The 288,358-nt window shown below is 35.6% G+C and overlaps 1 protein-coding gene, 1 long non-coding RNA gene and 2 pseudogenes across 3 annotated transcripts; 1 reads left to right on the forward strand and 3 right to left on the reverse strand.

Moving 5' to 3' along the window:
- Positions 1–68,784: 68,784 nt before the first annotated feature.
- On the reverse strand, positions 68,785–200,853 carry LOC149157881 (agamous-like MADS-box protein AGL11). The gene is made up of 8 exons (XM_089437673.1): positions 200,731–200,853; positions 200,350–200,634; positions 70,041–70,122; positions 69,748–69,809; positions 69,533–69,632; positions 69,358–69,399; positions 69,140–69,181; positions 68,785–69,051 (listed from the first exon to the last, which is right to left on the reverse strand). The coding sequence occupies exons 2-8, from the start codon at positions 200,529–200,531 to the stop codon at positions 68,941–68,943; spliced, it is 621 nt and encodes a 206-aa protein (XP_089293799.1). The 5' UTR covers positions 200,532–200,634; positions 200,731–200,853; the 3' UTR covers positions 68,785–68,940.
- Positions 200,854–209,517: 8,664 nt separating this feature from the next.
- LOC149157882 (uncharacterized) lies at positions 209,518–217,341 on the forward strand. 2 transcript variants are annotated; one of them, XR_016262013.1, is made up of 2 exons: positions 209,518–209,986; positions 216,998–217,341. It is a non-coding gene; the product is annotated as an uncharacterized LOC149157882 (long non-coding RNA). The 2 variants fall into 2 exon arrangements; XR_016262012.1 differs by having other exon boundaries at positions 209,526–209,942.
- A 3,799-nt stretch (positions 217,342–221,140) lies between these two features.
- Positions 221,141–221,778, reverse strand: LOC149157883 (putative serine/threonine-protein kinase WNK11 pseudogene; annotated as a pseudogene).
- A 12,444-nt stretch (positions 221,779–234,222) lies between these two features.
- On the reverse strand, positions 234,223–234,859 carry LOC149157884 (putative serine/threonine-protein kinase WNK11 pseudogene; annotated as a pseudogene).
- Positions 234,860–288,358: the final 53,499 nt, after the last annotated feature.

Here is a 288,358-nt window from a genome sequence, read left to right on the forward strand (position 1 = left end):
TCCTTAAGGAGTGAATGTATGGTGTTGCCCTACCTTAAGGGTTTGATTAATAAAGTGAATCATTTCTATCTATATTCAGATCTTGTTATTATTGGGTTTATTTATATTGTCATATATTTCTGGGTTAGATCTACAACAGTAGAGAATATGAAACTTTATGAGCCTTCTATGCTAGATCAAGAAGAGGAAAAAATCGTGCCTTCTATGGAGGATTTGGCATGATACACTCATGCAGAGTTCACAAAAGATACAGTTTTGCATAAGAGGTCCCAATCTATAAGATAGGGGCAACATGAACTTTGGCGGATTGGATGGAAGGGATAACTTCCACACAAAGCTAAATGGTACATAAAAGAGAAGGTGGAGGAAAAATTTCCTCACGTGATTCAATAAAAGATTTTGGGGAAAAAAATCCTCCAAAAATGGGAAGATGTGATCCGAATTGGGCCATTGTGTTCTTTTTCGTCCATCTCAAGGAATTTGGAATGGAAAAAGTGGAGGAATTAGCTCACAAGACCATTTTTACAGGCGGGACCCTATTTGGTGAAACGAGGTTTGAAACCTTTTGGGAGAATTTTGAGACATCAAATGAGGATTTTTTGGGGTAAACCCTTATCACTTTAGTGATACACCTTTTCATGCTATTATACACACATAGACCTTTCCAATAGTGTAAGAAGGGCATCAATGAGAGTCCGTATGCAAAATTTATGCTACTCAAAAGTTTACCTTTGTGTTTTCAAACCTATAGTTTAGGAGGATCCCACATCAACCCCCATTATTCATGGAAAATAGTGTAGCCACGTGTTTGTGATGTAAAAGGATATATAAGAGTCTATTTTGTTAATCTATTTTAGAGTTAATGTAGTCAAAATTAACGACTAGTAGGCTATGAGTATGTGTTATAAGCGGGCCACTAATAGGAAGAGGCATTCCATTATTTCGAGAGAATTTTGCTCCATCGATGAGCAAAGAGAACAAACAGAGATAGGAGGTAGAACACGTAGAGAGGATCCATGTAGTGTAATAGCCCACAGGCCACAAACATTACTTGTTTGTACCTACAACCATATTTCCAGACAGAGAAAGAGAGAGAAGCGACTTCACATTCCATCTAGGTTTTCTCCTGAAAGGGTTTCCCATAGCACATATATTGTGTCTTGTGTGTGTGTTTGCTTATTTGATCGTTCTCTCATAATTTTCATTCACATGCATGCGCTAATTACAGTTAAAATCACGTATATTAAAGTTTAATAAACTATAATAGTGTAGAATTCCATTATGTAAATATATTATTATCACATATGTTGTGACGAACTGTCGAGTGGATTATCCATGATAGTTTACAGATCCCGTTGTTGAATGGAAAATAAGAGGAGAATTATGAGATTATTTAGTTCTGCATAAATATTTTCTCAAGTTCCTAGTCCCATTTTCATTTTGAAATAAGGGTTTTCATTTAATTTAAGTACTGCACCACTGCCACATCGACCTTACTCGGACAATCCATCGAAATATTCCTAAGGAAAAGAATGATAATTATATTCAACAATCAAATTATGAGAATTATGATGTTGGTCATCATTATGAATCAAATAGTAAATAGCACTTATTTGGGCACCAATAAGATCCCATTGTTTGAATGAATCTTGGAATCTTTTCTGATTTCTTCATAACGAGATGCCCCAATAGACCAACATAAGAAAGTTTCTAAATTTTGGACGATGAGCCGCATCCCACCATGCTTTCCAAGCTTCACTCAGAGAGTCTCCTTGCCATCTTATACTAATTCCCATTGAATGATATAATAAGTTCCGTATTTTTTCACAGAAAGAACAATATAAAAATAGGTGGTTTACTGTCTCTTCACTATTGTCGCACAACCCACACCAAGATGGGCCCTGAAAGGATCTTCACTTCAAGTTGTCGCTAATTGGAACTTTATTTTCAAGGAGGCACCACATAAATAGTTTAGATTTTTCCAGGCTTTTTAATTTCCATAACAATCTCCACTGCCAATAAACTTCATTAGGTTCATGATATGCATATATAAATTGATAACCTTCTTTTGGGGAGTAACTTCGATAGGGAGATTATGTCTAGATGAGTTCATCCTCATGATCAATTATTCTAATACAAGATGAAAAAAGAGAATTTTGAAGCCATACATGATGCTAATGATATGGAAGATGAAGCTCTGGTGCCAATAACCATTTTTGCTTGAAAATGGTAGAATTCTACCCATCAACAACCTAACTAACGTTTTTTTCATGATTTCTCCTAGGAATTTTATCAATTTTGGGGGAAGAATATGCACATTCCCACTTCCGGTGCATGCATCAGCTCCAATTTGTACCTTCACTCTAGATCCCACTCGCCATGCTAGTCTCGATCTGATAACACCAAAGGAATTTTGAACCACCCCCTAGATCAATGAGACAATTTATGTGTGTCACTTTGGTAGTGTGATCCATTCCTCTATAGCGAGAGGGATAATATACTTCCTTTTTACTACTTTAGAACAAAAACTATACGAGATTATCAATTTCCATCTTAATTTCACTGTGAGAGCTTGTGAAAAATAAAAATAAAAAATTATCCCTCATTCTCCCCATTCCCTTGGGAGAGAAATTCGATCCCGTTTTACTCATGTGAAAAGTATGCTATCGTTCTTACCTCAACCAAAGAAGCCTACAAAAAATTTGTTGTATTTTTGTAGGATTTCCTTTGCGATCTAAGATAATGACATCCAATAAACAAGGATGGCCTCCAAAACAGATTTGACAAGTACCAATATTCCCACCCTCCATCGGTGATACCATACATTTATCTGAATCTCAATTCTTCCCAAGAGAAACATCTAGTATGATATTTTATAATCATTTGGCTTGAGTCTTAGTCTCATATATTTTAAATCTTCCTCCCTTTCAAATAGACGATAAGGGAAACCAACCTCCACTTCAAGATGGGATGAACATCTGGTGGTTAGCATAGATTTCTCATGACTTGTTTCCATGCGAGTAGCTTTACAAAATAATTTCAAAATTCTATTAAATGATATTAAATTCCTTATGTTTTTATTTACTAGAATCTGTGTAAGTTGAATCTAAAAGCAATTATTTGTATGCATCCATATCACTATATGTTTTCATAATTATTTCTTCTTCTTATTTCTTAATAGTGGGAAAGCCTATCATAACTTAGATGTCAAACAAGTAGTAGATGTTATCCACCCCACATGGAATTACGTCTTAGTATTCCTTAAGGCTACATGTTTTCACTTCTCCTAGATAACCCTCGGTATTGACCTGCTAACTTATTTTCTTAAATATGAGAAAGATGAGCTCTTAGTCAAGCAGAACAACTTTTAATACATACTCTAGATGGATAATTCTTTTCAGTTAAGGGAACCTCTTGAGCCTAGTATGTAAGAGATGTTTTCCTCTCCTCTTTTATTATGTAAACATTTTGACTTGGTCAAAATAAAATAAAAATAACCCTATGCTAAAATAAAATTTCTAAGTTATTACTCCTTTTTATCAATTTTTGTATAGTTGCTATGGGGTAAAATGCACAGTGTATGTAAGATGAAAACTGACCTCAAAGGCCTTCCCGGGACCTTCGACAGACTGTAAGACTATCTGCAAAATATACCAAGTTACGCACACGTTCATCTATCAAACATAAATTGACAAGGTATGGAAAGAGGATCACCTTTAGTTCCTTCTAGATTTGTTTGGAGATCTCTATTCTGCAAGAAGAACTCCTTCAAGGCCAACTCCAAGACAATTCCTACATAAAGGACAAGGTAAACCAATCACAGCATACGCTCTTGAAAACTAATGTAAGAATGCACAATAAACATATATTAGTGTATAACTTAACTACTCATCTTGACAAGCATCAGAATGAAAAAATCAATGAACAACATTACCGACAATATGGAGTAGGGAACGCAACTGCAGTTCTGTATTTATAGTGGAAGAGTGATTACAACCATCCGTTGTATCAACCTTCCCTTGCCCCTTCTTCCTCTCTCTCTCTCCCTCTTTCAGATCACTTCTTCAAGTGTATGACAATTTCACAACAGCTTAATGGGCTATCCTTCCAAATGCCCTGACCTCTTTCACAATGGCCCTCTCGTTGCTTATGTAGCAATCGAATTAGTGCTTCCAAGCTCCTCCTAGATTTCATTAGGGAAAAAGCCATGAACCTACCCTATTTTAAAGATTTTTCCCATTTGCCTTCATTCTTAGATTGGAATTTCTCCAAATATCTCGATTTTTGGAGTTTCCTTGCTTTTCTTGAGAAAATTTAGGGATAAATATCTAGATATTTGTGAGAAGATTCGTTGGCTTGACCCACTGAACTTCCCCTAGGTTCACTAACACTCCCCCTAGTCTAACAACTTGAGTTAGCAGGGTGACTAATGCTCCTATATGCTTGGTAACAAGCTTCATAAAGCAGGTTAGTAGTATGCAAAGAGCGTTAGTGTAGAATCAAGGCCTGCAATTGTGGTCTTTGCTTCAGTCAACCTGTATTTCACCTCTGAGTTGATGAGGAGGTAATTTTGTCCTATAACAGATGCCCCCTAAAGTATGAGATCAGAGGCAGAGACGATGGCCGAAATAATTTATGAAAACTATAATTTTTGGTCAAAGTTTTGTAGAGAGAGAAGTTTCGGGCGGCAAGGAAAACCTGATACAACACATACATATATATAAACTGCTACAATAGTGACCTTAGTCGGGCATTCCCATGCTCAGTAGCTATGTCAGAGTAGTTTTCTCTTCTGAGATATAACAATGCTGGCCGCCGATAAGTACAAAGCGGATCCAGTGTAATAATAAACCATCCTGAAATAGCTGTCTCCAAAGAACAATATCCACAGCTTGGGAGAGGAAACAAGGTTGAATGATGCAAGCCTCTACCCAAGGTCTTGATTTCTGCTTGACCGAACAGCATAGATCGGTACATGTGATAAGATGTGTTGACGTCAAACATGCACGAAATCATCTGATTACCAGTCAATAATGGAGACCATTAACAGATGCAAGGAAGGCCACTGATAATGGTGATGGTCTCCAAGATGCACAGTGCAAACTAGCGAGTGTGAAAGATTTCTTTGTCGTTGAAAACTCGAAGAATCGCTTAACCAGGAGTCAATAATGAAAACCCATGATGAAACACAAGGTAATCTACCACTAATGTCTGCAAGTACCAACACACTGAATGTGTTTATGGGTTATCCTCCAAGATAGAGTGCTGAAGTCGATAGGAAGAAACCTATCGAAAGGTAGGTAATGACGTGTCCTACATCAATCGACACGAAACTAGATGAGAATGATTTTGTTTTTTGAGGAATATTTTGAGTATTTGGGTATAAACAATGGAGGGCATGATGAAAGGATATGTATGATCGGCTGATAGAGGAAACAAATGGGAACCCTTGAACAATAGAAGGCACGACAACGGTTTTAACCAGACAGCACTAGACTCATGAACATTACAAAGCGTTAAGATACAGAGATGCAATTACATCAGGTTATATAGGCTAAAACTCATAGGTTGGTAGGGTTCATATTAAGAGGCTATCAAAATGAAGGTTTATCTGAGGGAGTGCCATGTTCAAGGGAACGATTGCTGCCAAACCACGCTTTCAAATACGGAATATAGTTGTATTGTCCACTTTCCCTGTCTGATTAATTTAATGAGTCCAGACGAGTAAACTCATCGATCTTTTCATGTTTAAAGAGTCTGAAAAGGATCACAAAGAGAACGACTCTTTGCCATATCTGATTAGTTTAGTGATTCCAGACAAGCAAACTCGTCGATTTTTTCATGTTTTAAGGGTCTAAAAAGTATCGTTAAAAGAATGACTCTATATCTTATCTATGTAATTTAGAGAGTTCAAAATAGATAACTCGTTGGTCTATTCATATTTAGAGAGTCTGAAAAGATCATAAAGAGAGACTCCATGGTGGTCCCTTTGTCATAGTTGTTAATTGGGTGCGACAAAAGGTTAATATTATACCCAGATCAGTTACTTTTCTATCTTTTAATCTATTGAACCCGGATAAAGAGAAACATTTTTCCAATAGATGTCAACCTCATTTTGTTACGAGTACGAGGCGACAGACTAAACTCATGTTTTGTCGTGCATTTTTAACGAGCCCAATAACAAAAACTTGGGGTTTTTTAGTTTAACGAGTAAGAAAAGTACCTAAAAGAATGCTTGGGTAATCTTTAGAAATTTTAACAAGTAGCAAGACATAGCTCGGGTCATCTTTAGCAAGTTTAACGAGCACCAAGACATAGCTTGGGATTTTTTCATTTTTAAAGAATGAGAAAAAAGCGCCTAAAAAGAATTCTCCTTTGGTCTTTTTCAGTTTATGAGCTAGAAAAAGATCAAAAAAGAGTTTCTCAGAGCATTGTTACATGTATTTAACGAGCGTAATGATGAAAAATCGGATATGTTTATATTGTTTAAAGAGCAATAAAATATAACAAAAAGTGCTATGACCATCGTCACAAAGATTTAACGAGCTTAACAATGAAAACTCGGAGATGCTTATATTTTTAAAGAGCAATAAAATATCCCTAAAAGTGCTCTATTGATCATGGTGTTTTTTTAACGAGCCCCATGAGAGAAAACTCAGAGATGTTTATATTTTTTAAAGAACAATAAAAGATATCCAAAAGTGCTTTAACCATCGTCGCAAAGTTTTAATGATCTTAACGATGAAAACTCAGAGATGTTTATATTTTTTAAAGAGCAATAAAATATCCCTAAAAGTGCTCTATTCTTCTTTGTAGTAGTTTAACGAGCCCAGAGAAGGAGACTTGAGGTTTTTCGGATTAACTAGCAAGAAAAATACCATAAAAAGAACGCTTGATCTTTCTCGATCTCATGCTTGACATTAGAAGGGTCTATGCCATGCATCTCCTCATAAGACCAAGGTAAAACATTGTGGAAGTCCCTAAACGAGTAGGTGAAGCTCACAATTTCCTCGGGATTGTGATTGGCTCCACTCTGTATGTTTTCCACGATGCCTGTCATGACAAAAATATCGGGGAGAAATGTTTGTGAAATATTGCCCCTGTTTCCTTCCAAGTCCAAAAGTTGGATAGTCGTATACGGTGAGGAAATGATTTCATGTGCATCAGGTGACAGGATTTGAAGAGGCATCATGTTTGAATCAGATATCCAAACATATGGTGCAAATCCCCCCCAGGTCGCTCTTCTAACCTCGTGTTCTCTCTAATAGCTTTGTCCATTGGTAGGACTTGATTGAGTGGATCGAAAGAAATAGCAGTTATGGGAGGGTCAGTGGTACCATTGGCCAAAACCAAAGTGACCAGAGATTCAAATGCAAATTTAATGGCTTGGTAGGCCATTCAGCTGGTGATAGTGGCATTTTCTCTTCGTATGTGTCAATGTCTGAAGCAGCCGGTGGGATCCATGGATCGGTATGTTCATGAGGAATAGATGAAAGCATATTTACCATCTGTGAAACCTTTGGCGACTGAAGAGGGAAACAACCAATGAGGGAAGAAGCCTTCAATAGATCGGTACCTAAACTGACATAAGAGTCAGTTCCACCTCCTATTAGGGGTATGGAGCCACTTTGTAATGGTGAATAATCTGGGGTGCAGAAAGAAAACTGATCTACTATAACTACCCTTCCATCCAATGGAAATTGGATTATGAAAAAGACATTAGATACGAAAGCCATCATGGCATATGTCCAACTGCGACCTAGCAAGAGATTATAGTCAAGTTTTCTGTCCATGACTTCTATGTCCACGATTACGGTTTTCCAACTCAAAGTGATGGGGAAACTAGCTAAGTATCCTTTTGGTATAAAGGTGTGGCCGTCAAAAGCTTTCAGGGAGTTCGATGATGGGGATAGGGTTGGAGAACCCAAGGCAAGCCAACATGAAGTCGACATGACGCAGGTCGAAGCACCTTCATCGATGACAGTTCTATGTATACCATTACCTTTCGTGGTGATATGCACCTAGAATGCAAGTTGGTGAGAAAGGGGAGGTTTACACATGTCCATGTCAAAAATAGCAAGCGTGGAATCTGTTGGGTCAATACCACCAATAGCCGAAAGCAAAGATTTCCATTGTGTTGGGCATTTTTGTAATACTTCGAGCGCCGACATAGCCGACGGCACTTGTGCCAAATCTTCTACAATGTTGTAGTATTGGGCGGCACGTGCATCTGTATTGTGCATTGTGCATCAAAGTGCCCATTTTGGGGGTCGAATTACAAGGTTCTCAACTGGCCTTTTGATATGTAAATTGTTAGGGGGTGGAGGGTTTTGACCTGACAATGGTTCTGCTGCAGGAGCGACAAGAGCTCCATAAGATTTGGCTCTTGTGGTGAGTTCTACTGTTTCAAATGTGAAAGTGGTAGAAGATCCTTCACCAGCTGAAGGATGTTGCGAACCATCGTTGCCCCCTGGTGTGGGTTGTTGTTGGTTTGAAATAAGATTTTGTTGTTGCTGAGTGGGAAAAGGATTCCTAAGGACAGTGGGGGTCTTAGCAGTATCTCTTTTGGCAAGGTAATCTGTACATTCTTGAAGACGCAGAAAACGCCATGTTACGTGGTCTTCAACACAGAGTTTGCAAGGAAATCTGGCAGGTGTATCCTTTTCATCATCATTAGGCGCAACGGCCTTTTGTTTTAGGTTGGGCTGCTTTATTGACTGCTCCTCAGAAGGAGTGGTCTTTTTCTTATTCTTCTTTTTCTTACAATTGGGATTTTGTGTAGACTGCACAAAGTTTATCACAGTGGTAGGAAGAGGAGTCATTTTGGCAGTAGCGGAAGCATTGTGGTTGCCACGGGCATTGGGGATTATGTTGTAAAGAGTGCCAGACTGTGAATATATCAAATCTAAGTGTTGGCCACGACATATGGATTGGTCTTCTATGATCGCACCACCTAGAGTTACATCTATAGTGATTTTCAGAAGTAACGACCTGCAGAACCAGTCCATTAAGAGAAAGTCTGGGAGGGGAGCTTTGACTAACCTCCACCTACGTCTCCATTCATGTATATGATCAGAGATGTGGGTGGCGGTATCCTGACGAAATGAAGTGAGGAGATCTGTCCCAGTCTCATAGTGGATGGGTAGCTAGAAGTGCCTTAGGAATTCCATTGCTAAAGTGTCAAAGGTATTTACTGACGCGCGTGCTAAATCAATATACACTTTGCTGCATTGCTAGTAAGGGTGCGGGGAAAAAGACGTAACAGGACATTATCATCGACCATGGAGTTAGAAACACTCCAAAGATGGTAGGTGGTGATATGGGTGCCCAGATCCTCCCCTTGCTTTCCATCGAACTTGGGAATGTCTATTGGTATTTTATGCGAGATCGGCGGCCATTATATGTTGTGGTAGATGGGTTCATTTGTCAGCTTGTATAAGTCAGGAATATCCAACGTTGCCAAAAAAGGCAGAGCATTAGGTGCCCCTGACTCGGACCATGGTGATGATAGATGACGTGAGGAGCTCTATGCTCCTCCCATCATTTGGTTCCCCATAGTGTACATGGGTTGCCTGGCGTAGCAGTTCCTTTGTAGTATGGTGTTGTAGAGTCGATTTCCATGAGGATTTTGATACTGGGGTAAGAAATTGCCCCCAGTATAAGTAATGCGCCCCTTACTCATTTGAGTTTGTGAGTAGGGTACCCCCATGGATTGGTTGGGAACCCCTTGTGGATTCTTGACTGACACGGAACTAACCATATGGCTTTGATTGACAGAGGGAACACTCATGTCAATCAGCGACTGTCCATGCATGCCTGAGAACGGAGGGGGAACTCTGACATTCCCTACCGACATGTGCATATTGGGAACCTCCCCAGATATCTGAATCTTGGGGTTGGAATTGTACATTGGCTGCCGACCTTGCTGTCGGCAAATGGGAACCGCACCCATAGTGCTGCATTGAGTGTTATATGGAGCACTATATGTGGCACTGGTCAATGGTATGCATTGTGGCACCATAGGAGTGGAACCTGGCATCTGTTGGGTTCCACTTATAGAGGGTGTTATGTGAGTTGTCATACCTCAGAAAAATGGGATAGCGAGATTCCACATTACTAGTGTTGTGATGACCGCCGACTAGGGGAGTGGTAGAGGACCAATAGTGCCTCTAAAATTCCACAACCCGTGATTCGTTGACTCGATAGATGGGAAAGTTCCACCTACTGAAGAAGGAAGTATAGGTACCATGGGAGCAACAATAGGATCTGACGGATTTGTAAGCGGAGTGTTAAAGTGAGGAAGAAATCCTTCCATGAAGAAATCCTCCCGCAAACTAGAATCATCAGTCGTCCACACAGATCCCGTGTGATATTTAGGAGACTGATTCCTCAAAGATGAGGAATCCAAGTCAGTGGAACTCGGCAGATCTTCCACAATGAGTGGAGGAAGTCCTAACAATTGTCTAGAGTGACGATGAGGGTCAGATGTAGCCATGATGACTGTTAAGTTTTATCAAATAAATTTTAATGTGATATTCTTTAAAGTCTCGAAAATGATAGCACTCAGGTACCTAAAAATAAAAAAATACACTAAATATATCAATCAGCAAACAGAGGGAAAGTACCTCGTCTAATATGCACCGATCACTGGAGATGAAATCCAATATCTCAATGAATAAAAGAGAAGAATGGCCAAATGTATGGTTATGGTTACTTTAGATCTTTGCTCGAACCTCAGATTGAGGGGCCAAGTACTCTCAGGAGGATGAGCACCCTCCCAAAAATTGAAGACAAAGTAGATCCGTCCGTGTTAAGTACCAGGACGGCCCGTCCCAGTCACCTTGTGTAAGTACCTAGAAGTTTTTGTCACTAGAGATACCTCAAATCATAGAAATTACCAAGGGGGACATAGTGGTAGACAACATGCTATGTGGGCAAGAAACCTGAGTCCCTGACTCAGTTCCAAAATCCCCAAAGGGACCCCCAATACACAGAATGCCCAAAGGATTTGTAAGAGAAGGCAGGCTACCTTCAATTACAGTCCTATGTTGTCTCGTATTTCTCTCCGTTCTTAGTGGATTGGTCCTGGTAATATGAGTGCACAAGGATTTTTCACTCGTTAACGACACTAGTTTTGGTTTTCAACCTTGGGTAGTTCACTCACATGCTCATCCCAAGGTCCTAGCCTAGCTAATGTTGGTTTGCTCAAAAGAGTAACTGATTGATTTTAATGTAAATTTTAGTGTACTTGATTATTTGTCTTTGGTAGGGGTGTTGACGTATGAATATGGTGAGACTCTTGACTCAATAAATCATGCAGAACAATGCTCTATTTTTTTTTCAATTTCTTATGTAAACAAGTCTTATTCTACATATTCATCCTTTCACATATTCATGGATTCGTCTATGCATCTAAAGCCATTCATCACATTCATAACCAAAAGATTCTTTTCCCAATATTTCCTAATAACTACTGAAAACCAAAATGAAGCAGCTTACAACAATTTCGACAGAAGGATGAATACAATTTATCAATCTTTCTTTCAAAAAAATTGTATTTTAGGAGAGAAAAACTTAAACATTTTCCTAAAAAAAAAATTTTAGGTTACCAAATTTGTTAACATAATATGGTTGCAAATCTTACTTTAGCCCCTGAGACAAGTTCCCCCCCTTTTGGTCCATAGACTCTTCTTGAAATCATGGAAATGGGAAACTGACACTCTGTTTCAGTGTAAACAGAGAGTTAGTTGGGCCACTAACGCTCCCTATACACAGGCATAGTGCTTTATAAAGCTTTGTTTAGCTTGGCAACCTGCATTGGTGAGGGAAATAGCTTAAACAAAGGGCCTTTAGGATCAATTTTTGAGGAGAATGGAAACTAGCAGGATGTAACAAGATAGTTGGTGGATTAGAAAAGGATTTGAAGAAGTAGGGAGCTCTTAGAAGAAAGAGAAGAACTAAGAGGAGTCCGGGTAAACCAAGAACTAGATGTATAGTCCCCAGTGGAGTTGCCAATTCCACTATGGGGTAAAATGCACGGTTTATGTAAGATGAAAACTACCCTCAAAGTCCTTCTTAGGACCTTTGACAGACTGTAAGATTATCTGCAAAAGCTACCAAGTTACACACATTTTCATCTATCAAACATAAATTGACAAGGTACGGAAAGAGGATCACCTTTAATTCCTTCTAGATTTGTTTGGAGATCTCTATGCGATAAGAAGAACTCCTTCAAGGCCGGCTCCAAGATAATTCCTGCACAAAGGACAAGGTAAACCAATCACAGCATACGCTCTTGAAAACTAATGTAAGAATGCACAATAAACATATATTAGTGTATAACTTAACTACTCATCTCGACAAGCATCAGAATGAACAAATCAATGAACAACATTACTGACACTATGGAGTAGGGAACACAACTGCAGTTCTATATTTATAGTGGAAGAGTGATTACAACCATCCGTTGTATCAACCTTCCCTTGCCCCTTCTTCCTCTCTCTCTCTCCCTCTTTCAGCTCACTTCTTCAAGTGTATGACAAGTTCACAACAGCTTAATGGGCTATCCTTCCAAATGCTTTGACCTCTTTCACAATGGCCCTCTCACTGCTTATGTAGTAATCGAATTAGGGCTGCCAAGCTCCTCCTAGAGTTCATTAGGGCAAAAGCCATGAACCTGCCCTATTTTCAAGCTTTTTCCCATTTGCCTTCATTCTCAGATTGGAATTTCTCCAAATATCTCGATTTTTGGAGCTCCCTTGCTTTTCTTGAGAAAATTCAGAGATAAATATCTAGATATTTGCGAGTAGATTCATTGGCTTGACCCACTGAACTTCCTTTAGGTTCACGAACGCTCCTCGTGGTCTAACAACTTGAGTGAGCAGGGTGACTAACGCTCCTTTATGCTTGGTAACAAGATTTATAAAGCAGGTTAGCAGTGTGTAGAGACCGTTAGTGTGTAATCAAGGCCTGCAATTGTGGTCTTTGCTTCAGTGTTCCTATCTTTCACCTGTGAGTTGATGAGGAGGTCATTTTGTCCTATAACAATAGTAGTTGAGGTAAATTTGAAAAAAAGATAAAAATAACCCTAAGTTAAAATAAATCAATTTTTGTGAGATAGCTAAGACAAATTTGAAATAAAAAAAATAACCATAAGTTAAAATAAATCAATTTGTGTGAGATAGTTAAGGCAAATTTGAAATAAAAATAAAAATAAACCTGCATTAAAACAAAAATTATAAGTTATTATTTTTTTAATATTTTTTTTAAGTAGTTAAAGTAAACTTGACTTGGTCAAATTACCTCTTGAAACTTGATAAATCCAAAATTAAAATAAATCTAAACTAATATTATATAAATTATAAAAAAATTATATTAATTAAACACTACAAATTTATAAAATTTTGAAATTTTATATTTTCAAAAAATGATTTTCTATTTTTTTTCATAAAACAATTCCGAGTATCAGAATCTTTATTGTTACAAAAAAACACATGAAGTCAAACTCAATGAAATAACTTTGGGTTGTTTCCAAGTGTCAAATTATTTATTCTTACAAAGATAGCACGAATACAAACTCAAAGAAATGATTTCAGATTGAATATATAATTTTTTTATAATAATAATAATAATAATAATAATATCCATTTTTAAGGTCACAGTCAAGCCAGACACCAAATTGGTGTATGAGACCCCCTTGTTTGTGGGACAAGGAACCCACCTCCACGCAGGGATTTGACTGCTAAGTCTACGAAGGCATACATACTCTACCACTCTCTAGTTGCTAAGTCTACGAAGGCATACATACTCTACCCCCTCTAGTTTTGAACCTGTGACCTCTTAGGATGAAACACATGCTCTTAACCATTATAAGAGTTTTCAAACATAGTAGTCTAACGAACAATAATTTTTTTATTATTATATAATTGTAAGATTTTTGTAAGATATCAGTTTAATTAAGATTAGTTTTTATTTTATTTTACTTAAGATAAGATCATAAAAATATATTTTTATTTTTATTATTTAAAATATATTTTGAATATATAAATAGATTAAATATTTTTACTACTTTAAATGTGTATTAAATATATAAATGGATTAAAAATTTAGAAAATCTTTTAAAACACTTAAATTATATAGATGAGAAAGTGTATGCTTATCATTCAAAAAATCTTCACTTAATTTTAAACAAAATAAAATAAATATTAATGAAAAAAAACAATTTAAAATTAAACTGCACGCTTATCAAATAGAATTTGAACTTCATTTTCATAGAAAGCGCAATTATGATGCCAACTTGTATATACTTAAACATAGAAAAATACTTTCAATGCAGCTTGATAAATTATACTGGATGACAATATACATGCGGATATGTTATTGATTATTAGGAGTAGTTTTTAAATGTGATTTTCTTGAGTTTTTGTATTTAGAGAAATATAGTAAAAAATTTGTGGCTAAATTTTGAATTTTGTTGTTTAAGTTGGTTTTTTTATTACATATATAGATTCAGCACTATGAATAATTCACAACTAAACATGTGATTTTAAAGAATCCTACATAATTTTAGATAAATTGCATAGTTAAAAAAACCCGAAAACATTCCAAAAAATCACACTTAAAGATTACTGTATTATTAGTCCTTGCTATAAAGAAGCAGAGAATAGAATAATTGATCTAGAACTGATAGTATTCCATGTACATAAATCAAATAACTAAACCCAAAGTTTTGGTTTGCATATCTCAGTTCACCTTTTTTGCAACCTATAAAATACTAACAAGGTTTTCTGTTAGCAAATAAAAAGCTTACAAGGTCTTCTATCATCGAATAAAAAGATTAAAGATGCATGTTAACTAGGCAGAGAGGAAGAAAACTTAGTATTAATTTTGTTAACAAATGAAAAGATTTGACGTCTTATTTGGGCTATTCCTGAGTCAAATAGAGAAATTTAGTATTAAAATCCATATTATGAAGAATTATTTTTCCAAATAAAATAATGATAGCATTATTTAGTTAATTTTAAATTTTTTTGCATATAATGTTGTCGGAATGTGCATATGGCTCTAGACTCACTGATTAGAATGTGATGTGTTGATCGCGCACTTACTCCCAAGTTTTGTAACTCATTGATAGTTTTTGGCAGTCCGATGATTCCATCGTTGCAAGTGATTTCGCTCCAAAAAAGGGGACCAGAAGCCCTTGTGGTGACAATCCCCGAGACGCCAAGGTGGGAAGCCTAAGTGGCGATTGGCCTGCATTCAACCTTTCCCGCGCTCGTATTTGCTTGCAGTTTTAGCTAAGGTTTTAATGGGAAATTAATTCTCCTCTGTCCCGAGGTAGTCTCAGTTTGTGTGACATGGCTCTATGGCATGTTCTGTTGTACTTGAGTGTGTTATGTTTCCACCGATTTTGGTTCTCCTCCCCTACGTTCTTACCTGGCTTGTTCTACAAGGAAAGGATGGCGCTCTACCTCCCGCTGTCTTCTGAGTCCTTCTTTGGCTTTGGTCCTCTACCTTTGTTAACTATGTGATGGTGTTTCGTTGGACCTGGTGGTTGCTTCTTGCATGGTTTTTCAAGGAGGTTTTGGGCTCTATGGTCACCCTAGGTACACCTTAGCTTCTCTGTATTTCTTCATGGATATTTTATTTTACCAGGTTGAGGGCAGTGTTTTTAATTGTTTCAATGGTTACATTGTTTTACCAAGGCCTTTGCCTGACTCTCCCAGCGATGGCTTGACGGCTTCTACTCGAGGGAATTCGTCTGTTCCAGTTTCAATTCTCTGTTTCCCTTTACTTTCGCGCACACCTTTTCTCCTGGTGAGCAGATGGTGGTCTCGTGGCTTTGTGGTTGTGGTTTATGCTCTGTTGGGTCTCAATTTTTGCAGGCCTTCAAGCCATTGGTTGCGCTATATTGTGTCTCGGCTTTCCTTGTCTCTGGTGCCGTTGGCTATGCTCTGTTGGTCTTAGTTTTGTGGCTCGGCTATGGAGCCCGACCTCCTCTTCAGGTATCCATTTTGGTATTCATCCTACCCTCTCTCTATTCTTTATCATGGGTTTATGGTTATGCTACCTCACTAATTCTCTGTTTTTCTGTGCAGGTACTCGGCCCTCGTCATGGTGGTTGCAAGGGTTTGGTCTTTGGGGAAAATGCTGGGGTCTTCATCCCCCTGATCTGTCTTTACACAAACCAGGTATGGTCCTTCCCGTTTATGCTATGTGGTCATATATATTTTTTTGGTAGCAGTTAGGCTATGCCTCTGTCTGTTCTCGGTCTTAGTTTGTCTGTCGATAGTTGGCCTCCTGTGCACCATGTCCTCTGCTGTAACTTTTGTTTATGAATTTAGGAAAAAAGCTTATGTATCCCATCTCTGGCTGTTGGTAATGCTTTGGTCTCTGCTAAATTTAGTTTGTTTTGGGTTGTGTGGAACCCCCCTTGTCCTATGTCGATTGTATGAGGACTGTTATGGATGGTTTTTGAAGGCTTTGTGCCTTGGACCTACATGGGATTACAAAATGATATCTTTTTGTGCTACCGTGGAATTTGACAAATGTTTATACACACACACTCACAAATATATATATATATATATATATTGTAAATTTTCACTTTTAAATCAATAGCATGCTTTCGTGAAATACCTGGATGGTTTCTTTTGTTGTGCTTGGCTCCTTCAGTTTCATGCACAATTTGATTAATATTTATTTAATTCTGTAATTAATTTCTATGCAGAATACATAATTCTTGTCAGTTATGGAAAACAATAATGGATACCTATAAGCTTCAATTTGCTTTTTAAAAATATATTTCATAGCTATGCTCTTTGGTCTCTTTTCTTCTAGATGGAAGGAATCCCACCTTTGTCTTTGGGTTGCCTATTTAAGTTGCTGGTAGCCTCATTCTGTTAAGGAACTACCTATAGTTACAATGTAGTTAAATTCCAATTTCTGGCACTTTGTTTCCTAACTTATTTAAAACTAATTTATAATCTAACTATTGTTCAAATTAAAGGAAAACATTGGCTGTGACAGCCTTCTTCTAAACATAAAATAAAATTAAACTAAAAGTGAATTTAATTTTAACAGCTTGTCCAACTGTCGCCTCCCTAATTGGATGCTCCTGCATCAAGCTCCCGGGGTGAATGAATCTCATGGCTCCTATCCATGAGCTCTTCAATCGAATACCCAGTGCTTTGAATCTATCCGGCATCCAACTAGGAACTATCCTCAATTGGACAGTTCTTCCATTTAACCAGGTACTATAAGTACTCCTTCCATCATGTCTGCCTAGCTACCTGAGTATCCAATATTTGTTCGATTTCTAGAGGCTTGGCTAGGGGAATCTGTTTAATGCATGTCTTTGTCTCTCCTCCCAAGGTGTCCCATGTGTATTCTGTTGAATTGTCCTCCACATTAGCAGTAATGTAAGGGTACAGGTCTACCACATTGAAAATGGGCGAGATCCCGCTACTCGGGGGTAGTTGTAATTCATATGCATTGGCAAAGAACTTTCGCAATATCCGGCAAGGCCCTACTTTTTTTAGTTTGAGCTTGTTATATTCCCCTTTAGGAAACCTCTCTTTCTATAGATGTCCCAATACCAGGTCCCCTACATTGAATTGCACTTCCTGTCATTTTAAGTTTGCCTTTTGTTTATTTCTTTGGTTGTTGTCCTACAATTTGGTTTTCACCGGTTCATGAAGTTTGTTGATCACCTTTATGAAATATTCACCATCAACACTCCTTTGTTCCAACCGATCCAAATCCCGCAACTCGTGCACACTACAGGGGCACATTCCATATAGGATCTGGAAATGACTTCTGCCCATACTCTGCTTGTGTGAGTATGCGATCCACTGTCGTGAATTTTCACCAACCAAACAACGTAACAGATTCCCTAGACTTTGGTTCACTACCTCAGTCTGCCCATTGGTTTGTGGATGATAAGCTGAGCTGAAATTTAATTTAGTATCTAACTTCTTCCACAAAGTCTGCCAAAAACGACAAGTGAACTTCACGTCCCTATCTGAAATAATAGACTTTGGCAAGCCATGTAGTCTCACAATTTCTGTGAAGAACAACTGGGCTACATGTGTGGCATCGCTAGTCTTTTTATAGGGAATAAAATGTGCCATCTTAGTAAAGCGATCCACTACTACCATGATTGAATCGTACCCCTTCTCTGTCCTTGACAAGCCTAAGACAAAGTCTAAACTGATTGAGTCCCATGGTCTATCTAGAATAGGTAGGGGTATAGACAATCCCGTATTTTGACTGTGTCCCTTTGCCAGTTGACACATCTTACATCTAGCCACATATCACTGTATGTCTCGTTGCATCTTCGGCCAATAATAGAAGTGACTTACTTGGTCCAAAGTCTTTTCTATGCCAAAATGTCCAGCTAGACCCTCACTATCTTTCTCCTGAATTATGTTTTCCCTCATTGAACATTCTGGGATACACATTTGTCCTCCCCTGAACAACAGTCCATATTGTATATTATAGTCTAGCCATGAACTATTGTCCCTCAACAACGGATTCTGGCAAGCTTCATATTCTTCCTTAAAAACAATGTAAACTTTGAAACGGGAACTATAAACTCAAAACGGGAACTCTGGCCAAAAAACACCGAAAAAACATCAAAAACAGTGCTAAAAGTGAAAAGTGTTGATGCTAGAATAACACCTTTTCTTTCCTTGGGTAAATTTTCAACATGTTTTAAAAAACCAATTTTTTGCGCAAAAATTATCCAAAAAACACCCTCAAAACGAAAAGGGTTAATTCTGGAAGAAGACTTTTTTTTTCAAAAGTAAAATTTCAACATTACGAAATAATGGCATGAAATATTTTATCATGACCCCGAAAAAACATTAAATTTAAATAAATAAATAAAAAAATTAAGACAATGAAAAAACACAAAAAAAAAGTAAAAACAAAAAAAACAAAACATAGATTAAAATATATATTAAAGGAAAAATATAAGACAAAAATAAAAAATGAAAAAAAAAAATCAATCATAAAATGTAAAAAGAAAGAAATTAATGATAAGAATTAAAAAAATAAAAAAAAAAAAAAAAAAAAAATTATAAACAATTAAATAGTAAAAAAAATATTTTAAAAAAATGGGGAAAAAAGGAGTAATCTTGTAAACCAAAAAAAATTGGCAAAATAAAATATATATGGAAAAAAAAAAAAGAAAAAAAAACAAAAAAAAATATATTTAAAAGAAACTCGAAAAAATTAAGTGGGTGAAAATAGAAAAATAAAAATAAAAAAACAAGAAAACAAAAAAATTAAAATTAAAATTAAAAACAAACTAGATTTAAAAAAAAAAATAGAAAATTAAAAAAAATTAAAAGCTACTAAAATTAAGATTAAAATGTTGATTACTTAAAATATATATATATATATATATATATATATATATATATATATAAAAGACAAAAATAAAAAAACAAAAAATGTTAAAATAATTATCTCACAAACCATAAAAGAATTTGGAAAACAAAAAAGAAATATATATATATATATATATATATATATATATATATATATATATATATAGTAAGTAAAAATAGAGAAATAAAAAAAAAACATTAGAAAAAATTAGGAAAAGAAAAATTAAAAACAAACTAGTTTAAAAAAAAATAGAAATTAATGAAAAAAATATAAAAACTTATAAAATTAATATTAAAAAAAACAAAACAAAACAAGTGTATTTTTTATTAAAAAAAAAATGTAATTATTTTTTTATTAAACATAGATATTTTGTTTAAAAAAAAATCATTTTTTTTTTTTTTTTAACAATATTTTTTATTATTAAGAACAAATTTTATTTTTATTTCTATTTTTTATTTCAAAATAAAATTATTCAACATATCTTTTATATTTAAAAATAAAAATAAAAAAAATAAACCTATATTTTATATTTAAAAAAAAAAATTATATTTAATTTTTTTTTAAACAATGTTTTTTTAATAAAAAAAAACTAAAAATTAATTTTTTATTTTTTTTAACAATTATTTTTTTAAAACCAATTTTTTCTTGTTATAATTAAAACTAGTTTTTTTTTTAGCCAATTTAATTTTTTTTTTAATTTTAAATTTTAAAAATTATTAAAGAAAAAAACTAAAAATTTTAAAAATTAAAAATTTTAAAAACTAAAAATTTTAAAAGTTAAAATCCTTTTTTTTAAATTAAAAATTTTAAAAATTTAAAATTTAAAAATTTAAAATCGATTTTTAATTAATAAAAAAAAAATATGTGAATCGAGGGCCCGACCGCCCGTGGTGGCGATGCCATGGGCGGAGGGCCTCCGTGCAGGCCCCTCTGCCCATGGCAGCGCCACCACGGGCGGCCGGCGGGGGCCATGAACGTATTTTTCTTTTTTATTAGTTAAAAAAACGATTTTAAATTTTTAAATTTTTTATTTTTCAAATTTTTAATTTAAAAAAAACAATTTTAATTTTTGAAATTTTTAAGTTTCAAAATTTTTAAAATTGTAAAATTCTTAATTTAATTTATTTTTTTAATAATTTTTAAAATTTAAAAAAAAAAAAAAAAAAAAAAACTATTTTTAATTATAACAAAAAAATGGTTTTAAAAAAATAATTGTTAAAAAAAGATTAATTTTCTTTTTTTTTTTAAATAAAAAAACATTGTTTAAAAAAAATTTAAATGTGATTTTTTTTTTTAAATATAAAATACAGGTTTATTTTTTTTTTTTTTTTTTTTTAAATATAAAAGATATGTTGAATAATTATTTTTTTTAAATAAAAAATAGAAATAAAAATAAAATTTGTTTTTAATAATAAAAAAGATTGTTTAAGAAAAAAAAAAAAAAAAAAAAAAATTGAATTTTTTTTTTAAACAAAATATCTATGTTTAATAAAAATATATATATATATTTTTTTTTAATAAAAAATACACTTTTTTTTTAATAAAAAATACACTTTTTTTTTTGTTTCTTTTTTTATAATTTGAATTTTTTTTGTTTTTTTTAATACTATTTTTATTAGTTTTTAAATTTTTTTCATTAATTTCTATTTTTTTTTTAATTTCTCTATTTTTACTTACTTAATAGATATGTTTTTTTTTTTTTTTTTTTTTTTTTTTTTGCCAAATTCTTTTTATGGTTTGTGAGATAATTTTTTTAACACTTTTTTTTAATATTAATTTTACTATTTTTTTTTATTTTTTCATTAATTAAATTTTTTCTTAATTAGTTTGTTTTTAATTTTTTTCCCTAGATTTTGCTCATGTTTTTTTCTTTTCCTCAATTTTTACTGACTTATATATATCTATATTAATTTTGTTTTTTTTTTCCAAATTGTTTTATGGATTATAAGATATTTTTTTTTTTGTCTTTTTTTTATATATAATTTTTTCTTTGTTTTTTAGAGACAATTATTTCATTTGGATTGAAAATTTAATTAACGATATATAAATATGTAAAATATCGAAAATGAAAAATATCGACCTTCTTCTTTAAATATGCAAATCAATAAAAACCTCACTACAAAAAAAATAAAAATAAAAATAAAAACAAGAAAATATGAAGAGGAAGACCACTTCCAAAATTATTAAATTTACAAAATAATTATTTACATTTCATACATTAGAAAAGTTAAAGTCAAAAAAACAGGTTTTTAAAAAAAAGGGTGTGATGCAGAATAACCACTTTTTTAAATCAGCATGAAAATCACTACCATTCTAAAACGCAATGTACATAACAATAATTTAAAAAAATTAAAGTGCCAAAAACTATGATCTAAAAAAAACATGTGTGTTCTGCATCACCCCTTTTCAGAATCAGGTCACTTTTTTGCTATCTCTACAAAACGGGTAACAGTATCAATTCCCGTTTCAAAGTTTACATTGTTTAAAGTCTACGTATGTTTCATACATATCATTGAGATGCTCAAATCCTAACACCTGCACTCCACTTTCTTATAAAATCAAACTCCTCCTGCTTAACGCATCTACCACTTTGTTGGCTTGTCGACTGATGTGTTTCAGAACAAACATAAAACTTTGGAGGTATTCCACCCACTTCACAAGTTTATGGTTCATCTTATGCTATTGCATGACATATTGCAAAGCAGAATTGTCTGAAAACAGAACAAATTCAATTCCCATTAAGTAATCTCTCGAATGTTTCAATGCTTGTACCACTGCATAAAAATCCTTGTCGTAGGACGTATATTTCTATCTACTCTCATTCAACTTCTCACTGAAATAGGCCACTGGTTTGTCCTCTTGGCTGAGTACTGCTCCAATGGCTATCCCACTAGCATCGCAACAAACTTGAAAAAGTTTGTTGAAATCTGGTAACCTCAAAATGGGTCTTTCAGTGATCTTCTTTTTCAGCAGTTGAAAACTCTTTGTAGCCGACTCCTTCCAATGAAAAGGTTGATTTTCTTTTTTAATAGTATCCACCATGGGTGCACAAATCCCACTGAAATATTTTATAAATTTCCGATAAAAACTCTCCAACCCGTGAAAACTCCGTACTTCAAACAAACTCTTGGGGGATGGTCAACTAACTATGGCTGCAACCTTTTCCATATCCATCTTTAATTCATTTTCTGAAATCAGAAACCAAAATAAATTAACTCCTTCTTAAAAAACGTACACTTTTTCAAATTTAACATCAACTTATTCTGCTGCAATTTTTCCAAGACACACCTGACGTATCGGAAATGTTCTGAAGTCCCTTGTATTAATGAAAATAAGGATATCATCTAAATACACAATCACCAACATTCCAATATATTCCTTCAGCATCTCGTTCATCAAGCACATGAATGTGCTGGGTGCATTTCTCAATCCAAAATGGCATGACCAACCATTCATACAAGCCTTCATTGGTCTTGAAAGCGGTCTTCCACTCGTCTCCTTCTCGAATCTGAGTCTGATGATATCTTCTTTTTAAATCAATCTTCAAAAAATACGATGCTCCACTCAAACCATCCATCATATCATCCATCCGTGGTAAGGGAAACCTATACCTGATGGTGATCTTATTTATTGCTCGAGAATCAGTACACATCCATCACTCTCCCCCTTTCTTGGGAGCTAATATTGTTGGAACCACACAAGGACTTAAACTCTCTCGAGTCAACCCTTTTTCCAACAACTCCTGTACCTGCTTCCTGATCTCCTTATTGTCTTTTGCACTCACTCGACAAGAAACTTTGTTTGGTAAACTAGCTCCTGGAATGAAATCAATATGGTGATTGATACTCCTTCTTGGTGGTAATTTATCTGGTAAATCATCCACTACAATGTCGCTAAACTCCTGTAGAATATATTGTATCTCCTTAGGCAAATCAGTAATCTCAGTGTGGATTAACACTCCACTTGGCCTTCGCAAAATTCTAAACTTTATTTCATCATCTCCAATGTGCTATAAGAACTCTTTTCCTCCTAACAATAATGCTTTTGTTCCATTTTTTTCTGTTGTATCCTCCTCTTTCATCGGTACCAGCGTATGCTTGATCCCATCTTTCACAAACTTATAATAGTTTGTCTTCCCATCATGGACTACTTTCTTGTCATACTGCCATGGTCTACCCAACAATATATGGCACACATCCATCAACATAATATCACAAGTTACCTTATCCTTATACCCACCAATATGAAACTCCACTTCACACTGCTCATCAACCAACAGTTGATGTCTTTCTTGTAACCAAGACACCCAGTATGGGGATGGTTGCTTCAATATTTTGAAACTCAGTTTCTCTACCATTTTAGTGGCTACTGGGTTGTCAATGCTTCTTCTATCAATACTCAATTTACAACGTTTCCCATGTGATTTACACATAGTTCGAAACAGTGCTTTCCACTGTGTCTGGTCAGCTAATTCTTTAGCTGGTTTCAACAATACCTTGTTCAACACCAAGGTCTCTCCTATCTCAAACATGTTCTCCACTTCTTGAGGTGGTGCCTCAGCTTCCTCTGGTTGAGCAACATATGCTCCTCTTTGTCCTGCTTGATCACTTTCAGGATATTCAAAAGAGCAGCGTCCCCACTCATGACACTTGTAACACTGATAGGTATTCCTTTGCCTCTGCCATTACCTCTTCCTCGCTGGTAAGGCCTTCCTCCTCTATTGTTACCTTCTTTATCAGTTGGTCCTACGGTTTTTGAACTGCTGCCTTCTTCATTGCTGTTGGTAGTTCTGCCTCTACCAAAAGGTTGTCCTCTTCCTCGGCCAGATCCACATCCTCTTCTGGCATTCTGCTTCTTGGTGATCTTCTCTTCTGCTTTTAAATCACATTGATAGGATTCCTCTATAGACTTGGGGGAGAGAATACTAATCTCATCCATTATCTCCATTTGTAATCCATTCACAAACGTTGTTGTCTTTTCTAGGGTATCTTCGACATAACCCACTCACAGATTCACTCTGTAAAATTCTTCTCCATATTCCTTCATATTCATTGCCCTTTGTTTTAGGTTTTGTACCTGTCTATATAGAGCAATCTGATAGTCTTTGGGTAAAAACTTACTTTTCATCTTGGTGATCATCCTATACCATTTTTTAATTGGTGGCTTATTTGACCTTCTCCTTTCTGCCTACACACTGTCCCACCACAGTGCTACATGTCCCTTCAGTTTGGTGGCTACAAACCTAACCTTCTTATCCTCATTAATTTCTTCACATTCGAAGTATTTATCCAACTCGCTAATCCAGTCCAACAATACTTCTATAGATAAACTGCCATCATAGTTCGAAAGCTCTCGCTTCGGTTTGCTGCTTGCTAACAAAACAGACCTCAATAATTTTATCTCTGGCCCTTCCTCATCGGATCCGTTTGTCATAGCTGCAACTTCTTCTTCACTGTCGTCACCACCTTCTAGACCCCTACGCCTCCCTGCTTCTACTGATGCAAATCTGGCACTTAGGATCTTGATTTCCTTTTGCAATACTTCGTCGGTTACTCTCCGAATAGCTCTACCTCGACCTCTTCTTCCTACTTCGATATTTTTTCTTCCTTAAGGAAAGAACTTGCTCTGATACCAAAATTTGGTGAGAATTCACGAGATGCCGAGGTGGCAAGCCTACGTGGAGGTTGGCCTGCGTTCAACTTTTCCCATGTTCATATTTGCTTGAGGTTTTAGCTAGGGTTTTAATGGGTAATTAATTCTCCTTCGTCCCGAGGTCGTCTCGGTCTATGTGGCACGACTCTATGGCGTGGTCTGTTGTGGTTGAGCTGGTTATGTTTCTACCGAATTTTGTTATGCTCCCCTCCGTTCTTACCTGGTTCATTCTGCAAGGAAAGGATGCTGCTCTACCTCCCGCTGTCTTCTGGGTCCTTCTTCAGCTCTGGTCCTCTGTCGTTTGTTAACTGTGTGATGGTGTTTCGTTGGACCTGGTGGTTACTTCTTTCATGGTTTTTCGAGGAGGTTTTGGGCTCTGTGGTCGCCCTAGGTATACCTTGGCTTTGTGTATTTTTTCATCGATATTTGATTTTACCATGTTGATGGCACTATTTTTAACTGTTTCAGTGGCTGCATTGTTTTACTAGGGCCTCGCCCGACTCTCCCAGCGATGGCTTGATGGCTTCTACTCGAGGTAATTCCTCTGCTCTGGTTTCAATTCTCTATTTCCTTTTACCTTCATTGACATATTTTCTCCTGGTGAGCAGACGGTGGTCTTGTGGCTCTGTGGCCGTGGTTTATGCTTTGTTGGGTCTCAGTTTTTGCTGGCCCTCTGGCTGTTGGTTGCGCTCTGTTGTGTCTTGGCTTTCTTTGGCTCTAGTGTTGTTGGATATGCTATGTTGGTCTCAGTTTTGTGGCTCGGCTATGTAGCCTGGCCTCCTCTTCAGGTATCCACTATGGGTATTCATCCTTCCCTCTCTCTATTCTTTATCATGGGTTTATGGTTATGCTACCTCACTAATTCTTTGTTTGTCTGTGCAGGTACTCGGCCCTCATCACAGTGGTTGCAAGGGTTTGGTCTTTGCAGAAAATGCTAGGGTCTTTGTCCTCCTGGTCTAGCTTTACACAAACCGGGTAGGGTCCTTCTTGTTTACGCTATGCGGTCATATATATATTTTTGGTAGCAGTTAGGCTATTCCTTTGTCTGTTCTCGGTCTTAGATGGTTTGTTGATAGGTGGCCTTCTCTGCACCGTTTCCTCTGCTGTAACTTTTGTTTATGAATTTGGGAAAAAAATTTATGTATCCTGTCTCTAGCTGTTGATAATGCTTCGGTCTCTTCTTAGTTTGGTTTGTTCTAGGTTGTGTGGAACCCTCCTTGGCCTGTGTCGCTTGTATGAGGACTATTATGGATGGTTTTTGAAGGCTCTATGCCTCGGACCTGCGTGGTGTTACAGAATGCTATCTTTTTGTGCTAGTGTGGACTTTCACAAATGTTTATACACACACACACACACACACACACACATATATATATATTGTAATTTTTCACTGTTAAATCAATAGCATGCTTTTGTGACATACCTAGATGGTTTCTTCTGTTGTGTTTCGCTCCTTTAGTTTGATGCACAATTTGATTAACAGTGATTCAATTCTATCATTAATTTCTATGCACAATACATAATTCTTGTTAGTTATGGAAAACAATAATGGATACCTATAAGCTTAAATTTACTTTTTAACAATATATTTCAGAGCTACGCTCTCTGGTCTCTTTTCTTCTGGATGGCAACAACCCCACCTTTGTCTTTGGGTTGCCTATTTAAGTTGTTGGTAGCATCATTCTATTGAGGAACTACCTACAGTTACAATGTAGTTACATTCTAGTTTCTAGTAGTTTGTTTCCTAACTTATTTAAAACTAATTTCTAATCTAACTACTCTTCAAATTAAAGGAAAAGGAAAGCATTTGTTGTGATAGGATTCTTTTAGACATAAAATAAAATTAAAGTAATAGTGAACTTAATTTCAGCAGCTTGTCCAGTTGTCGCCTCCCTAATTGGATGCTCCTGCATCACCTCGGCACTACGGGTAACAATGGTTGTGATATAGTATACTATGGCTGACAAAGGTTGCAACATAGTATACTTCTTTCAGCAATGGTCTGAGAAGAACAATAGCTAAACACTGGCTTCTTACCTCACACTTCCCTGGGTTTTGCCTCATAGCTTCATTGCCCACCTGCTTAATTATTCCACTTTACCTAGTGGGATTCACCCTCACCTTCACCTTGGCACTTTATTATGGATGCCTGACTAGATGGTTGAATCACCCCAAGCTGATATAATAAATGGTTGGCGAGCTAGTCCAAGGAAGAATGAAATGGGCTGGATAGAAAGATGAAATCCTAGCTGGTACACGGTTGAACAAAGAATAAAAAGGAAGGGATGGAAAAAGAACTCTGGAGGTTCCATCAGGCCTAACAGGATGGTCGAAAATACCTTACTAATTTGACTTTTTTGAAATCCCCTCCTTTTATTTGCCTAGAAATTATTTATCCAATCCTATGGGTGTAGCTAAACGATTGCCCAATAAGAGTTGAATCAATGGTCGCATTACTCTCGGAAGGCCAAAGATGGAGTGAAGGATGAACAAAGCAGTCCTTTGAGAGGTGATGAAGTATGAACAAAGTAGTTCTTTGAGAGGGGGTGAAGGTTGGACAAGGCCATTGCAGCCGAGAATGGAGGAGAGAGCTGGTGATTTGTCCAAAATTAATTTTTATGGGGGGTCTGAATTCCCTGACATCTACACAAAAAATTTGAATGATAATTTTTGCAGCAAAGATACATTTGGTGAATGAAAATTTGTCAACGATGATACTTTGGGTGTGATTTTGTAGTTGTTCTCGGGTCGAAAATGTTTCTGTCTTGCTTGGTTGTGAAGACCTAAAAGGTTGATTCAACTTCTATCCCTTGGGCTTTAAAAGTTGGTCAAGTACATTCCATTGCATATCTTAATTTCCAATTTTGATTATGCTTCTACAAAATTTTCATGGAGTGTCGTTTGCATTGAAAGCTACCAATCAACCATGCAAGTTCTATTTCCAAGAATCTAGATCACACTAGTCGATGAAGATATGAACGATAATAGTTAGGCTACTGGATTCAGAAAAAATGAAATCTTCACATACAAGTGTGAATCATCTGATTACTTACTCAATTTCTTCCACAATTATGCATTAAAATTATCATATCATGCCCTACGAGATTTCTTAAGGCCATACAATGCTTTCTCCCAGACTAGAGTAGCAAAATATAAACTAGGCTATCGTAGTACAATATTCTTGCAGGCATGCAACTATGAAGATTGCCTAGGACGAATACTTGTAACAACGATGATTAGCATCACCTCTGAGAAAGAAGACTTGCAACAGTGATGATTACTTCCCTTCTATTCTAGTGATAAGAGAATTATTCCAGCAAATTTTCAAGACTGGACATCATTGTCTCAGAACCGCGGAGTGAAGGGAAGGTACTAGATCTGTATCTAATATACCAAGTCTTAAAGCAAAGGCACTAGTCTTTTCTCTAAAAGTCTTAACCTCACTCATTTATCTCAAACCCTAATGCCACATCCTAGGCCATTTGACCTCGGTTTAACATTCAAAATCCTAAAAGTACTAAAACTAGCCTTAGTTAGTCTTTGCGTCTTACCTTAGTCATCTTGATGCAGGAGCATTTAGGCCAAGAAAGCTCATTGTATTTTAATAGACATAGGGGTATTGTGTTTTCAAGGAAGTTGGTTTCCTAAGAGTGAATTAAATGTAATTATTAATGTTTTGAGTGATTTTAATGAGAGAAGCTAGAATAGGGAATTAATTGAATATTCTGAGGCATATTTGTAAATGTTCTTAAATATAGGAGAACATGAGAGATTTAGGATAGTTGAGAGATTGAGGGATTTGAGAATTGATTGTAAATCTTAGATTAGGAGTCAGTTCTTGCATTTAGGGATTAGAGAGGAGTTTTAGGAACAAGGAAGAGATTTAGGAATTTTATTAAGAAATTCATGGATCTAAACCAGAATTGGTTTTAGAATCCCTTTGTATAAATGTAAGCCTAAATGGTAGAGACAGGGGTTAGATGTTTTAGAGAAGCTAGAAAGATAGCTAGAGTGTGGTTTTGAGCCTACGAGAAGAATGTAAACAAAGGCCACTGATATTATAAAATCACGCCCGAGAGACAGAGTCTCCATTTGTAATTATCTGTTTGTATTTATATATACATAGAGTGATTAGAATCTGTATAAATGCATGTTCAAGTGATTGAATGATAAATTCAATATGAATTAGACTTCTGTGTAATATTTATATGCAGGCGGAGTCATGGTGAAACATAGAGAGAAGTGGACAGAGTGACAGAGGATCGTATGGACCTTTGAACCATTCGGAGGACCAATTAGAGGCCAAAAAGGATAGTCATAAAAGAAATGACGAAGTAGAGCTCAAGCGGAAGTGAATTGAGGGCGAAAGGAAAACCTTTAGAAAATCTAGAAAACCACGGAAAACTTAAAGAGATGGAGAAAAACCAAGTAAATAGAAAGGCGAAAGAAATGGAGTGTCGGCGATCCGTAGCCGTTAGATCTTGGTGATCAATGACCGGGATTAAATCGCACAACGTAGCGTCACAATGGTCGATGATATAACATCTACGGTCATCGGGAAGAAGTTGACCGAATGTTATCCAAAAGGGGTGGACCCAAACTTTATTAAGTTGGGAGTTGATAAATCTCATCAATTCTGAAACGGTGTTAATTGTTGGGCTTGTAATTGTCCCGAAAAAATTGTGGACATTTGGATCTACTAAGTGCAGATCAACAGAAAAGGAACGCAAGGTGACTTTGCATCGGGAAGAGATATCGACCGTTGGATCGAGAACCTAATCAACAATCACGATCCAATCGCAATTGCATTAGACAGAGGCCAAAGGTTGGTGACTGTGAAATGCCAATGCGTCGATAGCGATAAAGGTTTGATCAACGATCGGAGGTGGAAAAAGATCGGTGGAGCACTGAAAGAAAGGTATAAAGGAGCAGATCTGACAGAGTTATAGTGGTGGAATTTAATAATTTTGAGATCTGGAATATAATCGCATATCGAATACAGAGGAGGTTTATGTGTAATGTGACCCGCAGAGGAGCGAACGCCGATTGTGATAAACTCATGCATAGGGAAACGCGAAGAGGCCATACCAAGGTGGAAAGGTATGTTTTGAATGTATTTCCTTTGTAATATGTTTAAAGGGATCAAAGCACCGAGAGAAATATTGTGAATGAAGTCTGAATTAACCAAAGGAACATGTGGGTTTGGTTATATATGCAGGACTAAGATTTAATGAAGGGTTATAAGGGTTGTATAAGCACCGATAATGAATGATTGAAGGTTTGGAAGGGTTATAATGTCCTGATAGGAAGGATCATAAAAGAAGGGTTTTTAATAAAGTCATAAATGAAGGATAAGGGGTGATTTAAGTCCGATACATGCATATTGAATGGAGGACTAGTCTATGTTGAGGTTTAATAAACCATAAAGCATAGGAACTAATGGATGGGCCTTAAACCTTAGAAAATGAAGATTTAACTCGACAGAGAGTTAAAATTCCTGGGATAGATAAGATGTATGCATAGTCCATGCAAACTGTGGGTAAAGCAGGGGTAACCCTGCATCATATGGTATCAAAGCATAATTATTATTGAAACAATTAATAACAAAACAAAATAAGGGAATTCTGTAGAAAAAGACTTAGAACAGAGTTGTGTTTTAAGATGTTTATGCAGGCAAGGGAGATCAAATTTTAATCTGACAAATAGTAGGCACAAAAAGGTAAAGTGCAGTAGAACTTGTAGATGCAAGAAAAAGAGGAAAATCCATTCAAAGTAAAGGTAAATGGTAGAACAATATCATGCAGAGATCTTGAAGGTGAGATGACATGTTTTGTTTGATTTAATTCAAAGATCTAAGAATGCGTTGATTTTATGTTAATTCACAGATAACAACATAAGAAGGTGAGAAGATTGCAGAAATCTAGAGCGAGGAGTGCTCAATCGGTTCCAGAGGAAAGAACCAGGGAAATCCTAAAAGACTGAGCTCAGAGGAGAGAAACTTAGTGAAGCATATGGAGCAAGGGGGAAACTTGTTACTGTAGAGGTATTGTTGCAGCTCACAAAGGTGATTCCACAAAGGATGTGGGTAGAATTTCCAAGATAATGAAGGAAGCAGGTAATACTTTCTAAGTGAAAGAAGAAGTGGTCAGAAACAAGTATTCCATGGTGATTGAAATACAAAAGGACAGTTGTGTTCTTGAGAAGGTGCAGATGAGTTGAAGCCCAAAGGATCAGAGAAGAGTGCTCAAAGGAGGTTCTAAAGATAGAGAACCAATTTCTTGCCAAAAGACTGAGTGAGGGGAGCTTGGTGAGGTAAGTGGTAGCAGGGAAGACTTGTTGTTGTAGAGGCTTTAATGAAACTCATAGTAAGTGAGCAAGGAGCTCACAAAGATAGAGAAGAAGATGGCTACTGATAGTTATAGTAGAGATTCTGAAGAAGACCACAACACAGTGGAGGTGAAGGAGGAGGATGTCAAGGAAAATGGCATGAGGATGAGTCAAGAGGAGCTTGATAAAGAGATTGCAGAAATGAAAGAACAACCCAATGTATTGATGATGATACTTGAGGAAAGCCAGAGACAAGGTTGGGTTTTGAGGAAACAGCCAGTGAGGTGGCATAAATTACAAAAAAGGCTACAAAAGAGGAGAAGTTAGTAGGTGAATATGCAATTGGTAGAAGAGATGATGAAGCTTGAACAGATACTGGGTGTTCAATTGAGATTTGAAGAACTCAGAGAAGCTGAATTGGAAATGGAAGTATCCATTTGTGAACCAGAGAAAGGTGAATTTATGGGTGAAGAGGAAGGAATTATTGATGACTTTTTGAACTGTTGGACAAATGCAAACTAGCAGGAAAAGGTAGAACCTTGTACTGTTGAATCTAATAACTTTGATGTTATTACAGGTTTTGCAGAGGATGAAAAATCTTTTGAAATTTTTAGAAGTATGGGATAATATCTTTCAGAAGATAAAAACTCTGAAGTAAATAATCATGGAGAATATCTCTTAAATGAGAGAAGCATTGATTTATTGCAATAGAAAGAACTTAATAGTGCATTGATATTAGAAAATGTGTAAACATGGGCACAATTTCTTGTGAAAAAAGGAGAGGAAATTTAGTCTGAAAAACCGATATGTAAAGCAACAGTTGGGACTATTGAACCTTGTAAAATTCAGATTGATAATTTTTTTATAAATGCAGAAATCATAAGTAATGATGAAGTACTTATGAAGTTTCACGGAGAACTTGAATTGTTGGAGTATTTGCTAGGAAATTCAGAGTATGATAGTGTGCTTACAGAGGAAGGGGTTCACTACACTGGACAAAGGCAGAAAGACATCATAGAATCAAATGGTATGGAGGAGACTAGCTAACAATCTCATGAATTTTGTTGGGAACTCATATCAGCATACTAATGTGCTGATAAAGGAGGAAAAATTAGAGCAGCATATTGATGTGTTGCCAAAGGGAGATAAGGCACAGAAGCCTTATGATTTTTAATTTAACAAGTGTTTTATGAGTGCAGGTTTAGTTGTAGATACTGGAGAAAATTTGGCACAGATGAGCAACCAAATAAAGATTGAAGAAGAAGATTCTATGGAAGAAATTAGTCCATGGAAGAAAGATGTGCAATTGCTGGAGAAAATGCTGGAAAGTCATGATTCAATGTAGAAAGAGATAATCATGAAAGAGGGTAAGGATGAAAGGGAGGCAGTCAGCATAGCAAGCAAAGCAAATGTTGGAGCAAGAGAGAAAGTAAGTAAAAGTAACCTACAACAATTTGAAGAGTTAGTGGACTGTAGTAAAAACTTGAAGCAGAGAGAAATAAATAACAATGAATTTTAGAATATGAACTAGTCCAAGAATGTGCTAGACACAAAAATTGAAGAAATGTGGCAGCTAATGATGAAACAGTCCATATGGATGAGATTAATAGCAGGAGGAAGAATGGTCAATCAGAATTTGAAACTCATTGGAGAAAATAAAATGAAGAAAAAGATAGCAGAAGTACAGTAGTAGGAAAGGAACAAAGCATTTGGGTAGATACAAACTAAAGTTTGGGACCCTGGAGGTTTTTCAATCAACTTATGAAGACACATGATCAGGAGGTCATCAAAATTTTCTACTTTGGGAGTCTGATGCAGGAGCATTCAGGCCAAGAAAACTCATTGTATTTTAGTACACATAGGGGTATTGTGTTTTGAAGGAAGTTGGTTTCCCAAGAGTGAATTAAATGTAATTATTAATGTTTTGAGTGATTTTAATGAAAGAAGCTAGAATAGCGAATTAATTGAATATTGTGAAGCATATTTGTAAATGTTCTCGAATATAGGAGAACATGAGAGGTTTAGGATAGTTGAGAGATTAAGGGATTTAAGAATTGATTGTAAATCTTAGAATAGAAGTCAGTTCGTGAATTTAGGGATTAGAAAGGATTTTTAAGAACAAGGAAGAGATTTATGAATTTTGTTAAGGAATTCATGGATCTAAACCAGAATTGGTTTTAGAATCCCTTTGTATAAATGTAAGCCTAAAAGGCAGAGACAGGGGTTAGATGTTTTAGATAGGCTAGATAGATAGCTAGAGTGTGGTTTTGAGCCTACGGATAGAATGTAAACAGAGGCTACTGATATTAGAAAATAAATCCCAGGAGACAGAGTCTCTATCTGTAATTATCTGTTTGTATTTATATATACAGAGAGTGATTAGAATCTGTATAAATGTGTGTTCGAGTGATTAAATGATAAATTCAATACGAATCAGAGTTCTGTGTAATAGTTATATGCAGGCGGAGCCGTGGTGAAAGATAGAGAGAAGTGGAGAGCATGACAGATGATCGTATTGATCTTTGAACCATTCGAAGGACCAATTAGAGGCCAAAAAGGATAGTGATAAAAGTAATCACGAAGTAGAGCTCAAGCAGAAGTGAAGTGAGGGCGAAAGGAAAACCTTTAGAAAACCCAGAAAACCATAGAAACCTTGAAGAGATGGTGAAAAACAAAGTAAATATAAGGGTGGAAGAAATGTAGTGTCAGTGATCTGTAGCCATTGGATCTTGGTGATCAATGGCCGGGAATAAATCACATAGTGTAGCGTCACAACCGTCGATGATATAACATTTATGGTCACCGGGGGGAAGTTGACCGAATGTTAACCAAAAGGGGTGGACGCAAAATTTATTAAGTTGGGAGTTGATAGATCTCATCAGGTCGAAACGGTGTCAATTGTTGGGCCTGTTGTCATCTCGAAATAATTGTGGATCGTTGGATCTGCTAAGCGTAGATCAATGGTAGAGGAACGCAAGTCGACTTTGCATCGGGAAGAGATATTGACCGTTGGATCGAGAACCTAATCAATGGTCGTGATCTAATCACAATCACATTAGCCAGAGGTCAATGGCTAGTGACTGTGAAACACTGATGCTCCGATAGTGATAAAGGTTTGATCAGCTATTGGAGGTGGACGGAGATCAGCGGAGCGCTGAAAGAAAGGTCTAAAGGAGTGGACCTGACAGTGTTATAGTGCCGACATTTAATAATTTTGAGATCCGAAATATAATAAGATATCTGATACAGAGCCTGAGGTTTATGTGTAATGTGACCCATAGAGGAGAGAACCCCGATTGTGATAAAGGCGTGCATAGGGAAACATGTAGAGGTTGTACCAAGGAGGAAAGGTATGTTTTGAATCTGTTTCCTCTATAATAGGTTTAAAGGGATTAAAGCACTGATAAAAATAATTGTGAGTTAAGTCCGAATTAACCAAAGGAACATGTGGGTTTCGTTATATATGCGGGACTAAAATTTAATGATGGGTTATACGGGTTGTATAAGCACCAATAATGAATGATTGAAGGTTTGGAAGGGGCATAATGTCCCGATAGGAAGGATCATAAAAGAGGGGTTTTTAATAAAGTCGTAAATGAAGGATAAGGGGTGCTTTAAGTCCGATACATGCATATTGAATGGAGGACTAGTATATGTTGAGGTTTAATAAACCATACAACATATGAACTGATGGATGGGCCTTAAACCTTAGAAAATGAATATTTAACTCGACAAAGAGTTAAAATTCCTAGGACAGTTAAGATGTATGCATAATCCATGCAAACTGTGGTTAAAGAAGGGGTAACCCTACGTCATTTGGTATCAAAGCATAATTATTATTAAAACAATTGGTCGCAGAATAGAATAAGGGAATTCTGTAGAAAAGGACTTATAACAAAGTTGTGTTTTAATATATTTATGTAGGCAAGGGAGATCAGATTTTAATCTGACAAATAGTAGACACAAAGAGATAAAGTGCAGCAGAACTTGCAGATGCAAGAAAAACAGGAAAATCCATTCAAAGTAAAGGTAAATGATGGTATAAGATCATGCAGAGATTTTTCCTGTGAGATGACATGTTTTGTTTGATTTGATTTGAAAACTGGAGAATATGAGGATTTTATATTGATGCACAGGTAACAACATAAGGAGGTGAGAAGATTGTAGCAATCTAGAGCAAGGAGTGCTCAAACGGTTCCAGAGGAAAGAACCAAGGAAATGCTAAAAGACTGAGCTCAGAGGAGAAAAGCTTAGTGAAGCATATATAGCAAGGAGAATACTTGTTACTGCAAAGGTATTGTTGCAGCGCACGAAGGTAATTCCACAAAGGATGTGGGTAGAATTGCCAAGGTAATGAAGGAAGCTGGTAATACTTTTTAAGCAAAAGAAGAAGTGGTCAAAACCAAGTATTCCATGGGGATTGAAATACAAAAAGACAGTTGTGTTCTTGAGAAGGTGCAGATGAGTTTAAGCCTAAAGGAGTAGAGAAGAGCACTCAAAGGAGGTTCCAGAGATAGAGAACCAATTGCTTGCCAGAATACTGAGTGAGGAGAGCTTGGTGAGGTAAGTGGTAGCAAGGAAGACTTGTTGTTATAGATGCTTTAATGGAACTCATAGTAACTGAGCAAGGAGCTCACAAAGATAGAGAAGAAGATGGCTACTGATAGTCATAGTAGAGGTTCTGAAGAAGAACACAGCAGAATGGAGGTGAAGGAAGAGGATGTCAGGAAAAATGGCATGAGAATGAGTCAAGAGGAGCTTGACAAAGAGATTGCAGAAGTGAAAGAACAACTCAATGTATTGATGATAATACTTGATGAAATCTAGAGACAAGGCTGGGTCTTGAGGAAAAATCCAGTGAGGTCGCATAAATTACAGAGAAGGCTACAAAAGAAGAGAAGTCAGCTGGTGAATATGCAACTAGCAGAAGAGATGATGAAGCTTTAACAGGGACTGGGTGTTCAATTGAGATATGAAGAACTCAAAGAAGATGAATTGGAAATGTAAGTATCCATTTGTGAACCAGAGCAGGGTGGAGTTCTAGGTGAAGAGGAAGGAACTTTTGATGACTTGTTGAATTGTTGGATAAATGTAGACCAGTAGGAAAAGGTAAAACCTTGTACTGTTGAATCTAATAACTTTGATGTGATTACAGGTTTTGCAGAGGATGAGAAATATTTTGAAGTTGTCAGAGGTATGGGAGAATATCTTTCAGAAGATAAGAACTCTAAAGTGAAGAAGGATGGAGAATATCTCTTAAATGAGAGAATCAATGATTTATTACATCAGAAATAACTTAATAATGCATTGATACTTGAAACTATGACAACACAACAACAATTTCTTATGAAAGAAGGAGATGAAATTCAGTCTGAGGAACTGATATGTAAAGCAACAGTTTGGACTGTTGAACCTTGTAAAATTCAGATTGCTAATTTGTGTATAAATGCAGGAATCATAAATAATGACGAAGTACTTATGAAGTGTCATAGAGAACTTGAATTGTTGGAGCATTTGCTAGGAAATTCAGAGTATGATAGTGTGATTGCAGAGGAAGGAGTTCACTACAGTGGAAAAAGGTAGAAATACATCATAGAAGCAGATGGTATGGAGGAGAGACTAGCTGATAGTCTCGTGAATTTTGTTGGGAACTCAAATCAGCATACTGATATACTGATAAAGGAGAACAAATCAGAGCAACATACTGATGTGTTGCCAAAGGGAGATAAGGCATGGAAGCCTTATGATTTTTATTTTAACAAGTGTTTTATGAGCACAAGCTTAGTTGCAGATGCTGGAGGAAATTTCGCACAAATGAGCAGCCAAATAAAGATGGAAGAAGAAGATTCTATGGAAGAAATTAGTCCATGGAACAGAGATGTGCAATTTCTGGAGAAAATGTTGGAAAGTCATGATTCAATGCATAAAGAGATAATCATGAAAGAGGGTAAGGATGAAAGGGAGATAGTCAACATAGCAAGCAAAGAAAAAGTTGGAGCAAGAGAGAAATTAAGTAAAAGTAACCTACAACAGTTTGAAGAGTTAGTGGACAGTAGTAACAACCTGAAGCAAAGAGAAAGAAACAACAATGAATGGCAGAATATGGACTAGTCCAAGGATGTGCTCGACACAGGAATTAGAAATGTGGAAGCTAATGATGAAACAGTCCATATGGAAGAGATTAACAGCAGTGGGAAGAATGATCAATTAGAATTTGAAACTGATCGAAGAAAAGAAAATGAATCAGAAGAAAGTAGAATTATAGCAGCAACAAAGGAACAAAGCATTTGGGTAGCTACGAACTAAAGTTTGGGACCCTGGAGGTTTTTCAATAAACTTATGAAGACAGATGATCAGGGGATCATGAAAATTTTCCACTTTGGGAGTCTTATGTAGGAGCATTCAGGCCAAGAAAACTCACTGTATTTTAATAGACATAGGGTATTTTGTTTTCAAGGAAGTTGGTTTCCTAAGAGTGAACTAAATGTAATTATTAATGTTTTGAGCGATTTTAGTGAGAGAAGATAGAATAGGGAATTAATTGAATATTGTGATGCATATTTATAAATGTTCTCGAATATAGGAGAACATAGGAGATTTAGGATAGTTGAGAGATTGAGGGATTTGAGAATTGATTGTAAATCTTAGATTAGGAGTGAGTTCACGTATTTAGGGATTAGAGAGGAGTTTTAGGAACAAGGAAGAGCTTTAGGAATTTTGGTAAGGAATTCATGGATCTAAACCAAAATTGATTTTAGAATCCCTTTGTATAAATGTAAGCCTAAAAGGCAGAGACAGGGGTTAGATGTTTTAGAGAGGCTAGATAGATAGCTAGTGTGTGGTTTTAAGCCTACGGGCAGAATGTAAACAGAGGCCACTAATATTAGAGAATCAGTCCCAAGAGACAGAGTCTCCACTGTAATTATTTGTTTGTATTTATATATACGGAGAGTAATTAGAATCTGTATAAATGCATGTTCGAGTGATTGAATGATAAATTCAATATGAATCAGAGTTCTGTGTAATAGTTATATGTAGGCAGAACTATTGTGAAACACAAAGAGAAGTGGAGAGGGTGACAGAGGATCGTATGGATCTTTGAACCATTCGGAGGACCAATTAGAGGCCAAAAAAGACAGTGATAAAAGAAATCGCAAACTACAACTCAAGCGCAAGTGAGTTGAGGGCGAAAGGAAAACCCTTAGAAAACCCGGAAAACCATATAAAACTTGAAGAGATGATGAAAAACCAAGTAAATAGAAGGGCAGAAGAAATTGAGTGACGGCGATCCGTAGCCGTTAGATCTCGGTGATCAACAACCAGTATTAAATACTGGAGCATAGTGTCACAATCGTCGATGATATAACATTTGTGGTCATCGGGCGAAAGTTGACCGAATGTTAACCAAAAGGGGCGGACCCAAAATTTATTAAGTTAGGAGTTGATAAATCTCATCGAGTCCGAAACAATGTTAATTATCGGGCTTGCTATTGTCCCGAAATAATTGTGGACCATTGGATCTGTTAAGCACAGATCAACAACAGAGGAATGCAAGGTGACTTTGCATCAGGAAGAGATATCGACCGTTGGATCGAGAACCTGATCAACGGTCGTGATCCAATCGCAATCGCATTAGACAGGGGTCAAAGGCTGGTGACTGTGAAACACCGATTCGCCAATAGCGATAAAGGTTTGATCGGCGATCGGAGGTGGACAGAGATTGGTGGAGCGCTGAAAAAAAGTCTAAAGGAGTGGACCCGACAAAGTTATTGTGGCGGCATTTAATAATTTTGAGATCCAGAATATGATCGCATATTGTATACGGAGGAGGTTTATGTGTAATGTGACCTGTGGAGGAGCAAACCCTGATTGCGATAAAGGCATTCATCGAGAAACATGCAGGGGTTGTACCAAGGCGAAAAGGTATGTTTTGAATGTATTTCCTTTGTAATAGGTTTAAAGGGATTAAAGCACTGATAGAAAGAATTTTCACTTAAGTCTGAATTAACCAAAGGAACATGTGAGTTTGGTTACATATGTGGGACTAAGGTTTAATGAAGGGCTATAAGGGTTGTATAAGTGTTGATAATGAATTATTAAAGGTTTGGAAGGGTTATAATGTCCCGATAAGAAAGATCATAAAAGAAGGGTTTTTAATAAAGTCATAAATGAAGGATAAGGGACGATTTAAGTATGATACATGCATATTGACTAGAGGACTAGTCTATGTTGAAGTTTAATGGACCATAAAGCATAGGAACTGATGGATGGGCCTTAAACCATCGTAAATGAAGATTTAACTCGACATAGAGTTAAAATTCCTGAGACAGATAAGATGTATGCATAATCCATGCAAACTGTCGTAAAGCAGAGGTAACCCTGCGTCACATTTCATGGTTCTGTATAGGAGCATCGAGGATGAAAACCACTTCCCTGCGTCACATTTCATGGTTCTGTATAGGAGCATCGAGGATGAAAACCACTTCCTCTTAGAGTGCCCTGCATACAACCACATTAGATCTCAATTTCGCAACCTTTGTCACAATACTGACCTTCCTAGCCTTTTACAATGCCAAAACTATAGTGAACTGGGGAGGCTTCTCTCCAAGCTTTTTGAGCATAGGAATAAAATCTTAAATCAAAATAAATAATTTGTCTTTTTAGGTCAGATAGATCATTATTTGGTCTCAGTGGACGTTAACCACCATCATCATCATCATCATAATATCAACTGAAATATTTGTAAATTGTTTATTTTCCTCGACATTGGCAGGGGCAATGACTGACTTACTGCTTCGTAGATCCCTCGTTTATCAGTGCAATTTGAAGAATTAAGAAACTTAAATGCATTAAAGGGTGGAACGGCAATGCGGATTTTGTTCGTTGAAGCAAAGTTAGTTAGCCTTGGCATCTTACCTCAGTCATCCGATGGTTTTGTATAATATCAACTGAAATATTTGTAACTTGTTTATTTTCCTCGACATTGGCCGGGACTTGCTGCTTCGCAGATCCCTCGTTTATCAGTGCAATTTGAGGCATTAAGAAACTTAAATGCATTAAAGGGTGGAACGGCAATGCGGATTTTGTTCGTTGAAGCAAAGTTTCCAACAAGATTTACATTCCATCCTCCAAGGAGTAAAATATATCGTGAGCAAGGATAAGTTCAGTGTGACGAGCGGATTCCAAGCCCGCGGACTGTAGATGGTCGTGGTGATCATGCTGGATTTCCACCGCTCACTTACACACTATATCCCATTGTATGAGGCACGCTACAACTCAAAGCTTCATATTTTATTACTTTTTATAGTCACGAGATGAAACTGTTCCTCGACCTGCGAATTCACTAGTGCAAACATGGCATTCATTATTTAAAATGGCTTCAGATATTATGGTGAAAGTGATTTAATCTGAGTTAGCGGTGTTGTGGTCGTTTTTGCCGCGATAAACGTGTATGGTTGACTTCAATTGAAATCTGGTCATGTCGACAAAATTTTAATTTTAAGTTTTCTGTGGTCTAGAAATAAGTTTCTAATGAAATTTCAAGAATGTTATGGGATCAATAGCTTCATTTCAACAAAAACACTCACAAATCACCTCTTCAAACTATACCATTGATATGTGAAATAAAAGTCACTTTACTTTAACCGCAATTCAAAACAAACAATATTGCATTCGATAGCAACAAGTTAAAGCATATTTTGTACAATGATTGAATGAATATATATATATATATATATATATATATATTACCGTATTTAAATTTAATTAAATCACTGGAACAATAATTAAACTATATAGTTTAATTAATAAATAAAATGATTTTTTAATTATTTTTTATTAATCTGGAAGAAATTTTAAAGAATTTTTTAAAAATAATAAATTTAAATTATTTATTATACAAGGTTTTAGTGTTTTAGTATGATAGATATTTTTAGATGTTAAATCTATTAATATATTCAAAGAGAATTTAAAAAAAAACCAAAAATCATACTTTTATTTGAATGTAATAACTTATCTAATTTAATAATTTAAAAACATTTTTGAAAATATAAAAACTACAACAAAATACGATATAGGATGATTAAATATAATTAAGTCTTATTAGTCCTTGCGTCCTTGCCTCCGGCATAGCAGGGACTATAGAGTTCGCATTGGCGTTGACTTTTTATTAAGTCGAGTTGACCAAAGCTTGTATGGTGTATGCTTACAGACATGCAACAATCAGAGAGAGCTCATCATTGCTAACATGCAGTAATGAAAGAGAGCTCATCGTTGCAAGTGCTCTCTACAGCTCTAGCTCCAGGATCCCGATTGAGTATGAAGCCCTTGTTTCAGAAGCACGCAACGGCCTAAGGATCGGTAAGAAATTGAAACTGCCTCATGCACTTCCATTGTTGGACCAACATCAGCAGTAAATTATATTCTACTCCGCTTTAACCAAAATAATTGTAAAAATACAGTTAATAGTTCATTAAAACATTTCTCTCAAGCTTGTATGGTGTATGCTTACTCTTTCTCAATAGCCCCAGCGCAACGGCTTGAGAATCTGGAAGAAATTGAAACTCCCTGATGCACATGCAGAACAAGATGCTAGAAATTGTGAACCGCACACTTGCAAACACATGCACATTCAAGGCAGGTATGTTGTGCAGGCAAGCCATTATGCTGTTCTTGTAGCATATTGATTAAGTAGATGCAAAAGAATTGTAGCATATTGATTAAGTAGATGCAAAAGAATTCTATTTGAAAGCAAAATTATGAATGCTATTTGAAAGGGAATTATGCTTATAATACCTTTACCTGGCATAAAATCGCATACAAAAAACTGCACTGGCTTCTTGTTTTGATTCTTCCCATCACATATATCTCCTACTTTATACATTGATCTGAGTTTTGATGCAGGTATAGAGCCTTTTATTACACTGTTCAACTGGGACTCACCACAACCTCTGGAGAACAAGTATGGAGGATTTCTTAGAAAAAGATTCGTGTAAGATTCACTGTCTGAATTTTCTTCAAAGTGTTTTGAAAAATCGAGACATTTCATTATGATATATTGATCACTCTTTCTGTGTCTCCCATCTCGACATATTAGAACCCATCTGCACCAGGCCCTCTGTGTCTCTGCTCCTCTCGCATAAACATATTTAACTCAAAACCAAGCAATTTCAATATTTTCCAATAACTTGCAGAGGGTTACTGTACTCGAGGAGACATCATGAAGGCCTTAATCCTTGTGGGTGGTTTTGGAACAAGGCTATGCCCGCTTAGTGTGAGCCTTACCAAGCCTCTGGTTAATTTTGCCAAGTTCTTGCATCATTCTGGTACGTCGCCTAACAGTTTTACTATCTAGTGTAATACATATTGAAAGCCAGTAAGCCAATATAATACATATTGAATTCTTCTCCAGTGTAATAAATATCAAAAGCCAGTATAATACATATTGCACGTCACCACTCTAGCGTATGTTGTGGAAAACTGCATGTCGTCACCTCGTGGCAAATTGCATGTCGTCACCTCCCTGGTGTTGGACACAATATTGCCTTTGAGGCTCGAGTTCTGAGTCACTGTATGAGAGATTATGGACTAATCACCATTCTGAAAGCTACTTGTACAGAGAGCTAATTTTAATAGTCATTTGAGGCAAGCAACAGAACTCCTGTTGAAGATTAATGTGGCCATATGAGGGAAACAAAGATCTAGATATCCATAGCCACAAGCCTAAAGATTAATGCGACCGTCTGAGGGAAACAAAAATCCATAGCCAAAAGCCTGAGGAAGGTCACCGAGCCTCTGGAAGACGGAAACAAAGATCCATAGCCACAAGGCTGAGGAAAGTCACCGAGCCTCTCGCAGGGTTTGAGATTATGATGAAGAAATTTGTATTAAGCCATGGATGAAGCAGAGAGAGCCTCTGTTTTCTCGCTGGATTTAAAGGACCTTAAAGGAGTACTACGCAGCACCCACAGGAGAGTAGAGAAAGCCTCTGTTTTCTCTCCGGATTTAAAGGACCTTAAAGGAGTACTGCGCAGCACCCACAAGAATCGATGTCGGCTAGCTTCTTTATCGAAAGCACGAGAAATGGTGCACAAACCAAAAAAGGGCTTCATCCATGCTTGAGATCAGTGGGAGGCCCGGTAGCTCTACTGGAAAATCGGCGTTCTTGAATGAAAATCGAACACAAACGAAAAAAGGGCTTCATCTGTGCTTGAGATCGATGGGAGGCCTGGTAGCTCTACTAGAAAATCGGCGTCCTTCAACGAAAATGGAATTTCAATCTTCGGAATAAAGAACATGAGAGAAAGCAGAGAAGTTGTCAAAGTTAAGAAAACGTACATGGGTATGCAAAGTTTCTCTGTCACATCGAACATGGCAGTGCAGAAAAGATCAGTGATGAAAGTAGAGACTAGCTAGGCAGAGTCGAGGAGGGATCTCAAGCCAATTTCTACCGAACTTTTTTATTTGTCCATAATCTCAGCTAATCGAGTTTCGATTTTCATGTGTTCTGCATCTTCGATCTCCACCTCGTCCAGCGATAGCTGGAGAAAGGTGATGTCCAGAGACGCGGATGCCATGCCATCGGAGAAAGCAGGGCATTGATCTACAAAACTTCAATTCACTCAATAATACTTAATTGGAATAGCTAACGATAGGTTGTGTAAGTTTATTCAAAAACATTTCTTTGGAAATTTTTGTGTAGTTCTCTAACCAAGCATGTTGAACAGAGCAGCAAAATTGAACAAAGGAGGTGGCAACTTTCCTAAAAATTGAAACAAGTGGCACTCACAAATATGCATGTCAAGTACATGTATCACTTTCAATTAAAGTAATTAGAAGAATTTTTAACCTTTTATTTAATAAATTATAAATTATAATTAAAACTATTGTGGAAATTTAATTTACTAAAATCATAGTCGGCATGTCTGATAACTATATTGATGCTACCGTGATGATAAATTTATCATGGAATAAAAAACATAAACCTATCCACCTTAACCAAGTCATACGCACAATCACGCCAACCAATATTTAACATGGATTAGTAATAATATCTCTCATACATGAAGTATTATTATTATTCTGGAGTAGCCATTTCTTCTCAAACGTGGAGTTGAAATGATATATGAAAAGTCTTAACACTGTAAAATGCATATATTTTTCCAGGCGATTGCGTTTATCGACGGAACCATCACGCGGAATTAAATTTTCAACCTATGTAAGAACCACTTTCTCTAATCATTGAAGGAGAGAGGAGAGATATCGGCGTGACCAGAATGGGGTGGGTCCCTTCGCTATGGAGGAGAGGGATTCTTTCTTCATCACAGCATTTAAGAGTGAGGGGGGCATTTGCTTACGACAGGAACTACCGGCTGCATTCAGCTCTTGCATGTGTGCCATCTGTTAAATCTTGTCCCATAGCAATTCTTGCATGTATTCTATTTGTTAAATCATGTCTCATAGCAGTTTTTGCATGTGTGTCATCTGTTATTAAGTCCTTTTCGAGAAGGGAAAGGATTATCGTTTTGATATGGAATGCTAAGACAAAAAAACAAGTTTCTAACCCACAACATGGAGTAAATGTTGCAAAGACAATCATGGATTACATGGTTTCTAGAAATTACTTTAATTTTTCTTGACAGAATTTTAGTGAGCCTTGAGAATTTTCTTTGGCTGCAAATCGCACTATTGATATTTGGAGGTCATTCGCTTATTCTTAACAACTCGAGCAAGTATAAATGATTTCAGTCCCAGCAAGGACTACGGCCGCTTGTGGATTTTGTTTTCATAAACAAATCCAGCCATATTCAAAATTGTTTAAATTTACACCCTATCTAAATATGGTGTTACATGGTACTTTTGTTCTTTCCACTTTGTTCACATTTACACACCATCTAAATTTAACAAGTATTACATGGTAGTTTTGCTCTTAAGTACCACTTAAATTAAAGTTAAAGGTTATCTATCATAGAAATTAAATTTGGCAGTTAGAAAAAATGAGTATAGTAAGAAGATTCGAAATATGAAATGTATACGCATTAATCATTATAAACAAAGTTTTTGATAAACTATATTCCAAAAGAATCATCTCACTGATCTTCAATTATATGAGTTTTATGGTCTAGACACAGTCAAAACGTTCCAATGCCCTCAATAACACAGGTGAAGTCGTACAACAACGTGTGCGGAGTTAATAATGTTAGTTTTGTTCTTAAGTACCACTTAAGTTAAAGGTTATGCTCTCATAAAAATTAAATTTGGCAGAGTTAGAAAAAATGAGTATAGTAAGAAGATTCGAGATATGAAATGTATATGTATTAATCATTATAAAGAAAGGTTTTGATAAAGTATATTCCAAAAAAAATCATCTCGCTGACCTTCAATCATATGAGTTTTATGGTCTAGACACGGTCAAAACGTTCCAATGGCCTCAAAGTGAGTGGAGTTAAAATGTTAGTATTTCACCATCGTCAATTCAAGGTATCACTGTTACTCATACTAACCTGAGAAGTTAGTATGTTAGGATGGATTTGTATGCATGAAAAATTGTTAGTGTGTTAAGGTTATGAGAAATTGTGGAATGAAAAAATGGGAATAGGTTTTAGTTTTTTTATTTTATTTTTATTTCCAAAGATTTTAATTTTGGTTGATTTTTATTCAAAACTTAAATCATAGTATGAATATTGTAATTATATATTGAAGTTATAGCTTAAAATTTATGAAACTATTATTTAAGTGAGATTGTATGGTTCAAAGTTTCAATAAGTTCTTGACTTTAGATCCAATTAAATGTTTGAAATTTAGTTTTTTAATAATATAGAAAAATAAATATTTATTTTCATAAGTAAAGATTATAACTTGTATTGAGTAGCATTAAACTCTTCTCATCAATTTGAAAACAAATTGTTATAGTGCTTCCCTATTTCCTAATTCAGAATTTCTTTAAATTTATGTTGGTAGTAAAGTGTAGTAATTTTACATATTTACATTTTTACTCACTTATTAAAGTGTTAAAAAACACAATAAAAAAAAGTGGGCTCTTATGGTAAGAGTATTTACTTACATCTTATGTATGTATTCTTTTATTGGAAGGCTTGACTTATGGTGCATTGTAACTCAGGTTATATATGTTATTTACCTCATTATAGATTATTTTCAAGAATTCAAATTTTAGGTGGTTTTTTTCAAAGCTTAACATTAAAAAATCAAGGCACAAATATCTAAAAATTATAACATGGAAGTTATAAATGGATCTATAAATTAGAAAAGAAAATCATAATTATTCATATAAAGTATTAAAAACTTCAAGTCGAAGTGCAATAAAATATCCCATTTTCTTTTAATAATATTGAAAATAAATAAATAAAAAATTTTAATTAAATATTATTATTTACCTCATTCAATACTAAACAAACCATTTTTAACATGCAAATCTATTAATCTATCTTACCCTAACACAAACTATTAAATAACAAATATTTTGAACATTTAAAAATTATGACATAGAAAATTGAAAACATTAAAATTATGAGATAGAAAATTGAAAACATTAAAATTTTTAGTTTTAATTCAATTGAAGATTAAGAACTTAAAAACGGAATAATCAATTATATCTTTGAAATTTCGGAAAAGCTTTTTAAATTAAAAAGTTATCCTATTATGAGGAAAATTAAAAAATGGGAAAAGGACACTTAATCTTAGATATACACGGTGTTTTGAATTATATAATCTTATCGAAGATGCATTCCATTTGCCCATAATATATAAGAGAATTAATAAATTATATTTAACACGATTATTTATTGATTAGATAGGTTCATTTTAGAGTGAAGTGTGAAGGCGACAGTGATGGGATACGTAAGTATATATTGCTTAAATAAAAAAATAATATATGTTATAATAAAAAAAAATATATGCTAGGTATATTTAATTAATTATTCATTAAATTTAATATATATATTTTTTTACGTAATTAATAGTAAAAATAAAAATAAATATTTGAATAATATTTTTAATAAGTGATATTAATTTCATATATAAAATGTTAAAAGAAAATATTTTAATATTATATGGAATAAAATATCCAAGATGGGTCACCAATAAAATATTTGAATATGAATTAATATTAAAATATTTTAAAAAAAATATTAATAACAGAAAACCATTCATAAAATAGTTCGATGTACAAGTTATGTAATCTCCATAACATTCAAAAGTATAATTTAAACAAGAAAAAATGACATATTGGTTTTTGCACTTTAAAATAGGTTTTCACCCCACAAAAATTGATTGGTTGTACAACCCAGTATGAGAGAGATGTGTAAGCATGTTCGTGCTCAACTTGGATTTGATTAGTGCCCCTTCAAAAATATATATATTTAAATAAAAAACATTAGATATCACAAAAACAAAAAAAATATATACATATTTGATTTGTTTAATTAAAAGTATTATAAAAAATTAATAATCTCATTGTTAGTGGCTTACTAAAGAGAAGTGGTAAAAATATTTCACTTACTCTCAACCATAAATAAAACATTTCACATGAGTATAAAGAAAAAAAAAAAAGGAATATAAATGTTTTTTTGTTTAATTAATAGAATAAGAAAACATCAATAATCTCATCCTCAATGTCAATTTTTAGAATCTAAAAGAAGTTTTGAATTTCAAATTTGATCCCTCTAGAGTCTGGCTAAATATATAGTTAAAATAGATCTATACTGATTAATACCATCACACTAAACTTTTAAGTTATTCTACATGCAACTATATCGACTGTATGTATTTCGACTTTATAAATTGCAATTTGGTTATAAACATTAAAAACAATTATTATAATTTTATAATAATTAATTAAAACTTTTATTTAAACATTTATATCAAATATCTGATGGATCATTAAACTTTGCTTAATACATTTTCCACGCAACCTATATTGGTAGTGTAAGAAATTATTTTCGATAACCTTTAATTTAAACAAATCTCTGAAATTAATAGGGTTTAGCATTTTTTAACATGTAGTTACAGTCTTCGACAAATGAATTTGGTGACAGAGTTAATTTAATTTATATACTCCCCCGATGCGGGTGATGGCATGTCAGACAGGGACGAGCCACATGCCCAGCATGTGCCGCCCCGTGCCAACGTCGCAGAGTAATGGCTCACTGCCGCCGAGGTATAATATTCAGCCGCCCGAGCTCTGGGCATTCAATGCTGCGCAGGGTGAAGCGACGGGGAGGCAGGAAGCAGTTATGGAGGGCTCTGTTCGAGGGAATGTTGAGAGATTTTACAAGGAAGACGGATCAATGCAGATGCATTTGCTTGGTAAGGCCTGGGTGGTGCAGGCTCGGAAAGTTTCTGGACGGGTGGGCGCTCTCCTCCCTCAAAACGCAGTCACTGCAATCCGTCATTGCGAATCTGGTGAATGTCTCAGAAGGGAACAGAACTCCAAGAGCAATTGGAGTGAATTTGAGGCGAAAAGTGAAGTCTCTCGCTCGGGCAAAGTCTGCTCCGGGTTTGCTACTTCTGTGCGTGGTCTTTGGGCAGTTGAGTTCCGCCCTGCATCATTTCGGGTACTGTTATCCTTTGGCAGTCACAGCGGGGACTTCAAGCCCACGAGCTCGGTCCTGGAACAAGCTGAAGAAGACGTGGAGTCTATGGCACGATTGCGGGAGAGACAACCGAGCAGAAGGGGACCGGGGCGAGGTGCTTCTTCACGCCCCCCTGCAGCAGATGTGCACCATCACTGCTGCTGCTGCTACTGCCACAGGAGAGCGAAAGCCACCCCAATTCAAGCCAATCAGTTCATGGAGGTCGGCAGCTCCAGTGGAGGAGAGCCTGTGCTTCCAGCATTTGGCTCAGTCGTTTTCACCTTGGGCAGCTCGAAGGATAGTGCAGGCATCAGTGCACATATCTCAGTCCTCTTTACTAAGGTTCCTGAGGAGAATGAAGATGGAAAGCCACCAGTTTCGGCTGAGCAACTTCCAGAAGGCAATCGTGAGGAAAGTCCAGTGCTGCAGCCATCAATTGAAGAAGGAACTTCTGGGAAAGAGCCCAAGCAAGCCCCTCCCCAACTTCCAGAGCAGGAACCTCTGGCCACTGCAAAGGATCCTATGGCAATGTGGGCAGGCATCCCTGAAGGCCAAGGATGGTGCTACGTCGTTGAGGAAGAGCCTGAAGATTGATCCCCAGAGGCACTCTCCAGCCCTCTCTTCTCTCTCTCGGCTATGGTCTAATTCAAAGGTCTCGGTGGGTATTTGGATTATGCTACGTTACTGTGTCTGTTTATTTTCAGTTCTTAATTATGTCATGTATATTGCGGTCATGCGTCTGGGCAAGGTTTCCCGTGAGTTTTTTGAATGGAAGCCCCTGCGTGGGCCGTATCGCTACTGTCTGAGCTCAATTCTGTTTCATGTTCTGGTATAGCCGTGTCATTACTGTCTTATGTTTTGGTCTGTTCTGGAAGTGTTTTGGTATGTTCTGGAGGTGCTGCCCCTGCGAGGGAGCATTTTGTGTCAAGCTAAGCTATCCAAGGTGCCACAGTTGGCCCTGGTCAGCCTGTCTCTCTGCATGTAAAGTTTACTTGTAAATATAATATAATAGTGTAGCTAGTTTTACAGAGAAAAAAAAATTTAATTTATATACCAATAAATATTTAATTATTATTATTTTGATTTACAACATTCTTTTTTATAATTAAAAAAAGGACAATTTTACAAATGGTAACATATTTATGTAAAATACTTATCCACAAATATGGAGAAAAATATTATAAATAAAAAGAATAATAAATAATCCCGAAATACCAAAACACTCTTTAACCAAAAGAACAATAAAATTATCGCAAAAAACTATTTTGGATATTAAACTAATATTGCAATGAATTTTTTTTGTACTCTATTCAATAAAAGAAATTATTGGCCAGCGAAAGAAAAAGTAAATCAAAGTATAACAACAATACATATTTCATTTATAGTAACGCGAGAAAAGACGTCTCTATTAAATACGCTCTATTTGTATATAATGTTTGGTGTAATAATGGAATCCCAACCTCAGGACATAAATTGATAGCAAGCACAATACGAATACCAACAATTGGTTTTTCATTGCTATTTAATCATATTAAATTAAAAGAAAAAATTGGAAACATGTTGCTACGAAACTAAAAAAACCCAATATTATACGGCTTTACAAACATATAAACTATGATTTTCAACTTGAAATCGCGTCAAGATAAGTGCGAGACGCAAGTCCCTTAGGGTAACTTGCGTGACGAAAAATATTTTTAAAGTTATAGAAAATAGGTGTTCCAAAGGCCTAAAAGGACAACGTGTAGTCATTACATGGAACTTATTTGAGGTCTCTAATGCAGGTAGGTGTTTTAGTTCCATGGCAACAAAATCATAGAATGATGGGTTGCAACTTGTTTTCTATAAGAGGTGGTTATAAGTATACATGCATAAGTGATAAAAAATAATTAGCTTGAACGTTTTTATATGACTAAGAAGAGAGCTTTAAATTGTTGCACTATATAGTTGTTCATGAATTAGAGGATAAAAGACGACAAGCTATAGTCATTACATGGAATTTATTTGAGGTACCTAATGCATGTAGGTGTCTTATGTTCCATAACAATAAAACCATGGAATGATGAGTTGCAAATTGTTTTCTATAAGAGTAGCTCGAATTATAAATACATAAGTGATAGAAATTATTAGTTGTAACTTTTCCGGGTCCCCAAGAAGAAAACCTCAAATTATTGTATTATGTAGTTTTTTATGAATCTCAAGATCAAAGTCAATACTTTGACATCACAATAGTGGCTGATGTGATCTATAGGTCTAAATGAAATAAAAGCATATTCTTAATTGAATACTATTATACATTTTTTTTAGTACAATCCTAAAACTCCTACAAATCAAATAGAGAGGAAGTCACTTATGAAACAATAACTTATATTTTGTGAACAAACCTAAAGTATATGTAAATTCATAAAAACTAGGTCACTCACGATGTATTACTCTTATAAACATACATAAAAGATAGGTGTGTCTACATTTTGTTGATACCTATTCCTATCAAGGATAAGAGTCAACTTGCTAAGAAAATATTTAAGCTTGTCTTGCATTTTTGTAGAGATGGTACTCCTCTTTTAGGCAATTTTTTTACTAACTTAAAATTGAGAAATTAAACATGCAACATATTAACTTGTAAATGGACTCGATGATTTTAAAGAAAAAAAAATTAAATTAAAGAAACAATAATCATCTTATTATTGGTCTCAAAATTGTTTTTACATCAAAACCCGCTGAATTAGTCTCTGCTACTATCAACAAAGTTAGGATCCAAGAGAGACGGTTAGTCCATGTCTAAAACATACAGGGAGTGTTGTCCGCAATTTCCTACAATCTACCCCCAACATGAGATGGGTGAGCTTTGAACCCAAGATTTGTCACTGAGATAGTAGTTGTTAGACTCATGGTTGTTGTTAGACTAAAATCCTTAGGCATTATTCTATGCTACAACTTCTAGAGTTAAGATGCATTAGAGGTTGTTAGTTCATCTCATGAAGCACATTGGGAGCAATGTACCTAATTTCCAACAATCATTGGGTCATTTCAGAGTACATATCCATTCACATATGACGAGGAAGACACACTTGACACAAATACAAATACAAGAAATAAAGAGTTTGTCCAAATATTTCAAAGAGATGAAAAATAATTTCATTCATTCAATAACATAAAGAGTAATAAGAGAACATTCATGATATCTAAATTCTTAATTAAAAGTACATAAAACAAATAAATGTCATACACTCCTAGGAATAACCCTTTGTGAGAGTAAAAAATAATACTACACACTTTAAGCTCGAATGGAGTAGGTGCCTAAAGCACTCTACAAAATTCTTGATACATAGACGTAACTTGAGTGAATTCATCCCCATGGGATTCAAATGGGGCTCATATGAACCAATATGTAGTATAGAGTAGCCTAGAAGAAAATAGTAGGTATTTAGTTACGGATTGACTTTACACCTGTATAATACAATTCATAAAGTTGAGTGACCTAAAATTAGGGTGAAAGAAAATGGGAATGCTTCAAAGAAAGAATAGAACACTCACAAAATTTAATAAGGATGACTGGCGGAATAGATCCTTTTCCTTGTAGAATTTGATTGTTATAGTATATAATAGGATTCACAAATCTATTAATATAATTTCTAAGCAGCTACTTATGAATATTTTTTTTCTAAATAATCTTTTAGCTACTGTTTAATATACTCCACTTACAAGACAATTATGACTTGTATTAGTGTTAGTGAAAACATATCATCCTTTATTTCCTTTGTATCTCATCGAAATTAATTAATGCCAAACAACTTGTCTTTATTCTCATTAACAAATGTAACTAATCATTTCTTGATATCTTCCTCGAGAAAATGTATTAAGTTGCTGAACTCAGTGCTCAATGATGTCTTGATGATTTTGAAATCTTCTTGTACTACATCTTTTGGAACTAACATAGAGCGTATAATCATTCTTGGACTTTTAAGATCTTCAAAAGAATTAATAGTTTTGAAGAAATTATTTCTCTTTTGGTCATTATTCTTTCTACACTTGGAAATAGCATCCTTTAAAACCATCCTACCTAATCTATTTTATTTACATCCGAGTTTAAATGCCTTGCTATGTTTCCTAAAATTCACTTAGGGTAGCAACCATAGTGATAATTGTTAATAAATACTTTTAGACAAACTGTTCAACATGTTCCAATTCTTTTCCCAAATAATATAGAAAGACTTAAAAACTTTGAGAATGATTTATAGGCATATCTCTTATGCCTCTTCAATAATACTTTGTCACCTATTCATGTTGTATGTGACGTAAGTCTTGTTCCCATTTAATAGTTTTGTTGACTTATTGATTCTATTTGGTGTGTTTGGTGTTACTTCTAGTGTATATTCTAGGGTTATGATAACCAATGTGGGCATGAATAAATGATTATTATTGATGGTATCTTCAAGCTCACTAATATTCCTTTTTCAATCATTATTTTTCAATTTCTTGCTATGTGAATGAATAAGAAATGTCCTACCTTGTAGTCATATGCAATATGAGAAGTATAGTAAGTCTTAATATAAATGCCTCTACTTCCGACTTCCATTTTTTTGTCACTTTCTTATTCTTAGTATTTACTTCCTTGATTTGTAACCTTTTACCAACCTTACCATAATGTGTATTATGCATAGACAATAAATTCTCTTAAAAAAAATTCATTCCTCTATGACTAATTCTTCTACTATTTTTAATAGTCTACTAGACATAGTTCTACCTAGGCGAAACTATAACACTATAGTTTTCCATGCTGGTGGGTTCTTCTACTTCTTGCTATTGCTTACTAGAGATTTTGTTACTTCTTGATGAAGTAAAAAAGAATGTGATTTCTCCCAACTTCCATTAGAGGGTGGTTGTCCGCCATCATCTCTATTACATCATCCTTCATTTCTCTCTTCATCGGATATAGTTATCATTTAGATTTTAGGAGCTAACAAGGAACTTCGACGAGCCTATGAGGCTAATTATGATGGTAAATTTAGGGTTTTTGCATCTATGCTTGGTCTCAGTATTCCCTTTTGAATTCATACTATCTTGTGAGACTAAACCATTATTGTGTATGATTTGTTCCTTTTAATTTTCTTTCGAAGTCTTTACTTTATTATCTCAATTTCCTTATATGATATTACTTAACAAGTTGCCATATTTCATTGATGCTAGATGTTGGGAAAGTAATCCTTCAAGATCAAACATTTAGGAAGTATTAGTCTCCTTCAAATTAAAATATTATAATGCATTAGGCAATACTTATAAATGCATAAAATTCTTTATCACAACTTATTCAACTTAAAGCAATAGATAAATTCATTTTTCTTTGTTTTTCTTGTCAAATAAAATTTACTCTGAACAATAGTACCTATATAGTTATGCTACAAGATATCCATAAAAAAATAAAATGAGTAATATGGGTTTATCTTAATAACCATAGGGTTGTATGTATCTATGAATGTATTTTAGTATATACACTCATTGTACCTTTAGTAACTCCTATACTTTTGGAGTGAGACACTATGCCTCAGTTCTAGTCAACATGTATTTGAATTTCCTAACAAACCTATCCTCCACAAGGTTGAAATGAAGTGGCATGTTATGCCTGGATAAAATATGATATCAAAATTATACTGGATCCACTTCAGAAATCATATTGTTATTAGGAGTTAGGTCATTAAACAAATTACAAAGGACTATCAACATCACTAAATAGGAAATCATGAAAAGTATCTGAGTTTTCAAATAATTAGTTGACTAAAAGAAGATTTCATTAGATATTACTTTGGCCTAGTAAAAAATAATGTCACTCTTGAAGAGAAATACAAGATGTATAAGACTATTTTTGGTACATGAGATGTTGATTCACATCGCATACCATGGGCGAAAGACCAAGAAAAATCCATGTATCTCTCCACTAGCATCAAAATATCCATGAAAGAGAGGTTCGATGGTATATGTACAGACTAAATCATAAATTATTGAATAATGTTGATTCCACCACCTTAAGAGTCAAGGAAAGTGTTAGCCTCTCACATTTGAAGATCTCTACTTAGGTCTCACAGCTTGAGCATCTTTCTAAATGATTTCAGATTCAAGATCATTGGATTGTTCCCTTGTAATGAGACTTTGGTAGTTATAGTATTAGGGTCAAACCAATGGGAACATTAGGAAAGAAGTTCTCCAAAATCAAATACCTTTAGAACACATCTAGAATTAACAAGGCTAGTAATCCAAATTTTATTATTTACCTTCTCGATAAGAGTTAAACGAAAATATCGTTGACGGGTTATCGAGCAATTGAATTACATGTCTTGTCAAATGACTAAATTATCTATATCTCTATAAAATACTCGTTGATTTTTCTTGCCATGTTACTTTATACTTCCAATGCAATTTGATATAAGTTATAGGTAAAGCATGATTTCATGAAGATATTAGCTATTTAAAAGTTAGTTTATGGTTATCAATTAGTAATAAAACCCTTCATCATGTAGTGCATTCATGCGGAAATGTGAGCACCATAAAAAGGGTCTAATAACTTATGGTGCATATTAAATGGTGCAATGGGAGATATATTTGCATAATGCCATATTACTATATTTTAAAACTTGAAAATTGGGCTTTAATCAATAAGCATTAAATTATCCTTGAAAGGAGAAAACATACACTTTTACAAGTTTTATTAAGTATGGATTATAAGTGGATAGATCACACTTACACTATTGGATAGTTGGAAACAAGTGTGTTTCCATTATTTTCAACCAGAATAGCATTGAGGTTGTTGTTGGTAGATGTTGGTATTGATGGTTGCTAGCCTAGTTGTGATGGCAATCGATGCTAGCATTGATGTGCATGGTGAGTGAAGCTTGGGGGGTCCCATTATTGTTGCAATCTATTGTAGAGAATCATCATAGTAGTAGACTTATTGGAGAAGCCATAATATGATGATTATGATGGTTGGGATTCCCATGGTTTGAATAATTTTTTGTCTCAAGAGATTACACCAGATGCTCTTAAAAGGGCCATAGTTGGATTGTTCTTGGAAAGATATTTTGAATGATATATTAAAGTTAACAAATGGCCTTCCAGACCAGGAGTTATTGCTAGTAAAATTTGAGGTCCTCAAAAGTTAAATGGAAGAGTTAAATGTGGCTTAAGGTCAAAGTGGTGACCAGGTTTGGTAACCAAACAAAGTTGGTGGATCATTTTAGTGGAGCCGTTAAAGGAAATATAGGGAGATGTGAGAAAATAAAATAGTGGTGGCACGCATCCTTATTGCCCCATAGGTGGAGCCCATTACACAGCTGAGCTCGGCAGTAATACCCCAGAAGAATCAAAGTACAAGAAGTAGAAAAGGACTAGGATAATAAATAGTTAGGAAATGTGGTAGCATGTGAATGCATAAAATCTTGAATCCAATGGATTTTCCCTTAGAAATTCAATAAAGGAATTGGCTGCAAAACACAAGGTAAGTGACCATTTTCTCTTTCCTCATAGTAGGCACATGGCAACATTGGATTGGGTAGTGATGAAATTAGCATGATATCAGTACATGGGACACATGACAGGAATATCTATCGTTTTTGGGTGGCCTAGTGGGCCAAATATGGTTGAGACATGTAACCACTTCAGAGGTGCCATGTAGCAGTAATGATGAAAGAACGACATCATCTTGCAGGTATGACCCTAGAAGGTCCGAAGCAGTGCTCAGATGATTCGGTGGGATGACTTGGCTATAGGCTACATGGTATTAGATGTTTGTCTCACAATTTTAATGTGTTTAACAACCCTAGAAGGTTTAAAAGGGGCATAGGTGGAAGAGGTGGGCTGACTAGGCACGGGGATGAAGTGACAATCGTGGTAGAGAACATGCCAATGAAAAGGGCTCTGGGAGGTGCCACTAGACATGTAAGTCCATAAGGCTTACCAAATAGGTTTATAAAGGCGCGCTGTAGATATGGCTGAGGTAACGGGGTTGGGTGACAGAAGATTTTGTCGGCATTTAAAATTTTTGTCAAATGACAGATGGCATCCCCTAGACATGACTTTTGATGGCTTTCATGTGTTTTAGTGACCAAGGGCCTTTTAGATATTAATAATGTAAAATAACTGCAAGAAAGTGTTTAAAGGACTTAGGTCGAAATACAATATCATGATAGGAAGGCATTGTGGTGTCGCTACACGTAATCGCAACAGGTTTTTGATTAGAAAATTTATATAGTGGGAAGTCCCACTTTGACATATAAACCCAGAGAAGAAGGATGGAGATTAAGACTGACCCATGACTTCGTTTTATGGGTGCCATGTGATTGAGGGCATGGAAGGCTTGATACACACAGATAAAGCCCTTGTGGCTATAGTAAAGGGAGGATATTAGGATCTAGTTAGCTATGGTTGGTGTCATTTCGCATGATATTAAAACCATGGGCCTATGAGATATTTTTAAACACAAATGTTGGGGCCTTGGGTTGTAGGAAAACATTTCGAAGGCATATGCTTAATGGATGGAACTAGTCGACAACTTTTGGGCATTGTTTTCCATATTTAGTAGATACACCAAATTGGCTATTCACCATAACTTGATTATGTAGCCATGGACGAGTTGGAAGCTATTTAAGTTCTTAGGACATGTGTATATGAACACTTTGACAACTTTGGAGATGATTCCATCCATATTTTTTTGTTATGCCAAATTGGTTATTTTCCATATTTGAGTTAGGCACACATTGGAAGGATGTATCAGTTGAAGTCTATTGTGCATGTATGGTTTAAGTGCACAGGTTAAGCTAATTTGGTCAGTGGAAATGATAATTGGTAAGATCTCTAATTCAAGATAGTGAAGGACCCTAATGTGCATGAGAATATTAATGGAGCTTTTCCTGCGACAAAATTATCCACCGTTGATCTTTCTTGCGCGCTATAAAGAATTAAATTGAAAATATGGTTGGGTGCAGAATCATCATACCAAAGTGGATCTCACGACAATAATAAAATAAATCAGGGATCTTACCATAGCTCAGAAAACCATGCTTGCAATATACGATGATCTATGTGGGAAATTAAGAACAATGAATAGCCTTGTTATGGTACACATATGAACTAAGAATTAAGTGTCAACGTGGACAAATAATTAGTTTCCCATTCTTAGAGTTAACGTAGCTATAGTGGCCAAGTGTCTCGATGGAAGAAAACCATGAAGAGGCATGTGTTTGAGTAAACTCTTGTGCAGTGTGGATGTAACAGAGATCACATCATTCCTTGTGCTGAAGTGGAACAAAACCAAGGATTTCTATTGAGCAAGTGGGGAATGAAAATCAACATAGCATAAGTTTGGCTTGGGCATAGGCACACCAGCGGTCTAGGTCAAGATAAACGATGAAAGAGTGTTGTGAGAGAATTGTGAAAATATTGTATAAGTTGAAGCACATGATAGAGGAAAGACCAAAGATTCAAGTTGAACTTGAAGTCTTGGAAGAGAATGTTAAAAGAGAGCTTCTTCGACTTGGTTTGACAATGGGGTAGGATGAAGCTATTGATTGTGACAAAGAGGAAGAAGCTACGTTATGTGTTTCTGAAGTGCTAGTGAAAGAGGAAGAACTTGGGCCACACTCGTGAAAAATGCAACCATTGATGCAAGGAGGCACTCACATGTATAGACCTCATGAAGATGTAAATATTATTGTGGCTTGTGTTTTATTGGAAATATTTTAAGATAGGCCATATGAAGAAATGGGTGAAGGAAGTGTTTGTTTTCTAATGAGATTAACATTATTTCCATGAGATACTACAATGCGATCTTGTACATTGAGGCAGCAAGGAAGATTGATGATTGTAGGACTTGTTGGGGCAGTTTGTGACCTTGTGGCATAAGGTGTGAATGCCTATGAGAAATGTGGAACGTGATTAGCTTTACGTTGGATAATTCACGCTTAGCCAAATGGAGAACTGGCTAACTTTCCAACATGACTAATGGATAGACTAAAGGAAGAGCACACCAAGTAAAAGTGAAGGATACATACCTACTTGGGTGAAATTCTTAATTGTAGTTTCGTTGAGGCTAAGAGGCAGTCTTTGTAAGATGTTTAATGCAGGAGGAAACGATGAAGTAAGGGACCTGCAATGCGATATGAGGGTAGAGTGACTGAGGGCACTACCCTGAACCAAAGTGAAGGATGTAATGACCAAAGTTGTGTTGAGTCTTCTAGGGGGATGAATTAGGTAGCTAATTTCAAGGGAATCGAATTGAAGAGGAATGGCGTATGGCAGACATCATGCAGGGGCATCAAGGAAGTGCACTTATGAAGATGTCACATATGGGCATCAGGTAGAAGCGCCAACGTGACGATGTTTTGTGGATGGACTGGTCGATGCAACATGAGGACATGTTGCAAATAGACTAATAGGTATGTTGGACATTTGAACAACAATGTCATGCTTGTGTTTAAGAAAAACATGGGCAACCTATGAGAGTATTTAAATGACAGAGGCCAAAGATAACTTGTGATGGCATTTGAGACCGAGACAATTATTCTTTCTGAACTGCTGGATGGAGATGGTTCATATGAGTTGGTGATGACTTGAGAGAGTTGTAACTGATTAAGACTTCATAGAATGGTTGTCTTGGAGTGTCTAGTTCATTGAGGAGTTCAAGTTAGTTTTTTACTTGCCTTTGATGTGTTATGGGACACATACCTTGGAAAGAGTATGGGATATGTTCATGAGGAGAGACTTGATGAATTCGCTAGAGATGAGACGCCATGAAGACGAATGGTTTTGTAGCAATGGAGGTGCCTTGGTGGGAGCACTTAGGCATAGGTTGAGTTGATGAGATTTAGCCATTCTTGAAGGACATGGGAGGCACATGGACGAGATTATGAGGCAAGTATAGACTTTCCCCTTTGACAAAATTAATGGGAAACATATCATAGATGAGATGGAGTTTCTTCATGGACCTGGATATGGCACATTGAGCATTGGATTGATGGGAAGATTTCTTGATCAAGTTGAATATGTGAAAAAATGTTCGAGAAACAACTCACAAAGGCATAACGAGGTGCATTCTCATGGTTTGGGCGTGATGGTTGGGCTAGCTACCCAAGTAGCTCCAGCCATGGGGTCGTGCAGTGTGCTAAGATGTGTTTGAGTTTGGTTGGAGTATCATAGCATAAGTTCACATGATGACAATACATGGTGGATTGGCATGATATGAGTTGTGAACATAGCATGTAGATGAGTTAGGGGGAGAAACCTTCCACATAACAGGGCAACATGGAGGATTGGTACGAGTGTCGCTCATCACCATGGATTGAGGATTATTTTCCACATATATTCATGGGATTCGATAGAGGTTCGTGGGATGGAGGAAGGGAGTTAGGCAACATGGACATTTTATGATGGAGTCGGTGACACTTTGCAATGTTTTGGTCTTGGGGTTTGAGTTTGTCAGGATGGTGTTTTCAAGGATGAAAACCTTTTTAGAGTGGGGGAAGATGTAAGGGCCACGATTTTGTGAGCACTCAAGTTGACCACCCACATGGGCGAGAGTGTCAAAAAGTCACAGTCACGGTTATAGGGGCTCTATATGGGCATGCAGACATAGTGGCAGATGCATTTGGTTAAAGGTGACACCAGTTTGGTTAATGGGTGACATAAGTTCGGTTGAAGGTGACTCGGTTAAAGGAACTTGCAGACAAGATTTGTTAAAGGCGTAAAGGTGAGTTGGGGCACTAGGCAGTGTGACACGCAGGCACATGCAGATGAGCAAGAGCGGCCAACTAACCTAACATAGTTCAGTTGATGAGTTAGCAAATATCGAAGGGGCATGCAAGTAACGTGGACAGGTCGGCTAGGTGACATATGGGCATGCCGACCTAAGTGTAAAACGAATGGACACGACCTTTAGAAAATTGAATAAGCTAGGCAATGTATATATGGAGCAAGGGGAGCTCACTCCAGGGCATTAAAAAATCACTGAACATCGCAGAACAAGTTTGCATACTGTAGAGGTAGGGTAGACGAATTAAGAGGCTCGTTCAGTGCGGAAGTTGTTCACGACTCAGGCGAGTCATTCAGGGCATGCAAAAGGGAGGGTGCAAGCAAGTCATGTGCAACGTGCAACGTAGTTGGGCCATGTGCCCACCCAGGCAGGAAGAATGGGAGAAAGTGTGAACTGTGTTTGTTGAAAGAAAGTCGGTGTTTCTGATTTACAGTGTGGAAGGCACGAATAGGGAACTCGGCTACAGGAAGAATAATGCACAGAGCGTTCGGGCATTCAAATAGTATGCAGATCACATTTACCGAGGAAAAAGTGCTGAATAACATGAGCTGGGTGGGTCATTTTGGGTTGCACAAGAGGTGTTGGGTTGCACGATGGGCATCACTTGATCAACAATTTGTGCAAAGGTTTTATGATAGTGTAAAACATTATATTTGTAAAAAGAGTTGCTGAATTATACCCATTTATGTGCCTGTATATTATTGTTCATGGATGTTTTGTACATGTTCATTTCCATTGTGTAATGAAATATAAATGAATGAAGATTAATTGTTTCCACTACATATATATAAACTAAGAAGAACACTTGAAGAAAATTGGCTAAGTGTTGGATAAATGTAGTCTGAGAACCATAGTAGTGGTGAAACGAAAAGGTCGGTCGATGTCGCACCATGTCCATAAATTAAATTTGAGTCGCCACTATTGTGAGGTTATGATATTTCTCCTTCCTTATTCACCCTCTCTCCCCCATCACTTTCTCTCTCTGCCTTCCTCTTCCTCTCCTCACCTATTTTTTAATATTAAATATAATATTATATTAAAACTTTTTATCCCCACATGTTTTGACTATACAATAATATATACTAAAATATATTAAATTTAACATTATATTAATTGAAAATTATTAAAATTTTAAAAACATAATATTAGATAAAATTATTTATATAATATTAAATAATATGTAATATTATTTTTTAAAATTCACATTTAATATAATATAAAATTGGTTGTTATAATATTAAATTAAATAGTTGTTAAATTTTGCTGTTAATTTAATCTTAAATAGAACAAACTCTGTTAATTATAAATTATTCTTCTTTCCTTTTAATAGGGCAAATGATATTTGATGCATATTCCAAAACCCTATGTCCTTAAAGATTTGAACGTGATTTTTTTATATGAACCTTCTTGTCTTTTCCTGCAAAATGTAGTTAGTGATGGAAATATAGAAAAAACTACTTGTAATTTTTGGGAATGAGTCTATTACTTTCTCCATTTTTCCTTTGAAAACTTGGATTAAATATTTATTTAATAATTCACAAAACCCTCCACAAGGATAATGAGATTAGTGTTAAGGGAAATAATGTACTAATGTGAATATTGTAAGAGCTTTAAGTGCCATTAAAAGTACAAGTTGTAGAGGAAAATATTCTAACGGAATGAAATCAACCTGAGATAAAAAAACAGTTATGACATGTAATAGGGCAAAGTCAGATGTGCACTTGGAAAAAAAGGAAGTAGACATTGACTGAATGAAACACTTGGCCCATCAACCGAAGGGATTGAAACGAATTCTAATCTGTTTTTACAAGTTTGACTTAAAAAGAAAGCAGTGGAGTTTTTACTGAGTAAACCTATAATTCTATATATACCTCCGTTGGTGAGGATGAGGTGAGAGGGAATTCATATAGGTTTTGAGTTAGGATTTAAATTAGTAATTTGCGGATACTTTCTAGAGATTCAATTCCTATAATAGTGGAGAAACGTTGAACTACTGTGAGCTGTGAGCTATTTTCTGAAGTAGAATTTGGCGTCCACAAAGGGATAAGGGATTGTTTGTAGGATTTCTCTGCAAGGTGAATCGACTTATCAGAAAACACGGAGGTTTAGCTATTTGCATTCAACTTTGATAATATTTTTGATATGAATCTAATGGTAGACTTTGAGTGTTGAAAAATTTAATTTCACATACATGTGAGTTTGTGTAATATACACTATTTTTATTTATGCAAGTATTTCTTCAGCTGGAACTCATGATCAACTATTTGTCTTGGAAATTGAATGAAATTTGTTGTTTTCTCTGAAATATTTTTAATTTTATAATGGGTGGAATCATAGGAACTGTTTCCGTGTTCCCATAACTCATTGTTGATAATTTTCAGTTTATATTGATCTCCCAAATAGAACATGAATTGTGCTAGCTAATATCACTAGGAATTATTACTTTTTAGAACTATAATATACTATTTTAACGATGATTTTGTACGGCCACGCTTACAAATATTTAGGAAGAAAGGTATTGTATCAGCGAGAGTGGAAAGAGGGAAAAGGAAAAAACTACGCTCAAAAACTACGGATCTAAGAATAATTTTGAATTGTCCTGAGAGAAGTTTTGAACCATCCTACCCTCAAAAATTATTGTTGAGAGAAGTTTCGAACCACTACGAATTATTGTGGAAATTCTGAAAACCTCAATTGATAATATTAGCACAGAAATAGTCGTCTTCAAATGGGAAGTCTGCCAAGACACTACTGCGTTAATGATCAATGGCCGGCAGAAGTGACCGGGCGTGTATTGTCATGTGTCTTGCGGGTCGTTGTAGACCGATTATGAACGGTCTGAAAATTCGGCTTTTGCCATGTTAAGGAGTAAATCGATTATGAACTCACTCATAATTAAGCTTTTGCACCGTTAAAGTGTGAATTATAATTGTTATATGAATTGTGTTTAATTTATATAGGGGCAATTTTCTATATTTTTTTCATATTTGTAAGATTTTTGAGATACCCAGATCTAGATCTGCAAAACAATAAACAAGCTTGCAAGAGAAGAAAGAAAGCGAGCAAGAATTGAGAAAAGAATAAAAAATTGATTCTACAATATTAGTTTTAGAATAAATACATAAAAGCAACTAAGTTAAGCTTAGTTGTACATGCAATAGCTAAGTGTGTTTTATCTTATGTTAATGTGTACATGTGCCACATGCAAGCAATAAGTTAATTGGAGCTAATCTAGGTGCATGTACACCAACACAGCTAGTCTAAGTGCATGTACACCAACACCCCCCTTAAGCATAACTTAGGTGAGTGTGATGCAAAATGAATGAGTCCCGACAACACGGCCATTTTAGGTACCCATATACAATGCATAAAAAGGAGAAAAGAGGGAAAACCCAGTGGGAAGAAAACCCCCCCTCAAAATATAATGCAAAAGTAGAGAAAAGACAACCACTAGGCAGTCGTGTCCTTCACCCCGAGACGATCTTGCAGGAATCGAAACTTCTGCTCAGTGAAAGTCTTGGTGAAGATGTCAGCAATCTGCTCGGAACTAGGACAGTACTGAAGATCGATGATCCCATCATGAATGAGTTCTCTAATGAAGTGCATGTGGATCTCGATGTGTTTGGTACGCTGCCGCTGCACTGGATCTCTGCAAAACTTTAGCATACTTTGATTATCGCACCAGATGACAGTTGGATGATGGACACTAATCCCAAGCTCAGATAGGAAATGTTGTAGCCAAATTGCCTGAATAGTGGCATTAACTGCTCCTCTATACTCGGCCTCTGCTAATGATAAAGCAATGGCAGCCTGCTTCTTACTTGACCAACAAATTGGGCCGGATCCCAAACTAAGTACATAACCGGAAGTAGACTTGCGATCAATGGTGTCGCCAGCCCAGTCTGAATCTGTGAACCCGATGAGATTCAAAGAACAATTGGCTGCATAATGAATCCCATAGGTGATTGTCCCCTGGACATATCGAAGGATGCGCTTTGCAGCATTCCAGTGTAACTCATGTGGCTCCTGCATGTATATGGAAACTGCTTCGACAGCATAGGAGAGATCAGGACGGGAGTGAGTGAGATAAAGAAGACTTCCCACAAGCTGGCGATACAATGTGCAATCAACCAATGGTGTGTCTTTGCCATTCTCAAGCTTTATCGCTGATAAGAAAGGTGTGGCTGCTGGCTTGCAGTCACTCATGTGAAATCGTGCCAAAAGATCTCTGGCATATTTTGGTTGAGAAATGGTAATGCCAGAATCACGCTGATGGATCTCTAGTCCAAGGAAGAAATTTAGCAAGCCCATGTCTGTCATAGAAAACCGCTTATGCAATGCAGTTTTGATGTTAGTAATGACAGAAGCTAAACTACCCGTTATCAAAAGATCATCTACGTAGAGTACTATGATCAACAACGAGTCAATTTTCTTCAGAAAATAAACATTGGAATCAGATTTGCAGTGTACAAAATTTTGAGATAACAAATAAGAATCCATCTTTGCATACCATGCTCTAGGTGCCTGCTTGAGGCCATAGAGAGACTTCTCTAGTTTTCATACCAGAGATGAATTCTGCATGTATCCCGGTGGCTGCTCCATGTAGATTTCCTCCTCGAGATCACCATGAAGAAAGGCATTCTTCACATCCATATGATGCATCTCCCATCCTCCTGCTGCTGCAATGGAGAGAGCTAGCCGAATGGAATCCATTTTTGCCACTGGAGCAAATGTCTCATCATAGTCAACACCATGTACTTGCTGAAAACCTTTTGCTACCAATCATGCCTTATATCGACTAACTTGGCCATTTGATGCTTTCTTGGTCCGGTAAACCCACTTGCATCTCACAAGTTTGCGATTTGAAGGTAGCGGAACCAAATCCCAAGTCCGGTTCTCAATGAGAGAGTTATATTCCTCATCCATGGAGGCTTCCCATCCACGATGCCCATTTGCTTCTGCATAAGTTTGTGGATCAGATCCATGCATCATATAAGCATGCATGGGCATGGATGGCTCCATAGCTAAGAGTGCTTGCGAATCTTCCTCAAACAGAGGGATAGAGGCAGGATCATCAAGGATATCACTCATGTTGCACCATTTTTGTGTTGAAGGTGGTCGAGAATCTTTCGAACTACATGCAGAAGTATGATCTCGATGTTCAACAACTGGTGGTCTAACAAGGGTCACAGGGAAAGACTCATTTTCATCAAAATGCTGGTCTAAAGTTTCATCTGCATACTCATCAATGAGTGGTGATGAAAATTTGGTAACAAGTTCATCTACTGGTGCATGCAAAATATCTTCGTCAAACTTTACACTCCTTTCAATAAAGAGCTCTTCAGTGTGGATATCAAGCAATCTGTACCCTTTGACTTCATCAGAATATCCAACAAACATGCATGCTTTGCTTTGAGGCTCCAAAGCCTTTCTCTTCTCTTGAGGAATGTGGGCCCATGCTCGAGATCCAAAAATGCGGAAATGACTAACTTCAGGTTGCATGCTAGTCCAAGCCTCAAAAGGTGTTTTTCCAGTAACAGATTTATGAGGAGATGTGTTCTGGATGTATGAGGCACAATTAATAGCTTCGGCCCACAATTTCGACGAAAGAGATCTTGCATGCAACATGCAATTAGCCATCTCTTTCAAAGATCGATTTTTCCTTTCAGCCACGCCATTTTGCTGTGGAGTGTAAGGAACTGTATGCTGCAACTGTATGCCTACTTCATCACAAAGATTCTTGATATCTTTGTTGACATATTCCGTCCCATTATCTGTGCGGAGTATTTTGATGCGTTTTCCAGAGTGATTTTCCGCATGCGCTTTGAAAATCTTTAGATGTTGAAAAACTTCAGACTCGAGTTTCAAGAAGTAAACCCAAGCGAATCTCGTGTAATCATCTATAAATGATAACGCATATCTTGCTTTGCTCATTGAAAGCACCGGAAATGGACCCATGAGATCACTGTGTACAAGTTCCAAAGGTGAAGAGGCTCTCCATGCATGCCCCTTCTCGAATTTTTCTTGTGGATGCTTTCCAAGAGCACATCCATTACAAACACCATCTAAAAATTCAATGGTTGGCAATCCTTTGACCATCCCTTTCTTACTAAGTTGTTGCATATATCTGAAATTCAAGTGCCCAAATCTCTCGTTCCAAATCCTACTTTCTTCATTTGCATGCGTAAGTAGCAAAATAAAATCTGATTGAGGAACAAAATCAGAAAATGTATACAGACGAGATTGATCATTTACCTTGCCAGATGCAATCTTCAAATTGGTTTGCATGTCATAAATGCTCACGGAATCTGGGGTAAATTCCACTTTCCTTCCGCTGCCTGTGTGTGTCATCTGATACACTGAGAGAAGATTCACAGAAAGCCTTGGAATATGCAAGACATTTTCAAAACTTCCATCTTCGAATTGCACTCTTCCTTGTCCAGTTGCTGCAACTGCAAAATTATCCCCCATGAGAATGGGAGGACCTAAGTATGCATGTAGAGAAGAAAAGGATTCCTTTGAAGAAGCCATATGATGTGAAGCTCCTGAATCGATGATCCATTCTTGTGGTGCCGAATGAAGAGCAATCAAGGCATGCCCGTTACCTCTTGGATCTGGTGCTTTTTCTCCAGACTTCTTCTTAGCATTCTCAGGAATGTGGTCTCCAAGATTGTGTTGCTGGAGTGTCTGCACCATAAGATCTATAGTCTTCTTCATGCATGCAGATTCAGGATGAAAACCACGGTGGCAATAATTGCACATTGATTGCCCTTTCGTTCCTTTCCTTTCCTTTGAGCGAGGTGATCCATTAGGGGGTTTGGGATATCCTCCCTTTCTTGGATCAGGATCCTTCTTCCCTTTTCCTTTCTGATGGTCTTTGGAATTTGCCTTTCCTTTTGCATGCACAGTAAGTGCATACGCTTTGGAATTTTTAAGTGTGCCCATTTTGATGAGCTTATCTTGCTCATGCATCAAAGACTGAATAAAAGAATCCAGTGAGGGCATCTTCCAAGCTGCACCAGTTGCAGATCTGACTGTGTGGAATGTAGAGACGAATACTACATACTCTGGACCAAGTTTTGATAAAATGGAAAGAATCAACTGATTTTCTTGCTTGGATTTGTCGATCCCGCATCCTTTCAGCTGAACCAACAAGGCTTTATACCTTGTGAAAAAATCTTGAATGTTCTCAAAGTTTCTCGGATCTAATGAGTTTAACTCATTTTCGAGAATGTGACATTGCATTTCATCCTGTTTTACAAACAATCCTTCCGAAATTTTCCATACTTCATTTGGAGTTGAACATGATTCAACATGAAATAGCAGTTCCGGAGAAATAGATAAACATAGGATGCCGGAGGCCTCGTCCATGCGATTGAAATATCTTGTTTTCTCCATTGCCGATGTTGGTTCAACTTCCGTTTCCATGGTTATTCGAAATAAGCCTCTACTTCTGAGATGAGGTTGAATCTTTGCCTTCCATTCGAAATAATTATATGGAGTGAGAATTGCCGATTGTGGAAACTCCAATTTAGACTCCATTCTTTGTTGTTGCTTCAATCTTCTGAACCTGCAAATAAAATTGCTTGTGCACTCATTAAAAATCCCTGTGCTCTGATACCATGTAAGATTTTTGAGATACACAGATCTAGATCTGCAAAAGAATAAACATGCTTGCAAGAGAAGGAAGAAAGCGAGCAAGAATTGAGAAAAGAATAAAAAATTTATTCTACAATATTAGTTTTAGAATAAATACATAAAAGCAACTAAGTTAAGATTAGTTGTACATGCAATAACTAAAGCTAAGTGTGCTTTATCTTATGTTAATGTGTACATGTGCCACATGCAAGCAATAAGTTAACTGGAGCTAATCTAGGTGCATGTACATCAACACAGCTAGTCTAAGTGCATGTACACCAACAATATTGAGTTATGGAATGAACCTCTAGACCAAACAAAATAGAAACATGAATTGAAAAAAAGACTAATATGCCAAACTTCAATTAGAAATGTTTATCCCACGTAAAATCAAGATTCAATAAGTCATTGTTTCCAAAGGTGTCCAGTCCATACAATGTTATAATAAGTACTAATGAAGAAAACTAATTATTGATATCAAGTACATGATTTAGGGAAAGATTCGGGCGGAGAAATGTGAAACATTTAGGAAAGCAGACAATGCTGTTATCCTGGAAGATCACAGATATTTGAATCTTGTTTGGAATTTCCTTCCTCCAATCCCCGAAGGAGATTTTGGGTATGTGCTCTACTTCTTGCATTTTGGTATCTTTTTATCTAAACATGAGACAAGATGTTTTAATACACAACAATTAGCATAAAGTATAATATTAAATAAACAATTATAAGTCTTGTATGAATATACCTGCGTACGAAGGAATTGATTCTGAACAATTAGCATTTCCTCCTGCATATCATAAAACGTCAGAGCTTTAACAAAACCTTACTTCATCTCGAAACAACATTCTTTGCCCCACGAAGTTTAATAAGGCATTCCAACTCCATTCCTTATTAGAATGCTATTGAGAAAATTAAAATAATTCACTGAAAGCGCAGGAATATTAGGTTGAAGATAAGTAGTACCGTTTTTTTTAACGCTTGAATTTCTTCAAGAAAAATTCTATCCTGCGTATTGAAAATTGAATATTTTCAGCAAATGATGGATCCCAATTAGTAAACTCATTCGATACTATTTGAATAATTACTATAAAAACATTTAAATTATAAAAATAAAACGGTAACGAAATTTTCCTCTCACCGTCTGTAATCCAATGCAATCTATTCCCCTTTCCAGACGCACTTCAAGTTCATTAAGTTCGTTCATACTTAAGTTTGAGATACTATCTCCCATCAATTTCCTATTTTTCATTTCCACAATCTTTTTATAATTAGCATTACTGTAGAATTTTGAATATTTCATGTCCCATAAAATAATCAACCAAGACGCTTGAATAAGTATAGTTGAATACGAACCCATTTGCATTGGTTAAAATGTCAATTTCTTTCTCCAACTTTGTTATAGCATCTCCCCAACGCTGTATAGATTAAATGTTATTAGAAACCAGCCTTCATCATTTAATCATTCTTCAATATTAAAATGGAAAAAAATTCAAAACTACATATTTATGTAAATCATCAAAATACATCCCTATCAAATTTCATAACTTCATATAAAATTGATTGAAAAAATAATATTATAATAATAATAATAAATATTATAATCAAAAGATATAAAAATTTTAATAGGACTAAATATTCAAATATACCTCTAAGCTTGGTTCCGTAATCTGATTCCATCGTGTATCTTTCATATACGTCTTTTTGTACCTCTCAATAGTGCTACAAACACTTTTTCACAAATCATGAAATTATCATCTCTTCGCATAATATAAAAGTCATGAAATTATCATTTCTTTAGATAATATAAAAACATTCGGTAAGAAGGAAAAATTGTCTACTTCTAAATAAATATAAATATAAATAAAAATACAATATTTTAAAGTAAAGGTGATTAATTTTCGTTTGAATTTTTTTTATATAATTAAATATGAATATACATATATAATTTTTTTATATAATTATATATGTATGGGGTTAAATATTGTTTATGGTGAAATTGAATATTATATTAATAGTTGATGTTTTTTTTTCATAATATTATTGTATATCTATCAAGATTCAGTCTTTTTATTGAAATGGAAAGGATGTACAATGATTTGGTTTTTGTTCTCTTTAGTTGAATTGCTTTTTTGTGACTTTAAATGTAGAATTTTGGTGTGAGTATCTATTGTAAAATTCCAAGTCTGATATATCATGAGTAAGAGTCCTTTCATTAATGTCTTTAATTTTCTAAGATTAAAGCTATCTCAAATGTGTCCAAATAGAGCTTTATTAACCATTTATTTATAGAGTAACACTAAAAAGAAATGTAGAAATATGTGATAAGGTCAATATAGAAAGGATCTCTTAAGATAAATATATGTGCATGCACCCTCCAACCAAAAATATATAATAAGAAATTTCTTTACATTTTGGCAAAGATGACCTTAAAATTCACGAGGAAAACTCCACTTCTAGAAGTAATAAAAGAAATAATCTAAGTTATAGCATTTAAGATGGATCCCATAGATGTAGAAATTATCAACATAAAGAGTCTATCAATCAAAGCCATCACAAGAGGGACCATGCAAACCATGAGATAAAAGGAAATGAGGTCCTTAAAAATATAGTTGATTTTCGAAAGGAAAATCCATGAATAGTAAATCTAGAATAAATCATACTAAACTTATCATGTATAACCTTAAAAGTTCCATGTGGATCTGAATATTGCACCAATAAGTACAAAATATGAGGAAGTAAAAGTCGAAGAGCCGAAAGTAGAGGAGAAATAAATAATTTTATAATCCTTCACAAGAAAATGATTAACATGGTCTAATACATGATAATAACATCATCATGCTTACATTACATAAATATTTACCTTTCAAATTTATAATTGTGGAAATGAAAATAACTAAATCCTGCACCTCTCTCTATCTTAATATATTAAATCAACAATTAACAACAAAAATATTTGGTCTCTCTACAACGCCTATAAGCTTGACTAAAAGATAAACCATAATCGCTTAACATGCTAATATTAGAGTGGATTGAATCCACTACCAAAAAAAATAGAACAAGAAGAAAAAAGAATTTCCATGCCAGCCATTAGCCATCTATTACAGATAGCTAATGGAGCCCTCTCATTTGCGAGTTATTGTTGCTATTACAACCACCCTTCAAATAATTTCCTATGCTTTGATTTTATAGCCTCCCTTCTGTCCACGGGAGCTTATCATTCACTCTCGTCAAGTATTCATGCTATGATCAGAACTTATCTTTTAATGCTTTGCTTGTGATGTGTTTTTTTGATCCTGGTTTCATACCTTTCAGGCACAAGATATATGTTAACAGAACTTTACATCATTATCGGTCTTCCCTCCAGAAATAGCGCAATCTTGGAAGGTAGGCCAGCGAATTACACAATCTTGATAGGAAGGAAAGCCTTGAGCTCAAAAGCTATGTAATTCTGAGAAAAAACCTGACCTTAAGCTCAGACAATGTGAAACTCTTGCCTTGAGCTCATAAACTACATAGTGCACTGAGTCAAGGAGTTACTTAGTCCTTGGGACTATGCAATCATTATTGGTTGTGTGAATGCCTGATTTCCCGAAAAAGAAAAAAAAAAAAAAAAAGAAAAAAGTAATACATAGAAAATAGTGAGTGGATAATTAATTTCCTAAAGGATGACACAAGTTGCTATTCTGGGAATTCTGCCAGTTGTAGCTTTTTCCTTGATTTTAAGCATGCACATCATAAAACACAACCAACCTAGATATATGTAATACGTGCCCCAAGGGTGCATTTGTACATTCGATCTTGAATATTTAGGCTTCCCATGGAGATCAAGGAGCCTTCAGTGGAGTTTTTGGTCTTTTTCTGGGTGACTTTTTCTTTTCTCATCTTTTGTCGCTTTTTTTCATTTCACTTCTGGGAGTCCCATTTCGCTTGTTTCTTTTCATGGATACTAGAATTTTAACTTATATTATCTTGTAAAAGTGTTGGTTTAGTCCTTCATTCAACTTTTCCAAGTGTCACATCAGTTTTCTTATTTTTACTCGTTAGTGGTCATCATTTCAGCGACCATGCATGCATGTTGGTTCATCCTTTTGCGTGTTATTCTTTTGCACTTGCTTTGCATTGATCTATCTATCCTTAGTAAGATCTTCATTTTGACTTGCACCATCACTCAGATCTACCAGTTTCTCATACTCGTTTTGGGAAAATCTTCCGTTCACATGGCCAACAAATGCCTTGCTTACCTCTGAATTGTGGAAGTCCAAGGATCAAGCTTGATGCTTGGCCTCTAAAGCTACACAATGCACAGTACTTGGCTAGCCCAACTGCACATTGTATAGATCCATGGCCCAATCGTGCCCTATGGTCACTGAGACTATGAAATGTCCAGTCCCTTCCTCAGTCTGCCCAAGCTGAGATTGTACATTGCACGGTCTCTAGCCTCAGAATACTCCCCTAGATGCAGAGACTACACAATTTGAACTTCATGTAGCCAATCCCTCTCCCTTCACCTTAGGATTCACGTGGATTTTTCCTTCCATTATTGTGGTTGCTGCTGTGGTCTTGCGTTGTGAGTCAATTTGTTGAAGCTAATTTTTGTTTTCCATGAGTGCTTTTCCTCCTACAGGTATTGCATTTTTTGAGCACTTACCTTCATCAATTACTATCATCATCACACCAAATAGATTTTCATTAAAGGGCACCATTGAAAATAACACTGGGGAGGGTGTTGAAAGTACTCCAATGAACTTTTCAGTTTTTGTAAATACTCAACTGTTCATATAGAAGGAGTCGGATGTCACACAACACAAATTAAATGAAGCTTTCCCATCAAGAAGCTTCAAAGTGGATCTTTAGGACTAACAGGTATATATCAATGTCCAAAAGTTAGAGCTACCCAAGGTTGCATGTGGGTATTTCGATTTCCCACGTCTATATGTTGTGAGGTGGATAACTTCTCATATAGATCTCAAGACTAGGACTCTTAACAATTCCAGCAAACAAAGGCTTGCCTCTTTTCTGGCGCCAAATTATCATCTCATGTATCATTTGTTGGAGCTAGAATCGCTCATGGGTTCTTACTTCTATGAAACCACCAGCTACTTGAGCACCAAGGATATTATCAAAAGTTTGGTGAAACAACCATCAAACTTCCCTGAGACACCCACCAACGCCTATAAGAAAAAATCTCTCAGGAGGTTCTATCAGTTCTTCATAATTCTATGTTGCAGAATCTATGGTCAATAGAGTATTAAGACCTTCGCTGAAGGATGGGAATTCTTGTTGAACCAGGTTATGAATGAAGGAAAACCATTCAACTATAGCTGAATATCCATGTATCTAATGCTCAAAATCCTCCCAAGGGGAAACAAGATAGATTTTACATGTCCCCCCACCTGTTGGCTGTAATTTTCACTCATAATTCTTTCCATCACAGGAATTAGACATGGACGCCAAGAGAGTTTGCGTTGCATATTTAGCGAAATCCTCTTTCAGTGTGCATCCACAAAGGAGTAATGGAAATTTTTACTAATCACTTCCTCATTCCGTTATACAAGTCAATATTTGAGGATAATGCACCTTTCATGTCACAGGGTAATGGAAGTAGTGTCAGAGATAGCAAAGTCGTTTGATTCACTAGATGGTACTTTCCTCAAAGTGTTTGGTTGACAGAAGTCATTGCATATCCTGTCGAGGTATGCCACTGATAAAGTGGTCATGCAATAAGTTGTGTACCATCTTTCCACACAGTTACTAGTGGTTTTGAATAGGAAGAATAAAAGATTTTTCCCGCTTTTCCTATGTAGATAGAAATGCACAAAATCAAGAATATGAAAGTTGCAGACATCTAACGAAATGAGATCGAGAAATTCACAATTGGTCGTTTGGAATTCAATCTGTACTATCCAAGTAATTTTTGTAAAGACCACTGTGCAAGGATTCACTATCATTGGCCAAGGAGGAACTTTCATAGACCTGATGAGGAAGCATGGAAAAATTGTTATAATGCCTCCAAGTCCCACTTATCAATGAGTTTCACTTGAAAATCATAGGTTACTCAAATGAAAGAAGCCACTCCATAAGCAGTATTAGTGCAAAGGCACAACCCACTACAGGAGAAGGGCAAGAGTAAATTTGTGCATAGTCCATTGGAAGAGAAGTGTTGCAAGATGAATATATATCTAATCATCTTGAAAGCGGCCATAGCAGCAAACAAGAAGAGGAAGAAATGGACGAAGGGGGAGGAGATGCAACTGAGGGAAGAAATATGGCAGAGGAGATTGGAGGAAGAAAGGTAGAAGAAGGAAGAAGAAGAAAAGTGACGAGTAAAAGAAGACAAAGTCACACGAAGGCAAGCCAAGGAATAATGGCAAAGCCAAAAACTAGAGGAGGAGAGAAAACAGATGGAGGACAAGGATTACACTAAGGAGATTGAGAACTTTATTGTCATCCAAGACATTAGGCTGGAATGAGAGCCGCAGAACTAACATTTTGACCTAATTCTAAGCACATAACACTTCACCATTCAGTGCCCCCCTCCTCCATCAGAGATAGGTCCAAGCAAGGAAGTGGAAATTATTAATCTTGATAATGGTGTGGTTATGGCCATGTATAATCTTACATATGGCATGCTTCAGAAGAATGTTGTGCAAGCAATGAAGAATATTTTTGGGCAGATCTCGCATCTTCATTCATCCGAGAAAGAGTGATTATGAAAGAGACCAAAACAATTTTGAATTCCATTTCCGCAACCAAGTTGGCCTTTGCAGGTGCTATAAAGTCAAACATGGAGTATGTAATGGCTGAGAAAAAAAAGTTGGTAAAGAACTTACAGGCTGTAAGGCATGAAGTTGAACAACTATGAGAAGAGGTTCAGAAGGAATCTCTCGTGCAATTTTATCTAGAAGAACTTAAGGCAACCATACTTGGTGAAGTATCGACATTGGGAGAAACTTTGTGGAGATTTTATGAAGAGCTCGTCACTGTGCATAAAGTAGTTGTCTACTTGTAGGACATGCAATAAAAGTGTAAGGATAATGTTTAATATCTTAAAAGGTTTTCCATAAAACCATCATTGTAGTGCATGAATGGTCAATGTAATACAAAGGAGCACTATCCAAATTGGTAAAGAAACAAGGCAACATGGAGAGTTAGAGAAATCACAAATGTCGATTATCATTTAGAGCAACGAAAAACCCACCTCATTGATCACCAATATTGAAGCCTCATATGCATGATTGTACAATGCCATGGATTTAAAAGTGGAATTGCAAAATATCCTATCATTTGGCTCACTCACTAAAGCTAAACACAAGAATCAAGTTAGGCAGGAGGTTCAAGAATACTTAGACCCATTTAGATAGATCGATACCATGGAATATCTTGAAGTGGATAGGAAGAAAATGAAAAATTACACTGGTGGACCTGTTCAAATCAATACTTTGATGCTCCTGCTAAAGAAAGAAACTCAAACTAGCTCCAAATCGGTGTACATGGGTGTCATGGAGGCTAGAGTCCACTTTTAGACTGATCCTAGCATACAGTTTTTGGAAGTCATCACACACTATAAAGCTTAGCACCATCATGTGACAAAGAACTTACAAGTCGAAGTTGCTAAGATGGAGTTTCCCAAGCTTATTCTTAACTTATTTTTCTTATTAGGCTGTCTAGTTGGCTTTACCCAATTTTGTCTTATATGGGTATGAATATATTGTAATATTTTGTTGTAATTCATTTGCAAGTGGAATTCGAAGTGTCAGTTATGGAATTTGAATATTCATTTTGTAAAGATGTTAAAGAATCATGAGAGAAGTCCACGAGTCACAAAATGGAGATGAACGGTCACCCAGTTTGCTATAAATATGTCCTCATAACTCATGTAAAGGGCTTTTGGTAGCCAAATTGTTGGCTAGGCTTTTAGCTTGGGAGTTCGTTGAGAGCCTTGGCTTCTCCATGGCATAGTGGGAGTATCTTTATTTGGAGGAGCAGGTTTAGACTTCATATTCCACTAATGGGAATAATGGTTTGTCAATGGTATATGTATTCTTGGAACTCTCACTTTAATAAAAGCTCTGATTCGACATGTTTTCATGCATATGTTATGAATATAGTAGGACTATTCTTGTTACGTTTGCAATATTTGTTATTTCCCTTACACTAATTCTTATGAACTATTTCATTTTCATTAGTATGAATCTTGTTGAATTTGTGTTGTATATTTCCATCATGGTTAACTTGTGAAGTGTTTTGTAGGTTAGCTTTGGATTTCTTATTCTTGTGTGTTCCTTTTAAGATGCGTATTATTTCATGATTCTAATGGGTTCACTCATTTCCCCCTCATGTGTTATAATATTTCATGCATCGCACTTAACCTTCCACAAAGTCACACAGTTGTTAACCAAACTAACAATTACACCACTCAATTTGTTATTGTAGCCAAGGCACATCATCGAAACCTACTGCTTTAGCAACTGGACCATATTTCAAATGGGGCTTATACACCAATTGGCTTGAGGTCTGTTTGGGATTTCATATCGAGGAGAAACCTTGAATTTCGATGGGTCCAACATCATCAACATTTTTGGTGCCGGAGGGAGGCTAGGTGACAAGCTGAGCATGTGAAGTTAGTTTGAACTTTCCTTATATTCTAATGGATTCTCCCATATCTTAACCACGATGTTTTTTTCCAAAATTACAAATATGAGAGATCCCATAGGGATAATCAATGACTTGTCAAATTTGAAATTTGATGGCATGTGTGGAAAAATGAGTCTCGAGCACACACCTCACTTTCTTGAATTTTTCACTAAGCACACTATTCACTATGAGGATACTGCTTATAGGTTGTTTGTTCTCACATTCAAAGAGAGTGTGAAGGAATGGTGTTACACATTATGACTTGCTTCTATACACTCTTTTGAACATATTTTCAAAGAGATCTACCATCACTTTGAAAATTATGATTATAAATCTATTTTCAAGAAAATCACGCATTTAAGAAAAGAACCTAACAAATATATTAACAATTTTCACAATCGTTTCATTCATTTTTCTTTTGAATTCTCTAAAGATGATATTAATTATAATTTAATGAAAGAGAATTTTGATTCTCTTATTCGTATTTTGATGAATCCAAAAGAATATGAATCTTTCGAATGTCTCCTTATATTTACTAGTTATAGAGCTCCCAAATCTACTATGAAGTAATTTTCTATTCAAAGTCACTCTTTGTCTTCTTCTCATAAAAAACTCCATTTACATAGATTAAAGTTGGAGAACTTGAGAGTCCATTTGTCGATATCCCACCATCTTCTGCAACCTCACATATTTAGAATTTAAATGCAATTTTCGACTTTGAAATTGAGATTTTTGGTGATGTTCTTTGTCCTCGCTCTCCATCTATTGATTCATTTGGTCCCCCTGATTGTGAGTTGTTGTGTTGACCTATTTCAACCATTTCGGATGTTTATTAGGATCAAAATCAAGATGGATTTAGTGTTAACCAACTAACTTGTGATATCATTTATGACGATTATGTGTGAGATTCTATTTCTGAACAAGAATTTGTGATGCAAGTTGATGTTTCTCCCTGTTCACCTCTCCTGCATTATCCTCACATATTTTGTGATTTTTTCACACATGTTGAATCTATTATAGAATCAGTTTAGCACAATGTTAACTCCAATCATACCCAAAACTCCTGGAATGTTAGTTTTACATATGAATATGGAGAGGAATAATTTTCTCTTCTTGATTCCTCCAATCAATCATCTGATCTTTTTGAAGAAACAGAGGGTGAAATTTCTTATTTTCAATCTTCCCCTCTTTATAATTCATCAAATCAAGAGGGTGCCTCACGTTTCAATGTTGAACTTTCTCGTCATGGTTGTCATGATCTCTTCATTAAATCATCTAGTCACGACTCCGAATTTTCTGCTGCTGATCATTCTAGGGCACCCATTTTTTATGATCTACGATCCAATGTCTTGGAACTTCCACAAGCTATTGATGCAATTCAACCAATGCTGATGGTTATGCCAGGTTCTCATATTCTTGAGGTCAGTCCTAATCACAATCATATTTGTCGTTTATCTTTCAAGGATCCTCATAATTCTAATGTTCAAATTGAAAATTGGTCCTTTCTACAATCTTTCCACCCTCCATTTGCTTTGCACGATGTTATCGCTCAATCATTGGAGGAATCATACATGGAAAGCTTGTTCGTTAAACGTAAGTTTTCTACTTTCTTTATTTTTTTCAAATTTAGAAGTTTTAAAGGATGCTCTTCCATGTCACCATGTTGTGATGTGTACAAACACCAAAATGAAACCATAGAATGCTTTGCATGTGATTTTTGGTCATATTTTTATGCATTCACTTCCATGATTCGAATGTCAATGTATGTATCTATTTATCTTACTTTTATGTTGGTTTTCTTGAATATATTTCTTGATATGGATAACCTCGCCTATATAGGTCATCCTATGTGTCAATTTTTATAATTGAATTTTTATTTTACACAAGACTGACCTATTCTCAGTTAGTTTTTGAGTAGAGTATTTTGTTGTTTTTTATTTTTTGTTTTTCTTCATTTAATTTCCATCTCGCCCCTTTTATTTCCTTTTTATTGTAAGATAGCTTCCACATGAGACCATGTTTGCTTTCTAAAGTAACCATGGTGAAGTTCAAGAGGAAATTGTGCTGCTGTAAATTCTTGGTTATCCATTTATTCCCTATCTTTGCATGGATCTTGCACCCTTTAGTCAATGATACCTTGATGGAAAATACGTTATTTTATGAAGAGACCATAGTGGAACCAGATGTTTAACTTATAGCTAGTACAACCTACTCTAATTAGTTTTATAATTGTTTAGTTTTGCCTCGTCATCTAATTCAAGTATGATAAGGAGGGGAGGAAACTTTAACAAGAGAAGTGTATTTAAGAGGTGTATAAATATCCTTCTCTGAAGGGACAACCTCTTATTCTCTTAATAAGTCATGATCCCTCTTCTACCTGATTAGATCCATAAGTGTCTATAAATAGTTTTTTCAACAAAAATGAAAAAATAATAAAAGGTGAAAGAAGAGAAATGCTTCATGTGAGAAGTGGTGAAGCAGGAAACTCCAACAGGGTACTGTCCAGGCTCGTTGGCATCAAAACATTGTTTGCATCCCTTAAGTGACTCTGTCGAGGTACCGTCCAGGCCTGCTAACAGTAGAGAAACAACAAAGATGAAAACCAAGACTTTGAAAATTATTTTTCACTCGTGTACCTATATACTCCCCATCCCCAGTTAAAACAACTGAGTTTGACTTCTCTTTGTCAGTGTTTTATAAGTGAAATAAATAGTAGGGACTATATTTTTAAGTTAAGCTAAGTAAATAATATATGGTGATCAATGGTTAAATAATACTTTCTAAAGAGTAAGATCTAGTTTACACAAGGCAAGACCTATACAGAGAGTTGGAGTTCTACTAGTCTGTCACTAAGTGATGTACCTGCTACAGCTGCCCTCCAAAATGTTTCTTACGATTTGATTCTAGAGCATCCCTTCTATCTAAAAGATCTTATCATTCATTATTGTCAAGTATTCATGTTATGATTAGGACTTTTATTTTCATGCTTTTCTTGTGATGCGTTGTTTTTATTTTCGTTTCATACCTTTCAAGCACAAGTTATATCTTGAATTGACTTGGCAGCATTACTGGAATTCCATCCAGAAATTGTGCAATCCTAGAAGGAAGTCCTGCCTTGAGGATATGAATTGTGTAGTCCACATAGCTAGGCCAACCTTCATCTCAGAAACTATACAATTCTGGGAGACAACCCAACCTTAAGCTTAGAAACTACGCAAAGCTTCCCTTGAGCTCTCAAAATGTGTAATGTGCTCAATCAAGGAGTTACCCAATCCTTGGGAACTGCACAATCCATCTTGGCAGTGTGAATACCCAGTTTCCTGAAAAAGAAAAAACAAAAAAAAAAATTCCTTATAAAATAGTTATTGGATAATTAGTTTTCCAAAGGATGAAACAAATTGTTATTTTTGTAATTCCTCTAAGTGTCGCTTTTTCCTTAATTTTAGGTAGGCATGTCATAAACCCTAACCATCCTAGATATATATGATAGAAAATCCTATATCTCATTTGTATATTTGATCTTGGACCTCTATCCATCCCAAGGAGATCAAGAAGCCTTCGATGGAGTTTGTGACGCTTTTCTGAGTGTGTTCCTTTCCAGGTGAGTACTTTTTTCGTCTTTTGTTGCATTTTCTGTCACTTTTTGTCATTTCTATTTTTTGAGTAACATTTTTCTTGTTTCATTTCATGGCTGAGGGATTTTTTACTTATATTAGCTTATACAAGTCTTGGTTCAGTCTGACGTCCACCGTTCACAGGTGTCACATCAATTTTCTTGTTTTTTCCCATTAGTGGTCATCATTTCTGTGACTCTCAATGCATTTTTGTTTTTCCTTTTTCATGTTGATCTTCTACACTTAATTTTCACTGATCTATCTATCATTAGCCATATCTACAATCTAAATTGTACCATCACTTATATATTCCAGTTTCCCATACTCTTTCCGCGCAAATTTTCCCTTTATTTGGCTAGAAGTTGCCTTACTTACTAGGGCATTACGCAAGTCCAAGGCTCAAGCTTGATCCTTATCCTCTAAGACTGCACAATTAATATTTCTTGGCTATATCAACTATGGCTTGTGTATTTCCAGGGCTAAAGCTTCTCCCTTGTTAACTGAGACTTCCCAATGCGCAGTCTCTCCGTTAGTCTAACCACACTCATAATATGCGTTGTGGAGTCTCTAGCCTCAAGTTTCTCCCATGTATGTTGAGAATGCACAATGCATAGTTCATGTAGACATTCCCTATCCCTTCACGTTAGGATTTGTGTAGATTTTTCCTTTCATTCATGTGGTTGTTCTTGTGATTGTATTTTCTGAGTCATTTTGCTTAATCTCATTCATGTTTTCCATGAGTGCTTTTCTTCCTACAAGTATTGCAATTACTGAGCACTTCTCCTCAGCAGTTACTCTCATCATGACACCAAAGAAATTTTCTTCAAAGGAAACCACTAAAAGAAGCACTAGGGAGGCCGTTGAGAGTACTCTAATTAACTTGTCATTTTTCTCAGATACTCAACTGTTCATAGAGAAAGAGTTGGATATCACATGGCACAAAGTAAATGAACCTTTCTCAACAATAATCTTTAAAGTGGATCTTGAGGATCAAAAACTATATATCAATGTCTAAAATTTAGGGTTACCCAAGGATTCATCTAGGTATACGACTTTCCAATGTGCATACGTTTTCGTCTGGAAAATTTTGCACCATATTATCCGCTCATGTATCATTTGTCAGAGGTAAATCGCTCATGATTTTCTTACTTCTATGCAACCGGCAACTACTTAAGCATCAATGATATTGTCAAAAGATGGTTGAAAGAGCCAGTAAATTTATGCCAGACACCCACCAACAGCTACAAGATAAAATCCCTCAGGATGGCCTATTAGTTCTTGATAATTTCTTGTTGAGTAATATATGGTAAATAAAGTACTAATACTTTCCCCGAAGAGTGGGCATTCTTGCTAACCCAGGTAATGAAACAAGGAAAACCATTCAACTAGTTTGCCTTGTTGGCTTAATAATGGCAGATCCATATAGATAATGCATCGAATCCTCCCAAGATCAAGAAAACAATACTTTACATGTCTTCCAACCTTTTGGATGCAATTTTGACTCACAATTATTTCCCTCTCATGAATTGGACCTGGACACCAAGAGAGTTTGTCGTGCATATTTAGTTAAAGTTTCTTTCAAAGTGCAGCCACAAAGGAGTAATGTAAAGGCTAAAGGACCAGTTCCTCATTTCATTATACAAGTTAGTCTTTCAGGAAGAGCCACCATTCATTTCATGTCGAGAAATGGAAGCAATGTTAGAGATAGCAGATTGGTTTGCCTCGCTGGAATGCACTTTAACTTAGATTGTTTGGCGTACAAAATTCATTGTATAATCTGCTGACATATGCCACCAATAATTTATTCATGCAAGAAGTTTAAAATCTTTCCACAAGGTTATCAATAGCTCTATACAAGAAGAAGAAGAAAGCACCTTGACCTACTCTTACTATGTAGATTAGATTGTACAAAATCAAGAATCTAAAAGTTGTATACACCAAAGGAAAGGAGATAACTAAATTTGCATTCAGCCATTTGGAATTTATTCCAGTAAATACCATTGTGCTAAGATTCATTATCAATGGCCAAGTGGGACCTTTCACAGACTGGAGGAGGAAGCATGGAAAAATTGTTATAATTCTTCCATGTCTCATGAACAAGTCATCTACTTTGTGGAACATCACAGGTTACTCCACAGAAAGAATTCACTCGAGAGCCCGTAGCAGCAAAAAAGCACAACCTAGTGCGCGATAAGTGTAAGAGAAAATTTGTGCACAATCTAGTGGAAGAAAAGATCCATGGGATGAACAAAAATCCAATCATCTTTAAAGAATCCGTAGCAATAGACAATAGGAAGGAAATGAAGCACGAGGAGGAGATGTAATAGAGGGAAGAACAAGAGCAGAGGAGATTAGGGGAAGAAAGGTAGAAGAAGGAATAAGAAAAAATTGCAAAGAGTAGAAGAGCAAGAAGTTGCATGAAGATAAGCCAAAGAATAAGAGTTCAACTGGTAGGTAGAGGAGGAGATAAGATAGATGAAATACAAGGAGCGCACTCACATGATTTAGGAATTAATTGTGATCCAATACATGGAGTTGGAATCAAAGCCATAGAACCAACATGTCGACTTGATGCCAAGCACATAGCATGTAACCATTCAATCTCCCCCTCCTCTAGAAGATCTAACTCCAAGTAAGGAAGAGGAAAATGTTCCTCTTGATGATGTATCTAGCTATGGACACGTACAATCTCAGGTATGAAGAGCTTCAAAAGAATATTTTACAAGAAAGGAAGAAACATTTCATTTACAATCTCACATCTCGTGCATTCATTAGAGAAAGGTTGATTATTATATACAACAAAATAAATTTGAATTCCATTTTCATAGTCAACTTGGCGTTTGTGGATGCTACAAAGTCAAACACAAAGCATCTGATGGCCAAGAAAAAATAGTTGGAAAATAAATTACAGGCTGCGAGGAAGGAAGTTGAACAACTTCATGAGGTTTGGAATGTATCTCACACATAATTTTATATGGATGAAATTAAGGCAACCATACTTGGTGAATTATTGACATTAGGAGAAACTATGAGAAGATTGTATGAATAGATTGTCACCATGCATAAAGCAGTTGTCCACTTGCATGGAATTCAGGAAAAGTTTAAGGATAATCCTAAAGCTCTTAAGTTTGTTTATACAACCATCTCTGTCATGCATGGATGGTCAATGTAGTACAAAGGGGCACCACCCGAATTGGGAAGAAAATAAGGAGACATGTAGAGTTGGAGAAAGAACTAGTGCAGATGATTGTTTAGAGAAGTAAACAACTCACCTCATTCATCACTGATATTCATGCCACATATGCACAATTGAATATGGGGAAATTGCACAAGCTCCCATTAGTTGGCTAAGTCATGGAAGCAAAACGTAGGAATCATGTCAGGTAGGAGGTTGATGAATACTTGTATTGGTTTAGAAATATCACTACTAATGAATATCATTAAGTGAATCAGCAGAACATGTAGAAGTACAATGTTGGCCTTGTCCAAATCAATACTATGATTCTTATTCTGAGGGAGGAAACTTAGACTAGTTCCAAATTGGTGTACCCAAATACCATGGAGGCTAGAGTATGCTTTCAACCTAATATGATCACACAATTTTGGGAAGTCATGACATAGTACAAAGCTTGGAACCGTCATGCGATCAATAACTTACAAGTAGAAGATGTTGAAGAGTTTCCTCAAACTGAAGCTTAACTTATTTTTCATATTAGGTTGTCTAGTTGTCTCTACCCAATTTTTTCCTATATCGGTACAAGTATATTGTAATATTTTATTGTAATTAATTTATAAATGGAATTCCAAGTGTCAATTTTCAAATGTGAAGAGTCATTTCGGAAATAAGTTTAAGATTCATGAGAGAAGTTTAAGAGTCACAAAAGCAAGATGAACAGTCACCCATTTTTTTATACGTATGTCCTCATAACTCATATAAAGGGCTTTTGGGATTTAAGTCATTTGGCTAGGATTTTAGATTAGGATCAAGAGATTGGGAGTTTGTTTAGAGCTTTAGCTTCTCCATAGCATAGAGGGAGTATCTTTCTTTGGAGGAGCAGGTGTAGACTTCATGTTTCACTATTGACACTAGTGGTTCATCAATGGTATATGTATGCTTGGAACTTTCACTTTAATAAAATCTTAGAGACAACACGTTTTCATGCATATGATGTGAATATAGTAGCACTATTCTTGTTATGTTTTCAATATTTTTAATTTTAGTTATGTTAATGCTTATGAACTATTTCGTTTGAATTAGTGTGAATTTTGTTGAATGCATGTTGTTATATATTTCCATCATTGTTAACTTGTGAACTGTTTTTCCAGCTAAATTTTGATGTCTTTATGCTCATGTGTTCCTTTTAAGTTGCGTGTTATTACAGGCTTCTAAGGTGCTCACTCATTTTCCCCTTGTGTGTTAGAAACTTTCATGCATCACACTTCACCTTCCACAAATTCACACACATGTTCACCAAATTCGTGATTACAACACTATATGTGTTATTGTACCCATGGGACATCATTAAAACCCATTTCTTTGGAAAATGAGTCATATTCCAAATCAATGGCTTTTAATGATGTGCCATGGCAACAAAATCTCTAAGATACTTAATGGGAAAATTGTTTATATTTTCTCAAACTACAGTTGGTATAGGTAATCAATTTACCAAGTAGCATGTAGCATCTAGTGTCTATGCCTAGTATTCATCTCATAACGCTATGGCACTAAATTACTTCAGAAATTTCCGTCGTACTCTTATTTAATCCTTTTGCAACTCCATTCTATTAAGGTTCGAATGTCGTAGTCTTTTTCATCGCTATCCTACACTTCTCACAAAGTTCCTCAAATTTATTTTTGTAGAATTCTCCAATGTAATTTATTTTTATACCCCTATTTTATTCCTTATATGGTTCTATACAAGATCCTGAAACTCTATAAATTTATTTAGAAACCTAGATGTCCTTTTAAATAAATAACTCCATATGTTCCTCCATAAATCTTTATGTAAATGAAACATAATACATAGATTCACCAAATGATGGAATAGGAATATGTACAAACACATCACTATGTATGAACTTAAGTATTCCCCTTTCTCTTATAGAACTAGATGTGAAGATTACACAATTCTATATATCATATATCCAATGTTCACATAAATCAAAGCCTTCTAAAACATTGGACATACCTTAAGATATATATTTATGATGTTATGATCAAATTCACCTATCTCCAATATGTCCCCATAATTGATACCAAAACATTAAAAATATAGAAAGGTTGATGCATTCCTCTTTTCCACCATTGTGAACAACATAACTAATAGAGTATCATTAAAAGTATTTCAAAACCACTTGAAAAGTGTTATAATCCAATATCCCCTCATTGAAACCGTTCATTTCTAAAATATCTCACATGTTTCATTTTCAAAATTTGTATGCATGGAAATATCATCTATGTTACTCATGGATGTCCTGGTTTTAGATAAATTTATAATTTGTAGAACCCCTGGGATAGTTCTAATCTTTTTTTCATTTTTTAAACATAAATTGACTCTTCCACATGCTTTGATATGGGATTTAAAGTAATCTCAAAGAATAACATCACCTCCATTTTACCTTTCATATTTACAAAAAAGGTCCTAGTTTTGAGCCATATGAAATGAAATACTCTAGTTTGTAAAAGTTACACCATGATAAAAATGTGTACTTATGGATGCCACATAAAATTCAACTCAAATCATGGATCAATTTTTTGTTATATATTCCTCCATCACTTATCTTTCGTTTCCATTGTATGACTTATTATAGGTAAAACATCGTTGATCACACCCTTCGTGTATTTTCTCCTCATTTTTTTTTGTAGTGAAGATGCAACTACATCCTCAATATTAATGTGGATTGAGTTGTGCTTCCAAATAATACAAAAAAATCATCTTAAGAGCCTAGAAAAGAACATGATAATGTAATATAAGTATCTTCTTCCTCCAAAATAATATCAAGAGAATCTTCTAAAAAGAACATAATATCAAGAGAATCAAGTTGAATTACGATATGATGAGAGTTAGGACTATTAAAAGTCACAAAGACAACATTTCAGGGAAAAATATCCCCCCCACATCTATATAAAGGTGGTACTTCTGCCTAAATAGAGGAAATGATGAATAAAATGCAAATAGATAATACCCCAACTAGGACTAGGACTTATATGAAACAATTTTTAACAATCCTATAGTAGAACATTTAGACAAACATAAATAAAAGTTGCATATTTGTCAAATATAATTACATATTGATTGAATTATCCCAATTTACTTACCCTAGGTGATTAAAGGTGCTCTTCTGAGATTCTTTTAGAGATGCTTATTTTTGGCATAATGTGTGTGTTGTCTATGAACTTTCTTTAAAGTCTATTGGAATCCTAATGAATTCCTTAGGGGGTGTCGATTAAAACATAAGTATCACCTCCACTTTATACTTTCCATGGTGGAAGAAACAAACCATATACTATAAAATTAATATGAGCTATAAAAATGGCCACAAGGTCAAAACCATGGGTAACTTATAATTCTTCTAGTTATAGCACATCAAAATATATACCATATTCATCTCTATGAGAGATTATTTGAATACTTAAGTGGCCACTTTTGATATGAACAAAGATAAATTGTTTGTTTCTCCTCTAGTAGAAGAATGTAGACTAATGTTTGTATCTACAACTAGTTTATACCTAGAATAACTTATGAGATAGATATAAATGGATTTCCTTCAAACCCAAATAGTCAAATGAATGAAAAATATTCTTAAAAATGGAAAAGACTCTTTTGTTTTAAAAGAGGAAAAGTTTCAAAATAACACCTATTACCCAAAAAAATAAAAAATTTATATATTTTGCAAGGAAAAATTTATATGTGTGATAAAATGAAAACTATATATTGTATTTCCACAATCAGGGGTACCAAAAATGTATTGGATCTATGTCAAAATTGGTATACCATGACCTGGGTATGCCCTTTACGACATTATATAAGATAATGGCATAAGCGAGATCTAAAATGATGAAGAATTTATTTTTCTAAATAAAACTCATAAGCTCGTACGAATGTTCGGGATAAATTGCATGAAACAATCAGTTAACGATCCCTCATGAATATAATAATGAAATATATAGAGGAAATATCTAAGAAAAAAGTTTGTATATTATTATCTAGTAGTTCTGCGAAACAATCATGAAAATTCCATACCATACTAGCAAACACCAGATCCTAGGTTTCTTCAAAACCTTCATAAGAAGTCTAGTTTGTTCATCATGGTTATTTAGGGAACTATCCATCATCACAGTATTAAAAATTTTATTTTCTTCTAGAATTTGAAGAATCAATATGGAGGATGAGTCAAGACTGAATAATTCATTGGTAGATGTAGAGTTATGGTAAGTAGAGGAAGAGATTGAATATGTAGAGGTAGGGGAAGTAGAGGAAGAGATTGAATATGTTGAAGTAGATGTAGAGGTAATTACCAAATAAAAGTAAGAACTGTAATAGAGCGGGGGAGGTAGAAGATAAATAGATAGGTATGAGTTATATTATTACTACTTCAAAATATTACCATCATTATGAAAATGAATACAAAAAGAAACAATCATTTTTGGAAAAACATAGAGAAAATGTTTCCAATATTGAAAAAGGGATGCTAGATTCAATGTTCATTTCATGTTAAATCACTGAAAGAATAAAAATAACCATCCATAATTGCTAGAGAATTGATAGTGTACTCACATTATAATCAACAAGAATATTTTTTTATAAAATTGATAAATTTATTCAATTTGAAATTACTTTAGTAGGGTATGCGAAGGTGTTATGCATGTCCTAACTAGGAATAATGAGAAGAAGTATATTTCTAATGTATTTTATCTACCAAATATTAGACATAATAATTTGATTATTATAAAATTGTGTCAAAATTGTTATGATGTCATATTAAAAGACTCCACATGCACAAACTTACGTAAGTAACAAGGTACGATAGTTCATACAAAAGTTGAAATTACTATGAAACAATTTTCTCATTTAATCTGAGGAATGTAAAACTATCACGGTCATATGGACAAAAAATTTCAAGAATAAATTAAAGTTGGTTGTGGCATCTTATTTATGGTCGCCTGCATTTTAGGAAACTTGGTGTTTTGCAGAAACTACCATTGGTTTAGGGCTTATCATATTGAAGTTGGAAACAAACACTTGTGAAATATGCATTCTTGGAAAGAATTAAAGAGATGATTTTCTAAAATCCTCATGTACAATGAAGGAGCATCTATGATTTTCCCACATATGTGTGGGTCCAATGCAATACTTTCTATTGGTAGAAGTTTTCATTTTCTATCATTCATTCATGAGATAAACAGGAACGTTTTGGAGTATTTCCTCAAAATAAAAATAGACTTATTCACAATGTTGAAAGTATTTAAGGGTGCAATGGAATACTTTCCATTGGTAGAAGTTTTCATTTTTTATCATTGATTCATGAGATCAATAGGAATGTTTTGGTGTATTTCCTCAAAATAAAAATTAAAAATTAAAAAAAAAAACTCATTCACAATGTTGAATGTATTTAAGACCATGGTAGAAAATTAAAATAGAAAATATTTTAAAGTTTTTAGATTAGATGGAGTAGGAGACCACGAAGGAAAATAAATCACGTTTTTTGTATTTAATAATTAATTAAGGAATTTCACCACGAGACACACTCCACAACATAATTAAGTGGATACATAGAATAATTAGACCTTTATGAACATGGAAAGAATTATTCTTAAATATACATTTTTTTTAATGGTTTTTAGGCTATGACTATTACCTATTTAGTCTAAATAATGAAAATAACTCCAACGAATAGCGTTAAAGGTAAAATGTCTCAGAAGCATGGAAAAAAGAAGAGTCAAACATCTCTCATCTTTAAGGTTTTGGTTTTATCTCCTATGAACATGTACAAAGATATCTAAGGAGGAAAGTTCACAAAATTAATCGCAATAGCATTTTTTGGGGCTCAATGAACAATTCAAAGTGTATAGACTATATAATCTAGTCACTGTGCAAATTTTTGATGATCAAGGATGTAAAATTATTGAAATGATTAAGATAAACAAACAATGGATAATAAGAATCCAAATCTCCCAATAGATAAATAGGTGGAAAGTTCAAAACAAGAACTCACCACCCCAAGATTTCCATGTTTATATGTGTAAAGACAAGAACATAGTTATTCTTCCCATAGAGATTGAACATATTTAGTGCAAAATCATAGAAATATTCCTTCTGGTAATCAGTTATTATATTTGGTGAGAAATTAGAGAACAATGAGTGTGAGAGAAATATATGAGTGTGTAATTACATGGATCCACAAGATCATTTTTCCTTATTATCCTATCAACCTACTTCTTTAGAAGAGGGTTTGAAAGTAAAACATTGGGTAAATGTGATGAATGATAAGATTGAACCTACTAGAAAGAATACAGGATGGAATTATTTTTAACTCCCAACTAATAAAACAAGGATTGGTGTTAAGTGGGTGTACAAGAAAACACTGGATGAGAAATGTGAGGTATAGAAATGTAAGGAAATGATATTTTCCAAAGGATTTGATTAACAACCATTTATTGATTGTGGTGAAACCTTTACTCTAGTAGAAGGTTGGATATTATTAGATTTATTTTAGACATTTCAATTGAAAACAAATGGGAAGTGCATAAGATGGATGTGAAGTCATCCTTCTTGAATGACAAACTAGAACATGAGGTATTTGTATGTCAACTGCCATTATTTGAAGCAAAGAACAAGAGTAGAATGTGCAATTTGAAGATATATTTGTATGGATCGAAGTGACGCTCAATGATTTGTTACAATCAAATTAGATAATATTTACTAAAAATGGGTTAAACAGGAAAAGTAATGAGCCTACTATCCATACCAAATTAGGTCAACTAAAAGTCCCTCTAGTTTATATTTATGTTCATGACATGATATATAATAGATATTTAATGTTAGATAATTTCAAACATGCTATGAAAGATAATTTCAGATGATAGACATTGGCCTCATGATGTACCTTTTGGGATTTGTGGTCAAGCAATTTTGTCGAGATATTTTCCTATAGCAATGAAATTATCCTATAGATATCTTACACAAATCTATAGAAAAATGAAATGATCCGGACTTAAACAAGAATGCAACAAATTACAGAGATAACCATAAACACTGATATGCAACGGAAATAATACTTCATTTCCTTAATGTAAAAGACTGAAATGTGCTTACAAACAGTAATGGAAATAAACTAGCTAGGGCGATGGTAGTTTATCTCTAAGAAGCGATGTGATGGCTACATGCCTCTGAACTGTGTTACAATGAGGCTCGAAGGCCTATTTATTGTTGAGAAACAATGGAAAACCCTTAACATTCCAAAACCTAACCCTAGAAGTTGAAATGCCAAACTGTGGGGCCCCGTTTGGGTAAATTGTTACATCAACCTCCAAGGGTCGTAACTTTGGAATATGATCTCCGTTTGACGCGTACAATAGCTCGTTAGAAATATCTATCCGGGAACTACCACTTCGGAAAGGAAAACATCGGTCCATGGACCCATGTTGCCCCCAGATTTCCTAAAAGTGTCGTTTAGGGCCTCAAAACGGCTCCGAAAGTTCAGGACCCGAAAAACTGCTAAAAATAGTAAGTTGTGCTACAATTAAGGAAACTGAAAATGCTGAGAGAAACAATGGTGGGGGTCCAGGTGGACCTGGTAGGTAGCCACCAATATCCACCTGGATCATTCCTCCCCCCTTAGGAAGCAATGGTCCCCATTGCGTTGAATTCCTCCATGAGATGAGGAAACTTTTGCTGAACTTGGTCCCTAGTGAGCCACTTGCCCTGTGAAGGAGTTGGCCTACTTTGACAACTCGATATACTTGGATATTCTGTTGGCGAGTGTTCTTGATCTGTGTGTCCGTGATCTGATCAGTTGCAGCTTGTTCCATGAAATCTGGATTTAATTATGTGGGTGTGAGCTATTCTACAATGTCGTATGTGTCTAGCAATGGTGGAAAATATGGCCGAAGGCGGTCCACATTGAACACTGGGTGTAGGCCAAGGAATGGGGGAATGTTGAGCTCAAATGAATTATCTCCCACACCCTTAGTAATGGTGTAAGGATCATATCGGAGTGGTCTCAGTTTCTGATAGGCTCCAATAAGGCGTTCCTTTTGCAAATGCAACCCGACTTTTTCACCCATCTGAAACTTGTGTGGCACCCGATGTTGATCATGTCGCTGCTTGTACTTGGCATTTGATTTCTCCAGAATGTCATGGACCTGCCGGAGAATATGTTGGATGTGTTCAATGAAGCTGGTTGCCTTATCTGTTTTGGACTGGACATGAGCCAAATCTATGTGAGTAGTTGCAAGTGACATGGCCACGTCAATGGGGCATAGTGGCTGGAATCCCAAGCCCACCTAAAAAGGGTTGTGGCCAGTCGAGTTGTGAAGAGCTCGGTTGTAGTTGTGCTGAACATAGGGGAGGTTGTCGTCCCATGTGCGTGGATTCTTTGAGTTCTACATGCGCAGAATGTGCACAAGCATCCTATTGACAACCTCTGTCTGGTCATCAGTTTGAGGATGGAAGGCTGTGGACTTAGTGAGTTTGGTGTCGAGCATTAACCAGAGACTAGACCAAAATGTAATGAGGAACCAATTGTCCCGATCTGAGATGATAGACTGTGGGATCCGAAAGTGCACCCACACTCGTTCAAGGAAGAGTTTAGCAGTGGATTCTGTTGCGATATTCTTCTTGTAGGCCGCCATAATAGCCATCTTCAAGAACCTGTCGACGACCACAAAAACACAGTCATTTCCATGCTTAGTGTAAGGAAGGCCTTACATGTAATCCATGGAGATGGATTCCCAAGGTCGACTAGGGGTAGCCAGTGGGGCATAGAGGCCTTGCTTCTTGAGGGTCAGTTTGGCAATGGCACAAGCAGTACATGATTTGATGTACTTCCCAACATCCTGTCAAAGATTCGGCCAATAGAAACACTTTTGTAGTACTGCCATCGTTTTCTCGACCCCGAAATGCCCAGCAGCCCTACTGTAGTGTGCTTCCCAAATCATCTTGGCACGCTCGCTTGAAGGAACACAAAGGTGACCCAGGTGGCATAATAGGGCATCCTAGAGGTGAAAATCTGGAACATGCAGACCCTCTAAGAGTGTCTGGAATGTGTGGCCGAATTCTGAGTCGCTTTTGTAGAGAAGTGTCCAATCAAAAGTCTCATGCCCACAAGAGTTGAGCACGGTCGTTAACACCATGATCGGTGGTCGACTAGGCAATCTGCAACATTATTGGTGTTGCCCTTCTTATCTTGATATTCAAATGGAATTGTTTTAGGTATCTAGACCACTTCTAATGGTGATCATTCTGCAATTTCCCTTGGGTCTGTATGAACTGCAGGGGTCGGTGGTCTGTGTGGATGATCGTTTCCTTCCCCAAAATGTAATGCTTCCATTGTCGGTAGGCCTGCACAATGGAATACATCTCTTTATCATAAGTGTGATACTTCCGGACTGTTTCTGAAATTGTTTCACTGTGATATGCCACTGGATGCTCGTGTTGAGCAAGGACTGCTCCAATAGCATAGTCAGAGGCATCTATCTTGACCTCAAATGGTTGTTCTAAATCTGGTTACGCAAGCATTGGTGTCGTGCAAAGGCGATCTTTCAACTCTATGAATGCCTTCTACTGAGATTCAGACCAAAAGAATTTTTCTTTCACTCCTCCCTTGGTGACTTGACTCAAGGGCCAAGTGATATGAGAAAACCCCAACACAAACCTACGGTAGAAGTTGGCAAGACCTAGAAAGCTGTGGAAGTTTGTTAGAGTGGTTCGAGATGGCCAATCTAGAATGACTTGGATCTTGGCTGGATCCACATACACCCCCTGTTCATCAATAATGCATCCCAGATACTGAACCTGGGTCATGCCAAAAGTGCATTTCTCCAAATTGGAACATAGCTTGTGTTGCTGTAGTGTTTGGAGAACCTGTCGGATATGGTGGAGGTGCTCTTCCCAACTCTGGCTGAAGATCAGAATGTCATCCAAGTATACCACTACAAATGAGTTGGTGAATGGCTACAAGATGTCATCCATTAGCCTCATGAAGGTTGTAGGAGCATTCATCAATCCGAAAGGAATAACCAACCATTCGAAAAGGCCCCCCTTGTTTTTGAAGGTAGTTTTCCACACATTAGAGGGTTCGATTGGTACCTGGTGATATCCTGAATTTAGATCGATCTTGCTGAAATATTTCACCCCCTTGAGTTGGTCCAGGAGATCATCAATCTGCAGGATCGGGTACCTATTAAGGACAATGATCTTGTTCAGCGCCCGATATTCAATAGAGAGTCTCCAAGTCCCATCCTTCTTCTGTACCAACACAATCGGGCTCCCACAAGGCGATGAACTCCGACAGATGTGACCTTTCTGCAGGAGCTCCTGAATCTGCCTCTTGATTTCATCATTGTCCAAAATGGAGCGTCGATAAATTGGTCCATTGGGTAGCGATGCACCTGGGTCAGATCGATGGAGTGCTTGACCTGACAGTGCAGAGGAACCCCTGCAGGGGAGGTGAAGGTGTCCTTGTACTCCTCCACGACCTTGTCCATCTATAGTTGTCGTGCGGAGGGGCCCTGTCTAGAGGCCGCAACCACCGTATTCTTCTTTCCTTGAGGGCGTGTCATCAGGAAAACAAATTCCCCGGTTTTGGAAACGAGCTTACTGCATTGCTTTGCAGTAATCAATGAGATTGCGGTAGGCGGTGCTACCTCTAGTATCCTGTACAACTTATTTCCCACTGTAATAATAACAGCACGGGGCCTTGATTCATACACAACACGTCACTTCCACAAGTATAGTTGTCCTAATAATACATCACAAACTTCAAGGGGAGCAATGTCACACAATACCTCATCCGTGAAGGGCTTGATGTTGTATGGAAGGCGACACTGCTGGTTCACGCGAAGATCCTGTCCTTGGTGAAGCCACCCGATGGTGTATGGTTGTGGATGTGCTATGGTCAGTAAGCCCAACCGCTTCACGACCTCTACCGAAATGAGGTTCTTTTGGCTCCCGCTATCGACAATGAACTATAGCAAGGAGCCCTTTCCCCACATCTAGGAGTGGAAGAGATGCTCCTCCTCCTCTGGATGTTCGGGTTCATTTTTCTAGATCTTGGCGGTAGCAACAGTGGCGTTGGGATTCACATCAACGATATGCTTCCCTTTGTCATTCCCCTTGTCGGGTTCTGAATCAGAGTCAGAACATGCATCTGATTCTGAAACCCTTAGCTCAGCCACCAGTGACTACTTGGCCAGACACTCACTTGTGTTGTGAGTGGAGCTCTTATGGAACTCACACCATTTTCCCGTGTCCTTTTTTGGCTTCGCGACACTGTTCTTTGCTTGCACCTTCGGAAGGTTGTCTTGAACTGCCCTGCCTTGGCTTTGTCCTTTGTTCTATGGTTTAGGGGCACCTTTCCCTTGCTTTGGATTCACAGATCCAAAGTCTTGCTTCTTTTGTTTAAACTTCTGCTCGACCTTGACAGCACATCGGTATGCTGTGCCGAGCGAGGAGATGTTCAAGAATTGTATTTCTTCCTCGATGTACTTATGTAGGTAGTCGCGGTATTTGAGTATCAAATGCTGCTCCGGATCCTTGATACCCAACTTTTTGCGAAGGGTATGGAAAAGATTGGTGAACTCTGGCACGTTTTGGTCCCTTCCTTGCCATAGCGTGGTCCACTTTATGTATTCATCCTCATAGCTTCCTACAGGGTAGTAATCCTCCTTGATGGCATCACAGAATGAATTCCAAGTGGGTGCGGCTGAAAATAGTGAGCCGGTACTTTCATCCTTCTGCTCGCAGTAGGTTTCCCACCAGTCCTTGACATGGGGGGCTGCTTTGAGAAGAGCAAAAATAATCTTTTCCCGACTCGAAAATTCATGAACAGAAAAATAACCCTCTAGCATATTTAACCATTTATCTATGGAATCTGCGTCTATCTGACCCTCAAATATGGGGATTCCTAACTTGTACCTTAAAGGGCATGGCACTTCCAGAGTAGCTGCTGGAAGCTGATGCATCGCTTCTGGGTAACTGCTGAAGGATCTGGGCAAAGCTATCCGTAATCGCTTTCTGTTGTCGCTTGAGGGCTTATTCGAGCAAGATTTTGATCGGATCTCCTGACCCCTCATATTTCTTCTCATCTGCCATGGGAGGCCGTTGGGATTTGCGAGGCTAGTCTTGCAAAGCTTCGACTAGTTCAAGCCCTAACTCCTTATATCCTGACCTCGTTGGCGACATGCAAAGAAAAACAGAGAAAAAGCAGACCGCTCTGATACCACTGATCCGGACTTAAACAGGAATGCAACGAATTACAGAGATAACCATAAACATAGATATGCAGCGAAAATAATACTTCATTTCATTAATGTAAAATACTGAAATATGTTTACAAACGGTAATGGAAATAAACCAGTTAGGGCGATGGTAGATTATCTCTGAGAAGAGATGTGGTGGCTACATGCCTCTGAACTGTGTTACAATGAAGGTCAAAGGCCTATTTATTGTTGAGAAACAATGGAAAACCCTTAACATTCCAAAACCTAACCCTAGAAGATGAAATGCCAAACTGTGGGGCCCCGTTTGGGTAAATTGGTACATCAACTTCTTGGGGTTGTAAGTTTGGCATACGATCTTCGTTTGACGCATACAATAGCTCGTTAGAAAGATCTATCTGAGCACTACCACTTTGGGAAGGGAAACATCAGTCCATCCACCCATGTGGCCCCCAAATTTCCCAAAAAATGTCGTTTAGGGCCTCAAAACGGCTCCATAAGTTTAGGACCCGAAAAACTGCTAAAAATAGTAACTTGTGCTACAATTAAGGAAACTGAAAATGCTGAGAGAAACAATGGTGAGGGTCCAGGTGGACTTGGCAGGCGGCCACCAATATCCACCTGGACCATGAAAACTGATAGAGACAACTATTTCTATATAAAGGAAATTTAGGAATCATGATGATGGATTGATAATTCATTCAAAATTGTATAAGAGGCTTATATGAAACCCCATTTACCTTACTGTAGCTAGACCTAATGTTATATATCTAGTTAGTTTCATTTCCATATTTGCTGAGTCTCCCAACCACTCTCCTTAGAAAGTTGGGAAGATAATTTTGAGGTCTATCATAGCTAGAAATGATTATGGATTGTGGCACACAAGCTTCCATGATAGCACACTTACAACATACACTTATTGTGGTTTTAATGATAGTGTTGATGATACGAAGATAACATCGTGATATGTTATTAATTTTTGCACAAATTTATTCTCATGGAATTCAAAGAAACAACTAAATATCTCAATATGTTTAAAATAATAAGGATATGTAGTAGCCACTATGGAAGGATATGTAGTAGCTACTACGACATAGTATGATTGAGTATGGAAAAAAAAAACTTTTGAAGGACCTTGCACATATGGAAAATGAGCAAAATTATATTTTCAATTGTGACAAGTCAACAATTTCATTTTGAAACACCCAAGTCTTTCACAAGAAAAGAAATAACATTGATATTGGCTATTAGTCCACTGATAAGCTTACCAAAAATGATGACATATATTTTTATTGTATAGATCGAAAGATGAGGATTGGTTCTCTCATTTTAAAACATTTAGCTTCATATCCATTAGTATTCATAGATTTCTTGTTAGCAGGATCCTAACCCAAAAATCAATGTATTCTAAAGAAAATATATCATCCTCTATAGGTCATTCAAAATATTTCTCGTGGAGTTAGTAGATTCATGGAGTTTTTTAAGGAAAATACTCTAGTTTTTCATGGGAATCAAATGATTTTCTTTAGTGTTACAAATTAGAATTTTCCTACAAAACATTCTAGTTTATGACTTGGAGAGGTGAAATAATTACTCATTCTTCTTAACTGTATAGTATATTTATTTCCTTTTAATAATATAATTGTACTTATTTATATTATCAAGATGTAGGCGTCCATTCGTAGCATCTCCAAACACGTTCGTAGAAATTTTACAATCATTATCATACTAAGGGTCGATAGTTATAATATTCATTTTATATAACACCTCAAAAGAGTACTTGATAATTGTATGAGAGAGAGTTGTAGTAAAATTATCCTATAGGTTTTTAATTCTATCCTCATATGTTAAGAGGTATAAAACCTTATTTAGATCCTTTAATAAGAGATCCATTTTACTCTTGTCAAAGAGTGACTCTTACAATGCTCATGCAAATGCTTCTTTTGTCTGGCGATGTTTAGAGGTAACGTTAAAGGTATATGTTTACAATCACGATCATGATCATTTAAGAGGTATTGTTTACAATTTATTCACAAACAAAAATATCATTTATCACATAATTGATGACACTACTTCCATTTCACTACTTTGTTATTCCATTCAAAATTATAACTCTCGATAAGTACAAAGTTTAACTGACTTGGTACCAAATAATTTCTCAATTGGGTCTTCAAAGTTTCTCTTGAACCTACTAGATAAACAAAGGTCCTCATCTAGCCAAAGGGGACATAGATTTGAATCGTTACCTAGAAAATTAGCTTGGTTAGATGTGGTTATAGCGTTAAAGTGTCCTAACTGAAATATATTCCTTTCATTCTTTAGACTATAAATATCATACTATAAGGTATTATAACATAAATAAATCCTTATCTAGATTATTTTTCTTATAAAAGGTAGAATTCGTAGGTGTGAAATAGAAAACAATATTGTAAATCATCTTAATATTGATGTTACATATTTAAAGTCCAATGTACTAGTTAGGTGGGGTCTACCTTATGAAGCCAAGTGTGAGGAGAGGAACTCATTTTTCTATAATAGGTTATTCCTCGAATATCTTTGTAAGAGGAATTATTATTGGAAATTCACCATAAAATGACTTCATCTCTATAAGAGACCTTAGATTGATCATGTTCCCAAGTTTCAACTAAAAATATAAAACCCAATACATTTGAGATCCAACCTAACATGACACTTTTACACCATGGTAAGCCTTGAGAGTTCCAAAATAAGATCTAGAGAGTTCCACACTTCTATATACTACTCTTGTTTTAGTCTCTATCCTTAATAGTAGCTATCACATTTCTAATAATTATGCATTTTCCCTCTTTTTTGACTTCCTTCCGCATTTGAGTCACATTCCTTAAATTATTTTCATCTGATAAACTATGGTTATCATTTATAAACATTTATATATTTTTATATTTTACATCATATTTTATAAAAAAAATAAAAAATATTTAACATGATATTTTATAAAATTAAAATTTGTAATATATTAATAATTAAAATAAATTTGAAAATAAAATATTAATATAATTTTTTTTAATAAATATTTTAATTTTAAATTATATTAAAATATAAACTAGTATAAGAAACTTTGTTACTATCTTTATCTTTATTTAAACATAGTTAATATAAATTGTGTTTCTACTATTTAACATTATTATATGTTAATACTTAACTTTTATATTGTAAATAAAATATAACATCACCATTATAATAACAATAGAATATATTATTTTCATATCTAAGACTAACATTGTGGTAATTGTTGAATTGGATTTTTCTCAAAATATTAAAATTTATTAATAATTAATTTTATAAACTAAAAAAATATATAGATAAATACTGATTGTTATATCTTTAATATAATTTTGTCACACTTATGAGTACGCTTTATCTTATGTAAATAAGTTTTATTCGATATAAAATATGTAAATAACTTTGTTCATTAATGTTATATCACTAAGTATTTAATATCATGTTCTTATTTTTTAAATCTATGTGTAATCGATAATATTAATAATGTGGATTTATATTTTAATAAACATGCGTGGTATGGTTTTAATAACAATAAAATTATTTATTTTTTATTTTTTATAATTTAATTTTCTTGATAGATAATTTTTTTTCGTAAATTTAAGAAGTTTGTATTAATCAAGAAAATTGGGATACATAAATAGATTTTAGCATAAAGAGGGAGTTCAGTAAATTGATTTGAACTTTATTTACTTATATCAACTCATACAAATGACATGCATAAAAATTTCTTATTTCTAGACATATTTGGGTTGAGAACCCTCCAAACTAGGAAGCATTACAACTCAAATTTAGGCTACACCGAAAAAACTGAGATGGACACTAATTTCGCTCCTTCATTCTCATCAACGAGTTCCAGCCCAAATAATGCAAGGTAAAGTCCCAAAGTGTATCGTTGTGGAAATCACACTGCTAAAGCGAGAACACCATCATAAACCCACAACATAGTAGCCACCAACACTAGAACCCTTCACTATGCGAACTTACGAAAAATAAATCCCACATTACACGAGATCCACGAGAGTCCGCAGAAAAGATGATATCCAAACCAAAAAAACTTGGTCATGAATCTCATATGTTGGAATCTCAGGGAAGAAGGCCATCATAGGGCCAACCAGAAACAAAAAAAAAAGGTGCTTGAGGATGAAGCCAAAACCCCTCATTTACCACCCAATATCACTTCTAATTATCTAAAGAGAACACATTTGTTTGAACATTAACACTTGAGCCAGGATTGTCTCTATTATCTCCTCTATCTTACTCACAAAGAAAACGACCCTTCACATGCATGAGGTGAGCATCCATTCTATCCACAAAAAACCACAAGTTCCTCAACATCCTTTTGTCATCTTCTAGGGAGGCGAGGATGTTGTATTTTTTAATCTATTTAACTCTCAATACAAAATCCAACAACATGATCATTTTCAAATGAAGTGCAACTAAGTTCAAGTAGCATTTCTTTCTACCCCTAGTGTGACTAGGGATTAGCACCCACCTTTCCTAAGTCTTCTAGGAATTTTGTGTTAGAAATAGAATGCATCTCCTCCCTCGCTTTTATTTATAAATCCCTTATCTCTTGGACTGTTTCCAACATAATCACATCAAAATATGTTGCCATAGAGTCATGACCGAAGAGTCGCGCTCCACTCTATCTCAATTGAGACATAACACTGCCACCCCTTCTACTTCTTTGTCTTTGTCTTAGTGGCATCTATGATTCAAGAAGAAATAGTACTAAATCTGTATGCGGGATTCCTCTACCTTCAAAAGGGCACATAGACAAACCTGAATCCCTCTCAACCAAATCCAAGTACAAATGTACAAGCCCGTCATAATAACATTATATAAAGGGTCTGAATTTTGACAACAATCCACCTAAGGAGGCAAAGGACAACAAAAATTCAACCATTGGCTTAATTCTCTCCGTCATTGGCCACCCATGGTCCTACCATGGTAAGACAGACCCTGACATCCAAAAACATTAGACAGTCCAAGATAAATAGACGACTGCGGGATGTAAATTATGAGCCATCATTGAGACTTACACCATATTGGACCCAAAGTACCATATAAACCCTATATGGTACCTATCAAGACTAGAAAAATACTAAAACAAACGAAATAGATGTACATTCCAAGCCAAATTGAGATGGTTGGAACTCTTCCACCCGACAAAACCCAAAACCATAAGCCACAACTACCTCCACACGCTCACCAAAGAGAAAATAACTATGAAATTTATTTCCACCTTAAATGTAACTCGAGGAACTTCCATGCCATAGCTACTATCATGCTCACCTTATTAGAGAGAACACTCAAGATGGTGTAGGTCTCGCTCTCGCTCTCCCTTCCCAAGTGAAACTTCCAACTCTCCATAACATTACAAAAAAAACCTAGTCAAAAATTTATCTACATACACTCTCGTAATACCAAATTTTTTAAATATGACAATGAAAACTAGTGAATCGTAAGCACAATAACCCATCTACCATATTACCCCATGAAGGAGATAAAGTATTTTTTTTTAAATATGAATAATTTAAATTTAGAAACGTTATTTTTTTTTTGTCATGTATATATTATTTGTGACAACCTAACATAGTTATTATAATGACCATCACTGTCATTTGGAATCCATGTCTATCGATTAACAATAATCAAATTTTCATAAACGTGCGGTGGAGCTCAGTGGGGAAATTTTTCATCCATTGCTTCTCTAGGTCTATACGATTTATTTTCACTTCTTTGATGCCTTTATCTTATCGACATGAATGTCCCCATATATTACTCACTTTCAAATAGAGATTTCGTTGTTAAATGTTTTTTTTTTGTATTTTTTCGCGGGAAGTAACGACGAAAGGGATTATCTAAAACAGTGGGAGATGGGTATGCACACATATAGATGTGAACTTTTTCTCTCACTAATACATTCATTGATAAAGTGTTATATAGGTTAGAGTATTGAACGGTATGATAATCAATACTTTTCACCATTATGTGTTAGATGTTTTTAATCTAAATATATTGATCATTATCATAAGTTACTAACTCAAGAGATCAATACTTTTTTACCGTTATGTGTTTGATGTTTTTGAATCTAAATAAATTTATCATGGGAATGGGTTATGAATGTCCCCATCTATTAGTCACTTTCAAATAGAGATTGCGTTGTTAATGTTGATTTTTGTATTTTTTCGCCGGAGGTAGCGACGAAAGGGATTATCTAAAACAGTGGGTGATGGGTATACACACATATAGATGTGAACCTTTTCTCTCACTAATACATTCACTGATAAAATGTTATATAGGTTAGAGTATTGAACAGTATGATAATCAATACTTTTCATCATTATGTGTTTGATGTTTTGAATCTAAATAAATTTATCATTAGCATTAGTTACTAAATGAAGAGATCAATACTCTTCATCGTTATGTGTTTGATGTTTTGAATCTAAATAAATTTATCATTGGCACGAGTTATTAAATTAAAACATACTGACCAGGATGAGGCACCCAAAATCTTATAATCTTATATCTTATAATGGTGTAAGCTAACTTGAAGAAAACGACGAATTTAAAATAAAAATAAAAATTCAAAAAAATAAAAATAAAATTATAAACGTGTAATTCAATTAAAATTATTAAAATAAATAAATGAAACAATAATAATATTTATTAGAATTACAATATAATTATGACTACATGAATTACAATAATTATGACTAATTGGTCATGTAGTAGTTCGAGTCACGGTGGAGTCTATAGCTCAACAACTCCTGCGCATCCAAATTAATATTGATATCCTCTGGGACCAAAGGTATGAAGAGAAAAACAATTCTATCGCGTACTTCAATGACATTCAGTTTATCCAGAATGAAACTCTTGATGTCATCACCATCGTACGAATGACCATCTTCGCAGTCTGCAAGAGAGGGTGGGACATATCGATTGTCATATGCATGATCAAGCCAATTTCTTTATAGCTCCCCTTGTACTCCCCCCTCACCCACCTCCCCTCCATCCTCCCCCCCGCCCCCAATATGTTGTTTTCGACTATGGCTTTTTTTGTTAACTTCAGATATGTTGAGGCTAGACAGCCTCCCGAAAATAATGTATGTAAGTTGACTTTTTTAGTATATTCTAATCCCCAATTTCAAAAAATCTGTTGGAAATGAGAGAGTAGGAAATCCCAAAAAAAAATCTCTAAACTAAATTTTATTAAAAATCTAATGAAAAGAATTTTAAACAACAAAAAATTTATTAAAATTAAAATATTTTATTAAAATACTTACCAAAAACAAAGGAACATCTAACTCCAAGAACATCCAACATAGTCATAGTCCTTTCTCATTGATGAGGGCTATCTAGGATCTCCTTGTTTCCCAGTAATGAGTAATATTTTAGAATCTTCTTGTTCTTAAGGTTAGGGGTTTTATATTTTATAATAATAAATATTATTAATTTTTTTTTTTTTAATCTTGGCAGGTCCATTCCATTTTCTATTATATAATAAGCAAGTTTATACCACACAGATTAACCCAGTGACCTCAACTTGCCCCGAGGGGAAACCAAGTCGGCTGGCTACCAGTCAGCGTTGTAAGTCATCCAAAAACAATATTGTTTTAATATTTCCATCCAGGCTAGATATGTCTCTATCTCATGTCCATACACTACATAACTGTAAAAATTGACATTTGCAACATGAAAATTAAAAGCTAAGTGCATAAACCAAAATTATGCATGGGGATAAGTCTAATCCTTCTGATCTGCTGGGGCATATGCGATGGGATCTAGATCCTCGAATGGTACCCTTGGCATGCCATACAACTCTAGAATGCAAGGGATGTGGCAGTCGATTCCGTCCATCCTAATATCTTGTTTGTGCAGTTGGAAGAGAATTTAATCCATGTCTCTCTTATAATTCGGCATTCCCTAAACTGTCACCACCATACCCACAGATATCTGCTCCATCACCTTGCCTAGTAAACTCTTCATCAACCAAAACAAGTATTACGTTTGCTTGAACTATGTGATTCTCCCATGGGTGTTACCTAGATCCTAAACGAGAGTCCAATTATCCATCTCTTCCTTCGACTCACTTCCTTTTCTTGACCTCCTCTTCCCATTCTTCTAGCAATTTTTGAATGCCATCATCCGTCCCGTCATTGTAACCCTCTGTTGCTTTGGTGATGAGGTAATCTATTGATTTTTTCGGCCCCTTATTTGTTCAGGGAACTAGGTCTGACTTGCCACACCCACGACCTCTCGCAGCACAAGCCATGACCTGTTTTCCAAGACATTGATGACACCCAAAAAAAGTTAGATGAAAACTCAAAATTTTCGTAATACACCACCTTTCCTATTCATGCTGTTTTTCTCCACCATTTCTCCCCACACACATGCAGGGGTGGGTCAAAGCCCGCAGTTCCGAGAGGGGAGGTCTTTGTCCCTTACCCGTTGGCTCACCATTGTTCCCTTCCCCCTTACTATGGTTTGTATGGAGGCCCTTCCACCCCATATGAAGCCAAGCCCACAGGCCCTCCTTGACTTTAGCAATATGCCTGCGATAGTTCCAGTTCCTTGCTTCCTTGGCCCAAGGATAAATGGCTTTGCCTCTCAGGTCCCCTTGGCTGGTTTTCCTCAGGATTCCTAACCTTGCCATCAATCTCGTGAGGTTTCCAGCTACCCTAATGGTTTCTTTACCGACCACAGGGATGGCTAAGACCCCAACCCCATGCCATCGACTTCCCCTGCCCCTCTCTACAAACCTCTGCCCATCTTGAATTGCGATGCCACTATCAAGCTTTCATCCGACCTTAGTTACAGAGCACAGAGCTTCCCAACCGCGCAACAAGCTTTTCTCCCCCCAGAAGTCACGGGTTTTACCCATTTGGGAGAAGGTGTAGACACAGATTCAAGCCATAGCAAGAATTTTCCTCCCCCATTGCCACCAGTAACATTTTATTCCCCAGATTTTCAAACTCTTTCACCTCTTTTCGCCCTAACATAGCCCCAACCAGAGCATAGATTGAATGTTGAGGTAGAGCCAAATTACATACCCGGTTTCTGTAGGCATCCATCCGCAGCCTTGGTTCCTCCCATTCCGTCGACCTTACACTGCACAGTATTGCCACCCTTTTCCACAGTCTTTTGTTCTAGCATTGCACATCGAATAACCTCTCTTGCCACTAAACCGAGCCTTATCTCTTATTCCGCGACCTTGCCCACTTCCCTAGCATGCATTCATGCCAAGGGTCACCACAACCCTGGCCTTGAGCATGTGGGTGACGGCGTATTAAGTGCCCGGGTACTAAGCATCACTGCACTGAGGCTATCCCAACTAGCGACCCGCATCCTAATTGCGATAATAATAATAATAATTATTATTATTAGTCACTATACGTTAATGTTAATGTTATTATTAACATAAATATATATTAAATATATAAACATATATAGTATTTAACTAAAAATGTATTGGATTAAATATAATTACGAGAAGATAAATAAATATAATGATATAGAAATAATAATAATATTTAATTATATTAATATAATTATATGTAATTATATTAATATAATTGTATGTAATTATATTGGAAATAATATAATTATTAGTATTATTTTATTTATTTATTTATGTGAATACTTTAAATTAGATCAAATTTTATTATTGTATTTCTAATCTTTTACGGTTTTTTTATATTAGATTTCTATTTTTCTTTTTCTTCTTCTTAGACTTACATATTTTTGGGTGCTTTCTTACAATTGGTATGTATATACATGTTTTCTTTTGCAACTCAATATGGACTAAGTGAAGCTGAAGATGAAAGAAGATTTAAATTAAGAAAGTCCATCACAATGGCCTATTATCTCATTATATATATATATCTATATATATATATATATATATATATATATATATATATAATTTTAAGTTCACGACCGAACAAGACACTAAATTGGTGACAAGGGATCCATCTCCATGGTGAGTGCTAAGTCTACGAAGGTATACATACTCTATCCCCCTCTGGTTTTTGAGCCCTTGACCTCTTAGGAGGAAACACATGCTCTTAACCATTAGGCACACTCAAGCTTAATATATATATCAGCTCACTGTGCAATAAGTGAGGCTCAAGATGAATCTTGATTTAGCTTATGAAAGTCCATCACAATAGGCCATTATCACATTTTAGATTGTAGGTGAAACCTAAATTGTAGTTGAAACCCGGACCATGTCTTTGACCCTCCGTCATGAAAGACAAGTTCAATTCTCCTCATGTATGTTAGAGTCCAACTCTATTTTTCGAGTAAAATAGACATACATCCCCTTTAAATAAGCCCATCCTATAAATTATTACGATATATATATATATATATATATATATATATATATATATATATATATATATATATAAAATTGCAGACACTCAAAATATATTCTATTAATATTGAATGAGGAAATTACACACATATTTATACAATCAATAGTCTCAAGATAGGAATGCTATCTTAGACGTACAGTAATGTGGTTGAGAGATTCTCTCAACCACACACTAAACTAGGAGAAACTATATTCTAGCTAATTCCTATTATGTAGGAACAAACTCCTCAAATAGAAAATTACAACCATAGACAAGTAGGAATTAATTATTTCTAACTCCCCCCCTTAATGACTACTTGTCATGATAGTCAAATCCACCACCATAAGGCAAATTGCATGTACAAAACCTCCAAAAACACAATCTGCCGCCCTCGGACAGATCCACAACTTCTCTGATCTCGCGGATCCCCTTGAAGGTGAATTGACGCGATCCTTCACGAAAAACCTGTGCCCATTGGCGCGATTAATGGCCTAACAGATGCGCCAGTTGGCCTTCCTGGCACTACTGTAAGTGCGAAAAACGCGCCAATCCCCTTCTACTCAGAAAAAAAAATCATCTGAGTCCAAGCCAGGTGTTCTGCAGTCCACCTGCTCAATTGAGCACAAAGCTCACGTGTACACACAGCCACAAAGGCAACATGCCACCATCGAGCAAGTCCGATCTACCACCACCGCGCAAATCTACCAACTTCAGTATGCCACCACCGGGCAAGTCTGATCTGCCACCACCGGGCAAATCTGGAACTTCAATATGCCACCACCGGGCAAGTCCGATCTGCCACCACCAGGAAAATATGGAACTTCAATATGCCACCACCGGGCAAATCCGGAACTTAAATGTGCCACCACTGGGCAAGTCCTATAGCCACTAAGACTCTATAGATGGTTTCTGGCTCACCACCAACCATCACATTACTGTGACAAAAGATGGTTTCGGGCTAACCATAAGCCATTACAAAGTGGTTTTGATATCACCATGAACTTTCAGATGCCTTTAAAACATACATTTCATTCCACATTTTGGAGTTTCTGGTTACATACAATGACTATTACAACATGCCAGGGAGTCTATTCCACAAACCGCACTAACTGAAACAAACCTCTACTTTGTTGTCCACCATAAATGTTGTCACTGCTGCTTTGCCTCATCTGTTCATTGTTCACATCTTGGGCATCCTTGTCTGCTTAAATAACTTCTTGGAACTCCATGCTTATCCTGTCATTCGTTAGGGTTGCAAATTCTAACAAAATAACTTTGCCTACATTGAGTTAGCTAGGCTCAATAAGGCTCAATAATATTTAAACATGATTCCAAGAAAATACAACATAAACTCTTCAAATTTAATTTCTCTATCTCCGCCCAAAGATGATTATTTCCGAAACATAACAGCAACTATTTTTCACCAACGATACCTATGAGGGGTCTACTGATAAAGAAAACGGATTGACGACCTTTCACCTGGACTCAATGCAGTGCACTCAAACACTGATGATCCAGACATAGGCACACAACCATACGAAGAGAACACAATTTTCCCTTCAAAATAATAATCCAGGACTCCATGGTCCAGTCCTCCATCGCATTCAAGGTCAATCTGGATTCTCGGATCTCTCCGATCCCTATTCCTGCAAATTTTGTCAAATGTGGAAGAAACTCTGGTCCATCTCTCTGAACAGCCTACGACTGTCCCTCACTGGACGCCTACGATACATAGGACTTGCAGACTGATCACGGTCACAACCATCTGTGGCTCTGCCATACCGACCACTTCGAATGGGGCATAATAACACATCCAACAACACTGACAGCCTGCTAGCAGCAATTCCTTTCCACTGGGCTTTGTTTCACCAAACATCCATGCAAATGAAATTGCCATTAATGAAATAAACACTCCAAACAGGGCCTCCAGCTTCCTCACTCCATAGTTTTCTAGAAATAAAAAAGTAAAACAGTCGAGACCAGTGATGAGCACTCCTGCCCAGAGGGGAAGGGCTCCATTAGTGAGAATCTTAAGCGCAATTCATATCTCAATCTAAAGTCGATTTACAACAATGAACTCGATTTTGAAGAAGATAAGTAGCAGGAAAAATTTGAATAAGGGCAAGATGCCCCCGCAGAAACAACAATGGCACCGAAAACATGCCTCCAGAGGACGAAAACACAAAGCGCAACATCAACTCGATGGTGACTTCGCTTCTTGAAGCCTGTCCGACCTTCTCCTCCTCCAAGTCGGCCAAATCAAAGCATCTCACTAGTCTTGCATTGCCTCAATGCCTGCTCGGGATTTTCTCTTTGAGGCATTTTCCCTGCGGTAAAGGAGGCAAGTCCAGGATGAATGCTTCTGCAACACCAGGTGTCTTGGTCCATTGGCTATAACTTTGTGCCCTGGCTTGCTCTTCCAGCTGCAGTAACTCTGCTAAATAACGGCTAGCTTTTGCTTTATGAGGTCCTTGATCTCTGACCTTTGCCCAACCTTCAGATACAATGGCCAGAGCAACATTTTTTTCACCAAGAAACACTCAGCCAAATTCTCTTCCGATAAAGGGCTCAATATAGTCTACTCGAAAGGTGACTTCCTTCCCAATACAAAGTTTCCATAAAACTCTTTGCTTTCCTAGGAAAACGGTTCATCAATGCACCCTCTGCGAGCCAGTTTGGGGGCCATAAGAAATGATAGCGTAATTGTCTTTTCAGGTGGCAACTCTGTCTTTGCACTGCCTATGATGACTGTGTTGTCACCTGAAGGTATAACTTTAATTATTCCTCTCAACCATCCTGTGGTTGCCATTTCCAAAAACTGATCGGACGAGACAAGGCCCGCCGATAGATTCAAGCCCCCAAATCAGAGAGAGAATACAACAGAGGAAAATCGAATGCACTGAAGCCGTATCACTCTAGATCACATAGTAATCAAAATAGCAGTGGGATATCTGGAGTCGCCACAGAGTCTTCCTACACACAAACGCTGCCACAAATATAAAGAAGATGAGCCACTATAAAATTGCCAGAAGACTCCATTTCCCACGCTTGAACGCATGTGGAAGGTCCTCGTCTTTGAAGGGATCGTCTTCTTCTTCTTCCAGCCTCTTGAGCATTCCAGTGTGAGCATTCCCACTCATGCCGGAATTGAGCTGCCCGGACCTCAATTGATTAGATCATTGTTTGATGCCTGCTCCACCGCCCTCAACCTTGATTTCTTGAGGAGGGGGAGGAGGATCAATTAACAGAGACCGCGTCTTAGCATGCATCATGCATCAGCAGGTTACTTGTTAATTTGAGGCGAAGCCCTGCTAAAGATTTGAGCACATATCCATTGTTATTCCTGCTCACTCATTCGCTGCCAACAAATCCCCTGTTGCTGTTCTCTACCACCAACAATTCCTCCTCTTTGTCTATGTATCGAGATCCGCCTTCATAGATCGGAGATCCTATCTGGACCTTGGCCGGTGTAGACAAACCAAGCAGAGGCTCTACACTCGCTATCACACACTACAACAAATGACTCCATACCCATAGGCAATCGTAGGCTGCGCTCACTGCACCAAACTTGCTCTCGATCTCATCTAACAACACAATAGCGCCAGGAACAATACAACAAACAGATCTGCCTCTTGAGATTCGATTTGTGCAGCCTCTAGAGCTTTCGCCAACAGCGCTTCAGGCTCAGTCCTATGCAGCACTAGAACTGCTTTCTGATGGACAAACAAAAACTTTAATAAAGCTACACTCAGTAATTTATTTCTCTATGCCCAGGAACGGCCAGACGCCCTTACGGGCTCTGAAGCTCTGATACCAAGATAAAATTGCAGACACACGAAATATATTCTATTAATATTAAATGAGGAAATTACACACATATTTATACAATTAATAGTCTCAAGATAGAAATGCTATCTTAGACGTACAGTAATGTGGTTGAGAGATTCTCTCAACCACACACTAAACTAGGAGAAACTATATTCTAGCTAATTCCTATTATGTAGGAACAAACTCCTCAAATAGAAAATTACAACCATAGACAAGTAAGAATTAATTATTTCCAACCTATATATATATATATATATAATAGCTTGTGTAAAACTTAAACTTTAACAACAACATTCCTTATCCTATAAATAGAAAGCCTTAGTACACCAATTTGTTGTCATTTAGATGTGAACTTAAAAATCTATTCTAATTATTTAAATAATAATTTCATCCATATTAAAAATGTTTTCTCCATTACTATTTAATTACTTATAAAAATAAGGCAGTGGGCTGGCCGTCTGTTCCTCTCATAACATTCCCTTATCATTATTATTTTCACATTGTTAACAAACCTATAACCCCATTCAGTTTTAACTCCATGTAGCTAAGTGTCCATCGGAAGTTTTTTTTCCACTTGTGTATGCGTAAATTATGCGATGTAGCTAAGTGTCCATCGGAAGTTTTTTTGCACTTGTGTAAGCCTAAATTATGTCATGCTCCTGAAACAGAGATTAAATTACCTCAAAATATTTTACATAAAAGCAACACCTTTACGGCATTGTGCAGTGAAAAAGCAACACCTTCACGGCATTATGCAGTGAAACATACATTATGATGCAACTCTAATTTCGCCTTAAAAATTGTTAACTTGTATATTACAATAAATTAAATTAAATCATTCCTTTATTAAAACCACCCACCAAACAGACTTCCCACGATTTGTTACATCAAGCGAGCAAGCAAGCATGCAATCATGACCAATATGTCTCGTCTATGGTTCACTCAACGACGTGCGTGTATCTCATAAATTATGGAGATTTTCAATCTATAATAAGATTTATGTAGTACTATGAATTAATTTTGTTTTTTATCAAAAATAAATGTCTAAAATCCAGTGGTTATTATAATTCTTAATATAACATTTTTTAACTAATCAATTTATTTAAACACTATATAATTAATATTATTTAAAATGTTACATGTAACTTCAATCCTCGGTATCCACCTAATATTTGTTAATAAGGAGACATGACTGTCTGTTTTATGGTAGTATTAAACTAATGGTTGCTATTTATCTCAAAAGTATTTATGCCTTTTATGTCATTTTAATTAAATTGATTAGTTAAAAATAAACGGTATTTGAACAACTTTGATGTGAAGTGGATTATGGTTTTTTGGTGGTATTGGCTCATGGTATTGTAACACGTGAAGAATATCCATGAGCAATGTATATAACTATATCTTTTTATATGATTAATAATAATAATAATATAAATAAACTATAATCTAATTATTTTTTGTTGGTTTTTAATCTAAGTAACATAAGATAAATAAATATTTTGATTATTATTATGGATGAATGGCAATATGCTTTTATTGGCCATTTATATAAATATGCTAATTATTAGGTAGATGATAGTGATTTAACTTGGAAAAAATATTTACATAATATTTTCAGTGATAACCATGGAATTGTTACCAAATTAAGGAAAAAAAATATTACTTTTATTTATAGCATTGAATTCTTATTATAAGTTTTTTAAATATATAAATATTTAATTTATATATTGAATCTTGTTAAAATTAATAATATTAATGTTATAATTGACTTAATTTTTGTAGTTTTTTTAATTTAGACAATATTACTAAGATAAATATTGGAAGTTATTTGTTACTTATTTAATCTATATGATTAAACTAAGATACACATAATTTTAACTCTACTTTGTTTATGAACACTTTTACCTTTTTGACGACGTAAATCTTGATTATCCAACACAGATTTATATTCAAAATTATTAAAGAGGAACCAGGGTCTACACCATACTTATTTGTAGTTATAAGGTCGGAAGTGATATTGAATAAACATATATTACTCTTAAGCCGCCTCCAAGTATTATTGGGGATCTCTGATTTTATATTATGTCCGATGAAGTTTGATCCATTCCCATCCAAAAAAAAAATTGTTAGTTGTTAACTATGTTGATTACAAATGACGAAAACATATAATAGAAACTTTATGATTGCACTCCACTTCTTTCTTATTATTCTATATTGCCTATCAATTCCTTCCCCATAGTATCTACTATCTTATTTGTGAATTGAGAGGATAAATTTTCTTAGAAAGTTTATTGTACGGAGCAGTTGAGGTTATGGAATCGGGCATCCAACGGGCAATGTGTATGGACGAACATTCCTCATTATCTACAACCACGATGTTTAGAGACAACACTTCATCCACCTAGGCAGTTTACTCTATTTTGCGATAACTTAAATGGCGCTCAACTTTGATAATGCGTCGTTGAGTGGCATGCATGCAAATGTTTGAAGGCTATCCTGTGCAAATTTCTATGCAATCTGGGTGGTTGATATAGGGGAACATTGTCCATCATATGGGAGATGAAGAGCTTCATATAACTTTAATTAGGTGAGATTAAGCTTTGCATGACCGTAAAACTATAGAAGTAGCTCTTGTTTCGAGAAATTGTTTCTCAACTTTGCAAAATTATACATCTCAATCTACATAAATAGCTCTGTTTCAAAACATTGTTTCCGATCGTTTGCAAAATGCTAGGAACCCTCTCGGAGTGGATGGAGTTTGTGATGTTTAGACCCCTAAGTGCAATCATTCTGAAGGGACATCGGTACACGATCTTCACTCTAAACAGAGAGGGAAGCTGATGGTGATCCCTAATATCCTTCAGATACTATTGATTTTGTTGTACCCCAATCTTCAGGACAGAGGAAATGGCTATTTTTCAAGTGTTGCAATGCAACGAGCAATTAATGGTGATCTCTAATATCCTTCAGCTACTATTGATTTTGTTGTACCCCAATCTTCAGGACAGAGGAAATGACTATTTTTCAAGTGTTGCAATGCTATGAGCAATTAATGGTGATCTCTAATACCCTTCAGCTACTATTGATTTTGTTGTACCCCAATCTTCAGGACAGAGGAAATGACTATTTTTCAAGTGTTGCAATGCTATGAGCAATTAATGGTGATCTCTAATATCCTTCAGCTACTATTGGTTTTGTTGTACCCCAATCTTCAGGACAGAAGAAATGGCTATTTTTCAAGTGTTGCAATGATACGAGGAACTAGGATGTGGCAGTAAATCCAAAAAGCTATAATTTCTTAGGTCGATGGCGATAATAGTCCGAAAAGGGTGAGTGACATGTGACAAAAATAATTTCCTTATGCTAATAATGTTGCAGTATGAGATGTCCCTTATGGCTCTATCAGCGCTTGGAGTATGCTGGGTGAAACAGGTAAACCATTCTTTGGGTATTCACATCAGTTCAGTCATCTCTTTGAGGCAGAAGTGCAAGATATTAGTAAAGCTTGCACTCGGAAAGCTATCAGAAATCCTTCCAAAATTGGCCGACGAAACTGTTGGATACGTAATTATCTGACCACATACTGCCACACCGCCTTAGTCTGAATTACAAGAAGCCAGGAAGCAGGCACAAGAAGCTGAGAAGAGAATGGAGAGCAGTCAAGCAAAAGATGAAGAAATCTCCAAAATGAAGACAGATATTATCTCTCTTAAAATAGTAGCAGCTGAAGCTACTTGTAGCAAGGAAGAAACTGAGAAACAACTTACAAAGAAGAATGATGAATGTGAAAAGTTAGAAGAAGAGATTGTCCTCCTCAGGAAGAAGGTTGAAGGGATGAACAAGATCATGAAGAGCTCTCAAGCCTTGGATGATATTCTCAGCTATCACAGATCTCCATATGATAAATCAGGACTTGGGTATGTAGGTGAACCCTCAAACAAGTATGAGGATGCCTTAAGCAAAGGAGATGTGAAGAAGCCAGAAAGAGAAGGTGATGCTCCTAGTTCCAGCAAAGGCAAGGAGAAAAATGAAGGCTGCAATAGAAGAAATCCTGCTCCAAGCATAAAACCAGCTCCAAGAAGAAATGTAGCTGATGGCAAAGAGGCAAGATGCAATGGTCATCAACAAAGGATCTCAAGGCAGCAAGGCTTCAGAAGTACATCAAGGAAACCTCCATCTCCTAGGTACCAAAGTTCATTTTTTGGTTATTGTTATGCTTGTTCAAACTTTGGTCATATGGCAAAAGACTGTAGAGCATTTCATGGAGATAGATGTTGTGGTCCCCGACAATCTCCAAGAAATAATTTCACAAGAAGAAATTACGAATTTTTATTCATGAACAATGTTGAATGTTTCAAGTGTCATAACATTGGGCATATGGCACGTGACTGTAACTTGACATGGGCCTTTACACAAGCTAAACCCATGCAAAAGAAGAAAGTTACACAAGTATGGAGGAGGAAGAAAACACAGTCCGAAAGTCCCTTGAGCTCTCCAGCCGATCTAAGTTTCTTTTGAGAAGATTCTGCCAAAAGAAGATAATGCATACATTAAAGGGGAGCTTGTAATTTTCTTATCATTATTGCTGAACTGTATTAACAGTCATTCTTTGATGAAGATCTTCTTATAAGGAAGAGATATGGAATTAAATCTCCCATGACAACAGAGAAGGAGCAGGTTGCTGATATTCTGACCAAACCATTGGATCAGAAAAGTTTTGAGTTTTTTTTATGAAATGTCTGGGTATGATTGAACGCCCAGCAGTTGAAATTAAAAGGGGAGTGTTGGAATATTAATTCCAACTGCTGTGCAGCAGCAGCAACAGCTGTTTTACTTTATTCATTTGTCTTTATCCGGCGCCCCACACTTTTCCCCCGATCTGTTAAATCACCGCTATTACCATCTTTTCACCGTTTGCTTGTTTGTGTTCCCAAAGGAGGAGGAAGATCAGATCTGGGCTCTGCGCCATAACAGCTCACCAAACAGCATTAAAGAAGAAGCATGGCCGAGAAGGAAAGTACCAGCCGCAACATTTATCAGTCTTGGGTTTCAGCACAACCGACTCAAGAAATACAGCAAGAAATCAAATCTGTTAATTATGAGCAGCAGATATTTCATCAGCAAGTTAAGGCGGTGAAGAACCTTTCCCGCACTATAAATAGAAACAGAAACAGAATTAAAATATATAAGAGAAAGATAGAGAGCAGAGGAGAGCACGCAGCAGCGTGAGTATAGTTTTCTGTTAGTGAATATGGAAACGCAGCACACAGCAGTGTGAATATGTTTTACTTGTTGTTCGTTGAGAAATTGCAAGGGGAGCACGCAGTGCGTATGTTTTTGTTGTTCATTTAAACTGAACATGAGATGTAATGCGCAGTAGCGCGAGAGTAATTCAAGAAGTTTTTTTTTAATGCACAACAGTGCAGTGATAGACAGCAGTGCTGAGACAGCAGCGCTGAGACAGTTTGTTGTAATCCCTCTGTCAAGAGGAAGATGCTCCTCAGCATAGTTTGGTGAATCCCTCTGTCAAGAGGAAGATGCTCTTCAGCATAGTTTGGTGAATCCCTCTGTCAAGAGGAAGATGCTCTTCAGCATAGATCGGTGAATCCCTCTGTCAAGAGGAAGATGCTTTTCAGCATAGTTTGGTGAATCCCTCTATTGAGAGGAAGATGCTCTTTAGCATAGATTGTAAATCCCTCTGTTAAGAGGAAGATGTTTTATAACAGCAGTTGTGGAAATCCCTCTATGTGAGGAAGACTTAGTTTTATCAGTTAGTTTACTTTCATAAATAGAAATTCCTTTATGTGCGTTTCTGTTTCACCAAAAGTTATTTCGTCAAAATTTTTACGTTGCTGAAACACCGTTGCTGAAACACCTGTTTCAGCAACAGAAAAAAAAACTGTGTTGCTGAAACACCGTTTCCAGCAAACGAATTTTTCTGTTTTTCTGAGTTAAAAACAGAGTATTTTCCTGTGTCAAAACCAGAATGTTATTTTGATCAGTTTGTGATCCTGAGGCAAAGTGGAGTATTATTTTATGCTCGGTTTTTGAGTTTTTGAATTATCAGAAAACAGAGTATTACTCTCTGTTCATATTTTTGTTGTTTCAAAATTTATCAGAAAATTCTGAACAGTGGAAACAGAGGATTTTTTCCACTGTATTTTGTTTGGAATAACCAGAAATTCCCGACATGGTATCAGAGCACTGTTTTGCTCTGTTGAATTTTGTTTTGTGAATTTTAGCAGAAAAATTCCCAACAGTGGTATCAGAGCATTATCACAAATTTCCAACATGGTATCAGAGCTAGTCCAGGCTCTTTGAAGTGTCAAAGAAGCTGAAGGAAGATTTCTTGCAGCAGCAACTTCTCCAGCAGTGTGAAGACTCAGCCAAGAAAGAATCTAAGGTATTTCTCAAGAATTTTTTCTGTGTTATTGTTGAAGACAGACAGTGATTTTCAAATACAGTCAAGTATTTGAAGCATAATTTAAAAGTGCAAGGAATGGCCAGCGTTAGCACTAGCATGGGTATTTTTAATACTCAGCTCCCACTACTTAATGGGAAAAACTATGACTATTGGGCAATAGTTATGAGAGCTTTTCTTTTCTCAGAAGATTTATGGGAATTTGTTGAAGATGGTTTTGAAAAACCAACAAATGAAGATGAGTTTAATAGCTTAACTCAGGCAGAGAAAGAGTTGTTGAAGAACTATAAGAAGAAGGATTCTTTGGCCCTCTACTTCTTGTATCGAGCAGTGAATGAAAGTGTGTTTCCAAGGATAGCAGCAGCTAAGACATCCAGAGAAGCATGGGAAACTCTCAAGATAGCCTATCAAGGCATGGAGAAAGTGAAGACAGCAAAACCTCAATTCATTGAGGAGAAAGCTTGTGATGAAAGCTTAGAGAAAACAGTGAATGATAAAATCTGTTTGTCTCGTGATGAAGGTGATGAGGAGATGGCTGAAGTACATCCCCAAATAGCGGCGCCAACACAAGGGCAGCAAGTCGCACCCTTGAGGAGAAATGAATGTGCTTCTCCAAGCACACCACAAGAAGCAACAAATGAAGGTACAAATTCTTTGTTTGCTTTATCTAGTCATGTTGATGACCCTGTTTATTTAGAAGATGGAGTTCAAGATAGGAAATGGACAGAACCCATGAATGGGAGAAAGGAATTGAAGTTCCTTGAAGATCTGTTTAAAGAATATGCAGTTCGATGTGTAACTCTTGCCAAGATCGCTGAGATGGGCTTCACTGCCAAAACCCTTGTCAATATGACAGAGGAAGAGATTGAAGATCTGATGAAGACCCTGGTAGAACTCTATCAGATGGATCTTCCTAAAGGGGAGAGATATGAAATTAAATCTCCCATGAGAGCAGAGAAGGAGCAGGTTGCTGATATTCTGACCAAACCGTTGGATCAGAAAAGTTTCGAATTTTTATTGAAATGTCTGGGTATGATTGAACGCCCAGCAGTTGAAATTAAAAGGGGAGTGTTGGAATATTAATTCCAACTGCTGTGCAGCAGCAGCAACAGCTGTTTTACTTTATTCATTTGTCTTTATCCGGCGCCCCACACTTTTCCCCCGATCTGTTAAATCACCGCTATTACCATCTTTTCACCGTTTGCTTGTTTGTGTTCCCAAAGGAGGAGGAAGATCAGATCTGGGCTCTGCGCCATAACAGCTCACCAAACAGCATTAAAGAAGAAGCATGGCCGAGAAGGAAAGTACCAGCCGCAACATTTATCAGTCTTGGGTTTCAGCACAACCGACTCAAGAAATACAGCAAGAAATCAAATCTGTTAATTATGAGCAGCAGATATTTCATCAACAAGTTAAGGCGGTGAAGAACCTTTCCCGCACTATAAATAGAAACAGAAACAGAAGTAAAATATATGTGTGTAAGAGAAAGATAGAGAGCAGAGGAGAGCACGCAGCAACGTGAGTATAGTTTTCTGTTAGTGAATATGGAAACGCAGCACACAGCAGTGTGAATATGTTTTACTTGTTGTTCGTTGAGAAATTGCAAGGGGAGCACGCAGTGCGTATGTTTTTGTTGTTCATTTAAACTGAACATGAGATGTAATGCGCAGTAGCGCGAGAGTAATTCAAGAAGTTTTTTTTTAATGCACAGCAGTGCAGTGATAGACAGCAGTGCTGAGACAGCAGCGCTGAGACAGTTTGTTGTAATCCCTCTGTCAAGAGGAAGATGCTCTTCAGCATAGTTTGGTGAATCCCTCTGTCAAGAGGAAGATGCTCTTCAGCATAGTTTGGTGAATCCCTCTGTCAAGAGGAAGATGCTCTTCAGCATAGATCGGTGAATCCCTCTGTCAAGAGGAAGATGCTTTTCAGCATAGTTTGGTGAATCCCTCTGTTGAGAGGAAGATGCTCTTTAGCATAGATTGTAAATCCCTCTGTTAAGAGGAAGATGTTTTATAACAGCAGTTGTGGAAATCCCTCTATGTGAGGAAGACTTAGTTTTATCAGTTAGTTTACTTTCATAAATAGAAATTCCTTTATGTGCGTTTCTGTTTCACCAAAAGTTATTTCGTCAAAATTTTTACGTTGCTGAAACACCGTTGCTGAAACACCTGTTTCAGCAACTGAAAAAAAAACTGTGTTGCTGAAACACCGTTTCCAGCAAACGAATTTTTCTGTTTTTCTGAGTTAAAAACAGAGTATTTTCCTGTGTCAAAACCAGAATGTTATTTTGATCAGTTTGTGATCCTGAGGCAAAGTGGAGTATTATTTTATGCTCGGTTTTTGAGTTTTTGAATTATCAGAAAACAGAGTATTACTCTCTGTTCATATTTTTGTTGTTTCAGAATTTATCAGAAAATTCTGAACAGTGGAAACAGAGGATTTTTTCCACTGTATTTTGTTTGGAATAACCAGAAATTCCCGACATGGTATCAGAGCACTGTTTTGCTCTGTTGAATTTTGTTTTTGGAATTTTAGCAGAAAAATTCCCAACAGTGGTATCAGAGCATTATCACAAATTTCCAACATTAGTCTTCACCGCCTCCGCCGTCACCGCCTTAATGCACCGAAGTTCGAAGGGTCAACATCGTCTGGCTTCATCTGGCCTCATACTCGAAGAAGCAAAACTAATCTATGTAACCGACTCAGATTTTGTATAAATATAGATGCTCAACAGAATATCACTCTCTGTTTGAGATTTGTTTGTTTAATTTAGCAGTTATAACTGCGTTTTGGTGTTTTACTGTTACTTTCAAGTGGTATCAGAGCAGGTCCTAGGAGTACTCCCTTACGGAGGGCCTGGGACGAGTACAATTGATAATTTGAGTGGTTTCTTTGTCCATCGATCGATTATAGCTGTAGCTTCATTTTTCTGACTCTCATTCTGCTCATGAAGACCGTTGTCGAGCAAGTGCTGTAGCACAAGTGCCGAACATTTTCCTGAAGAGTGATATGCTATATGTGGAGCTCATTATTGTTTGGCTCATTAAGCTATGTGTGTCAGACGCTATAGAAGAGAAGTTTGACTGTGAGTGAAGAACCGTGTGCGCTAGTGGCTATAAGGATATGGAGCTGTTGTCCGAGGAAGGCATTGATGTAGTGGGTTCGAGAGACGAATTGTTTGTAGATCAGAAGCCTTTGAAAATAGAACATATAAACGACAACAGAAGTTGCAGTTCATCTGCATATGGAAGATGACAAAGATCCCATCAATGATATACAATTAGCGAGAGGTCGAAGAGGACGGTAAAGGTGATAATATTGTGATGAACATTTTTGGCAAGAATGATATGCTGAGTTGGAACCTCGTGCGGTCAGAACAAATTTCGTGGTGTGGTAAGCATGTAATTGTTTATATGTTGAGTTAAGCCTGCGGTGTGAGGTTACATTTAATATCTTTTACATCAAAGAAATACATGTCATGATTTTTTCACTGTATGTAAAATTATGACGAGGATAAGAACAAAATTCGTGGTGTGGTAAGCATGGAATTGTTTATATGTTGAGTTGAGCCTGCGGTGTGAGGTTACATTTAATATCTTTTACATCAAAGAAATACATGTCATGATTTTTCACTGTATGTAAAATTATGACGGGGATAATGAAGACAATGAGGGTTATTGAAGTTACGATGACTCTGTAAGATGATATTAATGGATTTTGATGAAATCTAAATGTTTTATTGGTTTCGTTAACCTTTGTGTTTAATGTATCTGACTTGAGATTGCTGTAATGACGCATTTGTGTTGTAAGGAGTGCATGATGGGTTGTACCCAACACTGGATTTGGCCAATTATGTGGTAAGCCTTTTTGTGTCAAACAAAAAAGTTTATCCCTTTTAGGTGGAGAGGGGGCTGAGATATAAGTTGTGGAATTAACCACCAGTTAGATACGAGGCTACGAGGCTGTACTGGTATATAAGTTTGATGAGTATTTGTTGAGTAAGGAATGTAGTGTTTATACTTTTTCAGGAGAGAGAATAGTAGAGAGAATGTGATATTAAGTTGTGGAATTAATTACTAGGAGATACTAAGGTGACAGGTGTACTAGTATCTAAGCTTGATGTGTAATGGAAGAAGTTAAAATGTGAGATTGAAATCAAAATTTAAAGGATCAAGTTAATCATTAAAAGTGTAACATGATTGATGAACCTACATTGAACGGTTCAACATGATTGATGAACTATGTAGATGAAAAAGATTTCTAGAAAAGTGACGAATATAGTACCCATCTACCTCGGCAGATGGATTTCGTTTTATATGAAAATCAGTGATAAATTACATGCAAGTACAACAGAGAAACAGAATGGATATTGTGATGAAAGTGTCAAAAAAAAGATAATAATAACTAAAGACAAAATGGATATTGTCATGAAAGTGCTCCAAAAAAAAAAAAGATAATAACAACTAAAGACAATGTGTCTGAGATTCGAAATATTACAAAATCAATGTGTATAGATATTTAAAAAATCCTCATCAATTTCTTTTGTGAGATAATTAAAGGGAAGAATATTAGATAAGTAATTATCTCACCACAGACGCCACACCGGCTTCGTCTTCACCGCCTCCACCGTCACACCATTAACGCACCGAAGTTCGAAGGGTCAACATCTTCTGATTTCATGTGGCCTCAAGAGGCAAAACTAAACTAGGTAACCGACTCAAATTTTGTATAAATATAAGTGCTCAACAGAGTTGGGACATCTCACTCTTGGCTTTCTTATTTGCGAATGTAACTGACAGTTGTAGCTGTAGCTGCAGTATATCGATTTGTTGTTTTGTACTGCTTTTTTCAGAAACGGAGATCCATATCAGAGGTGATAGTGCATTAGATGTTCAAATGATGCTGAAAAATTTGTAGAAAATACGTTTTAGGTTTCTTGGGACGTAAATCGTCTTTGCTCAATCAAGAAACAATGCCATCTTGAAGAAGTGGCATATAAAAACAAAAACAATAGTTCCACTGATGATTATGAGAGGAAAACACGAAAGGAAATCCAAGGAAATGTATTTTCTTCGTCATAATGGACTCAAGAGAGGTTCATTTGATTGAAGCATATATGGAAGTTTCATCTCGCTGCAAGTAACATTGATGGACAGTATAGTTAACCAATAGTTGCATGGATTTCTAAAACAAATATCTCCAAAAATGATGAGGGGTTTTTATGACTGATATAATGGCTTCTCTACAAAGAAGAATATATTTAAAAAATCCAAGGAATATGGACATCTGAGTTGGAAGACAATGATTTTGAAGCTTATTTAAGCAACCTTCCCTGACCATATAATCTAGAAATGAAATTTGTTTGCTCGCAGTAAGCTACTATCAATATCAGAAGGTTGGTCCATTGTAAGAACTGAAGGCGTCCAGGTGGTCACAATCATCAAATGCGGTCACCAAGATCTCTAGGATATGCAAGGCACGTGCACGTAGTGAACTAAGGTGGTGGATAATATGATCATTTCTCATGTTTAGTAACCAAATGGAATTGTTTGATGTAGGCTACCCACTTGATGTGCCATAAATCCTGCATATTGGGCTATGATTGGATAAACATCAAGCAATGATGGTCCTGGTGCATGTGAAGTACATTTTCATTACAAAGCATATAGTTCTCTCAATGTTTTAAATATGGTACTAGGGCATGAGATTCCTTGACATATACATCGTATTTTAGTTTGGGAATCAATAAGATTTTCAATCATAGACCACCAGATGGCCTCGCTATTTAATTATAGCTCCAATAATGTTGTGAGGCATGTGATTCAATCCGGAAGGGCCACTAAAGATATAGAAGTAAATTGGTATGTTCGTTAATTGATTAAATGTATCTTGTATCTGCAAAATCCACTCGAAGCAGCGTTGACTAGAGTGTTTATGGAAAGGATGGACCAATTTATACTGTTCGGAAATAGAAGTTCAGGATGCCTATGACGTTTCTGGATTCAGCCTCAAACTGAGGTTGAGGTAAACGACACATCAGGAATGAATCCAAATTATTAGAAATGGCCTTAATGGAATCAACCGAAATAAAAAAAAAAAAAAAACTGAAATACTAACCACTTGATCTAGGTGGATATTGGTGGCCACCTGCCAAGTCTACTTGGACCCCACCATTGTTTCTCTCAGCATTTTCAGTTTCCTTAATTGTAGCACAACTTATTATTTTTAGCATTGTTTCGGGTCCTGAACTTCTGGAGCCGTTTTGAGGCCCTAAACGACGTTTTTTGGGAAATCTGGGGGCAACATAGGTCAATGGACCGATGTTGCCATCCCCAAAGTGGTAGTGCTCGGATAGATCTTTCTAACGAGCTATTGTACGTGTCAAACAAAGATCGTATGCCAAAGTTACGACCCCGGGAAGTTGATGTACCAATTTACCCAAATGGGGCCCACAGTTTGGTGTTTCATCTCGTAGGGTTAGGTTTTGGAATGTTAAGGGTTTTCCATTGTTTCTCAACAATAAATAGACCTTCAAGCCTCATTGTAACACAGTTCAGAGGCATGTAGCCACCACATCTCTTCTAAGAGATAAGCTACCATCGCCCTAGCTGGTTTACTTCCATTTCTGGTTGTAAGCATATTTCAGTATTTTCCATTAATGAAATGAAGTATTATTTCCACTGCATCTTTGTGTGTATGGTTATCTCTGTAATTTGTTGCGTTCCTGTTTAAATCCGGATCAGTGGTATCAGAGCGGTCTGTTTTTCTTTGCATGTCCCCAATAAGGTCGGGATATAAGGAGTTAGGGCTTGAACTAGTTGAAACTTTGCAAGACCAGCCTCGCAAATCCCGACGGCCTCCCATGGTGGATGAGAAGAAAGACGAGGGGGCAGGAGATCCCATCAAAATCTTGCTCGAAGAAGCCCTCGAGCGACAACCGAACGCGATGATGGACAACTTTGCCCAGATCCTTTAGCGGCTACCCAGAAGCGACGCATCGGCTTCTACCAGCTACTCTGGAAATGCCACGCCCTTTAAGGTACAAGTTAATTTTGAAATCCCCATATTCGAGGGTCAGATAGACGCAGATGGCGTAGATAAATGGTTAAATCTGCTAGAGGGTTATTTTTCTGTTCATGAATTTTCGAGTCAGGAAAAGATTGTTTTCACTCTTCTCAAAGCAACCCCCCACGTCAAGGACTCGTGGGAAACCTACTGCGAGCAGAAGGATGAAAGTACTGGCTCACTATTTTCAGCCACACCCACCTGGAATTCATTCCGGGATGCCATCAAGGAGCAGTACTACCCTGTCGGAAGCTATGAGGATGAATACATAAAGTGGACCACGCTGCGGCAGGGAAGGGACCAAGACGTGTTGGAGTTCACCAATCTTTTCCATACCCTTTGCACAAAGTTGAGTATCAAGGATTCGGAGCAACATTTGATACTCAAATATCGTGGCTGCCTACACAAGTACATCCAGGAAGAAATACAATTCCTGAACATCTCCTCGCTCGGCGCAGCATACCAATATGCCGTAAAGGTCGAGCAAAAGTTTAAACAAAAGAAGCGAGACTTTGGATCTGCGAATCCAAAGCAGGGGAAAGGTGCCCCTAAACCACAAAACAAAGGACAAAGCCAAGGCGGGACAGCCCAAGACAACCCGCCGAAGCTGCAAGCAAAGAACAGCGTCGCGAAGCTAAGAAAGGACACTGGAAAATGGTGTGAATTCCATAAGAGCTCCACTCACAACACAAGTGAGTGTCGGGCCAAGCAGTCACTAGTGGCTGAGTTAAAGGTTTCAGAATAGATGCATGTTCCGACTCTGAGTCAGAACCCGATAAGGGGAATGAAAAAGGGAAGCAGATCATTGATGCGGATCCCAACGCCACTGTTGCTACCGCCAAGATCTAGAAAAATGAACCCGAAGATCCAGAGGAGGAGGAGCGTCTCTTCCACTCCCAGATGTGGGTAAAGGGCTCCCCGATACAGTTCATTGTTGATAGCGGGAGTCAAGAGAACCTCATTTCGGCAGAGGTCGTGAAGCGGTTTGGCTTACCGACCACAGCACATCCACAACCATACACCATTGGGTGGCTTCACCAAGGACGAGATTTTCACGTGAGCCAGCAGTGTCGCCTTCCATACAACATCAAGCCCTTCACGGATGAGGTATTGTGTGACATTGCTCCCCTTGAAGTTTGTGATGTATTATTAGGACAACCATACTTGTGGAAGCGACGTGCGGTGTATGAATCAAGGCCCCGTGCTGTTATTATTACATTGGGAAATAAGTTGTATAGGATACCAGAGGTAGCACCACCTACCGCCATCTCTTTGATTACTGCAAAACAATGCAGTAAGATCATTTCCAAAACCAGGAAATTTTTTTTCCTGATGATACGCCCTCAAGGAAAGAAGAAGACGGTGGCCGCGGCCTCCAGAGGGGGTCCCTCTGCATGAAAACTACAGATGGACAAGGTTGTGGAGGAGTACGAGGACATCTTCACCTCCCCTGCAGGGGTTCCTCTGCACTGTCAGGTCAAGCACTCCATCGATCTGACTCCGGGTGCGCCGCTACCCAATGGACCAATTTATCGGCGCTCCTTTCTGGAGAACAATGAAATCAAGAGGCAGATTTAGGAGCTCCTGCAGAAAGGTCACATCCATCCGAGCTCCTCGCCTTGTGGGAGCCCGATCGTGTTGCTACAGAAGAAGGATGGGACGTCGAGACTTTGTATTGACTATCAGGCGCTGAACAAGATCACTGTCCGTAATAGGTACCCGATCCCGCGGATTGATGACCTCCTGGACCAACTAAAGGGGGCAAAATATTTCAGCAAGATCGATCTAAAGTCAGGATATCACCAGGTACCAATCGAACCCTCTTATGTGTGGAAGACTGCCTTCAAATCCAAGGAGGGCCTTTTCGAATGGTTGGTTATGCCTTTCCGATTGACGAATGCTCCTGCAACCTTCATGAGGCTAATGGATGACATCTTGCGGCCATTCACCAACTCCTTTGTAGTAGTGTACTTGGATGACATTCTGATCTTCAGCGAGAGTTGGGAAGAACACCTCCACCACATCCGACAGGTTCTCCAAACACTGCGACAACACAAGCTATGTGCCAATTTGGAGAAATGCACTTTTGGCATGACCTAGGTTCAGTATCTGGGATACATCATTGATGAACAGGGGGTGCATGTCGATCCAGCCAAGATCCAAGTCATTCGAGATTGGCCATCTCCAACCACTCTAACAGAGCTCCGCAACTTTCTAGGTCCTGCCAACTTCTACCCCAGGTTCGTGTTGGGGTTTTCTCATATTACTTGGCCTTTGAGTCAATTCACCAAGGGAGGGGCGAAAGCAAAATTATTTTGGTCTGAATCTCAACAGAAGGCATTCAGGGAGTTGAAGGATCGCCTTTGCATGGCACCAATGCTCGCGTTACCAGACTTACAACAACCATTTGAGGTCGAGACAGATGCCTCTGACTATGCTATTGGGGCAGTCCTTACTCAACATGGACATCCAGTGGCATATCACAGTGAAACACTTTCAGACACAGTTCGGAAGCACCCCACTTATGATAAAGAGATGTATTCCATTGTACAGGCCCGCCGACAATGGAAGCATTACATTTTGGGGAAGGAAACGGTCATCCACACAGACCACCGACCCTTGCAGTTCATACGGACCCAAGGGAAATTGCAGAATGATCGCCATTAGAAGTGGTCTACATACCTGCAACAGTTCCACTTGAATATCAAGTATAAGAAAAGAAACACCAATAATGTTGCAGATTGCCTCAGTCGACCACCGATCATGGCGTTAACCACTGTGCTCAACTCTTGTGGGCACGAGACTTCTGATTGGCCACTTCTCTACAAAAGCGACCCAGAATTCGGGCACACATACCAGACACTCTTGGAGGGTCAGCATGTTCCAGATTTTCACCTCCAGGATACCCTGTTATGCCACCTGGGTCACCTTTGTGTTCCTTCAAGCGAGCGTGCCAAGATGATTTGGGAAGCACACTACAGTCGGGCTGTTGGGCATTTCGGGGTCGAGAAAATAGTGGCAGTACTGCAAAATTATTTCTATTGGCTGAATCTTCGATAGGATGTTGGGAAGTACATCAGATCATGTACTGCCTGTGCCATTGCCAAACCGACCATTAAGAAGCACGGCCTCTATACCCCGTTGCCTACCCCTAGTCGACCTTGGGAATCCATCTCCATGGATTATATGTCAGGCCTTCCTTCCACTAAGCATGGAAATGACTGTGTTTTTGTGGTCGTCGACATGTTCTCGAAGATGGCCATTATCACAGCAGAAGCCACTACTAAACTCTTCTTTGAACGAGTGTGGGTGCACTTTGGGATCCCACAGTCTATCATCTCAGATTGGGACAGTCGGTTTCTCAGCACATTTTGGTCCAGTCTCTGGTCAATGCTGGACACCAAACTCACAAAGTCCACAGCCTTCCATCCTCAAACTGATGGCCAAACAGAGGTTGTCAATAAGATGATTGTGCACATTCTGCGCATGTATAACTCAAATCATTCACGCACATGGGACGAGAGCCTCCCCTATGTTCAGCATAGCTACAACCGAGCTTCACAGCTCCACTGGCCATAGCCCTTTTAAGGTGGGTTTGGGATTCTAGCCACTATGCCCCATTGATGTGGCCATGCCACTTGCAGCTACTCACATAAATTCAGCTCATGTCCAGTCCGAAATAGATAAGGCCACCAGCTTCATTGAGCGCATCCAACATATTCGCCAGCAGGTCCATGACATTCTTGAGAAATCAAATGCCAAGTACATGTAGCGACATGATCAACATCGGGTGACACACAAGTTTCAGGTGGGTGACAAAGTCTGGTTGCATTTGCAAAAGGAACGCCTTAATGGAGCCTATCGGAAATTTAGACCACTCTGATATGGTCCTTACACCGTTACTAAGGCTATGGGAGACAATGCATTTGAGTTCAGCATTCCTCCATTCCTTGGCCTGCACCCAGTGTTCAATGTGGACCACCTTTGACCATACTTTCCACCATTGCTAGACACATCTAACATTGCAGAACAGCTCAAACCCACAGAATTAAATCCAGATTGCATGGAACAAGCTGCAACTGATCGGATAATGGACACACAGATCAAGAACACTCGCCAACAGAATATCCAACTATATCGAGTTGTCAAAGCAGGCCAACTCCTTCAGCAGGGCAAGTGGCTCACTAGGGAACAAGTTCAGCAAAAGTTTCCTCATCTCATGGAGGAACTCAACGCAATGGGGACCATTGCTTCCTAAGGGGGGAGGAATGATCCAGGTGGATATTGGTGGCCACCTGCCAAGTCCACCTGGAACCCCACCATTGTTTCTCTCAGCATTTTCAGTTTCCTTAATTGTAGCACAACTTACTATTTTTAGCAGTTTTTCGGGTCCTAAACTTCTGGAGCCATTTTGAGGCCCTAAACGACGTTTTTTGGGAAATCTGGGGGCAACATGGGTGTATGGACCGATGTTGTCCTTCCCTACCCAAAGTGGTAGTGCTCGGATATATATTTCTAACGAGCTATTGTATGCGTCAAACGGAGATCGTATGCCAAAGTTACGACCCCGGGAAGTTGATGTAGCAACTTACCCAAACGGGGCCCACAGTTTGGCGTTTCATCTCCTAGGGTTAGGTTTTGGAATGCTAAGATTTTTCCATTGTTTCTCAACAATAAATAGGCCTTCGAGCCTCATTGTAACACAGTTCAGAGGCATGTAGCCACCACATCTTTTCTCAGAGATAAGCTACCATCGCCCTAGCTGGTTTATTTCCATTTCTGGTTGTAAGCATATTTCAGTATTTTCCATTAACGAAATGAAGTATTATTTCCGCTGCATCTTTGTGCGTATGGTTATCTCTGTAATTTGTTGTGTTCCTATTTAAATCCGGATCACCACGACTGCACTGGAAATAATTTGTTGACTTTTATCTACAGTTTATTGGCACGGAAGAATGTCTAGAACCTACGAGAGATGTTCTTAGGAAACGGTCGTCTCAATGTCTTGATGAATCCGACCTTCTCATCAAGAAATGATGACAAACTTCCCTAGATATGATCTATGATCTAAACATATCATTTATGGGGCATGACCAAGGCGAGAGGGCTCAATTTAGGCTTCATAATTCTTTCTCTATTTCTTTATCATGATATATGCAGTTGTTGGGATTATGCAATCAGTAACAAATAATGGTTTTTAATCTAAATTTTTATGTTTTAATTATCTAATTCAACAATTTCTATTATTATTATAATAAAACATATTATAAATCTACAAATGCATAAAGTAAAGTAGTGAATAAGAGATTAAATACAAATTATCCTAACATTCATAAAGGAAGAGGTGAGGATTATTGGTGTACCATGTAATCTAAGCTAATTAAAAAGGCAGAAGAGTGTTCAAACAACTTCTAAATGGGAAGGAGAAGTTCTAAATTTAGTAGAGGAAATATGAGTTCAAGTAAAAGGAAGTTTAATATTTTTTCACAGTCTAATTCTATTGTTTTGAATATTAGGGCTCTTTAAAATACTAGTTAAGTTGACATGTCACTCCATAAAGAGTTATATTTTATCCATTTTTTTACTATAATTTTTACATATTTTCATTGCTTAGTTAAGTTATCTAGATAGTTATTTTATTTCCATAGTGTTATCACTCCTCCGGATCTCCAAGGCTCAGGAAGAGTCCAACTAATGTAACAACAGACCAATCCTTTGACTTGGTAGCTAGCCCTACCAATCTGGAGAGGGCTCTCTCCAAAGGATCACAGCCAAGAGGGCTCGATGGATTAGGGTTTTATGCTACATATAGTAGCTCAGGGTTTTGATTTGATTTGATTGGGGTTGTTGGGAGAGGATTAGGTCAAAAAGGCTAGGTCAAGGCAAATAAGGGTATGATTGTAGACATCTGATGCAGCAAGGTAAGTAGGAACTCAAAGACTTTAAGGTTATGAAGTGAGATGGATGAGACTAGTTAGGTGCTAGAAAGAGCAAGACAAGCATGTATTCCTTCTAAACTGAAGAAACTAAACAAATTATGAAGATTTCCCCAAACATAGCATATAAGATGTATTCTGCTGGTCAACTTGAAAATCAATATATCATACAAATGAAGTGAAATATGGGAGTACAAAGCATTCAAACATATGCAACATAAGAAGAAACTAAGTCAAAATTCCATTCCATGGGTATTCCATCAAAATAGTTGCAAGTCATTCATTAAATTTTGCCAAACACTGATTACACTAGTGTCTCCGATCAATAGCCAAACATCCCATTGATTCAAACCTTTCTATGGTAAAGAAAGGCACTAAATAGACATGAAAACCACTCCCCCTCATCTTTAGGAGTCGAATCCATGAGGTCAGGAAGATATCACCCAAAAATTTGAACTAATAGCTAACTTGTAGGATGGTCCAAGTGACTCATTCCTATTTTAAATGAACTGATTCATTACACCTCATCTGTTTGATTTACCTAATGAGTTTATCCTAGGTAATATTAAAAACATGATAATTACATCCATTTTGAACATTTAAATAGGTAAAATCATCATTTACCAAGGTGAAAATCAAAACGGGAGAGAAACTCTGAAAATTGGAGGAGACTGTCAAATGTGCCCTCTCTTTGTCAAACACACCCTCCAAGTTTAGGACTGCTTTTGGGTGCCTTCCTGGTGTCCAAATTTGCTCCAAGATGGTTTTTTGAAAGCCCTTCAAGTCTAATTTCTAGACATATCTTCAGTTTTAAATTCCGAGCTCATTTGCCTTGTCAAAAGCTTAATCTCCCAAGACTGGTAAACGCACAGCGCCCAAGCCAGAAATGAGGCAGAAGGGTGGTTTTTTGGTGGTTTTTTACCTTTTTGACTAACAAGTTTGTCTCAAAATGCCTATCAAATGCACAGGGTGCATGTACTCATCACTCTGAATCCAATGATGTTGACCTTTTTCTCATAGATGCCCCAAAAAAGAGTGCATCACCCTAGGTGTTGCACATTTGACAGGCTACTACTTTATGTCAAACGCGCCCTTCATCTTGCAGGTTGACTTTGACTGCCTTCCTGAAGTCCAAATTGAGCCTAAGATATCTTATTGGAATTCTTACCAATTCTAGTCTCCAAATATCCATTTATATTTCAAAATGGGATTGATTTGATCATCCAAAACTTCATTCTCCCAAGACTGGTCGAAAAGTGCAGAATGTGGGTGAAAAAATGAAGTGTGTTGTTGAAGGAAACATTTGGAGGTGTTCCTCAACCCCATATTCAGCTCATGATAGCTCATTGGAAATCTCGTTATGTCTAGTTATCATTTTAATGATCAAGAAAGTAATCTCGACACTCTCACTAGTGAACAAATGATTTTCCCAAGGGAATGCTAGAAATGCAACAACTCTCTTGTAGCAACTGTATTTTTGACATTTATCCAAAATCGTGACACCTGTGTAAACACTGAAGGATGTTTTTCATCCTTGGTCTATTATGGACAGCAACATTTCTCAGTTTTGTAAGATTCATCTCTATTTGGTTAGAAACACACTTTGAAGCGAAACTGGCCCTATGTGTGGTAAATGATTTGTCCCTTGCAATGACTTCTTTAAAAATGATGGAGACATGGTGTCTATTAGTTGGAATGGCCTCATACTCTCTGAAATGACCTATGTTATGCCTCCTCTTCTCATATGTCTTTGATTCTATAGAAAACCCTAGATTAATGGGAGAGGAAATTAGGGTTTAGTGTAGGCAAAATAGGAGATTTGGGAAATTTATAGGAATGAAGGTAAATAAAGGGGATAGGGGGCTTCTAAATTCTTAGAAAAGATTTTGGGAGGTAGGGAGGGATGTCAGGAAGTAGGGGAAACTAGAATTTCAAGGATTGAGTGAGGGGAAGGGGTCCAAAAGGGAAAAACATAGACCTAGTCTAGAAAAGTGTCAAGAGCATAGCAATAGGCTAGGGTTTGTAGAAAAATGATGCTTTTGATGGATAGGAGTGATCGGAATTGTTTACGAAGGTATATTAAGAATATGAGAAGGCGTAAGAGCAATAGGATACAAGTTTTGTTGATGATTTAACCATGGAGGTCATGAAACCAAGAGAAATGCCCTCAAAACGCTAGGAGAGGGAAATGTGAGGAATGAGCATAGGAAAAGGTTAAGGGAGGAAGATGGAGTGTAGGTGAGTGAGATATTGATGTATAAGAGTGCAAATGAGCCTTCCCTTGGTATTTTATGGCCTTTATACCTTGTTTAAATTTTCAAAATTGGTCTTGAGACCCACTTTCTTCCTTTTGTCATTCACCTTACTCTTGGAAACTATACCTTTACACTTAACATTTTCTTTGACAAATTGATCACTTGATATACATTGAGAAAACTTTTACCTTCGCCTTTTTGGTAATTTGGCATTTTGGAAATATGAATCAGCAGCTTGGAAATCATGTGCTTATTACATTTGAAAGACATAAAATTACATAATGAAAAATAAAATCACAATTTGGAATGAAACTCAAACTTGAAATCAAAATTACAATTTTAGCAAGCATATTCACATGTTTACAAATCCTCTTTAAATGAAAAAGGGATATTTTTTTTCACTCTCATACTTTTGTTGGCCTTATGTAGTGAAATGGTGTTTTATTGGACCTTGAAAAAATTAAACCTAGAGACCTAATGGAAACCTTGAGCGAGTAGACTTCATGGTAACTTGACTAACATAAAGACCTGATGAAATGAGCTTTCCTAATTGATGTATGCTCAGTAAGACATGAAGGTGGGTTGGAAAGTATGAATTTTTTAGCGAGAGTGAGGTTTTTGACTAGGCCTACCATTATTGAGTAAATTTTTGAATGAGGACCTAGGTGAAATGAAAAAATTTTCTAAGTGAGACCCTAACATGAATATGAAAATAAGTTTTTTTTTCACTAATGGAAGTATGCAAATACTAACACTAACATCAACCTTATTGGGGATTGTAGCTCCTTGGAGGTGTCAAGAACACCGTAGGCCAAGTGCCGAACCATGTGGGCCAATAAGGTCAAAAACTCAATAAATAATGAGCATCACTAAATGCTGCAAACTCAAATGACATAAACTGACTTGTGACAAATTGAAAACTGACTGAAAAATGACTCAATACTGACTTACTTAATTGACAACTGAACTTTGAAAATGGCAGAAAATCAGTGAAGCTCCATGGCCTTCACTTCGGGCTTCGAACTCCAGTGATTCTCTACTTCACACTTGTAGAAAGTTAAACTGTACACCGTCAACTGCAAACTCTATTGGAAATTGACACTAAAAAAGATGCTCATAATGTTGAGCTTATTCATCATGCCTTATCTATTCTAATTGATCCATAACCTGCTCACTCAAGTGATGAGAAATTTCCAATGAAGCAAAAAAAGGAGATGACCATTCACTGAAATTCTGCTCACATCCTTTGTAAGCAAACATAATGATGTACATGTAGGCAACTCACAATGAAAATTGAAACCAATATTTATGCTGATAAAAAAAACAACATTCATCTTCTCCAATGGTTGCAAAAGACTGTTCAAGTGATCTTGAAAATTATGAAGCATTACCCTTTGTGAATCAATAAAAGGAGAAGAATAAGCATTATTTCCATATGGCTGTAACAAATTAGCAAAGGGATCCTCCATAATATTTTCAACAACATAAGAGTCCATATCTATAGGATCTAGGGAAAACTCATTTTCATCAACAAAACTTTCATTTTCTCAACCTTGAGGAAGATTTGTATATACAAGGGGCTCTAAAACAATTTCTTCCTTATCACTGTTCTCCTCATAATAGTCACTTGGAAACTGGAAAGACTGTACAATAGCATCATCATTCTTAACGGATGGAATAAGGATTTCCAAATTAAGAATATGATTTATTTCTTCTTCAATTAAAGGAGGAACTACTCTTTGTTTTCTTTGGACAAAACAACAATTGTCTTCTTTCCCTCCTAAAGTTTGACAAGGATGTTGAAAATATTCATTAATTTCAAGCAAAGGAGTATATAAATCTTCATCAGACTGCTGATTCATTTCATGTGATTCCTTTTGACTATCAAAATGCAAAATTCCTTGATCCACAAGCAAAGAGGAAGCTATTGTATGCTGACTATGATCTTTTGTATCAAAGTGCCTAGCTTCTTCAGACTACTGTTGAAGGGAAAAATCAGAGAAGGCTTCAATGATTTCTTCATCATGCATACATTCAATATCATCAATACTTTCAAGATATGCAATGAAACCTTTACTATAATCACAACAACTTTGTAAAGAAAGATAATACTTCACATAATGGTTGGAGAACACATTATGGAAATCCTTTAGACAACATAAGCTTCCTTCTCGTAACCCTTCATACCATACCCTAGCTTTATCCTCAAGGGTGGCCATAAACAACTTCATCAGACTTTCCTGAGGAAACTCAACTCTTAGTCTACATACATGTACAAGAAACCATACTAAATGAAAAGTAGCATCATCTTCTTGTTCATTTTTAAATATAGGAAGATTTGTAAACCTGTCAACATGAGGCATAGGATTTGGAAATCATGAGATTTGAGATCAATCCATAGGAGCATACCTGGGATTTATTCTTGCAGTAGAACTCATCTTGACAACAATGAAGTCACCAAGAAGGTTTTCAAACTATTGGTTCTTGAAAAGTGGAGTCGGCAAGAAGTGTTGATTTTCTGGATAGTTTAGTCAATGGAGTCGCCAGGTGAATGAATTCAGCCTCCGCGTGCCTAATCATTGTCCACCATTAGCAATCAGATCTAAATTTGTCATACACCCAGGCAAAATGAATCTTTCATTCCCCAACAACGGTGCCAGGATTTTATCACTCGTCTGGATCTCCAAGGCTGAAGAAGAGTCCAGCTGAGGTAAGCACATACCAATATTTTGACTTCGTAGGTAGCCCTACCAAGCTGGAGAGGGCTCTCTCCAAAGGATGACAGCTAAGAGGTCTGGATGGATTAGGGTTTTAGGCTAGATATAGTAGCTCAGGGTTTTAATTTGATTTGATTGGTGTTGTTGGAAGAGGATTAGGTCAAAATGACTAGGTCATAGCAAATGAGGGTATGATTGAAAACATATGATGGAGCAAGCTAGGTAGGTGCTCAAACACTTTAAGGTTATGAAGTGAGATGGATGACACCGGTGAGGTGCTAGAAAGAGAAAGACAAGCATGTATTCTTTCTAAACTGAATAAACTGGACAAATTATTAATATTTCCCCAAAATAGAGCATATAAGATGTATTCTGCTCATCAACTTGAAAATCAATATCATAGAAATGAAGAGAAATATGGGAGTAAAAAACATTGAAACATATGCAACATAAAAAGAAACTAAGTCAAAATTCCATACCATAGGTATTTCATCAGAATAGTTGCAACCCATTCATTAAATTTTGCCAAATACTGATTACACTAGTGTCTCTGATCAATAGCCAAACATCCCGCTGATTCCAACATTTCTATGGTGAATAAAGGGATTAAAGAGACATGAAAACCACTTCCCCTCATCCTTAGGGGTCGAATCCATGAGGTGGGAAAGATAAATTACACAAAAATCTAAACCAATAGCTAACTTGTAGGATGGTCCAAGTGACTCATTCCTATCTTAAATGAACTGATTCATTACACCTCATTTGCTTGATTTACCTAATGCATTTACCCTAGGTAATAGTAAAAAAATGATAATTACATCCAATTTGATCATTTACATAGGTAAAACCATCATTTTCCAAGGTGAAAATCAAAACAAGAGAGAAACTCATAAAATTGGAGAAGACTGTCAAATGTGCCCTCTCTTTGTCAAATGCGCCCTCCAAGTTCAGAACTGATTTTCGGTGCCTTCCCAGTGCCCAAATTTGCTCCAAGATGGCTTGTTTGAAATCCCTTAAAGTCTAATTTATAGAAGTATCATCATCTTTCAATTTGAAGCTCATTTTCTTTATCAAAAACTCAATCTCCCAACGCTCGTAAACGTGGAGTGCCCAAGGCAGCAATGAGGCAGAAGGGTGGTTTTTTTTGTGGTTTTTGACCTTTTTGACTGACCTGCTTGTCTCTAAATTCCTAGAAAATGCATAGGGTGTATGTCCTCATCACTCTAAATGCAATGATGTTGACCTTTTGCTCATTATATGACCCAAAAAAGAGCGCATCACCCTCAGTGTTGCGCGTTTGACAGGCATCTGGTCAAAGACATCCCTCTTTATGTCAAACATTCCCTCCATCTTTCAGGTTGATTTTCACTACCTTCCCAAAGTACAATTGAGCCCAGGATAGCTCATTGCAAATCTTATCAAGTATAGTTTCCCAATGTGCCTTTATTTTTCAAAATCGACTTGATTTGACTATCCAAAACTTAATGCTCCCAAGACTAGTCAAAAAGTGCAGAATGAGGGTGCAAAAATGGAGTTTTCTCTTGAAGGAAACATTTGGAGGTCTTCCTCAACTCCAAATTGAGATAATGATAGCTCATTGGCAATATCTATCTATCTAATAATCATTTGACTCATCAAACAAGTCATTTGGACACTCTCGCTAGGAGAAAAAATGGTTTTCCCAACGACACTCCATAAGCGCAACAACTTTCTTGTAGCAATTATATTTTTGAAATTTCTCCAAAACCATGACAGATGTATAAAACAGAAGGAGTTTTCTCATTCTTGGCCTATTATGGGCGAAAACCATTCTCACTTTTGTAAACCTCATCTTTGTTTGGTTGGAAACATACTTTGAAGAAAAAATGGCCCTATGTGTGGCAAATGATTTGTCCCTTGGAATGACTTCTTGAAAAATGATGGAGAAAGGGCATCTATGAGTTGGAATGCCCTCATAATTTCTTAATTGACCTCCCTTATGCCTTCTCTTCTTCGATTTCTGTAATTCCATAGCAAACCCTAGCTCAATGGGAGAGGAAATTAGGGTTTAGTGTAGGCAAAACAGGGGATTTGGGAAATTTATAAGAATGAAGGGAAATAAAGGGGATAGGCGACTTCTAAATTCTTATGAAAATTTTGGGAGGTAAGGAGGGATGTTAGGAAGTAGGGGAAACTAGAATTTCAAGGATTGAGTGAGGGGAAGGGGTCGAAAGGGGAAAAACATAAACCTAGTATAGAAAAGTATAAAAAGCGTAGCAATAACCTAGAGTTTGTAGAAAAATGATTATTTTGAGGGATAGGAGTTATGGGAAGTGTTTATGAAGGTATATTAAGAATAGGGGAAGGCGTAAGAGCACTAGGATATAAGTTTTGTTGATGATTTAACCATGGAGGTCATGAAACCAAGGGAAATGACCTCAAAACCCTAGGAGAGGGAAATGAGAGGAATGGCCAAGGGAGGAAAATGGAATGTAGGTGAGTGATATATTGATGTATAAGAGTGCAAATAAGCATTCCCTTGGTCTTTTATGGCCTTTATACCTTGTTTAAATTTTCAAAATTGGTCTTCAGATGCACTTTCTTCCTTTTGTCATTCACCTTACTCTTGGAAACTATACCTTTACACTTGACTTTTTCTTTGACAAATTTATCACTTGATATACATTGAGAACACTTTTACCTTTGAATTTTTTGTCCTTTGGAATTTTGAACTTTGATTTACCAGCTTGGAAATCATGTGCTTATTATATTTGAAAGACATAAAATTACATAGTGAAAAATAAAATTACAATTTGGAATCAAACTCAATCAAAATTACAATTTTGGGAAGCATCTTCACATGTTTTCAAATCCTCTTTAAATGAAAAGGGGATATTATTTTGTTCACTCTCATACTTTTGCTAGCCTTATGTAGTGAAATGTGTTTTATTGGACGTTGAATGAATGGAACCTAGAGACCTAATGGAAACCTTCAGTGACTAGACTTCATGGTGACTTGACTGACATAAGGACCTGATGAAATGAGCTTTCATAATTCAAGTAGGCTTAGTACGACATGAAGGTGGGCTAGCAAGTATGAATTTTTGAGGGAGAGTGAGATTTTTGACTAGGGCTACCATCAGTGAGTAAATTTTTGAATGAGGACTTAGGTGAAATGACAAAATTTTCTGAGTGAGACCTTAAGATGAATATGAAAAGAGGATTTTTGATCACTCATGGAAGTATGCAAATATTGACACTAACACATAGTGTCAATTGTCTACGAATTTGAAGAAATGTTAGAACTAATTCTCTATTGAGAGTGGGTTATTGAGACCAAAACAATATTGGCAGGAAGGAATCATGAGATATAGTCAATCTGGTTTATGGTTGATTAATAAAAAAGAAAATCGAGTTTCTGGTTGAGTAATACAAATGATCTTCTTCTTATATCCTTTTTATAGGTTGTCCATTTTCTAATGCATTTATTTTAATATGATACATGAGATTATGATTGAATATTAGAATAATAACATATTTACGCACATATTTGAAAGTTGGGTGACTTTTGTGATGATTAAAGGTAATTTTGGAGATTTTAACAATGCAAATGATCATTAAAGTCAAAATTTGAATTTTCAAATCTTGAAGATTTGATTAGAATTTAGGAGGATTACTTAAGCGTTTTGGATGAAGAAAAATCATGGTATATTTGTTAGCAAATATATTTGAATAGTTTTAGACATATTATTTGCTAATTGTTAGCCAATGGACTTGACCACATGAGAGATATATTGATCTGGTTTTATTATTGGCTATCTAAGCTTTTGTATGATTAGGAGTGAAAACTTCATTTCAATGAAGAGACTATTAGAGAATATATTGAATTCGTAATAGAATAGAATAATTTTTTTATTATTTCCTTCACATAGATAGTCATTACGTAGTTTTAGACTAATATGTTTTTATTTTACAGACATTAAGATTTTTATTTTACAGACATTAAGATAAAATTAATATTGATGCAAATAAATACTTTTAAAATGATACACCATAAGACAAATAATAAACTCTACACACAATTTTTTTACATTTTACATGTTTAGAAACTATAGTGATATTAAATGTTATACAATTTACATAAATGCACTTCCTAAGAATTTGGCATTGTCCTCAGAGAAATACTTGAGGAATTCGGAAATTTTTAATATTTTTGGAGGTGGTTTACATTCAGGCCGTCAATAAGAACTCCATACTCTCGAATACGCATTGATTTTATGTGTAAATAACATATCCATATAAATACTTTTTTTCCCTCCTCAAACTTTGTTATATATCAATTCTTCATTATTTAAATTTAAAATTTTATTTCGTCTCATTAATTGCATCTATAATTGTAATCAAGTTTGAATTTGTTTCTGGTCTAATACTAAATTATTTTCATAGTAGTGATTAAGTCTTAATCATGAAGTTGGAAATAAAAATTGTTGTTAGCAATCGTACATGTAGGGAACATAATCTAACTTAAAAATTAGGATATTTTATTTGTTTTAGCTAAATAACCTTTATTCGATAAAGGTGTATTAAACATCCTTTGAAATGTCAACTTTCCCGGTGAACAGATTATCAGTGTGTCAGAGCTATGTATCTATTGAGGCAATCCAGCCTTGCAACCTAATGTTGTACCAGAACAAGTTGTGATATTATCAATTTTATTTTTAAGTGCGTACGCTCTCGGTTATAGTTTTTAGTGCTATGAAATTTATGTCGTCGAGGAGGAGAAATGATAATATGAAGGTTAAGAACTTCGGTATTCACGTTAGTGAGTTTATCGAAGCCTTCGTCATATAGAACGAGTAAAGCAAAATGAAAATACCGTAAAACTATTGATGGTTAGGGTGACAGTTTTATGCGTGAATAAATTTTGAGATCGCAAAAATTTGTGGCGGAATAAGAAACTATTTTTCTTAACACACTGGCAAGTAGATTTCTAGAGGAAGGGACACTTTTGAAATAGGAAGTAAATGAAAGATGAGTTTTTCTAAAATGAAAACTATTATTTTCAAGGTAGGTTTTCTTAGTTATGTATAGGCAAGTTTAGATTTAACTTTGCATAATAAAGTTTTGATATAGTCATTTTCTCTAAATTTATTCAATAACTTCAGGTCTTTTGAAACGTATATTTTAAGACCAAAAAAATATATACAATAACTTCATGTCTGTTTGAAACTTATTTCTAAAGACCAAAAAAAATAGGTATTTAAGAAATAATTTTATGTAAAGGAATTGATTAGGTTAAAATCAATATATTTACAAGGAATTTTGATATACATATTTTGAGAAAGTGGTCAATTGCATTTTTTTTATAGCAAAATTAATTTGGAAAAACATTTAAAATAGAGTTGAGACCATGAATATTTTAGATATTAAAAGAAGGAATTTTTAAAAGACACGTTAGGGAATATATACCTTGAAGTTAAGTTTGAAGTCAATTTGAATCACATCAATCCAACATCTTATGAAAAATGTATTCCCAAATTAGTAATTGTTGATAATAAAAAATACATGGTGGTAAATCTCAATCTTTATTGTTCATTGACATATTTCCCATATCAAATAATTACATATTAAAAAATTATCTATATATGAAATAAATATTCAAGTATGGTTTAAAATACAACCTAAATCACTTAGTTTGGATATCACATGAATTTTTTTTTGTCATGAATTAGTAATCTTGTACCTTAGAAGAACACAATTAAATATATGTCCGCCTCACTATCAATTAACAACCTGGTCCTATTAAATAAAGATATTTTTATGAAATGCTTTGTTGGAAGATGTTCATATGAACACAATTTACTCTCCCACTATAATCATGTTGATGATAATTCATATGGAAAAACTATCCTAAAATGTGTCACTATAGGTCTAAAAAAAGTCACAACCAACGTAAATTTGTATACATTTATTGATGAAATTTGATATATAAGTTCACTTCCAAGTGAAACCTATTTCCATTAGAGACTCTCAAATGAAACTAGTTTAATCTCCAAGTGGAATCTAGAATAAAAGTAATAACTATTTCTCGATGCATAATTTTTGGACAACTTCATTAGTTATGATACTCTTGACTATGTTTCACATATCATTTCAAGTAAATTTGCAAATATACTTATACATCAAATATTCCCGTCTATTTTCTTCAATATGGCTTTGGAAACACTTGAATCATACAACAAATGAAGTTTTAATAAAGGAGATACCACTAGGAGGTCTAGGCTAGGTACTACTTCTCAAAATGAAATATTGTAATTGTCCTTGTTTATCTATCCTTATATTTGTTTTTGATGCATTGTTGGCCATTATTCTTCTTATCTATTTCATAAAATAAGATGATAATATTTTTTTCCTCCAACCTTTCTTATTTTATTTCAAGTGAGTCCTAAGTTTTTGTAAGTCTTGAAATATAATGAAGGTGAGAATATGAATAATTGTTTTTCGAGATAAAATTTTGAAGATTTATGAAGGAGGGTGAGATGTGCAAATATCCAAGTAAAAAATGTGTGACATCATCAGATGTTGAACAATATATTATTGAAAAACTAGTTCTATAAGGCTTTAAATGAAGTTCTTCAATTGATTATCAACATTACCAACAACCCCAAAAGTTTCTAGGATGGATAGAAAATCAATGCACATGTTGTATGATATGAAGTCCAAGTGAAAACTAGTATCAAGGATAAGTCAATATCCCTTTTCACATCCACCATATCATTTCCCCAAATGAGTTATTACCAAGAGATTCATTGTTCATCTTACTCATTCACGACATATATACACACACACACACACACACACACACACACTAAAAATACATGTGTGTTAAAGTCCAAGCTGTTATTTGTTTATTTAGTCAAATATTTAATCGTTCATGATATTAATACAACTAGTTAAACTCTTCAACATAATTGTCTATCAGGAATTTTCTATACCATTTATCGCTGCTAATCCATAAAATAAGATAACCCATATCACTTATTTATTGGGGTACCTCACTATGCTATCAATTTCTCAAAACAAAATTTCATGGTGAAAATTCATCTTAGGCATAATCAAATATTGGAGTCTTCGAAAATATGCTCACAAGCAAGCATTCCTTAGGGTTGGAACCCATAATTTATTTGCAAAATTTTTATAAGTGCTCATTGGCACAGTAGGGGTAAGGAGCGTAAAAGGTTGAGGTAGAGAATAACATAAGGATCGCGTAGTAGGTAGGGAGTGACACAGATGGACACTTCGTAGGAACATGAAAGTAGCACTTGCAAAAGGAGGGCACATGCAGAGGAATATTGGTAGTTACCATTTTGTAGAGGGTGGAGTCAACCAAGGATATCATGATGAGTAGGAAGATGGAGATATTTTTCACAAGGAGGATAACGAGCATAGTGGATATGACCGGTGGGAAGGATATTTTCAAGGAATGAGGATACGCATAGGACAACTCAGGAGAATGAGAAAACATCTTAATGGTTTTCAAGACAATTAGAGTGAAGGGACGAGAGGTTGAGAGGGTTCAAGAGGTTTCCAGATGAGGATAAGAAGGACCCCTAAGGACAAAGTGATGGTTGGTTGTTGATTGTTTGTCATAAGAAATTGGATGCTAGCTGCAGATGCCGGATGTTGGTTGCACAAAGAAAATACCGAGCTATAGAGTCATCTAATTTCTGCTTAATATCTATATATGTTTTCCTTGAGTCTGGAGCATATATCTCAGTTCATCATTTCTTGGTAGCTTTAATATAATGAATATCTTTATTGTCATATGGGTATAATATGAGTTTGTCCTTATGGATTGCCTTAATGGTCTAATCTTTGTCAATGCATATTGCTAATATGGATGGACAATGAGCATGTTAGTTAGATGAATGTAACTTTGGGCACAGTGCCTCCTTTATTGATGATAATATAAACCAATGGAAAAACAAGTTGTTTGAGTTTCTTGAGTGTAATCAATGTATGCACTATTTCCATGCATTGGTTGCTCGTATGGGTTAGGATATTGTAAATGATTACCATGCATTGATTATTAAAGAGGATGTTTTTTTATTATTTCATGGCAAAGAAGTACTATTTGTTGTTATGAACCTTTGCGAACGAGTGTGATGGGTCAAATGATCATCAAAGGATCGATGTAGGAATTAATGTTGATTTTTAATAATAGACTAGTTTCAGTATGGTATTGATTTTATCTTTAATGAATGATTTTGTTTGTTTGTAAAGGGATTAATCTAGGTCTGGTGGTGAGTTAACCCATAATGACTGAAGTTGCCATCTATTATCATATGTCACTTCTCAGATCCTTGCATTATCTGATAGACCAAAGGAATTGACCCCCTTTGTAATGCATAGTAATAGATCAATATTGAAGTAAGTGTCAGTTGGAGGTAGTGCATCATGAGTCATAAGATAGTCCTCTGAGACTGTGGAAACCTAGTTCCACTAGTCACCCATTAGCATCTCAGGTGAGAATTCACTCACTTCGTGGGCATTGCTAAAAGGTTTTATGCTAAGTGGGTCTTTATTGACCACTGTATCACAAATCCCAAGCCTTCAGAATCTCGAGCGCCAAAAAATGGTTTCGTTGCTAGGGCTGGGATGGTTGTGTGACAAAATTGTCTTGTAGGAATGTGGAAACTATGTAACCCAATGAGAGAGGGAATAACAAGGTGGTTCAAGAAAAAGTTGCGTTAATATTATATGAGAGAGATAGGAGATATGAACTAAAGCCTAGAAAAGTGGCTATAAAAGTACATGTTATTGACTTCCATGAAGCTTTCTTTTTAGAATTTCATAATATATTGATAGAGTGGGTTGAATGGTTGAAGGATAATAACCCAACGTATGCACATGATGGACCAAGGATGTGTACACGAGAGGAAGTAAATGAAAATCAAGCAATAAGAAATAAGACCTCTCATCCTATTGCATTTTTGTTTCAAAGTGATCTCAAAGGATACATTTTGGAGCTTGGAGTGGAGACGATGATGTCCTATACCATGGTAGAGTGAAATTTTTTGAAAGAACCAAGAGGTAGATTTATAAGGTCGATAATGTTGTTGATAAAGATGATGTGGATGGACCATAGTGTTTTTCCATTGGATTCTGACACCATGAGTACCTAACTGCCCGCGTGGACAAGGAAGTGGGAGAGACATAAGAGATGGCCGAAGGAGTAGGAAAGAAAGAGTGGAAGAAGGAATCAGGTGGGGGTTGATAGTGGTCCCAGAGCTACACATAAAAAGGAAAAGGGAAACGTTGGAGTAAGAGAGTTATGGGGATAACATTGACGAGTGGGAGGAGGTACCAATGGGGTGATGTAGGAGGAGATCGCTTACCATTGCTGCCTCTAAAAGAGCAAGCCCAAAGAGATGAGCTAGGAGAGGCCATCATAGGACATCGAGTGGTCCTAGTGACCAGAGCTATGAACAGAGGCAATTTAACATGACAAGAATTGAGGAAGGAGAGCTGGAATAACTAATTCTATGTGGTATGGAACATTTAGAAGTAGAACAATAAAATCAGACAATGCTTTGGGTAAAACACACCAACCCACATGCATGCACTGTCGAGGAGGTGAGAACTTCGTACACTGATACAAATAGTGTGGAAGGTAGTCAGGGAGGAGGAAATAGTAGTAATAGTGAAGTTACTCTAGCTATAGGAGGGATGAAAAAAGGTAACCAAAATTAGAGTGGTGCAAACTTAGGTGTGCAGTGTTCTACCAATACAGAAAGTGTAAGTGGGAATACTTCATCGGGGAGTATTGTGCATACTACCATGGTAGTTGTAGGTTTGCAGATGCCCATGCTTCATGATGCTAGCACCGAGGAACTAGAATAACATTTGTTTGTATATTAGGCCATATGGACAGCTAGGCAGGTCCAATATGAGGCCACGAGGAGCACCTAGTTGGAAGCCATGTCCAAGGACCTCACAATAACGTCGTACATGAAGTTCAAAAGTGCAACTCTAGTAGGACATAACAGTACCCTTGTGGAGATTAATAAAACATTGATTAGGGAATTTCGGAAGCACATGTTAGAGTTCGAATGCATTACATAACTACATGAAATCACGCAAAGTTGAGGAGAGTCAGTATGGGACTTCAAACAATGAAGTACACAACAAGGGAACTATAACTTTGATTATCATTGATGGGTCTGGCTTTTCTTTTCAGACGAACAGACACCGGTTGCAACTTTATCACAAACCTCTCACGAAAGAGTCTTTTTGCCAACAAGTACGCAATGATCCCACTATGAAAATTTTAGCTGTAGGGGTTGATGATCCTGTAGGAATTTACAGGGTAAGTTCCTCAGACAGAACACCAAAGGACACCGCTCAAAAATAGCTCTGATACCATGGGAAGACCTGTCACCATATTTTCTTTACATAGATTTTGAAGAGGGCGATAGTTTAAGTGACCAAGTCGCTCATGCCAAAGTTTGCTCACTTCATCATTATGAGCAACAAATACTGAGGGAAGATTTGATGACCCAAAGTTGTGAAACTTATACAACCTTGTAGAATCATCAACAATGCCAGTAGCTAAAATCTGTCTAGGATCTCTTAGGTCCTTAATTACAACATCGTGAGGTGAAAATTCAACGATTTTACCTTCACCTGAATGGGTTATCTGATATATAGATAGAATGTTGCAGGATAAGGTTGGAACACATAATACATCATTAAATTGACCATTTTCTAGATGAATAGTTCTAGTCCCTACAACACTAAGAGATCTATCATCACCAACATATATATTTTTGGTGTTGCAATCATTTAAAGAAGAAAACATGGCTTTGTTTTTGGCCATGTGATAAGAAGCTACAGAATCAATGATCCACTCATGAGAATGAGAAGAAGAAGATACATTTAGAGCATAGCCAGACCGAGATGCTTGACAATCACATGCATAAAGTGTCATTCCTGAAGATGAAGTTGAAGTTGAAGATTGCTCCAAATGGATGTTATGCTTCTTCATTGTTGCTTCCAAAGCTTCCATCTTCTTAAAGCATTTGGATTCTAAGTGGCCATCTCGATTACAAAAGTTGCAATGTCTATCAGTCTTCTTCCCTTTGTTTTTATTTGTCTTATCATTTTGTTGAAATGATTTTTCATTTTGAGGTTGAAATTGCTTAGCACCCTTGTTTGGTTTAGGACCATTCTTTTTAGGATACAACTTCTTAGGATTCTTTGGATTTGGTTGCTGCTGGGCGGCTAATGCTTTCTTAGAAGAGTTTCCAAGATGAAGAAGACCAAGGTGTAAGATTTGTTCTTGTTCTATTATTAAAGAATCACAATAGGAATCAAAGGAAGGGGACTTGTAGGTTTGGCCTTGAGAAATGAAGGCTTCTCTTGTAGAATGGAAGGTGGAAACAAACACAGAATAGGCCGGTCCCAACTTAGTAAGAATGGAGTAGATAAGGCTACTATCTGCTTTCTTAACCTTAACACCTTCCAAGAGAAGTCTAAGGGTCTTGAACTTGGACAAAAAATCTTCAATGCAAGAAAAATTATTGGGGTCCAATGTAAGCAATTCATTTTCAAGTTGATGGGCTTTAAGTTCATTTTTAATTCCAAAGACTTTAGTAATTTTTTGCAGTGCTTCATCAGGAGTATCAAGTTCTGCAATATGGAATCTAAGATCTGGAGAAATAGACATCTCTATCAACCCACGTGCTTGGTCTTGCCTATTTTCCCATTTAGCTGCCTTATCTTCATCTTTCGGTTTGGTCTCTTGGCCTGTGGCTATTCTGTAAAGACCTTTACTTCTAAGTAAATCCAAAATATAGGACCACCATTGGAAGTAGTTAGTGCTATCAAGAATGACTTGGCATGGACTTTCCATTTTTAACAGAAACTAAAGTTGTAGATGCTGAAACTAAGTGTATGAATGGAAATATATCGAAAAATTAGGCCGTTTAAAAAAAACGATTTTGAAAACGGCTTCCGGATGGAGAAGTTATGGCTTTTTGAAAAAAAAATTGATGAAGTCGCCGACGAAGTGTGGGAATGTGCGGAAATGAAAAAATCCACCCCCAAAAAATGGAGACTTGAACCCAAGACCTCTACTCTCATAAATTAGCTTTGCACCAAGTGAGCTATACAAAAAGTTTGAGAGAGAGAGAGAGAGAGGGGCGGGGGGGTTGATGCTTTGGGTTGCATGCTTGCTTTGAGAAGGCTCTTTTTCCCTACAAAACAAAAAACACAAAACCCAACACGGACATACAAAAAAAAACGAACCTTGTGGCTCGAAGTTAGCATTAGCCGAAAAACTAAATATTTTCAAAAATGAACCTTGCGGCTCAATGTTAGCTTTAGCCGAAAACTAAATATTTTCCTCAATGTTTCTGATTTTCCGAGATCACACTAAGGCGCAGCGGAAAAGAGCATACGCATGAGAAAAATCCTTCCTTTCTGTTTCTGATTTGCCTAGATTGCACAGAGTTGCAGGGCAAAGAGCATACGCAGAAATGAAAGGTATAGATCCGGTAATAACAAAAGCTAACTAAACTGAAACCGAAATAAACAGAGTGAAAATAACTGTAAACTGCAAATAAACACTGTATACCTCCAGATCTTAAAAATGACGCAGCTAGGGCTACCGAAAACCTTTTCGCGTGAAACGAAAGGGGTTCCTCACTATAACAGATGCTCCCAACACAACAGAGCAGTCCTCTCGGCCCGAAAGCAGTCAGAAACAGTAGATCTAGGAAACGACAGTCAGATGCAGTTCTACCGGCTTCAGATTTGGATCACCAACGGACGCGGCCCTCAAATAGCTCTGATACCATGTAGGAATTTACAGGGTAAGTTCCTCAGACAGAACACCGAAGGACACCTCTCACAAACAGATCACAGATCAATACACCAGTATTTTGACGTGGTTAAAACCCTCAAAGAGGGAAACAGTCCACGGCCTGAGCCAACGCAGCCACCTCAGGCAATTTATTAATAAAAGAATGAAAATTTACATATGCTTCTCTCATAGACGGATTACCCTACAAATGACCCTCCATGCGCTTTAAATAGAAATCATGGACCAATCGGGTGTTAAGCCACAGATCAAGTGTCGGTAATACCGAGGAGAGAATGAACCGTCGGATCACTACATATCGTGACCGTCGGATTGTAAGTTACAAAATGTACAAGGTAAAGAAACACAATTTACCTAACTCTATACCTAACTCTATACTAGACCAAGTTGTACTTAACTACTTCCTATGTGTCGGAATATCCTAACAGATCTGACAACTTTAGTTTCATGAAAATTATTTCTTTTCAATTGTAAATAATGTATATATTTTCTGCGAACATAGCTTATTAATTTGTCCATTTTTTTTTTAATTGCATGATTGAATAGAGTAAACATTGTTGTATGAATGAGTGATTTTTTTTTAGAAATATGTGTTGTTTACAATTGTTGTTCCTTTTGGACGAACAACTATTGTTCCATTTTCCCAAAAACTACTATTATTTTCCAAAAGAATGGTAGTTGTTCCCTTTTACCAGCTTTCATACATACGACTATTGTTATATTGCCATTCCACCAAGCAGGCAATTTTTGTTCCATAAACTGAACAACTATTGTTTTGTTCTGGACAATACACTTGTTGTTCCGTTCTTGATTGAACAGTTGTTGTTCCGTTTGTTAGTGCCTAAATCTACCTCAGGCTGAAGCAAGGTAGGTTTAGGGTAACATCAAACCACGCTTAACCTGGTAGCTAGCCCTACCAAGTCAGGAGAGGGCTCTCTCCTTGTCAATCTCAATTAGAATATTAGTAGTTAGGGCTTGAGATGATTGAATTTAATGTAGATTTTAGGCTAGGTGTAGTAGCTCAAGATTTCTGGTTTGATTGAATTATTTTTTGGGTCGAAACAACAAGAGAAAGGATAATTTGGATTATGGCATCAATGTTAGTTTCTGCCGACAAACCTAGGACAAATTAAGTGCCATGTTTAGTGAAGTGAAGATTGTAAATGTGAGAAGTATAAGGGAGAATACCTGCTGCCCTATAGGCATCAAACAAAGGATGGATCTGCACCAGCAACTTTAGATGAAAGAGAATAACGAGGTTACTCAACAGAGCATCTAACAATGGATGAATTCTGCTAAAACTACCATTACAACTAACAACAAAATCGTCATGAAAGGAGCATCATTATGGATGAATTCCTAACATATCACTTAGATAATGCTGAAACAAAGGAGAAAAACATAATTTGTAAATGAATTACAGGAGAAAAAACATACTGAACATTTAAGCACCGTGATGAATCCCAGGCCTAAAGGGAAAAAACTGCTTTATTATGATATTCAATAAAACTTTGCACAGTCCAAATGCTTCTTTGCTGCCAAAATCCAACCTCTACACTATGAAATTCATAAAATATATACATTTTCTCATCCCTGTACTAAGGGAATTGAGCTCAACCATCTTCTTCAAAATATAATTAGTTACATTAAACTTGGACCGAATTTCTGAAAATAGGTGTTGAAGATGAACTCGTATCTCCTAAACCATAACACCTGTTACAAAAATGAAAGAGGCTTTTGTGGATAAGGTCATGGCCAAGAAAAACCTTTCTCAAATTTGGGAATTTCATTTCTAATTTATTGCAATCTGTGCCACAAAATCATCTCTAAAAGAAAAAATCATTAAAAATTGAAATCTATGAAAATGATCTGTAAAGATCTAGTCACATATCCAAATTCACGAAACTTGTGAATAAAATAAAAGAGGTTTTTGTTACATGGGCCCTGCGTAACAAAAAAGTCCTTGGGTTTTACGAAATTACTGTCCATATGTTGTGAAATGGCACCGTACTAAAATTACTAAAACATTAAAATAAATGAAAAATTTGCTTTGTTTTAATGCAGGCTCCAAATATCACAACATATCTCCCACATAGTAGCACCTGTGCATAAATTGAGCGAGGTTTTTGTTATCTAGTATGTGATGCACAAAAACCTCTTTCACTTTTGTAAAATTCCTATCCAAACTGATTTTTTAGTAAACTTGTCCCTGTGTGCAACAACTGACCTCAAAACATGCATAACCAAGAATCAATCATTCATTTCGATCATATCTTATGATCCAGAAACCAGTTATAGGAGTGTGATATACCGTTGCCAATATTTTTCTGAGCTTCTTCCAATGGTCACATTTGTGACATGTTTTGTGCTAAATATCATTTGCAAAATATCTAACCAAACGAAACCTAGTAAGAGCTCATGTTGATCCCTGGTGACAGGTTGCAAAGACTGGCACTAACACCGTTCCTGACAGTACACTTGTTGTTCCATTCCAGATTAAATATTTATTGTTATATTCCTGACAGTACACTTACTATTCCATTCTTGATTAAATAGTTCTTGTTCCATTCCCAACAAAACATTTTTGTTCTATTCTTGACAATACATTTGTTGTTATGTTCCCGATAGTACACTTGTTGTTCTGTTCACAATTGAACAGTTGTTATTCCATTACAACATAAAAATTTTATTGCATTCCCAACAGTAAATTTGTTGTTTCATTCCTTATTGAACATTTGTTTTTCCATTCCTGACAAAACATGCGTTATTCTTTTTCGATAGACCAATTGTTGTTTCGATTATACAGACAGTTGTTTGGCTAGAGATTTGCATCGAAATCTTTAAGAAAAAAAAATTCATATGATCACATTATGATTTCTTTTAACCATTTTCTGATCATGTTTATTTTAAATATGACATGGGTCGTCTATTGAATGACTTGTTGTATGTCTTTCCCTTGGATGTATTTTTAATTTGATTCATTACCAATATCGGTAGCTTGTTGGTTATCTCTTTTACAATATCAAATGGGAAGTTCATTTTCGCACAATACAAGGAAAGCAAGCATATCTTTTGTATGAATTCTTTCACTTCTTACACCATCCCTGAATATCAAGGAGTTAGTGAGCCTCCCTCAACTTATAATGTAAAATGTGGAAATAAGATAAATCGTTCTCAAAGAGGATAGGAGGTCTCATTACGAGGTGGCCTACCATGATCCTAAGGACTTAACAAAAGTGACATTCCCATTTTGGTTACCACGCTAGGGTAATGGCCTTTAAGAAATTATATATGTCTAACGAAATGAGGTCTCATTAAGAGCCGACATGTTCACTTTGTTCTTCCCTGGTTAATGGCAGTATGGCTATCTCGTTACCATGCTAGTAAAATGGTCTATTTGTAGAAATATGTAAATAATAATATCAAATAGTCATAAGTTGAGGATACTGGCTCATTTTTTGGGTTTAAGTGGAAACCCTATCGAGGCTATCGATGCCTGCTGGCAATAGTGGCTTTGCCCATGGTATTGGAGTAGTATTCTATATTGCCAATTCTTTAGTATGCTAGTACATCCTATTTAATTAATACATAGGGAGAAACTACCATTGAATAGTGTTATTAATTCTAAAAACCAACATAACTGTTGAAAATCCATTCAATGAGTCACTTTAGCAACATCCAATCAGTTGACAATAACTGTCACTATTATTTTCGTACCATGTCAGATTTCGCTTTATCGGTCACAAAAGGTAAAAATTGATGTTCATAATGAATATTTACATGCTTTATTATTTTTAAAATCATCTCTAACCACTTGTACAACTATTAATTACTTCGCTTTACTCCACCTATCAGACTCCGCCGCCAAGTTCATGCCATACTAACACTGTCATGCATACTTTCCATTTTCTTATACTCTAAGATTGAGAATGCCCTTTTCTTATTGGAGGGGGAAGCTTCTGCACTATAATGATTTGACAAGATATAATTAGCCAATTCCACCATGACTTGCTGATCAGACCAATTAATTAGTATTGCATTATAAAAATCTTTTTCTGATTTATTAATCATTATTATCGCATTTATATAAAAAAACTTTCTATGATTGAAACTCTTGCATGCAGAGTATTCATTGTTGTTCAACACTAAAACCACATAAATAAGGTTATCTCATGGAGAATAATGGAGTTGTTACAAGAGCGCAATAAGCATTGGAGGCAATGTCATTCACAACAGGGCCATGTTATTTCAATTAACAGAACAAGCTCGAGAAATTCTCTAACACACTGGGTTGATACAGTACCTGGTCAAGTTGCAGGGATTTCACAGTGATGGTGAACCAGAATTTTTGTAGAGCTTGTTGAATGGACACACAACCATGAAAGGAAGAGCCATAGCAGTCTCTGAAGCGGTCATAGCTGAAGTCTCAAGACTTTCGACGGAAGGCATAAAGTGGAACGAGAAGCATGTAGAATTGCATGAAGTTGTTGAAGTATTCAAAGAGTCGGGTGAACAAGTAATATGTGAAGTCAAGGGCATTCAACTTGTGTCTTTGGAGGAGCCATGGTAAGAATTGGCAAGAATTTTTCATAAATACATCACTTGCGATGGCTGATAAGATGTGGTACGATATAGGCACCTTAAGCTGTTAGCAATTCTTAGGCAGAAGATTGTATTTAATTTTCCATTCTTTTTAAATTCTTCACTACTTGATGTTTCTAGCCGAGTTAGGAAAATTAAGAACCCATAGGCTACAATTAGGCATCATTGTCTAATTAAGCTCATTTTCACTTGAGAACTAACCCAACAACAATTAACCTGGGATAGTTTTGTAAACCCTGTTGTACCTTCATTAGAAGAAAACCTAGGAAATGCACAGGCAGGAGCAGGTGTTGACCAAATTGTAGAGAATGTTGATGAACTAGATAATGAATGACAAACCTTAGAGGAAACAGTCTCGGGAGGGCATGAAAAATGAAAACCACTGCTTTAGCTTTTGACCCTGCAAAACAAAGACATTCTAAGAGGATAACTGCACAACATAACATCAAAGAATTGATAGAGGAAGAGAGACCATCTCATACACCCCCTGCAAGTCTACAAAATGTTTTTCCACAAGGTGATAAAGAAGAGATGGCCTGAGTTTTGGAAAACTTGGGGATGCTCTTCGAAGAGAAAAGTTAGTTTGGACATTTAGAGGATCAAGACCATGCCCCTTGTGAGTCTACCTCTGCCGGTAATTTTGGTCCTATAGAAACCTTACCATCCTCCAGGAATATGGAGGTAAGTCAACCTAGACACTTACAAGATCAAGATCGTGTCTCGAGCTAGTGTGCCTCGGCTTACAACTCAGGTCATACATAAATTTTACCAGCCTCTCGAGATATGGAGAAGTCACATGAACGAAGGGGACAAATCTCCTCTATAGAAAGAAGTCATGAGATAGAAACTCAGGTAGAAAGAGCCCCTGTGTCAGAAAATCAAGCAGGATATACTATTTTATTGGAGCAAGACCCCAATAACGTAACACCTCTTTCGCTGGGTAACAGATACTGTTGTTTCTTCTCCAATCAAACACCTCACTAAGAAGGCGAGGAAAGAAGATAGTGCGAGGATGCTTCTATTAAGCAAAGAGAATAAGAAATTCAAGAAAATATCTAATAGTATAGAAAGTGGGTGAAAGAAGTGAGAAAAGATCGCAGGGACAATGTAGAAACAAAAACTCTGGGTACTGAAAGTGAAAACCTCCTTTAGACCACTGGAATGTGAATAGAAGACACCCTTGTAAATTCAATTTTAATTCAAATTGAAATGGATCATACTAAAATCACCGAGACCTAAAATGAAGACATTTGCACCTATTCGATGGAGACTCAGACAATTTTTTCTGCGGACTTGATGGATGCTGCGGTTCAAATAGATTTTTCAAAAAAGTCTCAAACAGTCGATACAAGGGAAACAACTTATCAGGCCGAATCGGTGGTAACCTATGATAACGCTGCCCAAAATTAGCATACACCCCTGTATACTCATTTGGTAAGGGATGCCAGCATTCGAAAGTTGCAGAAAGAACTAGCAGAACTACAACATACTCTAGCATAGTGTTAAAGAGAAGTGGCACCCCTGCATACTCATAAAGATTTATTGAAGAAGTTTCAAGAGATGACTGCAAAAAAGGATGATACTTATGCTAGTCTCAAAGCTGAGTAGAAAAAAGTAAAAGAATTGTAGAAGCAGCTTCAGACAGCTGTAGAGAAAATTGAAATTGTGTGCTCCATTGATTTAGATGCCTTGTGTTGTAGGTCACCTGCTACCAATTATGCGATGTTTTTTCTTGAGAGGTATTTGTTGTTAAAGGTTAAGGCTATCAGGGCCGGTAAACCAGTCGAATTTAAATCGACCCAGACTTTATTCAATGCTGCAAAGAGTAGAATAAAAATGTGAGACTTCTTCTCTATGAATTTTACTTACACAACTTTTTCCTAGAGGACAAAAGGTATGCTAACCCTAGCCCCTTCATTGGAGATGTTAAATTTCAGGCCTTCATTTCTTTTGCATGTAATCAGATTAAGTGGGCTAAGGCATATAATATTTTCTAGAAAAGGGAGCATGATTTAGATCTTTGGGTTAGGGAAGAAAATACAAGACGCACATCATTTTGTACAACATAAACATTTTATGGAGCAACCGAAGGTTGTGGCCTCTCTAGGTCCACTCCATAGAGAGACTGTAAAAGCAGTAGTGGAATATTTCCAGGATATTAAAGAAGAAGCCCTACTTGCTGCAAAACATATATCGATGGCTTCCTCCAACATCATTAAAAATAGAGAGCCGTTTGGTTACAGAAATTTCAAAGCTATTGTTTCTTCTTTGGTTAAGTTTAGCGATGTTATCTTACGCGTGTACCCTACATGGATAGGATGCCGATATAGAAGCCCCATTATTTGGTATCCACTTGATGGGTATAATTTGGACTATGAATTGGCAGAACGCTAAGAAGGCCAATCATTTGCAATGCTTAAAAAGGAAAATGTTTTTGATTATATCGAGAATAGACCTATCCTGCTTACTCCTTAACAAAATTGCATGTTAATAATCTTCTTGCATGACGACATGCAAAAAGGTAAGCAGGGGAGTATGTTGGGTCACATAAAACGTATGTTTGTACCCTTACATTAATTAATAAATCACTTTCTTTAATATATCTGTCTTCATTCTTGGAAAGGATTTGGAAGAAAATATTGTGAAAGTTAGGTTAAATCAATCATTGATAGGTTGCATGTTTTTAGCATGAAAGGACTAACTTTTGCTTGTTTTTATGCACATGGAATCATAACTGGAAAATTGATGTCTAGTTGATAGAATGACATCGTTAAACTAGGATAAGACCATTTGTTGGTTGTGCGAGCTAGCAAAAGATATGAAAGAGAATGCTAATTCGGCAAACACAAATCCGATCGTTTAGCAACGAAATCCTGTGGATCTCTCAGTTCTCAAGATTTTATTTTGTCCATTATTTTTCCATTAGACTATATGATGCCGATGGGTGAAAAGGATCGGGGTTGATTTGACTTTTACCCGTTATTGTATCTTTGTATTGAACATAACATATTTTGACGTTACAATAATTCTTTACTTTTATTATTTCAATTCATGAGAAATACAAAGATTATCTCTTAATCACGTTCTAAGATTTATTAGTAGTAACTTCTGGAGGTTTTGGGCCAAGTCACTAGAATATTCACTGCTCTTTTGTGTCATAACTATTTCCTTATTTTCTTCAATTCTTTATTACTATTCTTTTATAGAATCAAGTTATTCTTTATGTCTTCATTTGAAACAGATCCTTAAGGTTCTTTCTTTAATACTATTATTTTAATGAGTTGTGTAGATTAAGCTGAGTGTTACAATTGGTTGATGCTCCTTCCAATTCTAATTTAAGATAGAAGTAGTTATTTATTGTTTATTGTTGTAGCATTTCTTTCCATTTACTATATCAGACAGTAGCCCATTAGATATGGTTTATTTTAATGTATATTCTTGAAATTCATTTCCTTCATAAACCAATTACAATTGGATCTAGATTTATGGTTTGTGTTGTCTTTTATCGAAATTCGAGAATTAAGGATTTCTTAATACATTTTTGAAATGACTTGATGAAGTATTAGACTCATCTAGTTACATAAAAACCTCTGACCTTTATTGCACAGATAGTGACGACATCCTTGAAATAAACAGATGAATCCCATATGGATAATGTAATGTAGGAATTAAGGTTGATTTAAGTAGTCATCTTAGTGCACCAACACTGACCAAAATCAGAAATACCATCATGGTTACAAGAACCTGACATAAACATCATCATAAGCTGAAGTGTCCTACTCACCTGACTTAAGTTTTAATTTTGTGAGAACGCGATCAATTTCTTATCAGAAAAAGAGTCATTTTTTAAATCATGAGTTTAAAAAACTATAGGTTGATCAAATAGTTTTTAAAGATCACCACAAAATTACCCAATGATAAGAAAGTCATCATCTTAATGAAAAGGAGTAATACTTGAAAGAAAATCTTCTATAATCCCATCAGACTCCATTTTTTATTCTTGCAAATCCAAATATTCTTGTAGGAACAAATATTCATCCATGTTACTTGAAAAATTATTCCCATATAATTTAGAGAAAAGTAAATCATCAGGGACACAGTTGTGCAAAGGTTCAACTAGATTAACATGTAAAAGATCGACTAGAGGAATATGAATATTCAGACATGGTTGATTGATAAGATTAGATGAAAAAACATCAAGGGAAATATGTGAAAGAAAAATTAATTCTTCATCAACAAATTGATCCTTTGATTTAGTGATTTCTTGAGGTCCAACATATATAACATTGAAAGGCGGAGGACATGGGACAAAAATCATATCCGGTTCTTTCCTAGGATGCTGAAATTATTCTTTATCAGAAGGAAATGAAGAGTCTGATTCAAAATATTTCTTTGACATCCTGACTAAGAAATGAAACTTCTCATCCAAGATCTATCAGTCCACATCCTCATCTAGAAATTTCTAACAAAGATGACATAATCGATTAGAAAATTGCTCAAGAGATTCACTCAATCCCATTCTAAGTTAGTAAATTTCATCAATAACATCTTGATACTCATATTTTTCAAAGACACTATGAAGTTCAGTAACTAATTTTTTAAAAGATAAAATAGAAGTAGAGGGTAGACAATAGTACCATTTAATTTCACGATCATCCAATCTGAGGGTCAATAATCGTGTAAGGATTCCTTCAGGATAAACACCATTTCAAAAAAAAATTGAGCAAATTCAACTATATAATCAAGAATGGTTACTGTACCCTTGCCATGAAATTTAAAATGTGACAAGTTATGTAAAAAGTTCATGGGGATGGAAAGATCTAAAGCTTCAAAAAAACACTTCATCATTATGATCTAGGGAATTCTTTAGAGGTAGGATATTCAAACTTCAATGGCTTGATCGTGCTGGATGTCGCCAACATTGTAAGGTGATATCCCCGATATGAATTCCCAATTAGACCTCACGCCATTTGGTATATGAGTCCCATCTGGTCATAAGATCTAGCCACCATTGAAATTGATTCAAATATATGCTTTAGTTACAACTTCTACATAGAAGAGAATGCGACACCTCTTTGGAGTAGCATGTATGTGAGCTTTGTGAGACACCCAATGTAAGGTTCATGAGGGAACATCCACAACTGGTAGGGAAAACGAGCTAACGATTAGAAAATTAGTAGTACTATCCTAAAGGAAGAGAAAGACACATTGAATACATGGCGATTAGTCCACATAATAAACATAAATCATTAAAACATAGCTAAGAAAGAAATTAGTTCATTCACTTAATATGTAATTAAAGAAAAATATACCATAACCATAACTAGATTAGTCCAACTATATCTACGTACATGTATTAACAAATGTTGGCTCATCGAGATTATGATTAAGAGTGAACGACCCCAAGTACATTGTTACATGAATGAAACACTATATCAAATAGTTGAACATGAAGCCACAACTTGATTCTCCATAGAATTATCTATATCCTATGTGATACAAGAGAAGTCAAGGAAAGACTCCAAGAGTCAAAGCCCTTCGCTTGAGTTGCGAGGAGGTATTTATAACAAATAACAATGACCTTTGAGCTTGCTCATTACACTTTGACTTCTATAACTATTTATATTCTATTTATGACTTATTACATTCCATATGTGACTATTCATATTCCACATGTGTCCTTTGGGCTTGATTATGTATAATTTATCAGATAAGATAAATTACATATGAGACAGTGGCCTAGTAAGATAAAACTGATAATGTAACAAATGATCATCAAATGGATAAATCATTTGCTTCCTCATGGATCTCATTTGTAATGTAAGTGTGCCATGCCCTGAACTTTGTTGAGATGGCTTCAACCTGAGCTAGAAAGTCTCCTTTATACCATATTTTGACCTCTAGTGCCTCCATCAATATGGTCTTGAAGCTTGACTGTACATTATTTCAGGGCCATGATAGTTTCATATGATCTTTGACTAGTCTAAAGGCGTACTATAGAATAAATATTTTGGTGACTTCCAAACCATCTTGCTCTATTGCCAGCTTGATTAGTTCAATGTATTGCATGATCTCCTAGAAGATGACTTCTCTACCTCTAATTGTTCAATTGATCCTATCGCATCCATCTTGTACTTCTTTGTTAGAGAATTAAAATCATTATGTAGTCGATTATAGGCAACAATAGTACTAACCGATTGTGATCCAATATGTGAGTAGTTATGTATATGGACTCTCAATTGAAATTTTTCCATCTCTATGAAAGTCTTGTCCTTCTTTTCCAAATGTTTTGGAGCAACCAGATACTTGATAACCCACTACTAAATCTGGTTGAATTCTATGTTTGATACTTTCAGGATTTTTACCACTTCAAGTCCTTTCTTCTGAATTCCAACGAGAGGAGCCACCATCTATTGTATAAGTATCATATCATAATATAGCCGTTACCTGGTGTCCTCCATTTTCCCTAGTTCTTCTTGCATGGTTGACTACCATTATGCAGTGTTGAAACTTTGTAATCACAATAATTTATTCTCTACTGCAAGATGTTCCACTTGTTTCTTCACCAAAACAAGTTATATTCTCCTCCAGGCATTTTCATTCAACAAGTACGCAGAATTAACTTGTGTCACTCTAGTGAATGCCATTTTTTTCGCAATGACTTCCCTAGGATTCCTTCTAGTGTTGGTAATTATCACCTTCTTTGTAGCAACTGAGACTAGATCTTGAGGATCATTGGGAAAGTATATATGTCTCTGCTACATGATCCTCTTTTTAATTTTACCAAATGTTACACTCCATAAATCCATGACTCTATCTACTGATGGAGTTGTGATCACCATCTCTATAAATGGAGGATGACCACCAGGAGATTCCTCTGGAGTACCTGGCGCATCATCTGTTGGTTCAATGGCATATTCTTCCTCCAAATCATCCTTTTCTATCTCTTGAATCAACTATTCTTTTTCTAATATTTCTTTTGCTTCTTCCTCTTGGGAGTGCATCGATTGTTCTTCTTCTATCCTTTTCCTCTCCTATTCTTGTTGTTTCTTCTAAAGGAACTCACCATGTTACCTCTCCTCCTCCTCTTATTCTACTTCTCTCATCTCTTATCCTTCTTGAATAACTCCTATGTTCAGAGAAATATCTTTCCACTTTATGCTACTCTCACTTATCAAATCATATTGTAACCTCTTCTTGAGAACTACTTTCCTTGTTCGAGGATTTATCTGTTCTTTCTCCTATACCTGTAAATCTTCAGTTGGTGGCTCTTGGGGTGAATTGGTTTCCATCATTGGATGTTCCTTCATGCTTTCATTGTACTATTTCTTTATCTTCTCATATTTTATTGTTGATATCAAGAAATACCTCATATTGTGATAAATCCTTTCGGAATGTTGCTTTCATATTCTCTTGGGATTGTACCCATGAATATCCTTAGTGGTGAAATGTCGGTGATCAAGCTCCTATAACTATGCTACTTCCACCTTATGGCTCTTCAACTCGTGTAATTCTATTATCAATGGGAAGGTGGGCCATGATGCTTTCTTCCTCCTATGAAGAATTCTTGAAAATCCCTTTTCCAACTAATATTCCAATTCGTGCATGACAACTTTATTTGTCACACATCATGACATAATATGAGGGGATATATGACAACCAAAACATTTGATGTATGTCCCCTCAGGTGCTACAGACCAATCTATGATATCCCGTAATGCCTCCTTCACCTGATCAGTCATACAGGGAGGATTGATCTTGAATATCATATGAAAGATAACTGCAAATAACTGCTCAGACAATCTCTCATATGCGCCTATGAATCTTGAATTGGATAAGACTCTGTAGTGAAAGTAAGCTAGGAAATTTTCCTCAAGGGTCCAATTCCAGTACATTCCTGGAAACACATACTATGTTCAGATTCCGTCTAAAAGAAATGCATACACATATAATTCTATAGTTTGATTCACGTTAAAGATGCTTTCACCTGCCCCACATGACATTGCAACTTAAATCACAATATATCTACCCAATTGAAAGGTTTACGATGGGTTACCACAATATGGACCATATATATCCAATTTTCCTCAAACACGTCAGTGTTCTTGCGCTCACACAACCAACAACACATAACTATCAATTATTGATATACATCTATGAGGATATTTGTTGGATAGACTACAATTGGCAATGGAAAAAAATAGTGGGATCTCGACACCAATATCTGATATTGTCACTTATGTCGAGGTTTTCCCATCTAGTGTAGAAGTTCTTATTTACATATTCTATGACCTTAGTCATATTGTAGTACGTCTACATGTATTCTCCATAATACGTTGTTGGTTGACCGCCATTGTCACTACAAAGAACAAGATAAGGGTCATGAATGTGTGTAAGGATATACCCAATCACTTCTGCACAAGGGATTAGGGGAATCTACATGTGTTCCTATTAATTCATGACCTATTTATATTGATGTATACCTACACATATTTGAAGTTCTCAATAAACTTCTCTTCCATGAATGTGTCGTATATCTTGCTCGATGTGACCTTAATGGACTTATCAATAAAGCATTGTGTATATGCATATATTGGAATGGTTGTCTTTGTAGCTTCAATAGGTTCCTCAGTTCTTTCTTTTGATACTTCTTTTGAGGTCACTTTATAGGGAGGCATGGCTCCAATAGATGATGAAAGGGAGATAACACTTATAGCATGGACGCTTGTTTGTGAAAACACAGTGATAATGAAAAGATTAGTTTAAAGAAACATAATAATGCAACAATAATTTTAAATAATGTACAAAGAGCAATCACATGTAACTAGACATGAAAATCAATGAATGACAACACAAAATGAATTGTGTGCGTGAGAAAATAGGCATGCAAACTAGAAAGGTGAACATTCAAAGCACAAAGTAATTGAAGAGATCATTCAAGGGTTTACAGTGCACTCACTCACCCAAGAAAGTGAAGAAAAATATCATGGGTGCATTGGTGCACTCCGAAGGGTCAAATGGCTGAGTTTTTGGGCCTTTGGGACTTCAAAATGCACTCATTCGCTGAAGGAAAGAAAGGCGGCACATTTTTGCATTCCAAAGGGATGAAGGAATGCGTTGATAAATGTTTAGGTCTTCATAGTTCACTCAAAGGCAAGGAGGTCAGATTGGCACATTCTGAAGAGATGAAGTAAAATTCATCAAGTCTTTGTGGTGTGCTCAAGGGAGGGCATAGTTATGAGTGGTGAAGAAGTGCGCTCAAGTGGAAAACTTGGCTGTTAAGGGTGAAATTTTCAAGGATGATGAGGTTTCAGCTTCCAGAGGCATGCTCTACTTGTTGGAAGCTTAGAAACAAGTTTTAACAACAAGAATTGATGATAAAACGAGAAGAAGAAAGATCTGCAAATTTATATAGATGTTGTCACATTCACGGTGGAATATGAATGGTTGGAGAATGTGGAGAGTTTATACATGCGAAAATAAATTAACACTTGGAAGATAAATATTTAACATAAACCCCAACAAATAAACTAAAAATGAAGAAACGACAGTAAGAAAAGAAAGAATGTTATTGAAATCATGAAAGGGAATGAAAGGATTTGACATGAAAAAGTTACATGTTGCACTGGTTGATGAAGAGTTTCTTGATCCACAACTATGCAGCCAATTCAGATGAGAATGATTATGTAAATCAATGATTAATTATGTTGATTTATGTAATTTTACATGCAAAATTGATTCATGCATGATCACCACTTGTCGTTGCGTGAAAGGGTTAGTTAATATAAGTTAAGTGGGCTCCTATTTTCTATGAGTGCACCCAGATGAAACAAGAGGCCTCATGTATGCCCAAGGAAAAGTGAATGTAAATAGAAGCAAAGTAGTTAGCAAAGCCAATGACAAATACAAATATTGAAACACCAATAAATTCCCTATTACACCACTATCTAGGAGTCTCTGGTTAACATAGGTGGCTCGTGGGCAGGAGAGGACGTTTGTCCCACCACGAGCTCATCCCTTCATCATGACAGCCTAAAGAGGAATAAAAACTATAATTTATAAATAAATTGAAACTATCTTTTAATATAAAATATAAAACAAATATTAAAAATAGTAATTATTGAAAATAGAAAAGTTTAATTATTTATTATAATTATTTATATCTGTTTTAAAATTTTGATGTACACTATTTTGAAATATTATAAATATTAAACTAATTTTGTTGGGACATTATTTTAGGTCGAGATGATTGGATCATATACTCTTTTAAAATTATGTGAATGAAATGGACATAGCATAGTAACTATTTCATCATATGCTCTCTATTTTATAGGGATGCCATACAGGGTTATTATAAACTTTTCAAACATATGAAGCACTTCTATTTGTTATTTTCTAGGGATGCCATACAACGTTATTATAAACTTTTCAAACATATGAAGCACTTGTATTTGCAATTTTATAGGGATGCCATATAACGTTATTATAAACTTTTCAAACATATGAAGCACTTGTATTTGATTTTTTAATGTAATAAATTTTCAAATCTATTAAGGAGTTTTACCATAAAAAAATATAGTATAACATTTAAATTTCTTGTTTAATTTTTATTTATTATTTTTTTAGAAAGTCATATATATATCTAAATATAATGATTTTTTATTTTTAAATATTTATGCACTGGTCTATATGAGAAGTTGATTCGAAGAATTATTTTGGTTTTCAAATAAATGAAGAGATTTGATTCGAAGATAATATTGTTAATCTAATACATCATCTAAGTAATAATATAAAAAATAGTTTAAAAAAAATCCGTTTCAAATAAAAAATAGCTAATTCAATTCAAAAAACATTTATTTGACGACCACTTACTAAAATAGTTTCACTGTTAGGGATTCGAACCCTTCGACGGGTTGATTCGTTAAATTGATTTGTTAGATTTTTGTCATTATTTTTACAGGTTGTATGACAAAGTAGTGAGGTGCTTACAATGTGGAAATAAGAATTTTCTTTTGCGTTACTGCAACCATCTACTGAAAGAAAACGTGTGAAGTGACCTGAACAATTATCTTAACCATATTCTCTATCGTCGGGTTAGAATTATTACACTTTTGTAATCTTGTCTTGTCATTAGTAAGTGTTGTTATTATGTGGTTTATTTGTTAACGAATTGGCAAGATATCGTCCGCTTTCTCCCGCAAGGATCCAAGATCAAATCCAGAGGCTTCTAGTTTCCAGTCAAACGCTTCGATGGGAAAGGTGGCCCAACTAATCGGGCTGAGTCTAAAGCAATGGAATTGCTAGACATATATCTTGCTATCAAGCAACATTTTCAGCAACCCAGTTGGAGTGAGTTTTTCAACCGCTACATCGACTACCACGATGTCGTGGCTCGGTCATTAGCTTAAAATTTTGATGGGAAACAAGTGGAAGTCGGTTGGCTCTCCTTTTTGGTTATAGAGAATCTAATCTCAAAATCCAAAGCATTGCCAACAGATGGAGAATGGAATTTTAGAAGCCATGTAATGTTAGGGGTTGGTGTGTCATTTTTTGTAAAGGAGGAATTCAAGACTGGAAATTGGAGAACCAGGGTTTAAAGGGACTGACTACAGGAAGAATGGCACAACGTTTTTCACATCTCTCAGCAATATTTCACTTGCGAGGGAACATTTAATCAATTAAACCTCTATCATTTCCATTTTATTACACATTTCGCTGGTCAAGCTAGGATGAATGCATGTTTCTATTTACGAGAGAGCCTCAGGCATATGGCAACTCGTTTTAGAGCAAGAACTGACCTTTCTCCCCATTTGATTCCCCACAGGCCCCTCATTAAACTATTAATTGAAAACCAGTTGACTATGGTAGGAAGAACCTATAGCCACTTCCTATTTTGAGGAGGTTTTCAACCTCAACCCCCTAGAAACCAAAGAACAAGGCCGTAGATTGCTAAGAAGGGAAAAAAGAATCAAGAAAAAGCCCATGTTGAGCAAACTCCCAGCCAAAAAGGCTCAAAGGTCTCATATACATCCTCTAGCCCTAAAATCATCAAATTCTACCAAACAAAGAGTACCAATATCAGTAAACCAAACCCTACATTTCTCGAAAACCTAAATTATGATATCAATCCTCCCTAGTTTGTGATTCCACCTGTTGAAGCCTCCCATGCAGACACAATTACACCAAGAATTATTAACAGAAAGGAGGTCAAAATTGAGACCCAAAATGAGGAAAATTTTTTTGAAGTTTTTAAAGGTGGTAAATGACCCTATACAAGTCCAACAAACAAATTAATGTATAAAATCAAACTAAGAAGTAACCAAGATTTAGCCAAGGAAGTGATTCATGTAGACAATGTGCCACTGACAAACATTATCATCACATGAAGAAAGATGGAGGCTTTAAGAATAATAGGGGCAAAGAAACTATGAAGAAAGGTCCTATGGACACAATACAAAGAAAGAAACATAGGTTTGAGAAGGTGGATATACTTCTTACAGCAGGAAACACCCTTAGCTAGGAGGGTTGGGGTCATTTTGAAATTTTTTGTTATGAACTTAAGAAACATAATTTTTCCTTTATCCCTAACGTTATGCTTAACAACGTTTTATATAAAACACAACATGGAGTAAGTTGAGATTCAATCTTTTAGTGATTTTGAAAGAGGGAGGGAGCGATGACATCTACGTTGTCAGTAAAATTTTGACAAGTGAAAATTTTGACACTAACACTATTAGGTCCCTGTACTAGTAGTGTAAACCCTTATTGTTATCAGTACGACCCCCTTATTATATTTTTGTACCCATTTAGTCCCCATATTGTTATTATTGTGCCCTTACATTATTATTTTTATGTCGACTCTGATAATATTATGACCCCTTAGACTCCTATATATAAAAAGGAGGTCTTGTCATTTGTATCATCTAAGAATTGTTCATTTGTGTAATGTAAAGGAGGTTGCCCCCTCGAAAACGGTTATTTCTAAGGCATTGATCTAACTATTTTATCTTTTTTTGAGCTGGTTTCATAACATTTGGTATCAGAGCTTTGGATTCTAGGGTTTCACTGCTCCAAACAAGTCATCCTGGTATTTTCGCTATAAAAAATTTTCTGCGACGTTTCAAAAGCCAAAAAAAAAAACCATTTGAGAAGAAATGTTGAAGAAGTGAAAGATCACATCGAGCATCAAGAAATAAATCCAACTATATCTCGTAATGCATTGGAAGAAACTATGACTCCTCAAACTCTTAAGATAGAAGGACATATCAAGAAGAAAAATATTCAAGCAGTGAAATATCACATCGAGCATCAACAACAAGTTCTCCAACTTTTAAAGAAAAACCCCACTTTGGTGCATAATCGAATGAATTAACAGATAGATCAACATCGCAGTAAAAGAAGTTTTGATGTAGGTGATTGGGTATTTTTACGACTACATCTCAAGCAAGCTATTTATGATAAGGAAATGTTGGCAATACTACATGCACTTAAGAAATGACGACCTTACCCAATGGGAAGACACTTTAAGTTAAAAATTGATCAGGATAGCCTTAAATACATTTTAGAAAAAAGATTATCTTTAGAAGAACGGAAAAAATGGGTCAGAAAGATGTTGGGTTATGACTTTGAAATCATCTACAAAAAAGGGAAGAAATGTTGTTGGAGATGCACTCTCAAGAAAGGATGAGGATGTGGAAGCATTGTTTTATGTTATTTCTATTATCCAACCAGATTGGATAAATGAAGCAAGGATGAATGGAATAAGGACGAAGAATTGTGGCCACTCATTCAAAAGTTCCAGAAGATCCCAGTTCAAACAATATTGCCAGAACTTGACGAGGAAGGAAAAATCATATTGGAACCTAAAGTAGTCACATAAACAAGAACCCATCAGCTACAAAATCAATCAATTTCAGAGTATCTCATCAAGTGGAAGAACTTACCCGCTGAAAATTCCACATGGGAGGACAATAATTTTATGCAAAAGCATCAAGAACTACTCAACTGTTGAGGACAACACTTTTTGAAGGAGAGGGGCATGTTAGGTCCCTATACTACTAGTGTAAACCCTTATTATTATTAGTACAACCCCCTTATTATATTTTTGTGGCCATGTAGTCCCCATATTGTTAGTATTCTGCGCCATAGAAGCCTATTATTGTTATTATTGTGCCCTTACAGTATTATTGTTATGTCGGCTCTGGTTATATTATGACCCCTTAGACTCCTATATATAGAAAGGAGGTCTTGTCATTTGTATAATCCAAGAATTGTTCATTTGTGTAATGTAAAGGAGGTTGCCCCCTTGAAGAGGCTTATTTCTAAGGCGTTGATCTATCTTTTCTATCTTTTTGTGAGTTGGTTTCATAACACCCACTATCAACGATTTTGAAACAGGGAAAAATAAATGATAACAATCAGCCTCTCAATGAAAGTTTCAATCCAGAAAAGAATAGAAGCTGAAAGTAGCAGTATCAATGATTTTCACGAGGAAACTTGATGGAAAAGAACGACAACAGAGAAGTAATTTTGGTGAGTATTGAACCTGTTACAGAGGGACCTGTTTGCCAACAAAGATCTAGTTATGTTAGACGATGACCTATTTCTATTTTCAAAGACAATATTCTAAATGAAATTTTTCTTTGCCTACATGATAGCATATATTCCAGCAAATATTTTATTTTTAGAAAAAACTTTATGTAATTAAGAAATATTTTCCACATGCATGAACTTAAAATGTTTGGATATTCTTGGATTATTATATTTATGTTTGAAAATATAATCGTGTGATTTGTTGATGTAATGTCGATAAAAAGAATTTTTGAAGAAAGGAGAAAGGTTGGATTTATTGTAAAAACATTAGCATTCTGGTGTATTTGACCAGATCTTACAATATATTACAGTTTGATGAGCATTTGCAGAAAGCTCACGTGTTGAAGTTCCCTCTCCATTATTTCTCTATTTATGAAAAATATTCTTCATGTGTGGAAAATTTAGTATCTGAAAATGGAATTTTTTATGCTCGTGTGTCCTTATTTCTCAGTCATTAGTATTTGTTATTTTGGTAACTATAATTATGTTTTCTTCGGTTTTCTTCTTCCAAATTTCTCAAATTGTCAAAGGAGTTCTTGCTACCCTACTTTTTGCTTCTTGTTCAATAGATTTGTAGCATCATTTTTTAAAACTGGACTCCATGCCCGATGGTGTGTTTTATATACAACCAAACCAAATTTCATCCTATGAACTAAATCTCGCCATAAAACTTAATTGCAAAACCTACTACTATAGTGACGTAGAGTAGTTGAGTTTTAGGGAGAGACCCCTCTGCACGTTGAAGGCCCAACTTTCAACCTTGAAGAGGTTCAAAGTTACCTTGGAGTTTTTTTCGCAATCGACTTTTCTCTAAGTGATAACACCTGGTATATCAACCATACTTATTAATTTAGTTGTGTTAGTAAAATTTTATTGGAGTAACAAATTTAAATTGTGTATTGTATTCAATTGAAGTGCCCTAATATTTTTGATGACATTAAAACCATTTACGCATTCAAAAATACAATTCCATACATATATGAATTTATTAAAAATTAAAAGAGATCAATTTTTTTTACATGAAAGTTTTTCTAAAATTTTATATTTTAAACAAAAGTAGCATCTCAAAACATTTAATTTCTATCCTATAAATTGAAGTAATATATACAAGTTAATATATAACTTACAATCACATATTGCATAGTTATATTAAATTTTAGCATATGATATTTCAAAACAATGAATTAATGGTAAATATATGAGATAATGATAACTTCCGTATCAGTATAGAACATACATGAAGTTGATATTAAATACTCTGAAGTTTATTTTGAAAATACTTTATACTCAACATTGATCTTTGTTATGTTTAGAATATTTGGGATCTCTTTTATATTTAAAATATTTGTATTTTTGTTTTTATAGTTAAATGAATTCAATAAATATATAATCAGAAATTTAATTTTAAATAAAAATTAATTTTTAAATATTTGAAAATTTATATTATGATTTTTTATTTTATTTTAAATAAACTAAAATATACCAATATATTTATATTAATATTATAAATTAGCATCATTATATTAATAAATGTGATTTACAACTTATTTTTTATCTAACCTATTTTTTTTTAAATATGTAAGAGAGAATATGTATTTAGTAGATGTCACTTCACATATTTGACGTATTATCTTTCAATTGATGATTACAATAATCTTGAGAAAAAATCCTCTTTATTAGTATCATCAATAGTATTACTTATTATGTAATCTTTTTCTTTACGAGAATAGTGATAATGTCAGAAGCGTTGATATGATAAAAAGAATTGACAAAATTTGATTCATTGACAATGAAGACTAGATCCCATGCTACCCGGTCAACCATAGAATGAAATTCAGAGTTGGATGACAAAACGAATTTGATACATATTCCAGTGTTTTTAAAAGCTATTGTTATCGGGCTTTTAAAAGCTATTGTTATCGTTTTAATGTGAGAGACGGGATTTTGAAAAGATAAGATATTTAGATACAATGTATGAGACATCGTCGAGGCTGGAGGACTAGTTGATCTGCGTCTGTGAAGGGTAGACAACATGATTGCATCGTAATCTCGGAGCTGTTTTTCAAAGGGATAGCAGCACAGCGAGAAGCAATGTTTTCTTTCGTGAAAATTTTGTGCTAGTCCATAGACTATAGAAGCCATAAAATGTCCCAACCAATCATAAGTCTGCAAATTTAACCGAAATGGATTTAGAATCGGGTTACCTAGGATTTTGAGAAAACTGTTACTAGGTTTGAAACATGAACCAGAAGGGCTGCACGACAGCTAGTCCTTGTCTTAGGCGCAGCGAGCAAGCAGGTCGTTGAGGACTGCATGGTCGTCTGGTTAAACCTGCGTCCTAGCAAGTCGGCAAGCAAGCCCTTAGTTCAGTTTCTCTCGACCAGCTCACCAAGCGATCTAATTAATCCCAGCTAGGCCTGCCAGCTAGCCAGGATTTCCCTTATCCGTCAACTTGGCTGCTTGATCCACACAAGTATAGAAAACTCCTCTCATACGACCAACAGTGCATAGTATCATTGGCGGGTTTGATTTAATCAGCCAAGCCCACCAGCTTTGATGTCCTCGTCTGAAGGTGGTAAATTTGGAAGTTGGACGGTGCCGGGGCCGGCCATAGAGGCCAGCTAAGCCATAGACCTGATCGATACAGTTTTCAATACAGTCTTCTCGGCCCACCCACGAATGAGAAACGAAGCAACCAAGTCTTGAACCAAATATGATCGAACCCGAGTTCGTTCTAACAATTTTGGTTGCATTCTTATTGGTTTTGAACAAGAAACCAAACCAGCCCCAGGCCACGATGTAGAAAATTGGGTTATAATTTATATCCTGTCTCCAGAACCACTGCATCCAATTATTTAATGAATCTGTTGTTATATATGTCTCCCATAAAATTTAGAACTACTGCATCCAATTATTTAATGAATATGTTGTTATATGTCTCCCATATATGGGCTCAATAAAAAACAAATCAGATGAGCAAAGCATTTTCTGAGTGAACAAGCATCATTGTGGTTCAATAAAAAACAAATCAGATGAGCAAAGCGTTTTCTGAGTGAACAAGCATCATTGTGGTTCGAACGTTTTTCATGGGCATTTTTTTATTTTATTTTATTACAATCAACAGAATTTGGTTAGAGTGATTTTGTTTTATTGAGGAATATTTCCATTTCACAAAGTTTAACATGGATATGCGACCGACCTTCGCAACACTTTTCCTTGTTTCATAATAATGCGCCTTCTTTACACCTAATTTAAGCAAATAACCCTTGCAGGTCCTGATATCCGTCGAGCTTACCATGCAACCGTGAGACATTCCTGGCAAATTAAAGAGCGCACACTGAATAGATCCCATCTTTAAAGGCTTAAGAGCAGAACACTCTCATACCTCGGCCAACCTGCAATTAAATTCCATACATAAAAACTCAAACCAATGTCCCAAAGAACCTGAGAACGACAAAAAAAAAAATGTAGGCCGTGCCAGTGTTTACTGACCTGCTGAGGAATGTAAAGCGTCTGAGGTTCAAAACCCGATGAGCCCCCGGCTAGCTTTAGCCTTGATGTGCTTTTAGTCCAAAAACAACAAGCTGAAGAAGCCAAGTTGTTCTGAAGCCAGCCAGGTTTTTGGCCCCACCACGAGAGACGTGGTTGAACAAAACACATCATAATGCATGATCGAAACGTGGCTGAAGAGCAGGGCAGTGGTGACAAGTACCATTCTATGTTAATCTTGCATGTTGGATATCTGAGCGAAAAAGCTTAGAAGCTTGGTTATGAGCTGAGGTGATTCGAGAGTGCATATCCACGAACATAACATCAGATCTCCCTATTTGCACAACAGTTGAGCTGCTGGGGAGCCATATTGCCGGTTCTGCTGCTGGTCATGTGGAAATGCCACTGGTCGTGTGGAAATGTTGGTCATGTAGAATGTTGTCCTTGAATGAAGGAAGCTCAAAGCGTAGAGTACCTAGTCGTGTGGAAATGTCGGTTATGTGGAATGCTGTTGTTCTTGAATGAACGAAGCTCAAAGTGTAGCGTAGCTGGTTCTTTTAGCTTGAAGCGGATGAGCGTAGCGTAGCCGTACTGACTGGAAGCCATACTGGTTCTTTGAGCTGGAAGCGTAGCGGATGAGTGTATTGACTCGTTCTGAGGGGGCCAGGGTGGAAGAATAATTTATTGCGATGATGCTGCACAGAGGTGGCTAGGGTGGAAGAGGAATTGCTTCCAGAGGTGGGCGCCTGGCTGTTCATGGCCGAAGGTGTCAGAGACGCGCTCTTCTGTATGAACACTCAGTGATTCTATTCATCCTTAGGGGATCGAAATTGGCACATAGGAAAAATCCCTGGAACCATAACCAGGACAGCCGCCCCCCCGATCGAGAGAAAGCCAATTGGGTGGATTGAGATTGAGTATGTATGCATTCTTTGCAAATCTGGAAACACTGTACTCCTTGCTGTTTTTTTGAAATGGCTTTCACCTACAAATTTGCACCGTTGCTTTCACCTTCAAATTTGCACTGTTGCTGCTTTCTTGAAATTGCTTTCAACTACAAATACAAATCTGCAAGATGGTTGCTTTGTTATCTCGCCTCTATTGTCTTTGTAGGTGAACACTGGACATGGTTCTCATTTGTGGCTGCACATGAGCTGCCCCTTTATTGTCTTTGTAGGTGAACACTAGACACGGTTCACATTTGTCACTGCACATGGCTGCATTCTCGGGCAGCTCAGAGGGTTTGGAGAAATTAAAAACCACAGTGCTGCCATAAATTATTTTGGGCGTTAACATCTTGGAATCGTGCAAGCATGTAGGCTTTCTTTGCAAGAGAAATGAAATTCAATTCACGGACGAAGGCTTTCGAGAGCAGCTAGATCAAGTTAAATGCAAAGGCTTTCCAGAGCAGGTAGCTGGCGTGCATACCTCCAACATGATCTGCCCACATGCTCTACCCACATGCTACAAAGTTTTGCGCATAGGTCAGATTACATGCATATATGGACTGGTAGATACAACAAGATGCATATATGGACTGGTAGATACAACAAGATGCATGCAGTCGCTGGACGAAGTATGGGTAGACACAACAACATGCAGTAATTGGCTGGCACTCCAAAAACCTTACTTTAGCCCAGCAGTATAAAACTCAATAATTGTTAAACTGCGAAACTACTGCGAAACTAATGTTTACACATTAGTAGTGAAACAGATTTCCCAAATAATTCCAGAAATCAGTACACATAATATATAATTGTTAAACTGCGAAACTAATGTGTAAAAACAGATTTCCCGATTTCCCAAATAATTCCAGAAATCAGTACACATAATATATAATTAATTGTTAAACTGCGAAACTAATCTGTAAAAACAGATTTCCCGATTTCCCAAATAATTCCAGAAAATTTCCCGATTTCCCAAATAATTCCTATGCTTTTGGCTTCTCCGCCATGTGAGGCCAATTCCAGAAATCAGTGGCCTCTACACCACCTTGTGGCATATGCTTTTGGCCTCTACACCACCTTGTGGCATATGCTTTTGGCCTCTCCGCCCTGTGGGAAGAGGCCAATTCCAGAAATCAGTGGCCTCTCTGCTTTGTGGCCTATGCTTTTGGCCTCTCCGCCCTGTGGGAAGAGGCCAATTCCAAAAATCAGTGGCCTCTCCGCCTTGTAGGAAGACGCTCCAGAAATCAGTACAGAGGCCAATTCCTCTCCGCCTTGTGGGAAGAGGCTCCAGAGGCTCCAGAAATCAGTACAGAGGCCAATTCCAGAAATCAGTGGCCTCTCCGCCTTGTGGGAAGAGGCTCCAGAGGCTCCAGAAATCAGTACAGAGCCCAATTCCAGAAATCAGTGGCCTCTCCGCCTTGTGGCCTATGCTTTTAGCCTCTCCGCCCTGTGGGAAGAGGCCAATTCCAGAAATCAGGGGCCTGTGGGAAGAGGCCAATTCCAGAAATCAGGGGCCTCTCCGCCTTGTGGGAAGAGGCTCCAGAAATCAGTACAGGCCAATTCCAGAAATTCCATAATGTATGCTTCAGTACAGGCCAATTCCAGAAATTCCATAATGTATGCTTCAGTACAGGCCAATTCCAGAAATTCCATAATGTATGCTTTTGGCCTCTCCGCTTCGAGAAGAAGAGTCGACATAAGATGGTGAAAATATCCCTGAAAACTTTGATTTATAAGTGATTCTAATATCCCTCAAAACTTTGATTTATAAGTGATTCTAGGTAAAAATAATATCCCTGAAAACTTTGATTTATAAGTGATTCTAGGTGAAAATGCCCCTGAAAACTTTGATTTATAAGTGATTCTCGCTATTTATTCTAGCTAATAATAAAAGCTATTTATTCTACCTAATAATAAATACCTCAATTATTTCTTTAACATCTTTTAACATAATCGATTACTATAATAGTCCATGCCATTGTCAGATGGCAAGGACTAATAATGATACACACCAGATAAAATGATATACATTGGATAAAATTCACCCACTAGAAAAAAACACAACTATAAAACAGTTGTGCATGATCTTGATAGGAGCTCGGTTACTATAATCCATGCCATTGCCATGGCAATGGCAGCCACTAATAATGATACACAGGTAATGGCAAGGACTAATAATGATACACATTGGATAAAATTCACCCGCCAGAAAGAACACAACTATAACACAGTTGTGCATGATCTTGATACGGGCACAAGGGAGCCTTGGTTCACTAATTTTTGTTGAAACGATGTATGTCCATATAGCATGTTATAAAAGTACACCAACTATTATATAAGTGTCCTACGAACTACTCAAAGATGTTATTTTAATCATGTTACATGCCAATGATCCTATGACAAAGGGCTCCCACGGTCCCCAATTCCATGAGAGGATGGATCTAAAGTGTTCTAGTTGTTAAAATTGTAATTAAGTTTAGCCTTCATAATTATTGTACTCCTATCAATATGTTTTTTATATGTTAAAAAATATTATTATTTTTTTACAAATATGAAAAATATTATTATTTTTTTACCAAATATGTTTTTCATGTTTTAATTTTGGTAAAAAAAAATTAAAAAAATCTTATTATGATTTTATAAAAGTAGAAATAAAATATTTGAATTTGGTAAATTTCATTTATTTCTGAAACTTGTTCGTGGAAAATTGTTGTACTTAATAGAAATAAAATATTTGAATTTTGTATATTTCATTTATTTCTGAAAGTTGTTCGTTGAAACTACTTGTTTCTTCTGTCGAAGATAGCAAGTCTGCTCTTAATAGTGTCTTTTTGTATGTAAAAACAACTATATATGGACACCTATTCTCTATCATTTTGGAAGCTATTCGATGACCCTCTGAGCAAAAGAAGTTCGGGTCCGTGGGATGGATTTCTGAGCCATACATGACTGTGTTTTTGAGACATATGAACGAATATTCTGAGGATAAAATTGTCTACAATGTAGAAATATCTAAAGGCTCTCTGTGATGGAAGTTCCTATGATATATTTCTCTCTCTATGAATGATGCAAGTTCTTGTATCAAAATTATTTGGGATAATATTAATTTCAGAAGTACATTGTATTATGGTGATGCGAGTTTCCATAAATGAATTCCCTGTGTGATGGGAGTTGTCTCCAGCACTTTTCTCTCTGTCATTTGAGTTGTTGGAGACACCTTTCTTTGTATAAGGCAAATTGTAGGAAGACACCTATCTCTAAGTGATGCGAGCTGCAGGAAGACATCTGTTTTAAGTTAATTTATCTGAAATGTTAGCTACCTTTTTCTGTGTCACGTGACATGTAATAAAAAATATGTGGTGGATTGATTGACAGATTGGACAGTTGACTTGGCACTTGGATAAAAACCATAAAATTTTTATGAATAAATAGCCACGATGTATTATTGTCCAAGGGGAGCCTTGAAAACTAACCATTGGAAAAAATTAACCATTAAATAAATAGCAATAGCCACGATGTATTATTGTCCAAGGGGAGCCTTGAAAACTAACCATTGGAAAAAATTAACCATTAAATAAATAGCAGCCATGTATTATTGTCCAAGGGCAGCGTTTGAAAACTAACCATTGGAAAAAATTAACCATTAAAAACTAGCAGTTGGAAAATACTTAAACAGTTAAATAGAAATTCTAAAAGGTTATAAAGGAATTATTTAGTTGTTAGGCTTACAAATAACAGTAAAATATTGTTAAGAAAATTAATAAGGATAGAATAAGTCCTTAATAAAATAGATGATAATAAAGTATTAAGAGGTTATTATTAATAAAAATAGTTATATAATTTTGATTAATAGTCAGGTTATAAGGTTAAGAGATGTTGAGAGCCGGTTTCAAAATATTTTAATAAGGATAAATGATTTACTATTAGTTATAAATTAACATTTAGGAGTACTTGTAATATATTGTTACGAATACTCCAAAAAATTAATGAAAGGGTTAAGAATAAGATATAAATATCAACAAAAATAGTTGTTAGGAGATTATAAATACTATTAAATACTAATGAGGATTATATCGAAAATATTATATACGATAAGGTATATGGTAAAGGGAGGATGAGAGTCGGGTTGAAAATATTATATGTTGGAATCTCAATAATTTATCTTAATTAAGTTAAAAATAAGGTACAAAATGAATCAATATAAAGATAAATTATCGCTTTATCTTTATATTGATTCATTTTGTACCCTATTTTAAATTTAATTAAGATACGATATTGAGCTCCTAACCTATAATATTTTGAACGCAACTCTCATTCTCCCTTTACCTTATACTTTATGGTATATAATATTTTTGATATAATCCACATTAGTATTAAATATCTTCTTTTTGTAAGTTTGATAGGACTCCTTGATCTTCAAGTTTTTACATGCCCATTACTCAACGTGCTATAGGGGGAGTTTCAATGAGACTTCATTCCACAGCCATCGCCACTTGAGGTACCCCACAAGGACTCACTAGTATTTAATATTATTTATAATCTGCTACAAACTATTTTTTGTTGATATTTATATCTTATTCTTAACCCTCTGATTAAGTTTTTGGAATATTCTTAACAATATATTACTTATACTCCTAGGTGCTAATTTATAGCTAAATTTATAATAGTAAATCATTTATCCCTTTAGAATATTTTGAAACCTACTCTCAACCTCTCTTAACCTTATAACATGATTATTAATCAAAATTATATAGCAACTATTTTTATTAATAATAACCTCCTAAAACTTTATTATTATTATATATAATTTCATATTATCTAGTTTATTAAGAACTTATTCTATCATTATTAATTTTCTTAACAATATTTTGCTACGCCTAACAACTAATTTATAACTCAATTTAGAATATTAAACATTTTAGCTCTAAATTTGGAATATTCAATAATTCGTAACTAGATTTAGAATATTAAATAATTCATTTCTAACTTTTTAGAATTTCTATTTACTTGTTTAACGATTTTCCAACGGGTAGTTTTCAAGGACTAATTTTTTCCAATGACTAGTTTTCAAAGGCTACCATTGGGCAATGATGGATCACTGCTATTTATTCATGAAGATTGTATGATTTTTTCACCTTTTCCTCACAATGAACCACATTAGTTAGTTTCAAACATCAACCAAATCCTAATGATATGCTTAATCCAAAATATATTTATCTACATAGAATTGATAGGTCTTAACTTGTGGGTTTTACCCTGAGCTCTTGCCTAATCTTTGTTGTTTCTTGTCTATTGTGCACTATCATTTATTTATTTTTGTATTTGAATAGTAATTGATTGATCAATAGTAAATGGAAAACTAAAGAAAAACACTAAATAACTTCACAAGTAATTATGACGTTAGGAAATCCCCCTAACATTTGAATTTCAACATGGTATCACAATTATGTTAATGATAAGATCACTAATGAAGAAACCCTAAGAAGAGCTATGTCTAAAATATGGAAACACTATCATGTAAAAGAAGTCCAAAATGTGGTTACTATCTTATACAAATAACCTACAATTCTAAAATACATGTATATGAAGAAAGGGATAACTTGGAAGAAAGGCTAGATATTTACATCATATCTAATTATATTAAGGAGTATATTGTAGTATATGTAATTAACTTGGAAGACAGGCTAGATATTTACGTCTATCTAATTACATTAAGGAGTATATTGTAGTATGTGTAATTAATTTGGAAGAAAGGCTAGATATTTACATCATATCTAATTATATTAAGGAGTATATTGTAGTATATGTAATTAACTTGGAAGAAAGGCTAGATATTTACGTCTATCTAATTACATTAAGGAGTATATTGTAGTATATGTAATTAAAAGAAGAACATTTGCATATCTCATTTGAAGCCTAGTAACACACACATTTGATTTGAAATAGTTTACCCAACTACATGGAACTTCGCGAGGCAAAATTCAAAATATAGGTTTGAGGCAAATATATTCTGAGGTAGATATGCAAGATATCTATGCTAGATTCTAAGGTACATCTATAAATAATATGAAGTACGAGGTAAAATTTCTATAGAAAAATGAAAAAGGTTTGAGGCTATATTTTAGTGGGATAATAAAAAGTTCTAAATGTTTATTTCATTGGAAGAATTTAAAGTTCTAAATCAATGTTTTAGTAAAATAATGTGAAGTTATGAAGCTCCTCTCATGTGGTTTTCAGACATGAAATTATCTGACCTATGCAAAGTTCTCTGACTTAGTTATCTTGTACAATTACTTATGGACAATTTGAACTAAAACGACTTATACATTTTTTTCTATGACAATGTTAGTTTTTGAGATGCACGAGAGCGCGATGACTTGACACCTTTTTGACGGGCCATATCGATAAATATATAAATTAACAAATTAAATTTGTGGTAATGTGTGAATGATGATCCAAATTCCTAATTGTTTAGACAAGTCATGTGCATATAAATTTTGTAGCATCAAAGTCTAGAATAACCATGTTTCTATGAAATAAATAAGTATGATGCAACATAAAATTTCAAAAGAAGACTTTTATACCTATTCCGTTATGTACAATCTATATCAAGAATTCTTATGATGTAGGAGCATTCGGCTCAAAAATATCATTGTATTTTAGTAGACATAGGGGTTTTGTGTTTTAAGGAAGTTGGTTTCCTATGCATCAAATTAATGTAATTTTAATGTTTTTGAGTGATTTTATGAGAATAAGATCTAATTAAGTATTGAGAGGCATATTGTAAATGTTCTCAGATGAAGGGGAATGTGAGGGAATTAAGAAAGTGGAGAGTTCATAGGGATTGATAGAATGCAGATTAATTGTAAATCTTAAATTAGGAATTAGTTCATAATTTCTGTGATTGAGAGGATTCTTAGGATTTAGCTGAAATTATTAAGGATCTGAACCAGAATTGGTTCATAGAACCTTTTGTATAAATGTAGGCCTAAAAGGCATAGGAAGAGTTAGTTAGTTAGAGCACGAATTAGAATTCAGAGATTAGATAGAGCTTGATTGTAATCCTACAGGAAGATAGGGAAACAGGGCCCACTAATATTAGAAATCATGCCTGAGAAAAGAACCCATCTAAATACTTGTTTACGAATACAGAAATTCAGTTTCAACCCTATGTAGAGCACATATGTGACTAGATTGTAATTCTTTATAAACAAAGTGTTGTTGCATAAGATATGTGTGTGCAAACGAAATCGAGAAGGACAGAGCGTAGAGATAAATGTGTGTTTAATGCAATTCCACCAATAAGTGAATGGAGGAGAGTTTAAATCGAGATTGGGGTCGATTGACTAACACAGTGGAAACTGTGGGATCGTCTAGATCGATGGATAATAACGGCGAACGAGAAATGGTGGAGGAAATATCGTAGCCGTCCAATGGACATATATCCATGGTCATCGCATGGTGAAGATGCATGGGCATTAATTAGAATGGAAAGGCAGTTTTCGTAGGTGGGAAGATGTTTCTCCCACAGTCTTAAAGCCGTAAGCGGTATTTTAATTCCGGACCCAAGAATGTTATGAACCATGACTTAATTTAGTTCAAGTCCGAGTAGATCACAACTGCCTGTTGGGTGATTGATCGGACGCATATCGTGTCAGGAAAAGAACAAGGATTAATCTATAAAACAAACAAGATGAGGTTTTATTCAACAGGATTAAAACCTTGTTGAGTTCCGATAATCGTGACTGTTCGATGGTTTGTGGATCAGAAGGTAATTGCGTGCGAAAAAGTGCGTGGTTTAACACGCCCGGGTAGACCTGATGGGTTATTTAAAAGAAGTTTGACTTCTTTGAGTTCTGGCAGGATGGGTGAAAGTTCGAGATCGTGCGATAGCCGTTGATCGAAAGGCAGAAACCAACGGTGTAGATTTGAAGTGAAAGGTTGAATATCGGTAAATGTGCAAATATTTGTGGAAAGGAAGAAAGGTAGTGTTTAAGTGCAGGTTTATGTAATATTGACCCGATGGGTTATTTAAAAGAATTTTGACTTCTTTGAGTTCTGGCAGGATGGGTGAAAGTTGGAGATCGTGGGATAGCCATTGATCGAAATGCAGAAATCAATGGTGTAGATTTGAAGTGAAAGGTTGAATATCGGTAAATGTGCAAAGATTTGTGGAAAGGAAGAAAGGTAGTGTTTAAGTGCAGGTTTATGTAATATTTATATTATACGAGAAATAATAGAAATAAGCGGAGTAAGGATATTATGGTCAAGTCGGGTTTAATCAAAGTCTAAAGACTATGGTAAGGTTGAAATGCATGGTTAATAAGAGTTAAACAAAGGATCAGGAAGGGTTGAGTTATAAGGGTTGAGAGGAAACACGAATATATTTCCTCTTAAATAATTAACCTTTAATAAAGTGGGTTTTCATTAGATGTAGTAATTCTGCATAAAGTTTCATTAAGAGGCCTTAAACCTTGAATTGTGAAGGTTTTCACCATGGATCAGGTGATTAATCATGGGACATGTATATGTCATGTGATTTTGTTTGCATAATGTGGGTATTAGTGGCTAAGCTTGTATCATTTTGTATCAAAGGTGGTTAAATCTCCTCTTAATTATAGCATAATTGTGCAGAATGCAATTGTGATTGCGAAAGGAAGAGGAGATTGGGTTATTTGAATATGATAAGTAGAAGGCATGACATAAGATGAGAGTAAGTGATGCTCTTAAGAACGTAACATAGAAGCATAAAGAAAGCACAATGATGTTTGTTTTCTTGAGGAAAATGGGCGTTTACTCAAATGTGAAGAATGGATAGAGACTGCTTGTGAAATCATACAGGTATTGTTTTATTTAACTCTAGTTTGAATTTTGCAGCTTAAAGACAGAATAAATATTGATAAACACAGACAAAGAAGGAAAGTTGTATGTGTTCTAAAGAACAAAGTGAATGAAATACTGGAAAAACAAGTGGCAGTGAACCTAAAGAATTCGACTGAAGGTTGGACAGAGAGGACAAGAGTGTTCTCAGAAGGAAGCTAAGAAAAAGCATTTTAAAGTGACCATAGAAATTTGGCAGCAACAACTTTTGAAAGCTTGGAATGATATTTATTTAAATTTCATTAATATTCAGGTAACAGTAATTAGTGAAGCATCTCAGCAAAAAGATCACAACCTGAAGAGCAGTGATGAAGGAAGGCAGTGAGGGTTTCTGAGAGAGAGTGGCAGAACCTAGTATTTAATTTGTGTTTGAAATACAAGAGAACAATTGTGTTCACAAAAGTGCAGATGAGTTGAAGTCTAGAGCATGGCGTGCTTATATGGTTCCAGAGGAGAGAACTACAAAAAGGCCAAAAGACTAAGCTCAGAGGAGAGAAGCTTAGTGAGGTATCATGCAGCAGGGAGGACTTGCTGTTGCAGAGACTTGTGCACCTCATAGTGAGTGAGTGAAGAACTCATAGAGATGGAGAAGAGGATGAATATTGTTAGTCATAACAGAGGTTCTGAGGAAGACCACAACCGAAGAAAACTGAAGAAGGAGTATGCTAAGGCAAATGGCAAGAAGATGAGTCAAGAGGAGATTGACAAGAAGATTGCTGACTTAAAAGAACAACTCAATATATTAAGCATGATACTATAGGAAAACCAAAGACAAGGTTGGGTCTTAAGGAAAAAGGCAGTGAAATGGCTTAAGTTACAGAGAAGGCTACAACAGAGGCAAGTGAAGTGGCTAGTGGAAGAACTCAAAGACACTGTGTTGGAAATGGAAGTTTCCATTTGTGAAGCAAAACGGGGTGAAGTTATGGGTGGAGATGAAGACTTGAAGACTGAAACTTCGAGTGAGACCAAAAGGACACATGATTTTAAATTTGATAATTTGTGTACATTTTCAGGTGAAATATGTGAAAAAGGACAATTTCCTGATATTGTCATAAAGGAGGAAGAGGACAGGTAGAATCTAATTTCTGTTCTGAAAGAAGATGAGATATATAGGTCTCATGTAAATGCCTCTACACAGTTGACAAATTCTTTTACTTTCCAGCATATTGCATAGACTGGAAGCAAAGGAAGTTTGACTCATGATGATGGCCAAAAGCAATAAGAAGCAAGGAAGGATATCAAGCAACAAAGTGAAGGACTTGATGAGATTGAAGAGCAGACCATCGAAATATTTATGAGTCATGTAAAGGACTTGGAACAACATGAGGACTTGGTGATTGAATCATCAAGTGAGATCATGAGGTTTAGTGGTTTTAAAACTAACAAGTTGTGTGTGAATGCAGGTATTGCAGAAGACAAACCATCCTATGGAAGTATCCTGAGTGAAGCTGAAATTTGCCAAGCAAAGTATGATGATGACTGTCTTTCAAATGAAGATCAAGTTGAGTTATTACAACAGAAGGAGTTCATAAATTCCTTGCTTAGTAAAGGAAATATATCCAATATAGATGAGACAATCATCTCTTATGATAAATAATTTTTTATTGGTAAGGGAAAAGAGAGATTGATTTTCTTAGATCGGCAAAGGAAGAGTGATGGACAGACATCTAAAACTATCACAGAGATGGAGGGTCAAAATTGCATTCTGATCGAGAATGAAGAAGTAGTGTCACCAAGAAATTATACTTGTGACAAAGAAGAAGATAGTGAAGATTGTATAGATCTTTTAGGAGGAATCCCAAGTGAGATGGAAAATTTATGGCATGAGTTAAGTCTTTTGGGGAAAAGGATAGAAAACCAAAGAGTAAGTGTTCAGGTTGTAAAATTAGAATTGAATGAGAATTAAGAAGTTCACTACCGTGAACAAGAGTAGGAAGACATCATTGAAGCAGATAATGTTTAGAAGAGATCTATTGAGGATCTTATAGGTTGCTTAGACAATGAGGAGGAAGAGAGACTTGCAGGAAGTTTCATGAGCTCTTTGAAGAGTTCAGATCAACAAACGGACATGATGATAAGGCTGAGAAGCCTAATGTTTTTATTTCTGACATTTTATGTGTGGTTGCAGATTTAGAAAATGAAGAACAATTATTGCAATCTATTATACATGTTAAGGAAGATGAGAAGCCTAATAAATGTCTCATGTGTAATGATAAATTAAAAATGATGCTGGTAAAAGGATATCATGTTTCTCCTGATTGGTGTAAGCAGGCGGGTTTTGAAGTAGATAAAGATGGAAAATCTTCTACAAGTATCATATAAATTGAAGAAGATTGTAAGCCCATATATGATGATGAATACTTGTCAGAAGAAGGCAATTTTGAACTGGTACAAAAGACATATATGTATGCACTACTTAATAGAGGAAAAGTTGAGAATGAAGACCAAAGAGATGAAGTTAAACATAGAGATTGTGATATGGATAAAGGAGAATCAGGTGATAGGAAGTCACTTGAAGTTGAAGTGAAGATGAAGGAAATGTACAAAGACACTTCAAAGAGCCAAGATCAGAATTGCATTCTGATGGAGAATGCGACTATGTTGACTCATGAGGACAACCAAGTGAGAGCACATGCACATTGGGTTAATGAGGTGACTGTAGACAATCAGAAGAATTTGTTGTTGAGGATATGGAGGAAGAGGAAGATTCCATGATAGTACTTATCCCATGGAACAAAAACATTAAATCATTGGAGAGTGAATTTGCAGAAAAGGAGCAGAAAATAGATGTTGTAGAGGGAGATATCTTCAAGGATATTCACGAAGTTTGGGTGGAAGCAATATCTACAACAGTACCTGGAGAAATCTCATGATCCAGGTGGATGTTGGTGGCCACCCACCTATCCCATTTGGACCCCCACAACTGTCTCTTTTAGTTTTTCAGTTTCCGTAATTGTAGCACAATTTACTATTTTTAGCAGTTCTTCGGGTCCTGAACTTTTGGATCCATTTTGAGGCCCTAAACAACACCTTTTGGGAAATCTAGGAGCAACATGGGTCCATGGGCCGATGTTGCTCTTCCCAAAGTTATACTTCTCGGATAGATCTTTCTAACGAGCTATTTGCGCATATAATAGCTCATTAGAAAGTCCTATCTGAGAACTATAACTTTGAAAAGAGAAACATCGGTCCATGGATCCATGTTTCTCCCAGATTTCCAAAAAAATATCGTTTGGGGCCTCAAAACGGCTCCAGAAGTTCAGGACCCGAAAAACTGCTAAAAATAGTAAATTGTGCTACAATTACCGAAACTGCAAATTGAAAGAGACAGTTGTGGGGGTCCAAGTGAGATAGGTGGGTGGCCACCAACATCCACCTGGATCATCTCAAGAGTAATAGCAAAAGATGAAGTAGAAAAAGCTGAGGAAAGTAAACAATAGGTTGAAGATGAGTGGACAGAGTACAACAACAAGTGGCACAATAATAAAAGCAAGATTTGTTACTCAAGGATGTGCTAGATATGCAGATTGAAGAGTTATTGTAGCTGATGATGAAATAGTCCAAGTTGAGGAAAATGATAGCAGAAGGAGTGATCAATCAGAATTTGAAACTGATTGAAGAGAGGAAGATGTACCAAAAGACAACATATATAAAGCAGCAACAAAGGTGCAAGGCATTTGGGCATTTACAAACTAAAGTTTGGGACCCTGAAGTTTTTTTTATTAACACATGATCATGAGATCATGAGTGTTTTCAACCTTCAGAGTATGATGTATGAGCATTCGGCTCAGAAATATCATTGTATTTTAGTAGACATAGGGGGTATTGTGTTTTAAGGAAGTTGCTTTCCCATTCATCAAATTAATGTGATTTTAATGTTTTTGAGTGTTCTTATGAGAATAGGATCTAATTAAGTATTGAGAGGCATACTGTAAATGTTCTTGAATGAAGGGGAACATGAGAGGATTAGGATAGTTGAGAGTTCATAGGGATCGATAGATTGGAAATTAATTGTAGATATTAAATTAGGAATTAGTTCATAATTTCTGGGGTTGAGAGGATTCTTAAGATTTAGTTGAAATTATTAAGGATGTGAACCAGAATTGGTTCATATAACCTTTTGGATAAATGTAGGCCTAAAAGGCATAGGAAGAGTTTAAGAGACACAATTCTATTATGTTGAGTGTGGTATTCTTTTGAACTATTTTGTAAGTGTTTAATTCCCGTTCCTCCTCTATGCTTTAGATTGGTATTATAACTACAGAATCCAGGCTATCAAAGCCAGAGAAGCCAGGGAAATGAAGTGATGACAGAGGAGCCAATCATTCAAAAGAATTTGAACCGATAGAAGGTTTTCAATCTCTAGTATGTAGAATTTCCAACTAGTTGGATAACCAAAATTGAAAGAGTTGTGAATTAATCTTCAACAGTTATCAAACCCTATCCTTTGTCCAGTGAGGCACAAATTTTAGCAGTTGTAGTCTCCAACAGTTATCAAACCCTATCCTCTGTATATATATGGGAAAACCGTGTTAGCTGAAATCTGGTAGAGACAAATATGCTGGAGCCACATTTTTTTATAACTAGACGTCGTGAGACACCGTTAGAGTGAAGGTTTGAAGGGTGCTATTCGAATGTAGTAAAGGTGTGACATGTATTTGATGATGATCGTTTTAAAGAATTCCTTTGGAGGTAAACCATTTTTTGGATGTCAAAGTAGTTCGTTAAAATAAAGACAGTGGCTTATTATCGATCCAGGAATTTATTTTTTTGGAGATATTTCTTAAGTGGTATTATTAATTAGTTTATTGAAAAAGCCAGATTGATCTGTAAATTTAAAAAATAAAAAAATAAATTAAAGATAACATACCGGAAATAAAAGGATATATGAGATATAAAAAAAGAAAATTGTAGTGGGGATAATTAACGATCAGTTGTATATTTGGTGGACTTATGATGTGGGATTTTTGTCAAAATACAAATATAAAATTTTTAACATAATCAGTTAAGAAGAAAATTGTAGTGGAGATGATTAACGAATCAGTTATATTTGGTGGACTTATGATGTGGGATTTTTGTCAAAATACAAATATAACATTTATAACATAATCATTTAAGAGTTAGTATTATGGACTTTTTCAGCATTTTTATCTTCTACCATCTATTTTTGTTTGTAAAAATCGTGAATTTTGGCTTATTAAAATGAACCACTGTTTTGAGTGTGTTATGATAAATCTTGGAGAGAATTACAAGAAATAAAAAGGTTATCTTAGACGACATAAAGGAGACGCAAATGCAATATTTCTTATTCAACAATTTTTGTAACATAGCATTATTCGTGGGAGTCCAACTTCATGTAGGTCTAAAGAATATTGAAATATTCTAGAGATGGCATATACTGAAAATGAGAGAAATATTGATAAGAGTTAATTTCAGCTGCATGTTAATCAAACAGCTATTGGATTAGAGGATGTTGGGGAAGACTTTGCTGAAGTAGAAATATATATACAAGAGATAAAAAATGCAATTTTAGTGAACAATATAGACAAATTTGTTGAAGAAATTTAGAAAAAAATGATATTGTAAAATTCAAAGTATGCGCATTCTAAAAAAATAGAAGCTGAGTGTGTAGATAAACATGACATTGAAATGTCATTTCTCACACCAACAGCTGAGAAAAATATTATAGTAAAAGTTATTTGATGATGAGGTTGCAAATCCTAAGAATGATAAAAATGAAAGTGGTTATGGAAAAACTACCATAGCTATAACAAATGAAGGAACTGAAAAAACATTTAGAAATGAAAGAAAATAAGGATATTGTTTTTTATCTGTATCAATATTGGAAGTAGCCTAGGTACAAATAGATGCAAAAGAAAAAACAAATGAAAACAATAAAAGAAGACAGAGAAATCTTGAAGAACAAGGCCTTGTCAAAGGTAAAGAACAAGAAAAACTATGAAGAATATAATGTTTAGAGAAAAATAATTAACAACCTCATGAGCATGATCCAGTAAAACAATATTTTTAATTGGTCTCAATATTGTGAAACCAAATGAGACTTATAATCATATACAATAGTGATCATAATTAAGGGAAAGTGCTACACATAATTAGCTAGTATTTTATAGTCATTTTAGTATAGTATAAATTTAATATCAATTAGTCAATCATGCATGTGTGAGAATAGATATAATTAGTGTTCTAACGATTTTTCTAGAGAGCTTATCATATTTTTTTAATCTACTTAGTAAGGTATCCCCAATCGATTCAATGAAATTCATGTTATAGAGGGAAACATTATTATCTTGTGTTTACTATTTTTGAGTTATTTTTGTGATAATTTATGTCTAGTTTCTCCTTTCTCTTTTACATTTTGGCTCATAGAAGTGGTTCAATAAAAAACATTCGCTTCCAAAATCCAAATTAGCAACCGGTTAGTGGCATGTTTCAACATTCAACACCCAAAGAGTTATAATCAAAATTGTTTTATTTCTTTGTGAAAATACAGTTTATTCTACAAATCAGTCATTATAACAAAATGCAAGCCACTTTATTTCTCTTGAAAAAACATAACAAACAAGGCATTACAAGTAGCGAAAATACACATTCATGATATACACTTTGGACCATTGAATTCATAGAACTTCCCTCTCAAGTGCCAAACATTATGTACCACTTTGGCATTGCAGAGCACATAGAGTTCTAAAGTTTTATTCAACAATCTCTTCCTCTACTTTGAAATCGTATGCTGCTAACTAATAGAGCCTTTTGTCCAACTAAATGGCCTTTTCATTTTTTTGAGAATGCAAGTGAATTACCTTAGTAGAGTTTTGACAAACTAAATGGCCTTTACATTTTTTTGAGAATGCAAGAGAATTACCTTAGTTAATTCAATGACACTGCTCCTAGCATCACCACCAACGGCCTCAATATGATATTGCATGTTTTATTAGTTTACCTGTTTTTGGTTTTCATACCAATTATTTGAATAGTTTAAGAGAAACACATATAAAAATACAAGAATGTATTTTCTTGTATTATATTTATTGTAAATATAATCCAAACAGAATGAGTGATATTGTAAATGATTATATGAGTTATATTATAACCGAGAACCTAGTGTCTTGTAGATAGAAATATTTATTTGGTTAACATGTCCAACGAATTCACTTTGAGGGACTGGAAGTGGCTTGGGCCTGCGCCTATCTCTCCACCGCTCAGGAGATCATGGTTATGGAAACATCCTCTTAATTTCGCATTTATGGTCCTTCACGTCATTGTGGACAAGTCTACTTGATGATAAACGTGGCTTACCTTAGGAGAATGTTAAGAATTCGAGAGGTGAGGGAATTAGAGAGAAAAATAGTTGGTTGCAAACAATAGAGGAAAACAAAATATAAATGGATTGGTTATAGTATTGTTTCCCAGATGTTATGGTGAAGGAGCATGAAACACCTCATAGGGAAGCAAAGGCACAGGCAGGCCGTCTCTCGCACCCTAGCACAACCAAGGCGTTGACCAATTCAATGAGAGTATCCCATGTCGTTACTGACACCTAGTTGCAAACCTTGAGTCAAAAGAGATGGGAATCACTCATGACAATGGATGATCTATCCTTAATCTACTCGGTCACCATGTTTGTGCCCAGGAAGATGAAACTCTAGAATTGTAGGGATGTGTCTTCAATTTGAACTTTCAATTACACCACACTCAGGTACCTTCGCAAGGCATTTCTAGTGTTGTAGGCCTTTAACTCTAGAATTATTCTTCACCTATAACAACCTCTTCTTCTTACAACCTTGGGGATTTTGCCTTGCATGATAATTTAGCTTATCGACAACATTCTCAAAACACTGAGGGTCTCTCCTCTTCTAAGTCTCAACAACAATTCAGTACCACGGAGAACGTTCCTAAGGATCCTAGAATGTCTTGTTGCAATGGAGATTATATTAGAGGCCAATGCAGTGTGACCGATCCTCAACTAGCATTGCACCATCAGCAAGCCAAACAATCTCTCTCAGCTATGCACCATAAGCGAGTTGCGCACACTTCACCAACTTAGTACTCTCTTCCCAATGTTGGATATTACTACCACAAATACCATTGTTGTGGGGATATTCTCTTGAGCTGAACCATGCCATTGTGAACCCTGGTAAGTAGTTCTTGGCATCATTCAAAGTCCACAAGAGATTCAAGTCCTTTTGGGGCTTTGGCCCTTCTAATGTTGTTATGTCTTGTTGCTTTAGTAAGCTATTTAGGAGGTAAACCAATTTGTCTTACAATGGCAAATGATCATACCTACTATAATTTCGTGTCTACCATTTTCCTTTGCTTATGGTACTCTCTTGTATTTGGCTAGCTAAATGTTTAATCAGGTAATCTTTGTACATTTTGGGTAATACAATGAATTCTCGCTTATATATATATATATTCATAAAATATTTGTAATATAGTGAGAAAATATGTATAATTATTTCGGTTACTCTTTTTACAATAATTTTATTTGTATAAACCATCACAGGATTGAGACATAAGTTATGATTTATAAGTAGGATTTATTCAAAATTGAGACGAAAAGTGTGATGACACTTTACAAGCCCTAAAGAACCTTGAAACAAATAGCAAAAACTAATTTCAATATGAAAGACAATAAGATGTCGTCAAAATGATGTTCACTTGAAACATCAATTATTGAGATATTAATCTCACTGTAAACTAATTTTATTCTATTATCTGCTAGGTGTTATAGACAGTTCAATTTTACTTGAGTTCTACTCCATAAGTGTCGAGTTTTATGAGAGCTGGCGTTAGTTGAGTTTCCTTGTTTTGATTTCCAATTGACCGGGTTAGCGGTATCTGCGTTTAGCAACACCAGACACCGAAAATCAAAGTCAAATACTTAAGTCGTTTACGCATCACTTTTTTTATACCATTCGTATGAATCCACGTAAGCTCCATCCTATTCGAAAATTTGATGGCATTTCTTTTTTAAATGTACGTTTTCCAAAAAATATTAAGGTACGAAGGTTTGTGAGGCTTTAAAAAGGAGTATTAAGAAAGAGGGTTTGTTATATTTTTTTAAAAGTTTGTTTTAAATAAAAACTTATCTGATTTTTTTATACAAAGAGGGAGTTGTAATTTTTAAAAGAGATATTTTAAAAAGGAAAAAGTGCCCGTAAATTTGTATTTTCAGAAATAGTTTTTTTTAGCGCTTTGTTACAAATTTCGGATTTGCTTGGTAAAAATTATGAGTTTTTATTTTTGAGAATGAATACACTCCCGCAAGCTCAAGAGTGTTGGGATACTATTCAAACTCCCTATGTAGAGCCGAGTCAAGAAGCATGGTCGACCATGACTAACAATCAGAGGAATGCAACGATTGAACTCAGAAAGAAGGAACATAGAGCCAAATTTTTTATTCAAGACGCAATCAATAACTCTATTTTTGACAAGCTAACAGGCACATCCACGGCACGTGAAGCTTGTGAAATCTTGAAAGTTGCATATCAAGGTAATGATACAATGACGACAGTGAATTACAAACATTGAGATCACAGTTTGAAACCCCAAAAATGACTGACACGAAAAATGTGGATCAATTCATGACTAGAGTCGTGGGAACAATCAGCTCAAGTTCATTAGGGAAACCATTTTGGATGAGAAAATTGTTTAGAAATTCCTTCGAAGTCTCCCTAAGAAATATGACATGATTGTAACAGCCATTCTAGAATCCAAAGATTTTACAACTTTCTCAATAGAACAGTTGACTCGATCGCTTCTAGCTTAAGAAACAAGACTCAACTTGACAAAAGATTCCATGGAACAAGTTTTCAAAGAAAAACTTGCTTTTGACAGAGGATATAGAGGCGGCAACAAGTGAGGTAGAGGTCGAAGCAGAGGTAGATCAGAACATCATCATGTAGCAGAGCAGTGGAGACCTCCACAAAACCAAACTCAAAGAAGCAAACCATGGATCAAATATAATGTCGAGTGTTATTATGGCAAGAAATTTGTGCATTATGTACATGAATACAAAAAGAAACAGTCAGATCAGCATAGAGGCAATGTCCATCTCTCGAACAGTGAAGGAGAATCCTCTTAAAAAATGTTTCCTTCATGGAATCTTTCTGAAGATACTCACAACAAGGATCTTTGGCTACTGGACAGTGGATGCAGCAACCATATGATATGTAACAAAAATATGCTTTCTTATCTTGATGCTTCCATAACATCATAAATTACTCTTAGAGATTGTGCTTGTGTTAAAGTTGAAGGAAAAGGTATTGTTCCTATTCTTACTAAATAGGATCAATAGAAATACATTCCTGACGTTTATTATGTTCCGGATATGAAGCATAACCTCATTAGTGTAGGACAATTGGTGGAACATGGTTATGATGTAATATTTCAAGGGAACGCTTGTTATATCTATAAAAAACATCCCGGTAGAAGACTCATAGCAAATGTTGAAAAAACCAAGAATAGGATGTTTCCTTTGACTCTTAGAAGTCCAAATCTCTCACAGTCTTTTGTCCATAATGTAATAATAGATGAATCTCAACTATAGCATTCTAGATATGGCCACATATCATTCAAAAGTCTAAGTCAGCGTCAAAAACACTCAATCTTCATTGATCTCCCTACTATGAATGAAAAAGATTGTAATTGTAAAAGTTGTGTTCTATCCAAGCATAAAAGAAACAACTTTTCCACATCTTCCTCTAGAGCAAAAGAGCCTTTAGATATTGTCTATACAGATATATGTGGCCCAATGCAGACACAGTCTATTGGTGGTAGTCATTATTTTCTGACTTTCATTGATGATTATGTTGGCATTATGATACAAGTGTTTTCCTTGATGGAAACTCACACAGATGACAGATCATAATGCAACAGGGCAGTAGCAAAGAATTGATGATCAGAATACAAAGAATGAAGAAAGAAAAGTATATACGCAGGTTCACTATACACCAAGTCGTGTACACACGCAGGTTCACTATATACCAGGTCGCGTATATACGCAAGTTCGCTATATACCAAGTAGTGTATACACGCATGTTATACATGCAGGTTCACTATATACAAAGGTGCGTATACACACGGGATTTTTGATCAAAAGTCACGTATGCGTATGCATGCACTTTCATGCAGGGAAAAGCGTGTACATGTGGGAAAACTTATTTTTGGGTCCGTGGTATTTAGACCTATGGTTCTGGACCTTGGTATTGCGTCCGAAGCGTTGAACCCAGGTATTGGGTCCCTAGTAATGGTTCTAAATGGTTTTGGACCATGGTATTGAGTAAGGCCAAAGACTATAAAAGGAGAAGAAGATCATTAGGCAAAGGCATTCAGAAAATCTTGAATATCTAATGAGGTATGAGATCTAGTATGCAGGTTCTGGGTTCATGATGCTTTGCTTGATCTGAGCCAAGGAGGAATCTCAGAAGTCGATGGAGAACAAGATCTAAGGATAGATCGAGATCTAATGGCTTGGAATTAATTATCTCTATATGATTTGATCATGCTTATTCTAGATCTGCATACTCACACATGTAATGTTCTATAAATATTATGATATGGGTATAACTCAAGTTTGGAATAGCTGCAAATCATGAATGAATACTTACAGAAGTATACACTGGTTGACTTTGATAAAAGCGCGTACATATGCAGGTTAGATACATCTGAATAGCGTATACCACATAAACTATGATGTTTAAAGTTATAGGTGGTTCTGGTTGATGATGTAAAGTCCGAGTTCTGGTGATTGTTTACTGGTGTCAGTATTCTGCATATTTAGATTGGTTTAATGGGTTTAGCTTCAGTGATGATGGAAGAGATCTAATCATAATGACTTATCTTTATGTGATCTGATGAACTAGATCTGGTTGCTAACACATGTATTATCCTTGTATATGTAATGATCTGGGTATGTCTGAAGTCAGGAAGTGCAATGAAGTTATAAGTAAGTATTTGATCACATATACGCTGGTTTGCTTTGGTGAAGTTGTGTATACACGCTGGTTCGACTCTTCCAAGTAGCGTATGCACTTTGATGAATGATTTTTGATGATACAGTTAGATTTGAACATTGTTGCAGAGTTCTATGTTTTGCTATGTGTTTTGGTGACTGCAGTTGTTGACAAGGTTTCAGTGATTTAGTATTGGGTGATTTAGAGTTTGATGATGCTAGTGTTGATTGATTGTGTGCTTCAATGATATTGATGGGTCCAGTATGAAAATTGGATGAAACGTGGCCTTCAGATTATGATGATGTGTTCCATGATTATCCAGTCTGAAAATTTATGAAACGTGGTATCTGAAGGAAGAAAGAGAAGGTTGTAGCCTTCTGTAGGTTAGCACCTATGTACTAGTACATCAGTTAGTACAAGAGCTAACGGGGTGGTAGCTCCCTTCCAGTAGCAGCTGGAAAATGAGTGAAGGTTGGAGCATTCAGTAGGCTGGCACCTATGTACTAGTAAAAGGATCGACTAGTACAAGAGCTAAGGCGGTGGCAGCTCCCTTCCAGGAGAAGCTGGAGAATGATAGAAGGTTGTATCCTTCTATAGGTAGAAGCCTGTGTACTAGTATAAGACTGCACCAGTACAAAAATATTGTAAAAATAAGTTTCTTATTAAAAGAAGAAGGAGATGACTTGCAGCAGGTGGTTTTCACCCACATTGGGTTTCCACCTTACATCATGGTATTCATGTGTGCTTCTTGTGTGTGATGGTCTATTCTATTTTACTGCACTTGTTTACTGTTCATATGGTTAATAAAAGTTCTGATGCACTAACTAAAGATCAACACTAACTGAATCGTAGGTTTACTGGATATATGCTAGTTTCATTAGACACAGTTGCGTGTACATGCAGGTTCCCTTCACTGAAGTACCGTATATGAATCTGAGTATGAAAATGAAAAAGTTTTTGATTTGATAATACTGATTCACCCCCTGCCCTCTCAGTATTATTTCCAACAATTAGAGTTAGAGCAGGTCCTTTGGTAGAAGCTTGATCGCTTGAAGGAGATCCATAGAACAATGGGAAAGAAGCTTAAGAAGAAAGCACCTAAGAAGAAGACATCTCAGAAGAACTATGACAGTGGAAGAATCGATTGGGGAATATGTGGAAGAAGCACTTCAGATTCAGAATCACTTCAGAATGAAGATGAATAAGAAAAAGAACTATCAGGTATGAATTTGTTATCCTCTGGTGATACATTTCTCCATCCATTTGAAGATGATGAAAGTGATAGTGAAACAACTGCATTTTCTCTTATGAGTGAGAAAGATATCAAATAGAGGCAGAATTTAAAAGGCTTACAGACAAAATTAGAGATCAACAAGATCTATTGCACAAAAGAGAATGTATCTCCAAAGAAGAAGTTACCAAACTAAAAGCTCAACTAGAGGAAGGAAACAAGGTAAGGAAGCCATTCAAGGAAAAATGTCAAAAGTTGCAGGATGAAGTGACATCATTAAGAAATGAAGTAAATAAAAGGAGCAAAACAGTCAAGAAACTCAGAGAAAGATCCAATTACCATGAAAGTCTTGAGGCCACACTCCTCTTGCTAAAAGAAGATCTTGAAGAATCAAATAAGTAGAATAAATAACTACTCCAAGCTCTTGAAAAACAAGAAAATGAAGTTCTTGAATTAAGACACCAGTTGGAAGAAGGAGGAAAGGCTGAAGAAAACATGAAGAAGCAATATCATGAAAAGGAAGAGCAACTTCAGGTTGAGGTAAATATTCTAAAAGATAACTTAGAAGAAAAGGATAATCTCTTACGATTTCAAGATAGTACTAAGATCTTGGATGATATTCTTAGTAGTCAAAGGTCTCCTGCTATCAAAACTGGTCTTGGTTTTCATGAATCTGTAGAAGGTGAATCTAGTTCACAAAATAAGACAAGGAACTCTAATGCACAATCTGAAATACTCAACAAGGAGATGAGAGGCCAATCCCATCAACAACCAACGAAAGAAATTCTTCAAAGAAAATCTTTTGCTCCTCCGATGAATAATGTTGAATGTTATGTATGTCATAATCTTGGACATGTTGCAGCCAGATGCAGAAGTAGAATGGTTCAAGACCATCACACAGAAAGATCATCACGTTCCAGGTACTTTAAGGGATATTGTTTTTCTTGCAATATGTTTGGTCACAAAGCTGTTGATTCCTACAGAAGGAATATGAAACATGTAAGATGTTATGGATGTAAGAAGCTGGGACATATAGCAAAGGAATACAGGAACAAAGTACAGGCACCATACCAAAAGGAGAAAACATCATCACACTTGAATATATGGAAGAAGAAGGAAGTACAGTTAGAAAGATGTGGCACAACACAAAAAACAGACATAACAGACTCAAAGGAAGTTGAAAGTGTAAAACTTCAGTGTCCTAAATCTCATACAAAAGGTTCACAAAGAGAAGTTGCATATATACGTGAGTTAGTTACTACACAGTCGTGTATATGTTAGTTTGAGGAAAAGCAGTAGGGACAGGCTTAGAAAAAGGGTCTGATATGATTCAGTCCATTATTTGCTCTGTTTGATAATGGTTACAATTTGCTAATGATGTGTGGAAATGTCTTGACACTTGTAAGATGTTTTAAAGTGTTTTGATCCTAAATTAATGATGATGATGCCTTGATACTTCTTGCTGATATATGCATGATCAGATCTGACAGTGAACATATGGCATAGGTTCAGGGGGAGCATATGCTTTCAATAATGCATTATTGCCATTATGGTTAGTAGTCTTTGGTAATGATGCTTATATGGCTAAATAATATATCTTGCTATGATATGGTTATGAGTTATCCATGACAAAATCTCATATGATTCTTGGGGTTACATAGTTGATGTTCAGATCAGATTTGTGGTTGTGGTGCTTACATGGTGATCTTCATAAGGATAAGGAGAAGTACGAAGCTTGAATACACATCTCCATTACTTGATGATGAGTCACTCATATGCTGCTGGTGTCATATGCATAAAGATCATATAATATAGTTATGATGCAGGATTCCTAGAGTTCTTGGCGCTCATGTGGATGAGGATTGTTGTTGTTGATGATATCAAGAAGTCTTGACAAATGATCTTGAGCTCAAGATACATAGTGCTATATACATGAATGATTATTCAAGGTTGCATTGTTAGAGACATGATGATGATGATGATTTCTTACCTATATGATGATAGGTTGACACTTACATATGTTGATTGATGTAGATGTTCCCAAAGTGATGATACTTGGATCATGCAGATCTTGATGAGATAGCTATGTTGTTCTTCACATATGATATAATGTGAATGATTTTGTATGTTATATGTGGAATTCATTCATGGAAGGCTATGATAATATTCAAGAGGATGAATTGATATCTATATGCAGACATATCTTGTCACAGGTTGATGCTATCTACACTAATGGACATATATAGGTTGCCGGTATGGATGCTGTTGACAGATGCTTATTGAGCAGATCATACACTATGTATGATAATCGCTGATGACTATCATGGTTTTATTTAGATATTTTGTCTATGTTATAAATATATCAATGTAAAGGTCATATCAAGACTCGAGATGTAATAGGTTGTCTCTATCTATTGTAGTCATTTGATTAATCCCTTTTGGCCACATAATGTAATTTGTAACCCCACTATGCATGGGAAGGATGATGTAATATTTTAGTCATGTATAAACAATTGGTATCTGGTATATCCCCACTTGGTTGGGTGGATGAGTCAATGTTGGTATATCCCCACTTGGATGGGAGATGGATGTATGTATGAGTCTTTAGTGATAGGAAGGTCATTTATGATGTATAGAGTCATGTTCTTCTTGTAGAACATCTTTTTACAGACTCTGCTTACAGTCAGGGGGAGCATGAACAACACACTTTAGCAGAGCAGAGATTTCAGCATGTACTCAAAAGGAGCATAGACAGATTGGTACTCCAAAGGGGGAGATTGTTGGCATTACGATGCATATGTTGTACTTGATGGAAACCCACTTGTAGCAGAACATCTCACTTATACATAACTAGATGAATCTACAAAAGAGAGATTAGATGTGACAGAACACATGGGATGCAGGCCAGCTCAAAGGAATCAGTTCAGATGTAACGTACAATAACAACTCATTAAGTTGAAAGTTCTTAGTATAGCAAGTTAGCTTTGCCATCAAGTCCAAAGGGGGAGATTGTTGGCATTATGATACAAGTGTTATCCTCGATGAAAACTCACACAAATGGCAGCTCATAGAGCAACAGGTTAGTAGCAAAGAATTGATGATCAGACTACAAAGAATGAAGAAAGAAAAGTATATATGCAGGTTCACTATACACCAAGTCGTGTACACACACAGGTTCACTATATACCAAGTAGCGTATATACGCAGGTTTGCTATATACCAAGTAGTATATACACACAGGTTATACACGTAGGTTCACTATATAGAAAGGCATGTATACACGCAGGATTGCTGATCAAAAGTTGCGTATGCGTATGCACGCACATTCATGCACAGAAAAGTGCGTACATGTGGGAAAGCTTATTTTTGGGTCCGTGGTATTTAGACCTATGGTTTTGGACCTTGGTATTGCATCTGAAGTGTTGAACCTAGGTATTGGGTCCCTAGTATTGGTTCTAAATGGTTTTCGAACATGGTATTGAGTAAGGCCTAAAACTATAAAAGGAGAAGAATATCATTAGGCAAAGGCATTCAAAATATCTTCAATATCTGATGTTGTATGAGATCTAGTATACAGGTTATGGGCTCATGATGCTTTGCTCAATCTGAACTAAGGAGGAATCTCAATAGTTGATGGAGAACAAGATCTAAGGATAGATCGGGATCTAATGGCTTGGAATGTATTATCTCTATATGGTTTGATCATGCTTATTCTAGATCTGTATATTGATGCATGTAATGTTCTATAAATATTATGATCCGGGTATAACTCACGTTTGGAGTAGCTGCAAATCATGAATGAATACTTACAGAATTATATGCTGGTTGACTTTGATAAAAGTGCGTACATACGCAGGTTAGATACATCTGAATAACGTATACCATATAAACTATGATGTTTGAATTTACAGGTGGTTCTGGTTGATGATGCAAAGTCTGAGTTCTGGTGACTATTTACTAGTGTCAGTATTCTGCATATTTAGATTGGTTGAATGGGTTTAGCTTCAATGTTGATGGAAGAGATCTAATCATAATGACTTATCTTTATGTGATCTGATGAACTAGATCTGGTTGCTAACACACGTATTATCCTTGTATATGTAATGATCTGGGTATGTCTGAAGTCATGAAGTGCAGTGAAGTTATAAGTATTTGATGACATATACGCTGGTTCGCTTTGGTGAAGTTGCGTATACATGCTGGTTCGGCTCTTCCAAGTAGCGTATGCACTCTGATGCATGATTTTTGATGATACAGTTAGATCTGAACATTGTTGCAGAGTTTTGTGTTCTGCTCTGTGTTTTGCTCACAGTAGTTGTTGATAGGGTTTCATTGATTTAGTATTGGGTGATTTAGAGTTTGATGATGCTAGTGTTGATTGATTGTGTGCTTCAATGATATTGATGGGTCTAGTAAGAAAATTGGATGAAACGTGGCCTTCAGATTATGATGATGTGTTCCATGAGTATCCAGTCTGAAAATTTATGAAACATGGTACTTAGAGGAAAAAAGAGAAGGTTTTAGCCTTCTGTAGGTCGGCACCTACGTACTAGTACATTAACTAGTACAAGAGCTAAGGGGGTGGTAGCTCCCTTCCAGTAGCAGCTGGAAAACGAGTGAAGGTTGGAGCATTCAGTAGGCCGGCACCTACGTACTAGTAAAAGGATCAGTTAGTACAAGAGCTAAGGGGGTTGCAGCTCCCTTCCAGGAGAAGCTGGAGAACGAGAGAAGGTTGTAGCCTTCTGCAGGTAGAAGCCTGTGTACTGGTATAAGACTGCACCAGTACAGAAATATTGTAAGAAGAAGTTTCTTATTAAAAGAATATAGAGATGACTTGCAGCAGGTGGTTTTCACCCACATTGGGTTTCCACCTTACATCATGGTCTTCATGTGTGCTGCTTGTGTGTGATGATTTATTCTGTTTTACTGCACCTGTTTACTGTTCATATGGTTAATAAAAGTTCTCATGCACTAACTAAAGATCAACATTAATTGAATCATAAGTTTACTAGATATACGCTAGTTTCATTAGCGTATATGAATCTGAGTATGAAATGAAAAAGTGTTTGATTTGATAAATATGATGTTAGAAGATTTCAAAGCAACAATGCAAAAAGGAGTTTGATATGACAGATTTAGGAGTCATGAAATACTTCTTAGGGATTGAAATTAACTAATCTGCTAATGATATTTTTGTTGGTCAACAAAAATATGCCCTTGATATCATCAAAAAATTCAAAATGACAAATTGCAAACCTGAAAATAGATCAATTGCTCAAGCCACAAAACTGAGCAAAGAAGATGTAGCACCACCAGTTGATTATGCACGGTATAAAAGTCTCGATGGTAGCTTGTTATATCTCACTTCAACTAGACCTAATATTATGTTTGCAACAAGTTTTGTCTCCAAGTTTATGCAGTCGCCTAAGATTTATCATTAGAAGGTTGCAAAAATGATCTTAAGGTATATTGTAGGGACAATAGGCTATGGTTTGTTCTATATACATTCTGAAAATTATTCACTTTCAAGGTATATAGACAGTGATTATGCATGGAGTTTAGATGATCACAAAAGCACCTCAGGGTATGCTTTTCATCTTGGAATCAATATGATTTCATGGGCATCGAGCAGCTTGTCAAACTGTGTGGTTGAGGAGATTATTGAAAGATATTTCAAATATTCAGAAGGAGCCAACTCCAATCTAATGTGATAATAGTTCAACTATTTCTTTATCAAAAAATTATGTTTTCCACAAAAAGAGCAAGCACATTGACACTCATTTTCATTTCATCTGTGAGCTTGTCAATGGTGGCGACATAGTACTTTCTTTTTGTGGTTCCAAAAATCAACTAGCCAATATTTTCACAAAGCCATTGGGCAAGAATGTATTTGAATTTCAAAGAGAACAACTACTAATTGTAAGTGTTCTACATGTAACAATTGAGATTAGGAGGGCCTGTTGAGATATTAATCTCAGTTGGAGTTAGTTGTTGGTTAGGTATCATCACATTTGATTTCATTATCTGCTAGCTGTCATAGACAGTTCAACGTTTACAATGTAATCTATTTAGTCATTCAGAACATTGGGAAGAGAAATCTCTGCTCCACTTTTAGGTTTCACTCTTTGTCAGTAATATCATTCACTAATCTGATAAATAAATGTGATTTTGTTTTCAGTTATGCTCGTCAACTCCACAATGACATCAAAGTGATCGTGGGTTGAAACAGCAATGCCATTCACACATCTGATCAATGCCATCCTTTGTACAGTTGTATCATCAACTGCTTGAAAGGGGCTTCCAGGTATGCAATCAATGCCATACTTTTACAGTTGTATCATCAACTCCTTGAAAGGGGCTTCCAGGTATGCCAGACAACCGCTTTCGCATCGCTATGTTAAGACCTTCTACACCAGATTTATGAATTACAGGATTATTTTGAATCGGATAACTGTTTTTCATGGTAAATACCGGACGATTATCAGTAAAGCTGTTTAAAGGGTTTATCAGATGGCAACTGTTTCTATTTTCCGTTGATGCAGGTATTTATTCAATAAGGAAACGGGGTTTGTTGGTGCTGTTAATCGAAAGGATGGAGATCAGTATCATTCGATGTTTAGCTAAAACTGATTCAAGGAACAGCTGTTAATGAGCAGATCCAAGGAACAGCTGTTATGAAACGAAATTAATCGACTCTCGCCAGTATTTATCTGTTTACTTGTAACACATATACGGTGCATTATGATATAAAAGTACCAATTCAGAATACTATACTGGAAATTCAATATTTGTCTCGACCTTGTGGATGATTAGTCTAAGCACTAGGCAGCGATTTTGAAAACCAGCCTCACGTCGTGGATTTCAAGAGATTCCTTCGTTTGAAATAAAGGGCCCGAAGTCCTCGGCCCTGGACATCTTTATATCAATTAACATAAGCGTTACAATCTGTTATAAACGTAGTGGTAGAGTTCGAAGACAAGCTATCTTGAGCATCTTATAAAATTTGATTCACTGGGGCAGTATAGTATTTTAACATGTCAATTTCAGAAAGGGAGGTCGTCATACCTCTTACTGCCAAACTCATACAGTTCTCCCCGGCTTGAGAAGATGATGACCGCGACTTCTGAGTCGCAAAGCACAGACAGCTCATACGCTTTCTTCAACAGACCGTTTCGACGCGTGGAGAAAGTCACACGGCGAGTTGAGGCATTATCGATCCTCCTTAACTCAATCCTTCGGCCGCCCATTGTGTATTATGTACTCGCTATAATCCACAGGTCTAAGGAAATAAGGAAACCCTAGCACTTGTATCAAGGGCAGAGTGGTCTGGGTGCTTGTGGTTGTTTGGACCTGCAGAGGAAGATATGACGAAATCAGTGCGGGCGGCCATATATCTCCTGTAACTACAAAAGTGATTACATTTCAGTTTCGACAGATAGAACTTACAGCCAGAGGAAAAGGGGTGAGAAAATTGTCCCTTGTTGTTTGTTTTGGCAGCAATGGCGAGGAAGTTGAGTCAGTTTCTAGGGACAATTCCAAGTGCAGCTCCCGAGTCTGTTGTTTACTTTTAATGTTTATTTTTACCCGAAAGTGGACCTCGTAATCTGCTCATGTATGTTCTAATTTTTTATTAGGATTTCAAGGCATTCAAATCCGTCTCATTGTCTTCCACGTCATGCATTTAACAAGCAATATATTAAAGCTAAATTATATATCTACTCCTTCACTGAAAGACTTTACTGAACCACTCGAGTAAAATTGTAATTGTGCCTCCGCGCACTTCGAAACTGTCATGATACATGACCTTACTGCCTAACTTTGTATAATGGCACCTGCGGTCACTTCAGAACCGTCATGACTCATGACCCGACATTTTACAGAATCGTGATTCATGACCCACTGCCCGACATTTTATAGAGTCATGACTCATGACCGGACCACTCGACCCTTCATTGAAACCAGTAAAAAGAAATACAATAATGTAATGAAGCTATTAATGTATTCCAACTTCCCCAATTTTACAATAATGTAATGAACTTATTAATCTATTCCAAATTGGGTTCATTAATCTATTCCAACTTACCCAATTTGGAACAAACATAAGGCGGCAAAAGTGGAACGTCCTCGAGTGGGATGTTTCGAGTGGGATGTTTTTTTGCAAGTAGAAGACATTTCCTGACGTAACCACTGGCCATCTCCTCAAACGTATTAAACCCTCCACGATGGAGTTTAAAAATTAATAATTATTAATAGCTGAGTGGTATCTTGACCTTATTAATCGGCACTTTCAAATGTAACCAAAGAATGATGTGCACTATTATAGGGACAGACATGATAACACATCCATCTTTTTCAAATAACACCTGACCTGTCAATGCAAACATTAAAGTTGGCAGGCGATAAATAACAACCTTGATTAAATTTTATAGTAAAATGATTTTATTCAAATAATTTTTAGATTTCTTAATCAGGTTAATAATATTTTAATATATTTTAGTGTAATTTTTTAACTATAATGGAACTTTTATTTCTTTTAGTCCATAAGTTAGTTGTACACAATGTACCAAAATTTTTATGAAACAAACTTTAAATTTGGTAATCTATAAAGAATAACTTTGATTAAATCTTATAGCACAATAAATTCATTCAAATAATCTTTAGATTTTCTAATCATGGTAATAACATTCTTAATTATCTTTGGTGTAATATTTTTAACTTGAAAGGAATTGTTAGATTTTTTACTCTATAAGTTGCCTATAAATAATGTACCAAAAATTCTTATAAAATCAACAAAATAACACATATGAGTTTTATTATCATGACACTCCTAGGGAATGACCATAAAAATAATAATGAAAATAACAATGCGGTGCAAAATGGAATGATAACTCATAAATCTAGCTTGGGAGTTAGCTATTTTTCAATTGCTTTCTAGCCTTACATTAATCCTTGTTTTCTAGAATAATTTAATGGAGGATTAAGTTTGAAATTATCCGCTAAGAAATAACTAGGTTATTTCTCGTTCAAGAATTAAAGTATCTTATCAAAATGACATTACCAAATTTTTCATTTTATGAGTATCATATTCTAAGCTGTAAGGATGTACTTTTAACTAGAACATTTTTCTTATAAAATGTATAATTAATAGGTGCAAAATAACATATTCCTATATAAATTTTCTTATAATTTAAATAGTATGTTTTCTTATAATCTAAAATGGTATCTCTTCTAAACCTTAATATGAGAAAAATATACTTCTTTATATAGTACTATATGCCCCCTATCAGTTTAAGGTAGGAAGGTCTTTTTCTACATATATACGAGAAGATAATTTTTTCTATGTTATGGGCCTTCAATGCTTTGTAATTTTAAGTTTCAATAAGTAATATGAGAACAATTTCACATCAGATCCAATTTACCATGAAACAATTACTTCATGAAAAGATAAGGTGATTCCAAGGTACAATGAAATGTCACAAATTTTTACTTTTTATTATCCTTTCCAGCTTTATTCCTAACAACAATTTTTCTGTTTCTAATTATATCCACCTAAAATTTACCTTTACAATCTAAAATGAAGAATTTATTTATAAATATTATAGATTAGATGGAATTTTTCTAAACATACCATATGTATTGTAATTACCCTAATGTTATCATTGATTGTTTTTTCAAGCTTACCGTAATGTTATCATTGATTGTTCTTCCAAGCTCTTTTCGTTTATGACACAATTTCTACATTTTCAATATAGTTATCCATTAAATTTTAATATGAATTAGTATTTGTTTTTATTTTAATTTATAAGAAATATAGAAAAAAATGAAATAACACATCAATAAAAAAATTAAGAGAAATAATATTATTGCATATATAATTTTTATATTAAAAAATAAAATTAAAGTGAAAACATTTCCATTATTATTAATAGATATTTTTCCAAATATAATTAAAAAAAAATTATAATTACAAATATTTATCATAAAATTTTAATTTTAAAATAAAAAACTAACTATAATTTATAATTTATAAAAATACTACATTTATCTAGTTATTCTATTCAAAAATAAAATTATAAAAATAATTAAATGATATAAAAGTGGACCATCATCTATCTCTATATACAACATCTCCTAGGTTCTACCTAGCTATTGAATCCTTCAATTGGCCCAATACCAACTAATGGCGTACTACTTTCAGGGAGAAAGAGACTTTTTCAGATGGGAACTGGTGGAGCTGTTTGAGGTGCCTGGCCCGAACTCGCTTCAGCTCGCCTATATTCCGGAAGCATATTACTTGTGTTTTAGGGACAAAATATAAAAAATAGGTAAATGATATAAAAACACACTTATGTTTAATAATACGAAAATTACAATAAATTCAAAAGAAATGGAATATATATTTTATCTTAGTGCTGACTAATAAAATATAAGGTGTATTTGAATTAGTATTCTAGCTAAATCTTCGGCCTAGATTATGGACATCTACGAATTCTTTTATTTTTCTAATACGGGTTCTTTTATTTTTCTAATTTTAAAAATATTTTTGGTAAGTTAAATTAGGATTTATAACATTTGTGTTTGATTTAATAAATTATTTCATTTGTGTTTAGAATATATAGTCATAATATTGATTGTAATAGTAATATTGGTTTGTATATCATTATTAAAAGACATTATTTTTTAACGAAAATAATTGATATTTATATTTAAAATATTTTGGTAAGTTAAATTAGGATTTATAACATTTGTGTTTGATTTAATAAATTATTTCATTTGTGTTTAGAACATATAGTCATAATATTGATTGTAATAGTAATATTGGTTTGTATATCATTATTAAAAGACATTATTTTTTAATGAAAATAATTGATATTTATATTTAAAATATTTTAGAGGAATAAGTAATATAAGTAGTAAATATTTATATTAATTAATCAAATTTTTTAAATTGCAAATTATTTTCAAGTTTTATCTATATTTAAATATGAGAAATTTTATTTCTTGTACATCTATTATATATAAAATTAAAATTTTCTGTTATTTAAATTACATTTTTGAATACTAAATAGATTAAAATTTTCAGTTATTTAAATTACATTTTTCAATACATAAATAGGTTCAATGACTTGAAAATTCTATTGGGTACAAAACGTAAACTTACAACACTAACAAGAGAATTGAACACGTGACTTAATATCAAATGGTAAGACTTATTGAAATTTTTGGACCATAAAGCTTTATTTTTTCCATCTTTTAAACCATAAATAATATATACATTATTGAGATTGAAACATTTTACTTAACATAAACATTGAAATATTTTATTTATAGAAAATGTCTACATTATTTTTTTTTCTTATTAATACATCTTAATCACATCTCAATATTAATTAATTCTATATATTAAAATATTTTAGTTGTAACCCACATTGGATTTGAATATTTTTATTATTCATGATTTTAAATGATACATGTTAATTTTAAGTAACATCATAATGAACTACACGTCTCTTTCATATTACAAAACAATGTCAAATACTTTTCCTCATTAGGAAATAAAATATTTTATTATATATATATATATATATATATTACACTTTTTATTTTTATATAAAAATATATATCAAGTTGGTTCTTTTGTGAGTCAAAATATTTTCATTAATTCTTCAAAAATATATAACATATAGTCTATAGGCCACTTTCTATCCTTGCTTCACCTTGACTGGATTTGTAAGCTAGGAGAGTAGTGGAAAGGAAGAGAAGATATTGCCATTTTTATGTTAACTGCAAAGGAAGAAGAGCCATATAGGCCAAAACACACGCAAAACCCAAAAACAACAAGAAGATAACATTTCAAGGGAAAGGATCTCACACGGGACAAGCACGAGGGGCCGCAGGAGGGCCATGACTTTCATGATGATGGAAACCAATATCAATAATCTACACCTCAAGCTAATACATTTTCTCATGAGTTTGATGTTGGTTGTGATGAAGAAATGTTAGCGACTCCAGAATGCCCCCAGAATGTATTGAACAACATTTATGTAAGTGATAATTTCATTTTTTTCATGATACCTATGTTGGAAGATGACATTAAGACCAGCTAAGATATCACGCAGTTGTTCCATTATTGAGGCCAGTGTAAGATTTTTCTCCACATGTTTCGGTGACTAGGCATGAATGTGGGAAACGTCACCCTCCATGTCCTCTCCCCCCACTGCATTTTTTTCCATCACCTATGTCAGATCGGCCTGCTCCGCAAGCTAGCCACGAGGTCCTACTCCTCGTTGGGTAAGCCCTTGTTGGTGTAACATAGCCACCAGGTTATCTAATTACTAGGTAGTCATGGAGAAAGAGGCACATAACCCGCTCCCACAATTTCAACCATTCCAGCCCTTTTAATGTAGATTAACCACCTGAAAAGTTTAATTACCATGGGTGCTTCCTATATACTGGCTATGAATCAAAATAACATAATCACTCGAGGGCAGGAATTTTGTAGAGCCTTTAGTGAAGTAGGGCAACCCAATTCTACCACCCGAGAGCCCCAAAATGAATCCAGTTGATAGAGTTTCACCCTATCCCCGTTTACCAAAATTCCTTAAAAGATGTGGAAACTACGATGATGCAAATCCCTGTCACTTGAAATCTCACCTCATAAGCATTGTTTGACATTTCAAGAAAACATTTTTTTCACCCCAAAATCCGCTCCCTAGGATCCCACACCACTGTAACAGTCCCTTCGAGAATCCCAACTCGACAAAGATAACTCCCAAGACCAACTTCCTCTAATAAGAAGCTACCCAGACTAGTGAGCATGCACAAGTGAAGAGCCTATGCACACTCAGTCTTAGTGAAACTTCTCACCCACCTCCCATCCTAAGAAACCAAATGCGACAAAATTTTCTTAATTTTTTTGATATAAATGGAGCCTCCTCCTTCTTTAGGCTTTGATTCAAGCATTGCCACTTGGCATGGCAATCTCGTTACGTAAAATCATGTGTCATGTCTCCTAGTCTTGCGTTCTTAGAGCTAGGATCTGTATACCTTGTTCACCAACCCCCATAGCGGTTATATCAAGTTGATTTTAAATTAACATGAATAATCAACTTGTTTTTATACACTCTATATTGAAACATTTTTAAAAGCTACAATAAGAATTCATCTTCCGCATTTTAAAAAACTATATAAAATTAACTTACTATACATGGAAATTAAAATATTTTTTTTTATAGAAGAGAGTGAGAGTGAAATATTTTACTACATCTTCATGCTCAATTATAATATCAACCAACCTATATCCATCTTAAATCCATATTTAGGGAGCGCAGAGAGGGAGCAATTCATAATATCGATCTAAGATGGTAATATTGAATTCCATAATTTATTTCATAAGCCTTTAAATAGGTTTCATCATAAAAAAAAACCTTGGACAATGAGAGGGGTCAATTCATAATATCGATATAAGATTGTAATATTGCATTCTATAATTTATTTTATCAAGCCCTTAAATAGGATTCATCATAAACAAATACATTGGACCAATACCATTGTAAAATTGTGGGCTTTAAAAAATTGAGCCCGAAATTTACCAACGTTAAATTATTATTTTCATTTTTGTTTTTTTGTATTTAAATTTATCCAAAATATTTATGCTTACATTAGAAAAAACTATTTCAGACTAGGTGGGAGAGCATCTGTCAGATAAATAATGAATTGAAAGTAAAATGTACCTTTATAAACAATAATACGAATATATATAATTAAAAAAAAATAAAAAAAATGCACGATAACCATAAATTGGATTTTACTATCCTTTCCAAAAAAAAGGTCCTAAGAATTTCTATTAGTATTAAGCCTAAAACCTTAACACCTGAATAGAATACCATCTTTATAAAGTACAATATTAATACAAAGTTACAAGCATTATTATGGTACAACTTACTATTATCCCATAGGAGAAGGTTGCGGATTTGAATCCACTCAATCTACTTACCTATTGGGTTGTTTAATGAATTAATTCTAATTGTTCTCATTTACCATTAAACTAATAGATATTTGAAAATTAGAGAAGGCTAATTGCAGAATCATAGTCTCACTAGCGACCTAATGGACTAGAAAAAAACATATGTCATCTAAACTTTCAAAATCTCCATTTCTCTAAAAAAAAAAAATCACAAAACAGAACATTTATTTTCTATGTTTTCAAATTATTTCTTTTTTTAATGAATTATTTCAAAATAGATACCATGAAAATACTATGTTTCTCCACCTGAAGATTAATTTTTCCCACTACTTACATATGTTTTGTCTTCAAGGAACACATATAATATCAATGATTTTGTAGAAGAAAAATCACACTATACGGTTATGTCTTGCAATAACATCATGACCTTGATATAAGTTATTCAAATCATTTAGTTTCAACCCCCTTATGCTATCCACTATCAATTTCCTAACTCCAAAGAAAAAATGAGAAAAAATGAAAAAAAGAAAAATAAAAAAAATTATCTAAGTTATCAAAAGTACTCACCTATCCAACTAGCCAAACCCTTAGCACTTTCTAGGAGCTCAAGAATAATTAATTAAAGATTCTTTTGTGCTACTACGTCCAAATTGAATGTTATAAACACTGAGGAGAAAATAATATAAATATCTCATAAATGAGCACCTTTGAAATTAATGACGCATTGAAATGGTTTAAAGAAATGATCAAACATAACTTGGAAGGTGCACCTAGAATCACTACCATGATATTATAAATGACCTACAGTTGTCCTCAACCAAGAAAGGCTCTCAAAAACCAACCACCCAAACGTAAAACGGATCCCATATAACCACCTTCGCTTAATCACAATAAATATAAATGTAAATTATTCCTTCTCAATCACACTAAAATAAAATATGTGATTATGAGAAGGATAAGATTCCTATCAAAGCTCTATCAACCCAACTATGTTTCTTGCACCATTGTTTTGTGTTATATTATAGCAGGGAAAACATTAGATTAGACATTGAAAAGATAGCTGGGGGCATTTGGGATAAATATATCATTACTTTGTCCCCAAAATTATGTAATTTATGTGTTATACTTCATTACACCCATGGTTTACCTATATATACATTTTTTTAAAACATATGAATACTCTATCTATATATATATTTTTAAAACATATAAATACTCTATCTGTTCAAATTTCATAACATCATTTTGTATTCATTAATTATGATTGGTATGTTACAATATATTAGAGAAGAATAATATGATTGATGATGGTTAAATTTCTAATTATAATAGTATTTCTTGTTTTCCTTTATAAATTTCATTATAATTGTCTAATTTTCAATCCTAATAAACTTTCTTATTTCCCTTGAAATGAAGTTCCTTAACATTTAATATATACATAACAATTAAATAAAATTAGTAATTAGGTTATTCAAACTTCATTTCAATATTTTTTTTTTTTTATAATTTCCTTTAAAATAAAAGATAAAATTCCTACAACTAATGAAAATTTAGTAACATCTAAAATAATTTTTAGATCATGTATAATATATCTTTACTTCATTTCTACATTTTATATTACACTTCATTTCTGCATTTTATATTTCGAATATAAATATATGATGTGTAACACTACAAAGTATTTTAAATATCCATTATTAGTACCTCCCTTTTCGGGGCTGTAGGGACTGTAATAATCCTTTTTTTGCAGTGGCTATTAATTGACACAGATATCAACCAATTCTTTTTCCATTAAAGAAAAGTTTTAGTTTTATATTTGAATGAATATTTCTTCTTATCCAATGAAACACTAGACTTTTCAGGCTTACTATACTTTTCCATCTTATTTGACCTCAGATCGAGAACAAACTTAAAATAAGATATATTTCCTAAATTGCCCAACACTTTTATGACATAACGCTTCTATGTTTAATGCTAGCATTATTTTTCTAACATTTTATGTTAGAGATTAATATTGTTTTATCAGTGATCTCATAGATATCGTTTTATTTTACAAGTTAATATTGTTTTTTCAGTGATCTCATAGATATCTGAAAACAAAACAAGTGGCATGAGAATACGAGTGTTATCTCTCAAAACAAAACAACAAAACAAGTGGCATGAAGATACATGTGTTATCTCTCAATACAAAACAAGTCGCATGGCGATGTATGAAGATACAAGTGGCAAACTGAGGTCATTTGGCTTGAGCTAATATTTATTGGCACTGTTAATCAGACCTGTTTCAACTGGCTTTACGTCTGGCCTGTTTCAAGTGTCTTTACGTCTGAGTCATAATCTAATCTAAGGCGTTTGAGTCCCATGTTGCACTATGACGACGAAGATTAACCCTATGAGGATGAAGATTAACCCATGGAGGGGCGTTTGAGTCCCGTGTCGCACTGTCAGGACGGAGATTAACCCATGGAGATTAACCCCTGGAACAGGATGCAGGTTTTCAAACGTTCTTCCCGTGAAACTAACCACTCTCAAAGATGCAGGATGGTCTGTGAAATTAACCACTCTCAGGCAAGATGCAGGTTTGCAGACATTCTGCCTATTAAATTAAACACTATCAAAGATGCAGGAGTAGGCAGCTCTGCAAACGTTCTGCACGTTCTGCCTGTGAAATTAACCACTCTCCAAGATGCAGGTCTGCTTCTTAAGGAATTAAGAACTCCAAAATGAAGGTGTTAGGTGAAATTACTTGACCAGTATAACATTTTGATTTCAAATTTTCCTCAAAATGATCAATTTCCATTTATAACTTTACATAATTGTTCACAGCATCAAAGCTGACCAGGGTATGTATTCTAGTTGGCATTCAGAATACTATACAAATAGAGGCATTCAGAATATTATTCAAATACAAGATGGGCACTACTTCTTGCTATTTGATGAACCAGTATTCTAGCTGGCATTCATAATACTATACAAATACATGATGGATGATAGTTCTTGCTATTTGATGTACCTGCAAACTGATGCACTCATTTTTTCAATCATCTCCAAACCCAAAGGTAGTCTTTTTACTAGATTGAGCCATATTGAACTTTGGAATTCCGTGACCCCCATTGCCATCTCCAGGACCGTGACCGCGAGGGGTGCCACGACCACCACCACGACCTCGTCCTCCAGAGAATCGTCCTCCATAGAATCTACCGCCTCCATCCCCAAAGCCTCTACCACCACGACCTCGTCCTCCAGAGAATCGTCCTCCATAGAATCTACCGCCTCCATCCCCAAAGCCTCTACCACCGCCTCCATCCCTAAAACCTCTTCCACCGCCTCTGCCACTGCCTCCATCCCCAAAACCTCTTCCACCGCCTTTGCCTCCTCTTCTACCACATCCATCACGTACCCCACTTCTTTCCATTGCCTCGACAGACAAGTCATTAGTGCCCAACTCGAGTGCCTTTGATATTGGAGCACTATCCTTGAATTCAACATAAGCGAACCCCTTGAAGGTTCTTGACTCAAAATTTAAAAATTATAAATCAAAATTTCAAAATAGCAAACACAACATCTTTATTTTTTTTTGGGGTTATTGGTACTTACTAAATTCCATCAACTTAGGGTTAGGCCTATTCTCCACCGAGGCTGGCCCCTTAATCAATCTGGGACTATTCTCAACGAAACTAGCCTCATCATTCTCCAGAAACATAAAACTAGCCTCATCATTCTCCAGAAACATAAGCTCATCTTTTAGCTGGTGGCCCCTTAATCAATCTGGGAGTATTCTCAACGAAACTAGCCTCATCATTCTCCAGAAACATAAGCAAGCTCATCATTTAGCTGGTGTTGCATGCGGCTTCATGTTTCGCCTCACACATTTCTTCAGAGCATTTCTTCTGCTGCTTCCTAACATCACCACTCCCTTCGGCAGAGACCTTAGCAACTCCACAACTAGAATACCCAATGGAAGGCTCGACAATGAACCCTATACCGCTCCTTGCCAGGAGCCCGACTTCATTCGATTTTTGCAGATTCTAAGCATGAATGGATGGAAGGGATGAATGAGATGCCTGGTCTTCTTGCTGATATGGTTGGAGGGGATGAATGAGATGACTGGTATTGCTCACTTATATGGATAGATGGGCTGCACAGTCTGTTTGTTTAGCGACAAAACAAGAAGCACGTAAGACAAAACAAGAAGCACGTAAGTAATGCAACTTCCAGTCTTTATCGCAGCCCACAACATGTGCCTACCAGGTTATCCATCATGCTGTTACAATAATGCAATTTCCAGTCTTTATCCCATCCCACCGTATGTGTCTACCAGGTTATCCATTATGTTGTTACTCAAACACGAGGTCTTATTCAACTACAACAGCTAGTCCAACACACAAAGGCTCTTTTCTGCAATCTCCATGCAGCTCCTAATGCAAAAGACTAAGGCTATGGGGCAAAAAAGTTGTTTTAACACTAGCATATCTACGTATATCTACGTTGTTGTGTTACTTCTACATAGGCGCATCACATATCATTGTTTAACTTGTTTATCATGCAATGTTATATGTAATAAGAAAATGAAAGGTACGCAAAACAATAAATAAAATATTTATCAGGGCAAGTTAATTTCCCTAGGATCTATAGATTATGAGATTATGGAAAATCCTTTCTTTTCTACTTGCCTTTATTCTGGGGTTGTTGGATTCTACAACCACTTCTTGCATATTTCATGGCTCTAGTTCGCGTACAGTGTTCAGGAACCCCCGCGTTGTTGTTTCAGGAACCCCCGCGTTGTTGTTTCAGGAACCTGTTGTTGTAACTTGTTGTAAGGAGGAACCCTTGTTGTTGTAACTTGTTGTAAGGAGGAACCCTAGTTGAATCTATATCTATATGAGCATTCCATATATAAGTTTCACTTGTGTTGTAATCTGTTTCCAGAAATAATCCATATATCTCTATACAATTGGAACTAGCTCTATACCAAAATTCAATATAAGCCGCTAAATGAAATGAAATAAATTATGAAATGTCTAATGGGGCCATTGTTGATCAATGAAACCTAGTTTTTATTGATGTCGGAAGGCGCCACCTTATTTTCCCTCATCGGTTTTGCTACTTTTGGTTGTTTACATCTACAAATTACTCTCCACAACTTGACCGATGGTTTTTCTACTTTTGGTTGTTTACATTTACAAATTACTCTCCACAACTTGACCGATGACGAATGCGTTGACGAGTTTAATGATGTTCCCATCTCCTTTAATCAAAAGGATGTATCCTTACTACAGGAATTGCAGCCCTCACTTTCTGGACTTAACGTTTCCTAAATTAACTTATACGATAAGCTGTTGGACATCATAAATAATCCCAGAAACTATGGTAATATTTCTCTTTCCTTTTGAGTCATCCATGCTTTGATAGCTTCCACAGCCTTTTGATTCCTCCATGCTTTAATAGCTTTCACATCCTTTATATGCAGAAATGTAGTGGTTGCTAACTCTTGATAACTGACAAATTAATATGTGTTGACTTAATTGCGTCGCCCCTACCATTAATAATTATCACTGTCCAATGCAGCCACACCTACGACTCAGATTTCTTGTTGCAGAATGAAAGGACCCTCCAATAAAGCGTTTCCCATACCCTGAATGTGTTTCTCAGAAATCCCAGAGATTGTATCCTCCCTGATGGCACGAGTCATACGTCCCAGTTTCACATAAATTTGTTTCTACGCATACCATAATTTATTTAAGTTACTTACTATATCAATTAGACTAGTTCGACGTTTCCCGAACAAAAGCTATACTTTTAGCCATTGAACCAGAAGTTCGTTCAGTACCAATTATCGATCTCAAAAATGAACCAACATGTGTCATTTATAAATAAATCTGTATATTTCTCTGCTGAATTGAGAGACTATCGATCTCAAAAATGAACCAAGAGTGTCGTCTATAGATAAATTTGCATATTTCTCTCTTGAATCAAGAGACTCAATGATCAGACAAATCTGCATATTTCTCTCTTGAATCAAGAGACTCAATGATCAGACAAATCTGCATATTTCTCTCTTGAATCAAGAGACTTAATGATCAATCTGGGTTTTCATCTCAATGCGAAGAATGCAATCGTACATATAAACAATTTGTGTTTTTCTCTGCTGGAAGGTTTGGCACAAATTACTTTGTAGGTATAAAAAGCTTGGAAACAACACATGGAATACATGCGCTATGATCTAGACATTTTTTTGGAATTAACTAACACATGTAATACATGCGCCATGTAATGCATGTGTGCTCGTGCTCCACTCCCAGTGATACAAAACAATTAATGAACAATTTTATATTATTTATTTTAATTAAACATTAAATAAATTTATGGGGCTACATTAATTTGATAATCTATTGCTATATATCTTTCTTAGCCCACGAGTGTAGAGACCATATTTTTCTACACCTACTTTTATCGGTGTCTCTTGGATTGCCGAGTGTCAAGTTGAATTGCATGTTGTTTGCATACCAAGGGTGGAAAAGCGTTGCTCTTTGCCCAGGAACATGGTTCCCCTCCCCTCATATTTCCACTTCAACTATGAAACAACCTTTTACACTCTTTTCGGAACTTATTTCCAGTATTGCATTCGTTTGACATTAAACAAATTATGTTGAAGCAGTTTCTAGAGGTTAAAATTTTCCAATTCTATTACTTTAAAGTTTGCGAGAGACTTGATGATCAATCTGTGTTCTCATCTCAATGCCAAGAATGTAATCGTATATATATACAATTTGTGTTTTTCTCTGTTGAAAGGTTTGGCACAAATTACTTTGTCGGTATAAAAAGCTTGGAAACAGCACATGTAATATGTGCGCTCTGATCTAGACATTTTTTTGGAATTAACATGCGCAATGTAATACATGTGTGCTCGTGTTCCACTGTCAGTGTTACAAAACAATTAATGAACAATTTTATACTATTTATTTTAATTAAACATTAAATAAATTTATGTGGCTACATTAATTTAATAATCTATTGCTATATATCTTTCTTAGCCCACGAGTGTAGAGACCCTATTTTTCTACACCTATTTTTATCGGTGTCTCTTCGATTGCTCAGTGTCGAGTCGAATTGCATATTGTTTGCATAGCAAGGGTGGAAAAGCGCTACTCTTTGCCCAAGAACATGGTTCCCCTCCCCTCATATTTCCACTTCAACTATGAAGCAACCTTTTACACTCTTTTCGGAACTTGTCTCCAGTATTGCATTCTTTTGACATTAAACCCCTCATATTTCCACTTCAACTATGAAGCAACCTTTTACACTCTTTTCGGAACTTATCTCCAGTATTGCATTCTTTTGACATTAAGAAAATTATGTGAACCAATTTCCAGAGGTTAAAATTTTCCAATTCTATTACTTTAACAAGGTCAACAACGTCAAAAATATGGGATCATCTACTTCCACACTTTCTTAAAATTTTCCAATTCTGTTACTTTAACAAGGTCAACAATGTTAAAATACAGAATCATCTACTTCCCCACTTCCACTCACGCAATACAAAATCATCTACTTCCCCACTTCCACTCACGTAGGGACTTGCTGCCACGTAGCCCCTTCGTTAGGTATGCATTTTATTTAAGAATTAATATATAGTGTTTGGTTTATAAGGTTGATTTTATATGAACTTTAACAAAAAAAAAATAAAAAAAAATAAAATAATTATAATATGATAATAAAAATTAAAATTAGAATATGATAATGACCAGCATTTGCAACAAGCATTTTATTTAAGAATTAATATATAGTGTTTGGTTTATAAGGTTGATTTTATATGAACTTTAACCAAAAAAAAAAAAAAAAATAAAAAAAATAATTATAATATGATAATAAAAATTATAATTAGAATACGATAATGACTAGCATTTGCATCTAATGTTGCAAAGGAAATGCGGTAAGGCATAGAGTGTGGAGGAATATTGAAATGTATTGTCTCCTATGTTGTTTAGGGTTGGTGGTGAATGTATTAAATATTCATTGATGTTATTTCCTTTTTCAAGTGCAAAGTGATTTTCGTATAGGAAAATAGGTGGAAAATAGAATCGCCCTTCCTTGAAAGTAGTGTATGGAAGACATTTTTTTAGAAAATGTTAGACCTCTTCCATGTGTGGTGTCATGAGAAACATAGATGATTGAAACTGTCTTCTCGAGGCTGGTTTGGAAGGTTTTTTTTGGAGAATACAAAAGAGAGATCAATACAAATTTCATCACCAATAACCAAATCAGAGGACTTTATTTGACTTTATTTTGCAACAGTTCATTCCTATCTTGTCATATGGTAAGTCTCTATCTTTTCTTCCCCTGTTTATATTGTACAGGAGTGATTAAAAGCTTGAGATTGATAAGTTCTTACAAACTTAGATATATTCTCTAGACTTCAATGTATATTCGAGATGGGTTTTTATAGAAATTGATTCAGTCACAACAGTTGTTCTATTCATTCATGTAATCTTATAGGCATGCAGTTCATTATTATAGTAAGAAGTGTTCATTGCTTGGTCATAATGTTTGAGTTTTCACTAATATATTGAGTCACAACAGCTGTTACTTTCATTCACGTAATCTTATAGGCATGCAGTTCATTATTATAGTAACAAGTGTTCATTGCTCGGTAATAATGTTTGAGTTTTCACTAATATATTGAACTGTGATTTTAACTTTTAAGGGCTTGTTGTGGTAGATGAGGAGACCCAACTTTCATTTTTGTTCATTACTCGGTCATAATGTTTGAGCTTTCACTAATATATTGAACTCTGATTTTAACTTTTAAAGGCCTGTTGTGGTAGATGAGGAGACCCAACTTTCATTTTTGTAGAGTTGGATAAAGAGCCACCTTGAAGATGGAAACAAGATATTGAAAAAACCAATTCTTATTAGTATGGGAAATCTTACAAAGACACGTTATTTCACACGAGTGAGAGAGACAATTTACTTGATGTGGTTTATGAACATGTATATGCATCTTTTAAATGGGGAGGAGTAGGTGGAGGGGCCATGTTTTGGCAGATGATGGCAAGGGAATGAGTTCATATGGAGATGGGTATGAGATTGTTTTGTCGAAGTATCCATCCACAACAGCTCCAGCGCATCCATTGGAAGTAATCTAACAATAACAAGTTGTCTTTCAAGCTGTTTATTGAAAGTAGCATCATTTCTGTAAGTTTATCAATAGAAAGGACAAGACAATTAGTATTATGAGAACGAGTAAATTAGTATTATGAGAACGGGTTGGTTGTTATGTGCAAGTAGCTAAGCCAGCATAAATCCATCTTAGCCTAGGATATTGAGTAGTGTTGATTAGTGTGTATGTTTGAATGCTAAAATAATGTATTTTTGGACTATTTATTGTGCTTGTTTTTCCTTCACATTTGCAAACTAACCAGTATTAGTAATTTCAATGGGATGTACACTGTCAACAATGCCTTTGTCTGTATTACCACAAAAGGATGTACAGTATTAGCTATGTCTTCGTCTGTATAGAGCATTATCTATGCTTTCGCCTGTATTACAAGAAAAGAATGTACAGTGTTAGCAATGCCCTTGTCTGTATTACCAAAAAAAGGATGTACAATCTTAGTAATGTACTTGGTCTGTTTTACATGCAATTTGCAATGATGGAAAATATTAGTAAAAGTTGCATATCTTCTGAGGATCTTGTTTTTCGACCTTAACTTTATTGATATGAGTTTCCATGATCGATGTATGCAGAGGAAGGTTGATACAAATACAACAAGCTGCAGTAGTGGAGGATCTGCATTTTGTTCTGCAGCTTGTTCAGCTTTATAGTATATGGCAAATACGTGTTGTGTTTTTGTCTAAATGTTGACATAGAGAAAGCATATGCTATGTAATGGTGCAGGAGGATTCTGTACACAATATGTAGTGACCATGGACGCTGGATGTTGTTAAATTTGCGATATAGCCCTATTAACTTCCATATTTATATGGATTGGATATGACTTATTTCAAGAACTTTAACTCTTTTATGGAAGAAGCTTAATATGTGGTGGTTAAGTTATCTATTTTCAATATAATATGTTGTTATTATTTTAGATTGATCAGTGTACAGATGATGATGGTATTTAAGATTTATCATTTACTATGTTATGTTACGTTAATAGAAATATTTTTCTACCTTGATAAAGAAAACATAATTATAATTGTTAGTGTTTGTTTTATGATTAAAAAACATGCAAATGAGATCACAAAGGGTTAGGGTTTGTTCTATCTTATTTGATTTATTCTTTTATATATATTGAAATTGTTATCTCCTCAAACTGTTCTAGTTTTTGGATTTTGTGGATTTCCTGCATGAGATTTCCCCTTAATCACAAGCCATTTCAGTGCAATTTTGGAGTGAACTTCACTTGTGTTTGCGGTGTTGGTTTCGTTTTTTGCACAAGTGAGCTCCTGCAACCCTCTACTTGACAATGTGGGGTTTGATAGGTCTAGTGCAAGGGATTCAAGTTTGCAAGGGAAGCACAAAATCATTATTTCCCCATCCAACTCTATAACGACAAAGTTGTTGTATAACTTTAGAATGGAGAATTACAATCCTGGTGACAAGGTAATGCAGGCTGAACTAAGATACATTAGCCATCATGTAATACACATTATTATATTCTGTTCATGTTATATCATGTCATGAAAATTATCAAACATTGAGACATCATGTAACATGTATTATTTTATTCATGTCATATAGGGTTAGATCCGAAAACTAGAACAATTGTTATAATGCCTAAATATTAACACACTAAAGAAGACAAAGGAAAAGCAAAGATTTCTCAATTTTAATATGCATTACTCTAGCCTAATAAATTGACACAAATTCAATGATATTTCACCATTCACACACTTTTCCCCCGGACATTGAGACCTCAATGACTGAAATCGTAAACCCTGATGCACAAAACCATAGGTAGGTTTGCCCACCTAGTATGGGGTCCAAAAAAAATTCTTGAGCTGCTACCCTAGATCCCATACAGGTGTTCGATACCCCAAAGGGGGGCTGCCACCCCACTTGCTGCGCTCCTCGCAACAAAAGGGGGGCGCCAATAACACACAAGGCAACCCGCATGGAGTTGTTTCTGAGTTTGATAGAACCATGAACCCTAAAAAAAAAACTTAGTTGCATGGTTAATACAACTTAGAGAAGAAAAAGCATAGCCAAATGGAATTTTCATATCTTGGACCACTTGAAGCAGTTATGGTTCGAACAACAAACTAGTCTTTATTTGGTTATTGATTTCTTTAACAGAGATCCGATGGAACCCACATGGAGTTGTTTGTGAGTTTGATAGAACCATGAACCCTCAAAAGAAAACTTAGTCACATGGTTAACACAACTTTGAGTAGAAAAAGCATACCCCAATGGAATTTGCAGATCTTGGACCAGTTGAAGCAGTTACGGTTCAGGCAACAAAGTAGTCTTTATTTGATTATTGATTTATTTAACAGAGATCCGATGGAGAGGAGTTCATCTTTTTCTGAGGGATTTTGTCACCTCTGATCTATTAATATGTTTTATATAAGTGATTTGTAGCATCTAATAATATGTTTTATATAAGTAATTTGTAGCATTATTAGAAATTCAATCACAGTTAACAGTGGCCATGACCATTTGCATTCATAAGATTAGATCATCAGCTTTTTCAAATAAAGCATAGTTCGCCAACAAGTTACTGATTTGTTAAGACTAAGTACTTGTTTGTTATTATAAGACACCAAAATATTGAAGTTCAAACCAGTAACTACCAATTTATTCTCAAAAGACTTCATGCACTCAAAATGTATGAATATATACAGTAATGTACAAACAAGTTAATTGAGAAAACATGGAACATCCTTGGCTACCACAACAACCCTAAATTCTAAGAACGTAATACCTGTACATCAAATACAATCTTAGAAGCAATCCTCTGTTCTGTTCAAATTTAGGCAATTCACTAGCATAAGTTACTGAATTAAAGGCATTGAAGTAGCCAAGATGAGGCATCATGAAATTTTTCAATCATCAAGCCAATCCAAATTAAAACGTTCTTCAATGACCTCAACTATGAGATTAGGCATGGTAGAGGCTTTGATAACTAGCCATTGTTGTTCAGTGCTCTCATCATAGATTACACATCTGAGAGATCTTAGTTTGGCTAATGCTTTCGGCAACTTCTTCAGCCCAGAGCACTCCCTCATATCCAGAATCTTTAAGTTTGATAACTAATCAAATTCCATGGGAAGGTCCTTCAAGGACCTGCATAATGAAATATCAAGAAATTCGAGTTGCTGAAGTGCAAAAATGGAAGGAAGAAGCATTGACAAACTTGGGCATATGCGGACAATCTCAGCACCCTAAGTGACCTTAACCTCCGAATGTGATCAGGTAACTTTTGGATAAGATGACAATTAGTGACAGATAACTTCTGGAGGTACGTTAAATTGCATATCTTTCCAGGCAGTTCCTCCAAATCACTGCAATGGTCAAAGTAAATTTCTTGAAATTTTGGAGACTTTGGAAAGTTATGTCCCTTATCCAATAAAGTCATCTTCCCCAAACCCTCACATTGGCATACAGACAACTTTTCCAAGCTCTCTGAGGATCCACAATACTCATAAAGAGGAGACACAATCAACCTCCCAAGTAGTACAGACTTTATTTGAGGAAATTTAGGGAAGCTCAACAGCCCATGAAGTGTTGAACGCTTAGAACTGTAATTGTATATTATAGCAACCTTTAGTTTTGGCATGGTATGTAAAAATCTTGGAAGACAGTAACGACTAGCAGTGAAAACTAAAGTCAATACTTCCACCTCAGGAAAGTTTATTTGACACCAATTTTGCTCTTCCATTGGACCTATAGTTCCCATAAATGTAAAATTCAGTATGTTATGCTGGTAAAAAATGTTTATCTAGCATTTTAATAAATTTGGAACATAAGTAGATTGATCAAAAAATGATTCAATGTGTAGGCAGTTAAAGAAAACAAGTTTTAGTAGTGACCTGTATGAATTGAAACAAATTGAGCCCTAGATGCTTGATCTTTGAGTGTTAGCCATTTTGTGGGAATATTATCCTCCTTTATAGGCATAAAAAGCCTCTTACAATGAATGGTACTATCCTAGTTGGCCAGACGGAAGGCTAAATCTTGCATCACATCATGTTGGGAAAAAGAGAGCTCAGAGGCATAGCCAAATGAGATGGCCCGACACCTGACACATCAAAAACTTATATTAACTAAGAGGAGTGAACCCGAAAGCCTCTTATTTCTATTGGTTAACACGTTGATCCTACGTTCCTAATTTCTAATAAATCATGTAAAAAAAATTAAGCCTAAAATTGCGGGTATAGTTAATTTTTCTCATATTTTTTTGCCTCAATTTTTTTTCAAAGTTCATGCTCTATCAAAGGATGCCACAAGCATAATAAATTAAGTACAAATATAAGTATGAACAGAGCAAAACAATCAAAAGGTTTATGAAAGGTAGCAAATCTAAACAAGTTCCTTACCCAGGGTAGCTTGTGAGATTTAGTATATTACGACTCTGCATAGATCGTCTATGTGGAAGAATCATCTAGGTTTTGCAGAGGAACCTTGTTCCAAGCAACCTCAATACCCTCTTCTTGATCAAAAGCTCGGTATACCTTATTCATAACACCACGACCCAACACATCTTCATAGCGACCATACCTACCAGTGGGATCTAGTTCCACAAAGGGCTCCCTATCTTTATCACAGGTGTTATATTCTACACTAGGCATTTCTCCACCTCCTATAGGAAAGGAAAGCCTTACCGCAGAATTCCAAATTAGGTTTCTCTTCTAATTTGAATTTAATGAACAGAAACCCTTACAGGGCTATAGGATGATAGAGAAATAGATATTTTTATAATCCTCCTCATATAATTCTGGAGCCATGAATTCCGGAGTACCGAGGGTAGAGTGCGCAGCATGAACATTTCTCAGGGTAGTGGCAAGACCCAGATCCCCAATCTTTAGAATGCCACGATTGCCATTCACAAAAATATTATTGTAACTCAAATGTCTATGAATTACACAAGGCTCATGATTATGAATATAATGCAACCCTCTAGTATCTGAAGTGACCAATCCTTCAAAGCCTTCGTTGAGACATGATGGTGCTTCTGGCGATACTCTCTCAGAGTACCCGAGGTACAGACCTTAGTAATGAAATTCACATGACTTGGCGTTCTATCCAGCCATGCATTGTAGAGCATAATTATGTTTTCATTCCCGAGAGATTTCAACAGACAGACTTCTGCATAGATCCTTTGTATGGAAGCATCATCTAGGTTTTGCAGAGGCACCTTGTTCCAAGCAACCTCAATACCCTCTTCTTGATCAAAAGCTCAGTATACCTTCTTCATAGCACCACGGCCCAACACATCTTCATAGTGATCATACCTACCAGTGGGATCCAGTTCCACAAAGGGCTCCCTGTTTTTATCATAGGTGTCATATTCTACACTAGGCATTTCTCCACCTCCAATAGGAAAGGAAAGCCTTACCCCACAATTCCAAATTAGGTTCCTCTTCTAATTTGAATTTAATGAACAGAAACCCTTGCAGGGCTATAGGATGACAGAGAAATAGAGATTTTCCCTAAATTCGGAAGACGAATAGACATCAAAGACAAAAGACTTTGCTTCATGTGGGATTCAGAAATCCACCCAATAAATTTAAGTGTAAAAAATAAAATTTCCACGCAAACTTAAATCAAACCAGGAAACCCAAAACCCTAAATCTATGTAGATCTTGGACCACTTGAAACAGTTATGGCTGGAACAACAGAGTAGTCTTTATTTGGTTATTGATTTCTTTAACAGAGATCCGGTGGAACCCACATGGAGTTGTTTGTAAGTTTGATAGAACCATGAACCCTCAAAAGAAAACTTAGTTACATGGTTAACACAACTTAGAGAAGAAAAAGCATACCCAAATGGAATTTGCAGATCTTGGACTAGTTGAAGCAGCTACGACTGAGGCAACAGAGTAGTCTTTTTTGGTTATTGATTTATTTAATAGAGATCTGATGGAGATGACTTTAGCTTTTTCTGAGGGATTTTATCACCTCTGATCTATTAATATGCTTTATATAAGTGATTTGTAGCATGTAATAATATGTTTTATATAAGTAATCTGTAGAATTATTAGAAATTCAATCACAGTTAAGAGTGGCCATGACCCTTTGCATTCATAAGATTAGATCATCAGCTTTTTCAAATAAAGCATAGTTTTCCAACAAGCTATTGATTTGTTAAGACTAAGTACTTGTTTGTTATTATAAGACACCAAAATATTGGAGTTCAAACCAGTAACTACCAATTTATTCTCAAAAGACATCATGCGCTCAAAATGTATGAATATATACAGTAATGTACAAACAATTTAATTGAGAAAACATGGAACATCCTTGGCTACCACAACAACCGTAAATTCTAAGAACGTAATACCTGTACATCAAATACAATCTTAGAAGCAATCCTCTGTTCTGTTCAAATTTAGGCAATTCACCAGCATAAGTTACTGAATTAAAGTGTTGAAGTAGCCAAGATGAGGCATCATGAACTTTTTCAATCATAAAGCAAATCCAAATTAAATCGTTCTTCGATGACCTCAACTATGAGATTAGGCATGGTAGAGGCTTTGATAGCCAGCCACTGTCATTCAATGCTCTCGTCCCTGATTACACATCTGAGAGATCTTAGTTTGGCTAATGCTTTAGGTAGCTTCTTCAGTCCAGAGCACTCCCTCATATCCAAAATGTTCAAGTTTGATAGCTGATCAAATTCCATGGGAAGGTCCTTCAATGACCTGCATAATGAAATATCAAGAAATTCGAGTTGCTGAAGTGCACAAATGGAAGGAGGAAGCATTGAAAAACTTGGGCATATGCAGACAATCTCAACACCCTAAGTGACCTTAACCTCGCAAAATGATTAGGTAACTTTTGGATAAGATGACAATTAGTGACAGATAACTTCTGGAGGTAAGTTAAATTGCATGTGTTTCCAGGCATTTCCTCCAAATCACTGCAGTGGTCAAAGTTAATTTCTTGAAATTTTTGAGACTTTGGAAAGTCATGTCCCTTATCCAATAAAGTCATATTCCACAAACCCTCAGATAGGCATATAGACAACTTTTCCAAGCTCTCTGAGGATCTACAATACTCATAAAGAGGAGACACAATCAACCTCCCAAGTAGTACATACTTTATTTGAGGAAATGCATGGAAGCTCAGCAGCCCACGAAGTGTTGAATGCTTAGAACTGTAATTGTTTATTATAGCAACCTTCAGTTTCAGCATGGTATGTAAAAATGATGGAAGACAGTAATGACTGGCAGCGAAAAACAAAGTCAATACTGCCACTCCAGGAAGGTTTATTTGACACCAATTTTTCTCTTCCATTGGACCTATAGTTCCCATAAATGTAAAATTCAGTATGCTATGCTGATAAAAAATGTTTATCTAACATCTTAATAAATTTGGAACATGAGTAGATTGTCAAAAATTGATTCAATGTGTAGGTAGTTAAAGAAAACAAGTTTCAGTAGTGACATGTATGAATTGAAACAAATTGAGCCTTAGATGCTTGATATTTGAGTGTTAGCCATTTTGTTGGAATATTATCCTCCTTTCTAGGCATAAAAATCCTGTTACAATGAATGGTACTTGTTATCACCCCAAGAGACTCTCCTTGGTTGTATATCAGAGATGCATGGGATCATTACCAACTCAACAAAATGTTGGAAACATGGTGGATGAATGAAAGAATTGCTGCATATTCAAGCCAGATAACCACTTCTACTGTGCTTAACCCTAGATATGGGTGAACACCCCCAGACGACAAGGCTTTAGACCACCAATTACTCACAGTTAAAAAAAATGTGAAGATGAAGAATACTGATCACACTAGCAGATGCACAGGACCCTGTGATGGCCACCTGCAACCAGTAAAGAGGTATGTAAATCTATTTCCTAATGCACAGATAGGATGACAACTCTCTGGAATTAAAACAATAGAAGCCTGCATACATATTCAATAATACTAACTAGATTCTAACAAAGAGGTGGGATGACAGCCCCTCTAATGCTAAACATCAAGAGCAAATGAAAAAAGTGCATAATAGGCACAGCCTGGAACAAAGAAGAAGAAGTTGAAAGTGAGAAATTAACAACAAAAGAAGCTTGCATTAGCTGAAAATGAAGACCAGACGCTGCAGTTATCACAATAGTTACAGTCTCCAGAAGTTGAAGCTTACAACAAAATAACATTCATCAACTTGATTACATCTTGTTTTTGGGTATATATGGAGTTTTTTTACAAAAATAGCTTTGCTGACCTATGCGTGGAGGGGTCATAACTGACCACCAACCTCATTTACAATTAGATATGGTCTCTGGTACAATTTGACTACTTTAATGGACAAATTGACCTTTCTGCTGCTCTCTTGTACTCCACAAACAGGTGAAAAGCCATGTTTATCTGCTCAAGGTTGTCCTTCTTGTCCTTCAAAGGTACACTGCTCTTTAATTGTGGTTGTTGGCGATTCAATGTGCAGATTGTTGAATCATGTCCTCCTTCCTTCTTCACGTACATAGGATAGGCTCAAAACACGAAAACTACATTGACAATGTCCGATGGACTGGGCATGAATATTAATCGTTGGATGACAAAATGGATGGCGGAGATCGAAGTATGCGGGCTATCAGGAGAAAGCGTGAATAGATGAACGATGGTCGTTGGATTGCGGCGAGAATGATCCAGTGGCTGACGGGAGCAGAAGATGCGTGGGAGATAGCGCACAGGAGAAGGGTATGGAGGTGGTAAGCAGTTTCCCTGCACCGCTCACGGGGGAAGGGTGGTTCTTGTACCATGGGGTGTGATCAAGTAATAAAACGTCGTGTGGCGGATGGAACGGCGGGGAAACCACACACGCGGTTAAATGCATACATTGTTGTGGGTTTAGACCTTGCACCCGGGATCCGAGGGAAAAGGGTTTAAGGGGTTTTATAAAGTTATAAACAAAAACCACCTGGGAGCTTAAGTAAACAAGGGTTTTATGCCAAATGTGGGTGTAAAACAAGGTAGTGAGAGTTATAAGTAGAAAAGGGAAAATGAAGGAGAAAGCACAAAAGAATTGCTGCCAGCCTTATACAACTAAACTAGCACTGCTCAACACCTATTGTAATCCATCAAGTGTCAAAGAAAATAGCAGAACTAACACTGGCTCTTTCTGGGGATGAGATCCTCCCTGTGAGGTCTCAAGATCCTGTAAATCAATGCCTTCCAGTTGAAAACAAATTGGCCAAAATTCCTAGTGTTCCATTGGGCATGGAGTCTACTACACCTATACTAAAACTGATAAAAACACAATATTTATAACTTTTAAGGCCAAAGACCTTACATCACATAAACTTTCAAAAACTGCCAATTAACTGGGCCATCAAAAACTACCTCTCCTTCCATGCTTTTCAGTATGAAGGTGTTGTTCCCTTGAATCTGTGAAATGATGAAAGGCCCTATCCAGAAAGCATCAAATTTCCTATGATTGCCTTTCATTTCCTTCAGTGCATCCCATTTCAAAACCAAGTCACCAATATGAAAATGATCTATTTTTTCCTTTTTTTCAAAGGTTTCCTTGATCTTCTTCTGATGTGCTACAACCTTTTCAACCAGCTGTTCTCTAATCTGATGTACCTCTGCTAAATCAGTGATCCTCTTTGCCATTTCTTCTTCCTCATTCTGCTCTTCTTGAAGGAACTTTGCCATAGGGAGAGTTAGCTGAATTGGAAATTGGAGATAGAGTTAGCTGAATTGGAAATTGGGAAAGGAGAATTCCCTGTGGATTTCTTAATGGTCACTCTATCAGCCCACAGTGTATACTTGAGCTTTGAATCCCAATTCTTTTTATTGTCCTCTAATAGTTTTTTAATTATCATGATCAGACTTTTATTAGAGGATTTTTCCAGACCATTTCCTTGTGGATAATATGAGGTGGAATGAACAAGTTTAAAACCCATAGAATCACTCATTTCCACCAGCGCTTTTTCCCTGAAGGATGTTGAATTATCTGTTATTAATTTTTGTGGACAACCAAATCTTCTAAAGATATTCTTTGTCAAAAACTTCATGACCACATTATGATCAGCCTTCCTAGTAGGAATTGCTTCAATCCACTTGGTGAAATAATTAGTGGCTACTAATATCCATCTATGCTGGCCACTAGAATGTGGATTGATTTCACCAATAAAATCCAAACCCCACTGTTGAAAAGTTCCTTTTGCAAGTATTGGTTTTAGGGGTAGGGATTTGAATTGTTGCTTTCCTTCAAATCTTTGGCACCTATCACAAGATTTAACAAAATAAAATACATCAGAAAATAAAGTGGGCCAATAGTACCCTGCTCTGAGAATTTTATGGGCTGTAGTTTTCCAATGATGATGCCCTCCAATTGTCATGTTCGAATGAAATTGCTGCATCATTTCAATTGACTTTTGTTTGTCCAAACACCTTAAAATCACTCTAGATGGATCCCTCTGGTAGAGCAGATTTCGATTAATGCAATATTTAGCTGCTCTAAGTTTTAAAGTTCTAGCTTGAATTGTGCTTAAGCCTGAAGGGATTTCTAACTTCAGAAAGAAATTAATTATTGCAGAATAAAAAGAAGCTAGATTCACGGCCACTGACTGCTTCCTCTCTGTTTCAGTTGCTTCCTCTTTTTCTGCTTGATCATTTTCTGCAATTGTGCACAAGAAATCAATATATAAAGACTTGCAATTTTCTTTAGCCAATAACTTGGCAAGCCCCTGACCTTTGACCAATTTGGTGGGCTTCAGTTCTATATTAAATTCTATCATCTTTGCAATCCACTTTGCCCTTTTTCCATCGACATGAGGTTGTGTCAAGACATCTTTAATTGCAGCAGAGGGTACATATGCAGCTATCTTTGAATGCAAGATATAAACTCTAAAAGATTTTAAGGATTTGATAAGAGCATATGCATGTTTCTCAATAATATCATACCTCAGTTTAGCATCCCTCAAGATTTTGCTGAAAAATGCTACTGGATGTTCTGAAACTTCTTCATCTTGCTGCAATAAAACTGTTGCAATGGTTTCTTCAGAGGAAAATGAGAATACATGAAACTCCTTGCTATAATCTGGACTTATTAATGTGGGAGCCTCCATTATAGCTTAGTTAATGGAATCAAATGGTTTTCTTACTGCATCAGTACATCTTACCTCTGACCCTTTTCTCAACATGGAGGTAATATGCTTCACTAGTTATGAAAAATTTGGTATAAACCTCCTGACAAAATTAATTTTGCCCAGAAAGGACTGAATATCCTTCTTTGATCTGGGGACAGACAAAGTCTGTATTGCTTTTACCTTTTCTGGATCAATCTGAACACCTGCAGCAGACACAATATGTCCTAACATCTTGCCTTCACTTAAAACAAATTGTGACTTTTTGGTATTGACTGAAATTCCAAACTTCCTGCACTTTAGAGACAATTTTTTCAAATGCTGTAAAAGATATTGATGGCTATTGGAGCATACTATTATGTCATCAAGATAGATAAGGACAGATTTGTCCTTCTCTCCCACAGATGCTATATCCATAGCTCTCTGAAAGGTGGCTCCAACATTCATCAATCCAAAAGGAATCTTAGCATACATAAAGTGCCCCAAGGAGTGGTGAATGCAGTCTTTTCTTGATTATCTGGGTGCACAACAATCTGATTAAAGCCTGAAAATCCATCCAAGAAAGACATTACTTTGGTTCCTGAGACTTTTTGCAGCAAATGCTCCATCTTTGGTAGAGGATAGTTGTCTTTCTTGGAGCATTTATTTAAATTTCGAAAATAAACACATAGTCTGATTTCTCCACTCTTCTTCCTCACCACCACAAGATTGGCCACCCATTTTGAATATCTAAGACAGACTATGATCTTGGCAGCTATCAATTTTTTAATTTCTTTCTGAATTAGAGGAAGAAGCATAGGATTTATTGGTCTTAGCTTCTATTTGAATGGAATAGTATCTCTCTCCAGAGGGATTTTATGTTGAATTATGTTCTTATCATATGTTTTCAGGTCACTATACTCCCAGGAAAATACATAAAAAAATTGCCTCATTAAATTGCAGTATTTAGCACTTTGATCAGCAGACAAGTGAGTGGACAAATTTACATATTTAGGCTGACCTGGACTTCCTATATCATGCTTATAGATTGCAGATTGGTTTCCTTTTTGGGCAGCTTTGTAAGGCACATCATTTTGATCAAACAATATTTCAAGAGGAATTAGACCCTTAGGAATATGTTTACTAGGAAGCTGGAAAATGTTGTCTTTACCATTCTTATTTTTAAGTTGGGATTGATGGCTTTATTACAAGGCTTCATTTTCTTGGGCAATTTGTATTTCTAAAAATTCATCAATGACTTGAAGGAACCTATTTATCTCATCATTATCATTATAAACTTTCCAATGCTATACATTATCAGGCAAGGATGGTTTATACTTCATTTCCACTTCATAGACTAGTCTGGGAGGCATGGGAGGAATAAACAGACTAGCAGACATAGCAAGGGAATCAACAAGCTGATTTTTGGCTCTAGGAATATATCAAATACACAAATAATCAAAAGAACATCTGATTCTCCATACCTCATCTCTGTATGCTTTCATCCTTGGGTGCTTTTCTTGAAACGTTTTATTTACTTGCTGGATAATTAGATCAACATCTCCAAATACCTTTATACTTTTGATTCCTCTGTCTTTTGCTGCATTAAGGCCCAACAACAGAGCCTCATATTCTGCAATATTGTTCATGACTTGGAAAACCAGCTTAAAAGACAACTGAATGCTTTCTTGTTGTGGAGATACTAGCACCACCCTTGCTCCTGCAGTCTCCCTGGAACAGGCTCCATCAAAGAACATCTCCCAAACCTGACTTCTTTGCTCTTCTTTGACCTGATTTGTTGGTTTTGTGAGCTGCATTGAGGTCTTCTGAGATTCTTCTATCTGGAGAATACGTGCTCCAAAATCAGTGTCCACTGCATAAATCGGATGATTTGTAGGATTCTTCTCATCACTAATGATATATGCCAGCTGTGCTTCTTTGTATAATCTCCTGCTTTCTCCTCCAAGCACTGGGATAGTGGCATAAGATAGATCATTCTACAATGTGTGACCTAGTCTCTTAATCCACCCTCTGGACAACAACATGCCAAACTTAGGAGTGAGATTTGCTACCACAATATCCATCATCATACTCTTCATGGGTAGCTGAGTTAAGGTAATGGCCAAATCTTTAATCAATCCAAGACATTTCACCTTCCTTGAATCAGAAGAAAATAAATCATGATAGGGTCTAGTGATATCAAGGCCTAACTCTTCCATGACAACTTTAGGCATTAAATTATGGTTGGCCCCTGTGTCTAGCAGGCAATTGTGGAGGATTTTGTCATGAATGGTCAATGAGACATAAAAGGATAGAGAATTAATATCAACAGGTTCAATCATAGGGCTGAGCACAATGGTCGGGTTGTCATCTTGCAAATTGAGAGAGTTAGTGGAGGTTTGTGTGGTTTCTAGCTCAAGGGCTTCAAGGATAGCCTTTCTAAATACTTCACTCTTCACCAACTCTACCAGAGGGACAGATATTTTCAATTTCCAAACTTCTGACTCTAAGCTGAAAGAAGAAGCTAACTTATCAGAACCTTTTACCTCTTGAACTCGAGCTTTGAGGATGACTGGATCAGCTGCTGGTCTTCTATGCCTGCTATTTTGTGACTGTGTTTGGACAACAGCTCTTTAGGTAGAATTTTCTTTGACATTCTTTGCATTCAACCTCAAGTTATATCTCTACTGTTCTTCATCATGTAGGACATCTTCTCTATCCCATTCGCGACTATCTTGTTCCTACAACAAAGACTCTTCATAAGCGGCCAAAGTCAAAAATGCAGTGCTACCTTTATCTTCCATGTACTGAATTTCATCCTCATCTTCTTCAAATTGTTCCTCCTCCATGACTACATTTTGAAAAGGATCTTTAACTTTCTTTCCTTATTTTGATTCTTCACCCCTCTGCATGATTTGTAACTGCTCATTTGCTCTTCTGAATGGATTGGGGTTTCTTGGAGAAAATGTGTTCTGCTGCCTTGTTTTCCCTAAATTCTGTTCAACCTTCAGCTTAGAAATTTCAGCAGCCAACGACTCTATCATCTTAGTAAATCTTTCTAATTTAGGCTCTGAAGATGAAGTAGAAGAAATAGAGGCCTGACCTCTCTGTCTCCTTCTGTCAGCTTGACATTTTAGCTTCTCTGTAGCCATGATATTAGATTCTACTTCTAATGCTGCATCCTGCATATCAGCTAGAGTGGCACATCTTCTTTCTCTCAATAACAGGCAGAAATCAGAGTCAAAAGCATTGGCATAAGTGAGTTTGGCAGAGGTAGGAGTAGGCTTTACCTCAGCTGGTATCTTGCTATACATACGATTAAATCTTTTATTAAAATCAGGCAAAGATTCACCATTTTCGCTCTTCAGATTACCAAAATCAGTATGATAATACATCAAGTCCTTTTTATCTCCCCATTGCTTAAAAAGTGCATCATCTAATGATTCAATATCTGTTATAAATCTCTGGGGCAATTCTCTAAACTACTTCCTAGTCTCTCCATCAAGGCTCTGGACAAAAACTTTCATCCACACATCATTTTCACTTATATCTAAATTATCAGCATAACTGTAAAAAGCTTCAAGGTGTTCTTCTGCTATTACTCCCTCTGTGCCAGTGAATTTAGGCATATATTTTTGATATTCTCCCATACGCATAGGATTTAAATAAACAGGCAAGACTAAAGGTCCATATCTAGCAGCAACAATTCTCTCAATCTTCGTGGGTGCTTGCTGGCCTACCATGACTGGAGTATTTGGAAGAATACTAGCAGATTGAATGGTAGGGAGTAATGTGATGAATGGTAGAGACAAAGGGATGTTTTGGACTGAATGGGAACCTTTCTTTGGACTGAGATTCAAAGGGGAACTAACTGCACAAGGGGCTGAATTAATCTTTGAAGGAATTTCCTTATTAACAGTGCTGGGTTCTAAATCTTCAAACTGTATATCTTCAGCAATAACTTTATCTTTCAAAGATGCATGAGATTTCTTAAGCTTACTTGATCCTGATGCCCCTTTCTGTGATGCTTTCTTCGATTTGACAGTCCTCTCAGGGTCAGGCACTCGTTCAACTGGTGATTTTTGAGGATTTCTTCGAGTATGTCTCACAAACTGAGCCAGAACTTCAATGTGGAGTCACCAAAGGATGGTATTCCTCGAGTGGAGTTTCCAAATAGATGATTGCAACCAAAAACTGTGTTCAAACCTTGTCTATCATTAAAGCTTGAAGTTGTGTCATTCTCCCAGGGAAGCTGAGCTTCAACTCTCCTTTCCCCGATAGCAGCGCCAATTAATGTTATCACCCCAAGAAACTCTCCTAGGTTGTATATCAGAGATGCTCGAGAATATTACAAACTCAACAAAATGTTGGAAAAATGGTGGATGAATGAAAGAAATGCTGCATATTCAAGCAAGATAACCACTTCTACTATCCTTAACCCAGACATTGGTGAACACCCCCAGACTACAAGGCCTTAGACCACCAATTACTCACAGATTTAAAGAAAATGTGAAGATGCAGAATACTGATCACACCAGCAGATGCACAGGACCCTATGATGGCCAGATGCAACCAGTAAAGAGGTCTGTAAATCTATTTCCTAGTGCACAGAAAGGATGACAGCTCTCTGGCATTAAACAATAGAATCTTGCATACACATTCAATAATACTAACTAGATTCTAACACAGAGGTGGGATGACAGCCCCTCTAATGCTAAAAATCAAGAGCAAATGAAAAAAGTGCATAACAAGCACAACCTGGAACAAAGAAGAAGAAGAAGAAAGTGAGCAATTAACAACAAAAGAAGCTTGCATTAGCTGAAAATGAAGACTGGATGATGTAGGTATCACTGTAATTACAGTCTCCAGAAGTTGAAGCTTACAACAAAATAACATTCATCAACCTGATTACATCTTATTTTTGGGTATATATGGAGTTTGTTTACAAAAATAGCTCTGCTGACCTATGCGTGGAGGGGTCATAATTGGCCACCAACCGCATTTACAATTAGATATGGTCTCTGATACAGTTTGACTACTTTAATGGAAAAAATGACTTTTCTGCTGCTCTGTTGTACTCCACGAACAGGTGAAAAGCCATGTTTATCTACTCAAGGTTTTCCTTCTTGTCCTTCGGAGGTACACTGCTCTTTAATTGTGGTTGCTGGGGATTCAATGTGTAGATTGTTGAATCATGTCCCCATTCCTTCTTCACGTACACAGGACAGGGTCAAAATACGGAAAATGCATTAACAATGGATGGTGGACTGGGCATGAATATTAACTGTTGGATGAAAAAATGGACGGCAGAGATCGGAGTATGCAGGATATCAGGAGAAAGCGTGAACAGATGGACAATGGCCGTTGGATCGCGGCGGGAATGATCCAATAGCTGGCGGGAGTGGAAGATGCACGTGAGATAGCACGTGGGAGAAGGGTACAGAGGTGGTAAGCAGTTTCCCCGCACCGCTCACAGGGGAAGGGCAGTTTTCGTACCATGGAGCGTGATCAAGTAATAAAACGCCACATGGAAAATGGGACGGCGGGGAAACCACTTTCCCCGCTGACTAACTGACGCGCAGGTTCTGAGAGTGGGGCCTGTGTCTATCATTGGATCCTGGCGAGATAAGATCGGACGGTGCGGAATGAATGCACGGGTCCACATTGATTTGACATGACAGGGGCGGTACAGGCACGCAGTTAAATGCATACGGTGTTGTGGGTTTAGACCTTGCGCCTGGGATCCGTGGGAAAAGGGTTTAAGGGGTTTTATAGAGTTATAAACAAAAACCGCCAGGTAGCTTAAGTAAACAAGGGTTTTATGCCAAATGTGGGTGTAAAACAGGGTAGCGGGAGTTATAAGTAGAAAAGGGAAAATGAAGGAGAAAGCATAAAAGAATTGCTGCCAGCCTTATACAACTAAACCAGCACTACTCAACACCTATTTTAATCCATCAAGTGTCAAAGAACATAACAGAGCTAACAGTACTATCCTGGTTGGCCAACGGAAGGCTAAATCTCGCATCACATCATGTTGAGAAAAAGAGAGCTTAGAGGCACAGCCAAATGAGATGGCCCAACACCTGGCACATCAAAAACTTATATTAACTGAGAAAAGTGAACTCGAAAGCCTCTTATCTCTGCTGGTTAACACGCTGATCCTACCTTCCTAATTTCTAATAAATCATGTAAAAAAAATTAAGCCTAAAATTGTTGGTATAGTTAATTTCTCTCATATGTTTTTGCCTCAATTTTTTTGCAAAGTTCATGCTCTATCAAAGGATGCCACAAGCACAATAAATTAAGTACAGATACAAATATAAACAACGCAAAATAATCAAACATGCTTATGAAAGGTAGCAAATCTAAACAAGTTCCTTACCATAGGTAACTTGTGAGATTTAGTAGATTACGACTCTGCATAGATCCTCTGTGTGGAAGCATCATCTAGGTTTTGGAGAGGCGCCTTGTTCCAAGCAACCTCAATACCCTCTTCTTGATCAAAATCTCGGTATACCTTTTTCATATCACCACAACCCAACACATCTTCATAGTGACCATACCTACCAGTGGGATCCAGTTCCACAAAGGGCTCCCTGTCTTTATCATAGGTGTCATATTCTACACTTGGCATTTATCCACCTCCTATAGGAAAGGAAAGCCTTACCGCAGAATTCCAAATTAGGTTCCTCTTCTAATTTGAATTTAATGAACAGAAACACTTGCAAGGCTATAGAATGACAGAGAAATAGAGATTTTTATAACCCTCCTCATATAATCCTGGAGCCATGAATTTCGGAGTATCGAGGGCAGAGTGCACAGCATGAACATTTCCCAGGGCAGTGGCAAGATCCAGATCCCCAATCTTCAGAATGCCACCATTGCCATTCACAAAAATATTGTTGCAATTCAAATGTCTATGAATTACACAAGGCTCATGATTATGAACATAATGCAACCCTCCAATATCTGAAGTGACCAATTCTTCAAAGCCTTCGTTGAGACATGATGGTGCTTTCAGCAGTACTCTCTCAGAGTCCCCGAGGTATAGACCTAAGTAATGAAATTCACATGGCTTTTCGTTCTATCTAGCCATCATTGTAGAGCATAATTATGTTTTCATTCCCGAGAGATTTCAACAAAGAGACTTCTGCATAGATCCTCTGTGTGGAAGCATCATCTAGGTTTTGCAGAGGCACCTTGTTCCAAGCAACCTCAATACCCTCTTCTTGATCAAAAGCTCGGTATACCTTCTTCATAGCACCACGGCCCAGCACATCTTCATAGCGACCATACCTACCAGTGGGATCCAGTTCCACAAAGGGCTCCCTGTCTTTATCACAAGTGTCATATTCTACACTAGGCATTTCTCCACCTCCTATAGGAAAGGAAAGCCTTACCCAAGAATTCCAAAATAGGTTCCTCTTCTAATTTAAGTTTAATGAAAAGAAACCCTTGCAGGGCTATAGTATGATAAAGAAATAGAGATTTTCCCTAAATTCGGAAGACAAACAGGGAACAAAGACAGAAGACTTTGCTTCCTGTGGGATTCAAAAATCCACCCAATAAATTTAAGTGTAAAAAATAAAATTCCCACACAATCTTAAATCAAACCAGGAAACCCAAAACCCTAACCCTACACAGAAACAAATTATGTTGGTATAAAAGAAATCTCATAAAACTATTTTCATAAACAGAATCCTCAAAAATAAATCTGTGAACAGAACAGTTGCATGCATAGGGTTCCATACACTGATCAAGGAAAGCTAGCTTACAAAAACCTGTGAACAGAACCATTGCATGCATAGGGTCCCATACACGTGATCAAGGAAAGCTAGCTTACAAAAACAAATAGTAGCATGCGTGCAGTTTTGGTGGATTTCCCATTGAATGCAACTGAAGGACTTTATGGTCTCGATGGCCTCCAATGGCTGGTTTTGCTGGTTCATCACAACGGTCATATCCTTCAATGTGCTGTCAATACGGTCTCCAGCATTAATAGATTTTCTGAACAATGGAATGGCACCAACAGGATCCTTTTCCACGAGCTGTATCCTCAAAATTTCGATTAATTTCATCTTTCTCATAGAAGGTATGAATAAAATAGTGTGTTCTAAGAAACATCTGCCAAAATAGTTCACTTGAAGGTGCTTGGCTCTACCGTAAGGGGTGTCTCCAATTGGGACCTTGTGAAGAGCATGAAAAGGATCAGCTTTCTCCTGCGTTTTCACAAAGCCGCTTGGCTTTTCTTGAGCAGAAGCAGGGAACGCATTGTCCTGCTCATAGCACTAGGTAATGCGAGGATTTCTGGAAGAAAACAGATAAAACTCGGCTTTGATTGTCATTTCCTTTGATTTTATAGTCTATTTCACTGAAATGTGGAGAAAAGTTCCTGTGCCATGAGTTCTATGCACAGTAAACGCCTATTCACCTAAACAATTTTTGCATTAGTAGTCGGCCATTAGAAATCAAACACCTTACAGATTCAGCAACGAATTTGTAACCATTAGACCAGTGCGCAAACTGTTTCAGCAACTAATTTTTTGTAACCATTCTTATCTCACGGCTGAAACCTTTGCAATCGTCTAACATATAATCCTATGGCGTATAAAGATGACAGGTGGGCAGGGAGGGGAGTTGATTTCAGAGGGAAACGCCTTACGACGTAATTATATAAAATATAATAATTTATTATATTTAGAAAAAATATTAAGTTATATATTTATATTTATTTTTTAAATGTATTTTGAGAAAAAATTTCCTTTATTAATTTTCGATAATATAATTTTTTAAAAAATAAGTAAATTTATTTAAATATGTTGGTTTAGGTTAAAATATGTATAGAAAAGTTTTCTCATTTTTATTAATTTTCAAAGAGGAGTTTTTTTAAAAATAAATCATTATAAAAAATTAATGTTACAAAAAGTTTTGAAGTTGAGAAGGAAATTTAATTTTATAAATACATATTTTTTTAAAGAAATAAATTATTTTTTATTTTAATATTAAAAAATTTACATTTTATTTAAAACCTCCAATTTTGGGGTGTTATTTTCACCGCTAAAAATGCTTATATCTTTATTTTTTAGTAATTTTTGTTTCTATTTCTTAATTACATTATAATAGTGGCTTAAATTCAATTGTGGTTGTGCTTTTAATGAAATTAATGTGTTTTGAAATTATCTCTAATGTTACGAATATTTTGCAATTTAAAACGAAAATATAATTTTTTGTAAATATATATGTATTAAAAAAATGAAGTTTAACTTTAGAAAAGTTACATATCATTTAAAGTCATACATTTTGGGGGTGTTTTCTTCTCCACAAAAAAAAATGTCTATTTTTTCTAGTAATTTCTATATCTATTTCTTAATTGCATTATAATATTTGTTTAAGTTTAATTTTGATTGTCTTTTTAATGATAATAATGTATTATAAAGTTATTAATATTTATTAATATTAGAAAAAAATACTTCAAAATATTATATATATTTTAGAGTATTAAAATGACTTAACATGGTTGGATTTAAGAAAATTACTATTCTCCTTCAGCTCATTCAAATCTTGATTAATGACAACTTATTTATAAATAAATTTATTGATGGTTAAAGAATTTGTATGTTTAGCAACATATATATAATTTTCTGTCACTAGTTCTTTTTTTTTAATTCTTGGAATATGAAAAATTATAAGAAAATGGCAACAGTGTGGATAGATAATATCATAAATTATTGTAATTTTTAATATAGAATAATAGAGAATTGAGTAATTATCTTACTTACCAAATATATAATATAGACAAGTCAATTTCGAGAATTACATGTTCTCCTCTTCATAAACCAAGTCACCTACATAAGTCAAAGTCAATTTGGAGGATTACTTGTTCTCCACTTCATAAACCAAGTCGCCTACATAAGTCAATTTTGAGTATTACCACATAACTTTTGGGGTTGATGACTTGTCTTCCTCTCCATAAACCAAGTCATATTCAGAGAAATGAAATTGTTAAATGAACTATCACATAACATTATATTATGTAACAAGAAAGAAATAGATAACTAAAAATTAAATATCTACTTACATGTTTATATGCTAATATTTAGAAATACATTAAGATAAATTCATTATATATAGGATTTTTCCATCAGATCAATTTTTTAAATTACAACTTTTTTATTATTTATTAGGAAGAAATTAATCCACATCATTGAATTAAATTTTTAAAATTAGATCTTAAAGAAAATAATACATTAAAATAAATTTACAATAATGTTATAGCATATTATGTAATTTTAGTTTTCAAATTAAATAAATTATTAATTTAACAATAAAATTCGTAAATATATTTTTTAAATCCTTATTTATTACCATTTTAATAATTTATTTTTTAATTTAAAAATGTTAAACTTACTGTAACACTTATCAACTCATATATATATATATATATATAATTATATAATTAATCTCATTGTAACTGTACAAGGAACCACATAGAGAGTTAACCCAATGTGTACGCAAGGATTACACATTATAATATATTGTTCGGTTCCTAGACTTTTAAGGTGGCACTCTTTTATACGCATACTCAATGCTGCTGAATTATCATTTTCCTTATGGTTAAAGCTTGCAAGGTTTATGATTTACCTTACCTTGCTCTTCTAGAGTCTAATGCGCACTGTTTGTCGCGAGGCACGTTTAACAAGAGGAAGCTTCTTGAGGACTCTATGGCCACATTTAGAAACGGCTGGAGCTAACCAGCCATATATTGGATATTTAATGCCTTTGGAACAGCACGCCACTTAGCCCGATAACACGGGAGGGGACAAATATTATTTAATGCCGAATTTGCCTGCTCCCGTGTTATCCCGTTAAATCGCGTGCTGCTCTGAGAACATTAAATACCCAATATATGACTGGTTAGCGCTTTCCCTTAGAAACGACCGCACCATTGATCGGTGGGTTTTCGATCCTACGGTCAACATTCATCAAGAGGAGATAAGGGAAAACTAACTGATTTTCTCCTCGATGCCCTCGTTCATTCCCGAGGAGGATTCCTACCTGGACCAATGTACTGTGATATTGGTAGGTTATTTCCCTTTCTCTCGATGGTGACCTTGCCTACTGGTCAATTCAGTGGAATATGCCTGCCCGATTGTTTGACTCGATGATAATTCTTTGATTCTTACAGGATAACCAACCCGTGGTTCTGAACTACAACATATTCTCATTCAGACTAGTCATGGGACTCAAGTAAGCTACCCAGGTAGTAACATGTTTCAGAATCATAGGCGTTAATAAATATTGGATTTTAAAATCCCAGGTTCACTCCTTAATGCGATAAAGTTTGTTTTTATATTGCAGGCCTCTAGGAGGGTTTGGTGCTTTGTTTTCTCTCAGGTATGACACGGACCATATCTAAGAAAGTTATCTTTCTTCCTTAATATTTAATAAAGGAATTATTACTATGACCTCCCTCTTTAATGAAAAATTATAACTTACGTTGATGCCATATCGCTATTTAAGCTTTCCCTGCACATGAGAGTTTCTGGGCACGGCGTCCTGATAGAGGGTCTCCCAATAAAAGTGCCTTATTCGGTCTTGCATCCTTTTGAGGCATCTCTTTTAAAGTTGAGAAACTTTCTTATTTTATGGAAAGCTCTTCGTTGAATACGGTGTATAGATTGTATTGTTTCTTTAATATTTACAAGTTGAAAAGAAGGAACTTTAGTGGGTTACCTCGCAAGTTTATTGGTTCTCCAGCACTGGTTTGGAAGTTTTTTTTCCAACTCTGGAAGCTAAAAGATAGTCTGATTCCTTTTGTATTTAATTTCCCTCTATAATTGGACTTGTGCTCGAATAATACTCTCTTTTATTCTTCTTCTTATGTAAAAAGGTTATGTAAAAACGGTATGAAACCCTTTGTTTGGATGCTCGGGTTATTATGCCCACCATTAAACTATTAAGAACATTCTCTCTACTTTTACTCTGGAATATTTCAGTTTCTACAATTTCCTATAAAATCATTCTTACAGTCATAACGCCTGGAATGTATATTTTAAACTGTTTTTCTACTCACGAAAAGTTACATTTTTTTGGTTTCTTTACAACCACATTATTTTTCCTCCACGGATCCATATTAATAGTTTAATGGTGAGTGAGTTTTATTTTTCTCTGTCAATCTCAATCGGAAGGTGTCCAATTATTTATGTAGGGATTTCAATCTTTAGAAAGGAAATATTTTGTTGCATGTCACATTCCTGTTGTTACTTTATGTATTTTGCGTTTCACATAAATTAAAATTTTGGGTTTAATATTTTAAAGGTTTTTAGTTTAATGTTGCTATAGTTTGATCCCAAGACTCCTCTTAGGTGGTCGGTTAATTTTGGCCTTGCCAAGGAACTAACTTGGCCGAACCCTCAACCACAAGCTTTAGTTTCTCAAATTTTTCCCAATTTGTAGGCGTCTTGCTAGAATGAAATTCACCTTGTCTATTTTTTCATAAATTTTCTATGCTTTTCTCTTTCGATTAGATTCCTCGTCAGTCGAAACACCAGGTTTATCATATAGAACTTCCACTTAGGATCTTGAAATTTCCTGCTTCATTTTTTCATTTTAGAAAGGATAATAAATAACTATGGAAACAATTGATTCTAGCATTATTCCAGTCCTACATGAGTACATATATTAACATTTCTTTAACTCATTAATAGTGATTCACAAAATTGTTATGTAAAGAAACTACTATATTACTTATCATCTATCACAGGATGTCTAAGAATTCATAGGGTAGCCTCACCATCCAACCTTGAGAACAGCTATTACGTCTTTTTCTCTTCCATGAGCATATTTATAATAGAACAATTCTCAGTCAGATACCTCAACAAGGTTGGTTCATAGGAAACCAAACCCTCCAAGGTTCAACCTGGAACATATAAGGAACTTGAGGATTCTAGTGGCTCTTTGTCCAACTCAAGAATGCCTCAGGAAACATCCTTCCTTACGCCATAATGTCCTGTGTAGGTTCCTTTCTGGACATTTTCCTTTTCCTCCAGGGCCCCCTTCCTTCTCTCTCCCCCGCCACTTTCCATGGGTCTCTTCATTTCCGAGATCATTTCTCATCTCAAAGGAAACAAAGTAACTATGTCATAATTGTCTGGTAAAAAGTTTTAACTAAGGTTTCCCCCAATGAATTCCAAGTTTCCCCTTGCTTAATTTTATATATACTTTTTAAAAGAAAATATACACAACACATTCTTAATTAACCAAAATTCTCATTAGGTTTCCACTCAGCCCATGAATTCTTAAGTCTTGGGTAACAAAAGTAAATGCAAGTAACTCACAAGTATATACAATTCACTAAGGGATGTTACATCCGCCCCCCATAAAAAATACCACCATCCCTAGTGTTATATTTCCTTTTAAATAAGTGAGGTTAGACTTCCTACCTTAAATGCTCATCTTTCGAGGTAGCCTCTTATGGGTTATAGTGCTCCCACTGCACTTTAACCTTGGTGATGGCTCACCTTTGTAACATTATTTCTCTCTAGTCGAGAATATGTTGAGGCTCTACGAGGAACTCTCCATCCAGTTCAACCTATCACAAAATACATACACAACGGTTAGCCCATGTTCAATCATTAGATCAAGATTACTAATATGGAATTGATTTTTCCCTCTTACCTGAACATCTTTCCATTGAATAACATGTCTAGGATCATATACATATCTATTTAATAATGAAATATGAAATACATTATGTAGTTTTATATGAAGGGGTAATGCCAATTGGTATGCTACTCGCCCAATTTGGTCCAATATTGGGAAAGGATCACATAATTGATGAGCAAGCTTTAACAACTACCCCATCTCATTATACTTAACTTCGGTTTGATTCGTAGATATACATGATCCCCAATTTTAAACTCTCAATAAGTCCTTTTCTTGTTAGTCGACAACTTCAGCCTATATTTGGAAGTTTTAAATTTCTGTCGAACCTCCTTCACTATTTGTTCCATTTCCACTAGCATGTCTTGTCCTAGCATGATTTTATCTTTACGACTATTCCAATTAGTAGCTATTTTACACTTTCTCCCATATAAAATGTCAAATGGGCTCATTTTTAAGGATTCATGGTAGTTGTTGTTATACACAAATTTAACTAAATGTAAAATTCGATTCCCAGTTTCCAGGTTGCTGCATCACATACATTTTTAACATGTCTTCAAGTACTTTGTTCATGCACTCAGTTTGCCCATCCATATGCGAATGGTATGCAGGGATAAAATAAAATTGGGTTCCCAAACCAATGAAGAGAGCCTTTGAAAATGAAGAGGTGAATTTAACATCTATATTTTATATAACTATTTTAGGTATACCATGCAGTCAAAACATCTCTTTCATAAAAATATCAACAATTTCAACTTCCTTGTAGGTAGATTGTACTGGAATAAAATGGGTTGTTTTATTAAGTTTGTCTAAAACTACCATGATTAAATCATTGTGCATTTTGGATATGGGTAATCTTGTTATAAAGTCATGTTTACCGATTTCCCATTTCCACTCCGGAATGGATAATGGATTTAGAAGGCCAACAAGATGTTAGTGTAAAACTTTAACTTGCTGACACTCTAAACATTTTTCTAGCTAATCTGCGATATTATTTCTCATTATGTGCAAAAAATAGTCATTTTTTATTGCAGTTGATAGATGGGGTGGGAAGCATAAGCACTTATGTGGAACTTGTCCAAAATGAGTTGTTTGACAGACACATGGTTGGGTACATATATTCTCCCTTTAAAGGTTAGTAGATGATCATCATTAATTCTATATTCATAATGTTTTCCTAAGTTGCTAGTTTGATGATTTTGTTGCCATACAAACTTATATTTCAGGTCTTTCTAGGTAGCTTCTTCAGCATGGTCCACAAATTTAAATTGATTACAATGGAGTTCATACACACAATGTGTCCTTCTACTTAATGCATACACTACACAATTTTATTTCCCATTTAGATTTTTAATGCAAAATTCAAATTCACTAAGGAGTACATTCCACCTTGACTAATGGGCATTCAAACTTGGCAACTTAAAATATCTGGCTAGACTATTATGGTCTATCATCAGTAAATATTTTCCCTAGAAGATAGTGTCTCCAAACTTTCAGTGCATGGATTACAACAATTAACTCCAATTCATAAGAATAATATCTCTTCCCATGTTCCTTTAGCTTCCAGGACTTGTAAGCTATTACTTTCCAATCATGCCTCAACATCACCCATGTTCCTTCTTGACAAGCGTTCATGCACACCACAAATTCCCCATTTGGGTCAGTTATTTTTAATACGGGGGATGTGGTTAATAGTTTCTTTAACCGCTTGAAACTTTTTTGACACTCATTTTTCCATTTGAAATCTCTCCCGTCTTCTATATGGATGTAATATGCTAAGCAATTTGGTAAAATCCCTCAATAAAACGGTGGTAGTACGATGCTAGACCCATGAAGGATTGTATATCTGCTACATTATTAGGTACGAAACATTCCATAATGGTTTTGATATTTTTAGTGTTAATATCTACACCTTAAGACAAAATGTCATGTCATAATTATTAGATCTAGTCCTTCTAAAAGCCACCTGCTAAATTTAGCATACCACTTGTGTTCATGTAAAAATTGCATCAATATCCGTAGATACTCCTTATGTTACTCTAAATTTATGGACTAAAACAAGATATGATATATGAATATCGAAACAAAATTATCCAAAAATGGGTTGAAAATACCATGCATTTAACTCATGAATGTTACAGTTGCATTGGTCAATCCAACCGGTAATACCGCAAGCTCATAAAACCCATAACAAGTTCTAAATTTGGTCTTACAAAATTCTTCCTCCTTTACTCTAATTTCATGGTAACCTAATTGTAGATCAATCTTAGAGAATACAATTTCACCTTTAACTTAATAAAATAGGTCATCAATTCAGGATAGTGGATACTTATTCTTGAAAGTTAATTTACTAAGCTACCTATAATCAATGCAGAGTCTCAAAGTGCCATCCTTTTTATTTAAAAACAACACTAGAGTCCCCCAAGGTGAACACTTGGATGGATATTCCCCTTTTTGAGTAGTTCTTGTAACTTCATCTTAACCGTTGCCAACGTGGGTACACTCATATGGTATGGGGTCTTCAATATTGGAGCTTCTCCAGGGAATAACTCTATTGTGTCATAAATATCTCGCTTTGGGGGTAGTCCTAGTATACTTTTAGTAAACACATCAACAAAGTCTTGTATTATAGGTATGTTTTCTAAGGCAGTTGTCCGATACTTGGTATTGGAATACCCAACTTTAATAACATATATTACACATGCCTTCCTACCACATTTTCCTAACAGGAAGGTAGTAATGGAATGGAATCTTGCTGGCAGTAATGAGACGTAATCTTGCATGAAAGCTTATTCAACAAGATATCAAATAAATTTTTCCTTGCAATTTACCAAAAACCAATGCCCTTATAATTAGTAAATACCAATCAACATGTTGTAAAATCCTAGTGGAAATATATATAAATTAACCTTAATATGTCGATTTCCTACTTCAATAGAGTAATCTCACACCTTAATAGTCACCCTTTTCATTATTCCAGCAGCTAGTTGTACCAACTAGGGAATTTTGAAATTTGTGAACTTGTAAACGACATTTTTCCACTCCTTTATGGATGACATGACTTAAATTTTCTCCTTGATATAATAAAATAGAAACAGTCTGATCAAATAATTTACCTTCTAGCTCTATCACAGTAGGATGAAAATTTTCTTGATGATATTCCAATGCTTAGTTGATTCTTGTCATACTCCTTACCACCTCACCCACTATAGAAGCTTCCTGCACATTAGTAGCTTCCTCCATCCTAGCACGATGGGGGGAATTCTTGTAATAATGGTGTTCCCCACAACTCAAACATTGTAGAGGAGGATTTTTCCATTGACCAAATACTAGCTTGGTTGATACTTTTGTTTGTTTGGGTTCAGTTTTCCATTTGGTTTTCTATTGATTCCTCCCAAACTTTTTATTTGGACACCCTTTTTGTGCACTTCTTACACTTGTAGACTTTATCTTTCTAATATTTTGAACCAACAATTGTCCCTTTTTCTGTGACCAGCCTTTATCACCATCCCCCCTTTTCCTAGTTTACTCGTAACAATTTCAAGCCTTCAGAATTGCTTCTTCCATTGTCTTGGGGTTATCAAATTGTAACCTTTCCTTCAGAAATGTAGGAAGACTACTAATAAAGATTGAACTTTAGCTCTCTTCTCATGAGTTAGTGGAACATACCTTAAGAAGGATTTATAATTTGTCACTTATTATTCTATAGTTAGCTACCCGAGATTTAAATCGTGAAACTCCTTGTCTTTCTCGTCATAAAATCATTAAGTCAGGTATTTGTTTTTTAAATTCATCCGAAGTCACTTCTTTCTCCTCAATCCCTTGCACTGTCGGTATCTCTTCCCACCATAAAGTACCTTCTCCTTAAATCTAGTAAATAGTGATCCCGACCTTAAGGTTATTATTGTACTCATAGATTTGGAAATATTTATTTATATTAATGATCCATGCTTCTACAACTTCACCATAAAATATTGGGGGTTTGATTTTTTTTAAATTCTCCCCGGAGTTCATTTTCTTGTTTATTTATTTTTCTTTGATTAGAGACAGTTCCAGACTCCTCTTTGTTATCATCCCTATCACCTTTAGTTCTATGGGTATATCTCCTTTTTGGTAAACTATGATTCCTATGTCTAGGTTCTCCGTCCCTAACACTATTATTGGAGCTAGGAATATAATTCGTTTGATTTTTCTTGTCTAAAAGACTCTTCAAGATTGACTCTTGATCCCGAATTAATATTTAGCGATCGAGTTATATCGTTATTCTCCCAACTGCACCTACACTTTAGGGTTTGCTTCCATCATGGGTATGAAACAATATTCCAAAGTTTCCCTCGTTGGGGGGAAAATTCCAGATCCTATTCTCAACCCGATTCTCCCCTTTGTGCACATTAACACACATTATTATTTAATTTTCCTAATCAGGTCACAATGTTGAAACTGTGCTCTGATACCACTTGTAACACTCATCAACTCCAATATATATATCTATATATATATATATATATATATATAGAAATGTTAATCTCATCGTAATTATATAAGGAACAACACAAAGGATTAACATAACATTCCAATGTTGCTTAGAAACGAGTCCTTTCACATACACATAAAACATTTGAATGATTATAATATAATGTTCGATGCCTAGGCTTCTAAGATTACACTATTTTATATGCATAATCAATGTTGTTGAATTATCATTTTTGTTATGGTTAAATATTTTAATGTTTATGATTTACCGTACACTACTCTTCTAGCGTTGAATGGGCAATAGTTGTTCTGAGGCACGTTTAACGAGAGGAAACTTCTCAAGGACACTATGGCCACACTTCAAAATGATCCAACCATTAATAAATAGGTTTATTAAACTAACCATCTCCCTGCATGATGTCATCATTCATTCGCTATGAGGAGTAGTGCAAGGACCTCTCTACTGCGACATTAGTAGCTCATTTCCCTTTCCCCTGATTACGACCTTTCCTATTGGTGAATTCAATCGAATATGCTTTCCCGACGGTTTAACATGGCAGTAACTCTTTAGTTGTTGTAGCATAATCAACTCATGGCTCTGGACGTCAACATATTCCTATTCAGACTAGTCATGGGACTCAGGTAAGGTACCCAGTTATTAATATTTTTCAGAATCATAGGCATTAATAAATCTTGGATTTTAAGACCCAAGTTCACTCTTTAATGCACTGAGGTTTGTTTTTATATTGTAGGACTCTAGAAGGGTTTAGCGTTGTGTTTTCACACATGTATGGCACCAACCATATTTAAGAAAGTTTTGTTTCTGCCTTAATGTTTAGTAAAGCAATTATTACTATGACCTCCCTCTTTTACTGGTAGATTCTTGTGAAGGTCACCCCTTTACTTATGTCAATTACATATCACTATTTAAGTTTTCATTGCACATGAGGGTTTCATGGCATGATGTCCTAAGAGAATTTCTCCCAATACAGGTGCCTTATTTGGTCTCACATCATTTCAAGGTGTCTCTTTTAAGGTTAAGAATCCTTCTTATTTTCCAAAAATCTCTCTCATTCAATACAATGTATAAATTGTATTGTTTCTTTAATTTTTATGAGTTCAAAAGAAGGAACTGTATGGGGTTGTATAGAAACTTTACTCCCGCTTCAAGACAAGATTGTCAATGCTTTTGTTAACTCTAGAAGCCAAAGGAAACTTTGGTTCCTTTAGTATTTAATTTTCCTCTGTAATTGGAGTTGTGCTCGAATAATACTCTTTTTTCTTCTCCTTCTTATGTAAAAAGGGTATGAAACCCTTTTTTTGGTTTCTCAGGTTATTATGCCAATTTGTTCTTGACTATTACGAACGTTTCTATTCTTTTACTCTATAATATTTCAGTTTCTACAATTTCATGTAACATTATTCTTAGAGTCATAATGCCAAAATGTATAGACTCAGACTCTTTTTCTAGTCGCGTAAAGTGACATGCTTTTTTATTCTTTACAACAACATTAATTTTCCTATGTGGATCGATATTAACAGTGTAATGGTGAATGAGGTTTTTTTTCTTTGTGAATATCAGTTGCAAGGTATCTAGTTATGTATGTAGGGATTTCATTCTTTATAAAGGAACTATTTTTTTGCCTGTCGCGTTGTTATTGTTACTTTATGTGTTTTTTCATTCACATAAATTGAAAATCTAGTTTTAATATGTGAAACGTTTTGTTGGTCAATTTTGGTCTTACCATGGACCTAACTTGACCAAACACTTAACCACAGGATTTAGTCTTTGAAATTCTTCCCATTTGTTCACAAGTTTTCTAAGCCTTTCTCTTTTGATTAGATTTTTAGCGAGTCAACCCACCAATTTCATTACACATAACTTGCACTTAGGGTATTGAAATTCCTTGCTTTAGCTTCTATTTTTAGAAAGAATAACAACAAACTATCTAAATAGATGATTCCAATATTATCCCAGTCCCACACCAGTACTTGCATTAATTTTTATTTAATTCATAGTCTCTTAATTTACTCTAGTTAATAAATTCCCTCGCAAAGAGATCATAGTGATTCAAAAAGTTGTTATATAAAGAAACTAATGTACTACTTATATTTTATGGTGGGTCATCTTGAAATTCACTGGGTAACCTCACCACCCAACCATTAGAAAGGAAATTACATATTTTTCTCTTCTCCCACAAGCATCCTTAGAAAATAAAATCTCAATCAAATGCCTTAAGAAGGTTGGTTCAAAAGAAACATAACCCTCCAACATATATTGAAATTGAGGCTTCCACTGGCTCTCTATCTAGCTAAGGAATGCCTTGAGCAACATTTTGTCTTACCCCACTTTGTCCTATGGAGGTTTTGTTCCAATAATTTTCCTTTCCGTCCAGAGCCTCCAACCTTATCTCCCCCCTTGCCTTCCTTGGCTCTCTTTTTCTTGAGATCATTTCTTGTCTCAAACGAAAGAAAGTAACCGACTCATAACTTTGTGGTAAAACATTTTAACTAAGGTTCCCACTAGTTAATTCAAACTTTCCCATTTGTTTCTTATATAGTTTTTATAATAAAATATACACAATACATTCTTAATTAACAAAAATCTCATTAGGCTTTTCACTCAGCGCATCAATTCCTAACTCTTAGGTAACAAAAGTAAAAGCACGTAACTCATAAACACATATAATTTAGGGGGTAGTTACACTTATATTCAAAATTTTAAAACCCCAAATTATATATATATATATGAAAGAGAGAATTATAGTAAAAGGTTTTAGAGTTATATTAGGCCATGGATCTCCATCCGAAATTTGCCTGACATATACATAATTATTACCGGATACTTTTATGAAAATATCCAAGCATTTAAAATTTTAGATTAAATTGGTTGTTGAGATTGTAAGAGTGGAAAGAATTAAGCTATATCCCAGATTCAAATAAGTAAAATTTTAAAACATATCACTGGTATATTTAAAATAAATTAATATACAAATATAATAAAAAGGTTTTAAAAGTATTTGATATCATGTATTTCCAAAAGTAAATTTGTTTAACATATAAATAATTATTTTACTTAATAATTTTACGAAAACATTTAAGTATTTAAAAACTTAGATTATACTTGTTGATAAGATTGTAAAGAATAATTATTATACATAATATTTTTATGAAAACATTTAAGTATTTAAAAATTTATGTTAAATTGGTTGACCAGCTTGTAAGATCTTAAAGAATTAGTGTTTTAAATTAGTTTTTTTTAAGTTTTATTTTTTTATTTTTTTATTTGATTAATGAGGGATTTGAAATTTAAATTTTATGGTTTACACAATATTTCATAGCACAACAACAATTGTCAACTAAGCTATTCCTCATAGGAAAATTAAATTGAAATTGATGATTTCTTTTATTAATTTGTTGTATTTTATTGATTCATAAATCAATCATACAAAAATTGTAATTTTACTATGATGTTTAGCTATAATGGAAAAAAAATCCAACTAAACTAAAAATATCATAAAGGTATTTTTTCTATTTAAATTAAGCATACCAGATCTATTACATACTTGACCATGAAAAATATCTGACAGTGCCATCATAGAAATTACATACTACCAGTTCCCTATTTAAAATAAAAAAACAATTATAAAACTTAGGAAACTATAGAATTAAAATGATAAAACCTAAACATAAAATGATAGTTGAACTCTGCTCTGATCCTACCTCGAAAAAATTTATAGGGGTAGGATCCTATTTTATAAAATTTGTGAGGTATTTCTCCCACATTGTAACTATGTCTTTATTTGTGCCAACCAAGTCCCTAGATAAATTGAAGAAAAATAAATATAGTCTTCAACCAATTGGATATCGTTGTCATGGAAGATGATTTCATTGTGGCCTTCTTGCTTCTCCTAAATAACATAGTACAAATTTTTGAAGTGAAGGTATTTATTTTCGTAACCATTGATGTAGCAATGGTATCAAATCCAATCAGAGACATTAGCTATAATCTCTAAGTGTAAGTAGACATTCTTGTCATGAACTGCCCAAACCTCGAGTAAACGTATTTCATCGTTAATTTCTAGGGGTGGGTTGATGAATGCTATATAGATTCTACAAAATGAGCCTAAAATTGTGCTTGAGGTGTAGTAGTGGGGCCTTAACTTCCAATGCCATGCATCTACCACACATGTTGTCGTGACGTGGAAATCAAGAGAAGTAAGTTCCCATTTAGAGGAGACGTAGGAGGTAGTGGAATGACATGAATTGAAAGATAAGGGGAGACTAGTGAAAAGAAGGAAGAGTGAAGAGTTTTAGGGGTGGGGGTGTCAAGTATATCAAAAGCCAAGGAATTCATAGGGAAGTGTTCGAAGAAAATTTATGCAACTAAAAGCCATCCTTCAGATGGTAAAATTTTTTGGTAGCCTTCCCCAGGACAAAAAAGCCACTATCACTAGCCGTAGGGTCAAACCAGATCGTTTTTACTAGAGAACTAGCAACACGATACTAAAGCTGCAACATCACCTAGAAGCAGCCTAAGTTACAAATATTACTATTGAGCTTTCAGGAGATGATTTCCAACAAACCCAAGAAGAATATAGACACCAGTAATCTTTCCTTCGAGTGCATAAACCATTTGTATTCATGTCAGTGAATGGTTGAGAGCTACATGGTGTCCAATGAGTATTATGTAATGAGAAATGGAAGGTCATACTAGGAGGGCCTATGACCCACCCACAGGGGCATCACTCACTGAACATCTAACATAGCTCGTGCATTTGAGGCATACTAAAAAATACCCCTAATTTAACTACATATTATAAAATACCTCTAATAATCACATTATTTAACCCCCTACCAATATAAATCCAATACACCTTCCCAATTTATAAAACCCCTATTTTCACTAAATATTGTATGTATCCATTTTTGTATTCACATTTTTTATACCCCTTTATTTTTATATCCCTGGTATAGTGACATAATGCCTCTCTTATGGCCCTGCATGCATTCTACAATGCACCTTTCTTCTTTTGATAGACATTATAAATGCATTTTATTTCTCCCACAGTGCAAATACTTAACCCACAATCAAGCACATCTCACTGTGATTTATGGCATTTAATTTTCTAAGGCACGCAAAGATCAACCATGTAAAAATCTATAATACCTCTGTTACATAGGACTCTCAACTTGAGTATGGTACACATGAGACAACACAATGTAAACTTCTATTTAAATGCATGTGCATCCAATTGCCTACTACCCTAATACTTTACATTAATGGAAGTGACTGTCGAGCTACCATCTGCAGCTCCACCCACATGAATAATATTTATACGAATGATATGCAAATTTAATCTGATGAGACGTGCATGCTGCAAATTGCAATCTTACATTTCTTTTGGTTTACCTATTCCATGATCCATATTCACGAATCATGTTGAATGTTGTTTTATGTTTAATGCTAAGTTGGTGTCAGTGGGTTTGTATTGGAATTTTCTTGTATTTGATGTTAGTCCATAATTACCTCAGCGCAAGACCAAATTGCACCCTCATAGAAAATCAAGTGTAGTTTCAGATTTTGACATGCAACTCTGTCCTCCCATGTAGATTGAAGGTGTCAGATTGGAATTTGTGAGCAGGCCTGGATTCCCAAAATCCCAACTCGACACTTTAGGTTTCTTAGTTAATTTCGGCCCAACAACCCAACTCGACACTTCAGGTTTCTCAATTCATTTCGGCATAATTCCAGGTAAGACCTCCGTTTTTTCTTCACCTCTTTTGCGGTATATAAAGAATGATAAATTTGTTTAATGTTAATTGACTTTTTATTATATGCTAAAAAATATTTAATAAATGTCCATATACCCGGTTAAGCTCCTATTTAAGTTTTCCATGAATATAGATTATCAGATATTCCTAAATGTAAATAAATTAACAAAATCTGGATCTAAAATTTAAGTGTCTTTTGGTTACCATGTAAAATTTAAGGAAACAAATAAACTGCTACAGAAAGAAAAACAAAAGATTATTAAGTATGTGTTGTAAACCAAATCCATTGATGACAAACTGATTAAAAATAATTTTGAGACCTGCACTAGATTTCTATATAACGGCCCTACATTTCTATAGTATGGTTCATGGATATTTGAGCAGGATTTCGTAAAATTATAGCAATGGTGGGAGATGTAGCAACCTAGTATGATGATCTGAGACATAGCATAAAGCAGGATTTCATGAAATTATAGCAATGGTGGCCGATATAATAAGCTAGAATGAGGATCAGAGACATTATTCTAGAGGAATTGAAACCGATATGACTGGGGTAAATACTTTGAAAAAAAAAATTTAGGAAAAAAGTAAATAAATAATTCACTAAATAAAAGGTATCATAGAAGGGGATAAACCGAGGGGCAAAGTTAAAGTGAGATGAGAGAGATGGAGTACCCAAATATTTTAAGGGTTGGTGATGTTTAATGAATTTCTATTGTGATAAAATAACAAGGGTAAAGAACTTTAAATGGAAAGGGGAAATTGGAATTTAATTAATGGGGATTAAAATTATGATTTGCCAAGGCAATCCGAACAAAATAGAAAATACCAAAAACTTGAGACTTCCCCATGAAAACAAAATAAAAATAACCCCGCAATTTCAAGGAAATGAAACAAACAAAATCAAAACATCATACGGAGAGAATGAAAGAAATTAACAACAAAGGAGATTTGCTAAAACACTACAAAAATTATTAAGTTATAAAACCTAGTCATCCGTTCGAAAACAAAAAAAAACACTTCAGACATCGAATTTACCCAGGAAAATTTGTAGAACAAGAACAGTGCATATAGTTTGGGGGGCTCGACGCAACTAACAAGGCCATCTCCTCCAAATTTCGCTCAGTATCCGATCATGAAATTCCTGAAACCCTAGCTTGTATGCTTTCCTCGCTTTCCTGTGGATATTGCATCCCAAAAAACATTAAAAATAATATATCATTCAAACAATGAGGGTAGTCGTTAACATGAAGGGGAGTGGCTTTTTCACGGTATTTTCCACTTGTCATTATTGGAATTCTAATAAATAAAGGGCTTTGAATGTATTTGTCAAATTGTGGATACGGTCCTAGCTAACTTGCTCTATATGCTTAGAACAGTATTAAGTAAACACGTTAGAAAACAAAACAACAACATCCATTAATGCATATTGCACACAGACTCTTCTTTTAACTCTGCCCTGCTGTCGGCTCGACTGAGAATGTAATTTCTTAAATATGTAACACAAAAAAATTGACAGTCATAAATTTACTCAAAACATAATTTGACGGGCATGGAAGACAGACACTCATCTTCAGATTTTCATAATTTGATAGGAAAAAAAATTGAAATTCCAAGCCTGCATACATCGATTCCCTAATGACTGAACCTCAATGATCATCATGAGAAGAAAAACTCTTCCCCAAGAAAATCTGAAGTTCAAAATGAATCAGATACAAAGGACCAATATAAGTCTCTACAAAGATATTCTTTCAGCTAAAAAAACACGGAGATCTCGTCAATCCAAATAAAATATCATCCATAAAAAAGGCCTCAGTCATAGCTCAAAGATCAATGTTGTAAAGCCAATAATGCCTCTTCAGATAAGGATGATTTCCAATCTTTATTATTATGATTCTTATCCTTCTCCATGATCACCTTTAAATGTCAGGCCTTCCTTATCCTTATGCATTCTCAGTCTTTCCATCGCTGCTTTCATAGCCTCTGTTTCTGACCACTCTCCTTGCCTTTCTAATTTCATAATCGAACAAAGTATTCTAGGCACTTCTCTTAATGAAATCTCTACATGTTACCATTGTGGTCCCTCTTATCCATCATGCACTCAGATAGCTGATCGTTCTCTACCAAATACACACAACCAGTCATCCTCTATTCTGTAAGTATCCAGAGTGCTTGAGATTCACAAATATTGAGCTCAATTCCATTTCTTCCTTACATTATCAAGATACTAGTGCAGTCAAGCTCCATTCTCTTAGTTTATTACAGTTCCTTCCATCAATACATAGAGGAAAAATAAATTAGCCATGCTACAACAAGCAGACTAAGAGGTTTCATTTACTTGGCATAAGAAGCTTAGCAAAGGTCCTATACAAGAAGAAATTTCAAGAAGTAGCATTACATCACAGAGAACCAAACAATGTTTATCAGGAAAGTTGAAGACCCTACAGAAATGGAGTTCAACTCGGTGGAGAAAGCTCCAAAAATGATAGTTGTGCCCCCTGCAAAGTTAATAAGTTCATGATTGGTAAAATTAAAGAAACAATTCAAGATCTGAAATTTGAAATTAAGGTTGAGAATAGCTATCAAAAGAGGTAGTTTAAGAGCCATAAGGCTTAAATTACTGCACTAAAAAACAAATGCGTTCACCTAGAGGAGATAGTTACTTATCTCAAAAGAATCACACTGAGCCAAGAGGGAGAAAATTCAACTTATCAAAGCAACAAGCAGAGGCCTCAACAAGACCATTCATTAAATCAATAATAATCAGTCTTTAAATGTTTTAAAAGTTTCTAAGTAGTATGTTATTCAAATGTATCTTGTTTTTGTTCCAGTTTGTAAGGAAATATGCTAGAGTAGCAATAGGAACCTCTATAATTTTGGGAATCGTGATTATAGGCTTTAGGGAGTCCGTTCCCATCATCCTCTCCTATGGCATGATTCCAGTCAGTCTCAAATGTAATAGGAGCTAGCTCCTCCTCTTTTGGAAGTATAAAATATAACTGATCTGGTAAAAAAAAAATATCGATCACTTGTTATAGCCTAGATAGCAGCAAAGGGTTAGTCCCATGTAGATTTCGAACATGTTGCTATGAAGGTTGATATCCTTCATTCGAATTTGGTTTCTGTTGTTAAATAAGTATGCATTTATTTTCAGGGCACGTGTCTTGAGATTGCAGCTCTAGATGAATCTACATTGAATGATAATGGATTTAAGAGATCTGTGGCTTGTATCTTTTGAATCATTGACTGGAGAATCCACAGTTAGAACATTTTTGCACCAACGTTTCAAATCCCAAATGGGATCCATCATCAGGATATGAGAATGATGATAACAAAAGAGCAACAAAGAAATAATAATGATGATAAGAGAATGATGATAACAGAAGAGCAAATAAGAAATAATAATGATGGTTTCTTTGTTGCTCTTCTGTTATCATCATTCTCATATCCTGATGATGGATCCCATTTGGGATTTGAAACGTTGGTGCAAAAATGTTCTAACTGTGGATTCTCCGGTCAATGATTCAATTGAATGATAATCTTCAGAAGTGGCTTTGCAGCGACATTGCAGAAATTTCTAGCAATAATGATATACAAAAGTTGCAACTTGAGGCAATTCTATCCATAGAAGAATTGAAGCAGGGGCTCTCTATATGTGGTTGTAAATGTTAGACATAGGTTAGCATTTTACAAAGACAAAATCAACAAGAAATATTTTCTTAGTTGCTAAAAAGGACAATAATTAAATTCATTATTAAGGAGAACTAAATGATAAAAAGCAAAAAAACATCAGTTATTATTAAAGATACACTCACTTCTTAGTTGTAACATAAGGAAAAAGCATTAAAAAGTTAACAGATGTGAAATACTGCAATATCTAGTATTTCTCATTACATATCATAGACTAACCTCAACAATACACAATTTCATGTAGACTATGAAGAAAATCATGTCTCGAAAGCCTTCATAGGAAAAAAACTTTCAGAAAGCTTTGGAATATTTTTTTGCACTGGTAAGGTGTAGCTAGACAAATATAAATATACATAAAAAATATACTAAATTCTAAAACTATGATATTATTATAGTTAACATAAAATGCAAGTGGGTGACCTTCCAGTAGAGTTCAAGCACTGTTGTAGCAACACAACGAACAGTCATACAAGGATATTTATAAAATTATGCCATTTACAATGTCCGCTCTAGTGTAAGAGCCTTGAGAAGAATCAAACTCTTGGATAAGCCAAGCAAAATTACTTTAAACACTATGGTGTAAATAAAAATCATATTATCAAGACTGAAAACACAAACTAAATACATAATAACATGAAAAAAAATAGTCTCCACTATAAAGAAGATTAAATTTATATATCTACCCAATAATGAAGAAAAATGTTTCTTTATCTGACCATATTGCACTTGAAAGTACCCAATTATATAACATGAAGTCAAAATATCTAGGTTATGCACCATCAAACACGAAATTCCAAATTTCCAACCATTCCACTGTTTAAATCTAAACAACGAATATAAGCCAAGGCTTGAAAATATTATGATATATTTAAAAAAAACATCTCCGTCAAACAATTTTTTACAGGATGACGATACAACCAACAGTGGATTAGTACATCCAACTGTAGAAATCTCCACTTCTACAAACTCAAATATTGCATGTTTAGGATCGTGCTTCATGCTAGAATAAATTGAATCTGTGAAACAACTCCATAGACCTAGAGCCAAGTTAGCTTGTTAAGCACTGGCCATAAAAAGCTTTGTAAAAGCACTACAGAAAACCTATGACTACTGTGAAAAAACTTTGACCACTGTTAATACACATTACAAAGATTGGTGTTAGAATATTCATATGTTAGCTGAAAAGTACATATCATACAATTCAAAGTCTACCACACCCTCCTAAATTGAATCGAGCTTTTTCTTATCAATGTGCACTCTGGTAGAAACTAGATCCTTCTTCTCATATTTGTTTGGCATGGTAGAAGTGGGGTAGGAGAGGTGAGAAGGGAATTTCTTGGGCCTTCATTTAAAGCAATAGACTCTTAAATTTCCAGTTTACTCTTCAATTTGGGCTTCAAAGCATGAATGCTCGTATAGAGCCTGAAAAATAAGCCTATATCAATATATTTGGTTTATAACATAAGCACATCCTACCTCTTGTAACATAATCACATCATACCCATAAATAAGCTAAATTGATAAGTCGTTGAACACATACAAGTAGAATGTGTCACAATCCAAGGGTTAGATTCTAATTGTTCTTCAAAGTATTGACACATATCTCTCCATTGCTCGCAATATTAGGGTGGAAGATTTTTTTTGAAAAAATACCTTGCGGTTCAAGCCGATCATTACTATTGAAAGATGCCAAAGTTTATTTCTCAGTTTTTACAAGTCATGCATCTCCCTTATATAGTTGTTAGTTTAGAAAAGCAGTAAGTAGGAAAACAAAAAGAATATCTTATAGGAAACTAAACATATAAAGAAAACATATAACCATTTAAGAGAATGTAAATTAGATGAAGCATCATTATAAGGATCAAAAATTACATCTTGGAGGAGAGTTTGGAAAATTAGGAATTAGAACAAGTTTCATTCGAAAAACACCAAATCCATATGGAGTGCCAGCTGCAGGAAAACGCATCAATAAATGTAAATATAGCTCATGTTCCAAAAATATAGTAATAACCATGCGAGAAAAATGAATTCAGATGCTTCAATAAATGCAATATGGAAAAATAATCCATTTTCTATTGCTCTATATGCGCATGAAAATTTTATATGAATCAAGTTAAAAAATTCTCAAATGGGAATAATAAATTCTCAAAATGGCAACCGAATTGGACTTGAATTCCAATGGTTATACCACTATATCACCAATTGAAAGGCGACTTGATGTGAGTGGTTTTCGGTGTATTAGATGAGCATTGTATATCAACATAGCTTAGAATTTGTTACATATGAGCAAGTTGGAATTGCATTAATGAATGAGATCTAAAGCCAATGGCCATTGCATTATGGTTTTGTATATTGCTGGGAGATGAGAGATGCTATACACAAAATAAAATGGACCACGAGGAACCCTTACTGCCGAGCACATAATGACTTACGAAATTAACCATGTAGATGACCTCAACACTAAAATTTCCAAACAAAATTATGAGACGAGTGACATATTTAAATAGAACAACACCCTTATCTTCTCAATTCTTCTTCAATGAACATGCAATAAGCTTCAGGACAAAGGAATGCCTTCTTCTATGTGAGATTTGGAAATTTGGTTGCTTTATCCCCTTCGGAGGCATCACACTTGTTTTTGTATGTAGTATTAATTTGAAGCCTTCAAGCAGATCTAAGCAGCAAATATCAAGGAAACTGTATTGTAGTAAGCACAAAAATATCACTTGTTGAAAATCAACTGAAAAGGGAGGTCTAATATCTGACTCAAGGTGGGCATTACATTGTCTTCTCCAATGCACTCTTAAATTAATGCTGAAACATCTACTAGCATTTCCTTTTTCACCAAAAAGATTTGATACACCACTTCCTCCATTTGTTTTGAGATAATAAATGTGCATAATTCTTTGTGGAGTTAACAATGATAAACTCACCTCCAAGAAGATACTTATCTAAAGAATCTTGACAAGAACATATTTCTATCAATACAAAGTTCAAACCAATAATAAATTTTAAGTTAAAACCTTAAAGAAAATTACAATGTCCCAACAACACTTCTGCATACCTTGGAATTGTTCAATGAAGGGATAAATTTATCAACAAAGACTTGTAGTTTTTTCACCTCCCTAGCAAGACTTGTAAAATGACAATTATGGATTCTTCCTATGATTTTCAAGAGCAAAGAAGTTTTCACAGATCCAGTGCATAAACAGTCAACAAGGTGTTGCAAAGTCAAAAGAAAATATGTATAGTTATTGTATTCAATAGCAAGTTATTAATAGCAATGCTCCAAATAGCTAACCAAAAGATGGCCATTTACAACACATCTACCTTATGCTTCCATATCCACGTATAGATAACATGTTGCTGGGATGGAAATCCCATGCTCTCTATTGTACCATCATTTACTGTGTAAAACTAGTTAAGCAATATGTAAAATATTAGGATATCACTAGAATATAATCTTGAAATAGTTAAACATTGTGGATAAAAAAGATATTCAATTCATGTAAGGCAATAGAAAGTAATCAAAATTTTACATAATAGACTTTCTAATATAATAATCATTATTAAACAACATAAAATCAAATTGAAATTTAAGAAAATACACAATACCAGTAGTGATGAGAGATCTATCCTTGAGATGGCCAATAATAGACTTCATGTAACTATTTCATAGAAAAGGCCTAATTCATTATAGACATCATTTCCTTACAGGATTCTATCATTTCTTTGGATAAGCCCTTGATCAGTCTTAGATATAAATCCATAGAGGTCTAGATATAGCTCAACAATCCCTTCAAATTTGGAAGAAATGATAAATCTTACAAAAGGTGAGGATAAGTCTACAAAAAATATGCCTTGGAGGTATTTTGAATATATATAGATTGCTTTCAAAAGAGCCCATAACAACGGCTTAAATTAGCATCAGAATATTCTAGAAACCATAGAAATATAACACAATAATGTACTCCAAGTTCACTCAGAATAATCTGGAATTTTGTCCACAGAGATGCCATTGAAAATGCTTAGGTAAAATACTATTGAGGTCTACCAAGATGAGGGCCGAAATAGGTCCCATAACAGGCCTGAAATTCAGATGGGGGGGGGGGGGTTTCTTAGAAAAGTTGAGAAGGGCCTCAGGAAAGGGCTAGTATGTGCCTTAAATGAGCCAAAAGGAAATGCAAGATTGATACAAATTAGCCTCATAAAATAAATCATTTCATAATGACGCAAGATCCTTTCAAATTGATTCAGAAGTGCCCAGTAACAAGGGTCCGAACTACATGATATTCAAAGTGTGCTATTCAAATTCATTCAGAAGTGCCCTTTCAAAGTGCTTATGTAGTTCATATCATTTATTGCAAGAATTCAAGAATTCTAAAAGCTTACCAGCCATCTTGGAGATTCTGGGAAAACAAAGTGCCATCACCCTTCCAATATACCAAAAGCACATATCTCAATAAAGTTGCAAAAAATTAAAAAAAAACTGCCATCACATGTCCAATTTCATTTACAGATAGTAATTAATGTTAATTTCATCTAGTGAAAGCACTAAAAGGAAATGCCCAAAATATTATTGAGGACGCAATTGTCAATAATAACCAAGTGAAATTTAACTATTGTGGACCCCATGCATATGAACAAAACATAAATACTTCCAAAAAGACTTTGATGGCACATTTGAACTACAGAATCTGATTGATATGTCCAATTTAAAAAATAGGAAAGCCAACTACCACATAAACATTCAGAATAAAATGAACTTCATGTGCTAGATGTTGCTCTGGTGTAAATATATTGACTTGAGTGAGAAGAAACCATCCTGACTGAAGCTCGTGCCATCACATCCTTGATATCCTTTCTAGCAAGTGAACCATTAATCTAAAAATTGAAGGAAAATGTTAACATTAGTGAGAAGAACCACATACTTATCCACAAAACATATTCATGAAAAACAAACCGCCTCTTCTTGTTTTTCATAATTAGATGGACCAACTTCAGAGGAATCAGAGTGGAAGGAATCCAACACAAGTTTTTAGGTAAGGGGTACCCTTATCTCCAAATTGTATATATGTGTTGAGGTAGGGGGTACATATAGTTATATGGGTATGTAAAAATATTTTTTTATGGAGGAAATATCAAATTAACATTTGAACAAAACACAACTACAAAAGGATGAATTGCTAGTGATAGAAACTTACACCAAAAAGAACGTAGCAAAAAAAGGTTGAGTTATCTCAAAAATTCACCATTTGAACTCTTCACTAGACCTAAAACCAAAAAGTACATAATTGACATCAGATTCATACAACAAATCAACAAAGATACAACCAATAATTACTTATAAACGATCCAACATATGCAAATACATAAGGAAAGAGAAAGTAGAATGTTTTGAAAATCTACCTTGTTCAAATTTTTCACAGAATCTAAAAAACATTGTAATCACATCCTTCTAATTTGTATGTATCATTCCTAGCATTGTATGATAAGTTTGTGATTGCTATAATAGATTCAAGTTGTACAAAAGCATGATCTATCAAATCATACTTATATATGTGTTTCCCATTTATTCTACTATACCAACATAATTGAACCTTGATGCCTTCTAATCTATCCAAAAGGTCAATGTCATTATGGTAATCAAACACCCTATTACTATCCTTCTTCTTTAGTATTTGAACCCTTCTAATGTGCCATGTTCCACAAGAAATGCCTTGTTTTGTTCTTCGAGGAACACCTTTTCTTGTAGTGTGTTCAATGGGGGGAATTGAGTTGCTTTCAAACCCAATTCCAAAGATAATTGAAACACCCTTTTGTGGAGCCTTCCCATCTTGCCTTAAGTATATCCCATTTCTCACTTTTGTCAACATATCTTTGGATAATGTCATATTTCCATTCAAATGAATAACCAAACATGCTTTAAAAATATCCTTACCATCAAGATCCACCACTCGCTTTGTAATTTTTCTTCCATTTTCATCAATGGAATCTAAAATTTCATCCAACCCGTGTCTCCACTCACTTTCCATTGTTTTCAATTCACTTTCATTGTGTACCAATGACGATGAAGATTGAGATATAGAGTTGGAACAACTCAGTGGAGAAGAATCAATTGTTTCATCCACAATTTGCAATGTTGGATAATTTTGATCCTCTGTCCATGGTTTAACCCACCAAGAATATTGAATGTAATTTTCTGGTTGAATTCCAAGAGTTGTTAAAATGTCTTGTGCATCCTGCAATCCAATATTAAGGGCTTCTACAATTTTACCGTGTGTGGATATTGAATCATATTGTGAAAATAATTCAATGTTTTGTATTGTTTCTTGGTGCAATCTATTCCAAATTCTTGCTTGCTTCTTATGATATTTATTAAAATGAAGCCCTTGTGGATTTGATTCTTCTTTAGCAACTCTATTAAGGGTTCCAACATCATGAAGCAAGTTAGTGAAATCATAGGTCCTCTACACTCAAAGCATCCCACCAACTTTACTAAAGAATTTCTCACATACATCTGACACAGTTAGGTGCAAAACAGATGGAAAGTTAGAGTAATGATATTGAAACAATCTCATAAACAAAACTACAAAATGGCAAGAAATTTTCACATCTTGATATGTTTCTCTGCTAATGAAATTTATGTTTACATTATTATGAGATTATTTTTGTAACCAACATAACCATAATGTGAACAAATGATGAACTCATGAAGCATTTTACACCCTCTCACAAAGGCTCAAACTATGAGACATAAATATTTCAATGTAGTTAGCAACAACAATTAGATAAGTCTTTGTAGCTAGTGTCCTCTCTAACTTTCCACTTGGTGTACTTCTCAACTCTTTCAAACACCTCTGAACATGCCTTGAAGCAATGCGTTGTGCGTATCACCAATTTTGTCGATCCATTCTCTCTGTATCTTCACCCTTAAGCTTGTGATCATCCACTTTAAAAGTGTAATAAACCATTCTGACATGACCAAAAATTATGTAATCATTTCGTAAAACCAATTCTCGTCGACTCCTAAGAAAAGGATTCACTAGCTTTTTTTTGTTTTGGATGTAATCTTGGTTGTGAAAACTTGCTACATTGCAACCCTTGTACAACCCAGTTAACCTGCACCCTTCCCAAGCAATTTGATATCAAATACCTGATGTTGAAGAATAATACTTCAACATAAGTTGTCTTCTTCTGCTATCCCCATCCAAGGAATAACCAAAAACAGGTCCCAAATTGTTTACCACATGTTTCTTCCACATAGAGTGTACCTTTTTCCATTGTTGATAAACAAAATTTCCACTGAACCTATTACATGTTGGATGGACAACCACAACCGAAAGAGGAATATTTTCATGTAAAGGGTTTTCAATAATAACACGTGCGTGATGGCCAATAACATTGCTATTAAAATAATATGTTATAATCTCATATCCTACAACTCCCTCACCAACTCTTACCAAGAAATGTGATTGACATTGATGTTCTTCTTTCGTATGACAAAACCCCACCTGTGTATTGCTTCTTGCTACCCACCTAACATATTTTTTCACAATTGTTTCATCTTGAGCGAGAAATATAGGAATTGGGCCGTCTATACCATGCTTGGCTTTATAAGAAGCATAAAATTTTCCGACTGCCTCAAAAATATGCTTTTTCTCCCTTGGGATATATGCTAATGACTTTCTAACTTCCCTTAAAGTCGTAGATATTGAAGGACCATCTAGAATCAAGCTAATAAAGCGATATATTCTAGGACGACCCCATAACTTTATCATGTCATAAAGGGATTTTTTGGATGTACTATACCTTCTCCCTGCTAGTGCATGCATCCAGTTACGAAAAATATCCTTGAAAAATTCCCAAATTGCATCTTTAGCTTGTAATTTTCCTTGTTTATGTGCCTCACACATATCCTTGCAAACTTAAAGACATCCTTCCTTTCTGTCGATTGAAACAAATTTTCCTTTAGGGATATCATTCTAATAGAGAATATAGCAAGCTTTGTCCACTCCCACCAATGATATTGCATTGTTGATCTATGCTTAGCATTTGTAGCCCTTGGATCATTCTTCAGCTCATTTTGTGTCTAATAGTTGAGTCTTCTACATTTTCCTATATCTTGTTCACTTATTTTATTGGTGCACATTGATTCACGATATAATCGCATCCTAAAGTCATCACATTATGGAACCAACTTACAAAAGTTGCATGCCGATGAATCAAATGGTATCCCTTATTCGGAAGCCATTTAGAAATGAATATGCCGAAATGTACCATCAATAACACACTCAATTCCCTCATAATATAACATGATATTGGTATGCTTATCTATGGCCCATAATTTCCACCCCTTTGATCATCCATTAGGAACTTTGTTTCCAATCTCTCCCCATTTCTATCAATATAAGGATACCAATACCCCCAACATTGTAGTAGGAAGGGAGATTATTAAGCTGTAATAAGATGACAACAAACAAATAAATTTGAAATAAGAAAAATAAAATAATATAAAAATTCATATTCAAGTTTAGTCTAAGTTGTTAATTAACACACCTGAAGTATAAGGATCTGCACTTGTAGAACCCCTATGCAATACTGATGGTGATAGTGGGACCAAGAACCCAGACCAAAATTGTTGGGACTTATCATTTGTAGGCTTCCTGGGTCTCCCAACCATGCCACTCCTCAACCCAATATCCTCATGTGAACCCTAATTTGTAGTAGTAGCGGTGTGCTTCTTTGATTTCATGTGTTCATTTAGAGAACTGACAATATTACCACTTTTTGGAACTAAACAAAACCATTTATTTCATTGTGTACATTCCACTCTTACTTTTGTCATGTCCTTATTGTCTGCAAGTGTCACTTCCACCACCTTGAACAAATTAGACTCTTGTGTCTTGTTGAAATCATCTAGATGTTTTATTGCATGATCAATATGAAATTGATCTCCAACCATCACTATCTATTGTACTTCTTTACATGAAGGAATTTCACTACCACTTCTCATTGATAGGTGTTGTTTATGGGCCCCTATTTTCATATGATGGTTTTTGAAGATGCTTGTTGTTCACGCTCCCAAGGATACATCATCTATTCCATAATCAATGCCACAAATTTCACAATGGATCTTTATTTTAGATTGTCCCTTTTCTGAATACACTTTGAGATTAATTTTCTCATTAACAAAGTCTTCCATTAAAATTTTAACTTTTTTTCCCCAAGATGCCAATACACTAGGATCACCAACTATGGCTTGCTCCACTGACAAAGACATATTTTCAACTCTTGGTTTTTTATGCATAGGTCCCTCCACATTCACTTCAATGTTGTCAAAGATTGGTGTTGTTTCCACTACATTTGAACACTCTTCTTCCACATCAATTGTGCCTCGTTTCCTTTTGATGCCTACAAGTGTCGTATAAACTTTCCATTTTTTCTACTGCTTTGGATTTAAACGTGTTCCATCCTTGATAAAATCAAAAGGGTATCCAACAATTTCATCATCCATAATCTCATCACGAATTTAAGAAAATGTACAACCTTCTCGACACCTAACCATGCCAATGATAGAATTCTCTTCACTGGTAGCAATTTTATAAAACAATGCCATCTATTTTTGCACATAAATAAATGAAAAAGTAAGTAAAATTCCACAATCATATTTGTTATTTTGAAACAAAGAGAAAGGAAGAAAGGTATGAAATTTCAATTCAAAGCTCCAGAAGACATAAATAAATGTTACTATTTGGGTGAAACACCTTTATTCAAAATGTACTATTGGTGGATTCCTCAAATGGAACTGAGACCAGAAATAAAACATATTACTAAAACAAATTTGAGAGTTGTTTCATTGTTGCACCAAAACTCAGCAAAACATCTATTTTTAATTCATAATATTAACATGATTTGTAACCAGAATTTCAAATGACTTTCTAAAAATGCCCATTATTAAGTTACATAGGCTAAACATTTGTGCATCTTGGAATTTTTCCAACCATGTAAATACTTGTTAAAATTGGCAACTAAGGCCAAATTCCATTTTGGGCAACTCCTATGGGGAAGATTATTCTAACATTATTCCAGCTCCTATGGCAGCCAAGTCCTAACCAGTGATGATGCTCAAAGTACTATTTGGAGGAAGTTTAACTCCTATGGTGTACTAAACATTTTTGACATATTTCATAATTTGTATCATACAAAATATTTTTTGAAAAATTGATGATATACTTTGGATTTCTAAAATATTTCAAAATACAAATTTGAAAAAGAGAATTTTTGAAAATTTGATGGTGTCATTGAAATTTCTCAAATATTTCAAAATCTTCACTTTCTAAGATAAATGCCTTCTCCAAAATTTAAAACTATATTTACTCTAAATAGTTTTTTTCCAGAATTGACAGATTTATAGTTGAATATTTTATCTGTGTTAAGCTTTAACAGATATGTATCTTATGGTTTGATAGATGTGTATCCTAAAAAATATTTACCCTGGCTTTTTGGTAAGAATCATCTCTATAAAACTATAAAGTCATTCTCGCCCATATGTAATTACGTATAGGCAAGGCCAAGGCCAAGCCTATGATTTAATGAAAAATGTTAATAATATTGAACATATTCCTATATAAAGCCATCTCTTTGAGTATGGTGGCAGAGTGATAATGCAAACTTATGCGTCACGATTCTCGTGACAATTCTATTTTAAAGCATACTAATGAAAATCAATTATGTTTTGAAGAATACATAAAAAAACAATTGAATTTGTAATTTATATAACATATAATTTAAGAAATTTACCTTTTCAAAAAGAGAATTTAAGGATTTTTAAAATGATTTCAGATGCTTACGATGGCTAGAAGGTGCGGGGGTAAGTGCAAACTTGATAGGTGGAGGTGGAGGTGGAGGGCTAGAAGGGGTTGTAGGTGGAGGTGGAGTCCTGGAAGGAGGTTGGTGTGGATATGTAGGTGGAGGTGGAATTCAGATTGCTCCATGGAAACTAATAAAGGAAATATAAACAAAGAAAATTAAAGGTTGAAAGCAAAGCTACAAGCTTCTGAAACAACCATTGAGGAACTCCAGAATAATGTTTCATCACTCGACAGACAAGCAGAAGAAATATCCATGGAAATGGAAACACTAAAGAGACAACTTGCAAAGGATACAAAGTAGCGAGAAGAATTTGCAAGGGAAGTTTCCTCTCTCAAAGTAGAGCAAGATAACATGAAACTAGAATTTCAAAAACTCAAGGGTTTATGTTATGAAACCAGCTCAAGAAAAGATAGAAAAGATAAATCCACGCCTTAGAATTCAGCCTCTTCGAGGGGGCAACCTCATTTACATTACATAAATGAAAAATTCTTGTATGATACAAATAAGAAAACCTCCTTTCAATATATAGGAGTCTAAGGAGTCACAATATAATCCAGCCGACCTAACAATAATAATATAAAGCCACAAAAATAACAATAGAGGGATTCTATGGGGCACAGAAATAACAATATGGGGGTAATAGGGGCACAACAATATAAATAAGGGGTATAACTACAATAGTAATGGGGTAATCACTAGTATTATAGGGACCCAACATGCCCCTCTCCTTCAAAAAAGTGTTGTCCTCAACGCTTGAGCAGTTCTGGATACTTCTGCATAAAATTCTCATCCTCCCATGTGGAATCTTCAGCGATAAGTTCTTCCACTTGATAAGATACTCTGAAATTGATCGATTTCGTAGCTGTCGAGTTCTTGTTTCTGTGACTGCTTCTGGTTCCAATATAATTTTTCCTTCCTCGTCAAGTTCTGGCAATATTGTTTGAATTGGGAGCTTGTCACCTATAACCTTCTTTAAACATGAAACATGGAAAACTGGGTGCAATCGAGAAGCTGCAGGAAGCTCCAATTTGTATGCCATAGTACCAATCTTTTGCAACACCTTGTACGGACCATAATACTTTGGTGATAATTTATTATCCTTCTTAGCTTGCTTTAGGGACATTTGCTTATATGGTTGTAGCCGTAGGAATACCCAATCACCTACATCAAAACTTCTTTCACTGCGATGTTGATCTGCCTGTTGTTTCATTCTATTTTGTGCCAACACGAGGTTATCCTTTAAGAGTTGGAGGACTTGTTGTTGATGTTCGATGTGATGTTCCACTGCCTGAACCTTAGAATTTTCTCTTAAATATGATGTGATGGATGGTGGTTGATACCCATAAAGTGCCATAAATGGGGTCATTTTTGTTGCTGTATGGAAGGAAGTGTTATACCACCATTCAGCCAGAGGCAACCATTTGACCCATTGTGTCTGTTTATCAGATACAAAGCAACGAAGATATCCTTCCAAACATTTGTTTACTATCTCAGTTTGCCCATCAGATTGAGGATGATAAGATGAGCTATGAGCTAACTGAGTACCAAGACAAGAAAATAATTCTGTCCAAAAATTTCCAGTGAAAATGGGATCTCTGTCACTTACAATAATCTTTGGGTTTCCATGTAGCTTTTGAACTGTTTCCATAAATGCAGTAGAAACTGTACTGGCTTTAAATGGATGTGATAATGCACAAAAGTGTGCATACTTGGTAAGTCTGTCAACTACCACCATGATGACACTCTTTCCCTCAGACTTGGGTAAACCTGTGATAAAATCCATTGAAACCTCCTCCCAACGTTGGCTTGGAATGGATAAAGGTTGTAATAGACCCGGTGTCTTAATTGTTTCAACTTTATTTTGCTGGCAAACCAAACATTCCGCCACAAACTTTTGAATATCTGATTTAAGGCCATCCCAAAAAAATTCCTTCTTAACCCTGTGGTAAGTTTTTAAAAATCCTGAGTGCCCTCCTAAGGGAGAAGTGTGCAATTCCATAAGAATCTTTTGTTTTAGCTGGGAATTCTTACAGAGGTATAAGCGATCTTTGTACCATAACGAATCATTTTGCCAGCTAAATGTATCAGAAGTACTGGAATCTTGTTGTAGCTTTCGAATAAGTGCCCACACTTCTTCGTCATTCTTCCATTCCTCCCTTGCTTCGTTTATCCAATCTGGTTGGATAATAGAAATGGCACACAACAATGCTTCCACATCCTCATCCTTTCTTGAGAGTGCATCTGCCACCACATTTTGCTTCCCTTTTTTGTAGATGATTTCAAAGTCATAACCCAACATCTTTGTGACCCACTTTTGTTGCTCTTCAGAGGATAATCTTTGTTCTAAAAAGTATTTAAGGCTATCATGATCCGTTTTTACCTTGAAGTGTCTTCCCATTAGGTAGGGTCGCCATTTCTTAAGTGCATGGAGTATTGCCAACATTTCCTTCTCATAAATAGCTTTGCTTAAAAACTTTCCCTTGATTGGACGACTTTCAAAAGCAATGGGTCTTTCATCTTGCATTAGAACAGCACCAATTCCATTTCCTGAAGCATCACATTCCACAATAAAGGTTTTTGTGAAGTCCGGTGTAGCTAAGACCGGTGCTTGGCACATTGCCTCTTTAAGATGTTCAAAGGCCTTTGTTGCTTCCGAAGTCCATGAAAATGAATCTTTCTTCAATAATGTTGTTAGAGGTGCTGCTATTCTCCCATAATTCTTAACAAACTTGCGATAATACCCTGTCAACCCAAGAAATCCTCGCAGATGCTTTATGGATGTGGGGATTTTCCATTCCTTAATGGCTTTAATTTTGCTAGGGTCTACCTTAACTCCTTCATGAGATACAATATGACCCAAATATTCCACCTCCTGGACTCCAAAGAAACATTTGGATCTTTTTGCATATAATTGTTTCTCCTCCAATAGTTGTAGCACCCTGTCAACATGTTCAACATGATCCTTCCAAGACTTGCTGTAGATTAGTATATCATCAAAAAATACTAACACAAATTTTCTAAGGAATGGTTTGAAAATTGAATTCATCAAACCTTGAAATGTTGAAGGTGCATTGGTAAGGCCAAAAGGCATGACCAAAAATTCATAATGACCCTCATGAGTTCTAAATGCCGTTTTCGGAATGTCTTCAATCTTCATTCTGATTTGATGATATCCCGAACGAAGATCCAACTTGGTGAAGTAAATTGATCCATGCAATTCATCCAGTAATTCATCAATAACAGGAATGGGGAACTTATCTTTAATAGTGAGCTTGTTGAGCTCCCTATAATCTGGACACATGCGCCATGATCCATCCTTCTTGTGCACCAATACTACTGGAGCTGAGAAAGAACTTTGACTCGGTTGAATTATACCAGCCTCTAGCATTTCTGCAACCATACGTTCAATTTCACTTTTTTGGACATAGGGATATCTGTACGGCCTGATGTTTGGAGGAACACTTCCTGGAATCAGATGAATAGCATGATCATGATCACGCATAGGTGGGAGACCTTTGGGAGTCTCAAATACCTTGGAATGATTGTCCAGGACTTTTTGGAGATCTGGAGAAATAGATGATTCCAATGTGGAAACATCTAGCGAACATAATTGTGCAATTACACCTCTTTGCTCCTTTTTTAGAAGCTTTGTCATGCCATTAGAGCTGATTATCTTTCCTGGTTTCCCTGCAATACCCCTTAATTCAACTTCCTTTCCTTCCACAGAAAATTTCATGAAAAGTTCTTGAAAATTAAAAGCTATTGTACCCAAGGATTGTAGCCATTGGACTCCTAGTACAACATCAGCACCTCCCATTGGAATGGAAAGCATTGGGCTAGTCAATACATATTCTCCCATGGATAGCTTGATATTATGGCACTTTCCAGAACAATTTATTGTTCCTCCATTTGCAATCATCACTTGACACTCTGGTGCTGGATATAGGAAGCAATTCAATTCTTTTGCTACCCTACAATGAATAAAATTGTGGGTGCTTCCTGAATCAATCAACACTATTACCTTTTTCTTCTTGATTTGTCCTTCTATCTTGATGGTTTGAGGAGTGGTAATTCCCGCCAATGCATTACAAGATATGGTCGGATTTATTTGTTCTTCATCTAGGCTTTGTTCCTGGAATATATCCTCTTCTTTTGACCTTTCTTGCTCCTTTTCTTCTTCCTCTTCACAATCTATGTAGAATAATTTCTTCTCAGCACACTTATGACCTTTTGTGTATTTGCTATCACAATTGTAACAAAGCCCTTTTGCTCTTTTTTCTTCCAATTGTTGTGGTGTCAACCTTGTAGGTTGTGGAAGACTATGGGCAACAACACTTCCGTCTTTATAGTTGTGAATGGTATGCTTCCTAGTTGCCATAATTTTGCTTTCCATTTTTCTTGCTAACCTGAATGCCTTCTCTAATGAATCAGGTTCCCAAAGGCGCACATCATGTTGGATATTATCCTTTAAAGACCCTATGAACACATCAATCCTATGCTCCTCTGGAATATCTTTTACCCTTATGTTCAATTTTTGGAACTCCTCAATGTGCTCCATTATTGAACCCTTTTGTTTGAGACTTATCAATTGGCTAAAAAAAGTGTTGCTTTTTGTATCCTCATAATGTGCTATCAATTCTTCCGTAAAAATTGCCCAAGTGATAAATTGTTTACGAGAACAAAGCCATTGATACCATACAAACTGATTTGGTTCCAAATATAAAGTTGCCATACGTACCTTTTGTGTGTTTTGCACATTATTGAGATCGAAGAATTGCTCCATCTGTAATATCCATGTGGCGGGATCCTTGCCATCAAACTTCCTCATATCGATTTTTGGAACATGGTGAGTCTTCGATCCAACATTAGAGTCTATGGAATCATGATTAACATTTCTTTTGTTCTCATCATGAGTTTCCTTTACTACCTTTTCACCATTAGTGACCCTTTCTTGTAGCAACTTCTTCAATTCATCCATCTTATCATCCATGCCATCAATTTTAGCGTCCATGCCATTCACCTTAGCTTCCATGCCATCCATCTTAGCTTCCATGCCCTTTATCTTAGATTCCACGCCATTTACCTTAGATTCCATGCCATTTATCTTAGATTCCACGCCACTTATCTTAGCTTCTGTTAGCTTTTGTGAGCGTGACATTTGTTGCACTTGTTCTTGTAATTTTGATATATCATGTAGCATTTCTTCCTCTTCTTCATGAGTCATGCTAGAGCTTTCAGGTTCCTTACTAGGTGTTTGCATTTTCTTTCCTCGGGGCATCAGTTACCGATAATAATGCTTTACTATGCCCTTTGAATTCCGTTAAACCAAGCTTACACAAAAATTAAAAAAAAACTACACACCTTTTTTCACTTTATAGAAGCCTGATATTGAATCTGATGTATCTCTGTAATTTCGGATCATCCAATTCTGAAATTGCTACCTGTAGTAGCCTTCTGCGTCCTCTTTCCAATGCCACAAGTCTGAGCCAAATTGGATTCTCCAAGGAAGAGTTATGTGAAATCTCCCACAGTGACTTGCTTTTAGACTGGTTCAGTAGAGCGAACTTGTACGACGTGCCACGAGTCACTGTTTCAACCTTTGAATCTGAAACACACATACAAGAAACTACAGTCCGTCCTCTTTCTGTACCTTTTTACGAAATTTCAATCCGATCCTCAGAGAGAAAGTTATGACGATTTTCCCCAGGTCACCTGTTTTGAATGTAATTCAGGAGTCTGCAAAAAGACCAACTTCCTCAGATCATATCTCCGAAAATATCGCGCGAAAAGCTCTGAAATTCGGACCCAAGGTTCAGCGCCAATTCTTCTCAAATGGGTTTTTTTTGCGACTTCTGAAACGTCACAGAAAAAAGGTTATAGCGAAAATCCCACGATGACCTGTTTGGAGCAGCGAAACCCTAGAATCCAAAGCTCTGATACCAAATGTTATGAAACCAGCTCAAGAAAAGATAGAAAAGATAGATCCACGCCTTAGAATTCAGCCTCTTCGAGGGGGAAACCTCCTTTACATTACATAAATGAACAATTCTTGGATGATACAAATGACAAAACCTCCTTTCTATATATAGGAGTCTAAGGAGTCACAATATAATCCAGCCGACCTAACAATAATAATATAAAGCCACAAAAATAACAATAGAGGGATTCTATGGGGCACAGAAATAACAATATGGGGGTAATAGGGGCACAACAATATAAATAGGGGGCATAACTACAATAGTAATGGGGTAATCACTAGTATTATAGGGACCCAACAGTTTAAGACAAGGCAATGAAAATCTTAAATCTGAAAATAAAACATCAAATGAGATGGATAATGCCAAGCGTATCATAGAGGAGATCGAGAAAGAGATAGACTATGTGAAATAGGTTAATATAAATCTCAACTTGTAGCTATATAAGACGCACAAATCAAATTCTGAGCTTCTTCTAGAAGTTTAATATTTTGAAGTGTTATTACAGAAGAAAAGTAAGGAGTTTGAGGATATCTCTAGTAGATCCTATGATGTTTCAAAATATAGTGAAGATAATAAAGGAAGGAAATTTAAGTATATTGAAATGGAGTGGCTACAAACACTACCATCTTCCAAGCAAAAAATCGGAGATATTACTAACAAAATTATCCACAGTAATAGTGGAAGAAGCTTCCAATTCCTGTGAGGTGACATGGAGACTTTAGAGACATATTTTTAAGAGGCTGAAAAATAAAGTAGAAGACTGATTTGCAACTTGAAAAATGAAATCGGTTCAAGAAACAAAGGAATAGTTGAGCTTCAATATGGTATGCATAATTCATCCAAGACAATCCATCCTATCAAAACAAGTGAAGAAAATCTAGAAGCCAAAACAAAAATGTTACTCTTGACTTGAAAGAGGATCAAAGGTTGGGATACGACCACCCATTCAAGAAAAATGATATATGTGATATACATTCTTTGCCGAATAAGATTTTTCAGCTTGATGAAGCACAGTTTGAATTGGAAAACATGAACATGAAATTAGAGGAGGAAATTAGGATATACAAGCTTGACATTGTAAACTTAGAATCACAACTTGCAATGGTTGATGAGGAAGACCAAGAAATTACGGAAACTACCCAAAATCTAAAAGAAAAACTTGAAACATTGGAGTAAGAAAACCTTGAGTTGCAAAATTGCCTCCATGCAAGCCAAGAAGCTATATGTGATATACAAGCTTTGCAAGATAAGATTTTGTAGCCTGATGAAGTACAGGTTGAATTGGAAAACATGAAGAAGAAATTAGAGGAGGAAATTAGGATATATAAGCTTGACATTATAGACTCAGAATCTCAACTTGAAATGGTTGATGAGAAAACCTTGAGTTTCAAAGTTGCCTCCATGCAAGACAACAAGCTAGCAAGCTAGCATGGGAACAGATTGGGGACCTAATGGAAGAAATGTCATTATACTTAGGAAAGAATGAATCTGAAAATGGAGTAAGAGAAATCTTAGATAAGAAAACTTATGAAGTAGAGGGTTATCACATAAACAATGGAAACACACTACTACATCTACAAGAGCAAAATGATCAACTTCTTAAGAGAATTTAAAAGCTTGAGACAAACAAATCACGATGAAAAAAAAGGTAGATCTAAAGAAACAACAAAAGAAAGAGGAGAGGAATTGATGAGAATCGAGAGGGAGCTTACATAAACACTTGAATTAGAGGAAAATATTATTGAACTCTCTAGAGAGGTTCAAGACTACAAAAAAACATGGTACTATTTGGTAAAAGAGATGGATCAATTAGAGCATGAATTTGAAGAACTAAAATAAGGGCATGAGAAGTGTTCATCTAAAAAATCGAAGGAACAACTGCAAGAATAATTACGAAATCTCAGAGATGAGAATGCAACTTCTTTTTCAACCATAAGTATCCTAGAGAGTAAGGTTGAACAATTACAGTAGGAGATAGATGCAAAGACAACACAATTTGCAGCAGATGTGAATGCATTGTTGAAATCTAAAAGGGAATAGGAACAAAGGGCCAAAAGGGAAGAAGAAGCATTAAGAATGACTCGATGGGATAATTCTACTACAAGAAAATTACTTTGGGAAGAATTTAAGAGGATTTATCAACATATGTCATCAACATTGGATGCTAATGAGAAATTAGCAACACAAGTAGTTGAAGAAGCTTTTGAATTCTGCCTACAGAAAACCAAACTGCAAGAATGACTGAGAAATGCTAAAGAAGAGATTGCATCTATAAAAAATAAATATCAGGATAAACTGCAAGAGCTTATGAATGAGTTAGGTCTCTCAAAGAAAGAGCATGAAGCATTGTCATAAAAGCTACAAAACATGTTGGATGAGATTGAGAAACAAGTGAAGAATGAACTTAATTATAGGAGTCAGATTGAAGATTTGTCTCTGAAGCTAGCCATGTTACAAACTGAAGTTCAAACGCTTATGAATGGAAAGAATGAACTTACTCAAAATATTCGTGAGCATGAGTATCTAAAAGTTGGTCTAGAAGATACTAAAATAGCCTTAGATGCAACTGAAATATCCTTAGATAGTTCCATAGTAGAGAAGATAGAGTTAGAGGCTACTTTACAAGAATCTTACTAGGAAAAATTCAAACTTGATAAAGAGCTTAGAAGTTACATGAAAATTTGAGAAATTTAGAGGTAGAATTGAAGGAACAAAAATGTTGTAGGGATAATCAAGAAACAATAATTGCATCTCTTGAGTTCAAATTAAAGTAGCAGACCATTACTTGATGGAACTCCCGGTGAAACCATCTACATAGTCTATTGCACCTAACCCAATGGGACCCAAACCAAGTGCCTGTTGGCATGGAACTAGATAGTGACTAAAAGAATTGGAAACAACCCAGTGATCTAACCTCTTGGGTTATGTTAGATTTAAATATAACAACTAACTACAAAAAAATATGAAATTTTCCATTTTGATTGCTTCATCAATATTTTCCAGAGTTCACTGTCATTTATTCCTATGAGAATATATTTCATCTTTACTAGAAGATACGCTGGTTTGAAGAATTTATACTTATTAATGTCTTGAATTAATATCTCTCTAATGAGAAAAATCTTCCTGATTCATCTTATTAGTCTAGTATACATTGATTCTAAAAATGGCATATAAGGAGGGATTGGATGCATATGACATTAATTACGTCTTATCAGTTCGAGTAAATAATTATACCTAAAGGGAATATGAAATACATCCAAATACCCACCAATGACTATAAAGAGGCTAATCAATGGTGTAGAAGAGTCAATGGGCACCTAAGATTTTGCACCAACTATGTTTACTAGAATAACTTCCCTTGACAGTGCTAATCATAATGGATCATGCAAAGAGCTCCCAACACAATCACCAATAGGAGATAGATTAGATGCAATAGCTTCCCCTGATATAGAGGAGGATGAAGGTGAATCATAAATATAGCTCGATATATCTCTCTGTGGAAAAATAGACCTAATTAGGGGCAAAATCATATACACGGATGATGGTAAAACAGGACGATGCAACTGCTGCTAAAAATGATGATTGTGACTAGAACTAAAGCTCGAAAAAAATTCTGTGGGAAAATCAAAAGAAAACCATTGTGATGTTCCTCCAGCCCAGGGTTCATAATGTTGGTGTTAAAAAAAATTGGCTACTACTCTCTCTCTCTCTCAGTGAACACATTTCTCTTGGATATTGAGTGTTGTTGTTTCAACTATTGGGACAATGTTATCTCCTTGGACCTATGTTCTGTAAATTCTCTGGAAATTGTGATTCTCTCCTACTTATATTTACATTTTCCCTCTTTAGGTGTCCGTGAGAAAAACTCAAGTTGGTCTGCCACTATCATCCCACAAAAACCAATAAAATTAGCATATATAAATCAGTCATACTAAACTATTGAGTAGCAAGGCAGACAAACAAATGGAACACATAGAACCATACATGTCAAAGCAAAGATGTCCATTGTTACCCAGGTCCCATACTATTTCAACTTTATATTGACGATTTAGAATATCTCATTTCAAAGTGATAGAGGTGGTTGCCTTCTCTATGGGATTTCCAACTGGGATGTAAGATCACCTCCCTTCTCTAGGTGAAATTATGGTTGAAGTTTCCATACAAAATTTATTAAAGGAATATCTTATACATCAATCAAGGTAGTTGTAGGTTACACTATAGATATTTCACCTTTGTCATGAAATTTTCATGTAAGTATGAGAGATTATAGAATAGGAGTTTCATGTGACGAGTTTATACACATCTTACATTTCTAGCATATTTTATTTCTGTGTATCAGAGTATAATAGGTTGTCACAAGAAAATCATGTCATCCTAGCTATAGCAAGGACCTTCCACAGTTTGAGGGAACTCTTTTTCTACTGCCCCAGATGTCCTGGAATTTATGAAGCATATATGCGATTGATGGAAAGACATGGATATTCCATGATAAGGTTATTTATGCTTGCTTTAGGACAAGGGCATGGTGGCTAGCTAAAGCATTCTTGTAGCCCAAAGAGCATACATTCTCTCAAATTTCTAGTTTAAATCTTCCTCAAGCATTGCCACCCAAGGTTCAGAAATTTGATGGTACATATCAAGAGTTGTTGACAACCCTACAAGAAGAAGGCCTCCTTGGTATTTTTGAAGGCAATGATAACATTGTTGCAGATGAAATTCGAGCATATATGGAAGAGGCAATGATAACAACCTTGCAACAACAATGACAGGAAGGAGGGCCATTTTAGCATCTAAAGTGATCTCTTAACACATAAATGAGTACCACCATCAAAACTATGATGGGATTATTACACCACGTTCAAATGATACATGTGTCACTCTTTTTGGTGAGGATTGGCATCAGGTTGGTGATATTTTTATTGGCTAGCCCATAGGAAATGATGTTCCAGATACAAAAGAAGAAAGTAGTAGTAGTTTTGAGTTGAATTTTGCATGGGATTTATGCTCAAAAGTAAAAACAAGAACACTCCCTTCTCTTATGGCTTATGTACATGATAATCATAATAATGAAAGCATAGGACTGGACACTCATACTGATCCTCTCATCAGTATGGATCAATCATCAGACCATATATTTGGGGTTGGGTAGAGGCAAGTCCTATACACTGCTTGCATGGACCACCTATGTTTGATGATCATGAAGAAGAGGGGAAGTTTGAATTTGAGCCCTTCACAAGCATCCATCAGGAGGGTTTTGAGATTGTGTAATGTTGTAAAAGTATTGGACTAACCTCCCTAGACTTGTCACAAGAATTGAGGATAGAATATCCCTCCAAGGACAAGAGAATTTGCTCCAAATATGACAATAATAAGGATTTTGCACCAAACATTGGCATTTATGATAATGAGTATCAACATTACACAAGTTATGGAATCAATGATGAATTTTTTGCTATAGAGGAACACAAGTATTTCTATTTTGCAGACCAATTTCCCCAAGTCTTGAACAATGAAAAGCAGAAATCAACAGAGTCCTCTTATCTCTACAATCAAGACAACAAACCTTCTTTAGTAGAGAAAAGGTGTAAGGACCATATTTGTGAAGAGTCAAAGGAATTATCTAGCCACATAATAGAAGCCACACCTATTCACATTGGAGCGAGAAACAAAAAGGTGCCCCTTAGGTCTACATCTTTGAAATCACCGAATTTATGAACATCTATGCAGACTTCGGTATGTACATTATTGATCAGTGAAATTATTAAGAATGGATTGCTCCAGTTTTGCAAGGCACTTAAGACCCTCTTGTTGGCAACTATAAAAATCCTAGAAAGGAGTAAAACACTATGTCTATAGTTTGAAATTTGTGTATTGTTTTGTGGACATGCTAGATAGTCTCCAAAAAATCCACTTCTATGCATTAGTTGAAGGTCTATGTTGAGCATCAGTCCTATTTTGAGACGATTGTCAAAGGTTACCAAATTTCTCAAGTTCAAGCTTCATGAAGAAAGTTCTGAGCACATTTTGCAAAGTCAAAATCCAAATTGAAGAAGCTAAAGTTATGAATTCTTAAATCTATCATTTTTTCTTAAAAGAAGTCGAAATTGTGAGAATGTTCGTGGAGGAGCCAAGAGCATTATTTAAGGATGTAGCTATGTATGATAGATATTTTCTAGGTAAAATCTAATAGAACACTATGATCGACAACATTGAATCAACTATTAATACCGCTTGTTGCACTCCACAAGCAAACTCCTCTTAATCAACCGCTTATACCGATTGTTGCACTCCACAAGACGACTCAGTGCCTCTTCTTCTGTTTGTGTTGGGTGTTTGTAGAACCTGTCATTTTTTAAATCCTTGATCATGAAGGTTATCGTAGTTGGAGAAAAAACATTAATTTTTGGTTATGGACTCCCTCTAGAATGAGAATGAGAGAGTAATTAGGTGGGTGGAAACAAATTAGCTTGGTTGTAGAAGAAAGCAAACTATGCTCAAATATTCAAATGAAAATAGTAGGTCTCACTCAAGCTGGAAAGGTAGAAAATGCGGTGTTGTAGGCAAAAATTTCTCAAGTTGGAAAGATAGAAAGGTAGTCTTGCTCATGTCTGGTTCAAACTCAAAACACAAAAAGGCTTAGGGTTCAAACTAGTTCAAACTCAGAAAAGCAGGAAGGCTTAGGGTTGCAGAGAGGCTCGACTCCAAAATGCAACCTTTCCCACACTTTCCCTCTGCAGGTGATGTGTAGCCCGACATTCTCTAAAAATATGGTGTATTTTCCCTCCGCTTGGCCAAACATTTGTATAAACAATACCTTAGGTTATATATATTATTGTATGGTATACTAAAACCATTTAGGCCCCATTATAACCCCATATATTATTTTGTGAATTTCCCACTTTTAATGCCACAATATGAACACATGTTATATAATATTGGTTTGTCAATAATGCCCCCATGGAACTACCTCAATCAATGTACCACAAGTTTAGAAGCAAGGGACAAAAATCCCACAAACATCTGAAGAATAGAACAAATACTCCAAATAAGATAAGTGTTGAGTGCAACCAACAACCCCATACACATGAGGTGGTCATGAATATTTGTGGTTTAAAGCTATGAATTGTTAGACCTAATGAACATGTGTTAGTGTATGGAGTCAGTTCGGCATGATGGTTCCGTATTTAATGCATAGGGTGACAATGTGTTAAATACCCTTCATCCCTTGCTCCTTGAAACATATTACAACACACCATTTCGAATAAATTAAATACATTTAGATTGAATTGATTTATGAGAATCTAAGAATGTAAAGAATTATTAGAGATGATGCATTGCCATCTTAAATTTGGATAACATATTCATAACCATTGCATAATACTTGTATGAAAACACTTGAGAATTTAAAATATTAGATTAAATTTGTATTCGTAACCATTGAATAATATTTATATGAAAACACTTGAGAATTTAAAATATTAGATGAAATTTCTTAATGTGATTGTAAGAATTTAAAGAATTAGATTTTTTTTATATTATGTTTAAAAAATATTGAAAGGATATTAGTTAACCACTATAATTGAAAATTTATGAAGGTTAATTATATGATAGACTCATTTTATTTAGCATCTTAATTTTTTTTTAATGAAAACTAATTATTGTAAAGAGGAAACCAACATTGTAGGATTTAAAATTTACAATTCAAAATTATCAAAAAAAAGAAGAAAAAGAGTGATAATATAGACGAGTCAACAGTGGTGGTGAAGAATTAATGAAAGATAGAGTTGGTGCGTCGGTAATAACACTAAGGAAACATGCAAGGGCTTGAACTCCACTGTAAAGTTCCTTTCCTGTATATTCAAAATGGATAGGTAGAATCGTCTTTTTATTTATTGAATTATAGTTGTGTACTTAAATTATTGAATAAGGAAAATTAAAAAAAAAAAATATTAGATTTTTTTTGTTAAATATTTTTTTTTTTTAAGTTTGACAATATTTTTTTACAATTTTTTCATACAAAAGAGCATGTTACATTTACATTTAAATGGTGAGGTTATCTCAATCTACTTATTGAGAAACCAAGTTTGTTTTCCACCTTATTTCATTATAATACATCGAAAAACAAGATGTTCTTCTATGCGATTGAAGCAGGAATTATGTTGTTGAATAAGCAATTTTATGAGCTTAAATTCCTTATGAATTTCATGGAGTCCAGGATGAGTCTTGAATGGGCCAGTTGAAGTAGTCGTCAAGGATCTTGCCACTATATTCTTCATCAACCAATAGACATAGATAGTCTATTTGTACTGAGAGGACCAACCTCTAGGGTGTCCAAGATCTAACACCCAATCTTGCCATTCCTCCTCATCCAACTCCCAAATCTCTCCATTCCTCCACATCCAACTCTTCATAAGTTGCATGTTAATTCAATTACACTTCCCATCCATGGATGAGCTAATGAATATGAGGCTTAATGCTAATTTTATATGCCTGAGTCGATTCTTGAATGAGACTAGAAGTAGAGTTGCGTCCCTCAGCCCGAGCTACACATGGTTGGGGTTAGTTTCCTCCCCACTGCAAACCATCATGTTGGTTCTACCTCCTACCTCCTCCTGTTTAGGTGCGTGTGCTAGAGGAAGGGTGTAAGGCCTCAGAGTTGTGTTGCGATGCAGAGAGTTGGCACAGGGTGTGTGATGGGCGAGCGAGCAATGAGCTGGAGGTGACCGACGATTTGGGTGCGCATGCATGGTTTGACGAGTCGATAAACGAAGGAGACACGCAAAACATCCACGTGAAGTCATGTTGTGAAAATGAGTAAGTTTTGGGCGGTAGAAAGTTTATATGTGGGGGCGGTCCCGCACAGGGGTGCCCACACCTTGGGTCGACATTATGAAAATGGAAAAACGACAAAATGGAGTGTCGGATTAACAAAAGTAAAAGCCCCACCATAGGTTGGGCAGCCATATATATTAGCAGTGGGGAGGTGGGGAAAGTCATTAAACAAATGTGTTCAAGTGTTACGCGAGCTGGGGTGCGAGCTAACTTGGGTTTTGAGACATTGGGCGAGGTGCAGGCCATATTACAGGTCGAAGCACTTAACCGTAGAAAATCGGAAGACAATCAGAACCGTGAGCTAAATGAGATATTGTTAGGGAGTTTGGGTGGACGAGTTGAACGGGATATCATTCGGGAGTTCGGGTAAACAGGCTGAATGAGATATTGTTCGAGAGATCGGGTGAACAAGTTGAATGGGATATCGTTTGAGAGTTCGGGTGGATGAGCTGAACGAGATATCGTTCGAGAGTTCAGGTGGACGAGCTGAACGCGATATCGTTCAGGCGTTTGGGTGGACATGTTGAAGGAGATATCGTTACGGCGTTCGGGTGGACAGGCTAAATAAAATATTTTTTGGGCGGACGAGTTGGACAGCGGAGCGTTTGAGTAGTTGGTTGAACGGAGGGTTGAACAAGTTATTGTTCAAGCCGTTCGGGTGGTCGGTTGAATGGAGGGTTGTTCAGGCGAACGATTGAATGGTGGAGCGTTCGGGTGATTTATTGAATGTGTGACGGGTAGTCGACATTCGGAAGTGTAAATGGGCACGTTGGCGGACTCAGACTGTTAGCAAGTCGGGTTGAATGAGTGCTCGGGTGTATGTGAACAGAGCGAGGGGGAGTCAAGCCAATTGCTATGGGTAAAACGGTGTGACGGTCAAACGGGTGAACATGGAGTTGGGTGCGGCATGCAGATGGGTTGAAGGCGTGCACTAGGTGGGTGGCACGACCAGGCAGCACTACACGAAGGTAGCTGAGTGAAACGGTTGCATGGTTGAGACAGAAATTGCAGGAAGGAAACTTGGGGCTTCCCTTCAAAGACTAAACTTGTATATTTTGTAAAAGATTGTTATTATCATCGGGCAGACTCATATTACAGGGAGTTGCCCCTCTTGGTTTATTATCCGATGTACATTTATGTTAAATGATAATAATGATGAATATTGTATGAATGTTTCTGCTGTGTTAAAAGAAATATTATACTTGGAAAGTTGAAAAATAATCTATGTATAGAAAGTAGGCTTAGTTCACACTTACAAGTATTGTTAAAAAGAAAGTGGGTGGTGGTGTCGCACCCCCCATCATGTGATTGGAAGAGTATCGCTAGTGTAGGGGCATGACAGATGGTATCAGAGCTGGATTCAGTAGAACCAGACTTACCGAAGGAAGTGTTACACTTTGTGATAGGTTTAGCAGGGGTGAATCTTCGTCCTTGGGCCAAGCTGAATGACAAGACATGGCAGGTTTGGAAGAATGCCAAGGGAGGATCTTGCTGACCTTATATAGTTTGAAGTGGATGAAAGAAGAGAATCCAAAGATTCGAGATGAACTTGAAGTCTTGGAAAGGATTGTTGAAGACAAAATTCTTCGAATTGGTTGGGTAATGGAGCAGGATGTAGTTGTAGTTTGCGATGACGAAGAAGAGGAAGTCTTGATGTTTTAGGATGTTGCAAATATAACAACGATGGAAGATGAAATTGAAATTGTTCAGGTTGGACCAGGATAATGCAGTTTGCAGACATTGGTGGATGAGGAAAATCATATGGAGGAGCCTGATGGTGAAGTAAGTACTACTTATACTTGTGATTCATTTGAGCTTTTCACTACAACAAAACCCGCGATTAGCGTCCCTTTTTACTTCTTTTTTTGCATCTAGAGCCCATTTTTGGTGCTATTTGCATCCATTTATCAAATATGGTGCAACAATTGACACAAAATTTGCATCAAGTTTTGCACCAAATCTTACACCAAGTTTAGCACCAGGTATTGCAATAGGTTTTGCACCACGTTTTGCACCAAATTTTATGCCAAGTTTTGTGTCATCCTTTGCACCAGGTTTTGTTCCAGGTTTTGCATCAATTTTGGCATCTATTTTTATTTGACATACTTTTGCATCCTCATCTGCATCCACTTTTTGCACCTACACTTGCATCAACTTTTGCATCGACTTTTGCATCCTTTTTTGCATCCTTTTTTAAATAATTTTTTGCATCCATTTTTTCATCCATTTGTGCATCACTTTTGCGCCACGTTTTACATCGATTTTTGTGTCTAGTTTTGCATGTAATTTTGCATCTACTTTTGTTGCATCCACTTTTCCATCTTGTTTGGCATCAATATTTACATCCTCTTTTGCATCTATTATTGTACCCACTATTGCATCTAATATTTTTGTGCCACAATTGGCGCCTAGTTTGGCACCTCCTTTTGCACCCACTTTTGATTATAATTTTGCATCCACGTTTGCATCCTCATTTGCATCTAGGTTTTCATCAACTACTACATCTATTTTTGCATCCCTTTTTGTATCCAATTTTGGACCAAGATTTGCATCGGGTTTTGTGTCTCGTTTTGCATCTACTTTTGCATCGACTTCTATTGCATCCACTTTTGCATACAATTTTGCATCCACTTTTACACCCATTGTAAATTTCACTTTTTGCATCCCTTTTTACATCTTCATTTGCATCATACTTTGATTCTTTTTTTTCATCTATCATTACATCCACTTTTGTTATGCCATAATTTGCACCATGTTTTGCACTCACTATTGTATCCACGTTTGCTTCCAATTTTGCATCCATGTTCACATCCTCTTTTGCATCAAATATTGCATCTATTTTTGCATCCACTTTTGTGTCGGGTTTATGCATTGGGTTTTGCATCTCGTTTTGTATCTACTTTTGCATCTACTTCCATTGTATCCATTTTTTTCATCCAATTTTGTTTTGCCTGTTGCATCAATGTTTGCTTCCACTTTTACATCCATTTTTGCATCTTATTTTGCATATTTTTTGTCTATTGTTACATCCACTTTTGTTGCACCATATCTTGCGCCTACCATTGCAACCACATTTGCTTCCACGTTTGCATCCACATTTGCATCCTCTTTTGTGTTCAAGTTTGCATCAGATATTGTGTATGTTTTTGCATCCCCTATTGTATCCACTTTTGTTTCATCCATTTTTGCATCTACTTGTGTGTCCGTTGTTGCATGCACATTTGTTTCACCACAGTTTGTGCCAAGTTTTACACCTACCATTGGACCCATGTTTGCCTCCACTTTTGCCTTCATGTTTGCATCCAAGTTTGCATTGACAACTGCATCTACTTTTGCATCCACTTTTGTGTTAGGTTTTTCATGTTGTTGTGCATCTACTTATGTTGTATCCACTTTTCATCCAATTTTACTTCTATTGTTGCCCCCATTTCTATGTTCGCTTTTGCATCCCTTTTCCAACACTCATCATATTTTCTACATTGATGATATTCCTTATGGCATTGACAATTATGAACAATTGATGACAATGTCAATAATATTGACAATGATGAAAATGGAGATGATGGCGATGACATGAATTGTGATTATGATGATAAAGACGATAGTGGTTACAATGACATTAATGATGATGATGGCAATGATTATGATGATGACGACGCTAATGACCTTGGCGAATCTTCCCAAATTTAGATGTTGTCATTGTCATAATCATAAGCATTATCTTTGGTGTCATCATCATCATTTTCATCTAGGTCATCTTCAAAAACAATAATGGCATGAATGATGATGATGATTACAACAATGTTGATAGAAATTACATTAATGATGATGATGGGGATGATAAAAATGACAATGACGATGATAATGGTGGTGATGATGATGATCATCGATCATCTCTCAAAAATAGAGTTGTTATTTCTCTTACGTATATCAATGTGTCCTAAACAACCCTTTTCTAGCACTGATCACATTTTTTGGGTTGATGATATTTCTTACAACACCTATAATTATAAACAATTGCAAACAATGTCCATAATGATGATGATGATGGAGCTGATGATGATGGCATGAATGGTGATTATGATGATAATGTAATGATGGCAATAACGATGACAAGGATGATGGTGATGATGATGACAATGATTATGATAATGAGAATGAACAATTACTAGTTTCACTACCATCTTCTGGATACATATTACTATCATACTTTTTAAATTTTCTATCTCTCTTGAGGTATCTTACTATAATGGTGTTGTCAACACTAGAAAGATATCTTTTTGTAATGGTGGTTCTAATGTTAGCACTAGCAAAGTTTTTGTTAAATTTTGGTTAAAAAAAATCGATTTATGCAATTATTTTGACAATCTATGTAAAAAAGTAAATAACATCCAATTATTTTGACTCTAGTCCCATTGATTATCATGAATTCACCAGTCTGAAGACCATCTTCTACATACATATTATTATTAAACTTTTTGCATTATATCCCTCTTATATCTTGTTGTAATGGCAGTATTAGCACTAAAAAAATATCTTGTTGTAATGGTGATGTTAGTATTAGCACTAAAAAAATCACTAAATTTTGGTAAAAAAAAGTTTATCATTTATTTATTTTTAATTTGGGAAATTTTTGTTTTTATTTTTTTTGTTTTTAATTCTATTTTTATGCAGTAATATTTTTTTTGGTTGAATTTTGGTAGTAACTAGTTTTTGGTCGAATCATATGTATTAACCATGTTCTTTATGCTAGAAGTCTAATTGTTGGGACAAAATTTCTCTTTCAAATAAGTTGCAAAAGCTATTTTACATCCATTGTTGCACCCATGTTTACACCCACTTTTACATCCCTTTTTGCATCCTATTTTTCATCTTCATTTGCTTCTTTTTTTGCATCTATCATTACATCTACTTTTGTTGTGACAAAATTTGTTCCATGTTTTGCACATACTGTTGTACCCACGTTTGCTTCCAATTTTGCATCCATCTTCACATCCTCTTTTGCATAAAATATTTCATCTATTTTTGCATCCACTTTTGTGTTGGGTTTTGCATCTCATTTTGTATCTTCTTTTGCATTTACTTCCATTTCATCCATATTTTGCATCCAATTTTGTTTCTCATGTTGCACCCATGTTTGCATCCACTTTTACATCCCTTATAACATCTTGTCTTGCATCTAAGTTTGCATATTTTTTTGTGTCTATTATTACATCCACCTTTTTTGTGCTATTATTTGTGCCATATCTTATGCCTATCATTGCAACCCACATTTTATTCCACTATTGCATCCATATTTGCATCCTCTTTTGTGTCCAAGTTTGCATCAAATATTGTTTATGTTTTTTGCATCCCATTTCCAATTTACTTTTACATCCACTTTTGATTTGTCTAGTTTTGCAACTAATTTTGTGTTCACTATTGCACCCATGTTTGGCCCATGTTTACATCCCTTTTTTCATCCAAGTTTTCCTCATTTTTGCATTCAAGTTTGTGTCCCTTTTTTTTTACATTCATTGGAGTATCCACATTTGTTTCACCACAATTCATGCTAAGTTTTATGCCTACTATTGTGCCCATGTTTTCTTCCACTTTTTCATCCATGTTTGAGTCCTATTTTGTGTTCAAGTTTGTATGAACTATTGCATCTACTTTTTCATCCACTTTTGTTCAATTTTTCTGTCTTTTTCTGCATCTACTTATGTTGTGTCCACTCTTCATCCAAATTTACGTCTATTTTTACCCCCATTTTTTTGTTTACTTTTGCATCCATTTTCCAATACACATCATATCTTTTGCATTGATTATATTTCTTATTACATTGAAAATTATGAACAACTGATGACAATGTCAATAATTATAATGATGATGATAATGAAGATGATGACGATGACATGAATTGCGATTGTTATGATAATGACAATGATGATAAAGATGATGGGAGTTACAATGACAATGATGATGATGCTAATGACCTTGGCCATTCCTCCCAATTTTTAAATGTTATCATGGTAAAAATCATAATAATTATCTTTGGCATCATCTTCCAAGTCATCATCATCTGATCATCATTATCATTATTTTCATCTTGGTCATAATCAAGAACAATAATGGCATGAATGATGATTATGATGTTCATGATGAAGATGACAAAAATTATGATAAAACTTATATTAGTTATGATGATGGGGATGATGATAATTATAATGACGATGATAATGGTAGTGATGTTGATGATCATCAATCATTTCTAAAAAATAAAGTGGTTATTTTTCTTTCATATATCATGTGTCCTAAGGTTGGTGATATTTCTTATGATACCTATAATTATGAACAATTGACGACAATATACAAAATCATGATGATGATGATGATCATGAAGAAGACATGAATGGTGATTATGATGATAATGAAATGATGGAAATAATGATCACATTGATGGTGATGATGATGGCAATAATGAAGATGATGACCCTCCCTCTAAACTAGCGAGGTACTCATAATGAGACAAAAAAGTACTCTCAAGTTGAAATATTCATATAAGAAGGGATCTAGATTGATAAGCATCAATGATGATTTACATCATCATAGCCAAAATTTTCAAAATAGTAAGGCCTTGACTAACAAGTTTATCTCTCCATTAGATCAGAGCACAAAGTTGGGAGGCATAAATTTGGACACCACTTCCTTTCAAGGCACTTACCCCACCAAGATGTTTACCAGGTATGTCCTCACATGATCATTTCCTAATCCACTATCATAATATTTGACACCAGAAAATGTCAATCCTCATGACTATTCTTATCTTGGATTAATGTACTTGACTTATGGCGATTAGTCCTAGTCAATGTCCAAATTCTCAAAGAATATTGGTCCCAGATGTTTATCCAATCCACCATTATCCCTACTAGTGCCTTTACTAGGCTTACGATTCTTAATCCTAGCCATAGTACATGACACATGGATAACATGGTGTCTACCCTCACTCCCTCTCAACTAGGGAGGAAACATCCACAAGCATAAGATTTTCTCAAGAATACCCATCATTTTCGTAGAGAATAACATCATTAATTTGTTTTCATCACATGACGACTTTATGATTAAGCATTCATAGATTTGTGGAAAAATATTTCCCCTTTTGTATTTGTGATGAAATACAATAAAAAAGTGAAAGCCAAAATCATTAAACATACAGTATATTGATTTATCTAAGTCTAAACTCTAAGGTTGAAGTGAAAATTCATGTAAATCTTGTATCTATGAGTTGTGCGAAACTTATGAAAACCTTATTCCCTAAGTCCTATATATAAGAAAATGAAAAAGAAAGAAAAATAAGGGCCAATAAATGGTAACTCATGTATTCACTCCCTCTTTGGAAAATATATGAATATATACACTCCTAGTCACACTTGATCACATGTATGTGATGGTTAAATCATGAATTCTTCTTTTCTCCTTGCATTTTCACTTCATCATTTAAGCACCTAATTGAGGATCTAAGGAATGTTTGTTTCCTAAGGCTTTCATGTCTACTCTTGGTTTACTTATGTCACACTACTTACAGAGTGAAATACATAAGTT

This window comes from Pinus tabuliformis, chromosome 5_2 (assembly GCF_031772625.1).
Source record: "Pinus tabuliformis cultivar Carrire ecotype Pingquan chromosome 5_2, CPIR1, whole genome shotgun sequence".
Lineage (NCBI taxonomy): Eukaryota > Viridiplantae > Streptophyta > Pinopsida > Pinales > Pinaceae > Pinus > Pinus tabuliformis.

What these genes read in the sequence shown, in the direction of transcription:
- LOC149157881 (XM_089437673.1), bottom strand. Translation starts at nt 200,531, where the DNA reads ATGGGCGGCCGAAGGATTGAGTTAAGGAGGATCGATAATGCCTCAACT. An exon ending in TTACGGAACCAAGCTTAGAG is followed by an intron (nt 69,810 to 70,040) that starts GTATATTTGAAT and finishes TAATCTATACAG; the next exon opens with CGTTGGGGAGATGCTATAAC. An exon ending in ATTTTAACCAATGCAAATGG is followed by an intron (nt 69,633 to 69,747) that starts GTTCGTATTCAA and finishes AATGAAAAATAG; the next exon opens with GAAATTGATGGGAGATAGTA.